General features: G+C 42.5%; 2 protein-coding genes across 2 annotated transcripts; both read right to left on the bottom strand.

Moving 5' to 3' along the window:
* Window positions 1-104,295: 104,295 nt before the first annotated feature.
* On the bottom strand, window positions 104,296-107,837 carry LOC147446439 (actin-like). The gene is made up of 5 exons (XM_086525657.1): window positions 107,698-107,837; window positions 106,715-106,798; window positions 106,026-106,419; window positions 105,123-105,736; window positions 104,296-104,606 (listed from the first exon to the last, which is right to left on the bottom strand). Exons 2-5 carry the CDS (start codon window positions 106,772-106,774, stop codon window positions 104,541-104,543), a joined length of 1,134 nt encoding a protein of 377 aa, XP_086381783.1. The 5' UTR covers window positions 106,775-106,798; window positions 107,698-107,837; the 3' UTR covers window positions 104,296-104,540.
* A 67,156-nt stretch (window positions 107,838-174,993) lies between these two features.
* On the bottom strand, window positions 174,994-259,198 carry LOC147446438 (protein LATERAL BRANCHING OXIDOREDUCTASE 1-like). Its single transcript, XM_086525656.1, has 4 exons — window positions 258,869-259,198; window positions 177,830-178,083; window positions 175,625-175,952; window positions 174,994-175,538 (listed from the first exon to the last, which is right to left on the bottom strand). The coding sequence occupies exons 1-4, from the start codon at window positions 259,175-259,177 to the stop codon at window positions 175,296-175,298; spliced, it is 1,134 nt and encodes a 377-aa protein (XP_086381782.1). The 5' UTR covers window positions 259,178-259,198; the 3' UTR covers window positions 174,994-175,295.
* Window positions 259,199-288,358: the final 29,160 nt, after the last annotated feature.

Here is a 288,358-nt window from a genome sequence, read left to right as displayed (position 1 = left end):
AGTCTTTTCCTAGGTGGGGAGAGGGCTAGATTTTTTAAGTCCAAAGGGTGAGTGTGAAGGGGATGGTGGAGGACTTGAGGAACTTGTCCCACATGCCCTCCCTTCACTTGAGGTCCTAGTCTTTATATATAAACTGGTGTGTATAGTATATCATAAGACTAAGGACTGAGGCCTGGGCTTGGGCTCGGGCTTCGTCTCAGGCAAGGGGAACGATCTCCATCCTTCCTTTTAAGATAAGGTTTTTTGTTTTGAGTTTTACTTTTCTTGAGGATAATATGGCCGATGGATGCCGAGCTCCCACGCGCACACAGCAACTCTTGCAAGCTCTGTCTAACCTCTTTTTACCTAACACAGCTAATAACAGTTAATTAACGTTAACTACCTCTGCTAACACACTGTCAAACACACTACACTGCACACTCAAAGACATTCAACTCTATTGCTCACTGTTTACACTCACTAACAGATCTACTAGCACCTGTACATTACAGATCTTGTAACACTAGCAAAAACAGTAAAATGAAGCACTAATAGAGCTTACAGTCACTTAACAAAAGCTAACAAAAACCTGCAAATCTACCCATTGCAATCACTTAACAGCTCTCACATAATACAACAAAAAACAGAAAGAAGATAGAATTAAGGCTTCCAGAGGTAGCACTGAGTGCTCCTCAAGCTTAATGCAAGGCATTCCCCACAGCAGCGAAAAAATATACATTTTGTCGTACGTGTCGAAGCTGGGAACTTGCATGTGCATTGTGTGCTAGCCTCAAAAGACTACAAACAAACAACTAGAAGATCCTAGCTTAAAGGGACAGGGGTGTGTCACTCACCGCTCAATACTTCTGTCGTGAAGAATCCTGTGCTGTGAAGAAGAAGGAGCCGCCGTCGATGTCGCATTCAACCATCTCGCCACCGTCGATGCCGCCACAATGCTTGATCTCTCTCTCTCTCTCTCTCTCTCTCTCTCTCTCACTCTCTCAAGCATACACACACACACACACATACACACGTGAGCACACAAAGGAGACAGAGATGAAGCAAGAGCACTTCTTAGCTTACACCTCCAAGAATGAGTATTTTTAGGTCAAATGGACCTTTTATAAGAGTTTACTCCATTCACACATGGGCACCCACAATGGCCAGTCATTGCAAAACTTCTGTCAAAATAAGATAAGTGGTGCACCTCTCATCGGCGATCACCTACACACCTATTAGACAAACAAGCTCGGTCCATGACTCAATCAAATAAATAATATGCGTCCGTTGAAGGTGATAAGATGTACATGAGGGTTAACATCAACCAAAGCAAGATAGGGGGTTGCTTGAGGGGTATACTCTCCCACACACACTCTCATTGTGTGAAGTGCACTTTCATCTCCTTCTCCAAGATAGTAGAGAAGTTGAGAGCCTACACCAACACTCTTGGCTATGGAATGCAAATCCAATCAAGAACCATGCTTCAATGCTTAAGCATGTCATCTTCTTCATCTTTATTACTGTGCTATTATGTATGCTAGCAAGAAGAGTGATCATAAGTGAGCAACTAATTCTTTCTCCTATGGAATGTTTCTTCTTCCTCTTCCCTACCCTCATTCCCCCCTAGCTCTCTCCACCTTCGAAGGTGTTTGAGGCATTGGGACTGAGGCTTGGGATAGTTAATGCTTTTTGCAAAGTTAATGTAATGCTCGTGATGCGTGAAGCTTTCCATCTGCATTGCATCACCTAGGTCACAAGGAACACAAAGATTGTATTGTACCAAGTCTTTCTTGATGGGAGAAACTATAATACAAATTCCTATTGGAGGGGGGACCGGCACCACATAAATCCGGTCCTCAACAGCTGTCATGTTCTCTAAACTCTCTCTTGCAAAAGTATTGCTAATGCCAAGTTAGCTAAGTACTATGTTTATGTTGCTACCATCAATAAAGTTCACCCTCTATGCTCTCAAAGTAAAATCACAAAAATGCTTTTCCTAAGTTTCCTAATTCCACTACTCTCAAAGTTTATAGGCCATTTCCACACATTGGAAGATCTTCGCTCTGCTGTCGGTGAGTACACCCGTGACCTACAAGAATATTTTCAAAAGATTAAGGAGGCTATATTCATCTCTCAACCAAGGTAAGAAGCTGCTTCTGCTAACAAGCACATAAGGGCCTTAACATTCAAAGAAAACGATTAGGTCTTACTTATGTTTCCCAAGGTTGGATTAAGGCAAACGACGAGCAAAAATCCTACAGGCTATCAAATGTATTATGATAAAGATACTATGGTCCTTTCAAATCATGAAGCCAATCAATGAGATGTATTATTAACTCAAGTAACCCAACCATTGGCTCATACACAATGCTTTTCATGTGAGCCTACTTAAGCCCTACAGAGGAGAGACACCAAGTGAACCAATCATTGAAGACCCTCCCAAAATCGAAGGCCAAGAAAATGCGCTACAACCCAAAGCTATCCTTCGGCATGAAGACAAGGTACTACGACATGGTAAGATTATCTGACAATATCTTATTAAGTTAAAAAATTATAATTTTGAAGATGCTATATGGATGCAAGGAATACAACTTAAGGATAGTATGAACCTTGTCAATGCTTACAATGCTACATTAGAGTAAGCAAATGTACAAATTTCTTTTAAATGACCATTGTTTTTTTTGTATAAGACTAGTTCTCTTTATATTGTGCACAAATTTAAATAGTATGAATGCTTAGAATCATCTTTGTGATGATGTTATCTCTCAAACACCAAGCTGAATTTGTCACTCTACTTGAGAGAATGAAATGGACAGACATGCTTGCGGCAGCCATGTCTCACATGCACCAAATGGATTAGTCATCCATCTTGGAAAGATGTCGTAGAGTAAAAAGGTATCCTCTACCCGCTAAGAAAGATTGACTAATGACTCAGGCTTTATCTCTTCTACCTCATAGTCGAGGATGGCTATATTTAAAAAGAGAGGTAATGTCATAATATCTAACCAACCCAAATGATTCTCTCATATTAAACTGATAATTTAATGTGGGAGAATAAAGAGAAAAAGTTTAGAATATAGACTTGTGCTTACAGATCTATCTATTAGGAAAATTTTGAAATCATTTTTGAGCCTTTTAAGAGTCCCACATTATCAAAGTTGTACAAAAGAAAGCAACCCAGTAGACCTCTCTAAATATTGCTTAGAACCCCATGATATGACCTATCATTGGAAAGTTCTTGAAAAATGGATTCTAAAGAGCCAAGGTCCGAAAAGTTTGGATGACTTCTATGAAAGTTATGCCATTTTTTTTCAATCAGCCAGGTTTTGTTACCGTTACGGTAATCTAAAATCACCTTTTTCTAGATCTACATGAAGGCAATGTCCGATACATGCATGCTATATATCAATAGGTAGCATTTGAAGAGTAGATTCTAAATATCCAACCTCCGACAAGTTTGGATCTTATTTGCAAAAAATTTACCAATCCCCACTTTTTGAAAGCTATGCCACATCAACAATTCTTACAAGGCCCATTTTTTAGTCCAAAATTTTCCTAATGCTCACTACGGGGCCAATGGTAAAGGAGTCCAAAGAAGAGATGGTCTATCAAAGAGCAAGACTATCCAATGGAGCTTGAAAGATCTTAGGGTTAGCTTCATTAAAGACCTCCAAAGATTAGTGTTAAAATTTCTTTGACCTTAGGTAAGCTAGGGTTGAGCTTAGGATGGGAACCCGGCCCAAGCTTGAGGTGCTTGTCATGCTTGATGACTAAGGTTCTTGAGGTGCTTGTCGTGCTTTCCGGATAGGGAGATTGAGGTGTTTGTGGGAACACTACCCAAGCTGAGGTGGTTTTCCATGCTTGCCGACTAAGGTGCTTGAGGATAAGGTGTTCCACAAAGTCAACAAATATCCCTACAAAAAGGGGATGAACCCTACAAGAGGGGGGTAGAGAGAGAACACACACACCCTCACACAAGGCAAGCTTGGTACAAAGAAAGCATTTAGGACACTTGTCAAGCTCCTCTTCATGTTGCCCTCATGGTGTGCCTAAAGCCTATTGGTTGGCCTCCCAAGGGGTTCAATGATAAATTAGTTAATTTAAATAATTGTTTTAGCATTTATCAAGTACTCTCTCTCAAAGGAGAAAGGGGGACACTTGTCTCAAGGTTACCCTTGTTGCTTGATATACTCCTTGCATGTGATTGACTAAGCCTAGAGATGTCCAACGATCTTCAAGCATGAGCTACAAGGGAGGGTTGACCAAAGCAAGCTAGGGGGTTGCTTGAGGGGTATACTCTCCCACACACACTCTCATTGTGTGAAGTGCAAAGTGAAAGAGTTACATCTCCTTCTCCAAGCTAGTAGAAAAGTTGAGAGCCTACACCAACACTCTTGGCTATGGAATGCAAATCCAACCAAGAAACCATGCTTCAATGCTTAAGCCTACCATCTTCTCCATCTTCATTTACTATGCTATTATGTATGCTAGCAAGAAGAGTGATGACAAGTGAGGAACTAATTCTTTCTCCTCTGGAATGTTTCTTTCCTCTTCCCTACCCTCATTCCCCGCTAGCTCTGTCCACCTTCGAAGGTGTTTGAGGCCTTAGGATATTTATTTTTGCAAAGTTTATGTTATACTCGTGATCCATGAAGCTTTCCATCTTCATTGCATCACCTAGGTCACAAGGAACACAAAGATTGTATTTTACCAAGTCTCTCTTGATGGGAGAAACTATAATACAAATGCCTATTGGAGGGTGGACCGGCTCCATATAAATTCGGTCCTTAATTGTTGTCATGTTCTCTAAACTCTCTCTCTTGCAAAAGTATTTCTAATGCCAAGTTAACTAAGTACTATATTTATGTTGCTACCATCAATAAAGTTCACCCTCTATGCTCACAAAGTAACCTCACAAAAATGCTTTTCCTAAGTTTCCTAATTCCGATACTCTCAAAGTTCATAGGCCATTTCCATACATGGGAAGATCTTCGTTGTCGATGAGTACAGCCGCCGTGACCTACAACAATCTTTTCAAAAAATTAAGGAGGCTATATTCATCTCTCAACAAGGGTAAAAAGCTACCTGCTGACAAACAGACAAGGGCCTTAACATTCAAAGAAAACGATTGGGTCTTACTTAAGTTTTCCAAGGTTCAATAGGCAAACAACATGCAAAGATCCTACGGGCCATCAAAAGTATTATGCTAAATTAGCAAAAAGATACTATGGTCCTTTGCAAATCATGAAGCCAATCAATGAGATTGCTTATCAACTCAAGTTTCCCAACCATTGGATCATACACAAGGATTTTCATGTGAGCCTACTTAAGCCCTACAAAGGAGAGCCACCAAGTGAACCAATCATTGAGCACATTAGTGGGAAGAGGCACCAACCCTTATTGAACACAATCAAGCAACATAAGGGACCCTAACCTAATTATTGGCACCTCCCCCTAGAGAACCAAGGGAGCATGATGTTGTAGAGATTGGGAGGTAAACCTAAGGCTAAACCCATATCCTCATCATCATCGAGAAAAACAAAGTCATCATCTGTGAGATCATACGTGCCATTCATGTCATCATGTAAATCTTCTTCATCATTAGAGGCACCAATGTTTATTAAGAAGGTCAATAGACGTCTATAGTCATCTTGGTCAAAAGGGTAGGCTTGTGCAATCGGAGAGACACTCTCTACTAAGTATGGATCACTCGTGGTCAAGAGATGTATCAACCATTCTAACTCCTCGAAAGTCCTCTCACATGCTAGCGTACCTACCAAATCGCATTCACAGGCAAGCACTGTAAATATTATGTGAAACACCTGTGAAAAGTAAAGAGTGTACCTCTCATCCAAGGTAGGAGTGGATGACTCTTTCGTACTAGCCATACCTATACACACAGATAGATGATGGTTAGAGTGCAAATATTATAAGGGTAGTGTCAAAAGGTCGTGTCCTTGTGCATAGTGTGTTTTTATGATTTTGTGTCATATATAGAACATGTAGGTTTCCAGATTTTTGTTTGGTGGCTCTTGCTCTCTTACTTTTTTATTTTGCTTTTTGTGAGTACAAGGCTTTATATATACATTCCCTAGGATTGGAGATTGAGAGGTCATGGAGGAAGGTTAAGAGGGGAGCAAGTGAATGATGGATGTCAACAAACACTCCCCCCTTCCTTGGGTAGATCATACCTTTTGGAATGATGTCGTCACCTTTTGAAACCAATTTTTCCAAGTTTTCATGGGTGAAGACTTTGACCAATAGTTTTGGACTGCCATAGGCATTTCATCTAGTTGCAAGGGTGGTAAGGTACTCTCCCATGATTTTATTTGAAACATTGTTGTAGGTGGTGAACTTACAACGGGAGGTGAAAACTCTTTCTTGTTTGTATGGATATGTACAATGGTAGGTGGAGGTTGTGTCAAAGCTTCTATTTTCCTATAGGTACTAAATGAATAGCAAGAAGCTTCATTTGTTTTTCCTATGGTTAAGCTAAGCAAAACAAGCCTTTCTTGCTTGGGAACCCATACTAGCTCCGGATCCAGTGTATAGTGTTTTGTGATTTTTCCTTCCCCACGATCTTCCATTGGCTTTGTTGTCACAACATTTGACTCACATAGATCAGGTGATAGGTAAGAACATAATTTACATTTTGGCACCCAAATTTGATCATTTCCTTGATAGTAACCTTGGGCTTCTAATAGTCGTTTAGGAATCCAACGCCATGTTTTCTTACATTTGTGGGAGAGAGTGAGGCATTTCTTAAAAGGCTCCTATTTTTTAGCATCAACCATGGTCACTAAAGAAGCTTTAGGGACCCACTTGTATGTTTTCTTCTCTATATTAGGATGCATCTTCTGTGTCTCAAGCTTTGTTTCAACTACAGAAGTTGAAGCTCTAGAGAGTTGGGCTATAGGGACATATGGTTCAACCTCCTGGACATGCATTTTTTTTTGTTTTATTTCCTCAGGAGGTGATATCTCAGGGACTATGGCTTGAGTGACAGGGCTAAGAGGTTGTTTTTGCGTTGTGACACTCCCTGTCCCCCAGTCAATAGTGCATTTGGTCACTATCCATAGTTCCAACAGGCATGACCAAAAAGTCTTGAGCTACAACCCCATTGTCATAACTGATAGAAGTGTGCCAGATACTAAAAACCGTAGTTTTTTTCTTGTTAACATCCTTGGCTTGGATAACACTCTCAGATAGGGATGGCTTTCCCAACTGACTCCACACCCCATATGACAACATATTATATTTAGCACCCGTATCTAACAAGGCGTTATATAGCCTTTTCCCATAGGTGTTATTTAGTTCAATAGAGTATTGTAGAGGCGTGTCAAAGTCCCAACCAACCATCCTTTGTTTCAATGTGGATTGCATGTGTAACTCCAAAGTTGGCGTTTTATGCGTTGTTGTCGCTCCTTAGCCTCAGCTTGAGCTTGTATCTTCTTCAATTCTATTTGTGCCTTGGATGCCTTTTTTTTATGGATGGCACGTAGCTCCTCTTGGCTTAAAGGACCATAGTATCTTTTAAATTTTCTCCCATTGAGGAAAATCCAATGATTTCAACTCCATCAAGAGTCTCCACACAAATGGTACTTTGTGGGGTGATTTCACATACTCTATATGGTCCTTTTTCCACATATTTCAACCATTTCTTCTTGTTTTGCACTCCATACATAAGGACTTTATCACCAACATTGATATCTTTGTTCTTTACATGACAGTCAAACCATTTCTTCCTCCTATCTTTCTCTGCAAGTGCGTTTTGCATAGCCAGTTACCTTTGTTTGTCTAACCTTTCAAGGATATATAAACACTCAACTAAAGGGTTACCATCCCAACCTTCTTGTGAAGCTATGCACAGACTAGGAATTACAAACTCCCATGGCATAACTGCTTCTTTTCCATATACCATTTTGAATGGTGTACAACTAATAGCCACTTTGTAAGAAGTACGATAAGCCCATAGAGCTGATGTCAGCTTCAAATCCCAATCTGTGTGATGACCTTCGACTGTTTTGGTCAAGATAGAAATTAAGGTCTTGTTAGTGCTCTCAGCTTGGATATCATGAAGTTTGTCGTGAGTTCCTTTATCACCCCATTTAGAAAATGAGTACCATTGTCACTCACAATCTCAAAGGGACAACCAAATCTTGTAATAATGTTCTCAAAGAGAAACTTGGCAGTTGACCTTGCATCAGCCTTACGTGTCGCCCTGGCTTCCTTCGATAGATTGTCATCTAGGGTACCACTGGACCTTGAATGGTTTGTCCCCACATTTTCATTAAGATTTAACTCAGATTCTTTGTCCTCAGAGTCAATGTCAACTGATAATTTTAACTATGAATCGTGTGGGCTATAGTCTTGTGAGACGCTATTGGTTCCAATGTCAGTCAAGCCTTCATCTTGTACGTCATCAAAAGCTATATGCATTGCTTCTATCATATTTAATGGTAAAGTTGTGGAATTTCATCCCCCTCAGGTGTTACCTAGGTCGTCCCCCTATTGCCCCAAGTGTCTATGGTTGCTACTAGGTGGACCCAATCCACATTGTTAGACTGAGTCATCCCAGGTAGAACATCCATATAAGGAGAATCCTCCCCAACATGAGTGTCCATTTTACATGTGTAACAATATTGCAATGGGACCGAGTAACTGTGGTGTCAGATCTATGATCAATTATAAATCTGTTTCCTAGAGGATGTGCTCGACCAGTTACAAGATCCACTCAAATGACATAATCTTGGAAGTGCCAGTAGACATGGTTTTTAGACCAACCATGCACCATTTTTGCATCCCTCATGAAAAGATGTCCTAAGATCATCTCATATGAAATGTGTGCTCGGAGAAATCCATAACAATGAAGGTATTCCTTATTTTGTGTCCAAAGACCTTGATCTTGAGATCTTCTAGCATCTCAATAGGCTTAACAATAGTTCCATTTGCCATCTTTACCACCATGTTTGTGGTCCCAAGGTGAGGTCTTTCCATAGTTTCCCAATAATTTTTAGTCACAATGCTAAGCCCAGTGCCATCATCAAGAATTCCCTTCACAGTTAATCCCTTGGTAGTGATTGGTATGGTCACATTGGATTTATAGCCCTCAAAGTATTGTCCCAACTTGTTAACAGGTATTTCTACAATAGAGTTCTCATCTAGGTTGGGTTGTGGATCTAAGTGTTCCTCCTCTATTGGCATCTCCCTAGCTCCATCCATCTGTGCAAATTGTGTAGCCCAACTTTCGGTTCTCCATTGAGGAAAGCTCAAAGAGCTAAGAATAGCTCGGGGTCTCCATATAGTTTGGACATGATGGTGGTTCTAACTTATGAAGCCATGAAATCCATCAAGTTCCCAATATTTAATGGCACCTTTTGGGCTTCAGTCCCTTGACATTGATCCGAGCCTATCACAAATTTTTGTTTACTATATTTTGTTGGTTTTCCTTGCTTCTAGAGGTTTACAATAAAAGAAAGAGTGAGAACAACCTCTTGGAAAAATTCAAAAAAATGATTTGATGGGAATTTTTTCTTGACTAGTTCACCGGAGGTGAAAGGTAGAGGGAGAACCTAGTGGTAAGGGAAAGGGAAAATATGTAAATGTGAAAAAAAAAGATATGATGTGGTTGTGGAGCCATGCACCCATGATTCAAGGGTCATGAGTGGCTCATATCATCATGGCTTTGGAGCCATATGATGATTCAAACAGATGGGACCCAAGTGGAAGACTTAGTAAAGGAAGGAAACAGACACATGATTTTGCTGGATTTTTTAAAAAATACTTCCACTCCGATCCAAGAAAAGTTGTCTTCATCAAAGTTGTAGCTGATGAGCTAGAGATTCTAACCATATTTTTTTTATAATTTTTGCATCTACGGTCTAGGAGATATGGCCAAAATGGCGGACGCCAGTTTTTTCAACTGTGGTGGAGACCACCCCCTCTACCTTTACACACACACCCCTCCTTTTCCACATTGAGACCTTCTCTAAAAATCAGCCATTAGTCTTCTCACCCTCCCCTCCTTCCTCCTCTCTCTCAAGCTCAAAAAACCATCACAAATTCCTCTTCTAATCACCTCTCAAATCATGCTTAATCTTGTTGTAATTCATAAGTTCTCATTCAACCCCTTTCTATTATTACTAGATATGCATTGATTTTATGTAGATTCTTAACATTTTAAAATAAGGAAGCTCTTGGACTCAAGCTATGGAGGAAGGAGTGAAGACAACACAAGTGATGATGGACCCAATTAGTTGCAAATTGGTCAACAAATCACTTGGAAGGAGCTTCTTCATTGGTTGAATATCCCTAATCAAGCTTCATTTGTACAAATTGCACTTGGATCTTAACCTCACTCTCTTTCCTATATAAAGAGGCCCCCCCTTTGTAATTTCAAGTATCCCTCAACCCCATTGAGTCTTTGTATCACTCATCATGAGCCCATAAAGCTCATTCATTCACTCTATTCTTGCACATTTTAGAGTGCAAATTGTTTTATGCTAGTAACCTCCCCTCCTCTTACTTATGTTAATTAAGAGAGATCTTTTATGTGTGTGTGAGAGTGCTTGATGTGATTTTGGCCTGAGTTGTTGTTTAGTAATCTACATGCTATTTGTGTTGGGAGTGCTTGAAGTTATCCATTCCTTGTACACACACTAAGGTTAATGCTTCATTCATAGTGATAGTTCTCTCTCTCTCTCTCTCTCTCTCTCTCTCTCTCTCTCTCTCTCTCTCTCTCTCTCTCTCTCTATCTATCTATCTCTCTCTGTAGCGGTCTTAGTCCACGCTTCCAAGACTAGGTGGTGCCCTCATCTCATTTCCCTTGTGGCGCAATGGAGTTTGTTTTGGTGTAGAGGCCGCCATTCCAAATTTCCTTCGTCATAAATTGGTGCCCCCACGGAGGAGTTCTCAAGCAACGCTCTGTCAATCCTATGAAGGAAGGTCCATCAAATTCTCTGAAACTTCCACTATGGGGTCCCCAAGAAGCTCGAGAAAAGAAGCGTCTTTATCGACAAACGGCACGTATGCGCGTAAAGAGAGTTAACTACATACACCCTTCTTTGCTTCAAGGAAAATTTTGTAGTCATCAAGTCCCTAGGTCAAAGCATTGCGTTGAGTGCTTCGTGGCTAGTGTGAGGACACTTCCTTTGAAGCCTCGACTTCAGGTGGTGAAAGCACTTTCAAACTCGGGTATTAACAAGTTTTTGGAGGGGGAGCTACACATCAATGGGGTGCGGTATTGTCAAGAGGCTACATATGGTGATGCACTACAACTACTACTAGCAAGAAGGTTCAAGGTAGTTGAGAGGGTAGCCATTGAACCCTATGAACTCTACAAAGCTAAAGATGGTCACACCAAAGCTAGGCTAATCACTGGTGAGCAAATTCTTATCATCTCTCAAATGGTGGGATCCAAGAGAGCTGAACTTCAATGAAGTGTTTCATGGAAGTTTTTATTTAATGCACCAATGAATAATCCCATTTTCTACAACTTTCAATCAGTTCAAAATATTAGGGTGAATGTGCGCATTGATAGAAAGATTTTTTTCCAACAAAGATTGGTCTTCTATTTTGGAGCTGAGAGGTTGAGAGATTTATTGTTGTCCCCTGACCCTATAATATTTCCTATTTTGGAGTATAATGTATCTTTTGATGTTCACATCTTCATCTTGCTTTAAGCATACTCCATGAATCATAGGGATTTATATGGACCTTTCCAACCTCTTGCTAGACAAACTGTGCATATAATAGCTAGCACAAAGCTTAGATTCCAAAACATCATAAGGAACTTACTAGGCCCTCGTCGTCTAGCTGAGATTAATGCATCTATCAATCCATTTATTCTACCCTTAATAAGATATGATTTGGGCCTAGACGTTTTCATCTTTGTGCTGTATTGAGAGGAAGGCAACCCATTTTATGATGGCTTTCCCTAATTTTTTTGGGCGTAGTGGGGAAAATGATAGGGATTTTGTGGATAACTTGGAGATGGCTTTCCTTGTCTCTGGGAGGGATGACGAAGCATTGAAATTGAGAGCTTTTCCTTTGGTGCTCAAAGAAGAAGCTAGGGTATGGTTCCAGGCTCTAGATCCAACCCAAATAGCTGATTGAGAGGAATTGAAGGCGGCTTTCCTACGAAGATTTCAACAAGACAATTCGGCAAAAGAACTATGGCAACGGCTTTTGGCCCTTCATCAAGTTGACCCTCATGGTTATGCAACCTATGAGGAAGGTTTCCTGAAACTTTGGGGCCAATGGTCAGAATCACTAAACCCTGGTGAGCAAGCTCCCAATTGCCTCCAAAAGGATCGATTTATCTTAGGTTTGTACCCTTTGCTAAGGGAGAAGGTAAAAAGCAAATTTCCAAATACTTTTGAAGATGCCTTAAGAATTGCTAGGGAAAAGAATCGAAAGATTCTCTATCAAGCCCAAGCTGGCCAGCTAGATTTGGGAGGCAATATCACAACTATGGAAGCTTCTCACATACCTCCAAATGTGCCTAATGCACCAGACCTCAATAGAGGTCAACAAGAAGATATGCTCCAACAAATAAACACTCTCACAAACCAGCTAGAGGGTTTGAGAGTAAATCTTGTGCAGGGTGCAAGAAGGCCTATTGAGGGGAATGGTGGGAATCGACCACCAATACGACGTCAAGAAAGGGAAATGTTGTGTTACAATTGTGGGGAAAATGGCCGCGGCATGTATAATTGCCCTCATCCCAGAAGATATGACTACCCTGTCAGAGGTCCTCGACAACAAGTAAGTCCTCCCCGTGCTAGAGCTCAAGCACAAGAGCAACCGCAACCTCAAATTTTGCAGCCACCTCATGCTCAAGCTCAAGCCCCTGCTACTCAACCAAATGTGAGCACCATAAGGATAGAGGAGGTCGTCAAGGGCAGAAGCAACCAGGAAGAAATAGCTAAAGGGAAGATGAAGATAGATGAAGTGGCTACAATGCCTATCAAGCGTGTGCGTGTCCAAGATGAAGTAAGTAAAGAAACAAGCAAGGATGCAAGCAATGAAGCAAGTACATCTCGGGAAACTAAAGATGAAGCCAAGAAGAGAAAGACCCGTACTAGGTCTCAACTTGACATCTCTGATTTCCCTATGGGATCTCGAACACAACCTTATGACTTGACAGCTGATGTGAGTTCTCAAGGACCAAAGATTACTTGGCCACAACTACTTCATATCTCCCCAAAGCTGCGACGACAATGGTAAAAAATGGTGAGCACGAGGGCAAAGCGAAGTAAGCTAGTAAGTGTAATCAAAGCATATGGTCTCAAGGATATAGTGCCTTTGGTGGAGGCTCAAATCAAGGGACAACGGATTCCAAAAACTTACATTGACAGCGGAGCAGAGGTTTGTGTCATGATAGAAAAGCTAATGCATCAATTGGGTTTAGAGGTAATGGAATCATCAAACTTTAGGGCAAAAATGGCCAATAATGTGTCTGTCACTTGTGTGGGTGTAGTGAAAGCTTTGAGAGTTTCTATTTTTGGAATCACTACAGAGGTTGATGCTTATGTGATGCCAGTAAAGGGAGAAGGATACCCCCTTATTTTAGGACGACCTTGGCTCATGGGTATAGGAGCTAGGCAAGATTGGGCAACAGGAGACTTGGAGTTGAGGCCTCGAGTGGGTGGTCATAGTCAGAAGGTGGTTTATAACTTGAAGAATGGGCGACAAGAGAACCTTGAACTAGAGACGTCAGCTGATGAGTGGAGCTCAAGTGGATGCTCCTCATCCATGGATGAGGAAGAGAGTTCAAGTGAAGAGAGTGATAGCACTCTCGAAGTCATGGGCGTCACCATAAAGGAAACTACCTCATCAGAAGACAACCCAAGGATCCAAATGGAGAATGTGTGGGATGCCAGCCTAGAGAAGATGTTATCCAAGGATATAAAGGAAGAAGAAAAGGAGGGTTATGTAAATGTTCTCAAGAAGCATGCATCATTGTTTATTTCTGATTACACTCACATTACAGGTGTCACTGCAGTGAAGCATCATATCCATCTAAAAGAAGGGAGCAAGCCAGTAGTACAAAAACTAACAAGATTAGGACTTGTGCAACAAAATGCATTGTTGTCCGAGGTGAAGAGACTCTTAGAAGCAGGATTCATATACCCAGTAGAAGATTTAGAATGGGTCTCCCCAGTAGTCGTGAGGCCAAAGAAGAATGGTAAATGGCGAGTGTGCGTGGATTACAAGCCACTAAATGCTGCAACAAAGAGGGACCACTTCCCTCTCCCATTTCAAGATGAGATTCTAAATGAAGTAGCAGGCCATGAGTGATACACAGTGTGTGATGGCTACTCCGCTTACTTTTAAATATGCATTGCAGAGGAGGACCCGAAAAAGACTACTTTCATCATACCATGGGGCTGTTTTGCATTTCGAGTCATGCCTTTTGGTCTCACCAACGCTCCAGCCACCTTTCAACGATTCATGAACATGGTATTCCAACCTTACTTTGGTAAGTCCATAAGGGTTTTCATAGATGACTTTTGTATTTACAGCTCCAAAAGTATGCATCTCGGTAAGATTGATGAAGGATTTACTCGTTTAGCTAAGATGGGTGGACAAATAAACAAGGACAAATGTCACATTGGGGAAAGCAAGGTTACACTATTGGGGCATGTAGTGTCCATTGATGGAATCAAGGTAGATCCTGAAAAGATAGAAACATTGCTAAATCTACCTCCCCCAACTTCCATCAAACAATTAATCTCTTTCTTGCAAAAGCTAAGATATTTGAGTAGATTCATACACTTACTCTCCCAAGTGATATTTCGTCTACAACAGCTGACTCCTCAAGAGACGCTTGTTTGGAGTGAAGAAAGTGATGGGCATTTTAGAGAGATAAAAAAATGTTAGGGTCACTCCCTGTAATCCTCCAACCTTGTTGGGAAGAAACATTCTTTGTAAACCCTAGTGTGGGAGAAGAGGCCATTGGTGCTGCCCTCCTACAAAAAGATCCAAAAACATCCTTTATGAGGCCTGTGTATTTTGCTAACCGCCTCATGGAAAACACAGAGAAGGCCTACACCCTGATGGAACAGCTAGTGTTAGCTCTCATGTTTGCGGTAACCAAATTTCGGCCATACTTTCTGCCGAAGAGGTTTGTAATTATCATTGTGGAGGATATGTTTCCCTATGCACTACAACATATGGAAATCTCTGACAAAATAGCAAAGTGGGTGGTGCAACTTCAAGAGTTTGATTATACAATATAGGTTGAAAGAACAACTCGAGCATGCTTAGCCGACATTTTAACAAACAAGTGCTATGAAAAAGTTTTCCATTTGAAGAGAAAGGAACTTCCACCACCTCCAGCTCTAGAGGCTCTGGTCAATGCTTATAGCCTCTACTTTGATGGAGCATACAAGAGAACCAAGGATAAGGCAGCTGCAGGCATCCTGGTCTTATCTCCATTGGGAGAGAGGATCCATGGTGAAGGGATCGCTCCAGAAGATGTCCACTCCAACAATGAAGCAGAATATCAAGCTCTAATTCATGGCCTTTGTTGGTGCCTGGATAATTCAATTGAGAGATTAAATGCTTTTGGTGACTCCATGATTTTGGTAAGGCAAATGCAAGGTACATGGGCTTGCAAAAATGCCAATCTCTCTACTAAAATGAGAGAAGCCAAAGATCTTATGAGGAGATTTAGGGAGGCACAAGTACATCATGTGCCAAGAGACCAGAACAAGGAGGCAGACCACCTAGCATCATCGAAGTTAAATGAGTCAATAGTGGGAGCAGTGTCCATCCAACTTCCACTTCAACAAGGAAAGGAGGACTGAGAAGATATTATGCACATTTTGGAGCAAGGAGAGGCTCCTAAACACATGAATGCAGGGGAAAGGAGATGGTTAGCTAGGAAAGCTACCAGGTATCACATAGTAAATGGTAATTTGTATTGTCTTGGTAAGGATGGTGTGCTTAGGAGAGTGACTTCGAAGAGTGAAATTGAAGAGATTTTAAAAGCTTGTCACGATGATGTGTGCGGAGGACACTTTGCACACGACATCACTAGTAGAAAGGTTCTACAAGCTGGGTTTACTTGACCAAGTCTTCATCGTGACGTCAAATACTGGTGTCAAACATGTGATGAATGTCAGAAAGCAGGACCACGACGGCTCATAGCTGAACCTCAGAACCCAATAAAGGTATATGGGCCCTTTGAGAAGTGTGGAATTGATGCCATAGGGCCTCTACCACGCACTCAGTCAGGTAAAGAGTACATCATTATGGGAGTAGACTACATGACTAGATGGGCTGAGGCTATTCCAACCAATAGAATTATTGCTAAGGATGTGAGTCGGTTCATCTTTAACCACATCTGTTGCCGGTTTGGCACCCCTCTTGAAATACTATCTGATAGAGGACCAGGGTTTAGAGCAGACTTGGTAGGAGAACTCATGCAGAAGTTAAATATTCAGCATCAAAACTCTACTCCTTACTACCCTCAATGCAATGGCTTGGTGGAAAAGGTAAATGGAATCATTTGCAAAATTCTCACCAAACAGGTACATGCCAGGCGCCAAGATTGGGACACACACCTGAATGGAGCTCTATGGGCCTATAGAACCTCCTTCAAAACCGCATTAGGGTACACACCCTTTCATTTGGTTTATGGAAAGGAGGCGCTTTTGCCCATTGAAGTGAAGTTAACAAGTCTTCGAATATTGGGTAGCCAGGTAGGCTCTCAAAAGGAGAAAGTACATCAAAGGATCATGGATCTAGAGAGGTTGCAATTGGATCATGAAGAAGCCATCAACCACTATTCTCAAGAAGTAGAGAAGCGCAGAGAAAAGTTCAACAAAAAGCTAGCATCCAAAGACATCAAAAAGGGATCTCTGGTGCTTCGATATGACAATCTCTTCGACACTCGTAAGGATGGAAAGTTTCTTTTTCGATGGGAAGACCCGTTCTTGGTCACCAAAAAGTTTAAAAATGGCTCTTACAGACTTCAAGACATTGATGGTAAAGTGCACAAGACCAGGACAAATGGATGGCGTCTAAAGCCTTATCACATCAGGATAAGGTCAGCCCAAGATCAAAGAAAGTAGGCTAGAGGCATAAATACCCCTAGCCAGGTTTGGGGGGGCTATGATCCGAGCCTATCACAAATTTTTATTTACTATATTTTGTTGGTTTTCCTTGCTTCTAGAGGTTTACAATAAAAGAAAGAGTGAGAAAAACCTCTTGGAAAAATTCAAAAAAATGATTTGATGGGAATTGTTTCTTGACTAGTTCACCGGAGGTGAAAGGTAGAGGGAGAACCTAGTGGTAAAGGGAAGGGAAAATATGTAAATGTGAAAAGAAAAGATATGATGTGGTTTTGGAGTCATGCACCCATGATTCAAGGGTCATGAGTGGCTCATATCATCATGGCTTTGGAGCCATATGATGATTCAAACAGATGGGACCCAAGTGGAAGACTTGGTAAAGGAAGGAAACAGACACATGATTTTGCTGGATTTTTTAAAAAATACTTCCACTCCGATCCAAGAAAATTTGTCTTCATCAAAGTTGTAGTTGATGAGCTAGAGATTCTGACCAATTTTTTTTTATAATTTTTGCATCTACGGTCTAGGAGATATGGCCAAAATGGCGGACGCCAATTTTTTCAACTGTGGTGGAGACCACCCCTCTACCTTTACACACACACCCCTTCTTTTCCACATTGAGACCTTCTCTAAAAATCAGCCATTAGTCTTCTCACCCTCCCCTCCTTCCTCCTCTCTCTCAAGCTCAAAAAACCATCACAAATTCCTCTTCTAATCACCTCTCAAATCATGCTTAATCTTGTTGTAATTCATAAGTTCTCATTTAACCCCTTTCTATTATTACTAGATATGCATTGATTTTATGTAGATTCTTTACATTTTAAAATAAGGAAGCTCTTGGACTCAAGCTATGGAGGAAGGAGTGAAGACAACACAAGTGATGATGGACCCAATTAGTTGCAAATTGGTCAACAAATCACTTGGAAGGAGCTTCTTCATTGGTTGAATGTCCCTAATCAAGCTTCATTTGTACAAATTGCACTTGGATCTTAACCTCACTCCTAATCACTCTCTTTCCTATATAAAGAGGCCCCCCCTTTGTAATTTCAAGTATCCCTCAACCCCATTGAGTCTTTGTATCACTCATCATGAGCCCATAAAGCTCATTCATTCACTCTATTCTTGCACATTCTAGAGTGCAAATTGTTTTATGCTAGTAACCTCCCCTCATCTTACTTATGTTAATTAAGAGAGATCTTTTATGTGTGTGTGAGAGTGCTTGATGTGATTTTGGCTAATTCTTGAGTTGTTGTTTAGTAATCTACATGCTATTTGTGTTGGGAGTGCTTGAAGTTATCCATTCCTTGTACACACACTAAGGTTAATGCTTCATTCATAATGATAGTTATCTCTCTCTCTCTCTCTCTCTCTCTCTCTCTCTCTCTCTCTCTCTCTCTCTCTCTCTCTTTGTGTAGCGGTCCTAGTCCACGCTTCCAAGACTAGGTGGTGCCCTCATCTCATTTCCCTTGTGGCGCAATGGAGTTTGTTTTGGTGTAGAGGCCGCCATTCCAAATTTCCTTCGTCAACGTGGGGAAAATTGGATCTCCATTTCTTCAATAGGGTCAGGTTGTCTCTCTGTAAACATTATTTCCAACAAGAAATGAGTACGCCCAGTTTCCCATGACTTTAAGCTACTTTCTTCTTGGATGACACTAGGTATGGCTAGGGGTATATGGAACACTGTGTCTGTAATCTGGATCTACCTAGGTGCTGGCTCTAGATCCCTTTGGGTCTCTTCTACCAAACTCCTTAATTGCTTGACTCGCTCAATGTCCTCTATAGGGTTTGGGTAAGTTCTTATCTTCTTCTTGGGTCCTGGCCATTGTGGCTGATGAAGATCTTCCTTGTTGGTTTCTTTCCTAGTGGTTGTTTTGGTCTCCATGGTTTCACCTGAATCAGAATCCTCTTCAGTGTTGTTCATATATACGGGGTCATCACCAGTCCCTATGTTGGTCCTTGAACTAGGATCTAACTTTGCTGCTTTTTGCGATCTCTTCCTTCGTGTTTTCTTCTTCTTCTGAGATTAGGCAATTGATGTCATGTCTCTTTCTTCAAGAATATAATTTTGGTTTTGAAGCATCGATCATGTGAGTACATTTACTGGTACCACAAGTGTACTTTGTGATGGCTCCTCGATAATCTCAATCAAGTTTAATGGCATGATCTTCGGCACATTTGGATTATTAGGACACTGGGAAATCAAACCATCTAAGCCGCATTGATTACACATGAGGATTGACATTGTAGACAATGTGGACCTCCACATTCATAGCATTGATGAGGTGGTCTCTTGGCAGTGTAATTGATATTTTGGCCTCTTGCTATAAGAGCAGCTACTTGAAATACAGGTTTGACTTGTCCCCAATAGTCCTCCATGTATTATTGTGGACTTTCTTCAAGTGCATCAATCCCATAGACAATATTGGGGTCTATATCTTCGTCACAGCCTTCAAAACCAACAATAATGTCTCACAACCCACTTGATTCACAAAAGTGATTCTGGGATGTGGTTGTTGCAGTCCTAGCATTGGAGGTGGTAAGGGTGTTTCTTGAACAACATTTTGGGCCCTAGGGACCATGTGTTGTGATGTTTGTTCAAGAGGTGTGCCTGGCAACAATGCAGGCACTCGAGGTGTACCTGTCCATGATAAGGTTGGTCTATTGGCCATTGCACGCTTAAATATTATGCAATCCTTAGGTTGATGACCATACCTCTCATAGGCATTGCAATTCCCATTAAATTTTACTCTAAAAGTAGGGAATTCACTGGTACTATGCGGACCATAGCAAACTGAGCACCATTGTTGCTCCCTTCTTGGATACATATGATTGTTTTGTGGAGCACAATTGTCTCTAAGACTCTCTTGAATGGCCTTGGTGAGATCTACCAAAGTCATCTCAGATATCTTTGGCTCCTTAGCAATAGGCTTTAGGGCCATTAGTTGATGCTCTGATGCTTGCGAACTAGTAGATTTAGGCTCAACAGACACTCTTTCTCCTTGAATCATTAAATTATCCTCCAATTGGATCGCATTGGCAGTGACTGATTCACAAGTGGTGATACCTCTAATGACTAGGCCATTGTAGATATCCTCATGTTGTAATCCCCTAATGAATATATCAAGCAATTGGTTATTATTGAAGTGCTCATTTGGATTACAACGAGAATTCAAATGCTTCAAGTGACTAAAAAAGTCTCTCATGGACTCTCCTTCCTCTTGTTGGGATTTCTGAGATGCTACACCCCAAAGCACTCCCTCTCGTATGTATTCTTTCAAGGACAGTATCCTAAGAGTAGGGTAAATGATTTTTTCCTCCACCCTTTGGGTTCTATACCAATTCCCAACCTTTCCACTTAAGGTTAGGCCTAAAGCATTACTCTTATGTAGGTCATTGTGTTCTCCTAGGGAATCACATATTTGTTCAAACACTTCAATATGCTTTCTCACATCCCCATCTCCACTAAATTTTTATGTGAGCTTGGCTATTTGTATTGCCTTACTTCTAAGCTCCCTATCAAGCATGTTACGCATATTCCCAGCAATAGATCGACCAATAGCTTGAGCAAATGCTTCCAAGTCACCTAAGTGAGCGGGAATCGTGGGTGAAGGCACTCCAGTGACTACATGTGGAGTAGGTATTGGCATTGGGCTTGGCGCATAGGAAGCCCTTGGGTTTCAAGTTTGGTACGGTGTTGTACCATGTGGCAACCCAAAGTTCATATGTGTGGCCCTAGGCATAGCAGACATCGGACGTGACACACTAATTCTAGCCGGTATGGTCCCATTGAAATAAGAGCTTGGGTGTTGTGGTTGTGGAGCATAAGTTGTTGCAACAATGGGAGGGGTAGGAGCTATATGAGTACAAGGACCTATAGGTGTATATGATTGTTACACACTTGTAGGTACTGTTGCAGGCATTGAGCTACCATGTAGCGGTGCTTTACTAACAAAAGAGGTCCATGGCATATTTCTTGGCATGCCCATCACTGGGGTAGGCATGGAAACCATGGTGTCATCAAGAGAAAGATGAGCTAGACTTGGGAAGGTAAAGCTATCACTTGTGGGATTAGATTGTACTGAGACCCTTGGTGGAACAACATATGAAGGATCCATCGGACTTAACGAGGGAGTCTCCATTTGCAATAAGGTTGGGTGCTTAGTCTTCCATGTATCCAAGAATTTAATGAGACCCGTTGAAGGAATGTGGATACCCTTGTTATATATGTCCAGCTCAATAACCCTATGAATGACCTCACAAACTCTTTGTTGTTCATCCTCTACACTAGTAGCACCCATTGTGGATTGTAGGACATCTAACCAACCCACATGATAAGTGTGACCTGTGTATAGGTCGGTTAGAGTTTCCGTTTTTAGTTTGTACTCCTAGTTCTCATTTAGGAACACTCCATCTAGGATTGAGGTGTTAGGGGTGTCCTTTGAACTAGATGCAATGTGGCTCTCCATGGATTGACCCTTAGTGATTGCTAATTCAGGAGCACTTGATTGCTCGCCTAGCAGGGATGTTGACATAGGGTCTTTCGCTTTTAACTCTCTTCATTGCTCTGCCCTACGTAAGATCTCAATTTCCTTTTCCCTAGCCGCAATGATATACTGCTCAACCTCTTGCACTTCGGCAAGGATTCTACCATTAGGTAATATAACCTCGAAAGGGAATAGCTCTGAAGAGTCAGGGGGTGCAGTGAATGGAAGATTCACATGCACACTCTCCAGCTGCATGGGGTCTATGTTGGTTATGAAGGGAGAATTTACTTCCCCACCCCCCTCATTTACATCGTTAGCTCCATGTTTGGAGCTGTGGCTCTACTAATGGTTTCCTTCAAGCGGCTAAGCATGCTCGGCCCGGACCGTGGGCCCATGGCATGCATGGCTTGGCTTGAACTATCAGGATTAGGCATTGGTTAACCTTCCATGATGTCGTAGTCAGAGGAAGAGTCACTAGATGCAATATGTGGGTTCTAAGTGGTACTACCTTGGGTTCCCATTGAGCCTAATGTGGAGGAATAATGAGTGCCTTCATAAACGGAGACACTCTCTATGTGATCATTCTCTAGCACGTGACCAGAGCGTACGTGCATGTGACCTCAACTCTCTAGAGATGTTGGTGAGTGCCCGTGAAGGCCGCTCACCTAGTTTTTTGGGTGGTTTCAACCCAAATTTTCCCTCTTTTTTTGTTTTTCGGTCTCAAATTTTCTACTATACAGCTACACTAGTACTGGTACACAACTGACTGGTACTGGTACAGGACACTCACAAACGGTTCAACTCACTAGGCACTAGTACTACTGGTATACTGATACCGGTACCACTGGTTCTGGAACACAATGGGCACTGATACTACACACTCACAGATTTCAGTGTAGTACTGGTACTACTATATTGGTGTACTGATACTTCGAATTTTTGAGCTGGTACACGGTACACTCATTGGTATTGATATTGGACGAGTACTCACAAGTTACTAACTCAACCAACTCACTGTTCCTGGTATACTGGATTATATTTTCATAGATAGTACTGGTACTGGACACACACTATACTATTGGTCTCAAATTTTAGCATTTTACTGGTACTGGTCATCACAGACGTTAAACTCAACAAGCTCAATCTAACACAGCCTTACTCGTACTAGTATACTGATACTGGGTTTGAATTTTCTTAGCTACGTAGTGGTACTTGTAGTATTGGTACTATACCAATAATGTACTATACTGGTACTGGTATCCCCCAGTACTGGTATATTGTATTGGATCTATACTGGTACTAGAGCTTTCTCTGTCTTCTCTTCTCGGATTTTTGAGCTAGTACTTGTATAGTACTAGTACAGTACTGGTATGGGTTCACTACCACTGATAAGGTTAAAGGGTTCCTTACAAGCTGGTTTATTGAAACTGGTAAACTGGTGTGTACTTGTGTTGACACTACTACCACTATTGGTACTAGCACTGGTACTATTGGCACTGGTACACACCTAGCTCACTGCCTGACATAGCCAACTGCACACACACAAACTTTTACTGATACTACTGGTGTTGGGCTCAGATTTTTAGTGTTATATTGATGTGGGTAGTATTGAGACTGGTACTGGTGTATGGGTATTGGTACACACAGCTGACTACACTCAGACTTACTCAACCAGCTCTCTGACTGGTACTAGTATTGGTATATACTAGTATTGGTACTACTAGTAATGCTACATACATTGTCTAACACACAACAGACTACACACTCAGAATTACTCAACCAGCTCACCTGGCTAGTACTGGTACTGGTACTGACTGACTGGTACTGACTAAATGATTGGCTGTTTTTCAATCCTTTAACTGCTATAATTGGTACTGGTACTGGCTGACTAACTGACTTTTACTGACCTTTTTTTTTGTGTGAATAATGTTCAATTTCATAGCGCCAAGCTCACGCACAGAGCCTGTCTCCAGTGCACATGTTGCTGCACCTCTGGCCACTTTGTCTAACTCGATAACAACACTAATTAACACCACACACTCGCTGTCTAACCCAGCCAACTACACACTGGCAAAACTAAAACTGCACATTACACACAGTCAAAAGTTTTCATAAAAAACAAAAAACAGATAAAAGAAAAGCTTCCAGAGGTAGCACTAAGTGCTCCTCAAGATTAGTGCAAGGCATTTCCCGACAGCAGTGCCAAAAATGTATGCTTTACCACACGTGTCGGAAGCTGGGAACTTACCATTGTGTGCAAGCCTCGAAAGGCTGCAAGCACACAACTAGAGAGTCCTAGCAAGCTCAAATAAACAATGGTGTGTCACTCACCGCTCAATGCTTCTATCATGAAGGATCTTGTGCTGCAAAGAAGAAGGAGCCGCCACCAATGCCGCGCTCAACCGCCTCGCCCCGCCGCCGATTCCATCGTAATGCTCGATTACACACACCATCTCTCACTCCCTTTCTCTCTCTCAAGCATACACACACATACACACATGAGCACACAAAGGAGAAGGAGACAGAGGTGGAGCAAGAGCACTTCTTAGCTTACACTTTCAAGAATGAGGATTTTTAGGTCAAATGGACCTTTTATAAGAGTTCGACCCATTCACACATGGACGCCCACAGTGGTCGGTCATTGCAAAACTACTGTAAAAATAAGATAAGTGGTGCGTCTCTCATCGGCAATCACCTACACACCTATTGGACCAACAAGCCCGGTCGATGACTCAATCAAATAAATAATATGCATCTGTCAAAGGTGATAGGGGGTCCGTGAGGGTTAACACGACTTAAGCCGTACAAAGGAGACCCACCAAGTGAACCAATCATTGAAGACCCTCCCAAAATCAAAGACCAAGAAGAGGTACTACAACTTGAAGCTATCCTTCGGTGCATGAAGACAAGGTACTACGACATGGTAAGATTATCCGAAAGTATCTTATTAAGTTCAAAAATTATCCTTTTGAAGGATTCTTGTTAACTCCCTCGTAGCATAGCTCCAAAGAATCACCAAAATTATCAATCCAAGGATGGTAGCGACCCGGCTAGGGCATGGAAACATCACACATGGGTGATTGTGTGAGATAAATGAGATAAAATTGAGTAGGGAAATCACATGAGATTTTCTACAATAAGAAGAAGAGAGAACCAATGAAGGGGATTAGTGCATGCACACATACTAACCTTTATGCTAATCAAGGTTTCTAATCATTGCATTCTCTACTAATCCTTGTGGTCACATCCTAATCACAAGCTCACCCAAGCTCATGGAGTTATGATTAGAGCAATGCATTCACAAATCCTTAATCTACACACTAATCTAATCATGCACACACTACTAGAATCAAACATACATTAGGCAGTCAAGAACTAGAGAGCAATTAGTTCTTAATCTACACTATCAAGACACTAATACATAACTTAATGAAAAGCAAGAGAAAGGCAAAAGGACTCATCTTCATTGCATGCATATAATCGGTCCGTGAAGAGAGTACATGCGGCTCCATGCTTCCACCTCCATAGCCTCCTTCTTCTCTTTCTCTACTCTAGGTTTCTCTCAAAATGATATCTCCCCTTTCACATGAGCTACATTCACTTATATACCTAGGGTTTTGAAATTATGGACGACCGCCCAAAGTACATGAAGTGAATAGACAGATACAACTTGGAACTCAATGTAATCCCATGAATATATACATAGCAAATGGAAAAATAATGTCCATGAGAAGGTGAAAATGGCTATGGACGTTGGATGCATCCAACATTCCCCCCTTCCTAGGCTTTGTCATCCCCGACAAAGATACGTCGTGGTGAACACTCCAGGAAAAATGTGCCTACAAAAGACAAAAGGCAATAAAATAGCAAGCATAATCATGTGGCAAATAAGTCATAAGAGGCAAAGTAAGCACATCATGGAATGACTAAGTACAAAGAATTATGAATTGTTAAACTACCAATAAAAGACAAATAAACTGCACTTGCTAAAAATAATTAAATAAGAGTTTTGGGCTTATGGATGAGTCTATCAATTAGTTAGCTATGACGAAGGGATAAAACAGTCACTCTAGTACTAGCTAATTTAGAAAAATTATCTAAAGGCAAGATTCCCTATTTGTGTTTATGAGCAGAGATAAGCGAACTAATTGTACAACTCCAAACAAAAGCTTGAATTTTTTACTTTAAGCTCAATCAAAGTCTTTTCTTTTTCTCTTTCATTTTTCTTGCTCTTTTCTTTTTCAATTTTTTTCACATTGTTTTTAAGTCCATTTTTTGTGAGTGTTTATTTTGTATGCCCAAGGTTTTTTGCTTCTCAAGAAAAGAGCCCCACTGGGAATCTCTAGGACTCTAATACCATAGGCTATATACGTGAGTGAAGTACCAAAATCCAGCTGGTATTTCTCCTCCAGCTTAAGCTTTTTACACTTGTGGCACTTGTGTGCTTCCACCTCCTTTGTATTCTTACTAATGCTCTTTGTTGTAAAGTGAGCAAGCCTCTCTATGCCTAAAACCCTCGTAAGGTCTCAAACATTTAAATAATTCTACCAATTAGGACTAGTAGGCCAAGTAAATGAGTTAACCTAAAGTTACAGCCTCCTAACTTCAAGGCTTATCGATAAGACTAAACTCTACGTGAATTAACTAAAGCATGTACAAACTTATTTATCTCTACTAGAAGATAACAAGACATAATAAAATGGACTTAACAAAACCATGAAAAGCCACTATAAGCAAATATAGGTTTACAAAAACATATAGCATAGGAAGTGATACACCTGGAGAAATATGATGTAGCTCTCAGTACCTGTGGAAATCGGCATATAACTCTGAAGCTCAATGGAACCATGCAATCTGGAAGCTGAAGTCCTTATGCTGCAAAATCATAAGGCAAGACACTACCACCTAGAAAGGTGTGTCAGCATAGTAGTGAAAGTTTTATTACAAAATGAAAGAAATCCTAAACTAGGGTCTCAAGCCTGGATACCTAGAGGGAAAAAACCCATAGGAAAAAAGTGCCTCTAGTATAAATGCATGCATCTAGTGCACCATAGTCAATATGCTCAAGTCAATGGTCTAGTGCAACTAGGAGGGATAAGATAACTCTCTCCAAACAATAAAGCCTATAATCTTCTAGCTCTTTGTCTAATGGTCAATGACTGGCTAGCACTTAGCTCCATATGGATGATATAATCTATAACACAAGTAATGGGTCTAGGGAGGACATCAGCATGTGACTATGTCGTCAAATAACTTTGTAGCTTAGAATCCCTTAGTGGATGACTATTGCCTAGCTCTAAATCAATAGCATGATCAATAGGAATCTCTGCTGGGCTATGGCTCATGGAACCCTGAGGTCTAATAAGTGGTAGGCTCTTTGGTAGCCAAATTTTCAATGTTTGTGGTATCTCAAGGAAGGTATGTCAAGCTCTCCTCATATGTGGTCGTGGATATCTAGCTCGTGTATGTCCTTGGCTTGGAGTAGGCCTTTCTAATGGTCGTAAAAATGGTCTAGATCTATGTGGCATAGGTGTGGTCAAAGAAACTGTAGTAGATCTAGGAGGATGTGTAGTGGTTTGTGGTCTAGGAACCCAAATTTTTCTATGTCCTCTATAGAATCCCTATGCCTCTAGTGATTGCCTAGATGTGAGCTAACCATGTGATAGTCCATCATGTGTGCTTTGGTTATCGATCCAAACTGGCATGTTGTCACCCTAGCTAAAGGTCTAACATGTGTCATTGTGCGAGGCACATAAACATGTCTACCTAGTAGTCCTATCATAAGCTCTTGATGATGAGCTATAGGCCTGATATGTCCTAGGTGGCTCATGGGTGGGACTACTCCTTGTAGGAACATCCTCTAATGTAGGCTCTACCTCTCGGGGTATCTCAAGTACAATGGTAGAAGTCACTCTCATCAAAGGAGTCCCTGGATCCTGATGTGTGACGTCTACACTCGGGGGTCACAGTCATGGTCTCTAAATAACTCATCTATCTGTGTCTCGCATGGGGGGTCTGTGTGCTCAATCATCAATGAATCTGGTGGTGAATGCTCATGAGTAGGTGTCTCTATGCAGGCATTGGTCTCTATAGGTATCTCGGTCTCTAAAGGCTCTGTAGTAATGTCAACACTCTCATGGTCATGTGCATCGACTATCTCCTCATGTATAGGCTATGGTGGGACATCTACCTCTATGACAGGTACAAGGGGATCATCAGTCATAGCTATGGAATCTGAAACTCTATCAATCTCTAGTGGCTCAGTGCTCGTCTCTAGTGTAGAAGCAATCTCACTAGGCTCCATGGTAGGGCCCTCTAGTGTACTCGTCCTATCGTCAATCTCAACATTCATCCTCTTCATCTCAATCACTCTAGATCGCAGCTGATCAACTGTGCTCTGTGGCAAAATCTGTCTAGGTGATGAAGCTCTGGGATGTAACTTGGTACGAGATATCTATCTAGGAGGTGTATGTGAACTCTCCGTGGTGGGTATATGTCTAGTATCCTAGCCATGCCATGGAGAATAGGGCAATCTAATGATAAAATAGTAAATCTCACCCAATGGGTCCCTATAAATCCTATCGCGAAGATCTCCAATAAGATATGCGATAACGCTCATGGCTGGCTCAATATACCATCTCGTCTGCTCATATCTATATCTACGCCCACAATTATCAACATAGGTCAATGTGTGCTCCAATTTACGTAACTGCACTATCCTAGGATGTACATGGGTATATAAACAATCATCGGGATGTGCTATGTCAATAGCACATATGGGCTGGTCGGTACGGACATGTATGTTGTTGGGGTATAGGCGCATGTGCCTTGCGCGACCGCCCAGAGTCTGGGCGCCCACTGACTTGTATACCTTATACATAGCATAAGTGTATAGGGGGCTGCTCACTCTTTGAGTCTCCCCACCCACATCGTGTGTGTCTCCTTCTCTCTCTCTCTCACTCTCCGTCTGTGGTGCTCCCCGATCCCCTTCAATTGGTATCAGAGCTATGGTGACCGCGGAGAGCACGACGGCTTTGAGAGCTTCAAGGCGATAGCTCGCTCTCTCTCGACGGTAGAGAGATTAAGAAAGCAGAAGACTTGCTGTTAGAATGCAATGGGAGCTTGTGAGCTCAATTGAGAGTGATGTATGCTCTTGTGGAAGCTCAGAAAGGAGTGTGGAAGATTGTGTGTAAGTGAAGGTGCTGTCCTAAAAATTGTGTGCGTAGCAGCACTATTTTCAGATTTGTTTTTCTCCTTGTAGAATGCAGATCTGAGAATTCTGTCGTTGATGCCCATCCGTTTCAACCTGGTCTACAACTTTGCAGAAGAAACTTTTTGCAAATTCCTCACCGTTTTGCTGATATTCAGCTCAGACTGACTGTATACAGAAATTCCAGATTTTCTGTTGTCGCATTGTGTGCGAGTTTGATGCACTTTTGGAAGCACGGGAGATGCTTGAAGTTGAGTGCATAAATTCTGAGCTGAAGATGCAATTGCAGCTTGTGTTAAGCTTGTGGTTTGAGGGTTTTTTGGTAGACTTGGGCAACAAAGTACGGAGGCGTTTACACACCACCGAAGCGGTCTCTTGAGAGACGCAGGTTTTTGGAGCACACAGGTGGAGCTTCTTTCATTGGTTTTCAAAAGATACTTTGGCAGTGATTTTGTGCTTGGATTCATGATCCTTGCGGATGGTTTGCATATGGTTATGGCGCATGGTTGATGCCCATTATACATGCATTTTGGCGAGCACTTTCAAGTGCCAGTGAGCTCTCTTAAGAGCCTTGTTTTTGCATTTATCAAGTTTTTGGATTGCGTTGATGTACGTTGAGTGCGGATTGCCATTGTATGTGAAAATGTGGAGCCATTTTGGCATTTCTACTCATTGGCATTGAGTAGTGTTATGGTTTATGGTAGAGATTGTACTTGAGTTTTTTGCTCAGTTTTGAGGGGAAATTCTGTCGGATTTTTCCCAGCTTCTCGCCATAGTTTGTGATCGAGTGTTTACTCTCACTTTGAGAGGTTTTGTCAGTTTGTACACAGTTTTGTGTTTTTGTATCCACTCTCGCAAGAGTGAGGAGTTGTGTATCTTTCTTTGCTTGAGACAGTGGTTTGCTCTCGGGTGGGAGAGTCTTGTGATCTCGAGCATTGTTTGCCATAGTTTTGCAGAGCTTATGTATGTATGTTGAGTGTAGTTTGATGCGCATTGATTGCTCATTGTATTGAGCTTGCAGGACAATGGTTATTTTGTGTTGATAGCCATTGTGCGTCGAAACTCTGGCGAAATTTTCCCAGGAGTTTTATGTGTATCATTTATGCGATCTAGGTAGAGATTGCGGGTTGCACTCAGCATTTGTGTGCGGTGTTCTCTGCAAGTGGGAGATTTGTGTGTATGTATGCATCGATACCGCACATTGTGGGCTTGGTGATTAGCTCACAGGTTTGACAGGCGTACAGTTATCTTGGCACACTCATAGGAGTGAGTATTGTGATGTATGCTTGTGTGGCTACGAGCTAGGTAGTCGAATTCGAGCACTAATGGCTTGAGGTTTTTCAGCAGGTTTTACAGGTTTACAAGTTTACAGGCAGGTTTGAGGGCTTATTTGGGCACTGAATTTTCAGCCATTGTTTCCTCTTTGCAGGTGTCCATGTATGGCTCAGTTGTAGGCTGATCTGGGACACATTTGTGACTTGTTTATGCAGCTGTTTAAGAGCTGAATTTTGGGGCTGTTTTGGGGCTGATTTGCAGCCATATTTGCAGACTTTTGTTGATGCGATTCGAGCCAGTTTAGGGCTGATTTGGTCGACATTTGCTACTCATTGTTGGTTGCTCTTTTGCGAGCATTATGGCTAATTTTTCATTTGACTTCCAACGTTATGGTCTGACATAGTTTGATGGTGTAGATTTTGTTGCTTGGAAGGAACATATGCTTGTTGCATTGACAGATTTGGGGCAGGATAAACCCTTGCGTGGTTTATCGGCAAAGCCCAAGTCTATGAGTGATGATGATTGGCAGGATCTTGATGAGTTAGCCATGTCTACGATTCATTTGCATCTGGTTGAGTCTGTTGACTGGCAGGTCTCGAGGGAGACTACAACTCATGCTTTATGGCAGAGTTTACATGCTATGTACGCGACATCCATGTCTACAGGGGAGTCTAGTCCCACTTCTATGTCCATGGGAGAGATTGTTCCCACACGCAAGTCTCGACGGCATAGAGACTTGACATGTTGGCATTGTGGACATAGAGGGCACATTAAGCGTCGATGTTTCAGGCGTTTGAGACAACGGAGGCGACAGATGCGTGATGAAGATTTGGGCATGACAGATGCTAGTGAGATCAGTACGGTGGTCACTGAGTATGCTTGTGACGGCGATGTCACATTTACATCTAGCTTGTCTTCAGACAATCTTATGTCTACGGATTGCATATCCGATTGCACATTGTCTTCACATTGGTTACTAGATTCAGATGCTACATTCCATGTCACGTCGCATCGTGAGTGGTTTAGCACGTTTTCTAGTGGGAGACTTGGTTGTGTGCACATGGTTGATGGTGTTGTGTATGACATTGAGGGTGCAGGAGACGTATGTTTGTCCTTGCCCACTGGTATGAGATTAACCCTGCGTCATGTGCGTTATGTGCCAGATATGAGACGGGATTTGATCTCAGTCAGACAGTTATGGGATAGTGGATGTCGGGTATCGCTGCTTGAGCGATCTTTTGCATTGCATTTGGGTTCGCTAGTGATTGCGAGAGGTGCCAGGAGTGGTACACGTTACCCATTGCATGTGGATCATGAGAGAGACGGTGTTGTCTCTCTGATCATGCAGCCAGGTAGAGAGCGAGAGAGCAGGCGAGTCTCTTTTGCTCATGGGTTGCAGGGTACTTTGCATGGAGTGCAGAGTAGTGAGCTCGTTGTGCACACAGTTGGGGCACGACCTGAGCAGTCACACAGAGAGGTGATAGAGTCGGACATGCATGCTTTGCTAGTGACTGAGCAAAGCAGAGAGTCAGTTGTGCGAGATACTTCTATGCAGGATAGACAGGTAGAGAGGTCTTGCTCTAGTGAGTCATGACAGGAGGACGTTGTGCAAGAGTCTATGCATACGGAGTTAGAGCATGAGAGCTCTAGTGAGTCACAGTAGATTGAGTGGTCATGTTTGCAGTGGATGATTGTAGAGGAGGCTGAGACGTCAGCGATTATGCAATCATTCCTTTCTATGCTCGAAAGTGAGCATGGGGATATAGTTGTGCAGGATATGTCTTCCAGCAGACACATAGAGCAGTTGGTTTGCTCTGAGGTTGCACGACAGGTTGATGCGTCTTTTGTGGACAGTCAGGAGATGCATGTGGCTGGCATGCCTTGTCAGTCAGAGATGCCTATTGCCAGGGATATATATGTTGATGCATGCTCCGTAGAGCTAGCAGGGCCCGCTAGCATTGCATCGGCATTCGGTGGTCTCATGTATGAGATGCTGATCTTGAGACCGGATATCGCAGCTGTAGTGGGAGCATTTGCAGTTGGGGTTGTCAGTCGTTTGTTGACTGATGATGGCATAGTGCACGAGGGAGATATGCAGGTATTGCGTACATACTTGCAGTACGTGTGCGGTACGTCTGGTGGTGTATGGACTTACACGGGAGTAGGACAGCCGGATGCACACGATCACAGCCAGCCAGTGGGCATCGGTTGAGAGCGGTTTTCTCTCGCCTTTTGTAGTCTTTAGACTGATTCTCTTGCTTAAAGGCAGAGTCGCCTTTAAGTGGGAGGTTGTTGGGATATAGGCGCATGTGCCTTGCCCGACCGCCCAGAGTCTGGGCGTCCACTGACTTGTATACCTTATACATAGCATAAGTGTGTAGGGGGCTGCTCACTCTTTGAGTCTCCCCACCCACATCGTGTGTGTCTCCTTCTCTCTCTCTCTCACTCTCCGTCTGTGGTGCTCCTCGATCCCCTTCATATGTGCCCTTGAGTTCATGGGTAAAGAACTCAATCATACCAAAATGTCTCCTTTGAACTCTGGCTATCTGCCATATAGAAGGGTCTATGTCGTCTAAGAAGTTACCTCTGGTATAGGAATGTCCTTCATGGTCAAGAAACCAAGGCATGGCTCCTCTATGGCCTACAAAATGTAGCACAATCTCATCTCGGTCCTCAATACTTGGAGTGACAACCCTAGTCTCGACTCGGGCCTGCATGGTGGCTCTAGGTGATGTAGCAATCATCGGTAAATCTGGTGCATGTGAGCTGAAAAGTTCAGTATTTGGTGTGCTCATGGCTGGCAATGTGGGAGGTGGTACCATGTCTACAACCTCTCTAGCATGTGTGCTAATAGTAGGAACAATCAAAATCAAAGGTGTAGTTGTCTCTATGGCTCTTAGCTCTGGTTGTGCACTAGTATGGCTCTGCATCGTACGCTCCATATCTGCCCTAGCCCCTGCTATGATCTCGGCTGAGGTCGGTCTCCTAGATGGTGGTGAGGATGGAAATCCTGGAGGTGATCGAAGTCGTGTAGGCTGCATAGTCATCATATCTACTGTATGCTCAGTATTACTAGGCCGTGAAGGAGAATATTGTAGTCCACATAGTAATACATACGTAGAATCATCATGGACACTCTTGTAGGTACCTCGGAAGGAACTTGGAGGGATCACAATCACTGTATCATGGAAGGGATACTCTCTAGAGCTAGCAAGCTCTCTCATGTAAAACCTCCTATCCTCATCCGTATATATGGGTCCAGTGTCACACACTCGCAATGATGTAGTCTGTGGCGGCTCAATTGTGTCTCTACAATCCTCAAGATGGGCTAAGTGATCTGCTCCGGACTATCCTCTGTCATGTGTCTATATAATGTACCAACACCATCAAGAAGATGACCTCGCAATGTGGCATGTGCCCGGGCTCTAACCATCTAAAATCTGGGGCCTAGTTATCTGTGGACTGAATTTGGATATACTTGTGATGGGTACCTACATGGATGTACACAGGTAATCCATCTAACTCACCATGGATCCATAATAACCAATCAAATATGGCCTCAAGATCCATGACTGCCAAAGTCTAGCAGTCTAGGTCAAATCTAGTGTTAGAGGGAAATAAACCGATGCACTAGGTGCAAGGCATAATCTGGCAATGAATGGTTATCCAAATGGTAATCGGGATTTGTGTGTGTAATATGGCTCTAAAATCGGTCACTCGGTCAAAGTCGTAGCCAAATGTAGGTCTAGTAACCAAATCGAGCTCTAATCGCGCATCGGTGTGCTAAGAATAGCCAAAAGCGGTCAAATCAAGATCTCGTGTGTGAACAGGCTCCATCTAGCTAAATTTGGCCAATATCAAGGCCAAAATAAATCTCTACCGTAAGTCAAGGTCAAATATGATCAATCGTGGGACTCTGCAATCAAATCGAGCCAAAATACAATATTACGCGTGAAACAGCTCTAAAGCGTGTAATCTGAAAGATCGTAGACCCAAAATCAAAATCCATGTCAAACAAGGTTTGTGTGTGTGATCTGGCTTGAATATACTAAAAACGGCTCAAACCGACAAAATTGGAAAAATTTCGGATAAAATCTGACTCTCGGGGCTCTAAATGTGTATTCGTGCTTAAATGCATGTGAATGGGGCATGTGCGGATGTTTGATGCATGTGCAATGCAACGAAGAGAAACAAAACTGAGAAAAACAAAAAAAATAAAAAACTTTATTTTTTGAGTTTTTTATTTTTATTTCGGGTTGTTGTCTCTTGTGTATGCGAGAGAGAAAAAGTGTGTGTGTTTGTGTATGTGTGTGTGTGTGTGTATGTTTATTTGTGTGTTTGTTTCTTTATGTGTTGACTTTCTTGTCTTTTCTTTTTTTTTAATCTTTTGTTTGTTTTGCTTTTGTTTTGTGCGTGTGTGTGTGTGTGTGTGTGTGTGTGTGTGTGTGTGTGTGTGTGTGGGTTTGGTCACACGAGGTCAAGGAGTGGAGACTGGTTAGAGAGTGTACGCACAGGGGCAATGAGTGCAGAACAAGGTAAGTGCAAACATGGATGCAAGCGAAGTTGAGCGGGGCCCGATGGTCACAGAAGCGGGGCGGGTGAAAATATACACAAATGTAACAATTAAAAAAATTGCCCGAGAAGGTAAAATGATCCAAAAAATACTAAACAACCAGAACCTTAGTGGGAGTTCATCATTTCAAAAATTTCATTTTGGATCGATTGTTCACATCAAATTTTTACAATTTCATCAATTTCTGATAAAAGTTGAACAATTTTAAGCACTAAATTAACACAAAAAATGCTAAAAACACCAAAAATTAACGAAATAATTACAAAAAATTAGCCGAATTCTTTTTGAAAAATATGCAGCTTGTTCTACTTGATTTCTAGTACTTAGAACATCAAGATTACAATCCCAACCAATTTCCAATGCATTTGACAATCAAATCGATGTAAAATTGACCGTTTTTAACCTCTTTTTTTACCTAATTTTGATCCAAAAATTAGCAAACTTAATGATGCGATTAAAAAAATTTCTGTTCATACGCTTAATTATTGTGCATTCAACTTTGCAATGCAACCAATTACACATCAATTTGCAACCAATTATTAGTTTAATTATGCGTGCAAAAACTAGCAAAATTAAGCATAAATCCGGTAATTAGTGCAGACACACAATTTCTACCGCAATTTCGACGGCATAATGACGCAACTTTAGCAATCAAAAAATATGAACCATCATTGTCATAACATCATCAAACAAGTCATTGCATTTCACAATTCTAATTGACACCAATTAAGCCATAATTAGCACTCGAAAGTGCGCACTTTGTTTACACATGGACATACTAATTGCACTTAAATTTGCACTAATCTTTTGTGTAATCAAACTTGCAAATCAAATCAACAATTGAGTGGGTTAGTGCACTCATAATTTCATGAGCAACGCGTCGATTTCCAACTCCAATTGACGCTTACACACGTGTTGTACTAGCAACCGCTTAACGGCATTTCACCTACAATCAATTGAGCACAAAATCTTATGTGTAGCACCATTTTCAATGAAATTAAACACATAAAAATAATAATCACAACTTTAACCAACGATTTACCTATGTGTAGCACAAAAGGCACATATGATTAGAGAGTAATTAGAGAGTCTAATTAGGAAAAATTCCATAATTACACACTCAAAAATCACTCATCTTTAGTCAAAAATTTTACAATTTCATATCAAAAGAGTGATGATAAACCTCTAATTAGGCACACACATGTAAAGCACTTGAATTGGTGGCGGATTAGTCAAAAATTAGTTATCAATTAGTGAGAAATTGGGGGTTTTTTTCTATCTAAATCTACTCCTAAATACTCAATTATACTAAAAAGTTCTCCTCTAGCTTAGGTTACCGTCCCCCCCAATGCCGCCAAATGTTAACTCCCTCATAGCATAGCTCCAAAGAATCAACAAAATTATCAATCCAAGGATGGTAGCGACCCGCGGCTCGGTCATGGAAACATCACACACGGGTGATTGTGTGAGAGAAATGAGATAGAATTGAGTGGAGAAATCACATGAGATTATCTACAATAGGAAGAAGAGAGAACTAATTAAGGGGATTAGTGTATGCACACATGCTAATCCTTATGCTAATCAAGGTTGCTAATCGTTGCATTCTCTTCTAATCCTCATAGTCACGTCCTAATCAGCTCACCCGAGCTCATGGAGTTATGATTAGAGCAATGCATGCACAAATCCTTAATCTATACACTAATATACTCATGTACGCACTACTAGAATCAAACATACAATAGGCAGTCAAGAATTAGAAAGCGCTTAGTTCTTAATCTACTGGACCTGGTATCCACTTCTAGTAGTCATGGGCCGGGCTTGTTGGTCCAATAGGAAAAGGGTAGAGTGATTGACGATGAGAGGCACACTCTAATTGGAACATTCAAGGGTTAGATGGCTAAGCATGGGCACCCAAGTGTGAATGGACGAGCTCATATAAAAGTCACCTAAACCTAAAAATCACTCATTCTCTCATTGGTGCAATTGAAGAGTGCTCTTACTCCATCCCCATCTCCATCTTCTTCTTCATCTCCTTTTGTGTGTGTGTGTGTATATGCGTGAGAGATAAAGAGAGAGAGTATGTGTGTGATTGAGCATTGCGACGGCACGGCGGCGGCGACGAGGTGGTTGAGCGCGACATGACGGTAGCTCCCTCTTCTTCACGGCAAGGAATCCTCCATGAAGGCGAGCATAGGGTGGTGAGTGACACACCCTTGCTCTCTTGAGCTTGCTAGATTAGTTTGGTTGTGTGCTTGTAGCCATTTGTGGCTCGCACACAGTGTACGGCAAGTCCCTTGCTTTGACACGTGAGACAGACGCACACATTTTTTGCGCCATTGTAGGAGAAATGCCCTACACTAAGCTCGAATAGCACTCTATGTTGCTTTGTGGTGCATTATGAAATGTAGGAAAGGTAGAGAAAGAAGGTGTATGGGTTGTTGAGAAGGATTTGTGACCTTTGTTTTTGTTGTAGTGTACTATTTTTGTTAATAAGGTATTGCAATGTACTATGTTTTCTGTTAATAAGGTGTTAGCTTTAAGGTATTAGATCTATAATGTTAGATCTATAAGGTAAAGTAAGTAGATCTAGTAGTTAATTAGTTGTTGTAGTACTATGTTAGTGTGTAATAGTAGCTTTGTTAGTTGCAAGTAGGTAGGTTAGGTGTGTGTGCGTTCGCGCGCGCGGTGCAGCCACGGCGACCTTATCCCAAAAAAAAATTAAAAATTATAAAGGTAGGACCAAAATCGAGAACATTCCCTAGGCCCAAGCCCAAGCCCACGCTCAGGCTCACGCCTCAGTCACCCTTTGGAATTACTTATTTTAGCTTCACGCTGCCTAAGTAAAAATCGACCCTTTTGAGGACCAAAGGAGCTTCGAGTAACCGAACGCTTTGCTGTAAAGCACACCACAACCCCCTAAGCGATATGCTTGTTTTGAGCTATCACACTCTCTTATCAAAAACCGATTGTAAAAAGACATTAAAAAACATCAAAAAACGAGTAAAAACGAGGTGAAAAACGCCCAAAAAATCAAGCGGTTAACCTTCGAGGGTATTCGCCGATGCTTGTAGGGTGCCAAAGGCACATGCATCTGCACTCTAGTCGTGTGCTAGAGGCTAAGCAACTAGCCAGCACTTTGACCTATGTTGGTTCTCAATACCCACCTACCTTAGGTTTCGGGCCCTTGGCGACGGCGGGGACCCAAGGTAGTACCACTCTGGACCCGCATATTGCGTCCAATGACTCTTCCTCTGACTACGTCGTCATGGAGGGTTACCAAATGCCTAATCCCGATAGCTCAAGCCAAGACATGCATGCCATGGGCCCACGGTCTGGGCCGAGCGTGCTAAGCCGCTTGAAGGAAACCTTTAGTAGAGCCACTCGCTCCGACCATAGAGCTAATGATGTAAATGAGGGGGATGGAAGAGGTAAATTTGCCATTTTTTACCAATGTAGATCCCACGCTCCTGGAGAGTGTGCAAGTGAATACTCCACCCACTACACCCTGTGACTCTTTAGAGCTATTTCCCTCCGAGGTTATATTACTTGATGGTAGAAGCCTTGCCAAAGTGCAAGAGGTTGAGCGATATATCATTGCATCTAGGAAAAAGGAAATTGAGAGCTTACACAAGGCAAAGCACCGAAAAGAGTTAAAAGCAAAAGCCCCTATGTCAGTATCCTTGCTAGGAGAGCAATCGAGTGCTCTTGAATTAGCGACCACTAAGGGTCAACCCATAGAGAGCCACATTGCATCTAGTGCAAAAGACACCCCTAGCACCTCAATCCTAGATAGAGTGTTCCTAAATGAGAACTGGGAGTACAAAATACAAATGAAAACTCTAACCGTCCTATACACAAGTCACACCTATCACGTGGGTTGGTTAGATGTCCTACAATCCACAACGAGTGCTACTAGTTTAGAGGATCAACAACAAAGAGTCTGTGAGGTCATCCATAGGGTTATTGAGCTAGAGAGATAGAACAAGGGGACCCACATGCCTTCAATGGGTCTCATGAGATTCTTGGATACAGGGAAGGCTAAACAACCAACCTTATCACAAATGGAGACTCCCTCGGTAAGTCCGATGGATCCTCCATATGTTGTTTCTCTAGGGGTCTCAGTACAATCTGAGCCCACAAATGATAACTTTACCTTTCCAAGTCTAGCTCATCTTTCCTTGATGACACCACGGCTACCATGCCTACCCCAATGATGGGCATGCCACAAAACATGCCATGGATCTCATTTGTTAGTAAAGCCCCGCTACATGGTAGCTCAATGCTTGCAATAGTACCTACAAGTGTGTACCAATCGTATACACCTATAGGTCCTCGTACTCTTGTAGTTCCTACCCCTCCCATTGTTTCAACAACCTATGCTCCAAACCACAACACCCAAGCTCTTATTTCCATGGAACCATACCGGCTAGCATTAGCATGTCACATCCACCATCTACTATGCCTAGGGCCACACATATGAACTTTGGGCCACCACATAGCACAACATCGTACCAAACTTGGAACCCAAGGGCTGCCTAAGCGCCATGCCCAATGCCAATACCTACTCCACATGTAGTCTCTGGAGCACCTTCACCCACAGTGCCTACTCACTTAGGTGACTTGGCAACATTTGCTCAAGCTACCGATCGATCTATTGCTGAGAATATGCATACGACACCTGATAGAGAGCCTAGAAGTAAGGCAGTAAAAATAGCCAAGCTCACACAAAAATTTAATGGAGACGGCGATGTGAGAAATAATATCGAAGTGTTTGAACAAATATGCAATTCTCTAGGAGAACACAATGACTTGCATAAGAATAATGTAAGCCTAACCTTAAGTGGGAAGACTGCGGATTGGTATAAAACCCTAAGGGTGGAAGAAAAAGCGATTTACCCTACTCTTAGGAGACTATTCTTAAAAGAATACATACGAGAGGGAGTGATTTGGGGTGTATCCTCTCAACTCCAAAAAGCCCAAAGAGAGGAAGGAGAGTCGGTGAGAGACTTTATTAGTCGTTTGAAGCATTTGAATTCTCGTTGTAACCCCACATGAGCGCTTCAATAATAATCAATTTCTTGATAGATTCATTAGAGCATTACGACATGAGGATATCTACAATGGCCTAGTCATTAGAGGTATCACCACTTGGGACACATTCACCACCAATGCGATCCAATTGGAGGACAATTTAATGATTCAAGGAGAAAGAGTGTCTGTTGAGCCTAAATCTACTAGCTCGCAAGCATCAGGGCATCAACCAATGACCCTAAAGCCTATTGCTAAGGAGCCAAAGATATCTGAGATGACTTTAGTAGATCTCACCAAGGCCATTCAAGAGAGCCTTTGAGACAATCGTGCTCCGTAAAACAATCATATGTATCCAAGAAGGGAGCAACAATAGTGCTCAGTTTGCTATGGTCGGTATATTATGAGTGAATGCCCTACTTTTAGAGTCAAATTCAATGGGAATTGCAATGCCTTTGGGAGGTATGGTTATCAAGCTAAGGATTGCATAGTATTTAAGCGTGCGATGGCCAATAGACCCACGTTAGCATGGACAGACACACCTCGAGTGCCTGCATTGATGCCCGTCCCATTGAACAAACATCACAACACATGGTCCCTAGGGACCAAAATGTTGTTCAAACAACACCCTTACCACCTCCAGTGCTAGGACCGCAACCACCACATCCAAGAATCACTTATGTGAATCAAGTTGGCATTAGGGAAAATATGAACCCTAAAAGGGCCCTTTAGCATCAAAGATGCTTTTGGAATATACTCTTTACACCAATGAGAATGGGCTTGTGGCCACGGTCTCACCACTTTTTACATTGTTTTGAATGACCATAACTTGAGCATTTTAACTTCAATTTTTTTGAACAATAGTGCATTTGGAGCGCATTGCCGAGCTTTTTCCATAGATATGTTACATGATATAGTTTTGAGGTACATAGATATGGGCTATCCATGCCCCCTGTTTTATGTCCTAATTTTGACTAAAATCTAATTGGTTGCTCTTACAAAGCCCCTTTGGGGTTCATAATTTCCCTAATGATTGTGAGTCATCTATTGCTTGTTTGGAAGATTGTGAGAAAGATATGAACCCTAATATTGCCTATGGGATTGATGCGCTTAAAGAAAGTCCACAATACTACATGGAGGAATATTGGGGACAAGTAAAACCTGTCTATAAGCGCACTCACACGATTGATGCTCCAAAAACAAAATTATATTCTCGAAGAAAGAGACACGGCATCAATCGCCCAATCTCAGAAGAAGAAGAAAACACGAAGGAAGAGATCGCAAAAAGCAGAGAAGTGAGACCCAAGTTAAAAGACCAACATAGGGACTAGTGATGACCCCGTATATATGAACGATGCTGAAGAGGATTCTAGTTTAGGTGAAACCGTGGAGACCAAAACGACCACTAAGAAAGAAACAAACAAGGAAGATCATCATGAGCCACAATGGCCAGGATCCAAGAAGAAGGTAGGAACTTATCCAAACCCTACAGAGGAGATCGAGCAAGTCAAGCAATTGATGAGTTTTATAGAAGATACCCAAAGGGATCTAGAACTAGCACCTAGGTAGATCCAGATTACATACACATTGTTCCCTACACAACAACAAACTCACAAAGTCCATAGACCTCTAGCCATACCTAGTGTCATCCAAGAAGAAAGTGATTTAAAGTCATGGGAAAGTGGGCGTACTCATTTCTTGTTGGAAAGAATGTTTACAGAAGGACTACCTAATCCTATCAAAGAAATGGAGATCCCATCTTCCCCACGTCAAGGACTGAAGCCCAAAGGTGCCGTTAAACATTGCCAAATTGATGGATTTCATGTCTCCAAAAGTTAGAACCACCATCATGTCCAAACTATATAAAGACCCTGAGCTAGTCTCAGCTCTTCAAGCCTTCCTCAATGGAGAACTGAAGTTTGGGCTACCACAATTTGCACAGATAGATGGAGCTGGGGAGATGCCAATAGAGGAGGAACACTTAGATCCACAACCCAACCTAGATGAGAACCTTGTTGTAGAAATACCTGTTAACAAGTTGGGATAATACTTTGAGGGCAATGAATCCAATGCAACCATACCAATCACTACCAAGGGATTAACTATGAAGGGAATCCTTGATGGTGGAACTGGGGTTAGCATTGTGACTAAAAATTTCTAGGAAACTATGGAAAGACCTCACCTTGGGACCACAACCATAGTAGTAAAGATGGCCAACGGGTCTATTGTTAAACCTATTGGGATGCTATAAGATCTCAAGATCAAGGTCTTTGGACATAAAATAAGAAATACCTTCATTGTTATGGATTTCTCCATGCACACTATGGCATTTGAGATGATCTTAGGACGTCCTTTTATGAGGGAAGCAAAAATGGTGCATGACTGGTCTAAAAACCATGTCTATTTGCAGTTCCAAAATTCTGTCATTCGAGTGGACCTTGTAACTAGTCGAGCACATCCTCTAGGAAACAGGTTTATAATTGATCATAGATTTGACACCACAGCTCACTCGGCCCCATTGCAATATTGTTACACATGTAAAGTGGACATTGATGTTGGGGAAGATTCTCCTTATATAGATGTACTACCTGGGATGACTGAGTCAGACAATGTGGATTGGGTCCACTTAGCAGCAACCATAGACACTTGGAGGAACAAGGAGACGACCTGGGTAACACCTAAGGGGGATGAAATGCCACCACTCGTACCCTTAAATATGCTAGAAGCAATGCATATAGCTTCTAATGACCTATAGGATGAAGGTTTGACTGGCATTGGAACCAGTAGTAGCGACTATAGCCCACATGATTTGGGGTCAAAATCATCAATTGAAATTGACTTTGAGGACAAAGAATCTAAGTTGAATCTTAGTGAAAATGTGGGGACAAACCATTCAGGGCCCAGTGGTACCCTAGATGACAATCTATCCAAGGGAGCAGAAGACACAAGTAGCAGTTCATCTAGTGACTCTTCACTAGTGACTTTTCACTGGAGATTGGCCGTAATAAAAAATTAGACAAGAAGAGTAAGAGATATAAGAGGCGACGATATTGAGCAAATGTGCGTGCTAGAATAAATGAAAAGAAATCTACCGTAGAATGGCTTAATTATATAGGGACATGTGATGCTCATCGAAAGTTGGTAGATAACTGGGGTGAATACCTTCAAAGCGTTATGTAATGTAGTCCACAACCCATTAACATCACACAACTAGAGGCTATAGAGAAGCCAAATTTGATCCATACCATAAGGAGACAACAAAATCGAGAGTTAGCTCAACAACAAAAGGAATTGGAAGTGAAATCACCTACCACAGAACAACAGGACCCCACAGACTTACACCCTACACCTGAACGTTTCAAATCCTACACCACAGAGGAACATAAGGTTGTGTATACAAAGGCTCAAAGAAAACCTATCGATGGGGAAGCAATGGACTTTATGACGGTCCAATGATAGTTAAGGAAATAGAGTTAGCAGACCCAGGAAAAGAATTCAAACCTGTTTTCATTGCCCAAGATCTGACAGAGACTGAAGAGTGTGTACTTAAAGAACTTCTCAAGGAATTTAGGGATATATTTGCTTGGAAATATCATGATATGAAAGGTGTTCCACCTTCCATAATCCCCATGAATAGCATGGCTAAACCAGTTCAGCAAAACGACCTTACCCAATGAATCCTAAATATGAAAAGATCGTTCAAGAAGAGATTGAGAAGCTTGTGAAATGCGGATTCATATACCCTATTGAGTATATGGGTGTCTCCAATAGTGATTGTGCCAAAAAAGAATGGGAAACTCAGAGTGTGCGTGGATCTCAAGAAGGTCAATGCTACCACTAGGAGGGACCATTACCCCTTGCCATATTAAGAACATGTGCTTGAAAGAGTTGCAAGGAACAAATCTTATAGCTTTTTAGATGGGTACTCTAGCTACAATCAAATCACAATTGTACTAGAGGACCAAGCTAAAACAACCTTTATAACCAAACTTGGAGTGTTCACATTTTGTGTTATGGATTTTGGCTTAACCAATGCCCCTGCTACCTTTCAGAGATTAATAAACACTGCTTTTAGAGAATATTTGAGGGAGTTTTGTGAAGCTTTCTTAGATGACCTTTGTGTTTATTCCTCTCGGAAAGAATATCTATCATTCTTACAAAAAGTCTTTGAGAAGTGTTAATTGTATCGCATCTCCTTAAACCCTTTCAAATGCCAATATTTGGGTTAAACATGGAGTCATTTTAGGGCACATAGTGTCCAAAAATGGGATTTCCACAGATGAGAGCAAAATCAAAGCCCTTGCTAAATTGCCACCACCTACAAACTATAAAGGAGTTCAAAGGTTCGTGGGCCATGTTGGTTATTATCGACATTTTATTTTAAAATTTGCCGAGAAAGATCATCCATTGTACAAACTTCTTATTGAGTTCCACTAGACCATGGAGTGTGACCATGCTTATGAGCCATTGAAAAAGACCTTGACAAGCGCTCCTATTCTATGAGTGCCCGATTGAAATGTAATTTTCCATGTGCATATTGATGCATCGAACTTTGCTATTGGATGTGTTCTAGCTCAACCGGGAGAACATAAATTGGACTACCCCATTAGATTTTCAAGTCGTCAATTGAATGATGTCGAGAGAAACTACACCACTATAGAGCGAGAAGGTTTAGCTATGATTTTTGGAGTAAAGAAATTTTGCTACTACCTTCTTGCCAACAAGTTTGTTTTCTATGTGGATCATCAAGCCTTGTTGTATCTAGTAAATAAACCTTGTTTCACGGGAAGAATTACACGATGTTTGTTAATTCTCCTTGAGTTTGATTTTACCATTGTGGTGAGACCTAGTAAAAGACATGTCATGGCGGATCATTTGTCTCGCATACCCAATGGTAAAGCCCCTACTGGAGTCGATGATGAATTGCATAATACTTCTCTATTCCTAGTCGAGACCATACCTGAATGGAGTGAGAAGATTGTGAACTTTTTAGTTAACGGTTTTCCACCCAAAGAGCTTCATAAGGACATAGCTCAAAAATTGTGAAAAGAGTGTGAACCTTATTCTCTCTGAAGGAACTCTCTACAGGCTAGGGAAGGATGATATTCTTAGATGTTGTGCCCATGAGGATGAGATTTATACATACTGCAAGAAGCCCACATGGATATGGCTGGAGGACATTTCTCAGGGGAACTAACAACTAGAAAGATGTTGCAATCAGGCTATTGGTGACCTACATTATTCAAGGATGCATCACTTTTTGCAAAAGGATGTGATGAATTCCAACGTTACAAGATTGCACAATGAAAGGATAAGATGCCCTTATATCCTATTAAAGTGACTCAACCATTTGAAAAATGGGGTTTAGACTTTGTAGGCCCAATTAGTCCGGCAGCTCGTAGCACTCAATCTCGATATATTATCATTTCCATTGACTATGTAACAAAGTGGACAGAAGCCAGGGCGACACGTAAGGCTGATGCAAGGTCAACTACCAAGTTTCTCTTTGAGAACATTATTACAAGATTTGGTTGTCTCTTTGAGATTGTGAGTGACAATGGTACTCATTTTATAAATGGAGTGATAAAAGAACTCACTACCAACTTCATGATAGCTCACCATAAGTCCACGCATTATTATCCACAAGCAAATGGCCAAGCTAAGAGTACCAACAAAACTCTCATCTCCATTTTGACCAAAATGGTGGAAGCTCATTGCACAGATTGGGATTTGAAGCTGACTTTAGTCCTTTGGGCTTATCGTACTTCTTACAAACTGGCTATTAATTGCACACCATTCAAAATGCTATATGGCCAATAAGCAGTTATGCCATGGGAGTTTGTAATTCCTAGTCTGCGTGTAGCTTCACAAGAAAATTGGGATGGTAATCCTTTAATTGAGCGTTTATATATCCTTGAGAGGTTAGATGAAGAAAGGCAATTTCCTGTGTAAAATGCAGTTGTGGAGAAAGATAGAAGGAAGAAATGGTTTCACCATCATCTAAAGAACAAAGATATCAATGTTGGTGATAAAGTCCTTATGTATGGAGTGTGTAACAAAAAGAAAAAATCAAAATATGCAGGAAAAGGACCATATAGAGTATGTGAAATCACCCACAAGGTACCATTTGTGTGGAGATTCTTGATGGAGTTGAAACCATTGGATTCTCCAATGGGAGCAAATTTAAAAGATACTATGATTCTTTAAGCCAAGAAGAGCTACGTGCCATCCATAAAAAAAAGGCAGCCAAGGCACAAACAGAATTGATGAGGATACAAGCTCAAGCTGAGACTAAAGAGTGAAAACAACGCATAAAACGCCAATGAGAGGCCAACCTTGGAGTTACACATGCATTCCACGTTGAAACAGAGGATGATTAGTTGGACTCTGACACACCTCTACAATACGCTATTGAGCTAAATAGCACCTACGTAGAAGTGCTATATAACGCCTTATTGGACACGGGTGCTAAGTATAATCTGTTATCCTATGGAGTGTGGTGTCAGTTAGGGAAGCCATCTCTATCTGAGAGTATTATCCAAGTCGAGGGTGTCAACAAGAAAAAAAACTATGGTTTTTGGAATTTGACACACTTCTGTCAGTTATGACAATGGGGTTGTAGCTCAAGACTTTTTGGTCATGCCTGCTAAAACTATGGAGGGTAATATAAACTAGAACGCACGTGGATGATAGCCACCAAATGCACTATTGATTGGAGAACTAGGGGTGTCACAACGCAAAAACCAACTCTTAGCCCTGCCACTCAAGCCATAGTCCCTGAGATATTGCCTCTTAAGGAAATAAAACCCAAAACATTGCATGTCCAAGAGGTTGAACCATATGTCCCCATAGCCCAACACTCTAGAGCTTCAACTGTTATAGTTGAAATAAAGCTTGACACACACAAGACTCATCCTAATATAACAAAGAAAACATACAAGTGGGTCCCTAAAGCTTCTTTAACAACCATAGCTAGTGCTAAAAGAAAGGATCCTGGTAAGAGGCGTCCCCACTCGCCCCAAGAAATCTAAAGAAACATTGCGTTGGATTCCTAAAAAACTATTGGAAGCCCAAGGCTACTATGAAGGAAATGATCAAATCTGAGTGCCAAAACGTAAATTGTGCTCTTACTTATAACCTGGCCTATGTGAGCCCAATCCTGTAGCTCCAAAACAAATTGAAGATCGCGGAAAGGAGAAAATCACGAAATGCTACACACCCACTCCAGAGTTAGTTTTGGAAGTCAAATAAAGCTTCTTGCTCTTCATGTAGTTCCTATACAAAAATAAAAGCTTCGAAACAACCTCTGCCTACCATTGTACATATCCATACAAACAAGGAAGAATTTTCACCTCCTGTTGTAAGTTCACCACCTACAACAACACTGCAAATAAAATCATGGGAGAGTATCTTACCACCCTTGCAACTAGATGAAACGCATAGGGTGGTCAAAAACTATTGGTTAAAGCCTTCACCCATAACAACTTGGAACGATTGGTTTCAAAAGGTGACGACATCATTCCAAAAAGTATGATCTACCCAAGGAAGGGGGGTGTTTGTTGACATTCATCATCCACTCACTTCCCTTTCAACCTTCCTCCCTGACCTCTCAATCTCCCAACCGGAGGGAATGCATATATAAAGCCTTATACTCACAAGACAAAAATAAAAAAGTAAAAGAGCAAGAGCCACCAAACAAAAATCTAGAAACCTACGAGTTCTATACATAGTACAAAATCATAAAAACGCATTATGCACAAGGACACGACCCTTATAATATTTGCACTCTAATCATCATCTATCTGTGTGTATAGATATGGCTAGTACGTTAGAGTCATCCACTCTTGCTTTGGGTGAGAGGTACCCTCTTTACTTTTCACAAGTGTTTCACATTGTCTTTTCGGTGCTTGCCTGTGAATGGGATTTGGTAGGTACGCTAGCATGTGAGAGGAATTTTGAGGAGTTAGAATGATCGATACGTCTCTTGACCACAACTAATCCATACTTAGTAGAGAGTGTCTCTCCCATTGCACAAGACTACCCTCTTGACCAAGATGACTATAGGCATCTAGTGACCTTCTTAGTGAACATTGGTGTCTCTAATGATAAAGACGATTTACATAATTACACGGATGGCACATATGGTCTCATGGATGATGACTTCGTTTTTCTCGACGACGAGGATAGGGGTTTAGCCTTAGGGTTTCCCCCCAATCTCTACATATCCTATTCCCTTGACTCTCTAAAGGAAGTGCAAATAATTAGGTTAGGGTTCCTTAAGTTGTTTAATTGTGTTCAATAAGGGTTGGTACCTCTTCCCACTGATCTGCCTCTGGAAGGTGGATGTTTGGTGGTGAGTGACTATTGTGCACTTTGTGACTACATAAAGATGCCTTTAAAGGACAACAGCAATGGATGTTTACATGTTACAATGGATGTTCTCCATTATATCAGGTGTACTACTTCCTTTTATCTATGCTTTCCACAGTTACATGTTTGCATCTTGTCATTTGAGTTTCTAACAATGGATGTTCTCCATTATATCAGGTGTACTACTTCCTTTTATCTATGATTTCCACAGTTACATGTTTGCATCTTGTCATTTGAGTTTCTAACAATGCATAAAATTTATAAAGTTGTGACATTGCCAATTTAGATGCTATAATTTTTCAAACTTCTAGTACCTTGTTTTTCTCTTTGAGTTTGGTCAATTAGTTGGCTTTATGTAGGTATCAGGACCTTAGGCTAAACTAAGCTACTTAATTGTTGACTTTAATTCCTAAACAGTCTATTAATTGTATTAACTTTAGTAATGTTTTAGGCTATGAGGATATAGTTCTCTCTAGCTTATTCCACCTAAGTGTGAATTGTGTTGTGGAAATCCATGTGTTAAGCCGGTATTTGAGACCTCTAGTCTTTATTAGTTTATGCTCAAGCTAGTATTTGAGACCTCGAGTCCCCCAGCTACTTGTAGCAACTATGATTAAAAAAAAATAAAAAATAAAGAGAGAAAGCAAATAGCACAAACTTCCTTGTATTTTATGTTGATCACACTTAAGTGGTATAAGTGATAAAATCACTAGTCTTTAGACCCCGACGAGCATTCCTAGGGTTAACTACTCTTTAGTTTTCCATTTTTTAATTAATGTTGGTCAATCTAGTACTTACTTTAGCCCTAGCTCTTGTGTACTTCTCTTAGAGTCAATCTAATAGACCTTAACTCAATTGCATTTTGTTTAGGTACTACGCTTGTTCTAGTTGGCAACGTTACAATTCATGATTTGTTTTTTCATTTCCTAGAATATCATGTATGCATCTCACTTATTGCACGCCTGCACATGCTGCCTTTGAGCTTTCACAATCTTTTTTTTCTTCTGCCTACAGGTACTCGTATCATGGATCCCGATGCTGCATTGTTACATTCCGAGAACAGAATCTACATCAGGAAGGGGGGAATGTTAACCACTAGTATCCACTTCTAGTCGTCATGGGCCGGGCTTGTCAGTCCAATAGGAAAAGGGTAGAGTGATCACCGATGAGAGGCGCACTCTAACTGGAACATTCAAGGGTTAGATGGCTAAGCAAGAGCACCCAAGTGTGAATGGGCTAGCTCATATAAAAGTCACCTAAACCTAAAAAACACTCATTCTCTCATTGGTGCAATTGAAGAGTGCTCTTGCTCCATCTCCATCTTCTTCTTCATCTCCTTGTGTGTGTGTGTGTTTGTGTGTGTGTGTGTGTGTATGCATGAGAGAGAGACAGAGAGAGAGAGAGAGTGTGTGATCAAGCATTGCGATGGCACGGCGGTGGCAAGTCGGTTGAGCCCGTCACGGCTGTAGCTCCCTCTTCTTCGCGGCGAGGAATCCTCCACGAAGGCGAGTGTAGGGCGGTGAGTGACACACCCATGCTCTCTTGAACTTGCTAGATTAGTTTGGTTGTGTGCTTGCAGCCATTTGTGACTCACACACAGTGTATGACAAGTCTCTTGCTTTGACACGTCGTCTCAAACACCAAGTAGAATTTGTCACTCTACTTGGATAATGAAATGGACTAAAGAGCAGACATACTTGCGGCAACCATGTCTCCGAAGCACCAAATGGATTAGTCATCCATCTTGGAAAGATGTCATAGGGTAAAAAGGGATCATCTACCCGCTAAGAAAGATTGAGTAATGACTCAGGCTTTCTCTCTTCTACCTCATGGTCGCGGATGGAAATGATTTCAAGAGAGAGGTAATGTCATAAAATCTAATATCTAACCAACCAAAATGATTTTCTCATATTAAACTGATCATTTAATGTGGGAGAATAAACAGAAAGAAGGGTTAGAATATAGACATGTGGTTACAGATCTGTCACACCATGAGGCCAATGGTAAAGGGGTCCAAATGAGAGATGATATGTCAAAGAGAAAGGCTATCCAATGAAGCTTAAAAGACCTTAGGGTTAACTTCATCAAAGACCTCCAAAGGTTAGTGTTAAAAGTCCTTAGAGCTTAGGTAATCTAGGAATGAGCTTGAGGTGGGAACCCCGCCCAAGCTTGAGGTGCTTGTCCTGCTTGATGACTAAGGTGTTTGTTGTGCTTGATGACTAAGGTGCTTGTTGTGATTGATGACTAAGGTGCTTGAGGTGCTTGTCATGCTGTTGCTGACTAAGATTCTTGAGGTGCTTGTCCTTCTTGAAGACTAGGGAGCTTGCGTTGCTTGTGGGAACACTACCCAAGCTTGAGGTTCTTTGTCATGCTTGCTCAATGCTGACTAAGGGCTTGAGGGTAAGGTGTTCCACAAAGTCAACAAATATCCCTACAAGGAGGGGGCGAGCCCTACAAGAGGGGGGTAGAGAGAGAGAGAACGCATACCCTCACACAAGGCAAGCTTGGTACAAAGAAATCATTCAGAACACTTGTCAAGCTCCTCTTCATGTTGCCCTCAGGGTATGCTTAAATCCTATTGGTTGGCCTACCAAGGGGTCCAATGATAAACTAGTTAATTTAAATAATTGTTTTAGCATTTATCAAGTCCTCTCTCTCAAAGGGAAAAGGGGGATACGTGTCCCAAGGCTACCCTTGTTTCTTGATATAGCCCTTGCATGTGATTCACTAAGCCTAGAGAGGTCCAATGATCTTCAAGCATGAGCTACAAGGGGGAGTCGACCAAAGCAATCTAGGGGGTTGCTTGAGGGGTATACTCTCCCACACACACTGTCCTTGTGTACAGTGCAAAGTGTAAGATCTCCATCTCCTTCTCCAAGCTAGTAGAGAAGTTGAGAGCCTACACCAACACTCTTGGCTATGGAATGCAAATCCAACCAATAATCATGCTTCAATGCTTAAGCTTTCCATCTTCTCCATCTTCATTACTATGCTATTATGTATGCTAGCATGAAGAGTGATGATAAGTGAGGAACTAATTCTTTCTCCTATGGAATGTTTCTTCTTCCTCTTCCTTACCCTCATAGCTCTCTCCACCTTCGAAGGTGTTTGAGGCCTTGGGATTTTTTCTTTTTTGCAAATTTTATGTTATGCTCATGATGCATGAAGCTTTCCATCTTCATTGCATCACTTAGGTCACAAGAAGCACAAAGATTGTAGTGTACCAAGTCTCTCTTGATGGGAGAAACTCTAATACAAATGCCTATTGGAGGGGGGATCGGCTCCACATAAATCCGGTCCTCAATTGTTATCATGTTCTCTAAGCTCTCTCTCTTGCAAAAGTATTTTTCATGCCAAGTCAACTAAGTACTATGTTTATGTTTCTACCATCAATTAAGTTCACCCTCTATGCTCACAAAATAACCTTACAAAAATACGTGTCCTAAGTCTCCTAATTCCGCTACTCTCAAAGTTCATAGGCCATTTCCATACATGGGAAGATCTTCGTTGCTGCTGATGAGTACAATCGTGACCTACAAGAATCTTTTCAAAAGATTAAGGAGGCTATATCCACCTCTCAACAAAGGCAAAAAGGTGTTGTTGACAAGCACAAAAGGACTTTAACATTCAAAGAAAATGATTGGATCTTACTTAAGCTTCCCAAGGCTAGATTAAGGAAAACGACGGGTAAAATTCCTACGGGCCATCAAAAGTATTATGCTAAATTAGGAAAAGGATACTATGGTCCTTATTAAATCATGAATCCAATCAATGAGATGGATTATCAACTCAACTTGCCCATCCATTGGCTCATACACAATGCTTTTCGAGCCTACTTAAGCCCTACAAAGGAGAGCCACCAAGTTCACCAATCATTGAAGATCCTCCTAAAATCGAAGACCAAGAAGAGGTACTATAACCTAAAGCTATCCTTCGGCATGAAGACAAGGTACTACGACATGGTAAGATTATCCGGAAATATCTTATTAAGTTAAAAAATTATCCTTTTGAAGATGTTAGATGGATGCAAGGAATACAACTTAAGGATAGTATGAACCTTGTCAATGCTTACAATGCTACATTAGAGTAAGCAAAATTAGAAATTTCTTTTAAATGACCAATGTTTTTGTCTTTTAAGACTAGTTCTCTTTTTATTGTGCACAAATTTAAATAGTATGCATGCTTAGAATTATGTTTGTAATGACAAAGTCTCTCAAACACCAAGTAGATTTTGTCACTCTACTTGGGAGAATAAAATGGACTAAAGAGCAGACGTGCTTGCGGAAGCCATGTCTCCTAAGCACCAAATGGATTAGTCATCCATCTTGGAAATATGTCGTAGGGTAAAAAAAGATCATCTACCCGCTAAGAAAGATTGACTAATGACTCAGGCTTTATCTCTTCTACCTCATAGATGAGGACGACTATGATTTCAGAGAGAGGTAATGTCATAAAATCTAATATCTAACCAACCCAAATGATTTTATCATATTAAACTGATCATTTAATATGGGATAATGAACGGGAACAAAGGTTAGAATATAGACATGTGCTTACAGATCTGTCTCACCACGGGGCCAATGGTAAAGAGGTCCAAATGAGAGATAGTATGTCAAAGAGAAAGGCTATCCAATGGATCTTGGAATACCTTAGGGTTAGCTTCATTAAAGAACTCCAAAGGTTAGTGTTAAAAGTCCTTTGACCGTAGGTAAGCTAGAGCTGAGCTTTAGGTGGAAACCCCGCCCAAGATTGAGGTGCTTGTTGTGCTTGATGACTAAGGTGCTTGAGGTGCTTGTCGTGCTTGCTGACTAGGATTCTTGAGGTCCTTGTCATGCTTGCCGACTAGGGAGCTTGAGGTGCTTGTGGGAATACTACCCAAGCTTGAGGTGCTTTGTCATGCTTTCTCACTAAGTTGCTTGAGGTGTTCCACAAAGTCAACAAATATCCCTACAAGGCGGGGGGATCCCTACAAGAGGGGGATAGAGAGAGAACACACGCAACCTCACACAAGGCAAGCTTGGGTAAGGTGTTCCACAAAGTCAACAAATATCCCTACAAGGCGGGGGGATCCCTACAAGAGGGTGATAGAGAGAGAACACACGCAACCTCACACAAGGCAAGCTTGGTACAAAGAAAGCATTTAGGACACTTGTCAAGATCCTCTTCATGTTGCCCTCATGGTGTGCCTAAAGCCTATTGGTTGGCCTCCCAAGGGTCCAATGATAAATGAGTTAATTTAAATAATTGTTTTATCATTTATCAAGTCCTCTTTCTCAAAGGGGAAAGGGGGACACTTTAAAGAAATCATTTAGGACACTTGTCAAGCTCCTCTTCATGTTGCCCTCATGGTGTGCCTAAAGCCTATTGGTTGGCCTCCCAAGGGTCCAATGATAAATGAGTTAATTTAAATAATTTTTTTGGGGACACTTGTCCCAAGGCTACCCTTGTTGCTTGATACACCCCTTGCATGTGAATCGCAAGGCCGGGAGAGGTCCAATGATCTTCAAGCATGAGCTACAAGGGGGAGTCAAACAAAGCAAGCTAGCGGGTTTCTTGAGGGTATACTCTCCCACATACACTCATATTTGTGTGAAGTGCAAAGTGCAAGAGCTCATCTCCTTCTCCAAACTAGTAGAGAAGTTGAGAGCCTACACCAACACTCTTGGCTATGGAATGCAAATCCAACCAAGAACCATGCTTCAATGCTTAAGCTTTCCATCTTCTCCATCTTCATTACTATGCTATTATGTATGCTATCAAGAAGAGTGATGATAAGTGAGAAACTAATTCTTTCTCCTATGTAATTTTTCTTCTTCCTCTTACCTACCCTCATTCCCCGCTAGCTCTCTCCACCTTCGAAGGTGTTTGAGACCTTGGACTGAAGCTTGGGATAATTAATGCTTTTTGAAAATTTTATGTTATTCTAGTGATGCATGAAGCTTTCTATCTTCATTGCATCACCTAGTCACAAGGAACACAAAGAGTGTATTGTACCAAGTCTCTCTTGATGAGAGAAACTATAATACAAATGCCTATTGAAGGGGGGACCGGCTCCACATAAATCCGGTCCTCAATTGTTGTCATGTACTCTAAACTCTCTCTCTTGCAAAAGTATTGTTCATGCCAAGTTAACTAAGTACTATGTTTATGTTGCTACCATCAATTAAGTTCACCCTCTATGCTCACAAAGTAACCTCACAAAAATGCTCTCTCTAATTTTCTCAATTCCGCTACTCTCAAAGTTCATAAGCCATTTACATTACAAAAGGTCCTAAAAGACTAATGTGGAAAGCATTGTCAAAGTTCCAATGTAAGGATAAGTCTAAACAAAATGAAACATCATTGATCACAACAAAAATTTTGAATGGACCGTAAAAACGAGAAGCAAGTTTAACAAAAGCATTAGTATCAACACTTTTGATCCTTCGTTTTTCAATGAGAAACATAACATAATCACCTTTCTTAAACTGGTGTGCCTTGTGGTGCTTGTTAGCATGCTTAGTGTAGATTTTCTGTGAGTGTTTAATGATAGAATGCACACTTGTATAAACATCATGAAAAGTAGCAGTAAATCCCCTATGTCCAGCATGATGACCATACACAATTTCAAATGGAGATTTACCTATGGCAGTGTGAGTGGTGTTGTTGTATGCAAACTATAGAATATGCAGGTAATCATTCAATTTCTTGGGTTGAGAAGAAACAAAATCTTTTAGCAAGTCAATGATAGTGCAATTAGTGACTTCAATTTGACCATTAGACTCAAGATGGAATGTAGAATTAAAATCAAGTGTTGTTCCAAGATTTGCAAAAACGGTAGTCCAAAAATCACTACAAAATTTCGAATCTCGATGAGATATTATAACTTTAGGAAAACCATGATGTGGAAAGATAGAAGTACAGCTTGATGTGATGTGAGTGTTTTTTTACAAGGAATGAAGTATGATAGAAAAACGGTCAATTACAGTCCAAATCATATCATGCTTGTGAACAGTGAGTGAAAATCCCGTAAACAAAATCCATGTAAATATGTTTCCAAGGTTTTTCAGGAATAGGAGAGAGTGTAAAAGTCCCAATTTCTTACATGTTGATAATTTGATCTTTTGACAAATCAAACAAGTTGAAACATATTGTTTAGTATCAGTTGAATAGTAGGCCAATAGAAATCAGTTGAAACATATTGTTTAGTATCAGTTGAATAGTAGGCCAATAGAAATCACGACATAAGTTTTGAAAAGTAGCAGCAAATTCTCTATGTGCAGCATAGGGTGGTTTGTGCAATGTATGAAAAGGTATAGTTACACACAATTTCTGTTTGAAATAAAGAATGTTTTTTGAATAGTGTATTCCAAAAATGTGTGCACAAAATTCTCAATCATATGCAATCATGTTGTTCTGAAATCATCATCTTGTGCATAAGTTTCAGGCATTGAATCAAATGAAGTACCCATAATGGTTGATAGATTATTAAGAGAGGGTCTTCCACTCAAAGCATCAGCTACAACATTTTCCTTACTAGGTTGGTATTGAATGTTGGTTGAAAACTTTGAATGAGGGCAGTCCACTTAATATGTCTATCATCTATTAAGGGTTGAAATAGTAAGTACTTGATACTTTGTTGATTAGTTTGGATGATTAATTCAACACCCATTAAATAGTGTTTCCAAATTTTGAAGGCATATACAACAACGGTCAACTGTTGTCATATGTACTAAATTTTTCTTCAAACGGTTAAACTTACGACTTTCAAATTCAAGTGGATGGTTAGCTTGCATAAGGGTTGCATCGATACCTTTCCCACTAGCATTAGCGACTACGACAAAGAATGGTCTATCAAAATTAGGAAACTCCAATACTTTCCTCGTGCGTTTATCAAGGCATTCTTGAGTGAATTAAAGGAACTTTCTTGCAAATCATACCATATATAAGGAGAATTTTCTTTAACAAGAGAGTGAGGTAATGGGATTCGTAAGCAAAGTTACGCACAAACTTCTTGTAATAACTGCATAGAGAAATAAAAGAACGAGGTTCATTCAAATTTTTGGGTCTAGGCCATGACTAAATGGCTTCAATTTTCTTAGGATCTACATGTACTCCCTTATCCGAAACAATGTGTCCCAAATATTCAATTTCAGATTGGAAAAATGAAATCTTTTTAGGATTCAAATACAAGTGGTTGTGTGCAAGAAGATTAAATACACGTGTTAATAAGTGCTCTTTAGTTCTTATTATGATTTATTGAATACAAGAATGTGCCCAAATAATACAATCACAAAATCTTGATGGTCAATGAAAATTCTGCTCATCATGCATGTGAATGTCGCTGGTGCATTTGTTAGACCAAATGGCATGACAAATAATGTCCCATTTGTGTTCTGAAAGCAGTTTTGTAGACATCTTGGTCAAACATTTTGACTTGATGATACCCTAATTTAAGGTAAAGATGTTTTTCCCTTTCAGTTTGTCTAAAAGATCATTCACTCTAGGAATAGGAAACCTATTCTTGATGGTGATCTTGTTTAAAGCCTTGTAGTCAATACGCATACGAAAAGTTCCATTTTTCTTCTTAACAAGAAGTACTAGAGCTCCATATGGTGAACTACTAGGTCTTATAAGTCCCCAATCAAGCAAGTTAGTGATTTGAGTTTGTGTCTCCCTGTGTGCAGTCGGATTTATATGGTAAGGTGCTTTACAAGGAGGTTCACTACCCGATATAATATCTTTTTTTTTGTCTTCTGGGCGTGAAGGTGAAATTCCACGTGGTAGGTCATGCATGAAAAATTCTTAAATTTTGAGAGAAATTCATCAAAGGTTTTAGTTTGAGCGGAGATTCGATTTACCAACACCAAATATGTTTTTCCTTGTTTTCAAATTGATCTTTTTGCTTGAGTGTCCAAGAGAAGTGGAATTTTTTTATATGCTAGTGTTGCTTGGATGGAGAAATTTTGATTATTTGAGTGAGAGACATAGTACGTGTTTTATAATTTTTCAACGGATCAAAATCATGACGGAATGGCATTCCCAAAATCATATCAAGACCATGCAATGGTGCTACCAATGCAAACTTCAACAGTGACTTGGGTTTTGCAATTAGAATGTTGATTATGAAAAACAGTTTTGACTTTGTGAGGTGAAGGAATTTTAGAGAGAGAGAGTTGTCGTGTCAATCGTGCATAAATAAAATCAAAGCTACTGCCATCATTTAAAAGAAATAGTGACACTTTCACCCTTGACTGTGCCTTGCACTTTAAATAAAGTGTGAGGAGATATAGGAGTACTTGAAGATGGGTTGTCATCGTTATCATACTCAAGAATCTCATATCCCTCACTGTAATTAGCTTCCACTTCATTATCGTTGGGATTAGCATCTTCGATGAGGTTAGCAGTAGCACCGTTGGGGCAGTTGTTGTTGGTATTTGGTTTGGATTTTGGGTGACTCCATTGGGTTGACCATTGCTCTTAGTAGGACCTTTTGGACACTTATCGGCATAGTGACCATATTGGAAACATTTGAAACACTTTACCTTTTTGTTACCATTAGAGTTTTGAGTAGGACATTGGTTGGAATAATTTTGGTTTCCTCGCTGTTGTGTGTTGTCATTGTTGTTGCCATAAGGTTGAGAAGTTGTAGCAGAGTTGTCAGATTTGTCTCTCTTGAAAAGATACAACTTTGATGTTTGTTCTTGTCAAAGTTATGAGAGAAAGAAGCTCTCTTTTTATGGTTAGTGTTAGCAACTTGTTCAGTGTGAGGAGGGTTGTCCGCCTTTCTTCTTCTCTGTATTAACGGCCAAATTGATAGCCTTTCACAGTGAATCCGGTTCAAACATATCTACCTCATCACCAATTTGTAGTGCTAAGCCAGATATATACTTACGCTTTAATTTCCTACGGCTAACATATTCAATAGCTTGCAATTTAATTAAACAGTTTCAAAACAATTAGTGTAGCCTTGTACATATTCATTTCAAATTTTTCTGATTAAATCCCATTGGCATCGTGCTTTAGCTTCATACTATGCGAGAAAAAATTGAGGTAAAAACAACTTTTTGAATGCATGCCAGATACATGGTATTTTACCATACTGTTTGGTGGCGTTCCATCACAATGCATCGCTATTGGTGGGATGATTTTATGTACACTTTACCATTTCACGTTTGGAAAAGTCTCCATCATGAAAATAGTCATCTAATTGAGTAACCCATGCTAGAACCGTGCTAGCATCTTTAGTGCCATCAAAATCCTTGGAAGTGAAGGCTTTTCTACTAATTTTGTTATGCTTGGGTGCCAGTGAAAATTCTGTGCGTGCAAAATGCAATAACTTATCTTCAAGATCTTGGCTTCACATGCGTTCATACGTGAGAGATTGTTGCAGATTAGCAAGCTAACCAGCAATTGTGGGCGAGTCTGGAAGATGTGTCATGATTGAGTGCTTTTTATTTTTTTATTTTCTATTTTCTTAATAATTTTTTAATAAAGGTCTGTGAGTGTATATGTATATGATGATATGCAGGACAATGCTAAGAAATAAGAATAAAAGGATAAGCAAAAATAAATGCGCAATTAGCTTGACGGTCTATGATGGCATCAGTTCGAAAATGTGGTGCACCATGTTCAGTTAAAAATAATGAACAATTGAGCAGTTAGTCTGCAGAGCCATTGAACTTTTGTCGGTGTCCAATCTGTCGTGTCCCAAAAAGATGGCAGTTCAATTGGCAAAATAAGTTACTCTTCATCGTAAAATTTAATCTGTAGGGTCGGCCTCCGTTGTGTCAATCAAATTTTATCTATTATCTTTGGTGGAATAATATCGCGTAACAAGGTTCACGGTGGTGAACAATGTTGTAGCTTGAGGGAGCTTGAGCAATGCGAGGTTGAATGAAGTCCAGTTGAAGGGATATATATATATATATATATATATTTGATTGAATTTTAAATGGTAATTGTGGCCGAAGGGGAATTGAAGAGTGGACAGTCGAAGGAGTTTGTAAAGGGCCTACAAGGGATGTGGATATTGAGAGACTACTACTTTTTTTTAAAAAATATCTATGTGTGTTCACCGCAATTAGCAAAACAAAGGTTGGGGGGGGGGGGGGGGGGGGGGGGGGGGGGGGGGGGTTCAATGGGGCCTTAGGCACATAAGGGTTGTTGAGTTGGGTGGCCAACCATAGAAAAACTTAATGACTTGCCTTTTAAACCAAAAGGTGTGAAAGTTGTAACATTTAATGGCCTAAAAACTTGTGTGTAGCGGAAATTAGCATGAACATAGTGGGCATTTCATTAGAATAGATTCCTAATGAGAATTACAAGAGTGCTTGGGTGGAGAGAGCAACAAAAATCATAACACCTAGTTAGATAGCATGAACAATACTTTCAAAAGAGAGAGAAATTAAGCTATTGACAACAGTTGAGGACCGGATTTTCATGCATCCGGTCCCCCCTCCAAAAGGCTTTGTATTATGGTTTCTCCCATCAAGAGAGACATTGTACAATATGAAAGCTTCATGCACTAAGCAAAACACTTATCAAACACAACATCAATTATCCCCGGTCTCAGACCCAAGACCTCACACACCTTCGAAGATGGTGAGAGCTAGCAGGGTATGAGAGTAGATTGAGAGGAAGAAGGATTATTCTTACGAGAAAGATGTACATCTCCTCACATAATCACTCATATTAGCATATCTTAGCTTAGTAATTAGCATGGTAGAGGAGATGAGCATGCATTGAAGCCTGGCTCTTGGTTGGATTTGCATCACAAAGCCAAGAGTTGTTGGTGTAGGCCTCCGTTCTCACAAGCTTGGAGTAGGTGGTAAGCTTTCCATTAAAGCTTGAGAAGGAGTGAGAGTCTTCTTTACTTCACACATGAGATTGTGTGAGTGTGTGTGTGATAATGCCTTGCAAAAATCAGCCCCCTCTCTCTCTTGGGCGAGCCCCCTTGCTATTTGCTCTTGCTGTCCTCTCATTGGACCTCCCTAGGGCTAGCCAATGACAATTAAGCAGCATAAGTGATAGCCTTCTGACATGTGTCCCCCTTTCCCCTTTTGTGAGAGCTTTAGGTAATTTAATAATTCAACTAAACTCTCATTGGACCCCTTTGCCTCCTGTCCAATAGGAATCAGGCAAGCCATTGGGTTGATGAATGCTTATTGGACCCCTTGGGAGACTGTCCAATAGTCTTCTAGAGGACTTAATTCTCATTCGTTCTTTTATTAAGTGTTTTTAAATTAATTAAACTAGATTTACTCTAGCCTAATTCTCATTGGTCCACCTCCAAGGCCATCCACTAGGAATTGGGTACACCTTGTGGGCATCTGGCCTAGGGAGCTGACATGTGTCCCTCGTTCCCTTTGTGTAAAGGAAGCTTGTGTGTGTGTGTGTCTTTCTCTCTCATCCCCTACAAGCAAGGCTCACCCCCTCCTTAGTAGGGATTTGTAAAGACTTTTTTGACACACACAAAGCATCCAATTCCCCCATGAGTGCGTTTTATTTTCGAGCTTTTTCAATCAAACCCAATTTTGCGAGCTTTTTGATTTTAGGTTTAGAGCCTTTTCTAACGACACAAAAAATTAATCTAAAACAAAGACATCAGAATATTATACATGACAAAAAAGATCTATAATCTCACAAAAAATTGGCTTAAGATTTTGAGTCTCTTTTAACGATACACACCAAAAACATGTACAAGATTCCAAAAGCCCTAATTTTGAGCTTGTACAATTGTCTAGATAGATACCAAAGGAATTAAAATAAAGTCTCATATGTCTAGAGAAGCTACTCCACATCTAATACAAAAGAGAAATCTACTTCAATGCATACCTCTACAGGACAATCTCTAAGATTTAGGCTCACTACACCACAGGCTTTATCTTGCGGGTTTGCCCTAATACAAATGCAAGGTCTGTGGGAGTTAGTGCAGGCTGATGAATGACCATGTGCTCTTTTGGTTGAAGCCCTAGAATATTCACATACACATAGTACATGTGCTTACATGCCAAAAACGCTTTATGTGTAGATTCTCTCTTCTAAAAATCGGGACAGGTGCAACTAGGTTCTACCTTAATGTGTACATCATAACAACTCTCTGTCAATATTCGAAAAACTATGTGTTTTTCACTTTCTAATTTCTCGTCCAAGAACCTTGCAACCATGCTTGCAGCTGACTCCAATCTCTTTTACGCTCTTTGGAAATACCATGTCTCCACTTACGCTTCCTGCTACTACTGGAGCCTCCTTGTGTAAGAGTAGCATTTTTATTGTTCATGCGTCATAGTGGTGTTGCAAAATCTGCAAATTGAAATCCACTTTGTACCAAGCTGTCACTCTCTTCCTTTGATAAATTGGTTCCAATATCCACTTGCTAGAAAGTAGGAACGACAGGTGAGAATTTAACTTGCCTCTGTACTTTTTGTGTGTGGCCTACTTCATAATTGCATAACCATATCCACTGTGCAATTGTCTTGTCTTTAAAAGTTCTCTCAGACCAAAAACAAGGAGCAACCATTCCCACATTACGGCTTTGTAATTTGTTACCACAACTTTTCTTCCCTACCATTCCACAACATTTCCTCATGCAATTGGCTGGCATCCTTCGTAAAGCCCACTCTTCGCAGGCAACTTGGACCTCTTGAATACACCTTGCTGAATTCTCCCCAGGCTACACTGGAATGCTATCTCCTACTTCACTGTCAATGACAACATATACTTCTTCATTATCCTCTCTATCAAAATGTATACTCTGTGGTCTCCCTTTGGTTTTTCGTTGTCTTACTTCCATTACATATCCAGGTTTATGTGAGCTTGTACCGACTGCACATGTTTTCTTCTTCCGTTGTACTGTCTCTTTGTCATCTTCCATCACAGACTCCTCATACAAAGGACTACCACCAACCAAGCCTTTTAATGTACTCGTAAAATGATTTGGATTTGGATATTCTCTGCGTTTGGAACTGGCCATCATTGCTTCTATGGAAGGGCCCGTTTCGATGTATCTGTCCATGGTGTATCCCAATCTTTTTGCACATTGAATATATGCATTCAAAACATCACTGACACATGCATCATAAAGTGAGATTTTACGTTTACCACTGATGGGGGCTTTTCACAAGCCAAGCTCCCATACCCCTCTTCTCTTGTCCCCACCCCATGAAAACCTCCTCTTAGAGAGGGAGTGATAAAAGACATTGGAAAAGTAAGAAAAAAATAAAGTATGATTATGTAAATATATGAGAAAAGTAAAATAGGCCACCTCATGCCTGCGGGGCAGCCCATCCCCACCTTGCCTCCTTTTTCTTCACTGTTGCCCCGCCGTGTGTCCCTTTTCCTCTCCTCGACTCAAAAGGTCAACCCCCTCTCTCTTTCCCTTGTCCTTTCTCCTTTCTCTCTCCCCTCAAGCTACCCCACCTCTCACCAATAATGCATTCTAACTCACCAATAATGCACCCTAACTCGCATGCAACTTATCCTATCTTCCAAAATAGTATACCCCACACCCCCTTTCTCTCTCCTATCATATCCCATGACTCAAATACCCCCCCCCCCTTCTCTCTAAAGGGCACCATGTCTCTTTTCTTGTAGCTAAATAACCTCCCCCACACTCACACACACTCAGTTTCACTGAAAAAAGTGCCCACAGACCCATCCCCACCCGGTGGTTACCTGATTTTTCTTGTGTTCACACACATCTACACACAGATTCACCTCTGAACACACTCCCCTCTTGTAATTACTTTATTCTCCATGTCACCTCTCACTTTTTTTCATCAACCCATCTCTCTCTCTTAGTCTCTCTCTCATGAGACTGTTGTTCTGGCACATATACACACAGCCAGACAAGTGGGGCCCACAGTCACATGGCCTATGTAGATAATGATTTCTTCATTTCTAAATTCTAGAATTTCTCCCCCCTCCTCCCCTATATAAAGAGGGGTCACCATCACACTTCACACACACACAGCATCACCAAAGAGTACACTATGCACTGTGTGTGCCTAGTGCACACACACACCCACACCATCACCATCACCGCAATCACCATGCTCGTCTTAAGCATGACCTCTACACCCTTGGGCTATGGAAGATGAAGGGCAGCTAAATGAAGGATGATGGCCATAACCCTCGTGCGAGTCTTCGCCATCAGCTCCCACCTATCAGCCATGTGCTCTACCACTCTCTCCCTTCTCTTTCCCCTACCCTATGCCCCCCATTTCATCGCCTTATTCTCTAAATAAAGCTTGAGGTTTTGTGAGTATGTTTTCTTGCAATGTTTTGCCCATGTGAGGTGTGCGGAATCGCCACCTAGTCTGGTGTTTGGAGTGAGCTTGTGTATATGTGAAGGGTGTGCGGATTCACCACCCTTCTGTGGTGCCTAAGTACTAAGCCTCTATACTCTCTCTCTCTCTCTCTCTCTCTCTCTCTCTCTCTCTCTCTCTCTCTCTCTCTATCTATCTCATTCCCCTTCCTCTTCATCATTACTCCCAACCATCCATCTCTCTTGGATGAAAACTTTGTTATGGTGGTGTGTTGTTTGCGTCCTAGCCGCTCAAGCTAGGTGGTGCCCCCTGTTTGCTTTACCATGAGAGGCTCAAGACGCTCCATTCGGTCCCCGGTGTTTTAGAGGCCGTCGGGGGTTCGGGGTTCGCTTTGCTCCCGTCATTTGGTGCCCCCACTGAGGATCTTTTCATGAAACCCTTCAGTTTACAAGATTGAAACCCCTAAACTATTGTGAATAGATGAATGGCTAGCAGGATTTGCTAATTGGACGACAGAAGAAGAAGAGCTCCAAGCACAACTAGACGAACTCCGCATCTCCATCGAAGCTCGAGTGCAGGGCATAACGGTAATCGATTTGCAGTGGGAGAGTCAACCAACACGCCAAACCCAGTGGATATACATAGGCCAAGTGCCAAGAAGAAGAAGGAGAAGGTCGAAACCATGTCCGCAACCTACAACCAACCAACAACAACAAAATGGAAGGAGCTCTGCACAATAGAGAATCAACACTATTCTACTTTGAGAATCAGGTACTCAAGTCCCCGAGGTAATTATCACAGTCAGTTTTCAAGTTGCACCTGATGCTGCAGCACAAATAACGGAAGCATTGGCTCACACTCTCACTAGAGAAACTAGGGATCTACTGAGTTTGTTTCAGGAAAGAACACCACCCTCTCCCACAAGCTTGGACAGTGACTAAGCACCTCTAAGCTTCACATGAATCAGTACAACCTACCTCAAGACAGATCACACATACCAACACGTGTACACTCAATCAAGGTAATACTGGACTTGAAGGCTCACTACCAGCAGGTCATTGACACCATGCTGGGTGGGGAGCGGTTTTTTGAGGTTCTGGCATCAGATCAACCATTTGTCTTACCTTTGGTACAAGGCAATGTACCGTTTGAAGTTTTAATCTATGTCCTAGTATAAGAGGGTATACACGCCTCCTTGTAAAGAAGAAAAAAGCTTTTGCAAGTTAAGAAGTGTGTCTTTCTAGCTCTCTCTCAGTAATCATGGCAAGTGTAGCATTTCCAACATTTAAAGGAAAGAAGGGGGAGGATTTGGTTACAGACTTCCTAGATGACTTTGAAGTAGCATGTGTAGTGAGCAACAAAGATACGGATGAATCCCGGGTTAGAATCTTTAAGCATCTCATGAAGCTAGAAGCTAGATCATGGTACAATGCACTTCAACAAGAAACCAAGGATGACTGGGAACCCTTAAAAACCGCTTTTAAGAGGCGCTTTGGGGGAAGTACCACTTCAGAAAAGTTGTGGGACAAGTTGAGAGACTTGAAGCAGGAGGGTCTTTTAGAATATGCCACCTATGAGTCCAAATTTGTGGATTTGTGGGAACGGTGGGTTGAGTCACTGGCAAGGGGGGAAGCTGCACCCAATTTCCTAAAAAAAGATCGGTTCACGCATGGCTTATGGCCGCTTCTCAAGGAGAAGGTGAAAGGTAGATTCCCGGCTACGTACGAGTTAGCCGTTGAGATTGCTCGCCTAAAGGACAAGAAGCTGCGAATGAAAGCCAAAGAAATCGAGTCAATAGAAGCAGGAACATCGCGTCGACTAGCAACTATGACAACCACCATTCCACCACCACCACCGGCTCTTGGGGTAAGAGGTGACCAACAAGATATGTTGGCCCATATTACTGACCAACTGCAGAGTTTGTCTGTCCACTTAATACAGCAAGGGAGGAGTCAAGAAAGAGATCAAGACCCCGGAAGAGCACGATGAAAAAATAGGGAGTATCACTGCTACAACTACGGAGAAGATGGTCACGGTATGTACTACTGTCCCAAACCACGACAAAACTATAATAGAGGAGGTAGGAGGAACCAATTGTCACCCCCTAGAGAAAGAACACCCCCACCCCGAGCACCAGCCCCACCAACACAAATTCTACGTCCGCCACAATCGCCACTTACAATCATCCTACGCCCACCACCAATTGGTACCCGCACACCAAGTATCATTGGTCTTGCAGAAGAGGTCAAGATGAAGGTAACAGAAGAAGGATCAAGTGAGAAGTTTATTCAAAGAACTGAAGCACTGGAACAAGAGGTTAAAGAATCAACATATGCTACCCAAGTGGGGTAGGTAAGTCAAGAAAATTGTGTTACAAATGTGAGTACATCTTTAACCTTGGATGAAATAGGCACCAAAGCAATCAATCAACAACATTGGGTAGTAAGGGTAAGAAGGTGTAAAGTGTTGATTAGGCCTCGTCAGAGTAAGAGGAATGCAAAGGTCATGAAAGATACAAGAGAAGAGGAAAACCAGCCTGCTAGCAAGGCTTTGCAGAAGATGGACAACATATCAATCAAAGGGGAGGACTTTGAAAACGAAAGTGTGTGCACCACCATGGACCCAGGACAGTGTAGCAAGCTAAAGGAATCTTGCATCAAGGCAGTTTCACTTAAGGACCATAGCAAAGAGGTAAGTATGACTGAAGGTTTGGAGTTGGCTATTGCTCCAGAGGCTTGGCAGCCGAGCAAGACTTTATTGTGTAGTGTTATAGACTTAGAGATGGGTAATGCCTCTAGTCTACTGAACGGTGTTATAAACTTGGAGATGGGTAATGCCTCCAGTTTATGTGAGGATGTTCATAGTAAGTTTGATGATCAATATGTTGCCAACCTTTTAAGGATGTTCCAGACTCCTCCACAACACAGCATTGTGTTTGCATGGGATGCATCAGACCTATGGCTATGGCTAGCCGCTATAACATATAGAGAGAAGATCAGCATGGAGATAAGAGCAAAGGAGTCATGGATAGACAAAATCCTGATAGAATGCAAGAATGAAGACCTCATTCGCAATTTCGTACAATTTTTTACAAATAGTGCATCCTCTCTTTGGAGAAAGTTAAGTGGATTACACTTGAATTTAAGCCGCAAGGTAGGTGGCTTGCTATTAGCATCAGTAAAGAAAGCTAACATGTTTGAGCACACCCAAAAGAAGCATGATATGCTTGCATTTTTTTCTATTCATGGCAGTAAGCAGGATTCTGAAGACAACTTGAGCTCACCACACCAACAAGGCGGCCATATATGGTGGATTCTTGGTACACTCTTGGGAATCATAATTTTCAGTTATGTCTTTGCAGGAGCCAAGATGCTCATTTCCCCTCTCGCTACTGGTGGTTACAAATTTGGTCCAATTTGGCATGCAAATTTTATTGTTCCGACACTGCAGACAATGATCCTATTTTTCACCTGGGATCCAGGAGGACACTGGCACAAAGTTCTGGAAGCCATGGGCTTCCCCTTTAATCAACCGAAACTATTCCAAGGAACAAGCTATCACCCGGACCTGTTACAGATTCATGAATATCCCAGAAATCTCACCAATGGCCAAATGGAATGGCTAATTCAGAAGGCAGCTCGATATCGGATCCTATAGCTAAGCGGAAGAAGAAACAAAGCTAGAGACATGAATGCCTCTAGCCAAAAGGGGAGGGCTAATGATGGGGGCTTTTCACAAGCCAAGCTCCCATACCCCTCTTCTCTTGTCCCCACCCCATGAAAACCTCCTCTTAGGGAGGGAGTGATAAAAGACATTGGAAAAGTAAGAAAAAAATAAAGTATGATTATGTAAATATATGAGAAAGGTGAAATAGGCCACCTCATGCCTGCGGGGCAGCCCATCCCCACCTTGCCTCCTTTTTCTTCACTGTTGCCCCGCTGTGTGTCCCTTTTCCTCTCCTCCACTCAAAAGGTCAACCCCCTCTCTCTTTCCCTTGTCCTTTCTCCTTTCTCTCTCCCCTCAAGCTACCCCACCTCTCACCAATAATGCATTCTAACTCACCAATAATGCACCCTAACTCGCATGCAACTTATCCTATCTTCCAAAATAGTATACCCCACACCCCCTTTCTCTCTCCTATCATATCCCATGACCCAAATACCCCCCCCCCCCTCTCTCTAAAGGGCACCATGTCTCTTGTCTTGTAGCTAAATAACCTCCCCCACACTCACACACACTCAGTTTCACTGAAAAAGGTGCCCACAGACCCATCCCCACCCGGTGGTTACCTGATTTTTCTTGTGTTCACACACATCTACACACAGATTCACCTCTGAACACACTCCCCTCTTGTAATTACTTTATTCTCCATGTCACCTCTCACTTTTTTTCATCAACCCATCTCTCTCTCTTAGTCTCTCTCTCATGAGACTGTTGTTCTGGCACATATACACACAGCCAGACAAGTGGGGCCCACAGTCACATGGCCTATGTAGATAATGATTTCTTCATTTCTAAATTCTAGAATTTCTCCCCCCTCCTCCCCTATATAAAGAGGGGTCACCATCACACTTCACACACACACAACATCACCAAAGAGTACACTATGCACTGTGTGTGCCTAGTGCACACACACACCCACACCATCACCATCACCGCAATCACCATGCTCGTCTTGAGCATGACCTCTACACCCTTGGGCTATGGAAGATGAAGGGCAGCTAAATGAAGGATGATGTCCATAACCCTCGTGCGAGTCTTCGCCATCAGCTCCCACCTATCAGCCATGTGCTCTACCACTCTCTCCCTTCTCTTTCCCCTACCCTATGCCCCCCATTTCATCGCCTTATTCTCTAAATAAAGCTTGAGGTTTTGTGAGTATGTTTTCTTGCAATGTTTTGCCCATGTGAGGTGTGCGGAATCGCCACCTAGTCTGGTGTTTGGAGTGAGCTTGTGTATGTGTGAAGGGTGTGCGGATTCGCCATCCTTCTGTGGTGCCTAAGTACTAAGCCTCTATACTCTCTCTCTCTCTCTCTCTCTATCTCATTCCCCTTCCTCTTCATCATTACTCCCAACCATCCATTTCTCTTGGATGAAAACTTTGTTATGGTGGTGTGTTGTTTGCGTCCTAGCCGCTGAAGCTAGGTGGTGCCCCCTGTTTGCTTTACCATGACAGGCTCGAGGCGCTCCATTCAGTCCCCGGTGTTTTTAGAGGCCGTCGGGGGTTCGGGGTTCGCTTTGCTCCCGTCACCACCTTCACCTGCCAGCCAACTAGCATGGATGCTCTCTGACACGTTTATACTTGGAATTTGAGCTCTCTCCCATGGACTCTTAGTGACCTATAAATACAAAACAATTAAAAGCATATAAATGTAAATCTCTGTTTTCAAGTATTTAATAAGAACCAAAAAAATGATTGATATACCATTGTCTCAGCGCTTCCCCAATGGGCAATCCGTTGCTCCCACCAATTAAACCATCTCTCTACAGCCTTTTTACTATCCCCTATCATATATTTCACCCACCATTCTCATATTGTGGAAGCTATACGAGAAGCCTCATTTGTAGTCTTTTCTAAGCTCCATGCTTCACACATTTCAATGTGATGCATTTGTCTATCTGTAGCGACATGTTTTTTTGTATGCTTGTGTAGACTCTACTCCCAATGGAAAATACACGAGCGCTCCCTTCCCTCCATTACATTATGCCGTCCACCATTGTATACAACTCGTATTGCCAACCAATTAGCCCCAACTTCATCAGACATAAATCCAACAAAGTCTGCTGGTTCATGCCCACACCTCTCCATAACTGTGTTTAAATTTCTCCAAAACAAGATTTGTGTTTCTTCGTCTTCTTCTTTACATTCACATATTGCAATCACTTGCAATGCTCGCATGTTGTACACATAGAACAAATAAGTAATAACAGGTGTCTTATATCTAACATATTTTTATAAATTCACTTACCCAGGATCATAAACTGAGCAGGACATAGTTGCCCATCCTTCAATTCGATGAGTATGATCAAAGTGCACCCAAGCACTACTCAAATCTCCTGTCCCTCCTTGCCTCATTCTCTTGACTAGTTCAACTCCAGAAGCAGGTCCTTTTGTGGACATTTTGAATACATAACATTTGTCGTTAGGTCCACCTTGGCCTGGAAAACCACTTCCATGAAAGAATGGAAAAACACACCGTTTCTGTAGCAATAGTATATTGTCATATCCATCACCAACAACCTGACCCTGTTTAGCTTTCTCATTTGACAAAATACTTTTGAATCCCCTATTTTGAACAAGGGGCATCATTTCCTCAAGAAAATGGTTAAGCTCTACATCAGTGGCTTTTAAATCATCTTCTTTAGTCAATGATTGAAATAGCATTTGACGAGCAACTAACATCTGTACTTTTCTAGGACCCCCCTTCTCAATCTTTAAAACTGTCTTAACAAGATTGCGCACTTTTTCAAGAGCTGCCCTTCTAGTACATGGCTGTACATTGTGGTCATGCACTCCCAGATGGATCACCAAACGTGTTATTGTTGTTTCCTTTGGCATCACATAATAGATCATACACTTGCAAACATTTGAACAAGTGACCGTTCTGTCACAATAGTGGCAGGTTATTTTAGATTTACCTTCGCTAGCAGGGTAGCCCATGCTGATTTGTCTGTCCAGATGTCCATGAAAGAAGGCATCATTGTATTTCCTTTCACCAAGGTAAAAAGGGCATGTTACTCTGCAACATTGAAGGCTTCCAAGACAATAACTCAAACGCACAGTGCAATCTATGGCCATGTTGGTCTATGCTGGGCGAGACCAAAGGTGACCGTCGTACTTCTGCTCCATACCGAGCATCCTTTTATTATTGTGAATTGGAGGAAGCTCGAAACAAACATTGCCATTGTAAAAATTTGGGAGCTTGTCAACCTTTTTGGGAGTTCCACAAATCTCTAAAAGTTTAGACAACCTGCACGATTTACCTTTGTCTTTCATCCATGAAATGATGGATATATCCTTTGAATACTCCTGCATTGTATGCTCCACCCCATCCTCTGTGTCTTGAAAGGGTCCTGGTGACCTGGTTAGTTCCACTGTTTCCAAAACAACTGTGTCTGTACCTTCATCAATATCAACATTTAAATGTGATGGAGTCGAGCTTTTGTTACATGGTGTAGCGAACATAGAAGAATCACCGACTTCTTCATTTGTTTCTAAACTGTCAGCCACATAAACATAGCCATCTGAATGAAGAATGTGGTAAGTTGAGGACAGAGAATGGTCAAGAAGGTAATGCTTTTGATCTTCATGATCCCATCTAGGCAACACATTGACCTTAGACTCAGAGCTCCCTGTCTGAACGACTGCTTGCAAGCCTTCAAACTGAATAGAAGGAGGCAATAGGCTTTGAAGAAAATATTCACTAAGTAGAAGCTCTCCATTTCGTAATGAGACTCTATAATCCATATGAGCACCATTAATCGTCCATGAAAGCGTTGTTGTAGTTGTAGCTGTCATGTTTGAGACAGATAGGGAGGAATAATACTTGAGGTAAAAAAAATGACGAAAAGAGAAGGAAGAGAATGTGCATAAGGTACAAAGAAAGTGTAAAAGCATGCAACTGCAAAAAGTTATTGCTGCGTTCATTGAAAACTGTTCTAAATTTAATTCAATTATTGAAAACTGTTCTAAATAGATTTGGAATATTCACTCTTTAAGATATGCATAGTCATAGCCATTAAGATACATTTGAATCAGCATGTTGTCAAATCCATCTGTTCACCTATCGAGCTTTCAAAATCTCCCCAAATACGCGCATATTAAAAAAATGAACATAGGAGTTATAAAATATACGATGTTTTAAAATTTATTTATAATATATGTATGTATATATATATATATATTATAGAGTATAGTTTTTTATATTCCCAATTAAGCGCTTTAAAATTAAAATGGACATAGTATAGTATATATAGTTACATTACATTATAAATACCAGTACTGGGCCAGTCCAGTCCAGTAGCAGTACAATACCAGTCCAGTCCAGTACCAATCAAGCCCAGTCTAGTAGCAATCCAGTCTAGTCCAGTACTAGTCCAGTCCAGTACAATACCAGTCCAGTCCGGTACCAGTCAAGTCCAATCCAGTACTAGTCCGCCCAGTACCAGTCAAGTCCAGTCCAGTCCAGTCCAATATCAGTCTAGTCCAGTACCAATGAAGTCCAATCTAGTAGTAGTCCGGTCCAATCTAGTCCAGTACTAGACCAATCGAGTACTAGTCCTCCCAGTACCAGTCCAGCCCCAGTCTAGTCAAGTACCAATCCAGCCCACTCCAGTAGTTGTACTGTACCAGTCAAGTTCAGTTCAGTACCAGTATCAATCCAATCCAGTACTAGTCCAGTCCAGTATCAGTCAAGTCTAGTCCAGTACAGTACTAATACCAGCTCCAGTTCCAGTCCAATACTAATACTAATACAATCCAGTACTAGTACCAGTACAGGATAAGTCCAGTACAGGATAAGTCCAGTCCAAGATAAGTACCAATCTAGGATAAGTCTAGTCCAGTACCAGTACCAGTCCAGTCCAGTACCAGTCCCAATCCAAGATAAGTTCACTCCAGTATTACTCCAATCTAGTCGAGGATAAGTTCAGTCCAATACCAGTCCAGTCCAGTAGCACTACAGTACGTTATATAGTATGTAATGTTATACTTACAGTAAAAAGTATATAGTAAATAGAGTATATTATATATATATATATATATATATTGTGATTATACATATATTGTACATAATACAGAGTATAGTAATGTTATATAATATTTATCCTTCATTTCACCATTTTCCACAGTCCAGACTTTATTCTAATCGTTTCCGTGAAGTTTCAAATTTTGACCCGGGACACCTGTTGGGAGCTAGTTTTGAGGATGCTAAGGTCAAAATTTTGAAAAGTTTTGTATGTAGGAATTGTAGTCCTCGATACGAGGAAAAATATTGCTTCTTTAAGTTTTTTCAGATTCCTTCATTTTGATGCTCGTTTCAGCCCGTAGATTAGGGAAAAAGTGAGAAAATGCTGTTTTGCGCTGTTTTTGTAGAAATTGTCAACTTGCAGGTGAATTTTCAGCCAAACTGAACTGGATATGAATTTTTTTGTATCACACAACTATCGAAGAGCTCGACAAGGCAAACAAATTCATGTGAGTCGGCCCGGGGCAAATTATGAACCGTTTGGGAGTCACGGCTCTCTGAAAATGGCCGAGAATCGTGGACTCAGTTGTGGCCGCTTTGCTTAAGACTAGAAAGAGGTCAAAAATAGTGAATGTCAAAGCTTAGGTTTGAAGCATTACTACTTCGGGAACCAATCGTCTACCTGCTCGAGCTAACACAGTCCAGTACCATCGCGCGCGCATCATGTTGGTGCCTCCTCTCTCTCTCTCTCTCTCTCTCTCTCTCTCTCTCTCTCTCTCTCTCTCTCTCTCTCTCTCTCTCTCTCTCTCTCTCTCTCTCTCTCACACACACACACACACACACACACATGCAGAGAACCGTTCAACGCGGAAAAAAAGGGGGGCGCAGAGCCTGCCCATCATCCGCGCGCGCGCGGATGATTGGGGAGCTCTGCCCTCCCCCCCTTTTTTTGGCAATTTCTGATTAAAGCATACAATTTATCAGATATATGTCATTAAATTTTGGGATTAACTCCACAAAATTAATGAAAATAGCACAAAGCTCACCAAATCGACAAAAAAAGGGGGAGGCAGAGCTCCCCCATCATCCGCACGCGCGCGGATGATGGGGGAGCTCTGCCTCCCCCTTTTTTTGTCGATTTGGTGAGCTTTGTCAACGGTATTGTAGGAAAAAATCTTTTGCTTGAGGTTATTGAAATAAAACCTAAATTATTTGATATATATTTGTTCAATAAACACATCAAAAACACACAAAAAAAAGGAGACAGAGCAACCCCATCATCCGCGTGCGCGGATGATTGGGGAGCTCTGCCTCCCCCTTTTTTTGTGGATTTGGTGAGCTTTGTCAATGGTGTTGCTGGAAATAGTCTTTTGATTCAGGTTTTTGAAATGTTTTTCCCCCATCATCTGTGTCGACAAAAAAAGGGGAGGCAGAGCTCCCGCATCATCCGCACGCACGCGGATGTTGGGGAAGCTCTGCCTCCCCCTTTTTTTGCATTTTTTATGTGGTCTTATATAAACTAAAAACTTTATTATATGTGTTGTGTAGATAATGGCACCAAAGAGGGATAGCAAGAAAAGAAAACCTCTAGTCTCTCCTTTTAGCAACCGTCAAGTGAGCATGAAGCTTAGGTCCGGTTGTATACCAAAGGGAGCTATCGATCAGGAGGCATCATCACGAGTCCGACATTTGGACACTCCATCAAATAAAAAGAACAGGATTCTCAAAAGGTGTGTTTTTATTGATGATGAGGCTCAAGTTGATGAAGACTCCAACAACATCGAAGATGACGTAGAGATCATAGGTAAATTATGAGTGTATGCTATAATTTTATGTCAATACGTAGTTTATATTATAAATTTTTCAATGGTAGATTGTTAAATTTGATGGACATTTTTTCGTTTGGAAAGTTTGGTAATTAATAACCATGTGGGAGAGTAAGAAAGGGTGAACCATTTTTTATATACATACCATTGATAGTTGCTAGAGAAAATATTAAGTATTGTTTTTATTTATGTTGGAGAAAAGGTCCTTATATATCATGTGAGAGCCCTATATAGGGTGTGCGGGTTTTTAAAAAAAAAAGTTGTCTCCGTACAAAGGAGACTCTGGCAAAATTTCTGTAAATTAAATACTTTACACTATCTAATCCTAATTGCATATGTTTTTGGACAATTGAATGTTTATCACTTGTTATCTCTATGCAGAGACCAATGTTCACATTGAAGATCATCATGACAATGAAGAAGATAGCGATCTTGAAGGGGATGAGAAGACTAAGCATTCCAAACACCTAGGCAAGCAAATTTCTCTTGGCTTGATGAAGGATGTTCTAAGTCAGTTTTATGTAAAGAAGAAGACATTGCCTCCTCCGGTTCCCCTTTGTCGACTCATGGTGCATGAGGCTGTTAGGTTTGCTAGAGATGATGTAGAATGGCTCATTTCCTCATTTGATTCTGCTGGGTATTTAGAAACTATGGGGCATTTCCTTGTGTCCGTTGGGGATTCTAGAGGAGATATCATTCCTGTGACCGCAGTGGATTTGGAGGAATGGGGACCACTTTGGCAGGAAAGAAATGCTGAGTTTGAGAGATCACTTGATAGAGAATGGCAGGAGCTCAAAGAAAAAAAGTTTATGGTATGGGATGGCAACCATAGGCTAAGAACATGGTGGAAGAGAATCAAAGATAGTAAGATCTTTCACCTTTTTCACTCTTTTGTTGTAAAGCTTTGTTTTTACAAATGATGATTTTTTTGTGTGTGATAGAGTACTCGGACAATGGTCAATACCATGTTAGTGTTCATTGCCTATTCCTTGAGTTGTCCAGAGCAAAAGAAGAAGAGTTGCTTCTTGCACTTGACACTTCCAATGCGTAAGTTTGTTAATTGCATATTGACTCTCATTTTTTTGCAAGCAATGCTTGTGTTCAACTCTTTGTTTTCAATTTTTCTGCAGCATTTCCAGGGCACATGTCATGCCAAACATCACTCATGAAGTTTATATGTTTCAAAGATTTGGCATGGCAAATAAAGATTCAATCCTTCAAAAATTGACACCTGATATGAGAGAATGGGCAAGGTATTACCATGGTGTTGCACCATGGTACAACACTCCATGTGGATTGATATCTCAACTTGTGTGGAAGGTGATGCCTACTCTACATATTGGGTAATTAATGTAAAATTTTATTATGGTTTCAATACAGTGTTTTGTATTAGGATGAGTTCACTGCATTTATGTCCAAAGAAAGAGAAAAGCTAGATGCACTTGGACTAAATGATGTTGAGAAGAAGAAGAGATTGGACAAGGCCACAAAGGTAGAAGAGGAACGGTTGAAAGATAGGGGCTACAAGTACTTTTCAATCGCCAATCCTCTTAATGGTGATGAGTTCTTCAAGTTGCTTTTTAGCATTACATGGGATGAACCTGGAATGCTAAAGATCACTAGAGATAAGCTCTATTGCTTGACAAGCTCTAAAATCACTCTTGAGAGGTATTGAAGCTATTAGTTTCTCATTTTTAATTGTATTCATTCCCTTTTGTTTTTCTATATGATTAAGTGATATGTTGTTCTTATTGCTTGTAGAAAGAAGATAATTGTGCATCTCATGAGCCTCACTAAGTCTAAGGATCCACAATATCTTCATTTTGGTGATTACAAGCTTTTTAGAAGTTACATGAAAAAGGAGACTTATTGGGCTCACTTGCATGGGGAGGCTACACTTATGATTGAAAGGATGCAAGTAGAAGGTCCACAACTTCCTAATTCTTTTGACCTATTCTACAAGATGAGCATGAAGAATCATATTTTACAGGTAGACGTTTGACCATTGTTTTTAAAAGAATATAGACATGTTTTAATTTACACAAGATCAAGTTGAGTGTGCTTTTTGATTGTTACTATGTATGTAGGCTTTTATTTATCTAATGGATGTGGTGAAGTCTTCCGACTCTAGTGAGAAGATGCTGGAGCTTGTGTTGTCGGCTAAGAGAGTGATTTACAGGTTTGCATCTTCCACTTGCACTCTTTGCAAAAAAAGAGCATTTCATTTTTTTATGGTTTGGTGATAGTGGGTCATTTTGAGAATGATGAAATATCATTTTGTGTTTACAAAAAATCCTTAAATTCCTTGTGGAAGCCCGATATGGGGTGGATGGTTCTTTTGACAATACGCGTGTGTATAATGTCTATGTTGAAAAGACTTAAATCTCTTGTGGGAGCCCAAGATAGGGTTTATGGTTTATTTTGAAAAAGTATTTTCCATACAAAGGAGACTCTGACATTTTTTTTTTTGGATACATGACATTTATTATACCATTGTGTTTATATGCTTTTCAAAGTGGATGATGCTCTAAAAATTGTGTAGATGGGTTATGCAATGCGTTGAGGCGCAGGAATTGAATGAAGCCCCATTATTCACTAGAGAGTGGATTGATGTACGTGATGAGAATACAATGTTCTCTCCCTCTTTAATTGAAAGGAATCTGACAACATGGGAAGCCAAGGTTTGTCCTTGGTGGTTGGATTATCCACTAGGAGTTATTCCAAAGCAAGAGTTTGAATTACGTAAGAGTTCTCAAGGAGTTACTCAAAACACCATTGAGAGTGGCTCTCAAGGTACTCCACTAGCAAGCAATATACTCAAGAAGGGTAAAGGGAAAATGGAGCCTCCAAGTACATCAAGGAAATCCACTCCTTCTTCAATGCCTCCCATTGTTCCATCTACAGAGCCCAACATGTCCTCTTTGGGAACCACTATACCCCATATGGCACCCTCTTCTAATGTGCCCACTATATCCTCCTTGGTGCACACTACTTCGTTTGTTGCAGAGTCTTCACTTGGACGAGAGGCTTGGGAGAGAAGGCCGATCACACAATCTGTTGGTAAGTTTAAGAAAATTGTTAGCATATCTGTCTTCCATATTTCCTAATTCAAAGAGAATTTGGATAATGCTTGTAGGGTTCCATTACCAAACTATTGTAGATGTTTTGGTTGTGGATGTATCACAAATTGATAAGTTTTCCCTTGATAGGTAGATTTTCATAGTGCTTACTTATTTGCATTTTCTTCTTGCATTGTTCTATGATTTTGAACATAATTCATGTTTGGTTTTCTTATAGCATCAACAAATTTTTTGCGACACAGAATATAAATCTATATAGCAAAGATGGTGTGCCATGTCGTGAGGTTGCTAGGCTTATCTTTGTAAATTTTCCTACAAGTTTGCTTGTGGATGGTCTAGGACCAATCCCATTGGTTAAGTAACTTCTCTTTGGACTAGTACCTACAACTAACTATGGTTGTATGCTTACATGTCATCATTCACTTTTGTAGAGGGCATGAGTGTTCCCAAGTGGAACACATTTTCCAGGGATCTAGTGAGACAGGGTGCATGGATGTTGCTCGTGAGTTTTTGGCCGATGCGGGGTCCATGTGCATGGCCGAGCATATTGGAGATTTTATTGTAGATGCAACTAGGGTAGGACTTGTGCTCTTACGTACATGGACTCTCATGTGTAATAAGAAGGTATATCGGCATCCACTCACTAGAGAGGCGGTGAGATAACAAACTTAGTTTCATAGTTTAATTTCCTAACAAAAAACATTGTAGCTATGCCATTCATTCCTTGAGTTTTTTATTCATGCAGGTACTTGATCTTACCATGTGTCTTTGATATCGTATTGGCCATCCTGTGCCACACTATGATAGAGAGGCAGGGGAGAAAATTGCCGAGAGATTGTTTCCAGCAGATTGTAGCTACATGATAGATGATGTAGTCTTCCCCATTGAGATTGATGGTGTTATTCTTAGAGGCGGGGCAGAGCGGTCTTCTTTGTCCTTTCGGTAAGACTAGTCCAAAGTATGATACTAGTGAATGTTATGGTATATATGTGTTTGCATTCGGTTTCTAATTTATTTTTTATATGGTCAGGTGGTTGCTGGCAACATTTACTGAGCCTCATTACTATGTTTTGGACTTGTTTGCGGGGTGTGGTGGTTTGGGCCGAGCTTCTGCGGAAGATATGAGGCATTGCATGTGTCTAGATCTAGATCATGTGCTCTATGAAAGATGTTTGACCGATATTGCATGTGGACCTGTGAAATGTTGATTGCGGATGCACATTTGGTTGAGGAAACTCTATTCTGACAGTACACGTCTTCATGTTTTGATTTATGTTTTTATGTACATGGAAGCCATATGACATTGACATGGCATTTTGGTATGCTCCATACATTTCATTTGGATATTTCATTTGTGTTTGTTTGGTACATGACGGCCACATGATGTGGAGATGACTTTGATTGGAGCTTTCTTTTGTAGTTAGATTATGTTGACACCATTGGCTTGTGTGTTGATTTTTGTGGGATAACAAAATCATTAAAGTGATGGAAATAAGAGTTTATGTGAAAGAAATCCCATGTGGGAGCCCACGTTTTCAGTACAGCCTCAAAAATACATACAAATGGTGCTTTTTATAAAGTTTCATTTTGCATAAGCATAGACATGCTTCCATATTTCTTAAAAGTGTTTGGTAGTTGAAGGATTGTACTGTAAGGTTTTGAGTTTTTCCACTATACAATGATATTTAAAGATATCATTGGTGTAAAATTTGGGTTTAAAAGCTCAAAAAAACAGTTCCAATTGTAAAAGCTCGACACTGAAAGCTCGCAACAATAAAACCCCCTTCCCCCATGGTTGACCTTTGGACACAACCTTTGAATTTTGGAACCTTAGCATTTTGGAAGTCTTAATGGGCTGAACCTTAGGGTCTTTTAGCCCATTGTTGCACATGGCTCTTTTGCAGATAGCACCCGCTTTTGATCCCTATTTTATCGACTTTGGATCCCTACTATGGCTGGTCTGCTAGCTTAACCAATATTCTAGCTTTTTCTCCCCTGGCACTTCCCCATATTAAATGATCAGTTTAACATGAGAAAATCATTTAGGAGAATTAGATATTGATTATTATGACAATACCTCTCTCTTGAAATCATAGTCGTCCTCGACTATGGTGTAGAGAAGATAAAGCATATTCATGAGTCCTTTTCTTAGCGGGTAGAGGATTCCTATGTTACCCTACGACATCATTCCACAATGGATGACTAGTCCATTTGGTGCTTGAGAGCCTGAGGCTACCGCAAGCATGTCTGCACATTAGTCCTTCAATCTTCCATAGTAGAGTGACAAGCTCTACTTGGTGTTTGGGAGACGTCGTCTCCGCAAACTTGATCTAAGCATGCATACTGCTTCATTTTTGTGCACAATAAAGAAAAAGAGAGTCTTATAAGACAAAAACTTTGTTCATTTTTAACATTTTGTACATTTGCTTACTCTTGTGAAGCATTGTAAGCATTGACCAGGTTTAGGCTATCCTTTAATTGTATGCCTTGCATCCATCTAGCATCTTCAAAAGGATAATTCTTAAACTTAATAAGATATCGTCGGATAGTCTTACCACCTCTTAGTACCTTGTCTTCATGTCGGAGAATGGACTCGGGCTGCAGCACCTCCTCTTGGTCCTCGATCTCCGGTGGGTCTTCAATAGTTGGTTCTTGAGGTGGCTCTCCTTTGTAAGGCTTTAATAGGCTCACATGGAAAGCATTGTGTATGAGCCAATGATTGGGCAACTTGAGTTGATAGGCCATCTCATTGATTGGCCTAAGAATCTGGAAGGGACCATAGTACCTTTTTGCTAGTTTAGCATAGTACTTTTGGTGTCCCATAGGATTCTTGCCCGTCGTGTGCCTTAATTGAGCCTTGGGAAACTTTAATAAGACCCAATCATTTTCTTTAAAGGCTTGGGCTCTTCTGTGCTTGTCAGCAGCAGCCTTTGGCCTTTGTTATGAGATAGATATAGCATTCTTAATCTTTTGAAAAGATTCTTGTAGGTCTCGGCTATACTCATCTGCAGCGAAGATCTTCCCATGTACCTTAAGTAGCAAGGGACTTTTTTATCTTCCCTCAATTACCTCGAAGGGTGCTTTTCCCGTGGAAGTATGTACAGTGTTATTGTAAGCATACTCCACTAAGGGTAAGTACTTCTCCCATTAGGATCTTTGATCTACTTCCGTTACATAGGCTTTAGTAGATCAAGAATTGTTAGGTTAGCTATTTCACTTTGTCCATCCGTTTGTGGATGATAGGTCGAAGAGAAGTTTAGCCTTGTCCCTAAATTCTCAAAGAGACCCTTCCAGAAATTACTGGTTATTCTAGGATCTCTATCCGACACTATGGACATTGGCAAGCCATGGTACTTGAAAATTTGTGAAATGAAGAGGGTTGCCATTTGATGGGATTTGATAGTCTTTTTGACAGGTATAAAATGAGCTTGTTTACTGAACCTGTCTACTATCGTCCATATTCCCGTATTCCCATGGATAGACTTAGGCAATCCAAAGATAAAATCCATGGATATGCTCTCCCATGGTAAATTAGGGATTGGCAAGGGTTGAAGCAATCCAAGTTGCTCCCTCTATCAAATTTTGTCTTTTGGCATACCGCACATTTAGAAACATACTCTTGTATGTTCACTTTCATGGTAGGCCAATAAAAATATGTTTCAAGTCCCTTTAAGGTAGACTGAATCCCTCTATGCCCCGCATAAGGTGGAGCATGAGATTCATACATTACTTTCTCATGTAGTGAGTTAGTAACACATAGTCTATTGCCGTAGAGAATATAACCATCTTGTAAAGTAAATGGTTCTTCTTTCTTCCCTAATGCAAGGGCTGAAATCACATCTCTAAAGTCGGGATCAATAGCATACTCATCTATCATTGAAGATAGATCATTGTGAGTTGCTATGGAAACCGCATTCACTCTCGGTCGTCTTGAGAGTGCATCAGCTACTTGATTATGCTTTCCAGCAATGTGAGCAATATGAAAATGAAATTGCGAAAGGAAATTTGCCCACCTCATTTGTTTATCGGAGAGCTTAGTCTGCGTCATGAAGTACTTAAGACTTTGGTGATCCGTTCGCAGAATGAAAGGAGTCCCCAGTAAATAGTGCTTCCATGAGTCTAAGGCATGTAGAATTGCAAGGAGTTCCTTTTCATATATGCCTAAATCTTGCTCAACAGGGTCAAGCCTTCGACTTTCATAGACTATGGCGTGCCCTTCTTGGAGCAAAACAGCTCCAAGGCAATCACCACAAGCATCACATTGGACATAAATGGTTTTGAGAGATCCGGTGTTGTAAGCACAGGTTGAGAGATAAGCTTTTCGAAAGCATTGTTCTCCTTAGCAGACCATTTGTACCTAACGCTTTTCTTTGTTAGGTCATGTAATGGTCCCGCAATTTGTGAGAACTTTTATATGAAGCGTCTATAGTATGCACACATACCTATAAATCTTCTTAGTTCATGAAGATTCTTTGGTTTAGGCCATCCTTTTATTACCTCTAACTTTGATGGATCCATTTGGATGCCATCTTGAGAGATAATGTGACCTAAATACTAAATCTCTTGCAAGAAAAATCACTTTTCTTTCGATTAACATAAAGTTTATTCTCTCTTAAAACTTGAAATATTACCTGGAGGTGTTGCTTGTGTTCGTCTAATGAATTAGAGTAGATGATAATATCATCAAAGAACACTCCAGTGAAGGTTCGATGAGGCCTGAACAGCTTCTCCATCAAGCGGTTGAATGTGGTTGGTGCATTGGTCAAGGAAAAAGGTATGACAATGTATTCGTAAAGACCAAATGTGGTGCGAAATGTGGTCTTTAGAATATCTTGATCAACTATCCTTATTTGGTGATAGCCACTTTTTAGGTCAATCCTCCTGAAGTAGGTTGATCCTTGTAGCTTATCAAATAGGTCTTCTACCCGTGGAATGGGAAACCTATTCTTGATAGTGATCATATTTAGTGCTCTATAGTCGACACACATACGATATGTGCCGTCTTTCTTTTGCACTAATAGCACAGGTGAGCAAAATGGAGATGAGCTAGGCCTAACCATGCCCTTCTCTACTAACTCATGCACTTGCCGCATAATCTCCTCTTGTTGAGCTTGAGAAACTCTATAAGGAGGTTTGCTAGGCGGTGAACTTCCTGGAAGAAGTTCAATTGCATGGTCATCATTACCTCGTTTAGAAGGTATCTCACAACGGATGTCGTCAATAAAAACATCTTGAAACCCCTTGAGAAAATTGGATAACTCTAATTCCTTTTGGTTGCTTTTATTTTCTTTTGCTAAAGCATTAGGTTCATTTTGAGAATCTTTAACAAAAATCATGTACATGGAAATAGAGCTCTTTATTGACTTGTTGAAAGCTGGTGTATGTACAATGGGGATAGTGTTACCCATTTCCTTAGCATCTATATACATGCCTTTTTCCCTGAACTTAAAGGAGATTCTCCTTTCAGGAAATTTAACATTGGAAGCCAGGTGGTCAAACCATGGTGTCCCTAGGATTACATCCTCATGCTTGAGAGGAGAGATAAAGAAGTCCTCTTTGTCCACATAGCTTTGGACATGAAGCCTCAATTTCTCGATTAAGGGAGTGACTGAAGCTTCTTGCCCCTTGAAAGCATTGCCTGCGGGTAGGACATCTCCCATCTCGTAGGCTTGTATGCCTAGCTTGGTGGCCAACTCTATAGATATAAAATTGTGAGTAGAACCAGGGTCATAGAGAATAAAAGCATCATGTTCTCTTACCTTTCCCCAAGCATGGCATAGAGGAGATCCTTTGTGGTGAATTTGGTGAGTCTCCTCCTCTTGATTTCAACCAAGGTAGCTCTAGGAGGATATTGGCGGTTGTTCTTTTGGGGACAAGCGCGGTACGCATGCCCTTGTTCGCCGCACTTGAAACACCGGTTATCCTTACGATAACGCTCAAGCTCTTCAGGAGAGAGTTTGTTTTTACCTTTGTAAACTCCCTTCTCTTTAGCTTTGTTGGAGTTGCCCTTAGGAGACTTTTGGACATTGTCCTTCCCCTTAGGCTCGTTGGAACCCTTGTTCTCCGTGGGCTTATTATTTCTTTTAGCCCCCGTTTGGAAATTGATTCGAGAGGCCACCATAGTATGGTGTATTATCGTCGATAGGTAAGTGGCCTTTGGGAGTTGACATACTCCACCATTTCTTTGGTTAAGCCCGCACAAAATTGTTGCTTTTTCTCTCCAAAATCCAACTTTTTGAAGACAGTGGCTTTGAGGTGTAGTTTCCAAAACGTGTCTACATATTTGTGGATGGATTCATAGGGAGAGAGATTTAATCTTCGCCATTTGGTGAGTACTTTGTCTTTGGCATCGGTGGCCAAAACCTGCTTCATAATGGAAGCTCTTAAAGCTTTCCATGTTCGCGGAGCTTCACCGTTGGCTCGTAGGCTAGACCACCATTGTCTGGCGGACTTTTGAAAGTGCATAGCTACATGGCGTAGCTTAGAGGACTCCGCGAAGCCCTCATCTCCAAACGCCGCATCAAACTGTTTGGATAAAGGCCAAGACTTTGCCCGTAGCACCAAAGGTGCCATCGTAGGTAAGGAAAGAGATGCTCTTCCCTCCCTCTTTGAACTTCTTGAGCTTGGACAACCTCTTCCATGTGGCATAGGATTTCCTATGGCCTCTTCTTTTTGATGGTTCAAAGGTTGCACCATCACTTTCTTCAGAAGGTGAAGAATTTGAGGAAGGTGGAGAAGAGGGTGACCTCTTTCTCGCCTTTTTCTTGTCTTGATCTTCGTCGTCTTCACCATCACTTTCATAAGAGGAAGAGGATGAAGAAGATGGAGAAGAGGGTGTCCTCTTTCTCGTCTTTTTCTTCTCTTGCTTTTTATCATCCCTCTTTGAATTACGGTGTGGAGAAGGGTGCGATGGTCTTCTCCGCTTTGGTGGTGATGGACAGCGTTTAGCCCGCCGTCTTCGTGGAGCCATCTCCGCCGAGGTGGCGGGAGACTCACTTCTTTCTCGTTCCTTCGGTGGAGGCTCTTGAGTTCTGCTTTAGGAAGGAGATGCATCATCAAGAAGTAAATTCTTGAGCCCTTCATATGGATTCTCTTCTTCTTCACGAATCGGAGAGAGACCTCTTTTGGAAGTCTCACAAGGAGGCTTCCTAGGTGTTCTCTTGTCATGGTGGTGAGCTTGGAGAATCCCGTGAGCACGGAGCTGTCGTTGCACTTCACTTTGGAGAGATGGATTGCCCATGGCTTGTTGAAGCTTAGAAACAAGATAGTTAACAAGCATCGGAGCATCATTAGTAGCTTGCTCATTAGCAAAATCAAAGTTATCAACATTAATTTCACTCTCTTTACTATTGTCAGCCATTCTAACAACTTTTAGGTGTAAACTTTTTAGGTGTACTTTGGCACTTCAAGCCCTAGTTGCTACTCCTCTTTACCCCTTTAGAAAAAGAACTCAAGCTACTGTACCCATGGCTCGAATACCATTAATTGCAAGGAATAGAAGAGAGGTTCGTTCAACACCAAAACAGCACCAGCTCCTGTCAAGCTTCTAATAGCTCAATAGTGGTTAAGTCGTAGGCAAGCCCCATACGACTCCACTATTAAGACCATAGCTCTCGACGGTGATGCCCCGTTAACTGCACGAAGGCAGGCACACTGCAAGGCTGAAAAATCCCTATTCTACTTACTCACAAGCAACTAATAATACCAACAATTTATAGCTAGCTTGAGGACCTCCCTTCTTGAGCAACAAAAGAGAAACCTTGTGCTCTGATACCAATGTAACATTTAATGGCCTAAAAACTTGTGTGTAGCGGAAATTAGCATGAACATAGTGGGCATTTCATTAGAATAGATTCCTAATGAGAATTACAAGAGTGCTTGGGTGGAGAGAGCAACAAAAAGCATAAAACCTAGTTAGATAGCATGAACAATACTTTCAAAAGAGAGCTACATTAAGCTATTAACAACAGTTGAGGACCGGATTTTCATGGATCCGGTCCCCCCTCCAAAAGGCTTTGTATTATGGTTTCTCCCATCAAGAGAGACATTGTACAATACAATTCTTTGTGTTCCTTCAAGACTAGCTAGTGCAATGAAGATGAAAGCTTCATGCACTAAGCAAAACACTTATCAAACACAACATCAATTATCCCCGGTCTCAAACCCAAGACCTCACACACCTTCGAAGATGGTGAGAGCTAGCAGGGTATGAGAGTAGATTGAGAGGAAGAATGAGTATTCTTACGAGAAATATGTACATCTCCTCACATAATCACTCATATTATCATAGCTTAGCTTAGTAATTAGCATGGTAGAGGATATGAGCATGCATCGAAGCTTGGCTCTTGGTTGGATTTGCATCACAAAGCCAAGAGTTGTTGGTGTAGGCCTCCCTTCTCACAAGCTTGGAGTAGGTGGTAAGCTTTCCATTAAAGCTTGAGAAGGAGAGAGAGTCTTCTTTACTTCACACATGAGATTGTGTGAGTGTGTGAGTGATAATGCCTTGCAAAAATCAGTCCCCCTCTCTCTCTTGGGTGAGCCCCCTTGCTATTTGCTCTTGCTGTCCTCTCATTCAACCTCCCTAGGGCTAGCCAATGACAATTAAGCAACATAAGTGATAGCCTTCTGACATGTGTCCCCCTTTCCCCTTTTGTGAGAGCTTTAGGTAATTTAATAATTCAACTAAACTCTCATTGGACCCCTTTGCCTCCTGGCCAATAGGAATCAGGCAAGCCATTGGGCTATTGAATGCTCATTGGACCCCTTGGGAGACTGTCCAATAGTCTTCTAGAGGACTTAATTTGCATTGGTTCTTTTATCAAGTGTTTTTAAATTAATTAAACTAGATTTACTCTAGCTTAATTCTCATTGGTCCACCTCCAAGGCCATCCACTAGGAATTGGGTACACCTTGTGGCCTAGGGAGCTGACATGTGTCCCTCAATAAAGGGAGCTTGTGTGTGTGTGTGTGTGGCTTTCTCTCTCATCCCCTACAAGCAAGGCTCGCCCCCTCCTTAGTAGGGATTTGTAGAGACTTTGTTGACACACACAAAGCATCCAATTCCCCCATGGTTGACCTTTGGACACAACCTTTGAATTTTGGAACCTTAGCATTTTGGAAGTCTTAATGAGCTGAACCTTAGGGTCTTTTAGCCCATTGTTGCACATGGCTCTTTTGCAGATGGACCCCCTTTTGATCCCTATTTTCCCTCCTTTGGATCCCTACTGTGGCCGGTCTGCTAGCTTAACCAATATTCTAGCTTTTTCTCCCCTGGCACTTCCCCATAGTAAATGATCAGTTTAACATGAGAAAATCATTTAGGAGAATTAGATATTGATTATTATGACAAAAGTAAAAGCATGCAACGAGCATTACAACGAGGGCGACAACACACGAGGAAGAAGAGGTGACATCGAGCTCTGCAATTAATTTCGAGCTTCGAGGCAGGAGAAGATCTTGATGGCAAGTTGGGGGCACTCCCTTTGAAACCTTCCTTGCATGGTTTGGTGATGGTCACTTCAAGTAGGGATGTGTGTAAGCCGTTGTTCCCACAAAAATCTATCGATTAGTGCTTCAAGTGGACCCTTTGGGTCTCTCCTTACTCCTTCTCTTCCTTTAATGCCTCCCAATGCCGTATTTCTTAGCCTCTACTTCCTCTCAAACTCCTTCTAAGCCTTCCCAATGTCAAGCTCAAATCACCAACTTGATTCAAACTATTCAAAATTCGAAGTCTTCTCAAATACTTCTTTGCAAACCCTCGCAAATTTGTCTTAGTTTGCGAAATTGATGTCTTTGATTCATAAATTGCTCTTTAAAATAGACTTTGATTGCCAATTCTCTTGAACCCAAAGCTCTTCAGAATCACTTTCTTCTCAATTGCTCGCCCACATGTCTTCACAAATCTCTCAGATTTAGCAATTATCTCAAATCAAATATTGCACATACTCAATTATATTGCTGATAAGCAAAAATTGTGGAATAAATTGCCGATTAATTTTCCAATTTGAGGATTCCTTCAAAAATTTAAAATCCCGGGTTGAGTAACTCGAAACAAAGCTCTGGTACCACTGTTCAGAGTTGGGGAGACCGGTTGCTTAGACAAAGCAACAATTCCTCATAGACTTCACCATCAACATGTCACCTTCTCTTCCAAATTCAAGCGTGCGCATGCACACACACACACACACACACACATCTAGACTATGACAACACACATACCAAAAAAATAGATTGACAAGGAAAGAGTGTAAGAGGGTGTAAGAGGGATTGTAAGAGATATAGACATGATCATGAAGTACACAAAATAACTCAGCATAGTAGATGAGAGGGGGAAGGAAAAATTTAGGGTATCTACACAAGAAAGGCCTAAAGATTGAAGCCTTAAACTCCACAGCACCTCTTGTGGAGTTTGGTATTTAATATTTGATATTACTTGTTGGTGCCAAAAATTGGAGGGCCCTCTTTTACACTTAGTTCCACTTTAGTTATGAGTGGAGCACATTACTTATTGCATTACCCTCTTAGGGTGAATTCTCACTATCCTACTTACAAAGCAGCCATAGTGGCTTATTGATAAAAGATCTAAAACACTGTGCAAAAATAAAATGACTGAGAGGATTATTATTTGTCGGCGCCTCCTTCTCAACTCCAAAAATTCCAATCTACAAATCATCATGCACTCACTATTAGTAAAATCAAATAGACAGCACATAATTAACCATTAAACCAGCTATCCTAATTGCAGTTAACCACATGCAATAGGAGGGTAACAAGGCACATCCACAGAGTCCATGAAACTCTCTCGCAAAGCTCTCTATCATAGAAATATTTCTATATACTCTCTCAAGACACAAGCTTGAATTTTTTTCTATTGAGATTTGAAGCCGTGATACCCTAGTTCTAATATGAATCAAAGGTGTTGAAGGCCACACACACACACAAAGAGAGAGAGAGAGAGAGAGAGAGAGAGAGAGAGAGAGAGAGAGAGAGAGAGAGCATATGGTGGTGCTCCTTACAACACACAATCTACAACCTCTACTTGCTTTTCTATAAATAAAACGAACTTATGTTAGTGGAGGTGGGTGGGCAGCCATTTGGCATGCAACCAAAAGGCATTAGTCCTTTATATCATACAAAGGAGCCTAGGGTTCCACAAAAAGGATTCATGTTATGGAGGTAGCGTAGAGATTGGCATCACATTGATACTAGACCTTTATGGACATGGAGGAGGATAATGTCTTAGCCTCTCAAAATAAGATGCAAATCATACATTCTCGATATAATAAAGTTTCATTGGTTCCAACAAGGCGGCTTGCCTTCAAAGTGGCTTTTTCTCTCTAGGGCACACATCACAAGAGAGCCAATAGCAGAGGCCAAAGCCTAGGGTCAATGTGGACAAAGGTTCCATGATGAGTTTGATTTGTTCTCTATTTAGATAGGACTTCAAATATGGGAGATATTTCAAGGACCATGATGAGCTTGAGAAGTTCTCAATTTAGACAAGGAGTCAATAACGTGAGAGACGTGTAAAGTTCAAGTCTAATGGTTGGACATGTCGATAATATTCTAATGGGAGTGGTCTTGTTCAAAATGATTCTCAATTTATAAGCCACCAATTGGTCATAATTTTAGTATTGCATGCACATGCACATTCTTAAGATTGTTTACAATAGCTTACTTGTTACGAGATTGGGCACCTTCCTGTTGTATGTGGTTAGCCTTACAATTGGGATAGATGGAATTTAATGGTTAATTATGGTGTTGTCTTTTATTTTCACTAATAGTGAATTGATGTTGTGTAGATTGCAACTCTACAAACTCTAGGAATTGGAGAGAAGGTGAAAGCAACAAAATAATATGTCTTGACCATTTACATTCGCATAGTGTTGTAGTTATTTTTTCAATAAGCCAATATGGCTCCATAGTACATATCTAGTGAGAACCCACCCTAAAAATGGTCATGCAGTAAATTTATAGCCACCACTCATGAACTAAAGAGTAAACAGGGGTCTCACATATTTGTCACGTAAAATAGGTCAATAGTAAAATTAAATACTCAACTTTACAAGAGGTGTCGTCATGGAGTTTGTGGCTTACAAGTTTAGATTCTCTTACAAGATTCTCCTCTCACAACTCTTATGCTAAGTTGTGTGTGCAAAAATTGTGTCTACATCTCCTTCTGTACAGGCTATCACTATCATGTCTATTCTATGCACACGTATGTGTGTGTGTGTGTGTGTGTAGAGTCCTTGTCTATTGTGTGTATTTGGGTTTTGGGAGATATGGTGAGAGGTTTGTTTGGGGGGGGGGGGGGTGCATGCGTGCGTGTGTGTGTGTGTGTATGAGAGGCTGGACAATTGGATAGAATAAGTATCCATTCTCTCGATCTCCCAACAGTGGTATCAGAGCCCTAGGTTTGAGATAATTGGCACTTGATTTTCAATTTTTAAGAAGGAAATCAAATCAGCAGCATCTAATTTGTAAGTTGAAGTTCAATCAGCAATTTGTTCAACAAATTATGCTTATTAATAGTCAAAATGGGGTATGTCCAGTACTTAATTCAAAGCAACTGCTTAAATTTTGTGGAATGTGAAGACAAAAGTGCAAGGACTTGAGAAGAAGAAGTTTATGAGGAAATTGGGCTAAGGGCAAATCTTGGATTGGAAATCGGGGTAATTTTGGAAGGCTAATCTCGGCTTAGGTAGAGAAAGGAAGGGGTTTTAGTAAAAAAGGACGAGGCTATTAATTAAAGAATCAATAAATCTCTTGTTTGGAGGGTGTTATTTGGCATAAGGTTACAAAGGAATCTTCAAGCAAGAATCGGTTGCGAGTTCATGACTTAGAAGAATTTAAGACCTTAACTAGTCAAGAGTGACTTGAAATTGAAGAAAGAAGTGCTTGCACCATTCTGTTTGGGAGCCGTGGGAATTGGTGCTTTACACAAACTCTCTCATTGTTGTCAACCTCAGCCAATTCATGCAAAATCTACAACAAAAGCTTCACCTCATGCTGCCCATCGATTCTCTCTTCATGCCTCCTACACGTCACCAACAAAAAAAATGCACTATCATTTTGTTGTCTGTCAACACTATCAAGACTCAACCGTCCCTTTCCATACACTTTAATCAAAAAGTGTGTCCAAAAGGACGGACACAACATTGCAAGAGAGAGAGAGAGAGAGAGAGAGAGAGAGAGAGAGAGCGCAAAGAAAATGCTAAAGAGAAGAGAAGAACACGCTAAAAGAAAAATGAAAGAGAAGAGAAACTTCTATTTATATGGGCGCAAAAGGTCTTTTGACTTTCCACCTTCATTTGTCTTTTCATTTCCTAAACTCACCCTTCACTTATGCACTTAATATGTTTTGAAAGAATTTTTACTTTTCTGAGATTGAGATTGAGGAGACCTAACCCTTGGTTGGCCAAATTAATTAACCAAGGCCACTTACCTTTAAGGATGAATCATCCCCCCCCCCCCCCCCCCAAAGCTCTTTTAAAAAAATATAGTCACTCTATCGTGGCTGCCAACAAATGCAAAGATCCATTATAATTTATATAACTTGTTGCCAAAACCCTTTCAGTGACTATAAACTCCCATATTCAATTACATTAAGCTCGTATTCAAGGCTTTTTGGTCCATGAACTCCTCAGAAAATCCTTCACATCCTCAAATCTTTGCCATCAAAAATCATTGCAAGCTCATCAAAACACACAAGAGACCTCTAAAGTTGACCCGTGGTGATTGCTTCCTGCCTAGATTGAACAATCATAATTCCAATTGAGACATGAAATTGAAAAAGGGAGCTCGGAAACCAAAAATCCAGTTTACTCACATACCGACCTTTACAACAGATGAACGATCTTCACCCTACTCTCATACTACACATGTGGATTGGGAATCAAGTCATCACCAATCTTATTAGCTAGCTGCAAGCCATTTAACATGTCAATCACAAGGAACTAAAATGTAAACACATCTCTGGGTTACCACAACAAATTGGTGGTGAGGTAGTTATGTTTGAGCTAGATTCATTGTCAAGAGCTATTAATTTGGCTCTTAATGTGTAGAAGAAGATAAGTGGCCATCAATCCCACCCTGATCAACCTACTAACACTAATCGTAACAAGAAATTTCTTCTCTCTCCTAATTTTGATGGGAACATGAACCAAAGTTGCACTTTCTTCAAGAGACACATATATGACAACTCTGCAATACCTACTCAAGCCTATGCCAACAACAACATCAACATGCAGCAGAGGGGCAACCAAAATCCTTCAACCAATCAACATCTTGCTCAACCTCTCAATGATAACAAAAAAGTGAAATACTTTAAAGGTTTTTAATCTGGCCACTATGCAGATAAGTGCCCAAACAACACTGTTAAGAGAAACGGTCATTCCAATGGCCAACCTAATGGAGTCACACTTAATTCCAACCAGTGACCATTCAACAACAACCAGCTAAATTGTGCAGCAGTTAACCTCATTAAAGATGCTTTTTTCAATGACAATGAAGTTTAAGCCAATTACGGTAAAGGCTATGATCCCAAGTATGATGCCAATGACAACCCTTCTCCATGTATTCCTATATCTCCACACACTTTACTTTAAGTGAAGGAAAGAATCAAGGGTGAAAAAATAACAATTCTCTTAGATGATGGTAGTAGTCATGATTTCATCTCTGCACAATTTGTGCAGCAGCTCTCTCTCTCTCTCTCTCTCTCTCTCTATAAATATATATATATACATATATATATATATATATATATATATATAATATATAATATTCTCATCATCTTACAGAGTACACACTGTTTTTAAAATCAACATTTCAACTATTTGCATTGGTGAAATTTCACATACACATACATTTTTAGTCACGCCACTGCATGGTATTGATATGAATTTGGAGATGCCTTTTGGGATATGTATTTAACCCACTAATCAACTATAAAACATGAAATTTGACTCTCACCCATGAAAGCAAAACCTTCTCTATCCAAGCAACACTCGAATATTAAAAAAATCAATTCTTTCTCACAAGCCAAACGTGCCAATAGAAAGCAAAGAAAAACATACTAGTGCTTGTAAACCAGCTCTCTGAAAAAAATGAGACTCCACACTCCTCTCACAATGACTTTCTTTCATAGTTTAAAGATTGTTTCATGCATGATTTGCCTCCTAAAATTCCAGCTTCACGACTTGAAGACCATAAAATTGAGATTATCTCGGGTAGTGAACCTCCCTGTAGAGCACTCTAAAGTGTAAACCCAACTGCACGCAAGGAGGCAAAAAAAAAAAATCACTGATTTACTTGACTGAGGACTTATATGGCTTCCTAGCACCATACGCCACTCCATTACTTTTTGTGAAGAAGAAAAATTGTAGGTGTATTGACTATTGGACTTTAAATAATATCGCCATTAACAATATGTTTCCTATTCCTAGAGTCGATGATCTGCTAGACAAACTAAAAGGGAAAAACATCTTCAATAAAATTAACCTTAAATCATGGTATCACCAAGTCAAAATGTTTGAAGAAAATGTTTACAAAATTATATTCAAAACACAAACGGGAGCACTATGAATTCCTTGTCATGCCATTTTGTCTGACAAATGCACCAGTCACTTTCACATGTATGATGAACAAGATTTTTATTGATAATCTGAATTTCTTCATTGTCTTTTTGGATGATATTCTAATGTTCAATATATACGAACCAGAACATAAACAAAATTTAAAACATTTGTTTGATCTTCTTTCACAAAACCATTTATATATGGATCCCAAAAAGAGTTCATTTTTTCAACCTGAAATTGAATATTTGGGTCACATTATATTCAGACAAGTAATTTATGTAAACCCAAGAAAATTGAAGCCATTCAGTCATGGCCTATACCCAAAAACATGCATGAGCTACCTTCTTTCACTGGTCTTTGCAGTTATTACAAGAAGTTTATTCATAATTGTGCTTATAAATCTTAGTAATGGACTATGTTGTTAAAGGATAAAACTCCTTATGTATGGATTCATTTACAAGAGAACTCATTTATTGCACTCAAGAATGATTTAGCTAATGCATATGTATTACAATTGTCTGATTTTTGTATATTATTCTTTGTTGTGGTCATTGATGCTAGTGGAAATGGTATTGGTGCGGTGCTTATGCAAGATAACCATCGGCTTGCATTTGAGAGTCGTAAATTTAAACCTTTTAAATCAAAGTGCAATACATATGACAAAGAATTGATTGTTGTAGTGCATGCTTCAAAGATCTGGAAATGTTATTTAATGGGTGCTTATTTAATAATCAAAATTGATCAACAAAGTATCAATCTTATTTACCATCTCAAAGATGATAGGCATATTAGGTGGGCTACCCTTATTCAAGGTTTTCAATCCAACATTCAATACCAACTTGGTAAAGAAAACGGTGTAGCTAATGCTTTGAATTGAAGACCATTTCTTGATAATATATCAAACATTATGGGTATTCATTGAATTCTATGCCAGATACTTATGCACAAGATGATGATTTCAAAACCACATGGTTGCATATGCTTGACAATTATATGCACACATTTTTTAAATACACTATACAATAAAATTTTCTTTATTTTTAAACAAAAATTGTGTGTCACAAAATCATTTTGTCTTTTACTCGTTAATTGCTTTATCACTAGCATCAGTCTCTACCACAAACGGCTTAAGTGGGTCGACGATTGCTAGGATGGGAGCAGTGCCTACAACTACCTTGAGCAGTTTGAAACTGCGTTTTTCGGCTTCTTCCCAAGAAAAGGTCTTACCTTTTGCTTTATGTTGATCCGTCATAGGAACAATGATTTTGGCATAGTCACAAATATACCGTCAATAAAATCCAGTCATGCCTAAAAATATTTGAAGCTCCTCAACCGTGTTGGGATGTGGCCATTGAAGAATGGCAGCGACCTTGTGAGTGTCCATCTTGATGCCAGAATAAGAGATCACATGAACGAGGTAATGTATCTCTGTTTTAAAGAAATCACACTTGATTTGCTTAGCATACAGCGTGTGAGCTCGTAGCTTTTTGAACACTAATCGTAAGTGTTTTATGTGTTCATCTTCAGTCTTACTATAAATGAGAATGTCATCAAGGAAAACCACAACAAATTTTCCAAGATAGGGACGTAAGACACTATCCATGAGTGTCATAAATGTAGCTGGAGCATTGGTTAGACCAAAAGGCATAACCAAAAATTCAAAATGCCCGAATCGTGTTCTAAAGGCAGTTTTGGAGATATCTTGTAGTAGAATACGCACCTGGTGGTATTCTGAACGAAAATCTATCTTTGTATAGTATCTTGCCTCGTGGAGTTGATCAAACAATTCATCCACTCGAGGCAAAGGATACTTGTTCTTGATGGTTATCGCATTTAATCCGCGATAATCTACGCACATGTGCATAGTACCATCTTTCTTTTTTACCACTAGAATTGGTGATGCCCAAGGCAAAGTGCTAGGTCTAATGAAACCACGAGCAAGGTAGTCAGTCAACTGACTCTCAACCTCCTTGGCTTCTTTAACACTCATACGATAAGGTGGTTTAATCATCAGTTTAGTGTCTGGCAAGACATCTATGCCATGCTGCACATCACGTGTAGGGGGTAAACCCGGTGGTAAATCACTTGAGAAAACATCACTATACTCCGTGAGCAAGTGATTTAGCTTTTGCCGTGCAAAAGGAGAAAGTACACTAGAGTGATGTTGGGATGGAGAATCTGTAATTCCTGTAATGTTTGTTTTACAACAGTTGCATATTGCTATATAGAATTAAAATTGAGAGCACTTTACTCGTTAGATTTGTTAGCACTTTGTTTATCAGTAGAATTCATTGCACTTTGCATACCATTAGAATTCATTGCACTTTGCATACCATTACTAGAATTCACCGCACTTTGCTCTTTAGAATTCACAAGACTTGGAGACAAGCAATAACACAAAAAGACTTCATCTATTAAATCTGCTTTCTACAAAATAGAAAGCTCGGTTGTACATATAAGAGGTGCAGATGGTATATTTTTCTCACCAAGCAAAAGCACATGTTTACCATTGGCCATAAAGGATAAGTAGTTGTACTCCTAACTAGTGTGAAATGTGTTTCCTAAACCATGCAGCCACTCCCGTCCTAAAACTACATCAGCACGGTCCATGTTCATAACTTGGAAGTCAAGGGTCATCGTATGATCTTGAACAATAAGCTCAACCCCTTGAACTATCGTGTCCCATACTTCTTTATCATTCCCAGACATCTGCTCGACCACATACTTGTGAGAGCAGGGAGTCTGTGTAAGCTTCAATTTCTTGACTAGCTTATAGTTCAAGAAGTTATGAGTTGCACCATCATCCACTAAAATACGAACACGTTGTCCGTTAATAGTGCCATGCATGCAAATCAAATCATGGGGGCCAAAGGTGGGTTGCCACATGGAAGCAGGCACACAACACTTGTGCTTTTCTTCCATATGAAGAACCTCTACAGCACAATATTTAGGAGATGAATCTAATGTGAGGCGTTGCACCGTGTGCATGGCCTTTTCTTTGCCTTGCAAAAGAGAATAATTTTTCTTGTTATGTTGGTCCGAAAGACATCTAAAACACAAATTGTGTTTCTTTGCACGCTCAAAAGCAACAGTGCTAAGAGATCCACGTGGAGTATCTCGTGATTGCTTAGGCTTCTTAGCCTCTTGTGGGCGTGGAGAGGTAGATTCTCTTATTCCTCTTGGAACGTATGGGAGATCTACCTCGCCATTGGCTCTTGGCGATATTGCTCTTAGCAAATTAGTCTTAGTGTAGGGAATATTTCCTTTCCTCTCTTGGTCATCATCATATCTTTGGGCATAACTGACGGATTCTTCCAAAGTTTTTGGATGTTGGGTCTTGACATGAAGATGATAGTCTTTGTCAAGACCCCTATTAAAACCTCGTATCTTTTGGAATTCATCTAGACCTTCTAGTTTTAATATGATTTCTCGATACTTTGAAAGGTACTGTGTGAGAGAGAGGCCAGACATGCGGCATGCATCCCATGCTAACCAATTCTTATCTTATTCATTGGAGTCCAAAAACTCTTTGGAGAAAGAAGCTTGAAACATAGCCCAAGACGGAGGACAAGCATCTATTGAAAATGTCATCCACCGCTTATAGGCCTTGCCTTTAAGAGATAGACTTGTTTCCACAGCCGTCTTTATATCTGGGGTGTGTCTCAATCGATGAATATCACTCCATTTGTGTAAGAACGTATTGACCGCATCCTTGTTGCGATCACGCTCTTCCCCGTGAAATTCAGGAATGTTGATATTCTTAAGTAATTCATTGCTACCTTCTGCATCTTCTGCAGCATTTGTCTCTTCGACTCCTTGAGTCGTGCGAGCTTGGTTCCCTTGAACCGTGCCACTTGTGGCTCCTTCAGTCGTCTGTGAATTCATAAATTTCACAAGTAACTCCGTAAGATTGGTAACATTTTCATTAAGTGCAGAGAGGTTGCGTTCAAGTACGCTTTGGCGATTTTCCAAAGTCTTGAAAGCAGCCATATCTACAAGGCATGATCTTCTAGATGATCGTCATCATGCATATTAGTGTCAACCGAACCCGTGGTGCCCTGATTTTGATCTACGTGCTCAAAATCAAATGTGTGTGTCGGTGGGATATCCTCACTGGCCATGGTAAACACACACTAATGCAAAGAGAGAAAAAAACAACGACAACTTATACCTTGTGAAATTGAAGTCTTTGTGTTTTGTATGCTCCGCAATTTGCGTTGCATGCGAACCTCGCCTTGTAGGAATTTGAGCGCTTCACTTGTCGTTCATTATAAGAACACCTTTGTTGATTCTTCAAAAACCCGTCGTTTTTGTGAAGGGTTTTGTTCACTTTGAAGCTACCTCCTTGAGGAAAAAAGAATTTTTGGAGGAAAAATTGCCTACTCCAAGAAGTAAAAAGGAAGGGTGAAGCTACTTCCTGGAAGTTTGAAGCTTTCCATTTACTTCTAGTTTTTCTTTCAACACAAGTAGGCTATCTTTCCTTGTTGTGTACAACAATGTACAACAAGGGTCAATAGCTTGATGGTAAGGTGTTGGCCTCTTATCCTCATAGGGTGGGTTCAACCCTCCTTCATGCAAGGGTTAAGTGGGCCTTTCTACGTGCGCAACCAACGGTGTCAATGGAAGCCTTCGGAGCCTCGGTGTCGTCGAGTTGCCGGTCCAGTTTGCCTTGGTCGCCCGCCTTAGTCGTGGATGGGGCGGCCACGGTCGGTTGTTGTTGTCTATCCATGCGCTGCGCACATGAAAACGTGCCTGTCTTCTTTTGCTGCACAGCGGAGACGTCGCTATTTGCGGAACATGGGAGAGGAGCAGAGCGTCGCACGCATATGCAACCCGCTTTTCGCCTCCTTCCAAAAATAGCTTGGATACTAGTGAAAGGGTGGTGGTAATGCGTGTGCTACTCTCCACCCAACCATGTTATCTTATAGCCTCCCCCTAGCGTACACAATGTCCGACCATGCCGGTGACCTTGCCCATAGGACCCATGTCCTTACATTGACCTATTTTGTTACCATATACATGTGGTAGTAATGTGTGTGAACACACTAGGACCGCCATGGCATTTTTTCCCTCTTTAGGAGGTTTTTTCCCTCGAGCATTGTATATACGCCCATCACTCTAGGGCTATCTATCTTTCCATTGCACACTAAGTAACACACTCTCTATTGTGTGCCTTGCGCTTCCTTCGTCTTCTCCAAGCTGTGTGTGTTTGTCTGCAACCCTAATTCCAACAATTGGTATCATAGCAGGTTTCGTCCTCTCGAGCTTAGTCGCCAGCTGCTCGAGCACACGCCTGCTCACTTTCTTCGATTACAGTGAGGTTTGGCGAGCGTTCGCGCAAGTCGACAAATATTTTGGGAAAGCTCGTAGAGTTGAGTCTGCTCAGATTCCACTACAAGCAAGTCTGCACAAGCAATTTTATCATTTTGTGCAAAATTTTTGTCAGTGCCGATTTCTGCATAGCAGGTACCTTACAGTCTTCTACGGTTTGTGCTATATAGCACGTGTTGTTCCCGCTCTGTTTCTCCTATTTTTGGGCAATTTTCACATCAGATGCAACATTTACCATGCAACACAAATGTCTTCAAAATGTTTGTTGCTAAGGACAGGTTGGATGGGGACAATTACGATATATGGGCTTATATGATGCAACACGTTGTTGTGTCAAAGGGCATCTAGAATATTGTGCAAGGCATTGATGTACGTCCTGATTCTGAGGATGTAGGCGATGTTGAGGATGTTGCAGGTCTTGCTGCAAGGATTGCTGCTATTAGAGTTGTTTTGCCTACAGCAGAACAATCTCGTTGGGATGTAAAGGATGCGCAGGCTCATGCATTGATTGCGTTTTCTGTGAAGCGCACCATTGTTCCTCACATCCATTCAGCAAAATCTGCAAAACAAGCTTGGGATATTTTGACTAGTCTTTATGCAAGTCGCAATGAGGCTAAAATTGCTTTGCTGCGTAAAGAGCTGGAGTCGAAGATTATGCATGAGGAAGATGATATGGACACTTTCCTTGCTAGTGTCAAGGATATCAATGAGCAACTTATTTCTGCAGAAGGTGAAGTCATTTCAGACAGTTCCCTTGTGAAGACTGTTCTTGATGCCTTACGAGATTCTTACCAAACTTTTGCTAGTACTTGGAGACTTATGACCCAAGGAAATCCTGAAGTTGTCAAGTTTGATGCATTATGTACATTGTTGTTGCAAGAGTCACTTTCTAGAAAAAACAGGACTAGGCAGTGTGCAGTTGAACAGACTTTTATTGCTTCTCAGAGAAAGGGTGGTAACAGCAATACAGCCACTTCTTATGGTTCTGCTTTGAGTGGGAAAAATTCTGTTCCTGATACTTCTGCTGGTAGCAATTCATCTGGAAATTCTGGTGATAAGGGCAAAAAGAAAATGCATTGCTATTATTGTAAAGCTAATGATCACTTGATCAAGTCGTGTCCTAAGTTGAAGGCCAAAGAGGCTAAGAAGAAAGAGGGTGGTTCCACTGCAAATGTTGGTTCCACTACAAATGCAGCCATTGTTGAGTCTTCAGTGAAAGGAGACTGTGTTGCTGATGTTGATGTAGAATGGGCATTTAGCGCAGAGTGCACTTACAATCCTGTTGTCCGTGATGCATGCTTGTCAGTTGTTGCAGATTCATATGTGTGGTATTTCGACAGTGGTGCTACAAAGCACATTACCTCACATCATGAATTGTTCATCTCTCGAGTCTGTCCCTCATGGGAATTCAGTCACTTGTGCCAACAATGCCTCTTATCCGGTTCAGGGAGTTGGAAAGATTGTGCTTACTGCTGCAAATGGCAGTTCTTTCACACTTGTTGGTGCACTTTATGTACCTGGGATCAAGAAGAATCTCTTTTCACAAAGGCATTGTCTTGTGAGAAGCTTGAAGCTTTCCACAAAGATTTGGGCTCACTCCCCTTTGTGGACCGATCATGCCTCAGGGCATGACACTTCCCTTTACTCATGTGCCAGCTCTCATTCACCGCATCAGTCCAGGGGGATTTGTTACCATATACATATGGTAGTGATGTGTGTGAACACACTAGGACCTCCGGGGCATTTTTTCCCTCTTTATGAGGTTTTGTCCCCGAGCATTGTATATACGCCCATCACTGTAGGGCTATCTATCTTTCTATTACACACTAAGTAGCACACTCTCTATTGTGTGCCTTGAGCTTCCTTCGTCTTCTCCAAGCTGTGTGTGTTTCTCTGCAACCCTAATTCCAACATATTTTAGGTACCAGATATTTGAGACCCCTCTTTACACTTTAGTCATTAGTGGTGGCTATCACTTATTGCATGACCCTTTAATAAAGATAAAATATAGCACCGCAATTAAATATTACACGCAAGCTATCCCAATTGTAATACTAACCACATACAATAGAAAGGTGTCCAACCTCATAGCGTCCCTCCAACCAAGGATGGAAACTGTCCTCAGTTGCTTAATAAAGAGACAAGTGGATCGTGAGTGATGGAAAGTGTGGAGAAGATCTGGAAAGTTTTGAAAAAAAATCAGGCATCCATTAAGCATCTTTTCTAGGGAGGTCTTTAAAAGTCCAAAGATAATGGTTCTAGAGCATGCAAGTTCGTGTGGTGGTGGTCTCATGATCAACTATTTGTTCAAGGATGAGTTGTCCTTCTTGATCAACAAGTAAAGATGGATCTTCATAAACGTGATGTGTAGATAGGGATCTTGGAAAGGGTCGTAAGAGACTAATGTGGAAATCATTGTGAATGTGCTAGTGTGATAGTAAATCTAAACGAAATGAAACATCACTTATTATTGCAGCAATCTTGAATGGGACTATAAAAACAAGAGGCAACTTTTACAAGAACATTGGTATAAACACTTTTTATTCGTCGCTTTTCAATTCAAAGCATAACATAATCACCTTGCTTAAACTCGTGTGCCTTGTGATGCTTATTAGCATGCTTATTGTGAATGCTTAATAGCAAAATGAAGACTTACATAAATGCCATGAATATTTGCAGTAAAAGTATCCGCAACAAGCACAATATTAGAAAAGTAGGTCAAGTTTCCTACAAATTTCATGAGCCAAAACATCTTCCAGATTATCAAGGAGAGCATATGAAACATCATGTAGGAACCCAAGTTCTTGTTCATTGGAAGAATTGACCTTAGGAAGATTAACGAGGAAAACATCCACTATTCTCAAGAAGAGTTTTGCCACTTTGGTTTTCAAGGTCGAAAAGTCTATCAAAATGGGGGAGTAGTGTTAGGACATAGGTCTTGTGGGAGACAACACCCTAGAGGGGAGTTGGCAAGGAAGGGACTATATATAGGCTAGGCCTATGAATAAGATGGTTGGATTGTAATTTACAAGTCTCTTAATGAGGTCCGTTAACCATTGGAGGTTGTTGGCCATGGAGATAGCCTAGCCATTAGCGTCACAATAAAAACATGCTATTGTGTAGTCGTACCTTAAGTTGCGTAAACATTTGTACTTTTCAATCCTTATCGAGTCACCATAATATAATAAAACCAAGACTGAAGCATTCAAGAAAAAATTTAAAAAAACAAGAGAATCTTACGTGATGCGAGCAAAGGCGTTAGGCAAAATTAGAAGGGTAATGTTGCGTTTGGTAGCACACACAGAGAACTTAGAAGGCAGATACTCATGGGGGAGGCGAGCAAGAGGCGTTGGCAAGCTGACAGCATGACAAGGGAAAGAGAGAGAGAGGGGGAGGGGGGGGGCATGCCTTGCTTTTTAAATCCTAGAGGAAATCTTCTAGCACTCTGTCAAGGGCAATGGAGTGGTCTACGACAATCGTACAAAAGTCAAACTTCTGTAGGGACTGTGTTCGACTCTCATGCCATACATTTTTAGAAGGTGAGGCCTTCACCTTCAACTAATTCAAATAAGGTTGGGAACGATATGGGAGCGAACATTCGTTGGGGGTGGAAGCATCTAGCTAATGAATGAGAGGTCTCCCCCATCTCAAAAAAAAAAAAAAAAAAACCTTTCTATTACTTTAGGATGAAACATGAAAGGTGGAATGGGAAAGAGATCGAAAGGCCTTAAAGAAACAAGGTGAGGAGTCGCCATGGCCTGCTCAAGGTAAGGGGGGAGGGAGAAGATTTATCAGAAGTAGGTCTTAATTAGTTGTGCAATTGTATTGTTTTAATATAGAATTCTATTCTCCAGATACACACATAATTAGGCCCATGTCACACTAGGCCGCGTGCCCATCATGAGTTGGACGACCATGACCAACATGCCCTTGCACACGAAGAGTCCGGATTACGACAGCTAGCACAAATGCTGTCCCATTGAGCACGTGCTAAAAATTGGAAAAGTTGCTACGTGTCCAATCAAACTACAAGATTGGTGTTGGAGTTGAAGTTGAGCGGATATGGGAGGTCGATACACTTTTGGAAAAAGTGTGCCGTTGAGCTAGACGGCCAACTAAGCTAGAGAAACATGGACACCGTCCCAATGTGACAAGCGACTCCGTCAGCACAACCATCGAGTGGTTGGGAAGAGAATAAACGTTGTTCGCATGTTCCAATGTCACATAGGTGTTAGAAGCTAGTGGTTCCAAGCCGACCTACCTATCGGTATGGCTTCCACCACTGCCTTTTACGACGGATTATAGATATGGAAAATGTACTTTCCCTTTGTCCCAAATCCCCCACACACAAATGCACACACATCTACATAGAGGTGAAATGGTCGACAAATAGTGAGGTTAAAGTTTGTGTAAATGTAAAAAGAAAATGGGATGACTTTCAAAATGAAAAAAAGTGAAATCACCTTTAAAATGACACTTATTTTTTCTGAAATATAAAGTAGTAGAGATGTCTTGTTTGTTACGATGCACCCACTTAAACAAAGTGAAAAGATCACATTGGCATTTTAAGATTAACTTAGATAAAAAAATAAAAAAATTTGAAATTAAAACAAAAAAATAAAGACACCCCATTACAAACCAAAAAGTAGATTTGATAAGCATAGATCATAATTAAATAATTTCTTAAAAAAAGATAGGTTCACTAAGAGTAAAAAAATTTAAAAAAAACATATTTGTAAAATGTCCTTTTAGGAGGTCTTGAATGAGAAGATTCTTTTACAAATCAAAATATTGCATTATTTGACATCATAGGATCAAAATTCTATGAATATACTTCTAATGCTTTGTTTTTCAAGGCTTTTTTAAAGAGTCCAAATAACAAAGACAAAAAATAAAAAGTTTGAAAGTACCAAATTACAATGATGGAAGGACCCATTTACAATTTAGAAAGAAGATATAGTGTTTATATTACTTTCCTTTTCAAATTAAGAAGACACATGACCACCAACGACAACCTCCACATCAATGGCTCAAAAATTGCACAATTTCTCCACCACCCTCCTATGGCCTTCTTCAAGCCAAAAATGCATAAGTAAAGGATAAGTATAGGAAACAAAAAATGAAAAGTCATAGGAAATGAAAAGGCCATTACAACGGAAAGTCGAGACTTCATGTCCATATAAAAGAATTAGTACCAATATTTAATCTTTATATTTTCATTTACTTTTCAATGCTCCAAGAAAAACAACTTTTGGAAGTAAGTAGTGAGATAGTTTTCAACAAACCACAATAGAATGCAGACGAGATATAAACTTTTGACCTGTGGAGGATGTATCTGCCTCTCTTATTGGCGTGTCGTTACTAGCTCCTCCACCTTAATAGCCCTACCACCCTCAACTTTAGTTGCCTCCATCTATATAGCCCTACCACCCTTGACTTAAGTTGCCACAAGGTCATGCACATGGGATCAATGGTCCCCATGCTAAAGACAGCAGCATCACTAGATATAATTTGTCAAGTCTTTTAGTGTAATTTTGATGGGATTGCATTAAACCTACATAGAAGAGTCCTAATATGATTTATAAATAAGAAAATAAACAAATTCATGATCTTACTACATAGCGCAACCAAACTCTACCTACATGCCCTATTGCAAAGAAAGTCTATAGAGAGGAAAATGCTCCAAGACATGCACTCGACCATATTTTTAATGTGGGCATGGGCATGAAAATTCTTTTCTCCATTTTTATGGGCTTTTCATTTCCCATGAATTTTCATTTTCATGGGGCTTTTCACTTACCCTTCACTTATGCATTTTTCCTGTAAGACCTTTCAATTTTTTTCCCATTCCACCTTTCAGGTTTTCATCCTAAAGTGATAGAAAGGTTTTCCCTTTTTTTGAGATGGGGGAGACCTACTTACTCGTCAATCTTAAATAAATCTCGGAATAAAATGTAACTTAAGACCCAAACTTAGTTTTCTAAGTAATCATAACATGTGGCCTACATGTCTAGGACAAGATGGCACAAGATGGCACGCAGGACTGTTGGTTAGCATGTCAGCCTCTCAATATGGTGATACAGGTTTGAATCCAAGCAACGGTGTTTTGTGTACATATGGCTAGTATTGAGCAGTATTTTCCCTTTGTAATAAGCTTCAAACCCAATCATTCAGTAGCCACATTCTCTACTCGTTAGAAGCACACCCACTTTGGTCTAAACCAATGTATACCTCAAGCACTTGAAAATGTTAAGACAATTGAGTTTAACCATGTCAAAAGACAACACTACTCAAAACAGCTTTGAAAGTTAAGATTGGGGACAACAAAGCTTTTCTAGAGGCAAAAGAGGATGCAAGCAATGAAGTCTGTGCCTACATAAAAGAGAAGAGAAGATAGGTTGTAACGTCGTGGAAACATTCCCAAGAATCCTCAAAGATCTATCCAATGAGTCTTGGAACTCAAACCTGTTATTCGAGAGAGAAACTGCATGGTTTCAACAGTCAAATCGGCCAGTAAGCACATACAACATGTGCACTAGCAAATGAAGTACAATAAACCTCTTCCGTGAGTATTGTAGGCTCATAATGAAGTATCAACAAGCATAACAAACATGATCTTACACTGAGACAGCTCAATAGCTGAAATAATTCACACACAAAAATAGGTCTCAAGTGAGGAAAACAAAACTTCCTATACAAAACTCACTTCCCGTAGCCAGTAACCAAAGTGAAAAGATACAAAGATGCCTCTCAAGAATAAATACTCACTGAGGAAATCCACGTACTAAATAATCTAAAAACATTTTCTGTGAACAATTGACGGGCCAGACTCATCATACTCAGACTTCGCAATCCACATCTGCACAAAAAACCAGAAAAAGTATGTCAAGAACGCTCTTCATCCATCCAAACAAGAAGACATGCTTCGCTATGATTTCAAATACTAAGACATCGTGCACAAGCAAACATAATCTACAAATGTAAGCATTTGCAGTTGTGGTGAGAACTACAAGAAAATACAACAATGGCAGTACTTCGAAGCAGGATATGTGCATGAGGGAGACTACACTTTTCCTAAAGGTCTCTGTCAGCCCATGAGCAGGATATGCTTTGAAGGAAGATCTGTGCATGAAATAGTATTTTCCTAAAGTTTTCTGTCAACCAATTAGCAAGTCAAGACTGCAATGCAAACAGTGCAGATGCACCTACGCAAGCACATGACAATACATCAAGCATTTTATACCAAGCAAGCGAAAAGATGTGCAGCTTTCTTATGCTTATAAACTGAACTGTAAAATACGAGGTTGTGAGGAGGCTTAAACCTAAAGTATTGATGTCCAAGCCTACACAGCCATCACTAAGCATTAGTAAGTACCTGTTGGAAGGTGCTGAGCGAAGCCAGAATAGAGCCACCAATCCAGACACTGTATTTCCTCTCAGGAGGTGCGACAACTTTAATCTTCATACTGCTGGGAGCAAGTGCAGTAATCTCCTTACTCATACGATCAGCAATTCCAGCAAACATGGTGGACCCTCCACTGAGCACGACATTTCCATAGAGGTCTTTACGGATATCCACATCACACTTCATAATGGAGTTGTAGGTCGTCTCATGAATTCCAGCAGCTTCCATTCCAATTAATGAAGGCTGGAATAAGACCTCTGGACATCTGAAGCGCTCCGCACCAATTGTAATAACTTGACCATCCGGAAGTTCATAGCTCTTCTCTAGAGAAGAACTGCTCTTTGCTGTTTCCAGCTCTTGCTCAAAATCCAGAGCCACATATGCTAGCTTCTCTTTCATATCCCTCACAATTTCTCGTTCTGCAGTGGTGGTGAAAGAATAACCTCGCTCAGTGAGAATCTTCATCAAAGCATCAGTCAAGTCACGGCCTGCAAGATCAAGACGCAGAATAGCATGCGGAAGGGCATAACCCTCATAGATCGGTACTGTATGAGTAACACCATCGCCAGAATCCAGCACAATACCTAAAGACCATCAAACTATGGTTTGTAAGGAAATAGATGGTGCCCACTTGAGAGAGCAGAAACTACTACATTTGGGGCTGTTACATCCTCAATAAAACAATTCAAAGAAATCAGCCGCATGTTCAGATCCATGAGCTCTCCTGAGCACATATGTATCATCAACAGTTCGAACACTTGCCATTTAAGTGGCTTTCATTCAACGGAAAAGAAATAGGCTTCATTACGAGTAAAGGTTCTCTGCCTATACAAACCTAACAAGAACAGATAATCATCAACCGGAAGTTCTCACCTGTAGTCCTTCCACTAGCGTACAAGGAAAGCACAGCCTGGATGGCAACATACATAGCTGGCGCATTGAAGGTATCGAACATAATTTGTGTCATCTTCTCTCGGTTAGCCTTGGGATTGAGAGGTGCTTCGGTGAGTAAGACAGGATGCTCTTCAGGGGCAACTCGAAGCTCGTTGTAGAAGGTATGGTGCCATATCTTTTCCATGTCATCCCAGTTGGTCACAATGCCATGCTCAATTGGATATTTCAAGGTCAAGATCCCCCGCTTGGACTGGGCCTCATCACCAACATATGCATCTTTCTGTCCCATCCCTACCATAACACCAGTGTGTCGAGGGCGACCTACGATGCTAGGAAAGACTGCCCGTGGGGCATCATCTCCAGCAAAACCAGCCTGCACAAAGCTAATGCATCACAGACATGCCTAGGAACTAAGAGCAGTCAAATAAGTAATCTTCTTTCAAGAGATCATATAATTCATAGCAGGTGGAGAATAAGAGAGCCAAGGTCCTGAGAGGCTTATTTTACTGAGACCCAAAATGCATAGATCTCATTACACACATAATGATATCAAAAAGTTGATAAAGGGAAGACCAACTGTTCTTGACCTACTAATATCCCAACACGCAATGTCCCTAATCACAAGGGCATCCGATTGGCAAGGCTTTGTAAAAGATACACAAATTTACCTTGACCATGCCAGACCCATTGTCACAAACAAGTGGCTGAACTTCATCACCATCTGCCATCTTTGCAATAAAAAGCTTGCCCAACTGCCACAGCAACGAATAACCAGACAATCACATTAAGTGGGCCTAAAGAAGGGATAGTAAAGAAAGTACAAGCTACAACGCACAAAAAAAACCAGACCTGTGAAATCGAATGAATATGCTTACAGATAAGGGGAAGCATACAATGTATGCATAATGAAACACCCAACTTTTTTAAATTGCTGATAAGTATGCAGCACAGCAAGCATAACCACACTCACATGAGTGAAATGAAGGGCTCTTCAAATCCTCAGATCTGCTACATTAATGTCAAGAGTATACAGAAATGCTACAGGCATTTTGGGCCACACAGGCACATGGTGCGGGCACACACACAACAATATCATGGTAAGCCCATATCAATTCCTGAATGCCAAGAGAAAATCATAAAAGCCACATGCAAAAATAGTTGTCCGCTGTGCATTTTGAGAATCCGGCCCAACAGCAAAGGGAAGCTGGGTGGGTCACTCCTCCCAAGACCGGCCCCAGGCCTCTCAACAGGACCACACGCCATCAGGTGGAGCTCAAGGATACTAAATCTTCTTGGTTACTATGTCATGCACAACAGATATCATCAAGCTCTGAGATATTACGCTGAAGTATCAAGGACCCTCAGGGGGGGCCTCAGGTCTTGAGAGAGTAAATGCATCGCAAACCTCTCCACAATATGCATCGGAAGCAAGGGCATGCAAATGTACGTCACGAATAACTACAAGCAGATGCACAAGCGTTATGTGCGTAGAAGAGGGTAAATGTGTATCCCACAATCAGTAGCAGATCAGGCTCAAAGGGAGATGGCATGTATATGCGCAGGTTGGTGCGGTGAAAGTGTGTGTGTGTGTGTGTGTGTGTGTGTGTGTGTGTGAGAGAGAGAGAGAGAGAGAGAGAGAGAGAGAGAGCACCTGGATCTGATGAAGCAGCCCGCTGCGTTTAATCTGTGAGGGGATGGAGAAACCCTCGCTGAATGGCACCACCCACAATACTGAAAACACACATAAAAGGAGGGAAGGCCACCCTGGACTGTTGGAGGTTCTGCCGAAAGGCTTCCTTTTTCGCGCAAAAGGAAAATACCCTTTGAATCAAGCTGGCACCCATCAACTGTCCTATCCTAGCCGTCCGTCCTTCTTCCCATTTGATCTGGGCCATCCAATTCTGGCCGGAGCTCCCTTCATGCTGAAACCTTGGAATTTTAATGCATTATAGGTCCCAATCCAGCCTGTCTTTGTGGACCTCCTAAAATAAAACATTGTTGTTTTCACAACATTATCATGAAATTCCACCTTTGCTCAAACAACATTGTCATGTAATATCACCTACTGTATCCAGTGCCCACCACTTTCCAATTGGGCCTTGTTGGGGACTCGATCATGCGCTACCTCAGCTTGATCAACTATATGTGGCACAAGGATGGAAACGTAGGACCGTTGCAATGAAGGGCTCTAGCACATGTTGATCGTCTCTCAAGATGGTGAGGTCGACTTAATGAACTTGGACAATATTTAATGTTTTTAACTTATCCAAATGCTAGATTCCCCCACATCTCACTCTTAAATATATAATTTTGCAGGAATGAAGAACGAATGCTTTGCTATGGATATTATTATGTGCTCACCACTATTCATGTTTGACACTACAAGAAAAATCGCCATCGAAGGATCACCTAGCAAATTGGACAACGTAATGCATAATTGGATAAAATTTTCCTATTTTAGAGGAAGTGTCTCTAACTTTAATAAGTTCATCTCTATAATCATATTGGTGTTAAAACTCAGAATCACTAGGGGTGCATTGATGAAATGGTGTGAAAAAAAAGAAAGAGAGAGGTGGGAGTTTGGCTGAGTTTCATGTCATGTTCTCCCCCTCTTCTCCTCTACTCTACCAACTCTCACGAGCATGTGTAATGTGTGGAATTTGCCACATAGATGCAAGCTATAATGCCAGATTGAAGCAAAGTGCAAGTAGTGGTTGTCAAAATTCCCTTGTAACAATAACTAACCTTTACATTTCCGCAATGCGATGATGTTTAATGCTAATTGGGCTCTTAAAGAGTTCCAAAGGTGTACAAGATTTCTAGTTAGTGAACCCTATGTGATTAAAATTGTGATTAAGGTACTCACTAACTCTTGGGCACCCAAACAAAAACCCTAGGTATATAAAGCACTTTGTAAAATTTCAACTCACCTGCTAGGAGAAGAATCAAGCTTGCAGTTTGGCTATGGTGTCCCTCTTGATATTCTTCCCCACTTACCTTCTTTCCTACTCTCTAACCATGTTTTGTGTAAGTGTTTGTGCATTGTGTGTGAGAAGACTTGCCTTTCATCACTATGCATTATATGGCACTCTTTCAAAGCATGTGTGTGTGTGTGTATGCATGTGCACGCATGTGTCCATGTGTGTTTTGAGCAAGTAGAAGTGTGTGCATTGTGTGTTGTGAGGCAACAACCTATCAGGTTTCTAGTACATTTTGTGTGTGTGTGTGTGTGTGTGTGTGTGTGTGTGTGTGTGTGTGTGTGTGTGTGTGTGCATGGATGTGCTTGTTGAGAGAGGTGTGAAATAGGAATCAATAAGAGATTCCCTCTGCATGAGTCTGTGTATGTGTGTGATTTAGAGAACAAGAAGTGGGACATTGGCCTTTCCATGGCTTCTCTCTTTTCAACTTCCATGTTTTCCTATAGGACCTCTTCTTCTGTCTCCATAGCTTCTGCTTGTAAGACCTAGCCGGTTGCACAGATTCCACATATTGCCAATTTAGGTTTTCGATCTCGTGTTTGTGGCTTTGCCATGCTACAATGGCCACAAACACCACCAAAACCGTAGATGGCTACATAATGCACAATGGACCATACATGACATAGTGAGGATAACAATTTAAGGCCTGGCTATATAGTGGTGGCTTCCTTTTTTAGTGCACAATTGAGCTTTACCACTGCCATGAGTGGCACCACCTACGCCTTTATGAGCTACACGACAAAAAGATCTCCCTCATGTAGCTCATGAGTACCCATACTATATTTTTCTACGAATTTATTGAACTTGGTCATCAAACCAATAACACTAGATCTCCTTCATGCTTCTAGGACCTTCAAATGTTCTTTGCATTTGAATCTCCATGCAAGATAAATCGGTATTTCATATCATGATGGCTATTGCATCTCAATATTTTATATTGTCTCCCAAACTCTACCATAAAAGAAGATGGAATCTCTTCATAGCCTCCATGCAACATTGATTGGTATGGGCTATCATGATGTCTACTACATCCCAAAATTTTATTTTACCTCCTCCTTAGGTTCATTCTCACACAGATAGCAAAATCTACCATAAAAGGAGAGGGAATCTATTCATAGCTCCACCAATAATTAAAACTTATAGACAAAAAATGATCGTTATTTTTCTAAGATAGTTACAACATTGGCATACCTAGGAATCAAAACTAATTATAGCTCTTGCTTTTGAAGATCCCCATAATTGTACATCTTGGGATAAATTGTTCTCTCATACTGTATAGCCGGAGGTGGTGAGCCTCCAAATGACATGAGAACAAGAGAAGGAGGAGAGATATGGGTGCATGCATGTGCATGAGAAAGAGTACAGGCATGCACACGTCCTAATGGTTGCAAGGTCAAAAGGATTGTTATGTAGTGGCAGGTGAACACCAATAAATGGATTTTTTTGCATTATTGTTTGTGGTCATTGTCATTATCTTTTCTTGCTTCCATGACATTTGGAGTTGATATTTAGAGGGATTGGCATTGTACAATGACAGAATACTTGTCATTGAAGAGCATTGATGAAGTACCCTTTGTTTGGATGGATCTTGAATATCACATTGCTTGTAGGAGAGGCTCAACTTAGGGTGGTCACTCATCATAAGTTTCCAATGTCACATGCATTCAAGAGATTATTAATAATACCCCTGTATACATGTTATATTTACATTATGGGTCTCTTTAAATACCCTCATCTCCCCTCTATTATAAACAAAGTGTAGATTTTAAAGTATATATATCCTCTTATGTTAACCCACACGATATGTTACACATTTTTGAATGTGATCACCCCAAGAGGCTCAAGTGAACTCAAATGGGAATGTTTTATTGTAAAACCTCAACTAGGGTCTTAGTTACTCTCTCTCTCTCTCTCTCTCTCTCTCTCTCTCTCTCTCTCTCTCTCTCTCTGTGTGTGTGTGTGTGTGTGTGTGTGTGTGTGTCTTTCCCCCCTCCCTCGCCCCCTTAAGGAAGGAGGAAGGAGGAAGGAGAAGGGGGAGTGGGACTTGTCATAAAATCTAATATCTAACCAACCCAAACGATTTTCTCATATAAACTGATCATTTAATGTGGGAGAATAAACGGGAACAAGGGTTAGAATATAGACATGTGCTTATGCATCTGTCTCAACACGGGGGCAAGGTTAAAGGGGTCCAAATGAGAGATTGGATGTTAAAGAGAAATGCTACCTAATGGAGCTTAAAGACCTTAGGGTTAGCTTCATCAAAGACATCCAAAAGTTAATGTTAAAAATTCCTTTGACCTTTGGCAAGCTAGGGCAGACCTTGAGGTGGGAATCCTACCCAAGCATGAGGTGTTAGGTTTAATGGCCATGTGGCCGACCGCCCATCACTAACTGCCACTAACCCTAAGTGTACAGCTATACACTTGTGTGAGCCACTAACACTAAGTACAATGTGTATTGTGCCTTAGTGCATAAGATAAGAGAAGAAAGAAAGGGGACACACAGTATGTTGGTTCTCCCCCTTCAACCTGTGTGTGTGGCTATGGTGGTGTGTGTGTGAGTGTGCGTGCGTATTCTTCTTCCGTTGTGCTCCTAGCTCCTCCCCTTCATCTGGTATATGAGCGGTTTCATTCCCCAAAATCGTTTCCGCGTGCGCACACTTTTAAGAATGCAAACGGGATTCCGATTTCGCCATTGGCAAGTTCAGCTTCCCGAGAGCATTTCTAGTAGGTGTCCTGGAGTTTTACCCCCCTTTCACAGCCATTCGAGCCATCAGAAACCCCATTCAAACTATGGTTCAGGAGCTGAAATTTTCAGCCCTCTTTTGGTAGTTTGTGCTGCAGAGTTTCCATAGCCAGTTTACAGGTACAGGTACAGGTACATAGAGCGCCTTGGTTAGCTTTCTCTGTGTTTCTCGGCCTCGCTTTTGGATTCGGGCTTACGACATTGGCATCGACTCACACGCTACAGGTTGTAGTGCTTGCGATATTATGGTTCCAGTGGGAGCAGTTGTTTATGTGTGCATGCATATGTTGACACTTTTGACATTGTTTGAGCTCTTTTGAGAGCGGATTGACTCCCCGCAGGGTTGTTTAGTTGCATACACGTGCTTTGACGCATGTTTGAGCGTCTTGACAGACTCGTACGTCTTTGTGGATACTGCCATTGTACGCTTTTGTGGAGCCATCTTTTGGCTAGTACGGTAGTCCCGGCCATTTCTGAGACTTGGTTCGGAAGATAGCCATTTCTGAGACTTGGCTATACGTTTTTGCTGCATAACCTACGTTGTTGAGGGTCGATAGCATGAGGTTTTCATTGAGCTGGGGTATTCTCAAATGTGGAGATACCTTTGGTGATACAGTTAGCTGGAGCATCCCTTACGAGGCCTCTCCATAGAACATGTATAGAGTGGTATAGGTGCTTTTGACGCCGACTTGGCGGTCTATGGTCAGTTTGACAGTTTATGTGCCTCAGTTTGTATATATACAGTGTGCTTATGAAGTGTGCTTATGAAGTGTGCTTATGAGAGGCATTGCTCTCTTCTATGATTTGTGAGTGATATACTTGGTCATTTTGTCTCGTATTTTGGTTGACATAGTCCCAAATACAAAGGAGACTCTGTCGAAATTTTCCCAGAATCTTTTGGTAGTTTTGTCACCATGTCTACTAGCAAAGACCGTGACATTTATGACATAAAGAAGTTTGATGGCACTAATTTTCAGCTTTGGAAGAACCAAATGCATGATGTGCTTGTCCAAAAGAAGCAAAAGTTGCCTATTACCTATGCAACTAGAACTGAAGATATGCACATGACTCAGTTTCAGTGGGAGGAGCTTGATGAGCTATGCAGGTCTACAATTAGATTGCACCTTGGAGACTCAGTGTACTTTTCAGCGTTAGAATGCGAGACTGCTCATGCTTTATGGCAGAAATTATGCGACACTTACGAAAGGGATATGGCTAGCAATAAAGTTTTCTTGATGAGAAAACTTTTCAACCTTCGTATGAAGGAGTCCGCTAGCGTTGCAAGCCATATCAATGATTTTGATTCTCTTTTTGCCCAGATTCGTGCACAACGCATGACCATTGATGATGAGATGAAAGCAATTTTTTTGCTTTGTTCATTGCCACCCTCTTAGGATATCTTTTGCACAGCTGTTAGTAACTCTGCTCCTAATGGTACGCTAAAGTACGATGATGTTACTAGTGCACTTTTGTCAGAGGAGATGCGTCGAAAGACCATGACTAGCTCACATCATGGCGAAGCTCATTATGTGCAAGGATGATAAGCACTGTAAGGGCCGTTCTTCGCAACGTGAGTCCAAGAAAGAGGGCAATAAGGATGCATCAAAGGATAGATCAAAGTCTCGTGGTCGCCGCAATGTTCAATGCCATTATTGTGATTAGTTTGGTGACATAAAGAAGGATTGTTATGCTTGGAAGCGTGACAAAGGTAAAGGCAAAGGCAAAGACAATGATGATAAAGAGGAGAAACTAAAGAGTTCGGTTAAGATTGAAGAACTGAACATAGTGCAAGATGATTGTGATGCACAAGACATCAATATGTTGACTGAAAATAATGATGTATTTTATGATGCACAAGAAACTCTATCTTTGCAGAGTTCTATGCTAGCAGAGCTACTTGTTAGTGGTGAGGTGTCCCATACATGGACTCTTGATTCGGGCGCTTCGTTCCATGTCACACCTCATAGGCATTGGTTTACTACATATGAGGAAACCATTGGCACTGTTACGCTAGGTGACAGCTACTCTTGTGACATTGTGGGCATAGGTGATATTGCTATGGTTATGGAAAATGGGGTGAGGTTTACAATACATAATGTGCGTCATGTTCCAGGTTTGACACAAAATTTGATTTCGGTTGGACGTCTTGATGGCTTGGGTTACAAAGTCACTTTTCATCAGCATTCTTTGCGTATTGCGAAAGGTGTTCCAGCTTAGCCCATGGTTCTAAAGTTGGTACACTTTATCCTCTTTATGTATCTGACAAGAACAATGTTCTTTCTGTAACCGAGCTGCCAAGTGTTGCTTTGTGGCATAGCCGGTTAGGTCATATGTCAAAGAAGGGAATGGAAACTCTTTCTCGTTTGGGCTACTTACCGTCTTTATCATTTTTTTATTTTCCCTTTTGTGAACACTGTCAATATGGTAAGCAAACACGAGCACATCGTACACAGTCTTTTGACAAAGAAAGAAAGCCCTTAGAGCTTGTGCATAGTGATTTATGTGGGCCTATGCCTTCTAAATCCCATGGCGGTGCGTCTTATTATGTTACATTCATTGACGATGCAACACGACATGTTTGGGTTTATGCCATGAAGTCTAAAGATGAGACTTTTTCTTGTTTCAAAAAGTTCTTATTTAGTGTAGAACTCAGTCTGAACATAAGTTGAAAGCTTTGCGCTGAGACAATGGTGGAGAATATGTCTCCAAAGAGTTTGCAGACTTCTGTTCAAGTAGGGGAATTAAGCGCGAGTTTACAGCTCCTTATACCCCTACACAAAATGGTGTTGCCGAACGAATGAATAGGACCATCCAAGAGAGGATTATGTCTATGCTATCACAGGCTAATTTACCGCAAGTGTTTTGGGCTGAAGCATTATACACTGTTGTGTATTTGATCAATAGATCACCACATGCTACATTACAGTTTTGTGTACCTTTGAAGCTATGGTCGGGACATAAGTTGTCTTATGAAAAACTTCGTACATTTGGCTGTGAAGCTTATGCACATGTACTCAAGGAGTTGCGTTCTAAGTTTGACCCCCGCTTGACCCTAAGTCCAGGAAATGTATCTTTATTGGCTATGGTGTAGATGGTCAATTTGGCTATCGTTTATGGGATCTAGAAAGTCAATCAGTAATCTGTGGCAGTGATGTTGTCTTCAATGAGACCAAGATGCATAGGCGGCCAACGAAAGAGGTTGAATTCCGGAAAGTGACGTTTTCCGATGGATCACCTCCTGCACAGATAGCTCCAGAGCCAATTACTACACAGTCTAGTACAAGCTCTGATCAGTCGAGGAGATCTCAAAGAGTCTCACATCCGCCAAAACAGTTTGTTCCAAGCGTGGACTTTGTGTTGCCGATGATAGATAGTGGTGAGCCTTCTTGTTACAAAGAGGCTATGTTAGCCAATGATAAGGTTCAGTGGGAACATGCTATGAAGAGGGAGCTATCCAGTATTGCAAAGAACAAAACATGGGAACTTGTTCCATTGCCAAAAGGTAGGAAAGCTTTGCCTTGTAAATGGGTTTACAAGAAGAAGATTGCATCCAATCTTGAGAATTACAAAGCTCGTTTAGTGGCCAAAGGTTTCAAGCAAGAATATGGTGTAGATTTCCAAGAAATCTTTTCTCCAGTGGTCAAGATGACGACACTAAGAATGTTGCTTGCTTTGGTTGCCACTGAAGACATGGAGCTTGATCAAATGGATGTCATTACAGCTTTCTTACATGGTGATCTCAAAGAAGAGATTTATATGCAGTAACCTGAAGGGTTTGTGCTAAAGGGCAAGGAACATTTGGTCTGTAAGCTTCTGAAAAGTCTATATGGCTTGAAGCAATCGTCCAGACAATGGTATCAAAATTTTGATGCATTTATGCGTTCCCTAGGCTATAAGCACAATAATGAGGATCCATGTCTTTATGTGAAAAGACAACCAAATGGACAGCTTATTGTGCTTATCCTTTATGTAGATGACATGCTTATTGTTGGTCATTCTAAAAGGACATTGCTGACTTGAAAACCAAGCTGAAAAGTCAATTCGACATGAAAGATTTGGGTGAAGCCAATCACATTTTGGGTATGCGCATTACTCATGATCGTAAGAAGAGGTTGTTGTACCTTTCTCAAAAAGAGTATGTGCACAAGGTTCTTGATCATTTCAACATGCAGAAGGGGAAGGCCTTGGGTACTCCATTGCCTGCATATTTGAAACTTAGCAAGAACGATTGTCCCAAATCTGCTGAGGAAAAAGCTGCGATGGCTAAAATTCCTTATGCTTCAGCTTGTGGTAGTCTCATGTATGCCATGGTGGCTACAAGATCTGACATTGCACATGCAGTGGGAGTTGTCAGCAGATTTATGTCTAACTCTGATAAAAAGCATTGGGATGCTGTCAAGTTGATTCTCAGATACTTGAGTGGCACTACAGATAGACAATCATGCTATGGTTGTGGAGAGTCATCCTTTCAGGGATTTGTAGATAGTGACTATGCAGGCTGTGTTGACAATCGTAAATCAACAACAGGTTGGATTTACACATTTGCCGGTTCTGCTATTTCTTGGAGATCTGCTCTTCAAGATTGTACATCCATTTCTACCACAGAGGTAGAGTATGTTGCATTGAGTGAAGCATGCAAAGAAGCGATTTGGCTTACTCGCCTAGTGAAAGATCTTGGATTGGAGCAGTGTACACGAGGTCTTCATTGTGACAGTCAGAGTGCTATTGCCTTGGCTAACAATCCAGTGTTTCATTCTAGAACGAAACACATTGATATGCATTATCACTTCAGTCGTGAATGCCTGGCAAACAAGAGCCTTGATTTAGTGAAGATTTCTACGTCAGAAAACACAGTGGATGCACTCACTAAGAGTCTCTCCAGCCATCAGTTTCAGCACTGTCGTGAGTTGATGGGCATTGGGTGAAGAGTGGTTCTCTTCCATTCTTATCGTCTCCCACATTGGCCATCAAGTGGAAGAATGTTAGGTTTAATGGCCATGTGGCTGACCGCCCATCACTAACTGCCACTAACCCTAAGTGTATAGGTATACACTTGTGTGAGCCACTAACACTAAGTACAATGTGTATTGTGCCTTAGTGCATAAGATAAGAGAAGAAAGAAAGGGGGCACACAGTACGTTGGCTCTCCCCTTTCAACCTGTGTGTGTGGCTATGGTGGTGTGTGTGTGAGTGTGTGCATGCGTATTCTTCTTCCGCTGTGCTCCCAACTCCTCCCTTTCATGAGGTGCTTGTCGTGCTTGCTAACTAAGGTGTTGAAGGTGTTTGTGGGAACCTTGCCAAGCTTGAGGTGCTTCTCATGCTTGAATGAGGTTCTTGAAGTGTTCAATCCAAACATGATCTCTCAAGAGGCATAAAGGATTTTCATGCTTAAATGACTAAGGTGCTTGAAGTGCAATTCAAACATGATATCTTAAGAAGCATAAAAGACACATGTCAAGATCCTCTCCATTTGGGCCCTCATGATGTGTTTGAATCCTATTGGATAGGCTTTAAAGGGTCCAATGAGAATTTAGATGCATAAAAGTAAATAATTAAGCTCTTTCTCTCAAAGAGGAAAAATGGACACATGTCAAAATGATATAATTAAATAATACGAGAGAGAGAGAGAGAGAGGGGGGGGGGGGGGGGGGGGGGGGGAGGGGTGGACCAAGCATGAGAGGGTGTATACTCTCCCACATTCACACACGCACTCTCTCATTCTGTGAAGTGCAAAGTGCAAGAGCCCCATCTCCTTCTTTAAGCTTGTTGAGAAGTTGAGAGCCTACACCAACACTCTTGGCTATGGAATGCAAATCCAACCAAGAGCCATGCTTCAATGCTTAAGCTTGCCATCTTCTTCTTCTTCATTACTATGCTATTATGCGATGCTAAGCAAGAAGAGTGATGATAAGTGAGGAACTATTTCTTTCTCCTATTAACGATTGTTCTTCCTCTTCCCTGCTAAATCTCTCCACCTTCGAAGGTGTTTGAGGCCTTGGGATTGAGGCTTGGGATAGTTAATGCTTTTTGCAAATTTTATGTTATGCTCGTGATGCATGAAGCTTTCCATCTTCATTGCATCACCTAGGTCACAAGGAACACAAAGATTGTATTGTACTAAGTCTCTCTTGATGGGAGAATCTATAATACAAACGCTTTTGGAGGGGGGACCGGCTCCAAGTAAATCCGGTCCTCAACTATTGTCATGTTCTCTGATACTCTCTCTTGCAAAAATATTGTTCATGCCAAGTTAACTAAGTACTATGTTTATGTTGCTACCATCATTAAGTTCACCCTCTATGTTCTCAAAGTAATCTCACAAAAATGCTCACTCTAATCCTCTTAATTCCGTTATTCTCAAAGTTCATAGGCCATTTCCATTACAGGCTTGTAGCTTAGGCATGGATGGTGCATGTACCGTATGAAGGCATAAAGGAATAGGGTGCCATGGAGAAGGTCGTGGAGACCATGAGGGCGCCATGAAGAAAGCCATACAAGAGCATGCACACCATGTAAAGCATCAGAGCACACACTACAAACCTACCTTTTTCTCTATGTGCTGTTACTGCCCCCCATGCCATAACTTGGAGCTTTGCTTCACACTAAGCACCCCTTTGGGATAAACTTGGTGGCCATCCTTTGGCCAAACCCTCCAAGCTGTTTATTCCCACACCAAGCAAGGCTCGGAATTCCCTCTAAGCACAAGTTTATTGAGCATTATCTCAAGATTATTTCAAGAGGCTCATGAAGAGCAGTAAGCATATACATTCAGAGTTTATATTTCTGAAATTGTACAACTTCTACAAAAAGTTTTGCATAATCATAAGTCAAGATGTCAGGGGATTTCTCATTATCTCTTTACGCAAAGTTTCAAGCTTTCATGAAAAGCTTTGCTTTTGTGTACTACATGGGCAACATCGCCTTGCACACAACCAAGCTAGGAAGTCTACGTGCATGAAATGATGCATGATTGCGCTTGAGGGGCTTTGAGGGCTTAAACATGATCAATTCAAAGGTGTATATTAAAGGTTACACAACAGATTGAAGCTGCTAATGGCAGTTCTTTCACACTTGTTGTTGCACTTTATGTACCTGGGATCAAGAAGAATCTTTTGTCTGTATCTGCATTTGCTAGACTTGGACTTGTAGGCAAATTTGTGGATGGCAGATGTACAGTTCATGATCTCAATTTTGGTGATGAAATTGTTGCATCTGGCCTTTTGTGCCGTGGGCTGTATAAGATCACTTTGTATGACAAGTGTGGATAAAATTTTGCAAATGCAGTTGCAGATTCAAGGGGCTATTTCAGATGGAAAACTTTCGGCATGCACGTTTTGGTCATCTGAATTTTGCCAGTTTGCTGCATTTGCAAAAATTTGATATGGTTTATTCTTTGCCGCCTCTTGAAGCACCTGTCAAACATGTTTGTGAAGGCTGTATTCTGGGTAAATGCAGCGTTCTAAGTTTCCAAAGGATGGTTCAGTTAGGGCCACATGCAGGTTGCAGCTTATGCATAGTGATGTTTGTGGACCCATGCAAACTCCGTCCTTGGGCAATTACCTATACTTCGTGACTTTCATTGATGATTACTCCAGGCATGCATGGGTATTTCCGCTTAAAGCAAAGTTTGAAGTTTTTATGTGCTTTAAACAATTTCTGGCTATGGCTGAAAATGTCTCGAAATGTACTATGGGCACCCTTCGTTCTGATCGAGGGGGGGAGTATATGTCTCATGAATTCAATGCATTTCTGGCTAGTCGTGGGATAAAACACCAATGTATAGTGCCTTATACACCTCAGCAAAATGGGGTTGCTGAGAGGAAAAACAGGTCACTTACGAAAATGGCACGATGTTTGGTCAAAAGTAGGTTTTAGGGATCACAAGGTGTGTATTTGTTCACACCATCGTGGACAAACCCCAAACAAACTTCAACGGTCAATAACTTACAAGAAAATAAAAATTGCTATAAAGCTATAAAGTTTAAACCATCACTTGACAATAATCTCAATTGGAATCAAAGTAAGACACATTGGAATACACAGCTATGAAGCACAATTTAAAATCAAATATATTAGAAGCCATGGCTATGAGCTGTATGCAAAGCTTGGAAATCTAGATAATAAGGGCTTCAATTGAGAATTTAAGCAAGAAATCACGCTTGAGAAAGCTGACAAATCTCATGTGAGGCATCAAGCAAAGAGCAAGGCCCTGTAGATGGGTTGTCAAGAAGTCAAATATCTCCAAGGCATTTTTGGAACCATGGTTTCCGTAGCAAGGCATGGTGACCAAAGTGAAGGAAAAAGGCTTGAGATTGAAGAAATCAATAAATTGCAAGTGCATGTTGCCATATTTGCAGAAGCTACATGCAAGGCATGCCAGTTCGTGGACTGTGGGCTTCTCCATACGTATCGAATTAAGGGACTTGCATAACGCTGTGTGTGAGCCACAGATGGCTCCAAGCACGCAACTAGCCTAAACTAGTAAGCTCAAAGATGACATAACATAACACACTACTAGCTTACTCGCCGCGGAGAAGAGGGAGCTGCCGCTGCACCGCGCTCAATCGCCTCGCTGCCGTCGTGCTGCCGCAATGCTCTCTCTCTCTCTCTCTCTCTCTCTCTCTCTCTCTCTCTCTCTCTCTCTCTCTCTCTCTCTCTCTCTTAAGCACACACACACTCTAGTACACAAAGGAGACGGAGAAGGAGATGAACCAAGAGCACTCTTCTTGCATTGCACAAATGAGAGAATGATGTATTTTAGGTCTAGATTGACTTTTATGTGGATTTTCCCGTTCACATTTGGGCGCCCACACTTAGCCAATCTTATCCAAACATTATAGGTTCCAGTTTTAGAGTGCGTCTCTCATCGGCGATCACTCTTAACCATTCCTACCTGACAGACAAGCTTGGCCAATAACATAATACACTACTAGCGGGTCCGACAAGCTCCGCCCATGGCTACATAAAAGGTGGTCGCTTGGTGGTAACATGCCCCCCTTCCTGATGTAGATTCTGCCCTCAGAAGCTAGTGAGAGAAAGCCCGTTTTGTCCATGTTGTAGAGCATCTAGATTTGAATCTGCAAGGCAAAGTCACTGTTTTATGCAAGCGGAATTATATGGCAATAAATCATGAGAGGAATGTAAAGTACATGTGGAAATGAGTAAATGCAAGATTTATGAAATGCTAAACTGCCATTAAGGAAAAATAAATTGGACTTTGATGAAATTAATTAATCAAGCGTTTTGGGCTTATGGGTGAGTTTATCAATTAGTTAGCTATGACTAAGGTTAAAACAACTACTCTAGTACTAGCTAAACTAAGAAGATTATCTAAATGCAAGATTCCCCAATTGTGCTTTTCAGCTTGATTAGCCAACTAGCTCTCACAACTCCAAACAAAAGCTTGAAATTTTAATTGTAAGCTCGATGGAAGTCTTTTGAATGTCATTTTTTTTCCTTTTTTCTTTTACTTTGGTTCACGATCATTTGACATGTGTGCTTATTTTGTATGTCCGGGGCTTTTTGCTTCTCAAGGAAAAGCCCCACATTGGGAACCTTTAGGGCTCTAGTACCATAGATAATACATGTGAGTGAAGTACCAAATCAAGCCAGGATTTCTCTTCCAGTGTAAGATCTTTCATTTGTGGCACTTATGTCTTTTGCTTCTATTTCCTTGGTATTCTCACTAGTGTCTTTTGTTGTTTAAGTGAGCAAGCTTCTCTATGCCTAAAACATTCCTAAGGTCTCAAACACGCAGATAATTTTATCAACTAGAACTAGTGGTCAAGTAAATGAGTTAACCTAAAGTCACGGTCTCTTAATCTCAAGGCTCATCTATAAGATTAAACTCTAGTTCAATCAACTTAAGCAAAGACAAATTTATACATCTATAATGGAAGATAACAAACATAACTATTGCACTCAAATAAACCATGAAAAACCACAATTAGCAATTATACATATTCACCAGCATGAATCATGGAAAGTAGTACACCTGGAGGTATGGAGTTGCTCATTTCGTTGAAGCAGATGTCCTCAGCCAAGTGGATGGAAATTCATATAAGTCCTACATAACAATATCAAACAACAAGGCACTATACCTCTAGGAGGAATGTCAGTGTGAAAAAATTAAAACTCCTAGAAAACAAACTCAAAACACAATCCAGACCCCTAACCTACCTATCTATCATCCCTTTTAGAATCAAGGAGCGAGGATATTATATAAACCGGGTGGCATCCCTAAGGCTAGGCCTCTATGCTCATCATCTAGATAAACGAAATCATTTTTCGTGAGGCCATAGTCTTCCTCGGTCTCTATTATTTGTTCTTCATCATTCTCTTCCGCAAAGCGTGTTAATCAAGAACCTCGCTATGCGTGGATACTCATCTTGTGCAAAAGAATAAGCATGTGCCACTGGAGAAACATTCACTACTGGGTAGGGACCACTAGTTAACCATAGATGTATCAGCCATTCTAACTCCTGAAAATTTCTCTCACACGCAAGTCTCTCTACCAAATCCCATTTGCAAGAAAGTATAGGGTAGCAGATGTGAAACACTTGAGAAAAATAAAAAGGGTACCTTTCATAAAAAATAGAAGCGCATGCCTCTGGTGAACTAGCCATCTCTGAGAATATAGATAAATTTGGTTAGGTATTTAAAACATAAGAGTGGTTTTCGTGTGCTGCTTGATGTGACATGGTGAATTTAGACTTATGTGTAGGATCTGATAGGGTGTGCTCTCGTTACTAGTCGCTCTTGCTCTTTTAATATTTGTTTTTCTTTTATTTTTTTGCTTGATAGAACTAGTATAAGGCTATGCATATACATTCCCTAAGATTGGTGATTGAGAGGTCAGGGAGGAAGGTTGAGAGGGAAGCAAGTGAATGATGGATGTAAGCAAACACCCTTCCTTGGGTAGATCATACCTTATGGAATGATGTCATCACCTTTTGAAACCAATTTCTCCAAGTTGTTATGGGTGAAGGCTTTAACCAATAGTTTTTTACCTCCCTATGCGTTTCATCTAGTTGCAAGGGTGGTAAGGTAATCTCCCATGATTTTATTTTCAATGTTGTTGTAGGTGGTGAACTTACAACGGGAGGTGCAAACTCTTTCTAGTTTGTATGCATACGTACAATGGTAGGTGGAGGTTGTGTTGAAGCTTCTATTTTCGTATAGGAACTACATGAATTCCCTATTCATGAGATAGGTGGAACAAATCGTTCTTTCTTCGGTACCCAAACTAGCTCTAGAGAGGGTATGTAGCATTCCGTGATTTTTTCTTTCCATGATCTTCAATCTGTTTTGGAGCTACAAGATTGGGCTCACATGGGCTAGGTGACAAATAAGAGCACAATTTACGTTTTGGCACCCAGATTTGATCATTTCATTCATAGTAGCTTTGGGCTTCCAATAGTTTTTTAGGAATCCAACGCAACGTTTCTTTACATTTCTTAGGGTGAGTGGGACGTCTCTTATCAGGCTCATGTCTTTGAGCACTAGCTATAGTCGCTAAAGAAGCTTTAGGGACCCACTTGTATGTTTTCTTTGTTATATTAGGATGGATCTTGTGTGTCTAAAGCTTTATTTCAACTACATCAGTTGAAGCTCTAGAGAGTTGGGCTATGGGGACATATGGTTCAACCTCCTGGACATTCCTTAAGAGGCAATATCTCAGGGACTATGGCTTGAGTGGCAGGGCTAAGAGTTGGTTTCTGCATTGTGACACCTCCAGTTCCCCAATCAATAGTGCATTTGGTGGCTACCATCCACGTGCGTCCTAGGTTTATATTGCTCTCCATAGTTCCAACAGGCATGACCAAAAAGTCTTGAGCTACAAACCCATTGTCATAACTGACCGGAGTGTGCCAAATTCCAAAAACCGTAGTCTTTTTCTTGTTGACACCCTTGACTTGGATAATACTCTCAGATAGAGGTGGCTTTCCCAATTGACACCATACTCCATATGACAATAGATTATACTTCGCACCCGTGTCCAATAAGGTGTTATATAGCACTTTTCCACAGGCGCTATTAGCTCAATAGGGTATCGTAGAGGTGTGTCAGAGTCTGACCAATCATCCTCTGTTTCAACGTGGAATGCATGTGTAACTCGAAGGTTGGCCTCTCGTTGGCGTCTTCTGCGTTGTTGTCGCTCTTTAGCCTCACCTTAAGCTTGTATCTTCTTCAATTCTGTTTGTGCCTTGGCTACCTTTCTTGATGGATGGCACGTAGCTCTTCTTGGCTTAAAGGATCATAATTTCTTTTAATTTGCTACCATTGAGGAATCCGATGGTTTCAACTCCATCAAGAGTCTCCACACGAATGGTTCCTTGTGGGGTGATTTCACATACTCTATATGGTCCTTTTCCCACATATTTCAACTTTTTCTTTTCGTTACGCACTCCATACATGAGGACTTTATCACCAACATTGATATCCTTGTTCTTTAGATGACGGTCAAACCATTTCTTCCTCCTATCTTTCTTCACAAGTGCGTTTTGCACAACCAATTTCCTTTCTTCATTTAACCTTTCAAGGATATATAAGCGCTCAACTAAAGGGTTACCATCCCAACCTTCTTGTGAAGCTACACGCAGACTAGGAATTACAAACTCCCATGGCATAACTACTTCTTGGCCATATACCATTTTGAATGGTGTACTGTCAGGCCAAGGGCAGGGCCAAGGGCCAGGATGGACATGCGGTCAAGGGGCGCTATATTTAGGGGCTAGGAGTCTATATATGGCACGGTTGGGTGGAGAGTTGCATGGTCCAGTCCCCCACGGTCTCACATTGGTATCAGAGCTATGGCGGAGGTATGCACGGCGATCCTTCCTCTCTCTCTTTCTCTCTCCCGATCTCTCTATCTCTCGCTTTAAGGAGGGAAGAAGGCACGGAGGGCTGCATGAAGTCTCTTCCGTGAAGGCAAGCAAAGAAGAACAAGGTCGAGGATGTGCAGGATTTAGTCGGGGAAGAAGGCCGAAGTCGGCGTGTGTAGGGACCCCAAGTCAAGGAAGCTCAGGATTTCGAACTGCATCAAATCGAGGGATGTGTGGCTCGTTGGGAGCGCCCTGCCATGCCAGTGCTTTTACGTCACTACGCCGGCCTCCAAATTGTGCGCCATGGTGAGTTGCAAGCATCACCTTGCTCGCGCAGGTCGGCCGACAGTACTGCGACACACAGAATTCGTTAATTTTTTTTAGAAAAACCTAAGGTGGCCACCCACACCTATCCGGCCCTTACAAGAGATTGTTTCCCCCTTGTTTTGGTCGGGGAACACCGTTTTGCTACTGCTCTCATCTTCAATCCGAGCAGCAATTGCCATTGTTGGTAATATTTTCAGAATTTGGTATTTTCTGAAAACCCGACTTTGGTGGTTCCAAAGCTCTTGGCTCGGATTTTGCCTGCGTCCTCGACATTCGACGCATAGCCGCACTCATCAAGGGAGCATGGTGGTCTTGCCTCAAGGGGGCACCACGGGAGGAACAAAGAGGTTTTCGACCATGAAAGGGCTCGAAATCCTATGCTGCTTAGACAAATCTCCTGGCCATGGACACAGACTGCTCAAGGAGCCATGAAAATTCTGATATTCCGCTCATGGAGATACCCCAATTTTCGGGTTTCTTCGGTTACCAAAGAGGTTTTCGACAAGAGAAGCGTATGCGGCATTCAAGGTGTTTCTCGCAAGGGAATCAAAATAGGAAGATATGCTTTCCGCGTACACAGACGAACGCCATGCTCATCAGGTTGGTTTTTTTTGTCATTCCAAGGATTTTCTTAATCCCTATATGAGGTTCTTTTGCAGACTTATATAGATCGAATTTCCAAGCTTCATCTTTGATGTAACGGCAAGGCCGGTGCCTACTTAGACTCATGCGTACACAGTTGTTTTGCATGGTTGCATCGTTGATCGGCATGGCCGATTTCAAGGCGACTACAATATGCTTGTTGGCTCCAGAGACTGATCTTGCTGCACCGTTGTTTTGCATCATGGATGCACCGCTGTTTTGCATGGCCGGATTGATAAGCGGCATGGCTGATTTTAGGAATGTCTGGCAAGAGCCTTTCTTTCTTTACCTCTGAGTTTAGGGGTGCGGCGAAGCAAGGCTTCCATACGTATACATCGTTCAACCGCACCATGTGGTGATTATCACGAACCATGGCAATCAAACCTAGGAGGTAAGAGCATGGAAATTCTCGCACGATTCCACATTGGGTGCAAATTGGGCAAGGCCCTTGACAGCATGAAGTAGAGTAGTTATTGATCAAGTGCTTGATAAGTCTCGTATGAAATGGAATGAATGATCAGGACTATCATTCCTAGAACCCAACATGAGTAGGGCAGCCGACAGCGGCACACATGGTCGGCACGGCCGACTAATTGCCCCCGTTTCTTGAAATCGGCGGTAAGTAAGATTCGTCGACGGGAGTACTTAATGAGATTTACAAGTAGACAAGGTCTATGGTTTGTGAATGCTCGACAAGGTCGACTTTCTTTTGATATGACATACATCTGTCAGCATGAATATCCAGTAGCTATGAGCTCTCAAGAATTTCATAAGTAAATATGTGAAGCACGGCTTCAATTTATGCATCTTGCATTGAGACTCCCCACATTTGGCATATGCTAAGAGCATACAAACTAGGGAAGGATTTACCAATTTCCTTGCATTGTTATTTCATTCTATGCACAAAAGGTGTATATGATACACACGCCATCTCTCTCTCGCATAGCAGAATCGGCTACGAGCCTGATGGGAATGTGTTTCTCCATCACGCGTTCATGAAAACCGGTTACAGCAGGATAACCAGGTTAGCCAAATTTTAACTTTGTTTGTTTTGCATGTTTTCATGTTTACTTTGGAACATGTTGTTGGTCGCATAAAGCACAATGCTTTGATAATTCGACATGAAGCAAGGCTTCTCATGCGTGCCATGCTACTGCCCATTGCTTTGGCATCAAGGGTATTGGCACGCAAGTTTGGGGAACTGGTATGACCAGTAGTTTGCTCCCATTTTAGGTGTGGTGATATCGCGGTATGATGTCCCACTACCAATGCAGGTTGTGCAAGGCACTTCTGGTTTGGGCTCTTACGTTTGAGGCAATCATTTTTGCCAAGGGCCTAAGATTATGTATGCACGGCATGCTAGCTTGGTAGAATCAATTCTACCACCTCAGGAAACATGCTTCCGCTATAACACCAGATCCTTTGTCAAGGACAAGATACGTTCTGGATGGTTTTTGGGTTGCTCTCAAACCCAACAACCCTTAAAAGAACCTAAAACTTGAACTTATTTCACAGGCAAAGTGCCAATGCTAAGTCATTTTCATACAATCACAACCCTGCAAGGCAGGTAGGTCAAAATGTGGTTGTGTTTTTCTGTTACCTCTCTCAATGAGAGAGTCATACCTGAAAACTGTGGAATGCTTATAGGATAAGCTACAAGTCAGGCATAAGATGTGTAAAAGCACACAGATTGGGAACACACAGAACCACATGTTCACCCCTAACAAAGGTTACATGCCAACATACTCTGTCAGCACACCTACTAAGTCCTTACTAAGTCTGTACTTAGTACCCGACAATTTTTGGCCACTAAAATTGTTCCTGATACAGTGTGCGTCAATTGGTCTAATGAACGGATGCGACCAACACCTAGGAACTTCGTCACGACACATCATTTCGAATTGGGCGCCAGTGTCAGTCCCAGAGACTTATATTCTCCACATGTGGAATATGTCTCAAGTAAGGATGCCAGGAAAAGTGACATCCATCAAGTACGAGTTGTACTTGTGTGTGGAGGTAACTAAACACTCTGCGACGCGAGTGAGAGGGACCCTCATTATCATGCTCCACACTGGCTAAACCAAACTCCTTGAGTTCCTAGACCATGTTGTATCCCATGTGACAACATGTGCCAAATCGAACCCTACAAGTAGGTTCGTAACAGCATAAGGCAGAAAGGTAGATTGGATGCTTGGCCCAAAATACTTTGTGCCGACATGCCCTTGGCATGGCTCTGTAACATTCAAGCGTACTTATACGTCTTGAAAAAAAAAAACAAGCAAATCATACAAAAAATGGAATAACACCAAATTAATAGATGCGTACCTGGAGGTTTGAACGTAATGTTCACTTACCAGTATTCAAACGGAGAGGAGCACATCTCATACCTGAAAAACAAACAACATTGCAGTGGGAACCGTGGGTGTTGCCTTCGCAATCCAACCCCTTTGGTTAAAATCTACGTAGTCAAACCCCTTGGTAAGACCCTTTGTAAAAACTGCTCAACTAGCAGGTAACATCAACCAACATGGTTAACCGTGTACATAATGATTGGAATCAACTTGAAAAGTTGAGTTTGTCCGCTACCGCGTGGTAGATTGCGGAATTCTTTCCTTGAAAGTCTAACTGAGAGAGATCAAACTGTGATCCTCAATGCAGATCAACTGTGATCCTCAATGCAGATCAACTATGATCCTCAATGCCTATGGGGTGATGTAGCAGTCACCCGTCGGGTCGTACCCCAAAACAATATGTCCATAGACACTCCGTAGGGCTATAGAGAGAGCAGGAAATCCACACAAGTGAACTGCCTAGCTCGTGTGGACAACCATGCTGTCACCACTGATTGTTGCATCTATACTTCCTTATAGAGATCAACTGCTGTGAGTTGAAGATTATCAAAAACTCAGCTTGAGTGTCGCACTGAAAACATGTAGTGCAAAAATGACACCCTAAATATCCGTAATGACAAGACTCTTGCTTGTGCATTAACGTCGATGTATACTTCCCTGGGTTGGATACCGATAGTTTCATAAGTCAAGGACTTAGTAGGTGTGCTGACAGAGTATGTTGGCATGTAACCTTTGTTAGGGGTGAACATGTGGTTCTGTGTGTTCCAAAATGTTCAGAAGTCTGACATGAGGACACTCCCTATTCTATCTTTCAGTAGCTATGAGCTTTTCAAGATACGCACATGAGTTATCATGAGTTACCATTTAGATACGGGTGGTTGCAAAAGGACAACAATGCTGAAAATCAAGATGTTGCTCTTGGTTTCATTGAACCTCCTCACTGCACCATGTATCGGTCATATGGACAATTGGCCCGTGTAGAGGATGCCATTAAGGAAAACATCAGTGTTCTTACGAAGATACTACCACTTGTGTTTTCGAGGACGAAAACGCTTCTCCAAGGGGGGAGTAATGTCAGGCCAAGGGCAGGGCCAAGGGCCAGGATGGACATGCGGTCAAGGGGCGCTATATTTAGGGGCTAGGAGTCTATATATGGAACGGTTGGGTGGAGAGTTGCATGGTCCAGTCCCCCACAGTCTCACATGTACAATTAATAGCCACTTTGTAAGAAGTACGATAAGCCCATAGGACTGAAGTCAGCTTCACATCGCAATATTTTCAATGAGCTTCCACCATTTTGATCAAGATAGAGATTAAGGTTTTGTTGGTGCTCTTAGCTTGGCCATTTGCTTGTCGATAATAAGGTGTGGACTTATGGTGAGCTATCATCAAGTTGGTAGTGAGTTCTTTTATCATTCCATTGATAAAATGAGTGCCATTGTCACTCACAATATCAAAGGGACAACCAAATCTTGTAATAATGTTCTCAAAGAGAAACTTGGCAGTTGACCTTGCATCAGCCTTACGTGTCATCCTGACTTCCCACTTTGTCACATAGTCAGTGGCAACGATAATATATCGAGATTGAGTGCTACTAGCTGCCGGACTAATTGGGCCTACAAACTCCAACTCCCATTTTTCAAATGGTTGAGTCACTTTAACAAGATGTAAGGGCATCTTATCCTTTGGTTGTGTGATCTTGTAACGATGGAATTCATCACATCCTTTTGAAAAAATTGATGTATCTTTGAATAAGGCAGGCCACCAATAGCTTGATTGCAACACCTTTCTAGCTGTTTTTCCCCCTGAGAAATGTCCTCCGACTATACCCATGTGGGCTTCTTGCAGTATGTATAAATACTCATCCTCACGGGCACAACGTCTAAGAATATCATCCTTCCCTAACCTGTAGAGAGTTCCTGCAATGAGAGAATAAGGTTGACATTCTTTTAATAGTTTTCGAGCTATGTCCTTATGAAGCTCTTTGGGTGGAAAACCATTAACTAGAAAGTTCACAATCTTCTCACTCCATTCAGGTATGGTTTCGACTAGGAATAGACAAGTATCGGGTAATTCATCATCGACTCCAATAGAGGCTTCACCATTGGGTATGCGAGACAAATGATCCCCCATGACATGTCTTTTACCAGGTCTCACCACAACGATAAAATCAAACTCAAGGAGAATTAACAACCATCGTGTAACTCTTCCTGTGGAACAAGGTTTATTTACAAGATACAACAAGGCTTGATGATCAACATAGAAAACAAACTTGTTGACTAGAAGGTAGTAGCGAAATTTCTTCACTGCATAAATCATACCTAAACCTTCTCGCCCTGTAGTGGTGTAGTTTCTCTCGCATCATTCAATTGACAACTTGCAAAACTAATGGGGTAGTCCAATTTATGTTCTCCTAGTTGAGCTAGAACACACTCAATAGCAACGTCTGATGCATCAGTATGCACATAAAAAATTACATTCCAATCGGGCACTCGTAGAATAGGAGCGCTAGTCAAGGTCTTTTTCAATGACTCATAAGCATGGTCACACTCCGCGGTCCAGTGGAACTCATAAGAAGCTTGTACAAAGGACGAGCTATCTCGGCAAAGCTTAAAATAAACCGTCGGTAATAACCAACATGGCCCATGAACCTTTGAACTCCTTTATAGTTTGTAGGTGGTGGCAATTCAGCAATGGCTTTAATTTTGGTCTCATATGTGGAAATCCCATTTTTGGACACTATATGCCCTAAAATGACTCCATGTTTAACCCAAACTTGGCATTTGAAAGGGTTGAAGGAAATGCGATACAATCCGCACTTCTCAAACACTTTTTGTAAGCATGATAGATGTTCTTTCCAAGAGGAATAAACACAAAGGTCATCTAAGAAAGCTTCACAAAACTCCCTCAAATATTCTCTAAAATCAGTGTTTATCAATCTTTGAAAGGTACCAGGGGCATTGGTTAAGCCAAAAGCCATAAGATGAAATGCGAACACTCCAAATTCGGCTATAAAGGTTGTTTTAGTTTGGTCCTCTAGCGCAATTGTGATTTGATTGTAGCCAGACTACCCATCTAAATAGCTATAAGCTTGCTTCCCTGCGACTCTTTCAAGCACATGTTCTGAATATGACAAGGGGTAATGGTCCCTCCTAGCGGCGACATTGACCTTCTTGAGATCCACACACACTCTGAGTTTCCCATTCTTTTTTGGTACTATCACTATTGGAGACACCCATTTTGAGTGCTCAATAGGGTATGTGAATCCGCATTTCACAAGCTTTTCAATCTCTTCTTGAATGATCTTTGCATATTTAGGATTCATTGGGTAGGGTCGTTGTTGAAGTGGTTTAGCCATGCTATTCATGGGGATTGTGTGTTGCACCACGGAAGGTGGAACACCTTTCATATCATGATATGTCCAAGCAAATATATCCCTGAATTCCTTGAGAAGTTCTTTAAGTACACACTCTTTAATCTTTGTCAGATCTTGGGCAATGAAAACAGGTTTGGACTCTTCTCCTGGGTCTGCTACCCGTCTGCTAGCTCTATTTCCTTAACTATCACTGGACCATCATAGACTCCATTGCTTCCATCATAGGTTTTCTTTGAGCCTTTGTATACACAACCTTATGTTCCTATGTGGTGTAGGATTTGAAATGTTCAGGTACAGTGTGTAAGTCTATGGGGGGCGTGTTGTTTTGTAGATTGTGATTTCACTTCTGATTCCTTTTGTTGTTGAGCTAACTCTCGATTTTGTTGTCTCCTTACGGTATGGCTCAACTTTGGCTTCTCTGTAGCCTCTAGTTGTGTGATGTCAATGGGTTGTGGACTACACCACATAATGCTTTGAAGGTATTCACCCCAGTTCTCTACCAATATCCAATGAGCATCACATGCCCCTATATAATCAAGCCATTCTATGGTAGATTTCTTTTCATTTATTCTAGCACGCACATTTTCTCGATATCATCGCCTCTTATATCTCTTGCTCTTCTTGTCTAATTTTTTATTACGGCTGATCTCTAGTGAAGAGTCACAAGATGAATCGCTACTTGTGTCTTCTGCTCCCTTGGATAGATTGTCATCTAGGGTACCATTGGGCTCTGAATGGTTTGTCCCCACATTTTCACTAAGATTTAACTCAGATTCTTCATCCTCAAAGTCAATTTCAATTGATGATTCTGACCCCAAATCGTGTGGGCTATAGTCTTGTGAGACGATACTGGTTCCAATGCCAGTTAGACCTTCATCTTGTAGGCCATCAGAAGCTATATGCATTGCTTCTAGCATATTTAAGGGTACAAGTGGTGTCATTTTATCCCCCTCAGGTGTTACCCAGATCGTCCCCCTATTTCCCCAAGTGTCTATGGTTGCTGCTAGGTGGACCCAATCCACATTGTCCGACTTAGTCATCCGAGGTAGTACATCCATGTTGGAATTAGGGTTGCAGAGAAACACACACAGCTTGGAGAAGACGAAGGAAGCTCAAGGCACACAATAGAGAGTGTGTTACTTAGTGTGCAATGGAAAGATAGATAGCCCTAGAGTGATGGGCATATATACAATGCACGGGGGAAAAAACCTCCTAAAGAGGGAAAAAATGCCCCGACGATCCTAGTGTGTTCACACACATCACTACCACATGTATATGGTAACAAATCCCCCCTGGAGTGATGCGGTGAACGAGAGCTGGCACATGAGTAAAGGCAAGTGCCATGCCCTGAGGACAGGATCAGTCCACAAAGGGGAGTAAGCCCAAAGCTTTGCGGAAAGCTTCAAGCTTCTCACGAGACAATGCCTTTGTGAAAAGATCTGCAAGGTTGTCCTGTGTTGGCACATAAGCCAAGCTGATCTCTCCTGCTGAGAGCCTCTCCTTGACATAGTGGTAATGCACCTCAATGTGCTTTGTGCGAGCATGACAAACTGGGTTCCTCGCAACTGCCAATGCGCTCTGACTGTCAGTGTAGATAGTGTTGGCAGTGTCCTGTCCAACACCCAAGTCAGCCATAAGGCGTCTGAGCCATACACACTCAACCGTAGCTGTGAAGACTGCCCTGTACTCAGCCTCACAACTCGAAGTGGCCACAGTAGGTTGCTTCTTGCTCAACCATGATATACATGAACTGCCAAGCATGAAACAAAAACCACTTGTGGACACTCGCGTGTCAAAACAACCAACCCAATCTGAGTCCGAAAAAGCATGTAAGTCTGGCGGCAATGATCCCCCCTTGGGATAAAACAAGCCAAGATGTAAAGTGCCACTAAGGTAGCGGAAAATCCTCTTGACAGCCTGCCAATGCTTAGACCCTGGGCTATGCATAAATCTGCTGACCTGCGAGACTGCAAACTGAATATCTGGCCTCGTGTTACATACATAAATGACGCAACCAACAGCAGTTTGGTAAAGAGTGACATCAGTAGGATCGCCAGCATCATGTAGACTCAACTTCAAACCTGTTTCCATGGGAGTGGCAATAGGTTTGCAATCCTCAACTCCAAACTTACATAGAAATGTCTCTATGTAACTTTTCTGACACAAGGCAATACCACCATCACACTGCTTAAACTGTATACCCAAGTAATGATGCAACAGCCCCAAATCTTTCATCTTGAAAGTAGCATTCAAATCAGCCTTAAATTCAGCAATATGTCTCTCATTTGGTCCAGTGATCAGCAAATCATCAACATAAAGAACCACAATGAGAAATACATCATCCTCACGCTTTACATACAATGTGCTTTCTGTTGGACTGTTACGAAAGCCTCGTTTAACCAAATGAGTGTCAGCTTTCTCATACCAAGCACGAGGAGATTGCTTCAACCCATACAAAGCCTTCTTACATTTGCACACTTTGTCCTCTTGTCCTTTTATGACAAAACCGCGAGGCTGCGTTACATAAACTTCCTCAAATATGTCACCATTCAAGAAAGCAATAACAATGTCTGATTGATGTACATCCCAACCAAAATGAGCTGCCAATGCACATAGAAAACGCACAGTAGTCATACGACAAGTGGGAGCAAAAGTCTCTTCATAGTCTATGCCTTTTTGTTGTGCATAACCCTTTGCAACAAGTCGAGCCTTATGGCGATCGATCTCACCATCCGGCTTGCGTTTCAACTTGTAAACCCACTTCGTACCAATGGCCTTTTTGCCAGGAGGAAAATCACATAAAGTCCATGTGTCATTCTCTATAAGTGCATCATATTCTGATTTCATGGCAAAAATCCAATTTTCTGAATTCTGTGCTTCATCAAAAGACAGAGGCTCCTCAACATCATGTAAACTAGACACAGCCAAAGCATAACAATCTGATGCATAAGATGCATGGCAAGAGCCTGAACAAGTACGACTAGACAAAGGTGCATCCAATTTACTGTCACGCAAAGTGTGCACCAGCCATTTTGGCATACCTCTAGCCTGCTCATTTTCAGCCCTTTCCTCATCAAGTACATCATGTACATCTACATCAGTAATAGGCTGTTCTAAAACATTTTCAGAAACCCCCATAGGCTGTACATTTGCCTCATTCATATTTCCACCACTGAAAAGAGGCAACAAAGTGTCATAAATGTCCTGTGAGCTTACATTACTGTCTCTAGTACATGACAGCAAGGGATGAACAGAATCTTCCACAAACACTACATCCCGTGAAACCAGAATACGTTTTGTTTGCGGATGATACAACCTGTAACCTTTGCTTTCAGCACTATAACCAACAAAAATACATTTGACAGCCTTATCATCCAATTTTCTGCGCTGCACTTGTGGCACCAAAGCATATGCCAAACAGCCAAAAACACGCATGTGCTCAATAGAAGGCTTTCTATCATGCCATGCTTCATATGGAGTAATAGACTGCAAAGCTTTCGTAGGACACCTGTTAAGTACATAAGTGGCACACATGATGGCCTCAAGCCAAAAAGAATGCGGCAAAGCTTGACTTTTGACCATACATCGTGCCATTTTCGTTAGTGACCTGTTTTTCCTCTCAACAACACCATTTTGCTGGGGTGTATAAGGCACTGTACATTGGTGTTTTATCCCACGACTAGCCAGAAATGCATTAAATTCATGAGACATATACTCCCCCCCTCGATCGGAACGGAGGGTGCCCATAGTACATTTTGAGACATTTTCAGCCATAGCCAAAAATTGTTTGAAGCACATAAAAACTTCGGACTTCGCTTTAAGCGGAAATACCCATGCATGCCTGGAGTAATCATCAATGAAAGTCACGAAGTACAGGTAATTGCCCAAGGACGGAGTTTGCATGGGCCCACAAACATCACTATGCACAAGCTGCAACCTGCATGTGGCCCTAATTGAACCATGCTTTGGAAACTTAGAACGCTGCATTTTACCTAGAATACAGCCTTCACAAACATGTTTGACAGGTGCTTCAAGAGGTGGCAAAGAAGCAACCATATCAGATTTCTGCAAACGCAGCAAACTGGCAAAATTCAGATGACCAAAACGTGCATGCCAAAGTTTTGCATCTGAAATAGCCCTTGAATCTGCAAGAGCATTTGCAAAATTTTGTCCACACTTGTCATACAAAGTGAGCTTATACAGCCCACGGCACAAAAGCCCAGATGCAACAATTTCATCACCAAAACTGAGATCATGAACTGTACATTTGTCATCCACAAATTTGACTACAAGTCCAAGTCTAGCAAGTGCGGATACAGACAAGAGATTCTTCTTGATCCCAGGTACATAAAGTGCATCAACAAGTGTGAAGGAACTGCCATTAGCAGCAGTGAGCACAATCTTTCCAACTCCCTGAACTGGATAAGAGGCGTTGTTGGCACAAGTGACTGAATCCCATGAGGGACAGACTTGAGAGAGGTAAACAATTCACGATGTGAGGTAATGTGCTTTGTAGCACCACTGTCGAAATACCACACATGTGAATCTGCAGCAACTGACAAGCATGCATCATGGACAGCAGGATTGTAAGTGCACTCTGCGCTAAAAGCCCATTCTGCATCAACATCAGCATCACAATCTCCTTTCACAGAAGACTCAACAATGGCTGCATTTGTAGTGGAACCAGCATTTGCAGTGGAACCACCCTCTTTCTTCTTAGCCTCTTTGGCCTTCAACTTAGGACACGACTTGATCAAGTGATCATTGGCTTTACAATAATGGCAACGCATCTTCTTTTTGCCCTTATCACCAGAATTGCCAGACGAAGTGTTGCCAGCAGAAGCATTAGGAACAGAATTTTTGCCACTCGCAGCAGAACCATAAGAAGTGGCTGCATTACTGTTACCACCCTTTCTTTGAGAAGCAATAAAAGCCTGTTCAACTGCACGCTGCCTAGTCCTGTTTTTTCTAGAAAGTGACTCTTGCAACAGCAATGTGCATAATGCATCAAACTTGACAACTTCAGGATTTCCTTGGGTCATCAGTCTCCAAGTACTAGCAACAGTCTGGTAGGAATCTGGTAAGGCATCAAGAACAGTCTGCACAAGGGAACTGTCAGAAATGACTTCACCTGCAGAAATGAGTTGCTCATTGATATCCTTGACACTAGCAAGGAAAGTGTCCATATCATCTTCCTCATGCATAATCTTCGACTCTAGCTCTTTACGCAGCAAAGCAATTTTAGCCTCATTGCGGCTTGCATAAAGACCTGCTAGAATATCCCAAGCCTGTTTTGCAGATTTTGCTGAACGGATGTGAGGAATAATGGTGCGCTTCACAGACAACGCAATCAATGCATGAGCCTGCGCATCCTTAACATCCCAACGAGCTTGTTCTGCCGTAGGAAAAACAACTCTAACAGCTGAAATCCTTGCAGCAAGACCTGCAACATCCTCAACATCGCCTACATCTTCAGAACCAGGACGTACATCAATGCCCTGCACAATGTTCCAGACACCTTTTGACACAAGAACATGTTGCATCATATAAGCCCACATAGGGTAGTTGTCCCCATCCAACCTGTCCTCAGCAGCAAACATCTTGAACACATCTGTGTTGTTGTTGTCAGCCATGGTAAGTGCTGCACCTGATGTGAAAACTGCCCGAAAATAGAAGAAATGGAGCGGGAACAACTTGTGCTATATAGCACAAACCGTAGAAGACTATAAGGCACCTGTTATGCAGAAAACGACACTGACAGAAAATCTGCACAAAATGACGAAATAGCCTGTGCAGTACTGCCCGTAGTGGAAACGGAGGCCGAAATGAGCCCAAATCAAAATTCTGAGCAGACTAAGCTCTTAGAGCTCTCCCAAAATATTTGTCGACCTGCGAACGCTCGCCAAAGCTCACTGGAATCGGAGAAAGTGAGCAGGCGTGTGCTGGAGCAGCTGGCGACTAAGCCCGGGAGGACGTGACCTGCTCTGATACCAATTGTTGGAATTAGGGTTGCAGAGAAACACACACAACTTGGAGAAGACGAAGGAAGCTCAAGGCACACAATAGAGAGTGTGTTACTTAGTGTGCAATGGAAAGATAGATAGCCCTAGAGTGATGGGCGTATATACAATGCACGGGGGAAAAAACCTCCTAAAGAGGGAAAAAATGCCCCGGCAATCCTAGTGTGTTCACACACATCACTACCACATGTATATGGTAACAATCCATATAAGGAGAATCTTCCCCAACATCAATGTCCACTTTACACGTGTAACAATACTGCAATGAGACCGAGTGAACTGTGGTGTTAGATCTATGATCAATTATAAACCCGTTTCCTAGAGGATGTGCTCAACCAGTTACAAGATCCACTCGAATGACAGAATCTTGGAACTGCAAGTAGACACGATTTTTAGACCAGTCATGCACGATTTTTGCTTCCCTTATGAAAAGACGTCCTAAGATCGTCTCAGATGCCATAGTGTGCTTGGAGAAATCCATAACAATGAAGGTAATTCTTATTTTATGTCCAAAGACCTTGATCTTGAGATCTTCTAGCATCCCAATAGGTTTAACAATAGACCCATTGGCCATCTTTACTACTATGGTTGCGGTTCCAAGGTGAGGTCTTCCCATAGTTTCCCATCAATTTTTAGTCACAATGTTAATCCCAATGCCACCATCAAGGATTTCCTTCACAGTTAATCCCTTGGTAGTGATTGGTATGGTTGCATTGGATTCATCTCCCTCAAAGTATTGTCCCAACTTGTTTTAACAAGTATTTCTACAATAGGGTTCTCATCTAAGCTGGGTTGTGGATCTAAGTGTTCCTCCTCTATTGGCATCTCCCTAACTCCATCCATCTGGGAAAATTGTGGTAGCCCGACCTTTAGTTCTCCATTGAGGAAAGCTCTTGAAGAGCTAAGAATAGCTCAGGGTCTCCATATAGTTTGGACATGATGGTGGTTCTAACCTTTGAAGCCATGAAATCCATTAATTTGGAAATATTTAACGGCTCCTTTTGGGCTTCAGTCCCTTGATGTGGGGAAGATGGTATCTCCATTTCTTCAATAGGGTCAGGTAGTCCCTCTGTAAACATACTTTCCAACAAGAAGTGAGTATGCCCACTTTTCCATGACTTTAAGTCACTTTCTTCTTGGATGACACTAGGTATGGCTAGGGGTCTATGGACTTTCTGAGGTTGTTGTTGCGTAGGAAACACTGTGTCTGTAATCTGGATTTGCCTAGGTGCTGGCTCTAGATTCCTTTGGGTATCTTCTACCAAACTCCTTAATTGCTTGACCCGCTCAATCTCCTCTGTAGGGTTTGGATAAGTTTCTATCTTCTTCTTGGATCTTGGCCATTGTGACTCATGACGATCTTCCTTGTTGGTTTCTTTCTTAGTGGTCATTTTGGTCTCCATGGTTTCACCTGAATCAAAATCCTCTTTAGCGTCGTTCATATATACGGAGTCGTCACCAGTCCCTATGTTGGTCTTTGAACTGGGTCTGACTTTGCTGCTTTTTGCGATCTTTTTCGGAGTGTTTTCTTCTTTTTTTGAGATTGGGCAATTGATGTCGTGTCTCTTTCTTCAAGAATATAATTTTGTTCTTGGAGCATCGATTGTGTGAGTATATTTACTGGTACCACAGGTGTACTGTAAGGTGGCATTGTAGCACAACCTAATTGCAACCCACAAAATTGTCAAATCGTGGATCGATAACCTGGCTAGGGCATGGCAGCACGAGCTTAGGATGTGTAGACATAGAGGATTCAAGAGATCCTTCTACTCATCATAGAGAGAAGCCATGGTAAGGGCTTCCTCTAATCAATCACACATTCCTACTTACTAATCACTTGCACACAATCACGTGGTTGAAATTAACCTCTCACATCAATCACTCTATTCACAACTCTTAATCACACAACTACACAAGCATGCAATTAACATACCTACTCCGCATTAGTGTGTCCATTCCGGCACAACCCCTCAATGCGACTACGTATGCACACACACTAACCGCACACCTTGTAGAGAGAGATGAAGAGAATGAAGACATAGCCCTCACACACCATGGCCAATGGTGTATATAGAATAGATTAACTCAAAAAAGGGATTAGAGATCTACCATCACAATAATACAATCTCACTCCACATAATCAAACAAAGAAGACTAATAAGAAAGAAAGTATAATTGATTATTAGAAATCAAGAGCTACATGGGCATGGAAAGCCCATGAGCCTTATGACCATCCACTCTACAAAGAGGAGAACTCACCCAAGAATGACTTCTCATTAAGCATAGGGCTCTTTTATGGCTTTGGACCTCAAACCTTTCAACTATGGGATAAAGTTGAGCTCTTTAGCCTAGACTTATATAACTATGGAACTCCTAAATGAGCCCAAGGCCCTATACAATGAAAAGGAAATATTGTGCACTATAGCACATTCATAGCTTGGTGCACAATTGGTGTAGCCTGTGTTAGCCGCTGCTAACATTCCCCCCTTCCTAATTTGGTGCATGTCCTCGTGTGCCGGTGAAGCAAGACACAGTGACATGGTAGAAAGCAAGTCCATCGAGGAAATGTTGAGCTGCAAAACACAAGAACAAATAATGAGCATCAAAGGCCAACAAGGATACAAAACATGAAGTACAATGAACAATCATGCAAAGTGAATTTTTTTGTTTCCAAAATATGGGTCAATCATAGTCAAAAACTAAACAACATAAAGCAAAAAAACACTCAAACTATCATGAAGATTAAACCACTTGAAATTTCAGTTTTATGTGTGAAACACAAGCAATCAATCATGACCCTAGGCTAATGCAAGTTCATAAACCTACTAGCTTAAAAATTATGTGAACAATCTTAATAAATCATTCAAGTCTATCATGTCTACGGGCTATAAAAAAACTCCTAATCTATTAGTACATTGTCAAAGCTTTTTGAAGCTCATGGAAGTTTTGTTTTTGTCATTCATTGAAAAAAGTAAAGCACAATCACAAGACTACCACCCCAAGGCAAGTCTAGGTGCAACTCTCGGCTTTTTGAACCCTCAAGAAGGTGTTCCAAAAGCCTACTAACCTACCAAGGCGACGGCTAACCCTTATCAGCTTAGGGCATTGGTTTAGGGCCTTGAACAAGCGAGCCAAGGTGATTCCCCTCGCCTGCTAAGTGCTAATAAGGCGTTAGGCCTTACATGGACACAAACTAACATAGAGATTTTCTTTTCATGTGTCTAGTAGCATTTTTGCTACTTTTTGTCGACACTTTTTTTCTTAGCCTCGCCATTTGTTTCCCTCCACGCCCAGGCTTCAACGGACATCCTCGGTTTCTTGACCTCAACATAGCAAGAGATGATACAGCGAGAGCAGCATCGGTTCTCGTCTAGTCCCCCATCCACAGTGGCCCAACGCTGACGTACTCTCCACAATGTTTCAGTTTCGACGATTCTCCAACTTTTGGCTTCAACAACACACATTAACACATACGACATCGACGGCCTATTTCGGAGCGGGTTTTCCCTCAAGCATGCTCAACTCTTGGAAGATGTTTCCAGTCGATGATTTTACCTATCGATGAGTTAGTGTGTGCTAGTTCTCTAGCAGATTTGCTCACATGTTGCACAGTCTTTGTAGCACAGCTTATGCGGCACATGTAGTGCTCATGTACGATTGTGTGGAGCGTTCCATAGAGATTTTGGCACGGTCTTGTGTAGTTTCATGCTATGTATGAATTATGCAGATACGGTTTGAGATAGCTATAGCTCGCAACTACCAGCTTCACATGTTTGCACCTTTTTAGACAAGTACATGTCCATAGAGACACTCATTCAGGAGTGAGCTAGTTTGCCAGGGTTTTGGCAGTGCTATGTATGCCATTTTTGGATCTATTCACTAAGACACCGAGTGTTTGTTTTAGTGCATTTTTTGGTGAGATTTTGCTCAAAATACATGGGAAATTTTGTTCGTTTGTCCCCAGATTCTCACCATGTTTTTCACATATTCGCAATTTGCTCTCTGAAGGTTTAGTGGTTGAGTTTACTCCCACTCTGGCATTGCAATTTTTTGGCTTGCGATTTGCGTTGAGTTTTGGCTCATTTTGCAAAGGAAACTCTGTTCGTTTCCCTCCGTCTTCTTGCCATAAAAGTTTGCAGTGCTATGCCATCTTGTACAGTGGTCGATATATTTCCACTTTGACAGTGATTGAGTGTTCACTCTCACTTTGACAGGTTTTATCAGGTTGGACATAGTTTGGTGTTCTTGTACCCACTTTCGCCGGAGTGAGGATTGCGTATGCTTGGGTGGCTATAGATAGATAGTTACATGTTTCACAGGTTTTTGTAAATTTTTGCTGGCAATTTCTCTTGTGGGATGCGTTTTGAGGTAGTTTCCTCTCTACTTGTGTACATGGTTATGCGCTTTACCTCAGTTGAGAAATTTGTCCCAGGTTGTGTGCTTGCAGAGTTTGCAGATTATGGAGTTGGTTTTATGCATATGTGAGCGTCAATTTTGATGCAATTTGATCATGGTTTCATGATTGTGTAGTGGTCGTTGTACTTGAGGTTTTACTTAGTTTACAAGGGAGACTCTGTCGAATTTCTCCCACTTTTTCTCGCCATAGTTTCTTAACATTGACTTATGGTTGCAGATATGTGTGACAGTTTAGAGTTTACAACGATGAGACTCTTGAGAGACGATGGTCTCGTTCTTGCCGATACTTGCGTTGTTGGTATTGTGGTCACACATGGCACATTAGGCATCGTTGTTTCAGATGTATGAGACAACCATGGAGATGTATGCGTGATCTAAATACGACTTTGGCACATGTTAGAGAGGTAGTTACAGTGGGAGTCTATGCCAGTGACAGTGATGTCATCCTTGCCTCGAGTGTACCTCTTGAAGATATATCTATGGATAACACACTTTCTCCACAGTGGCTACTAGATAGCGATATTGTTTTCCAAGTCACACCATGTCATGAGTGGTTCAACACATTTTCTAGTGGGAGACTTGGTTGCGTGCGACTTGCTGATGGTTCAACATGTCACACAAGGGGTGCAAGAGACGTTTGTTTGTCATTGCCCAGTGCTGCATCACACACGCTACAACATGTGTGCTATGTTTCTCAGCTGAGACAGAGCTTGATTTCAATGAGATAGTTAGCAGATTTTGGTTTTCAGACACTTCTAAGAGAGGAGTCTTTCCAGATGCATTGCGGTTCATTAGTGATTGCCAGAGGAGCCCATAGTGGCTTGGTATATCCTATGCACGTGTTTGAGATTCGAGACGACATAGTGTCGGTTTTGTTGCTCTCATGCTTTGAGCGAGAGGTGAGACGTGTCTCCTTCGTGGGTGAGATCCACAATGCTCACGAGACAGAGCATTTAGCTGTGCGGGACGTGCTAGTGGACTTTGTAGAGATAGAGATAGAGCGGTAGTTCTCTAGTGAGACACATCAGGTGTTGTCAGAGTTTGTGCAGGCAAACGTAGAGCAGGTATGCTCCCTAGAGACACAAAAAGAGATGATAGACATGGAGTTCTTTGATATGCTCATGCTAGAGGCTGATGAGTTGATACCAGGGCACATGGTTCCGTCTATGGGTGAGAGGGACATAGCCATCCTAGTGTCGGTGTTGACACATCCATAGATGATGAGTAGTTCTGATGATGCAGTACATGCAGATAGTGCAAGGGAGGTGAGTACAACCCTGTTTGTGCAAATTTCATTAGCACTCGGGCATCTCATGTACGACCTACTAATGTCGAGGCCCGACCTAGTAGTTGCAGTGGGAGCATTTGTAGAAGGGATTGTCAGTAGTACGATGATTGACACTAACATGACGTTTTGTGGAGCTTTGTAGACCATACAAAGTTGTCTACGAGATTTACATGCAGGATCTAGCATGGATATGCACGCTCGCATAGCACTAGAGCCGATACGGTTGCATGTAGATCAATTGAGCGAGCCAGTGGGGATAGGTTGAGAGAGTCTCTCACCTAGTTTCTTGTACATACTATTAGTTTAGGTAGTAGGTCTCACTTATCTGCACATCGCCTTTAAGTGGGAGTTTGTTGGATAAAGGCGTTGCACCTTTGTCCGAGGCTGGACGTCCGGTGTTCGACCGCCCGCCCGCCCATCGTGTGTATGTACCCTTATTCATTATATACATATGAATTCGTAAGGAGCTACTCACTTATACTACTTCTTGATGTTGCTCCACCCACACTCTCGTGCTTCTCCCCTTCCTCGCAAGCACTGCACCGCACCGCATTGTGCATGCATGCATCCGCGCACATGCGCCCTCACATTGTGTGTGTGATGTTTTGGTGTAACGTCAACCTTGATTGCATGGATACAATGCTCATTTGCCTTGTTAAAAACCTTAATCTAACATGCTTATTTGATGAGATAAAACCCTAATTGGTGGCCTCCTAGAGTCCAACACAAGGTAGAAACAACACAAGACTACAAGAGGTCACTGCATTTGATCACCTGTATATGATGCATTCAATGGCCAAAAGTGCATGTTTTTGGCTCTATAAGAATCCCCTAGCTTGAGAAACAACTAAATTGTCATTGATGTGGCAATTTGAGCCATTTTTTGGACATTGTGTTAGGAAATAGAACGTAGCTAAGTAGATGAATGAGTAGTTTACTGAATGGAGAGAGATAATTTTCACACACGAGAGATTATAGAGTAGAGAGAGAGAGAGATCACACACGATATACGTGGTTCACCCAATATGGGCTATGTCCACGGGAAAGCAGTCACTCAATGGCTTTAGTACTTCAAACAAGAAGTAAGTTACAAAGGGATTATATCCTTTTGGAGCTCCCGCCTTGCTTCACTTTCACCACCTAACATCAACTTCACAATGCAACACAATGCTTCAAAATCCATTTTTGTGTGTAGAAGAGGTCTCTTTTTATAGGACAAAAGGGCTGCCCACTCTCATGAGAGGCAGCTGTGTGTAGCAGCCCTTGTGTTGACAAGTCCAAATTGGACCCTACAATTCGCCCATGTGTGGCCGTCCTTGAGAAGACAAGTCTGCCTTTGAAATCGGCCACCGACCACTAACCATTGAATTTCGACCAGTGGCCACCGGCCAACCGGCCAAATGATCGGCCGTTTTTTGACCAATTTTCAGCCGCCGTCTGGCCGTAATATTCCGGCGAGTGATTTTACTTCATGCACGATGGATTCTCCTCATGACGGGGACCTTACAAATGTGCATTCTTTATACAAAAAAATACAGGGGATAAATCAGGCTCCATACTTAACAATCTCCCACTTGGAGACTGATCTCCACACCGAACGTGTGACTGCTTTCGATCCTGGCTTCTTATCCTTTAATGCCGATTGAAGCTGAGCAAAAGCTTAGCTTATCCTTGTTGACCACCTTTGTAAACATGTCTGCAGGAATTTCACTTGTATGCACCTTTCCTAGCTTTAGCTGTCCCTCTTCAAAAAGAGTGCATATGAAGTGATATCTCACATCAATGTGCTTTGTCCTTGAAAGAAAGGCCGAGTTCTTTCCAAGATGGATAGCGCTTCGGCTATCACTGTACAAGACACAATTGTATTGTTTGAATCCAAACTCTTCTAAGAATATGTAAAACCACATAATTTCTTTGCTTGCCTCCGTCATTGCTACATACTCTGCTTCCGTGCTAGAAAGTGAGACCACTTTCTGTAGCTTTGAATCCTAGATTACTGCTGTGCCTCCAACCGTGAAGACATAGCCAATAATGCTCCATTGAGTATCTTTGTCACCTACCATATTTGCATCAGCATACCCTTGAAGAAAAACATCAGTTCCTCCAAAATACAAAGTATTTGTTTTTTTCCCTTTCAGATACCTAAGTATCTACTTCACAGCTTGCCAATGCTCTTTACCTGGGTTGTCCATGAACCTACTTACAACTCCCACTGCATGTGCAATTTCTGGCCTTGTCCAGACCATAGCATACATAAGAGAACCTACCACTGTAGCATATGGAACTTTAGACATATAGGCTATCTCCTCTTGTGTCTTTGGACACATGTCCTTGGTTAGTCTAAAGTGACCACCTATAGGTGTTGAAACCGTTTTTGCATTTTGCATTGCAAACCTTTCTAGTAACTTCTCGATGTAATCCTCTTGAAATAGCTTCATTGTCTTCTTCGTCCTAGCCCTTGATATCTTCATACCAAGTATCCTCTTTGCAACACCTAAATCTTTCATTGAAAAAGATCTAGACAGCTCCTCTTTTAGGTCTTTGATGTCTTGCATGTTAGCACTTACAATCAGCATGTCATCATATACAACATTAGGATGATGGAATTCCCATCTCCCAAATTCTTCGTGTAGATGCAATGATCTGAGTTGCACCTTTTGAATCCATGATCCAACGAACTTCAAGTACCATTGTCTTGATGCTTGCTTTAAACCATACAAGCTCTTCTTTAATTTGCAAACCATTTTCTTCTTACCCTTTACTTCATACCCCTTTGGTTGAAGCATGTAAATTTACTCCTCTAAGTCACCGTGTGAGGGAATGCCATATTTACATCCATTTGCTCAAGATTTAAATCATGAGCAGCCACAAGGCTTAAGACAAGATTAATTGAGTTCATTTTTACAACATGAGAAAATATTTCATTGAAGTCAATACCTTTCGTTTAAGAAAACCCTTTTACCACAAGCCTAGACTTGTACCTTTTCTTCCCACCTTCTTCTTCCTTCAACTTATAACACCCATTTGTTCTGAAGTGCCCGCTTACCTTTAGGAAACTCAATCAACTCCCATGTTTGATTGTGATGTAATGAGTCCATCTCCACTTGCATGCTCTTTATCCATTCTTCTTTGGATTTGTGTTGCGTAGATTTATTGTATGATTCCGGCTCTCCAGAATTTGAGATCAACAGATGGTTGAAGGAATTGTTCCGAGACAAATCGAATGGGCGTCCACATGGTTGGACACCGCATTTGTACTCTATTAGTTTTTCGAGCTAGTGTAGTAATACGTTGTGTAATCCTAATTCTAGAGAGTGGAGCAATTCCCTGAGTTGTAATTATGTGATATTTGTAAAGGTCTATGTGAGTCAACCACTGGCCATTTAGAATGCCCTAGGTATAAAGGGCAATAACTTTAATGTGAAAGGAGGCTTATCTTTTTAGAGAAGAAAAGAGCTCTATTGTACATACGCTCAAGCTACGAAGTTGCGCCAACTTGTAATCATCGCAGCTAATGATTAGGTAATCCATTTTCAAATCAAAAACTTGCATTGTGTTTCTCTTTCCTTGCTCTTTCAATTGAATGTAAGCATTGTCAGTTTTGTTGAGGTTCGCGACTATCCATTAGTGAGCTTTAATTGCAAATTTGAGTGCTTAAATCACTGTTTTTAGTCATTTTGACCATAGAAGAGTGCTCTTAGACCATAGGGTGACATTTTTGGCATGTTTTGTTGCAGTTTTCAGGACCTTTCTCATGATGGATCATGATTTTGGTACCTTGTCGAATTGCGACCAGACTTGGTAGGATAGTGCCCCTAGGTGTCCTAGACCTCCTCTTAAAGTTTTCTTGCATTTCGAGTCCGTTCAAGTGCCGAAATGGCGTGATGACCTAGAGCTGTGATAAAGGATATAGGCAGATTTTCCTAATCATCATTGAGTATTGGTTTGCTTGTTGAGTTGGTGTGTTTGCTTGTTAAGGTTCACTTCTTGAGATTGACGATCTCAAAGAGTCTCCGTGTCCCATCCGAGTCACTTCCCTTAGTATTGACATTATGTTAGTGTCCAATAGCTATGCTACAGACATCCGTTGCGGCGACCCCTAACATTGTGTGACGGACGTCTGCATCATAGCTTTTTGGTACTAACATAATGTCAATACTTAGGGAAGTGACTTGGATGGGCCCAGCAAGTGAACCTTAACAAGCAAACACACCAACTCAACAAGCAAATCAAACCTCAATGATCAGGGAAATCTACCTATGTCCTTTCTCACAGCTCTAGGTCATCACGCCATTTTGGCACTCGAATGGACTCCAAATGCAAGGAAAATTTAGTAGGAGGTCTAAGATACTTAGGGACACTATCCTACCAGTCTGGTCACAATCCGACAAGGTGCCAAAATCACGATCCATCATGAAAAAGGTCTTGAAAACTGCAATAGAACATACCCAAAATATCGCCCTATGGTCTAAGAACACTCTTCTATGGTCAAAATGACTAAAAATAGTGATTTAAGCACTCAAATATGAAGATCAAACTCACAGACGCGTAGTCGCGAACCACAACACAACTGACAATGCTTACACTTGAAAGAAAGAGCAAAGAGAGAGGAACACAATGCAAGTTTTAGATTTAAAACTGATTATCCAATCATTAGTTGCGATGATTACAAGTTGGATGAGTTCGTAGCTTGATCATACGTACAGTAGAGCTCTTTCTTCTTCTAAGATAAGCCTCCTTTCACATTAAAGTTATTGCCCTTTATACTTAGGGCATTCTAAATGGCCAGTGGCCGACTCACATGGACCTTTACAAATATCATCACAGCATTACAACTCAGGGAATTGATCCACTACTCTGGAATCAGGATTACACAAAGCATTACTACACTAACTCGAAAAAGTAATAGAGTATAAATGTGGTGTTTGGCTACGTGTCCGGCCAGTGGATGCTTGTTTGGTTTGTCTCATAACATTCCCCCCCTTTCTAAATCGTGTCATCCCTTAACACTCCCTTGTGCAGTCTTGTCATAGGATTGTCTTTAAGGCTGGACATCAGCTTGGGAAGAGCTTTGGCATTGATGACACTCTCCCCTTCCTTGAGTGATTCATATCTTCCTTGAGTGATTCCTCGGCAATGGCGCCAATGTTAGTTGGTCGCCGCGACGGACGTTTGTAGCATAGCGATTTGGCACTAACATAATGTCAATACTCATGGAAGTGACTCGGATGGGACACGGAGACTCTTTGAGATCGTCAACCTCAAGAAGTGAACCTTAACAAACAAACACAGCAACTCTACAAGAAAACCAACACTCAATGATCAAGAGAATTTGCCTATGTTCTTTCTCACAACTCTAGGTCATCACGTCATTTTTGCACTCAAACGGATTCGAAATGGAACAAAACTTTAGGAGGAGGTCTAGGACACCTAGGGGCACTATCCTACCAAGTCTGGTCACAATCCAACAAGGTACCAAAATCACGATCCATCATGAAAAGGGTCATGAAAACTACAACAAAACATACCAAAAATGTTTCCTTATGGTCTAAGAACACTCTCCTATGGTCAAAATGACTATAAACAGTGAAGATTAGGCTCACTAACACGTAGATGCAAACCTCAACAAAACTGACAATGCTTACACTTGAAAGAAAGAACAAAGAGAGAGGAACACATGGACATTTCGAAATTGAAAATGGATTACCCAATCGTTAGTTGCAATGATTACAAGTTGGACTTTCGTAGTTGCTTGAGCATACGCACAGTAGAGCTCTTTTTTCTGTAAAGATAAGCCTCCTTTCACATTAAAGTTATTGTCCTTTATACCTAGGGCATTCTAAATGGCCAGTGGCCGACTCACATGGACCTTTACAAATATCATTACAACATTACAACTTAGGGAATTGATCCACTACTCTGGAACCAGGATTACACAAAGTATTACTATAGTAGCTTGGAAAACTAATAGAGTACAAATGTGGCATCCGGCTAGGTGTCCGGCCAAGTGGGTGCCCGTTCAGTTTGTCTTATAAGAGGAAGGAATAAACCTTTCTGGAGGTCTACTTGCTCTTGTAGATCTTTGGGGAATAGGTTGAGACTCCTCATTTGGTTGACGTTGTTGTATGTTGTCCCCGTTTGCACTCCTTGAGTCTTCACAGTCCTTAAGCTCCATGTACTCATCACATGTTTCTTTTGTTTGTTTTCTTTCCAGGTAATCTTTGTATATATTTTGTTCATTGAAAATTACATCCCTACTTCTATAGATTTTACCATATTCAGGATTCCATAGGTGATACCCAAAGTCACCTTCTCCATAGCCAATGAAGAAATACTATTTGGACTTTGTATCTAGCTTTGATCTTAGGCTTCTATCTATGTGCGTGAAATGTTAGAAAATAAGACGTAGATAAATAGATTTTTGAGTAGATTACTTAATGGAGAGAGATAGATTTCACACACAAGAGATTATAGAGTAGAGAGAGAGAGAGAGAGAGAGAGAGAGAGAGAGAGAGAGAGCGAGAGTACACATGATATACGTGGTTCACCCAATGTGGGCTACGTCCACGGGAAAGCAGCCACTCAATGGCTTTAGCACTTCAAAAGAAGAAGTAGTTTACAAAGGGATTAAACCCTTGATAGAGCTCCCGCCTTGCTTCAATCTCACCACCTCACACTCACCTTGTTGCATCAACTTCACACTATGAAATGTGTGTAGAAATGGCCTCCTTTTATAGGCCAAAAGGGTTGCCCTCTCTTATGAGAGACAGCCATGTGTAGTCGCCCTTGTGTGAATAAGTCCAAATCGGACCCTCCAATCCGCCCATGTGTGGCCGCCCTTGAGAAGACAAGTCCGCTTTTGAATTTAGCCATCGGCCATTGAATTCGGCCACCGGCCATCGGCCATTGACTTCCGACCACTGGCTATCGACAATTGACTACCGGCCACCGACCAACCGACCGGTTGTTTTCCGACCACTTTCCGGCCGCCGTCGGGCCATAATATTCCGGCGAAAAAAAGTTGCCCCTGATTCTTGTCCGTGAAAATTTTGGTTTCTGGTGAGTGATTTTCCTTCACGCACGATGGCTTCTCCTCATAATGGGGGCCTTACAAATGTACGCTTTTACCACAGAAAATTACAAGGGTAAATCAGGCTCCATACTTAACAATCTCCCACTTGGAGACTGATCTCCAAACCAAACCTGTGACTGCTTTCCATTCTGGCTTCTTATCCTTGAATGCCGATTGAAGATGAGCAAAAGCTCAACTTCTCCTTGTTGACCACCTTTGTAAACATGTCTGCAGGATTTTCACTTGTATGCACCTTTCCTAGCTTTAGCTGTCCCTCTTCCAAAAGAGTGCGTATGAAGTGATATCTCACCTCAATGTGCTTTGTCCTTGAATGAAAGGCTGAGTTCTTCGCAAGATGGATAGCGCTTTGGCTATCACTGTACAAGACACAATTGTCTTGTTTGAATCCAAGCTCTTCTAAGAATCTGTGAAGCCACAGAATTTCTTTGCTTGCCTTCGTCATTGCTACATACTCTGCTTCCGTGGTAGAAAGTGAAACCACTTTCTGCAGCTTTGAAGCCCAGCTTACTGCTGTGCCTCCAACCGTGAACACATAGCCAGTAGTGCTCCTTCGAGTATCTTTGTCACCTGCCATATCTGCATCAACATACCCTTCTAGAAAAATATCAGTTCCTCCAAAATACAAAGCATTTGTTGTTGTCCCTTTTAGATACCTAAGTATCCACTTCATAGCTTGCCAATGCTCTTTACCTGGGTTGTCCATGAACCTACTCAAAACTCCCACTGCATGTGCAATGTCTGGCCTTGTCCAGACCATAGCATACATTAGAGAACCTACCGCTGCAGCATATGGAACTTTAGACATATAGGATATCTCCTCTTGTGTCTTTGGACACATATCCTTCCTTAGTTTAAAATGACCAGCCAAAGGTGTAGAAACTGGTTTTGCATTTTGCATTGCAAACCTTTCTAGTACCTTCTTGATGTAATCTTCTTGAGATAGATTTATTGTCTTCTTCGTCCTGTCCCTTGATATTTTCATACCAAGTATCCTCTTTGCCGCACCTAAATCTTTCATTGAAAAAGATTTGGACAGCTCCTCTTTTAGGTCTTTGATGTCCTGCATGTTAGCACTTGCAATCAACATGTCATCAACATACAACATTAGGATGATGAATTTCCCATCTCCCAAATTCTTCGTGTAGACGTAGTGATCCGAGTTGCATCTTGTGAATCCATGATCCAACATCCATCGATCAAACTTCAAGTACCATTGTCTTGATGCTTGCTTTAAACCATACAAGCTCTTCTTTAATTTGCAAACCATTTTCTCCTTACCTTTTACTTCATACCCCTTTGGTTGAAGCATGTAGATTTCCTCCTGTAAGTCACCGTGAGGGAATGCCGTATTTACATCCATTCGCTCGAGATTTAGATCACGAGTAGCCACAAGGCTTAAGACAAGCCTAATTGAGTTCATTTTTACAGCATGAGAAAATATTTCATTGAAGTCAATACCTTTTTTTTGAGAAAAACCTTTTACCACAAGCCTAGACTTGTACCTTTTCTTCCCACCTTCTTCGTCCTTCAGCTTGTACACCCATTTGTTTTGAAGTGCCCGCTTACCTTTAGGCAACTCAACCAACTCCCATGTTTGGTTGCGATGTAGTGAGTCCATCTCCACTTGCATGCTCTTCGTCCATTCTTCTTTGGATTCATGTTGCATAGCTTCTTCGTATGATTCCGGCTCTCCAGAATCTGAGATCAAGAGATGGTTGAAGGAAGGAACAAACCTTTCTGGAGGTCTACTTGCTCTTGTAGATCTTCGGGGAATAGGTTGAGGCTCCTCATTTGGTTGACGTTGTTGCACATTGTCACCGTTTGCAGTCCTTGAGTCTTCACCTTCCTCAAGCTCCATGAACTCATCACCTATTTCTTTTGTTTGTTTTCTTTCCAAGTAATCTTTGTACATATTTTGTTCGTTAAAAATTACATCCCTACTCCTTAAGATTTTACCATCATCAGGATTCCATAGGCGATACCCAAAGTCTCCTTCTCCATAGCCAATGAAGAAACAATTTTTGGACTTTGCATCTAGCTTTGATCTTAGGCTTCTATCTATGTGCATGAAAGCCTCACACCCAAACACTTTGAGAAATGCATAATTCACCGGTTTACCTGTCCATGCCTCTTCTGGAACTCCCCCATCCAATGCCATTGAGGGTGACCGATTGATTAAGTACACAGACGTACTTACAACTTCTGCCCAAAGCTCAAGCGATAGGCCTGCATGTAGCCGCATGCTTCGTGCTCGTTCCATGATTGTCCTGTTCATCCTTTTCAAAATCCCATTTTGTTGAGGTGTCCTTGGGTTGTCCTTTGCCTCCGAATGCCATTGCTAGCACAAAAGCTTTCAAAAGCTTGGCTACAATATTCGCCTCCATTGTCGGATCTGAGGCATTTAACCTTGGTACCTGTTTCATTCTCCACAAAGGATTTCCACCTTTGAAATATGAAAAATACATCGGATTTATTCTTCATGACATAAACCCATGTTTTTCTAGTTGCATCGTCTATGAATGTTACATAGTACAATGAGCCACCAAGTGATGGTGTACTTGCAGGACCCCAAACATCAGAATGAACCAACTCAAGTTTTTTTATTTTTTCTTTCATTTCCTGATTTTTGAAATTTTACCCTCTTTTGTTTACCATAAACACAATCTTCACAGAACTCTAAGTCCACTTCTTTCAAACCTGGTAGAAGCTTCTTTGTTTGAAGGATTTGCATTCCTTTGGCACTTATATGCCCAAGTCAGTAGTGCCACACCGCACTGTCAACTTCTGTAGTTGCTGCACAAGCTGAAGGTTGCATGCTAACAATACACAAGTAAAGTGTACCGACTTTTTCTCCCTTGGCAACCACCAAAGATCCCTTTGAGATCTTCCACCGTTTGTTTCTGAATGCAATGTTGTGACCTTCATCATCCAATTGTCCTGTAGAGATCAAATTTTTGCGAAGAGAAGGAACATGCCTAACATCTTTAAGCTTCCATTCATTTTCGTTAGCAGTTTTGACAAAAACTGTATCTTTGCCGACAATCTCACAAGCTTCATCATCTCCCAAGTATACATACCCAAAATTACCTTTGGTGTAGTCTTGGAAATGTTGCTTGTGTGGTGTCACATGGAATGAAGCCCCAGAATCTACTATCCAGGAATTAGACACATTGTCTAATGAGAGAATTAGAGCATCTTGCTCTACTTTACCTGCCACATTGGCCTCCGATGTTGGCTTGTTGTCTTGAGACTCTGTCTCCTTCTTCTTCTTGGACCAACAATCCTTATTGACGTGGCCCTTCTTGCCGCAGTTCCAACATTCAAGAACTGACTTTGTGCGTGACTTGCTCCGCCTTGAGCGATCACGACCCTTTTGGTTTTTGAACCTCTCCTTAGGCCTTCCTCTTGTTTCCACTGATAGTGCAGCACTTGTTGATTCTCCTGTGCTTCTCATTCGCATTTCCTCGCTTAGGAGAACACCCACAACATCATCAAACTTAAGAGTATTTGTGCCAGAGATAGAATTACTTACAGCCATCACAAGGCTGTCCCAACTATCCGGTAGAGATGATAGTATAAGGAGAGCTCGCACTTCGTCATCGAAATTGATTTTCACTGATAGAAGTTGACTTATGTTTGTGTTAAAGTCATTTGGGTATTCTGCAACTGAACCATTCTCTGCCATCTTTAGATTGAACAAGCGCTTCATAAGAAATACCTTATTGGATGCCGATGGTTTCTCGTAGAAGTCGTCAAGTGACTTCATCAAGTCCTCCGTGGTCTTCATCTCCGAAACATTGAAGGCCACCGTTGACGCCAAGCTTAACCGGATTGTTCCGAGTGCCTTTCGATCAAGGACAATCCATGCTTCATCTGCCATTGTTGCGGGCTTCTTCGCAAGACCGCCTAGTGGCAAATAGAGGTCCTTCTGGTAGAGATAGTCTTCAATCTGCATCTTCCAATGTTGGTAGTTTTTGCCGTTGAACTTCTCAATCTTGAGCTTCCCTTCCTCCGCCATAACTCCCACTCAATTCAAGGAATCCTTTCCTTGAGATAATTTAGCTACGAGCAAACCTTGCTCTGATACCAATTGTTAGGAAATAAGACGTAGCTAAATAGATTTTTGAGTAGATTACTTAATGGAGAGAGATAGATTTCACACACAAGAGATTATAGAGTAGAGAGAGAGAGAGAGAGTACACACGATATATGTGGTTCACCCAATGTGGGCTACGTCCACGGGAAAGCAGCCACTCAATGGCTTTAGCACTTCAAAAGAAGAAGTAGTTTACAAAGGGATTAAACCCTTGATAGAGCTCCTGCCTTGCTTCACTCTCACCACCTCACACTCACCTTGTTGCATCAACTTCACACTATGAAATGTGTGTAGAAATGGCCTCCTTTTATAGGCCAAAAGGGTTGACCTCTCTTATGAGAGACAGCCATGTGTAGCCGCCCTTGTGCAAATAAGTCCAAATCGGACCCTCCAATCCGTCCATGTGTGGCCGCCCTTGAGAAGACAAGTCCGCTTTTGAATTCGGCCACCGGCCATTGAATTCGGCCACCGGCCACCGGTCATTGACTTCCGACCACCGGCCATCGGCAATTGACTACCGGCCACCGACCAACCGACCGGTTGTTTTCCGACCACTTTCTGGCCGCCGTCGGGTCATAATATTTCGGCGAAAAAAAGTTGCCTCTGATTCTTGTCCGTGAAAATTTTGGTTTCCGGTGAGTGATTTTCCTTCACGCACGATGGCTTCTCCTCATAATGGGGGCCTTACAAATGTGCGCTTTTACCACAGAAAATTACAAGGGTAAATCAGGCTCCATACTTAACATGAAAGCCTCACACCCAAACACTTTGAGAAATGAATAATTCACCGGTTTTACTTGTCCATGCCTCCTCTGGAACTCCCCCATCCAATGCCGTCGAGGGTGACTGGTTGATTAAGTACACAGACGTACTTACTGCTTCCACCCAAAGCTCAAGCGATAGGCCTGCATATAGTCGCATGCTTTGTGCTCACTCCATGATTGTCCTGTCCATCCTTTCCAAAATCCCATTTTGTTAAGGTGTAGTTGGGGTTGTCTTTTTCCTCCGAATGCCATTGCTAGCACAAAAGCTTGGCTGCAATATTCGCCTCCATTGTCGGATCTGCGGCATTTAACCTTGGTATATGTTTCATTCTCCACAAAGGCTTTTCACCTTTGAAATATGGAAAACACATTGAAGTTATTCTTCATTACATAAACCCATGTTTTCCTAGTTGCATCGTCTATGAATGTTACATAGTACAATGAGCCACCAAGTGATGTACTTGCAGGACCCCAAACATCAGAATGAACCAACTCAAGTTTTTTTTTTTCATTTCCTAATTTTTGAAATTTTACCCTCTTTTGTTTACCATAAAGAAAATATTCACAGAACTCTAAGTCCACTTCTTTCAAACCTGGTAGAAGCTTCTTTGTTTGTAGTATTTGCATTCCTTTGATACTCATATGCCCAAGCCGATAGTGCCACACCGCACTATCGACTTTTGTAATTGCTGCACAAGCTGAAGATTGCAAAAACTGACAGTACACGAGTAAAGTGTACCAACCTTTTCTCCTTTGGAAACCACCAAAGATCCCTTTGAGATCTTCCACTGTTTGTTACCGAATGCAATGTTGTGACCTTCATCGTCCAATTGTCCTGTAGAGATCAAATTTTTGCGAAGAGAAGGAACATGCTTAACATCTTCAAAGCTTCCATTCATTTTTGTTAGTAGTTTTGACACAAATTGTATCTTTGCCGACAATTTCACAAGCTTCATCATCTCCCAAGTATACATACCCAAAATTACCTTTGGTGTAATCTTGAAAATGTTGCTTGTGTGGTGTCGCATGGAATGAAGCCCCGTAATCTACTATCCAAGAATAATACACATTGTCTAATGAGAGAATTAGAGCATCTTGCTCTATTTTACTTGCCACATTGGCCTTTGATGTTGTCTTGTTGTCTTGAGACTCCGATTCCTTCTTCTTCTTGGACCAGCAATCCTTCTTGACGTGGCCCTTCTTGCCGCAATTCCAACATTCAAGAACCGACTTTGTGCGTGACTTGCTCCATCTTGAGCGATCATGACCCTTTTGGTTTTTGAACCTCTCCTTAGGCCTTCCTCTTGTTTCCACTGACAATGCAACACTTGATGATTCTCCTGTGCTTCTCCTTCGCATTTCCTCACTTAGGAGAACACCCACAACATCATCAAACTTAATAGTATTTGTGCTAGAGATAGAATTACTTACAACCATCACACGGCTGTCCCAACTATCAGGTAGAGATGATAGTATAAGGAGAGCTCGCACTTCGTCATCAAAATTTATTTTCACCAATCGAAGTTGACTTATGTTGGTGTTAAAGTCATTTAGGTATTCTGCAACTGAACCATTCTCTGCCATCTTTAGATTGAACAAGTGCTTCATGAGAAATACCTTATTGGATGCCGACAGTTTCTCGTAGAGACCGTCAAGTGACTTCATCAAGTCCTCCATGGTCTTCATATCCAAAAAATTGAAGGCCATTGTTGATGCCAAGCTTAAACAGACTGTTCCTAGTGCCTTTCGGTCAAGGACAATCCATGCTTCATCTGCCATCATTGCGGGTTTCTTTGCAAGAATGCCTAGTGGCAAATAAAGGTTCTTCTGGTAGAGATAGTCTTCAGTCTACATCTTCCACTGTTGGTAGTTCTTGCCGTTGAAATTCTCGATCTTGAGCTTCCCTTACTCCACCATTACTCCCACTCAAGTCAAGGAATCCTTTCCTTAAGATACTTCAGCTACGAGAAAACCTTGCTCTGATACCAGTTGTTAAGAAATATGACGTAGCTAACTAGATGAATGAGTAGTTTACTTAATGGAGAGAGAATTTTCACACATAAGAGATTATAGAGTAGAGTAGAGAGAGAGAGAGATCACACATGATATACGTGGTTCACCCAATGTGGGCTACGTCCATGGGAAAGCAGCCAGTCAATGACTGTAGTACTTTAAACAAGAAGTAAGTTACAAAGGGAGTATACCCTTTTGGAGCTCCCGCCTTGCTTCACTCTCACCATCTCACATCAACTTCACAATGCAACACAATGCTTCACAATCCATTTTTGTGTGTAGAAGAGGCCTCCTTTTATAGGCCAAAAGTGCTGCCCTATCTCATGAGAGGCAGCCGCGTGTAGCCGCCCTTGTGTTGACAAGTCCAAATTGGACCCTCCAATCCGACCATGTGTGGCCGCCGTGAAGAAGACAAGTTCGCCTTTGAAATCGGCCACCAGCCATTGAATTCAACCTCCGACCATTGACTTTCGACCACCAGCCACCAGCCATTGACTATCGGCCAAACGTCCAGCCGCTTTTCGACCACTTTTCGGCTGCCGTCCGGCCATAATATTCCGGCAAGTGATTTTTCTTCACGCACGATGGCTTCTCCTCATAACGAAGGCCTTACAAATGTGCGTTACTAATACAAAAAATTACAGGGGGTAAATCATGCTCCATATTTAACACATTGTTTGGCCATTTTTAGCTCAAAAATGACCTTTCTTAACCAAAAAGAGTCCAAATGAATTGGAAACTTTTCCTAAAGTCGTGAGAAATTTCCTATCGGACTTAAAATTCCATACTAAACCTCAATTTTCTACTTACATAGAGCTTTGGATGTATCTTTTATAACTACCCATGAAACTTGCTATTTTTGGATGGGATCGCCCACATTGGACTTTCTAGAAAAGACAAGAATGCCACTTCAAAACACGACATTTGTAAACTTCAAAACACGACATTTGTAAATTCCTGAACCAAGTTAAGCATTTTTTAAGAAGAGAAAATATACAACAATACCACGTCTGGGGTTATGATGCCATGGTAAGGTATTTACATGTCAGCATCCGCTGCATCTCTAATTTATCACACTATGTAGATTTTAGCACTTGATCCCACATATCAAAAAGCATATAAAGTGAGGTGAGTAATTTTATTTAAAATTTTGAATATGCCACAACATGACATTCACCCCCTCTTAACCTACACATCCTTCGGCATGTACCACACATATGTCTTTGTAGGTCAATCTTCATTTAAATCAACATACATGTCAATTTCATTTTCATTTTTAACAAGGTCTAACGTATCAACCTCTCTTTCTTCATCGTCATCCATAACATTTTCATCATAGCCTTGATCTTGACTTTCTTGTGAATCAAAAGGATCTTTGTCACCTCTTGTCTTGAACAACTTAACCCTTTTTCATGCAATGGTAATCTTGATTTCTGTCCCATCCACTTCACGTACAGTGTAAGGTGCATTCCCATGCACATGCTTAACAACATAAGGACCAAACTATCTCTTTGAAAGATTTCTTATTGTTGAATGTTGGTTGCCAAGACTACTATTAAACACCAAAACCCAATCACCTTCCTCAATAGATTTAGTTCTGAGCCTATTCCTCTTATCAAACCTGAACCTATGCCTCTTATACACCAACACCCATCACCTTCCTCAATAGCTTAGGCATGAGCCTATGCCTCTTATCAAATGTGGCTTTGTTCTTTAACCTTGCATCTTTTAATCATGCTACCACAATCTCAATATCTTGAGGCCTTCTTTCTAATTGTTGCATGCACAAAGCTATTTCCCATTCATTTCATCCTCCCAAGGCAATACATTCAATGTGGGAATTGAAGGAGTACGAGCGGAAGTGCAACGCGAGAGAGAGTGCGAGAAGAAGAGCACGACGATATGGTGAACTCGCTCTACTGTAATGTGTAGAGCATAGTGAGTTCTTATTAGGTTTTTACAAAAGAATATGTGTACATACCTGGCAGCCCGCCCACTTACCTGGGCGACCACATTGGGATTTATACCCCAACAACCTCCCACTTAAAGTCCAATGTGGTACTTTAAGTGTGAGAGAAGCTACTCTACAAGCTAATATACAAGAGATGTAGAGAAGTGATGTACTACCCTACACCTAACTGCTTGCGAAAATGCACAAAGCTCTGTGAGGGAAGTCCTTTTGTAAGTAGATCAGCAGGATTTTCTGTGGTGTGAACTTTGACAAGCTGAAGTTGCTTATCCTCGAGCATTTCCCTGATGAAATGATACTTCACATCCACATGCTTTGTCTTTGAGTGATAAACTGGATTGCGAGCCAATTGTATAGCACTTTGACTATCACAATATAACACAGGCATCTCTTCTTTGATTCCCAAATCTGTTACTAGTCGATTAAGCCAAATTGATTCTTTGCATGCCTCTGATGCTGCAACATTTTCAGCCTCTGTAGTAGACTGAGTAACACAATCTTGTAATCTAGAACGCCATGATACTGCTCCACCAGCCAATGTAAAGACATACCCTGACGTAGACCTTCGGTTGTCTAAGTCACCTGCATAATCTGAGTCTGTAAAACCCTTTACACTTAGCTCCTGACTCCCATAGCATATACGCCTACTCTTTGTAGCTTTCAGGTATCTCAATATTCCTTTCACTGCCTCCCAATGTTTCTTGCCTGGGTTTGACATGTATCGACTTACTACTCCCACTGCAAATGCAATGTCTGGGCGAGTAGCAATCATTGCATACATCAAACTACCCACTGCAGATGCATATGGAATCTTATCCATTTCAGCCTGTTCTTCCTCAGACACAGGACAATCTTGTTTGCTAAGTTTCACATATGGTGGCAATGGAACACTCAGTGCCTTTCCCTTCTCCATATTGAAACGTTGCAAAACCTTGTCAATATACTCTGTTTGAGATAACCAAATCAACTTCTTTGATCTGTCTCTCTCAATGCGCATACCAAGTATATGACTTGCCTCACCCATGTCTTTCATGTCAAACGATTTTTCCATCTTTGACTTCAAAGCTGAAATTTCTTCCAAGTGCTTGCCAACAATCAACATGTCATCCACATACAAAATAAGGATCAGCCAACTGCCATCCTTAGCCTTCTTTGTATATAGACAGTGATCGAACTCACTACGTTTGTAGCCTTGAGAAAGCATAAACTTGTGGAATTTATGGTACCATGCCCTCGGTGATTGTTTTAAGCCATAAAGACTCTTTAACAATTGGCATACCCAATCTTCCTTGCCTTTCTCAACAAACCCTTCTGGCTGCTGCATGTAAATTTCCACATCTAAATCACCATGCAAGAACGCTGTCTTGACATCCATTTGGTGCAACACCAAATCTAATATGGCAACCAATGCAAGAAAGAATCTCAATGTAGTCATCTTGACCACCGGAGAGAAGACTTCATCAAAGTCAATGCCTTGTTCTTGCTTAAAGCCCTTGGCAACAAGCCTTGCTTTGTACTTTGGCTGACTATCATGAGCGGTGATCTTATACCTGTAAACCCATTTAAAAGGTAGAGCCTTTTTGTCCCGTGGTAATTTAACTAGCTTCCATGTCTGGTTTTTATGCAGAGCTGTCATCTCTGACTGCATGGCCAATTGCCAATTCCCAGAGTCCTTCATTTGCAATGCTTCCTTGTAACATGAAGGCTCATTGCAATCAGTCAACATGACATAGTTCATAGATGGAACAAACCTCTCAGGAGGTCGCGTGACACGTCCAGATCTACGCACAATAGGTGGCTCAGGCTCAGCCACAACCTGTGGTTCCACTCTATCCTGTCCTTGCTCCTCTTGAGCCCTGACATTTTGTCTTGCACGTGTAGGTCCATCTTCTTGGAAGACAACTCTTCTAATCTCCTCAACCCTCTCTGGTTTAGAATGATATTTGGATTCATTAAAGTGAACATCATTGCTGCAGACAACCTTTCTGGATTCGGGATCCCAAAGTCTGTACCCCATCTCACCAGAATTACCATAGCCTAGAAAGATGCACTTTCTACTCTTTGGCTCAAGTTTGTTCCTAAATTCCTTTGGAACGTGAGTATATGCCTCACAGCCAAAGACTCTGAGATGCTTGTACGAGGGCATTTTGCCTGACCATACCATCTCTGGTACTGAATCCTTCTGCAAAACCTTGCTAGGAGATCTATTTACAAGATGAACAGCTGTTGATACAGCTTCAGCCCAAAACCCATTTGGCAGCTGTGCATTAGACAACATACTTCTGACCTTCTCTTGTATGGTCCTATTCATCCTCTCAGCAACACCATTTTGAGGAGGATTGTAAGGAGCAGTAAGTTCACGTTTTATACCTTTTGACTCACAAAAGTCCTGAAAGGCCTTTGAAACATACTCTCCACCATTGTCAGTGCGTAAGCATTTAAGCTTCTTGCCACTCTGATTCTCCACAAGTGTCACAAACGTTTTGAAAACACTAAACGCTTCATCCTTGTGCTTGAGAAAGTAAACCCATACTTTCCTCGAGTAATCATCTATAAATGTCATAAAGTAAGAAGCTCCCCCTAGAGATAGGTTAGGCATAGGTCCACACAAATCACTATGAACAAGTGCCAACTGTGTATCTCTTCTACTGCTTCTATGCTTATGTGGCTGCTGTGTTTGCTTACCATACAGACAATGTTCACAGAATTCAAAATCATTAAATGAAAAGCTAGGCAAATAACCAGAACGAGACAAGATTTCCATTCCCTTCTTGGACATATGTCCTAACCGGCTATGTTACAAAGAAACGTTCGGCTACTCGGTTACATTGATTACATTTTTAGAGACATTTGATACATAAATCATGTAAAGTCCTCCAGACTTTACTCCATGTACTACTGTCATAGAACCCTTGGATATCTTCCACATGTTCTGTCCAAAAGTGGTGACGTAGCCAGCATCATCAAGTAAACCTGTGCTGATCAAGCTCTTTGTAATTGCGGGAACATGTCTCACATTCTTCAGCGTGAAAGAAGAGCCATTCTGAAACTTCAATTGAACATCTCCAACACCTAAGATCTCACATGTCTGCCCATTGCCTAGCCGAACATGATCTTTAGTGGTCACATAAGAGGTAAACCACTCCTTGTTTGGAGACACATGAAGTGATGCCCCTGAGTCTATAATCCAGTCACTCAGTGCATTTCCATCAGATGCTATAAGAAGAGCTGAGTCCATTGTATTCTTCAAGAAGTAGATGTCTCCTGACACTAGACTGCCATCCTCTGCAACAGTGTTTGTCACATTTATTTCTTGAATCTTCACTGAGGACTTGTTCTTCTCACCATGGTCTTCAGCTTTCTCTTTGCCTTTTTCTGCTTTCCATTCTCTGCAGTCTCTTTTCATGTGACCCTTCTTGCCACAATGGTAGCATTCTATGTCACTCTTGCCTTTAGCACTGCGGGACTTGCTACGAGACTGATTCCTCTTTCCACCTTTGTACTTTTCTTTGGTCCTTCCCCTGACAACTAAGGCTGTTCCTTTGCATTTGTCCATTGTCTTTCTATTGGTTTCTTCAGTAAGCAGACTTCCTTCTACACCTGCTATGTTCAAACCATCTGGAGGTGCAGAATTACTCAAAGCTGTGCGAAAAGTGTCCCAACTTTCCGGCAATGTGATCAACAGGAACATAGCTCTAACAGGTTCATCAAACTTGACACCTTGAGCTGACAACTGACTATAGATTGTGTTGAATTCATTCAAATGATTGGACATAGGTGTCCCTTCTTTCATCTTCAAGTCAACAAGCTTCTTAAGCCTGTATACCTGTGAAGCTGCACTCTGCTTCTCATAAAGATCACTGAGCTTTAACCATGCTTGATAAGCCGACATCTCGTCTGCTACATTGAAGTAAACGCTTTTTTCCAAAGTCAGCATAATGGTAGAAAGTGCCAATTCATCCATTTCGTTCCATTCATCTTCGTCCATATCTTCTGGTTTTATCCCCTTGAGCTTTATAGGTTTTATCTGCTTCTTTTGTACCAACACGTGCCAAATCTGCTTCTTCCACAATGGGAAATTGGTTCCATCCAGCTTCTTGATATTGTAAAGAGCAGTGTCCTGTGATCCAGCCATAGCTACGCTTCACAGTGGTTTACTTTCCTGGGAAAAATTCAGCAGAGTTTCCCCTGTAAATTGACCTCTGAACCAATATCAACCTGTCAAATGAACCAAGAAAGCTTCAGATTCTGCATAAATTTCGGTAGAGTCTCCTTTGTAAAATGGCTTTGGTGTACTCAAAAAACAGACCAAAAAACAGCTCAAAAAACACTGTCTCTCTGACACTGTAAGCTGCGGGTAAACCTGTCCTGCACTTGTATTGTCTCTCATTGTCCTGTCACTGTCCTGTAAGCATAGACTGTGACAATGCCTCAACGGCAGTAAAGCAAAGATGCAATCCCAACTGTCTATTTCACAGTCAATACATCCTAGCTGCCTATCTAAGGGTGCTCGAGGGATCGCTCCAAGACCTGTATCACCGAAAGGATCTCAACATTCGAGAATCCCCCAGCTCAATAAAACCTCACTCGACCCTCAACAAAGGCTGCAGTAAATCTGACAGTACATAGACTTCCCACAAAGTCATACATCCACAAATTTCCCACTATATGCTGTAACCGCTACGGCGGTTGTTTGCTGCGTGACTCACAGCCAGCAAACCCTCAACAAACATACATCATCTCTGACAATACATCCCATGTGGAAGTACCTGCAATGTCAGGATGAAATCTGGAATATCAAGTAGCAAACACAAGCTACCTGATGAACTAGTGGATGTCGCCTACAGTCTGTGTGTAGATGCGCCCGTGTCGTATGTGACACGCCTCCAAGAACTGTGAGCCGTCCTTCGATGTGTAGACAGCCACAAATCAACACTCTGGGAGTGTCGATATCCTCAGCACCTGCAGTCGTAGGCCGAAAAACCCCAAATTTGCAGTCAGATCTGCACCCGCCGAGACCACGTAGTTGAAAATGGCCTACGTAGACCTTTGTCGAAGCCGAACGGTGACCGAGATGACCTCAGAATGAAATTCTGAGCACACCTAGCCCTTCGGACTATCCCATGAGATTTGGGGCCGTGTCTTCGCCTGTCGAATTTCACTCCAATCTGAGCTGGTGACTCTAGCCTCCTGCAGTGCTGCCCCGAGCCTCGATTTGAGCTCTTATACCAGTTGAAGGAGTACGAGCGGAAGTGCGACGCGAGAGAGAGTGCGAGAAGAACAGCATGACGATATGGTGAACTCGCTCTACTGTAATGTGTAGAGCATAGTGAGTTCTTATTAGGTTTTTACAAAAGAATATGTGTACATACCTGGCAGCCCGCCCACTTACCTGGGCGACCACATTGGGCTTTATACCCCAACAGGAATCACTTCCTCAATTGGCATTACAGGGTTATGCCCATACATCAACTTAAAAGGCATATAATAAGTAAGTGAGCTATGAGTTTTACGATCAGCCATAAAGCAATCACCGAAGCCACTCTCCCAAATTACCTTTTCAAGCCTTAGCCAAAGCTTAAATGATAGGAGGATGCCCATGCTCAGATTTAACATTGCCTTCAAGATTGAAACCCATAGTGAGAGCAATTTTAATGCCCACCAACCGATAGAAAAACTCCCTAGCTTTGTCGGCATCGAACTCCATGCCTTTTGTTCTTAGAGCATGACCTTCAACCCGGTTAGTTAATTCTTCTGGTGCAAGCACTATGTATCTCATTTTCCATAAGCCCAATGACATACATTGACATAGCCTAAAGAGCCAAATTTCATGACGCCAACCCGTCCTCAAAAGGGCTTTCCATTTCGAATAGAAAATGATAATTGTATGCACATAAATATGAATCTATTGAGCTCTTTTGGTAATCATTGCACTTTGTGAAGACTTAGAACTTCACAAAATGGGAAATTAGAAGATCTATTTTCCTCAATCTTCCTTTGTAATATTGGCCTCCCTCTAAAAGGCATCCATTACGCAACTTGAGTAGCCCTATAGAGGGGGAGAGAGATAGGAGTTGGAAGATAAGTAATCAATCATCCTTACACAACTTAAACAAGAATCTTTTGGGATTAAGAGAATCCCTCTTCTTCAGTGTGTCATAATAGATCACTTTGGTAGTTACTGATAAGAATAGAGTAGAGAAGAAGAAGTAGCTCGAGAAGAGCTTTTCATAGAGTGTGTGCACTCTCCATGGCTCCTAGCAGACTTTGCGCATGCGCGCGTGCACACACACACACACACACACACACACACACACATTCCTAGATGTAGAGAGGCCACCCTGTAAAGGTGAGGCTTAGGCTATTTTCAGCCGAAGCCTTGCCCTTCTTTTGTCCCTATTTTTGGCCTCCTCCCCTACTTTCTATTTCGTCCCCTCCTTTCCTTGCTTATGTAGAGTAATTTGCTTATCAAAAGCAACAGGTACACTTAACACAAGCCCATTTTCACATGCTAACATTCTTGGGTAGTTCCCATAATGCTCCTAGAATACTGGAATCCAGGTCATTTTGAACCCGATTGGATTCCAAAAAAATATGCTAGTTTTTTGCACATCGTAATGATGTGGTTATGGCTAAGAATATGGCTTTCTTCTTTCTTTTTTTTGACCCATATTCTTAGCATGCACATTATGCAAGATAGGTCAAAGAGTATATTTACGATATATTGAAGCATTTCAATACGAAAAATTGAGCGGAGAGGATTGTCCCAAATCTGATGAGGAGATGGATAAGATGGCTAAGATCCCTTATGCATCTGCTATTAGTTTTTGGATACATTCCATGATTGGGACAATAGAAGGTCTTCCTTAGGCTATGTCTGTACATTCAATGGTGGTGCAATTTCATGGCAAAGTGATAGTCAAAGTGCCATCTAGCAACTCTTTGATTAGACACCTTTGCAACCATTGACCTCACAGTTGTAGGAGGAGAAACTAGATATACCACTTAACTAACCACAACCAAAGATATTAGACAAGTTTCTTAAAGTTCAATCTATTTTTGTTATTTTTTTAAATCAATATAGATACTAGGAGCTCTACTTTTGCTTCTATCTTCATTAGACGTGGGAAAACCCGTTAGTGAGAGGTGTGCAATCTCCAAGTTATCCAAAAATTAAAAAGCATCTTCACCATCCTTGCCAAAGAAAGTTGAAAATTTCATATTGCCCAGCACAAACACTGAACTTTCTCTTTTTTTCATTCAAAATGTCTTTTCTCAATACATAATACATAGAGAGATAACAAGGAAACTCCATATTATATAAGGATATAGACAACGTATCAAAGGACATATTATTATGCACTAAAGGGAGGTGGTGAATGGCTCTGCAGTTTTTTTTATCAAACCTTGTCGTGTAACTTCGAGTTTACACGAAGAAAAATGTTACCATATACATGTAGTAGTGATGTGTGTGAACACACTTAGAACCGCAGGGGTATTTTTCTTCCCTCACTGGGTGAAGTTGTCAAGTTTGATGCATTATGCACATTGCTGTTGCAAGGGTCACTTTTCAGAAAAAAAGGACTAGACAACGTGCAGTTGATTAGGCTTTTATTGTTGCTCAAAGAAAGGGTGGTAACAACAGTGCAACCACTTCTTATGGTTCTTCTGCGAGTGGAAAATCACATGTTCCTAATGCTTCTGTTGGCAGCAATTCGTCCGAAAATTGTGGTGATAAGGGAAAAAAGAATCTGCGTTGCCATTATTGTAAATCTAATAATCACTTAATCAAGCAGTGTCCTAAGTTGAAGGCCAAAGAGGCTAAGAAGAAAGAGGGTGATTCCACTGCAAATGCTAGTTCCACGACAAATGCACCCATTGTTGAGTCTTCTGTGAACGAGGACTATGATGCTGAATGGGCTTTTAGTGCAGAGTGTACCTATAATCATGCTGTCCATGATGCATGCATGTAAGTTGCTGCAGATTCACATGTTTGGTATTTTGATAGTGGTGCTACAAAGCACATTACCTCACATCGTGATTTGTTCACCTCTCTCAAGTCTCTCCCTCATGGGAATTTAGTCACTTGTGCCAACAATTCTTCTCATCTGGTTCAAGGAGTTGGAAAGATTGTGCTTACTGCTGCAAATGGTAGTTCTTTCACACTTGTTGATGCACTTTATGTACCTGGGATCAAGAAGAATCTTTTGTCTATATCTGCACTTGCTAGACTTGGTCTTGCAGTCAAATTTGTGGATGACAGATGTACAATACATGATCTCAGTTTCGATGATGAAATTGTTTCATCTAGAATTTTATGCCGTGGGCTGTATACGCTCACTTTGTATGACAAGTGTGGAAAAATTTTGCAAATGCAGTTTTGGATTCAAAGACTATTTCAGATGCAAAACTTTGGCATGCACGTTTTGATCATCTGAATTTTGCCTGTTTAACTGTGTTTGCAGAAATCTCATATGGTTGCTTCTTTTGGAATTACGGTTGCAGGAAAACACACATAGCTTGGAGGAGACAAAGGAAGCTGAAGGCACACAATAGAGACTGTATTACTTTAGTGTGCAATAGAAAGATAGATAGCCCTAGAGTGATGGGTGTATATATAATGCACGGGGAAAAAAACCTCCTAAAGAGGGGAAAAATGCCCCGGCAGTCCTAAGTGTGTTCACACACATCACTACCACATGTAAATGGTAACAAATCTCCCTTGGAGTGATTTGGTGATCTAGAGCTGGCACATGAGTAAAGGGAAGTGCCATACCCTGAGGACATGATCGGTTCACAAAGGGGAGTAAGCCCAAAGCTTTGCGGAAAGCTTCAAACTTCTCACGAGACAATGCCTTTGTGAAAAGATCTGCAAGGTTGTCCTGTGTTGGCACATAAGCCAAGATGATCTGCTGCTGCTGCGAGCCTATCCCTGACATAGTGGTAATGCACCTCAATGTGCTTTGTGCGAGCATGAAAAACTGGGTTCCTCGCAATTGCCAATGCGCTTTGACTGTCAGTGTAGATAGTGTTGGCAGTGTCCTGTCCAACACCCAAATCATCCATAAGGCGTCTGAGCCATACACACTCAACCGTAGTTGTGAAGACTGCCCTGTACTTAGCCTCACAACTCCAAGTGGCCATAGTAGGTTGCTTCTTGCTCAACCATGACATACATGAACTGCCAAGCATGAAACAAAAACCACTTGTGGACACTCGTGTGTCAAAACAACCAGCCCAATCCGAGTCTGAAAAAGCATGTAAGTCTGACGGCAATGATCCCCCCTTGGGATAAAACAAGCCAAGATGTAACGTGTCACTCAAGGAGCATAAAATCTCGTTGACAGCCTGCCAATGCTTAGACCCTATGCTATGCATAAATCTACTGACATGTGAGACTGCAAACTGAATATCCGGCCTCATGTTGCATACTTAAATGAGGCAGCCAACAATAGTTTGGTAACGAGTGAGATCAGCAAGATCACCAGCATCATGTAAACTTCAAACCTGTTTCCATGGGAGTGGCAATAGGTTTTCAATCCCCAAACTTACATAGCGATGTCGCTATGTAACTTTTCTGACACACGGCAATACCACCATCACATTGCTTAAATTGTATGTCCAAGTAATGATGCAACAACCCCAAATCTTTCATCTTGAAAGTAGCATTCAAATCAGCCTTAAATTCAGCAATATGTGCATCATTGGGACCATCGATGAGCAAATCATCCACATAAAGAACAACAATGAGAAGTGCATCGCCCTCACGCTTGACATACATTGTGCTTTCTTTTGGACTGTTACGAAATGAGTGTCAAATTTCTCATACCAAGCACGAGGAGATTGCTTCAATCCATAGAAAGCCTTCTTACATCTGCACACTTTGTCCTCTTGTCCTTTCTTGACAAAACTGCAAGGCTGCGTTACATAAAATTCCTCAAATATGTCACCATTCTAAAAAGTAGTAACAATGTCTGATTGATGTACATCCCAACCAAAATGAGCTGCCAATGCACATAGAAAACGAACAGTAGTCATACGACAAGTGGGAGCAAAAGTTTCTTCATAATCTATGTCTTTTTGCCGTGCATAGCCTTTTGCAACAAGCCGAGCCTTATGGCGATCAACCTCACCATCCAACTTGCGTTTCAACTTGTAACCCCACTTTGTATCAATGGCCTTTAGGACAGGAGGCAAATCACATAAAGTCCATGTGTCATTTTCTATAAGTGCATCATATTATGATTGCATGGCAGCCATCCAATTTTTTGAATTTTGTGCTTCATCAAAAGAGAGAGGTTCCTTAACATCATGTAGGCTAGACACAGCCAAAGCATAACAATCTAATGCATAAGATGCATGGCAAGAGCCTGGACGAGTACGACGTGACAAAGGTGCATCCAATTTACTGTCACGCAATGTATGCACCAACCATTTTGGCATACCTCTAGCCTCTTCATTTTCAGCCCTTTCCTCATCAAGTACATCATGTACATCTGCATCAGTAATAGGCTGATTTGTAACATTTTCAGAAACCCCCATAGGCTGTATATTTGCCTCATTGGAATTTACATTTGTACTTCCACCATTGAAAAGAGGCAGCAAAGTGTCATAAATGTCCCGTGAGCTTACATTACTGTCTCTAGTACATGACATCAAAGGCTGAACAGAATCTTCTACAAACACAACATAACGTGAGACCAAAATACGCTATGTTTGCGGATGATACAACCTGTAACCTTTGCTTTCAACACTATAACCAACAAAAATACATTTGACAGCCTTATCATCCAATTTTTTACGCTGCACTTGTGGCAGTAAACCATAAGCCAAATAGCAAAAAACACGCATGTGCTCAATAGATGGCTTTCTATCATGCCATGCTTCATATGGAGTCATAGATTGCAATGCTTTTGTAGGACACCTGTTGAGTACATAAGTGGCGCACATGACAGCCTTGAGCCAAAACAAATGTGGTAAAGCTTGACTCTTGACAATACATCTTGCCATTTCCGTAAGGGACATGTTTTTTCTCTCAGCAAGACCATTTTGCTGAGACGTATACGGCACTGTACATTGGTGCTTTATCCCACGACTAGCCAAAAATGCATTAAATTCATAAGACGTATACTCCCCCCCTTGATCGGAACGGAGGGTGTCCATAGTACATGTCGAGACATTTTCAGCCATAGCAAGAAATTGCTTGAAGCACATGAACACTTCGGACTTAGCTTTCGACGGATATACCCATGCATGCCTTAAGTAGTCATCAATGAAAGTCACAAAGTACAAGTAATTTCCCAAGGACAGAGTTTGCATAGGCCCACAAACATCACTATGCACAAGTTGCAATCTACATGTAGCACGATCTGACCCATCCTTTGGAAACTTAGCACGTTGCATTTTACCCAAAATATAGTCTTCACAAACATGTTTGATAGGTGCTTCAAGAGGCGGCAAAGAAGCAACCGTATCAAATTTCTGCAAACGCAGCAAACTGACAAAATTCAAATTCCCGTTTTGCATATGAAACAGCCCTTGAATCTACAACTGCATTTGCAAAATTTTGTCCACACTTGTCATACAAAGTGAGCTTATACAGCCCACGGCACAAAAGGCCATATGCAACAATTTCATCACCAAATTTGAGATCATGAATTGTACATCTATCATCCACAAATTTAACTACAAGTCCAAGTCTAGCAAGTGCAGATACAAACAAAAGACTCTTCTTGATCCTAGGTACATAAAGTGCATAACAAGTGTGAAAGAACTGCCATTTGCAGTAGTAAGCACAATCTTTCCAACTCCCCGAACCGGATAAGAGGCATTGTTGGCACAAGTGACTAAATTCCCATGAGGGACAGACTCGAGAGAGGTGAACAAATCACGATGTGAGGTAATGTGCTTTCTAGCACCAATGTCAAAATACCACACATGTGAATCTGCAACAACTGACATGCATGCATTATGGACAACATGATTATAGGTACACTCTACACTAAAAGCCCATTCTGCATCAACATCAGCATCACGGCCTCCTTTCATAGAAGACTCAAAAATAGCTGCATTTGTAGTGGAACCAGCATTTGCAATGGAACCATCCTCTTTCTTCTTTGCCTCTTTGGCCTTCAACTTAGGACACCGTTTGATCAAGTGATCATTAGCTTTACAATAATGGCAACGCATATTCTTTTTGCCCTTATCACCAGAATTTCCAGACAAATTGCTGCCAACAGAAGAACTAGGAACATGTGATTTTCCACTCGTAGAAGAACCATAAGAAGTGGTTGCATTGTTGTTACCACCCTTTCTTTGAGAAGCAATAAAAGCCTGTTCAACTGCACGCTGTCTAGTCCTGTTTTTTCTGGAAAGTGACTCTTGCAATAACACAATGCATCAAACTTGACAACTTCAAGATTTCCTTGGGTCATAAGTCTCCAAGTACTAGCAAAAGGCATCAAGAATAGTCTGCACAAGGGAACTTTCTGAAATGACTTCACCTGCAGAAATAAGTTGCTCATCATTGATATCCTTGACACCAGCAAGGAAAGTGTCCATATCATCGTCCTCATGCATAATATTCGACTCCAGCTCTTTACGCAGCAATGCATTTTTTGCCTCATTGCGGCTTGCATAAAGACCAGCGAGAATATCCCAAGCCTGTTTTGCAGATTTCGTTGAACCAATGTGAGGAGTAATGGTGCGCTTCACAGACAACGCATGAGCCTACGTATCCTTTACATCCCAAGGAGCTTGTTTTGTCATAGGCAAAACAACTCTAACAACAACAATCCTTGCAGCAAGGCCTACAACATCCTCAAAATCGCTTACATCCTCAGAACAAGGACGTACATCAATGCCTTGCACAATATTCCAGATGTCCTTTGACACAAGAACATGTTGCAACATGTAAGTCCACAAGGGGTGATTGTCCCCATCCAATCTGTCCTCAACAGCAAACATCTTGAACACGTCTGTGCTGTTGTTAGTCATGGTAAAAGTTGCACCTGATGTGAAAACTACCCAAAAAGCGGAGAAACAAAGCGGGAACAACACGGGCTATATAGCACAAACCGTAGAAGACTGTAAGGGACATGTTATGCAAAAAACGGCACTGACAAAAATTCTGCAGAAAATGACGAAATAGTCTATGCAGTACTGCCAGTAGTTGAATGGAGGCCGAAATGAGCCCGAATCAAAAATCTGCGCAGACTAAGATCTACGAGCTTGCCCAAAGATTTTTTGTCGACCTGCAAACGCTCGCCAAAGCTCACTAAAATCGAAGAAGTGAGCAGGTGTGTGTTGGAGCTGCTGACGTCTAAGCCCGGGAGGACGCAACCTGCTCTAATACCAATTGTTGAAATTAAGGTTGCAGGAAAACACACAAAGCTTGGAGAAGACAAAGGAAGCTCAAGGCACACAATAGAGAGTGTATTACTTAGTGTGCAATAGAAAGATAGATAGCCCTAGAGTGATGGGCGTATATGTAATGCACGGGGAAAAAAACCTCCTAAAGAGGAAAAAAATGCCTCGGTGGTCCTAAGTGTGTTCACATACATCACTACCACATGTATATGGTAACAACTTCTTTATTGCCTCTTGAAGCACATAACCAACACGTTTGTGAAGGCTGTATTTTGGGTAAGATGCAGCGTTTTTAAGTTTCCAAAGGATGGTTCAGTTAGGGCCACATGTAGGTTGCGGCTTGTGCATAGTGATGTTTGTAGGTCTATGCAAACTCCGTCCTTGGGCAATTACCTTTACTTCGTGACTTTCATTGATGGATTACTCCAGGCATGCATGGGTATTTCCGCTTAAAGCAAAGTCCGAACTATTTATGTGCTTCAAAGAAATTTTGGCTATGGTTGAAAATGTCTCAAAATGTACTATGGGCACCCTCCGTTCCGATCGAGGGGGGGAGTATATGTCTCATGAATTTAATGCATTTTTGGCTAGTCGTGTGATAAAGCACCAATGTACAATGCCTTATACACCTCAGCAAAATGGTGTTGTTGAGAGGAAAAACAAGTCACTTACGGAAATGGCACTATGTGTGGTCAAAAGTCAAGTTTTGCCGCATTCTATTTGGCTTGAGGCCATCATGTGTGCCACTTATGTACTTAACAGGTGTCCTACGGTAGCTTTGCAGTCTATTACTCCATATGAAGCATGGCATGATAGAAAGCCTTCTATTGAGCACATGCGTGTTTTTGGCTGTTTGGTATATGCTTTGGTGCCATAAACACATCGCAAAAAATTGGATGATAAGGCTGTCAAATGTATTTTTGTTGGTTATAGTGCTGAAAGCAAAGGATACAAGTTGTATCATCCACAAACAAAGCGTATTCTGGTTTCACGGGAGGATGTGTTTGTGGAAGAGTATGTTCAGCCCTTGCTGTCATTTACTAGAGACAATAATGTAAGCTCACAAGACATTTATGACACTTTGTTGCCTCTTTCAGTGGTGGAAGTACGAATGTAAATTCCAATGAGGCAAATGTACAACCTATGGGAGTTTTTGAAAATGTTACAAATTAGCCTGTTATACTGATGTAGATGTACATGACGTACTTGATGAGGAAAGGGCTGAAAATGAGCAGGCTAAAGGTATGCCAAAATGACTGGTGGACACTTTGCGTGACAACAAATTGGATGCACCTTTGTCTAGTCGCACTCGTTCAGGCTCTCGAGGCATGCATTTTATGCATGAGATTGTTATGCTTTGGCTGTGTCTAGCTTACATGATGTTGAGGAGCACAGAGTTCAAAAAATTGGATGGCTGCCATGCAATCAAAATATGATGCACTTATAAAAAATGACACATGGACTTTATGTGATTTGCCTCTTGGCAAAAAGGCCATTGGTATGAAGTGGGTTTACAAGTTGAAACGCAAGCTGAATGGTGAGATTGATCGCTATAAGGCTCGACTTGTTGCAAAGGGTTATGCACAGCAAAAAGGCATAGATTATGAAGAGACTTTTTCTCCCACTTGTCGTATGACTACCGTGCGTTTTCTATGTGCATTGGCAACTCATTTTGGTTGGGATGTACATCAATCAGACATTGTTACTGCTTTCTTGAATGGTGACATATTTAAGGAAGTTTATGTAATGCAGCCTCACGATTTTGTCAAGAAAAGACAAGAGGATAGGGTGTGCAAATGTAACAAAGCTTTGTAGGGGTTGAAGCAATCTGCTCGTGCTTGGTATAAGAAGGCTGACACTCATTTGGTCAATTCGTCAAACAAGGTTTTCGTAACAGTCACAATAGCACCAATTACAACAATGATGAGACCACAATATACATCATGTATTTAAGTCCACATCAAGCTCTCTATGGACTATACCTTACAGCGAGAATTTTTTGCATTGTAAATGTGAGCAAGACATGTGGACAATGGTCCAAAAGCAGATAATATGAATCATTTCTTTGCACTATAGCGTGAGCTCTAGGGCAATGATAGTGCCTTGGCCTTGGGGGCAAGGAGGTTGTGGGTTTGAACCCATTAATTAAGTTATTTTCCTGCTATAGAATTGAGGGCTTATATTCCTTGATGATCTCGGGTCGTCAATCTTGAGTAGCCTGAGGGTATTGTGTAGTCTCACAAATGGTCTGATCTTGGATCGTTAATCTTGAGTAGCCCAAGGGTATTGCAAATGGTCCGAAACCCATCATCCTCAATTTGTTTCAATCCTACTCATCTTTATTGATTCATCCCCAACAATGGCCATACTACAAATCATGAACAATAACTGACTTTTATCCGACTAAACAAACAAGGCACTAATTTTCACTCTTTCAAAACTTGCCTTAGAGAAATGATTATTATTTAGTATGAAAATGTTTTAAAATTAATCTATAGGCATGCGTCAAAATTTTTTGGGGCTTATATCAAGGATATAAACTATGAATATTGTCATGCTGAATAGATGTACACAAAGGTTTTGAACTTGTGCCCTACATAATTAACACCTTTCTAGTTTCATTGGTGTATACAACATTAATAACATAAGAAAATCTCCTACTTACAACTGCATAAGCATCAACCCTTTTTGTTTCTCACCAATGGAAATGCCCAAGTGCCACTAAGGCTTGCCCTTTGGGGAGGCTAGAAAACCATGACCACCTTGAACAATCCTTTAACTAGCATTGAGAAAATTCTCTTTGTGCTCAACTATCCACTTTACCCTTAACTATAGCTAGAATTTCCAGCACTGTAGCAATACAAGTCAGCTATTATTACAACAAACAAGCAGGCTCTCATTCCCTCCCGAAAAAAATTGGATAATAACAACCTTGTTATTGTACATTGGAAATCACGTGCGTGCCTCGATCATCCACTAGATAAGAAGTGAATTTATTCTGTCTTTACCCTGTAATTCCTTGTTCATGTAGGTTGCTAAATAGTCTCCATATTTGATTGGCTTGTAAATTGCAGTATTTTGCTGAGTTCCCTTGGGAGCTATTGGACCCAAAAATGCACTTACTGTGGGTGCATAAAAGACCACAATAGATATCCTTTCAGTATCGCTCCTTACGACAGCCCGGTGCTCCATGCTTGTAAACCTTCCATTGCTCACTAGCTGTAACATGAAGATAGTTCATCATCACTGCCAGGTTCAAAGACTCTAGCTCTCAGATCCTAATTCAAGATTCTCACAGAATTTACCTGCATCATATCACCCATATTCACAATAAGAGCACCTGGAATAGGCTTCACAGTCCACCACAATCCATCCTTCTTCACTTGCAAGCCCTCCACCTCATCATGCAAGAGCACTGTTATGGCTGACCCGTCAGAGTGGGGACTTAGGCCCATGACCAGATCCGGCTGCTGACAACGAGGATAGTGATTCACCCTCAGCACAACTTGAGCTTCATCACCCCCAAAGGCCTCTTCTAAGTGGGAAAAGTCCAACCCGAGGCTCTTCGACAAAATGCCTAACATGGTTTTTTCAAGCTTTATCACTTCTGCCCCATATGCTTCTATGGTTTCTCTGCACAAACGAAAAAATGTTTGCAATGGCATTCTGTTCATTTCCTTCTATACCAACAAGGAACAAATTATGTATGATAGGTCCTCCGTGTGTGTGTGTGTGTGTGTGTGTGAGAGAGAGAGAGAGAGAGAGAGAGAGAGAGAGAGAGAGAAAATGAAATGAAATGTTATATTAACGTCTTCAAAAGGCCAAAATGACCTATGAGACCAATCAGTTACAAAATAGTGAATCTAATACCATGTCTGGGTACAAAAGAACTAGAAAAGAACTAGAAGTGGAACAAAATACTACTACTACTACTACTACAATCTAAAACTACGTGGGTGTAGCAGCTGATACAATAGGTACCCGGTAAACTGGATGTAACAGTGTGTGAAACAAAGATGGAAGAAATGGTGAGGATCCATCCTCATCTGCACTCTGAATGTCGAGAGAGTATGGCTCGAATCTTCTGTTGTAGTCTCTGTCGATGCTGTGTAGCTCCTCTCCTCAGTCGCGGTCGTCTGTATCTCTGTAGCTCCAATGCTCGGTCGATGAGAGTGCCAGTAGTGGTCGAATGAGTGTGGGACGAGCTCTGCAGTGGTGGCTGCTCCTCTGGCTGTCCCATATCTAGTGAAAAGAAATCTGTAATGTGTCTCTGGGACTGCCTCTCTCTAGCTCTCCCCAGTAAAGTGTCTCTATACCTGTGTAACTCAAGTAGATATAGTCCAAGACATCTCTGATCCTCATAACTCATGACCCTAGATAGAGGACCAAAACCCTCTCTGAATAAGCAGTGGAAACGCCCCCGTATCTCATAGAACACTGTGCAATGACATATGTAGTGCAACTCTGTCTCTGGCTCTCTCTGGCATAATCGGCATATCCTGTTGTCTGCTGGTATCCCTCTGAATCTACCAGTCTCAATCTCGAGCTGATGTGAGGATGTGCGTATCTGACCAATGGCACAACGCAAACCATGAGACATATGTGTGTCCATGTAGCTGGGTCGAATCACAAACCCATCTCCTGTGAGGTGGAGAAGATGCTCTCTATAGAAAGCCATCTTCGTGCTCAACTCCTGAGGCGGCTCTATCCATGTCCTCCTGGTGTCGAGCTGGATCAGGTCCTGACGAATGAGTCTAGTGATCTCCACCCGTGTCAGAGACAGCGAGGGTGCCTGAAGAGAATACTGGAAAGGGGGCAACCTGTCCATGGTGAAGCCATGCGTCTGAAACCATGAAGTCATCTGTGCATACCAGCATGGAGTGTCCCCCTGTAGAGCTAACTGTCTGGAAGACTCAAGGGCCAGTCTAGCATATCTGTCTCTAGTAGTATCCCATAGGCTGTGCACAAAGGACACTGATCTGGTAAGCGCCTCAATCTCCATGGGGGGGGCAGCTAGCTCTGCTCGAATGATCTGTGCATACCAGCATGAAGTGTCCCCCTGTAGAGCTAACTGTCTGGAAGACTGAAGGGCCAGTCTAGCATATCTGTCTCTAGTAGTATCCCATAGGCTGTGCACAAAGGACACTGATCTGGTAAGCGCCTCAATCTCCATGGGGGGGGCAGCTAGCTCTGCTCGAATGATCGCGAGAGAGAGAGAGAGAGAGAGAGAGAGAGAGAGAGAGAGAGAGAGAGAGAGAGAGAGAGAGGTTTTGACGTTGTAGGAACAACCCCAAGAGACCTCAAAGATCTATCCGATGAGTCTTGATCACAAGACGTGTTATTCAATAGGGAACTTAACCAATCTACCACACTGAGAGAGAGAGAGAGAGAGAGAGAGAGAGAGAGAGAGAGAGAGAGAGAGAGAGAGAGAGAGAGAGAACTTCATGTAGTGATTTGAAAATGTAGGGCATACATAGCTATGCTTAAAAAGAATGTATAAAGATGACTACCTGTAAGCTGCAGGCTTATCAGGCCAATACTCTGGGTCCTTGAGAGCTGGAGGTGATATGTAATTTATTAGTGCATCCACCCAATCAAGGATGGTGTCCTCTGAGATATCAAAGGTGCGGCCATATCCTGTTGGATGATATGGCTCAAATTTCATTGGCCGTTTCATCTTTTCTTCCATAGGGAGATTTAGGAACTCTTTCACTACCCTTCTCACATCCTCCATCAGAGAAGTAGAGATCCCATGATTAATAACCTGTAACAGAAGGCCTCTCTCTCTCTCTCTCTCTCTCTCTCTCTCTCTCTCTCTCAATGCACACAAGCTTTCAAGGGCCAAGGCTCAAGCTCTACCCTCTCGAGTCTCGACTGTCAAGTTCTAGTTAGCGTGCAAGCTCTCTCTCTCTCTCTCTCTCTCTCTCTCTCTAGCGTGCAGGCTGACGAGATGCTCTCCCCCTCGCCATGGCTGGACTGCGCAGCTTCCCCTCTCTCTATCTGAACTGAGCAAGTAAGGCTGACGCACTGGCCGAACTGAGGAGCTGCCATAGTTGGCTGAGCAGCAGGTGACGCGACGGAAGCAATCACAAAGCAGCCCCTTTTTCCCTTGGAGTGCAGCAACAGCCACGAAGCAACATCCCCTCTCTCACGAGCTGGATCGAGCAGCGATGGAGGAACCCCTTAATCCTCCGGACGACAGCACTTAACATACTCCGCAAAAGGCCAAACATACCTTCCGAAGGAGGGTACGAGAAAGCATATTTTCCCCAGGATCAGAAAGAGTAGGAAAACTGTCCAAGATCAAAGATGAACTCATGTACGAGAAAGTGCAGGTGATGATTAAGGTTGAGCTCAGTCTTATGAGGAAGGAGATCGAAAGCGAGATGTATGTAGCTATGGGAGTTCACAAAGCTGAGATGTATGAAAAAATGAAGACGGATGGAAGAGGATCTCACTCATGCCCAAATCGCATAGAGAAAGGAATGCATGCCACATGTGATGGAGGCTCGAAAGGATGAACATGCCCGCTATATGTGGATTAAAGTGCAGGCAGAAGACCACCATCCGTTGTACATTGCAATATGCTACTTTGCACCCTCAAACACTGGCTATGCTGGTCTGAATGGGCAGTCCCCATATGTTAGATTTACACCAGTCTGCCGCTTCACAGACAGGTCTAGGGCATACATGTACGGCTAGTGTGCCTCCGGGCTGGCCACCCATGCTTGCATATGCATATAGGCTGCATTGTCCGCCCGCCCATCTTTTGGGCCGACAGCCTGTTTTTGTCCAGGCGCCCATCACACAGGCACATATCCACTTATAGGTCGTGGGTATTTTACTGGTGGTTGGTCGTGGGTTTTTTGCCCGACCTCACCCTGGGGTCCAATATAAGGACTGTGAGGGGTGAGTCTTGTATCACTTCACAGTGTGCTGATAGTCATGGGGGGGCTGATCGCCCCATCTTCCCTACATTAGCGTTTTGGTGTTGTGTTCTCTCTCTCTCTCTCTATATATATATATATGTATATGTATATATATATATATATATATATATATATATATAAAACTTTTGATTCCCTTGTTTCCATGCCATATGTAGAGGTCATTACTTTTACATGTACATTTTCCTACCCCACCAGATATAGATACACCTTTATGCCATGAGCTTTCGCAATATTATTGATCGATTCCATGATAAGAACCGTCTTCTTAACTCCAAATAAACCAATTTTCTACCTTGACAATACGGCGAGTTAATGACTGATTGACACTCCTAAGGAGCCAACTGGTTACTTCACGAACGTAGGGCTGACAAAATTAATTCAACTAATTCATTTCTTTATTCGCACTAATGCCACTTTTGCTTTCACTGTTACTAGATCCACTATTGTTGTTATCTACGTCTTTTACTTTACTTATTAGTTAATATTGTTAATGGAAGCAAGCTACATGCTCTACTTGGAGGGCAAAGGTAGTCGGGCTTCCTTTCCATCGATATCATCAACTCTGACTATTGAAACAAACCTATCTAATATAATGCTAACAGGAAAAACTTTGAACCCTAATAGAAGAAAAGAGCCAATACTCGAATGTTCATAGCATGTCACGCCACCCCTATTTATGATCGACATAGCCACACGTTCATGCTAATTCTAGTATCGGCTTAAAGTGTGTTTTTCCATGCCACTTGGTTTTTTTCTTTATCCTAGTATCGTTTGCATTAGTAGTCCCAAAGCAAGCAAGTAAAAGCAGTCTTTGTTACTACATTCTAGTGACCCTATCACATATAGTTAACTGATAGGTGTAGATTATCAATAGAGACAATAATTAAACGCTTAAGCACTACCTTTATTTACAAAAGTATAGTGATAAGTAAAGAAAACTATACGTCGTCGTCATCTGTCTCTAGCAGTTTTCAATATCATATAAGTGTATGAAACGAAAGTGCTAGCAAGTATACCGCTGTTTCAATTCAAATTACGCTATTTGTTCCTTGAATTCGAAAGTCATCAAGTAAGCTAGCTTTCAAGCAAGGTTGGCAATAAAAAGAATTATTGAAAGAGAGAGAGAGAGAGAGAGAGAGAGAGAGAGAGAGAGAGAGAGAACATGTGTAATGCAGAAAACATCAAGTGTTGGTTTCTCAAGAAGTATCTTTTTGATGCATTGGTGACACCGACTATTCTTTATGGAGTTGAAGTGTGGGACGGGAACATCTCAAAGTCTACTTGGACAGAGTTTGAGAATGTGCAAAAGCGTTTTCTTACAAACTTTTTCCAAGTTAAGACAGAAACACCATATACGCTCCTACTTCTTGAGTCAGGATCTCTTTCAATTGAGGTTATGGGCATGGAAAGGGTTGTGGAGTACATGATAAAGATGCGTCAAAACCCCTCACATCGACTTCCTACAATTGCATGGGAAGCAAGCAAAAAAGTTCAAAAGACACATAAAAGCAAGATCTTGAGCAAGGGATGGATGCAAGACATAAAGAAGTGGTTTGGGAGATGGGATGCATTACACTTGCTACATGATGCTTCAATTGACTCCCAAGTGAATGAAGCTTTTCTACAACTCCCATGTATTACGGCTTGGGAGAAATCCGGTGGGTCACACTTCATACATTACACCACCCATATTGCCCCCAACTACAAAACCATGTTCTTCGCTGGAAGAGGAAACCGTACTCACACTTACATGCTTGAGCCTATCCCCTTGTCAGCGATAATCACTATCGTAGCCATTCGGCTTAGCTCCCATTTCCTTCGATGTGAGACAGGGTGTTGGGGCAATGGAGAAGAGTCAAATCGACTGTGCACATTATGCTCACTACAAGTTCGAGAGTCCGAGTACCACACACTACTACAGTGCTCAGCTTTTGGTTACATCCGAACTTGCTTCTCTCACATTTTCAGCCATGACTTAGACCTACACACTTTCCTCTCCCAGCCACAGTATGGTCTCTCCATTGCGACTTTCATCACCACAATTTTGGAGCATCGAGAGTCACTCATCAGCCATACACATACATCACATGTAACTTTGGTCCCATAGGTCATATTTGACCTCTGAGGACAATCTCTCTCTCTCTCTCTCTCACATGGTATCAGCAGCTTCAGGATCTTCATGGTTTGGGCGCTTCACCATCCACATCAGGTACTTCTCCCAAGGGATCAAATCAGAAGCCAGGCAAGCGATGGAACTCGCAGAGTTTTCATCGCAAAAGACCTTCTCCACCTGCGTTTTTTGCTCCTACATTTGGCGATCATCTCCTGGCTGTCAGCGCTACACTTTTTCGGCACTTTTTGGGCCCACTTTGGGTTGCTACATTTATTCCCCACCCTCCCCAGACCCCCTACACCGCTCCGGACCATGCCGGGAGCGTACGAACATGCTGAAAATCGCTGGACAGCAGCGTTTTCATCACCTCGCAGTTGTGTTTTTGTAACAGACTTGGACACTCCAAGTCGAGAATCTACCGCGACACCTCAAAAAATCACCTCAAAACAATTGTACAAGAGTGTAGGCAGGCACTCACTCACAGGCTTTGCGTCCACATGTCATAAATGGGAGCGCATAACAATATAAAATATACTTGGATAAATAGAATTTATCACTTAATACTGAAGCCAAAGGATATAGAGAGAAATAGATAAAGAGAGAGATAGAGAGTGAGAAGATCGACACAGTACTGGGGACCAGAAGATGGGCTGGTCCCCCCCCCCCCGCGTAATAGTATCTTTATTACTGAGGAGAAGTCTATACAAGCACTTGAACCGAACGTATTACCACATTCGTTCTAGAATAAAACTTGATGGTTCCTGGAAGCCTCAGCTTCCTATTCCTAGGGCAAAACCCTATTCCAAGGAACTTCCGTTCCTTATTCCAAATCCTCAAGAACCAAGGTTCTCGCCTCTAGATCTCACCTTCCAGACTCGGGGGCATGATATCCCTGCAACTCTCTTTTCCAACTCTGTTTCCAGAATCCTCTTCCCGCGGGACAACTCTGCTTTCCCGGACAAGAAGTCCTTACTTGGGAATCCCAACTTCCGGATCACAACTTGAGAGACTACCTCTCTCCGATCCGTGGATCTACTTCCCAAACTTGGGTACGAAACCCTTGGGCTGATCTGGCTCTAGTTCCTCAAAGCGCTTTTCTCTTGTAGAAGCTCATGCCTTCCTTTGCTCCAACTCCCTCACTAAGAGGAAGTACACCTGTAAACAAATACTCGAAGTTCATAACATGAAAGTCGTTACCTTCAAAGTCTCGACCCTCGAAACGCAACTCGGTTCTCGAAAAGCAATTCCCCGCAAGAGATCTCTACATAGAAATCCTCTCTTTCAATCCTACACACAAAAGAGGTGTGTTCTCGGGTTCCTTCTCGTAAATCAGCCCCGTCTACGACGTCTATGGGCTGAAAACAGAGAAAAACAGCAGCTTGTCGCGATGGAAACACGCTCTGTAGGCACTTCTTCGTGAGGGAACTCGCGCACTGGGTCTTGGCGACATCTGGTACACTTGGGGCAACCATGGGCATCACTGGCAACGTCTTCTTTACGGCTGAAATCTGCAGCAGCATCTTCTCCTTGTCTCCTTTGAGTGAGGACATGCGATGCTTTTATATCTCTTGACCACGGCAAGAATAGCGTTGTTCCACCAGAAAAAGAGAGAAAAAAACGTTGGCTGATCTGTTGCCTTATTTATCAGATGGCTGCCCACTTATTAAGTGGGCGGCTGGTCACCTTTAAAAATGGTCCGAATCTGTCGAAAAACTCAATAAAACCTTTAAGTTAAAAACAATGCTTTCACAGCACTTCCCAGGCGTCCCTGGATGCAATACATGCACAGTTGCAATGCAAACATAGATTTCCTCGACTTCCTCGTGGGAAAGCATCTGCTTTCCTAAAAAGCAATCCCGCTTTCTCAAAAAGCATCTGTTTTTCCTCAAAGTTTCCTCTGAACCCATCTTCATCCAAGTGCTTGCTTGCTTTTCCTTGTGCACAATACCAACACAATTCGGAATTTCCTCCTGACTATGGATATTCCCTTTCCGATGCACTCATCACCCACCTTGTGACGCATCAAGAATACCCATCACCTAGTCCTTTCCTACCGAACTTACAGTACAATCTCCTTCGCGATGCTCTATGTCACGCATCCTATGACGCATCAGAGATGTCCGTTCCCGGATGGTCGGATACTTCTTTCCGATGCTCCCTGTCACCCATCCGATAGCACCCGTTCCTGGTGGCCTTACAGCATTTCCCTTTCACAGTGCTCCCGTCATTACTTTGAATGACGCACTAGGAATACTCTGTACTCGGATGTCTCCAGTGAGAAAAACCCTCTCACTTAAAATTCCAATAATCCATTTAGAATTATTTTTCCTTGGTGTTCTAAGCGAAAAAACCCTCACTTATAAATCCAATAATTCATTTAGAATTATTTTTCTGTCGGATAAAGCCAATTTAGCAACATCCCTCTCACTTATAAACAGTTGTCCTGGACTGTAGAGGTCCAACTAAACTGCCGGGGAGAAACCGGAAAGATTTAAAATCTTGCTCAATAGTGAGTTGAGCTAGTCCTTTCTCAAAGAGAACTTAAAAATTGAATTAAACAAAAATTCAATACTTACCTTACCGGTTTATGTCGTTCATTTAGTACCTCAAGGATATCCTTCACCATTCATCAAACTAACGAGCCACGTAAGAACTCATCATTCACGTCTTTCTGAGAATCTGTTAGCTCAATTCCACCTTCTCAATCTCAAGAAGAATAATCCTCAATTTAGGTCTATGTCCTTGCGCATAACCTTGCGCTATTAGTCCTGAGGCTATTAAAACTCTTCTGTCCTCCCGCATAGGGCATGTCGAGAGCATTAAGCTCATGTGAATCTTCCTGTGGCAGACAAAGTGTGTCATCTTACCGAAGTAAGTTCTTATTCCGGACCTTTGCTTTGGGTAGGCCAATTGTTCTGATCCAAAGTTTCCTTATCCGAGACTCTGTTAACTTGATTCCGTCTTTTCAAATTCGAGAAGAATAATCTTCCTAGAAATCAATCTAGGTATCTGTCCTTGCGCATAATCCTGCACTGTTAGCCCAGAGGGTATTAAACCTCGTGTCCTCCCACATAGGGAATGCCCAAGTCATAGAGCATTAAGCTCGATATCTTTCTTTCACAATTTGCCATCACCTTAAAGAAGGTTCTTGTTCCGGGCCGTCGCTCAACGAGGCGGACGGTTCCAATCCAAAGATTCCTTGTGCACGGCGGCACTTCCTTCCAATCTTTTCCTCTTGCGAGTTATTACTACCAGCATTGTTTTCCACACGCCCATTAGAGTCTCTTCCTTACAGAATCATAAAAAATGATTCACCTTGCGAGCATCAATGACGCCTTGCAAAATCTTAGGCAAATAGGATTTTAGCCATAGCATTTTCTGGACGTACGTTCAAACCCGGTTCACAATAGAGCGAACCCTCTTTGATTCTTACCATTTTGAAACGGTTGGCGAACTATCTTCTTACAAACATAATAGTTCGAATTTATTCCAGTAGCATGTAAATGCTACTTGACTTGCTCATGGAGAAACATATACCGCAACCAAAAGTTGCTTCTATAATGGTAAAAGCACCTAGCGTACTCAATGATCAACGATCATCAGAAAACCTCTTCTCCGTAGAGACTCAAAGTCCTTCTACCGAACACATCTCAAATAGAGATTCTTGTGTCGGAATATCCTTGCGCGCAAAAAGGCGCTCAAGAGAGTATAACAAACTCCCGTCCAGTTCCTAAAAAGGAAGTTGGTTCATCTCATTCCGTTCAACAAAAAAAAATTTCGATTGGTAGATGACCTACCTTAGCATAGGTCTGCATCTTCGTGTGTTATCCATGTACCCAAAGGTGTACCTAAGTTTCAGTGAGCCTGGGAAATTACCTTCCCTTCATAAGATCCTTAGAGCGAAGATGCTCAACCTGACGATCCCTTGGCTCAATCTCAGAGCAAAACCCGCTCATCAAATAAACTAGGATTTTAATCCTTGGATTCCTTGATCATAAGCCGTAGTCGTCGCTTGTTCCTTCCCTCGTAAAGAGAGTATTCCTTCACGTGTGCGAAAAGCACTACTATATCTTCCCTTACCGGGTAAGGGGTGTAGGCTTAAAGAGAACTCAAGCTTAATGAAAGCTTTTCTTTGCTTGTAAGCTCAGAATGGTTCCTTCATAATTTCCTACCCGTAGTAGCACGTAATCTGTTCGAGAGTTACCGGATACCAGATCAATTATGGACCTTCTAGATGGTTAAGCAAAGTAGTTCATCGTATAAAACAATGTTCTGACTCATTCCTACTCTCATAAGCACTCAAGAGTGATCAGTCCTGGCTAAACTTATGCATTCCTCGTGCAAAAAAGAAAACGCGCTTTGTAACTTCCTCAAAGATGTAACTTTGATCAGACTTGCCCTCTCACTTGAAGTTTGAGGGTCTTCTATTCAAAAACTTAGGAGTCGATTGAATTCCCTTACTCCAAACTTTCTCCGGATAGCAACGTATCCTTCGAAGAGAGGTAACAAAAATTCATTGTTTCTGTGTTCAATGGTTCCCATCCCACTGTGGGGATTAGATTCTATGTACACTGAGGTGTACACTTTCAACTTGTACTGCTAACTCCAGCATCCGCTACAAAGTATCTTGCGGATGCGTTTAAAAAAATTCAGGCAAAAGTCCTTCGTTGAATCTCTTCATCCTTCCTCCCTCAGAGAGGGTCAAGAGTGGAGCTACCTTGGCAAGAGTGAACCAGTACTTGCTTTGACTCACTTGTGTTCCTATTGGGCAAACCGATCCCAATCTTCTTGGATGCGTTCCTCAAAGTGTAGAGGGAAAAAAAAAAAATGTTGGAAAATTCAGCCTTGAATTGAATCCAAGTCTTGTTGTAAGTTCCTTGCAGAGACTTGGTATACCACCAAGTACTTGCAATCCCCTTGAGGTGTTTGGTCACATGCCTCACCTTTAACGCTCCTCAGAAATTGCCGTTTGCAAACGCAACTTCATACTGTCGAATGATAGCGGTAGCTTTCGGGACATCCTCCCTTCCATCAAAAGTATCAAACTTGACCGAAGGGTTCTGAGGTCTAAAGACCTTCATATCCTTCCCGAAATGACGGGATTTCTTGGCTATGGTTCTGGATTGATGTTCATGGATATCTTCTGGGTTCTAAAGTATCTCGAGCATTCCGCTCCTCAGATTCTCTAGGTTCTTGAGCATCATGCTCTTGTGGACAACCTTCACAGAGAATCCCAAGTCTTGTGTCGATTTCTTGCAAAGAGAAAAATTTTCCCCACTCTGCGAGCTTTTTCCTGCAGGGCTTAGGGTTCCGCCTGCTTACTTCTCTCTTGGCTTGTTGTAGACGGTTGGATAGTTTCACTATGTGGGAACGTTCTCTTATGAGACGGGCAGCGAATTGGTTAGTAATTACTACGGTAATTACTATGGTAAACCCAAGGTGTATAAATAGGGCCCATTACATTGTAATCGGGTTGGCAATTGTTGGCATTCGGGTTAGCATTTTGGCAACATTTGTACTTGAGTTGTCAATCATTGGCACTTGTTGTCGGCTGTACTCTCTTTGTAAATCATATCATACTCACTGTAATCTTTTATCTATAATTCCAATCATGGCAGATATTCCAGTTACACTTACTTTGTGTCCAGTACTCTGAAGCTGAATCTGAATATTATTCTCAGTTCATAAGTCTGATTCTTATTCCAGTATCCAAATTCCAATTCAGTTTCTGATTTCTGTCGAGTCTACTTTCTGAAGTCTTCTAACACTAGTAGCTAAAATCTTCTAACATTGGAATTAGCTGTCTCAAGAGATCAGCTCCAATTCCATTTTGGCGATCACGGTGGCTCGAGCTGAAGCTCGTTGACTGAAAGACTCTTCTTCCAGTTGGAAGTTTTCAGCATGGCACCCAAATCCAGTCATGGCCGGAAGTCCACCATCCGTGTTGATCCTATTCCTGAGGAGTCACGAAGGGAGTCTGACCCCAAGCAAGAGAAGATGACTGACACTGAGGCTCAGGAGGAGCATAGTCACGCTGATGAGGCGCAGGACTCATAGCACTCCAGTCATTCTCAACGTCGATGGGCTGAAAGGGAAGCACGGAAAGCCAAGAGTTCTCGGTCCTGGCAGGGAGATGAGGGTACCAAGGGAAGTAAAGGCAGTCACTGCACTTCTAGCAGACAGACCAAAGAAGACACTGACACCGAGACAGAGACAGAGATTGATTGGGATGCTGACACTGACAATTGCAAGAAGCCTTCCAAGCGTCATTCTAAATCCAAAAAGAGAAGCGGCAGGATCAATGGTAATCGGAATGATTACACAGCTTCCCTGAAAATTTCTTTTCCAATATTCAAGGGAGGTAAGAAGAAAGGATGATCCAGACGTTCACATACAGGCTTTTGAGCAGTATGCTGAACTGAAAAATATTGATGAAGATGATTGGGGGGAATATTTCCTGCAAACCTTGAAGGAGGCAGCGAGGAAATGGTATTACCATTACCCCGCCTGCCAGCTCATATCATACAACAAATTGCTTAAAGCCTTCAGATTGGAATATTCAGAAAACAGAGGGGATGAAGATATCCTCTGTGAACTAAATAAAATCAAGCAGCGGAATCTCTCAGTCCGAAGTTATGTGGAAAAGATCAAGGAGCTAACCAGGCAGTTACAGGAACCGCCATCTGAGAAGAGGTTGAGGGCATGGTTTCTGAATGGTTTCCGAAGCAAAAGCCTGAGAGAGGAGGAGGTACCAGCTCCTACCAAGAAATTCAATGATATGGTCCAAAGGGCACTGAAGCTGGAACAGCAGGCCAAGAAGGAAAAGTCACAAAAAGCGAAGGTCCAGTAGCAGTAGTTCTGTTACTGAAAGTTTTGATTCCAGTGAGGTGTCCAGCAGCTCTGAAAGCAGTTCTAATGAACGAGCCAAGGAGAAGTCAAAGAAGGGATCTTGGACCAAGAAAATTGAAGAAATGGCTAGACAGATTGCCGAAATTAGCCACACCAGACAGCAAGTTCGGAAGATGGAGACTTGGTGTTCGAAATGCAAATCCAAGGACCATATCTCCAACGAGTGCCCGCAATGTACTTACTGTAAGGCTTTTGGTCACTTATGGAACAATTGTGGTATCGGGATTCACCACTTTAAGAAGGGCAAAGACCTGTCAGTGGTCGCCTATACTGAACCTAGAATCCGCCAAAGTATCTCAAGAGGAGAGACCAGGTACCAGTGGTACTGGTCAGGGACGTGGCCGATTCCAAACAGGTATGGGCCGAGGCAGAGGGCGTGGCAACTTCCAGAATAGGAGTATGAATTGCTACACTTGTGGGAAGTATGGCCATTTTACAGCCCAATGCCCAGACACACCTGCACCTATTGCTCCTGAGGCTAAGGCACCAGAGCCAGTCCCAGTACGGGTAGTCACAGGAAGCAAGGGTGTAGTGATTGAAGAAATTCCAGCTACTTCAGAAATACCAATCAATACTACGAGCAACAAGTGGGCTCAACAAAGAGAAGTTTGGAAGGCCAAAGGTAAAGAAAAGGTGGTAGATGAATGGCAAGAGCTAGCGGCTAAAATCATGGAGGATTTGGCCAAGAAGCTGCCAGAGCAGCCAGAAAGTTCTGAAACTCGAGTCATTCAGAGGATACCGGCCCAATCAACTGATAAAGATCAGTCAATACCGGCCATACCTGAGACCATACTGGCTGCGGTACAAGGAATGGTTGATGAACTGAGAGTTGATGGAAGGATTGGAAGTACTGTAAAAGAGGAGTGGCAGTGTGAAGATACCATTTCTTCGAGCTCTGACAATCAATCTGACCAAGAAAGAGAGGAAATCCATGTCAAAATTTGTGATAGAATTCAGAAGTTGACTGTAGAGCTGGAGGATATCAGAAAAACCTTGCCTGAAGTGGCCAACTTTATCAGACAGCGCAGGAAAGCTAAGGCGGAGGCCAGAACAGTGGACCCGACCTGACGGCCGTTCGAGATGATGAAGTTCCACTCATTCAGGTGGACTACAAGGTTAGGACGCAATGGGAACCTCTCTCAAGTGTTATCTTGGATGGAGGAGCAGGAGTCAACATAATGGGAGTTCATCTCCAACAGAGAATGGGTATCACGAATCTCAAGCCAGCACCATTTAAAGTGCGAATGGCAGATCACAGAGTGGTACAAGCGACGGGTATGATTGAAAATATGCAGATAAGAGTGGACAAGGAAAAATTCAAAACCAGTTTCTTAGTTCTGGATGTGCAAGGGACATATGGGATGCTGCTAGGGTGCCCATGGTTGAGAACAGCACATGCTGTTCATGATTATGCAAATCAAACCTTAACCATAGCGGGGACCAACGGTAGAATTCAAATCCAGATAAACAATTCTAGGAGCTGGAAAAAAAGAACTGAGGCCGAAAGAGTTATGCCAAAAATACAGGGCCAAGAAGATAGAAGGAATGTTAGCGGCCATGAACATATTCCCTTTAGCAGAGATTGACTCGAATGCAGTCTTATTGAATAAAGAGCAGGCCGACAAGCAGAAAAGGCAATTTTCCGATCAGTTTATTGAAATCAACACAGGGAAAAGAACAGTTCAGTTGACTGGGAGGTTGGTGGAATCAGCTGATACTGGTATGGTAGAGGAACCAGTACGCTCTGAAGAACACGCAGTGGACCAAAATGCTGATTCAGAACTGAATGGACCATCCTAGGATTATGCTGAAGAGTCGACCAAACGAAAAGGAGGCGAGCCTAATTGGTTGCTTCCAGACGACCAAGAAGTGGAAGAATGGAACCTAGGATCGGAGGGAAGTCCTAGGATGATCAAGGTCAACAAGCATCTCAACCCGACAATGAAGGAAAAGGCACGTAGGATGTTCCAAAACTACATAGAGGTGTTTGCCTGGGAACACACAGACCTGAAGGGAGTGGATCCTGAGGTATGTCAACACCGAATACCGTTGAAGCCAGATGCTAGGCCAGTACGACTGCAAAGATACCGAATGAACCCCAACTATGCTAAGAAGGTCAAAGAGGAGATTGATAATCTTCTCAAGGCTAGGTTCATCATAGAGGTGGCCAGTAGCGATTGGCTATTTCCCATAGTCGTCGTTCCCAAGAAAAACGGGTAACTGAGAGTTTGTGTCGACTATAGGAAACTCAACGCCCAAACTATCAAAGATCCATTTCCATTGCCTTTTACTGACATGTTGCTTGATGAGATCGTAGGATATGAAATGTATAGCTTTATGGATGGTTACAGTGGCTATAACCAGTTACAAATCGCTCTTGAAGATAGAGCGAAGACCACTTTCATCACCGAGTGGGGAGCTTTCATGTATCTGGTGATGCCTTTCGGCCTGTGCAATGCACCAGCTACCTTTCAACGGTGTATGATGGAGATGTTTAATGAATTTCTTCATCGGTTCCTCGCCATTTTTATGGATGACTTTACTGTATATTCAGATGAGGAACATCACCTACTATTTCTAGAAATGGTTTTCACACGCTGTCAGGAGAAGCGGATTGTTTGAATCCATTCAAATCTGTTTTCCTAGTCTGGAAGGGATAGCTACTAGGACATGTGGTTTCCCGAAACGGAATAGAGATGGCCAATGACAAAATTCAGTGTGTTCAGCAAGCTAAAGCACTCAGAAATGCTTCAGCGTTGAGCTCTTTCCTGGGTTATGTTAATTTCTATAGAAGGTTTGTACATAAGTTTGCTTCTCAAGCAGTACCATTATATGAGCTTACAAAGAAGACCAGTAAGTTCAATTGGACTGCTGAATGTGAGGAGAGCTTCCAGAATTTGAAAAAGGCCATTATCAGTAAACCAGTCCTTAAGCAGCCAAACTGTGATGTTATTTTCCACGCACATGTAGATGCTTCGGGATTGGCAATGGGGGCGATATTGGCTCAGCTAGACGGAAGGACTGACTATCCGATTTATTTTGCCAGTCGCAGATTCAGTCAAGCTGAACAAGGATATACAACTACTGAGAGAGAAGCCCTTGGAATGGTTTTCAGTGCTACAAAGTTCAGACATTACCTGTTGGGGAAGTTGTTCCATTTCTATGTGGACCATCAGGCTCTTCTGTTTTTGATTAATAAAGTCATTATTCAAGGCAGGCTGATAAGATGGATGATGTTCTTAATGGAGTTTGAATTCAGAATTTTTTATAAGCCTGGCAAGAATCATTGTGGAGCTGATTTTCTCTCAAGAAGTATGGAAGGTTATTCAAAATCACCCTTGAGGGATGAACCAGTGGACGCTGACTTATTTCAGCTAGAGGCAGGAGAATCAGTTGATCCTGAATGGTATGATGTTTATCAATTTCTTGCTCAAGGTGCTTTTCCAGAGGACTGGAAGCAGAACCAGAAGAAAGCTCTAATCATAAAAAGCTTGAAGTTTCCTATCATCGGAGGATCACTCTATAGACTGGGTGGATGGTATACTTCGACGTTGTGATCCTATGGAAGGAAGAATGCAAGTGATTTCAGAAGCACATAATGGAATCTGGTGGACATTTTTCCAACGAAGTAACCTACAAGAAGATTCTACAAGCTGGCCTGTGGTGGCAAACACTGATTGCTGATGTCAGAAGTTTTTGTAAAACTTGTGACATATGCCAAAGAATGGGTCGACCAACAGCTGCAGATATGACTCCTTTGACGCCAGTACAACCATTGGGCGTGTTCATGAAATGGGGATTAGATTTTATGGGACCTTTTAAGAAGGTTACCCCCAGGAAGAACAAGTACATAGTAGTGGCTACTTGTTATGTCACTAAGTGGGATGAAGCTAAAGCTCTTCCTGACAACACAGCCAAGTCAATTGCAAGGTTTCTATTTGAGAATATTGTCTGTCGATATGGATGTCCAGTAGAGATTGTGTCAGACCAAGGAACACATTTTATCAATGACACTATGGAAATTCTATTGGATATGCTTTTAGTCAAGCATCGGAAATCTACTCCTTATTATCTTAGATGCAATGGACAGGCTGAAAGTAGCAACAAGACAATCAAGACTATTCTCATTAAGGTGGTGCAAAAGAAACCAGACTAGTGGGTTTTGAAACTCCAGACTGCTCTATGGGCGTATAGGACAACTTATAAGGTCACTACTGGGTTGACACCATTTAGAATGGTGTACGGCATTGAAGCTGTGGTTCCTATGGAGTTTGTTATCCCAAGTCAGAGAATGGCTGTGAAGTATGGTTTAGACTTCAACCACAACCTGAAAAAGCGCCTAGATGAACTGATGCAGTTAGATGAACTCAGGCAACGGGCTATGCTGGAACAAGAAATTGTTCAACAACGAAGGAAGCACTGGCATGATCGCCGAATTAAGGTTCGGGAATTTTAGAGGGGAGATTTGGTGTTTCTATATCAGTCTAGATTGGGTCCGAAGAAGCCAAACCTGAAGATTGCCTGGGCAGGACCATTTGAGGTAGATTGGGTCTTCTCCAATGGTACAGTTAGATTATTGTTGCCAGGAGTATTAAATGGTGCAAAGATCAAGCTTTACTATTCAGAAGCTAGGGAGACTCAGCAAAAACAAGGTACTAGGGAATTGGGAACTGCAGATCAAGAGATATCAGAATCGGATATTTTTGGGCTTTTTCATGTGCAACCAGTTCCAATTTCACAACCAGTACCAGTAGAACCAGAACAGACTGATCTTAGAATCAGTACCAGTATGATCAAACCAGACTGGAAACCAGTCCAATATCAGTGGGAACACACTTTTCAATTTTTAAGCGCCCAACGGTCAGATGGCACGCCAGTAGTAATCATTTCAAGGATGGGTAGCAGTCTTGTCCAATGCATGTCTGCCACAATAGCAGCGACGCACACAAGTCTAGAAGCGGCGAGTGGTGGAGCTTTCATGGTGCGAACACGTATAACAGTCAGGAGAGTCGGCATTTTTCCTCACAAATCCCCTGCGCGACGCTTTCCTCCTGTTATTCATTCGCCATCGCCAAGCTCCGAGGTTTCTTCGCTACAGCCGCAGACTTCATCCTCTGAAGAGACAGTTGACTGTCAGCTAGCTTTGCCAGCGACACCAGGGTATGGCTTCGATGCATCAAGTAAGTCTTCTTCTCCTTCGCCTGTTTCATCGTCTTCACAGTGTATGGGTAGAAGGAAACGCTCAGACAAGATACAGGAGTCTCTTGAGGAAACCCAAGCCATAGTTACTGCTGCAAAGGCAAGCCTTCCCATTGTACCGTACAGTAAAATTCAGCGCTATGTATTCACCGACCAAGCAATGGCTTTGCTGCAACTATGGGATCTCCGAGTTGTTCTGCAAGTCATAAGAATTGCTTTTGACGCAGACATCATAAAGCAGGTTCTTGATTCTTTCGACGCTGAAGATGGCAGTGCCATGGTGAATGGTAAAAAGGTGTCGGTTACATCAGAGGCCATAGCTTTTGCATTCCAGATGTCCAATGAGCCCAAACCATCTGTGGCAACTCCACAGCAGATAAGTATAGCCTTGAAGGAGGATGAAGCGGCTAAGCGTAAGCGCAAGGCAAGTGGTCAAGGTGTTCCAGTAGCAAGACTGGAAGCTTCTACTGCTTACAGGTGTGTGGCTGAAGCAGTAAGCCTTAAGAACAATCCAACGTATGTATCTGAGAAACTCTTTGCTATGCTGTTGGCCAAGACATTGGATCCAAAGGTTTCTATTAACCTTTGTCAAATCCTGTCACACAATGTGCTCCAGCAAACTGCCAAGTTAAAATCCCATAATGTTTTTAAAGCTTGGTATGTTTGGCAATTTTTGTATTGGGCCACTGCTGCAGATGCTCATGAGCAGGTAAAAAAGGCTTGGAGTGAGAAGCCGGTTTCAGAGCCCAAGAACATTGATCTGTCCTCAAACGACGAAGCAACGGACAGTCAAACCACATCAACTGACCTCAAAAGGAAAGCCACTGAAGAACAGGCTGGCAATTCGAAGAAGCCAAAGACTACACTGATGAAGAGCAGTGCGTTTCTGAGGCAAATAGAAAGCCAGTCAGTAGGACATAGTGCAGTCGCTATTGGTTCTGGCAAAGATCAGACAAAGGTAGCAATTTCTGAGAAGGTAGCAGAGCAGTTGGCGGAGGAAAAGACAAAGGCCAAGTGGATAAAGGCAAAGGCCCAGTCGACAAAGGCAAAGGTCCAGCGTCTTCAACTTTACCAGATGGTGTTTCTATTCCAAATAATGAGCAAACTTTGCACCTAGTAAAGAAGGACAGGTTGCAGTGGATGCAGACCCATCCACTGAAAGGGCGTCTTCTCCTACTCATGCTGATTATGTAGCCCTACCTTATATGGCTCCAGTGATAGTATATGAGCCTACGGATTCTGACCCAGCTACAGTAAAGGACGGATGTTCAGTCCTCATCCAGTCTTCTTGGAATACTATTGTCAACTGCATGGGACAAATGATGGATGCTGCGGGGTCAGAAGACGAACTGAAAAAGGCTAAAGCTGATTTGAAGGAAGCTGAAGCCCAGATTCAGAAGCTCAAGGTAGCACGAGATGAGCAGAATATGCAACATAGGGTACTTGAAGCTCATTCAGAGAGGGGTATTGAGCTATTAAACAAGAAGCTACCTAAGGCGGAATCTGAGATAATGATCATCAAGAATCAAAGGAATGAAGCACTGAGAGTTGTAGAACGGGCTGAAACAATGCTGAAAATGAAGAGAGTTGAATTCAACTCCTTGTTTATTCGCTATACAGCTCTGAAGGCTTCTCTCACTGAAAAATACATTTATAACAGCTTGGCTGAAATTTTAAATCCAGCAAGCAATGCCGTTTTTTATTTAGAAAATTTGAAGTCTTTGATGGAAAGTATGCAGAGTGATTTGTAGGACAAAGTCACTTAGTATTATAATGCTCTGATGAATCAAGCAATACTGGATTATATTGAGCAACAGAATCCCCCGGATGAAGCAGAAGATGACAAGGAAGAAGAAGATAAGGACGACGGAGCTGATAAGGAGGAGGATGACCAAGTGGCACGGCATACAAATGATGATGATGATGCCCCACCGCCATCTCCACCTCCAGGACCTGGTACTGGTGGTATAGGGCCAACTCAAGGAGGTCAGTCACAGCCAGACAAGCCAGGCCAGAATGAGGGCTAGCAGGAAGGCCAGAATGAAGGGCACCAATCGGATAATCAGCAATCTGAAGAACAGCAGACCAGTCACACTGGGAATCAGCTAGCTGATCAGTCCCAACTCTGTAGGGAGGCTAAAGGGAAAAGCAAAGTGTAGGATGAGGGATCAACTACTGATCATCAACATTCTTTACAGCTTATTACCCTGAACAGGCAACTGAGACATCAACAGGCTTCCATAACCAGACAATATCTGGAGGATGATGATCTCTTGTCTGATCTGGAACGTTTTCAAAGACTGTATGTTGGGGCCAGGAAAATGGTGGAGCATTGGAAATCAACGGCTTTTCATGATCAAGAAACTTGTCGTTTACCTGCGCATCTTAGCACAGTTCAACTGCTGGAAAGGGTTCCAGAATGGGGCGAGATCAGCTTGAGCAAGAGACCATTTACCGACTGATTCAAAAGGAGAATGCTGGTACTGGGACTTCTCAGACGCCATCGAGGTCAAAGGGCAAACGGAAGATGGTTCAATGGAAGGATATTGGGTAGTTCCATCTCAGAATTCAGTGGCGACTTTTCTTCCTCACCTGGAAGGTTGATGTCAGTTTGTGTAGACGATGAGAGCTCTACCTTGGCCTTTTCAGCTGCCTCTCGCAATACCTTGGCCTTTTTAGCTGCCTCTCGTAATCTTTGTATGGCCACTCTATCATTGGTCAAGTCCGATCCCCAACATCATAACAAGACGGTGGATTTTTTAGTCTCAAATCAAAATCAAACACGGGAATTTTTTTTCAGAAATTTTGGAATCTTGCCAAAATTCAAGAAAGAAGGGAAGGATGTATACCGCTGGATAGTTTCACTATGTGGGAACGTTCTCTTATGAGACGGACAGCGAATTGGTTAGTAATTACTACGGTAATTACTATGGTAAACCCAAGGTGTATAAATAGGGCCCATTACATTGTAATCGGGTTGGCAATTGTTGGCATTCGGGTTAGCATTTTGGCAACATTTGTACTTGAGTTGTCAATCATTGGTAGTTGTTGTCGGCTGTACTCTCTTTGTAAATCATATCATACTCACTGTAATCTTTTATCTATAATTCTAATCATGACAGATATTCCAGTCACACTTACTTTGTGTCCAGTACTCTGAATCTGAATCTGAATATTATTCTCAGTACATAAGTCTGATTCTTATTCCAGTATCCAAATTTCACTCCAGTTTCTGATTTCTGTCCAGTCTACTGTCTGAAATCTTCTAACACTAGTAGCTGAAATCTTCTAACACTGGAATTAGTTGTCTCAAGAGATCAACTCCAATTCCAATGGTCATGGCTTCTTCCCGTATCTTCCCAGACTCGTCCTCCTTTACAGAGAAAGAGAGGAGACCATGCTCTCATACCACTGTCACAAACGGGAGCGCATAACAATATAAAATATACTCGGATAAATAGAATTTATCACTTAATACTGAAGCCAAAGGATATAGAGAGAAATAGGTAAAGAGAGAGATAGAGAGTGAGAAGATCGACACAGTACTGGGGACCAGAAGATGGGTTGGTCCCCCCCCCCGTAATAGTATCTTTATTACTGAGGAGAAGTCTATACAAGCACTTGAACCGAACGTATTACCACGTTCGTTCTAGAATAAGACTTGATGGTTCCTGGAAGCCTCGGCTTCCTATTCCTAGGGCAAAACCCTATTCCAAGGAACTTCCGTTCCTTATTCCAAATCCTCAAGAACCAAGGTTCTCGCCTCTAGATCTCACCTTCCAGACTAGGGGCATGATATCCCTGCAACTCTCTTTTCCAACTCTATTTCCAGAGTCCTCTTCCCGCAGAACAACTCTGCTTTCCCGGACAAGAAGTCCTTACTTGGGAATCCCAACTTCCGGATCACAAGTTGAGAGACTACCTCTCTCCGATCTGTGGATCTACTTCCCAAACTTGGGTACGAAACCCTTGGGCTGATCTGGCTCTAGTTCCTCAGAGCGCTTTTCTCTTGCAGAAGCTCATGCCTTCCTCTGCTCCTACTCCCTCACTAAGAGGAAGTACACCTGCAAACAAATACTCGAAGTTCATAACATGAAAGTCGTTACCTTCAAAGTCTCGACCCTCGAAATGCAACTCGGTTCTCGAAAAGCAATTCCCCGGAAGAGATCTCTACATAGAAAATCCTCTCTTTCAATCCTACACACAAAAGAGGTGTGTTCTCGGGTTCCTTCTCGTAAATCAGCCCCATCTACGACGTCTATGGGCTGAAAAAAGAGAAAAACAACAGCTTGTTGCAATGGAAACACGCTCCGTAGGCACTTCTTCGCGAGGGACTCGCGCACTGGGTCTTGGCGACATCTGGTACACTTGGGGCAGCCATGGGCATCACCGGCAACGTCTTCTTTACGGCTGAAATCTGCAGCAACATCTCCTCCTTGTGAAAACTGATCCTCTCCTTTGAGTGAGGGCATGTGATGCTTTTATATCTCTTGACCACGGCACGAATAGCAGAGCATTCGTTGCTCGCGTAGAGATCGCGGTCGTTTTTTGGTTTTTTGGTTTTTTTTTGGTTTTTTTTTTTTGCGCCAGAAAAAGAGAGAGAAAAAAAATGTCAGCTGATCCGTTGCCTTATTTATCAGATGGCTGCCCACTTATAAAATGGGCGGCCGGTCACCTTTAAAACTGGTATGAATCTGTCCAAAAACTCAATAAAACCTTTAAGTTAAAAACAATGCTTTCACAGCACTTCCCAGGCGTCCCTGGATGCAATCACATGCACAGTTGCAATGCAGACATAGATTTCCTCGACTTCCTCGAGTTCCCAAAAAGCAATCCCGCTTTCTCAAAAAGCATCCGTTTTTCCTCAAAGTTTCCTCTGAACCCATCTTCATTCAAGTGCTTGCTTGCTTTTCCTTGTGCACAATACCAACACCGTTCGGAATTTCCTCTTGACTATGGATATTCCCTTTCCGATGCACTCATCACCCACCTTGTGACGCATCAGGAATACCCATCACCTAGTCCTTTCCTACCGAACTTACGGTACAATCTCCTTCGCGATGCTCTATGTCACCCATCCTAGATGCATCAGAGATGTCCGTTCCCGGATGGTCGGATACTTCTTTCCGATGCTCCCTGTCACCCATCCGATGTGACGCATCAGAAGCACCCGTTCCTGATGGCCTTACAGATATTCCCTTTCACAGTGCTCTCGTCACTACTTTGAATGACGCACTAGGAATACTCTGTACTCGGATGTCTCCAGTGAGAAAAACCCTCTCACTTAAAATTCCAATAATTCATTTAGAATTATTTTTCCTTGGTGTTCCAAGCGAGAAAACCCTCTCACTTATAAATCCAATAATTCAATAGAATTATTTTTCTGTCAGATAAAGCCAATTTACCAACACTAGATGCTTTGAGTTGTGAGGCCCTGCCCACATATTTATATGTTTACAAGGGATGCTAAAAGCAGATCCCCAAAAGCTGAAAATCAAAAGCTCTTCATAAAATAAAGCAGAAGAGGTTTCTCTCTCTCAAGCTCTCAGTCTCTCTTGAGCCCCAAAATAAAGCAAGAGCTTCTCTCTCTCATCTCTTGCGTAGAAAAAGCAATGCCCAAAAGCTGCGCCAAAAGCTGCTGCAAATTGCGTTGGAAATCACAGGCGTCCGTACTGCTGCCACGTGGCAAATCCTCCGCAATTTCCGAGGTTTCCGTACAGTCAGCCACGTCAGCAGGCTCCCCATCTTCGGGCACATCACCTTTAAAAGGTTTCAAGAGACTCACATGAAATGCATTGTGAATCCTCCAAGTGTCGGGCAGTTTCAGTCGGAAGGAGACGTCATTTATCTTTCCGGAGATCTGGAAAGGTCCGTAGTATCGCATACTAAGCTTTGGAAAAAGCCTCTCCTTTCCCTTCTTTCTCAGGCGTGCCTTCTCACAACGTAAGAGCACCCAATGATCCTCCTTCAATTTCAAATCGCGACGATGGCGATCTGCTGCCTTTTTCTGTCTTTCCTGAGATTTCTGCAAAGCCTCGCGAACCTTGGCAAAAGCCGTGTCTAAGTTGCACGTATACTCATCAGCTTCAAAAATCTTATCTTTCGTGCTTAGGAAGGGTGGAACCTTCGCAACACCTTTAATAATCTCAAATGGCGCCTTCCCCGTCGAAATGTGTATCGTGTTATTGTAGGCAAATTCCACCAAAGGTAGATGCTTTTCCCATTGAGTCTTCTGATCCGAGATATAAGACTTCAATAAATTAAAACCACTGAATTGGCAATCTCAGATTGTTCGTCAGTCTGCAGGTGGAAAGATGACGAGAACTGCAACCGCGTGCCAATCAAATTGCCTTCCAAAACAAACTCGTAAATCCGGGGTCCGTGTCGGTGATAATCGTCTTGGGCATGCCATCTAATCTGAAAATCTGGGCCACAAACAGCCTCGCTAAGTGATCCGGCTTGACTGTTTTCTTCATTGGAATGAAATGAGCCTGCTTGCTAAATTTGTCAATAACAATCCAGATTCCATCGTGACCACTCTGTGTTCTCGGGAGATCAAAAATGAAATCCATTGCAATATTTTCCCATGGGTGGGTGGGTATGGGCAAAGGCTGTACCAATCCCTGTGCTTTATGCCTGTCAAACTTGACCTTCTGGCATACCAAGCAACTGCGCACAAACTCGTCCACATCCTTCTTGAGTCTCAGCCAAAAGAAGTATTTCTCTACCCCTTTCAAGGTGGTAGCAATGCCGCGGTGACCCGTAAACGGTGGATAGTGGCATTCGGTCATAACCTTTTCCCTCAACGGCTGTGTAACACACAACATGGTTTTCCTCATCAAGTAGCCATCCCGAATGAAATATCCCGCTACTGTCTCCCCATCCCATATCCGTGTGAAAATGTCTGCAAAATCTGTATCTGTAGTATACTGATCGACCATATCCTCGAAGCTCCTATGGTGTATCATGGAAATAGCCAAAACCAACGGCTTCCGAGACAAAGCATCTGCCACCAAATTCCTTTGTCCTTGCACATGGACAATCTGGAAGTGAAACTGTGACAAGATGTTCGCCCACCGCATCTGCTTTTCCGATAGCTGCTTCTGTGACAAGAAGTAGCGTAAACTCTGATAGTCTGTGAAGACAGTAAAATCCGCTCCGAGTAGGTAGTGCCGCCATTGAGTAAGAGCATGGATAACCGCTAGAAGCTCTTTCTCATAAATCTGTGCTGTCAGTTCCGGCCTTGAGAACAATCGGCTCTCGTAAGCAATAACATGGCCTTCTTGCAGTAAGACCACACCCAGACTACGACCACAAGCATCACAATATACTTCATATGACTTCTGCAAATCCGGAAAATTCAAAACTGGTTCCGTAGTCAATTTCTCTTTCAAAGTCTGAAAGGCAGTCACCTGTGGGTCCCCACGAGAATTCTGTGTCAAACCATGCAAAGGGGAAGCAACCTCTGCAAACTTTCTAATGAACCGCCTGTAGTATAAGCACAATCCCAAGAAGCTTCTAACTTCATGGACATTCTTCAAATCGGGCCAATCACAAATAGTCTCTATCCTGGCCGGATCCATCTGCACTCCTGCTGCTGACACAATGTGTCCCAAAAAGTGTATCTTTGGTAGGAAAAATTCACTTTTCTTCGCATTAATCTCTAACTTGTGATCTCGTAGTGCGTGAAAGACTTGAAGCAGATGTACTCTATATAACCGGCCCGTACAACGTAGAGAGCGGTACTATTTCAATTACCTGTTAACTTTACACAGAGCACTGAGAAGGGAAGAGAACACAGTTGCGTCCAACGACTAGAATGTCACTGCGCACACGAGACCGACACCCTGTAGGCCCCAAAGACTGGCGCCCCTTTCGGTATTTCTTTATTCAAATTAAGGTAGACGATCCGACCACTTAGCACAAGCTTTCACAAAGCTGTCCAAACCTGGCGAGGGCTGAAAACGCAGGTTTTTGACCGGATTTCGACAGCATAATGGCGCAAAAACCCCTGTAGGTCAAAAACACCTGTCTATGACGGATTCCCTCGATATCTGGAAGCTTTCTGGTGAGCTGTCACAGAAATTCAGCGGGCTGTAATTCTCTGTTTTTCACTGCCGGGAGCCCAAAAGCCTGTACACGCATCCCAAGGCTCTCACGAGGCTCCCCTGATGTTCCCTTGCAGTTTAGGTGTGAAACCCTAAACCTGCAGAAAAACACAGCAGGCTGTAATTCCCAGTTTCGGATCGTTTTTAGCGGAGCGAACACGCCTACGCGTGTCCCAAGGGCTCCCGCACGCAATGGGACAGTTCCCCTGTGAATTGGACGAGTTTTCACGCGAGAAAACTCTCAAACTCGCAATCTTTCGTGATGGAACTGTGCGTACCTGTGGGGGATTAGCAATTAGCTAATCCGGTTCCTGTTCAGAAGGCTCTTGCCTTGGCAAACGCGCATAAACCCCCAGAACTGTACATAGGTCAAATGAGAAGCCCACTAGTGGAGCATAACATACTGTACGTAGGGGAGAAAGAGAGCAGTATGTAGCATGCGGGGCATCACTCCCGTCACCATACTGTGCATAGAGGGCAAGGTAAGCATTCCATAGCTTCTGTACCTGCTACAATCCACCTGAGGCTGAAAATGGCGCCCCCTTTGTTGATATGCAGCTCGTTTTTGCCTCCCAGAGTGGCAGAATCGCTCACAGGCTGACACGTTGCCCAGTTTCCGAGTTTGGGCTTTCCCTGCTAAAAATATCTCAATTGGTGCGTCAGTTGACTTGGCAGCAAAGCAATAAAATGTTCCCCTTGTCATTCCAGAGCTAATGACGCGAACACATTTTCCGGTCAAAAGTAGCAGTTCCCTAAATTTTAGGAGATGCTTCCATGGCGTCCCTATCGGTCTCCTGACCATCATTGAAGACTACCATTTGACCAACATCTACAATGTGGGTTAATTTACTGGCCCCTTTCAACTTATAAAGTTGCAGTGACTTGACGAGTGGCCCAAATTCCAGTTTGGCGCACACGAGCTTCCATACTCATCAGAATTCAGTGCTAACTGGCCCGAGCAGTCCCTGTCTGACCGACCTAGATCCCCGATGTGAGAAACCCATTTGGCTGCAGCCGTTTCACACTGGCCATGCAATGTCCACTTGCACCTTTTCAAGGGTTTTGGGACAAACAAGTAAAAATAAAATAACTATATCTAATACTTATTTACGAAAGGCAACAGGAAAAATACACCTCTTGGTGACACACCCCACCCTTGAAATACTCCAAGCGACCTCGCTTGCATGCCAATAATACATGCAGATATCTCCTGATATCACATATATTCTATGATGGGAATCCAAGATATACATGCTTCCGGAAATGTAGCGTTGGACGATTAAACAATCCCACCAACCTGGCTACGACACATATATCAAGCATAGAAGTCTTCTAGTGTACTCTTGAGCACAAACTTCTCTAGCTAAATTCTGTATGGAAAGAGTAGATACAATTGCTTAACTACTCTCTTGAGCATCATGAACCATGCTCTTGCCTTGCTCCAAAAAGGCTGCATCAAGTCACTGTGGGTTCCATTTGAAAGGCTTCAAGATACAATTGCAATAGCTGAGGTGAATCAAGCAATTTAGACTCTTCCATCCATTTGGCATCTAATGATGGATAGTTCTTGAACTTCGCCAAATAGCGTCTTGCAACATTTCCTCTAACCTTTCTTTCTTTATGTGCCAATATCTGTTCAGGAACAAGGATTTCATCCAATTCTTCCACTTCGGGTTGTTCCTCATCAAGCATATTCTCTGGCACATCACCAACAAAGGGTCTTAGAAGGCTGACATAAAAAGCATTATGTATTTTCCAGCCTTCTGGTAGCTTTAACCTGTAAGCTACATCGCTGATCTTTTCTGAAATCTGAAAAGGACCATAATATCGCATACTGAGCTTAGGAAACAAGCGTTCCTTGCCTTTCCTTTTCCTTAACCTGGCCTTTTCAAAGCGCAAAAGTACCCAATCACCAAGTGAAAATACAAGTTTACGACGGTGACGATCAGCAGCTTTCTTTTGCTTAGCCTGAGTTTTCTCAAGAGCAATCTTTATCTTCCTGTATGTTTCATCCATATCTTGCACATACTTGTCTGCCTCAAATATCTTGTCCTTAGTCTGCAAAATGGGTGGGACTTTCTTTCCTCCTTCCACTATCTCAAATGGTGCCTTACCTGTTGATGTATGCACAGTGTTATTGTAAGCATATTCAACGAATAGGAGATAGTGTTCCCGGCAATGGAACCATATAACCGGCCCGTACAACGTAGAGGGCGGTACTATTTCAATTACCTGTTAACTTTACACAGAGCACTGAGAAGGGAAGAGAACACAGTTGCGTCCAGCGACTAGAATGTCACTGCGCACACGAGACCGACACCCTGTAGGCCCCAAAGACTGGCGCCCCTTTCGGTATTTCTTTATTCAAATTAAGGTAGACGATCCTACCACTTAGCACAAGCTTTCACAAAGCTGTCCAAACCTGGCGAGGGCTGAAAACGCAGGTTTTCGACCGGATTTCGATAGCATAACGGCGCAAAAACCCCTGTAGGTCAAAAACACCTGTCTAGGACGGATTCCCTCGATATCTGGAAGCTTTCTGGTGAGCTGTCACAGAAATTCAGCAGGCTGTAATTCTCTGTTTTTCACTGCCGGGAGCCCAAAAGCCTGTACACGCATCCCAAGGCTCTCACGAGGCTCCCCCGATGTTCCCTTGCAGTTTAGGTGCGAAACCCTAAACCTGCAGAAAAACACAGCAGGCTGTAATTCCCTGTTTCGGATCGTTTTTAGCGGAGCGAACACGCCTACGCGTGTCCCAAGGGCTCCCGCACGCAATGGGACAGTTCCCCTGTGAATTGGACGAGTTTTCATGCAAGAAAACTCTCAAACTCGCAATCTTTCGTGATGGAACTGTGCGTACCTGTGGGGGATTAGCAATTAGCTAATCCGGTTCCTGTTCAGAAGGCTCTTGCCTTGGCAAGCGCGCATAAACCCCCAGAACTGTACATAGGTCAAATGAGAAGCCCACTAGTGGGGCATAACATACTGTACGTAGGGGAGAAAGAGAGCAGTATGTAGCGTGCGGGGCATCACTCCCGTCACCATACTGTGCATGGAGGGCAAGGTAAGCATTCCATAGCTTCTGTACCTGCTACAATCCACCTGAGGCTGAAAATGGCGCCCCCTTTGTTGATATGCAGCTCGTTTTTGCCTCCCAGAGTGGCAGAATCGCTCACAGGCTGACACGTCGCCCAGTTTCCGAGTTTGGGCTTTCCCTGCTAAAAATATCTCAACTGGTGCGTCAGTTGACTTGGCAGCAGAGCAATAAAATGTTCCCCTTGTCATTCCAGAGCTAATGACGCGAACACATTTTCCGGTCAAAAGTAGCAGTTCCCTAAATTTTAGGAGATGCTTCCATGGCGTCCCTATCGGTCTCCTGACCATCATTGAAGACTACCATTTGACCAACATCTACAATGTGGGTTAATTTACTGGCCCCTTTCAACTTATAAAGTTGCAGTGACTTGACGAGTGGCCCAAATTCCAGTTTGGCGCACACGAGCTTCCATACTCATCAGAATTCAGTGCTAACTGGCCCGGGCAGTCCCTGTCTGACCGACCTAGATCCCCGATGTGAGAAACCCATTTGGCTGCAGCCGTTTCACACTGGCCATGCAATGTCCACTTGCACCTTTTCAAGGGTTTTGGGACAAACAAGTAAAAATAAAATAAATATATCTAATACTTATTTACGGAAGGCAACAGGAAAAATACACCTCCTGGTGACACTCTATGTTCTGCCTCATCCTTGGAGAAAACAATGATGTCGTCAAAGAAAGTGCCAACGAATAGTCTGTACTCTCGAAAAATCCTGTCCATCATCCGGTTAAATGTCGCAGGAGCATTGGTTAGGCCAAAAGGCATCACCAAAAACTCAAAATCCAAAAGGCTGTCTTGTAGACATCTCTTGGCGCGATTCGGATATGATGATATCCACTTTTTAAGTCGATCTTGCTAAAGCACGAGGATCCCTAAAGTCGATCAAGTATACCATCGATTCTAGGAATCGGAAATCTGTTCTTGATTGGTGATTTTGTTGAGAGCTCTATAATCGATGCACATTCTTCAAGATTTGTCTTTCTTCAAAACCAACAACACTGGAGAGCAGTACGGTGAAGTACTAGACTGGACAAGACCTTTTTCCAAGAGGTATTTCACTTGGTTCATAATCTCTTCGTTCTGGGCTCGGCTCACACGGTAAGGTGGCCGGTTCGGTGGTGTGCTTCCAAGTATCAGATCAATGGTATGATCTTCAGGACGAGCGGGTGGTAACTCGCCTGGGAGGCCCTCTGAGAAGCAATCAGCATGAGCGTGGAGAAAATCTTGGCGTTCTTTATCAAGTTCAGACATATTTGTCCTATCCTCATCACTCAACTGTTTCAAAAGATCGAGTAAACAAACAGACTAGATTTTATTAATTTGAAATGGCCGAAGCCGATACAATAGGGACAGACTCACCCTTAAATTTTACATCGAGTACAATCGTTCTGCCCTTCTCTGTGGTCAAAGTCGCTTTCCTCGCCCCATAGTCGACACGGCGTTGTTCTTGTAGTACCAGGGAATTCCCAAGAGAACATCACAACCTTCCAAAGGCATTATATAGAAGTCCTCATGCCCTAAATACCCCTGACAATGCAACCGAAGTTTGCCAATGACATGTGTAATGGCTACGTCCCTGCCGGGTGCCGCTAGAACTGCCTCTGCAAGTGGTCCCATCCGATCGGGAGTGATCTTGAGCCGCGTCGCCAATTCCGGTGAAATGAAGTTGGCCTTGGCTCCTCCATCAAAGAAGATCAAGGCTTCTCGGTCTTTCACTTTACTCTCGTCCATCGTGCTGGGATCGGTACTCACGCAATCTGGAACCAGTCCTGTTTTCATCTTGCTTTTTCTTCCACGATCCTTAGCTGCTCTCGAACTCTCAGGACTCTCGTCGTCCTTGTCATTTTGTTCTTTCTGTGCCTTTTTAGGGTACTTTGCGGAGATATGCCTAGTTCCCTGCATCCAAAGCACTTCCCCTCCGTTATGTAGTGAGCCCTCTCTTGAGGAGTAAGTTTGGGTCGTGCATCCTTTTCTTTCTGTTATGGCTTGCTCTTTCTCTTTCTACTTCCATTTTTCAAAGTCTGTTTGGTTCTTTGCGTCATGATCTCATCTGTGGGGTAAGTCAGACTGCCAGAGTGAATTGCAAAACCCCGTTTCGCATGACTCATCAACTCCTGAATGGAAGCTCACTTTTGTTCTAAGCAGTGATCTCGGATCTCTGTAGGAAGACCCAAGGTAAACCGCTCAATCTGTTCCTTGAACGAGATCTTCTTAAATGAAGAGGCGGGTAGAAAAGAGCTCCGGAATCTCTCGCAATAAGCGTCCATTGTATCCTTCTTGGTCATCCGAAGATGGTTCCGAGCAGTTCGTATGTCGCGTTCATACTCTCGAGTCAGCCATGAAGAAATAAAAAGCCTTTTGAATTTCGGCCATTTAATTGGCACTGTCTTGTTTAATAGAAGCGTGGACCACCAAGTTCGAGCATTCCCCTTAAAGTAAGAGGCAGCTCTCCGAATCTTAAGAGTGCTCTGAGAAACGCCATCCTGAGAAAGCTATGTCAAACTGCTATATAAAAGACAAAGCCTTCGAAGCATCTCTATAACCAGAAAACGTGTCAAATTTAATTGACTGTCCACCTTCCTTAAACTCTTGGACTTTCTTGCTTTTATCTTCCAGAAAGTCATATTGGTTGGCTTTATAAAAATTCTTCTTCTTTGCGTAAAAGCTGCTGTCATTAGAGTCCGAACTGTCTCAAGACGAGTCCTCTATAGAACTGTCAACCACGAGGCGAGATTTAGTCTTCTTTGCCTTTTTCTTGCCCTTTCCGAAGCATTGCTTTTTGCCTTTTCGGTCTTTTTCGCTCGAGTCAGATGAGCTAGAAGAACTGTCAGAAGAAGAAGAAGAAGAAGAACTGGGTACTCCTTCAAATCGAACACGCTTCTTCTGCTTTCTTGCCGATTCAAAAGTAGACTGACGACCCAAATAACCCGGGAAGTCAGCGCCTTTCTTCTGCTTTTTGTCGTGCTTTTTAGCTTTGTTCTGCGCGTCAAAAAGCTGAGCAATTCGTGCATCAACCACCTCTTCTAATTCTTGCTCTGTGTACATCTTGGGAGTAGGAGGTTTCTTGAGAGCCGGTTTGAGGGGTGGCTGTATGGTCTGCCGCCACTGTGAGTGCACCTTACGAAAGAAGTCTGGCTCATATATTTTGCAAATTTTGGGTCCTTTGCAAAATTGAGCATCATCTTTGTTGCATCACCGATCAATCGTCAACGCTCCATCTCTTCGAGCTCTGCCCGTGTAGGCCGAGGCGGGCCATACTCCTCGCGTGAATCTTCGTTGTGATCTCTTGCCCCATCTCCGGATGCAAGAGGAAGTCAACTGATCGGCACCTGAAGCCATAAGTGCCGCGGAAAAAGGATCGGATTTCCCGTAGAAGGGAAATAGGCCGTGCTTTGATACCACTGTAACAGACTTGGACACTCCAAGTTGAGAATCTACCGTGACACCTCAAATAATCACTTCAAAACAGTTCACAGTTTACAATTGATTCGACACTGGCCCGACGGAGTTCCGTGCCTAGAGATATTGGCCCCAAAGACTGGCGCCCCTTTCGGTATTTCTTTTTGTATTAATTTGTGTTCAAAGTACAAGAGTGTAGGCAGGCACTCACTCTCAGACTCTGCGTCCAGATGCTCTGAGTTGTGAGGCCCTGCCCACATATTTAAATGTTTACAAGGGATGCTAAAAACAGAGCCCCAAAAGCTGAAAATCAAAAGCTCTTCATAAAATAAAGCAGAAGAGGTTTCTCTCTCTCAAGCTCTCTCTCTCTCTCTCTCTCTCTCTCTCCCCAAAATAAAGCAAGAGCTTCTCTCTCTCTCATCTCTTGCGTAGAAAAAGCAATGCCCAAAAGCTGTGCCAAAAGCTGCTGCAAATTGCGCCGGAAATCACGGGCGTCCGTACTGCTGCTACGTGGCAAATCCTCTACAATTTCCGGGGCTGCCCTACAGTCAGCCACGTCAGCATTTCTGATGATCTCCGGGGGTTCCCACAGGGCAGCCACATCATCAGGGCAGAGAGTATCTCCGGGGGTTCCCACAGGGCAGAGAGTGTGTGTGTGTGTGTACTGGGCAGCCACGTCACCGTTTGTGACAGTTTTTGGGTGGCCAGCAGCCTCTTGGCTCGTGTTTTTGACAGAGGATGAAGTTACCCCCTGCCAAGACACCATCCGAAGGTGGTCCGTGCAGTCTCTCAGTGACTGCTGCAGTACATGGTATTTTCGACATCAGCTTGATCATCTACGGGCGTACTATCCTTGAGAGATCCATTCATTCCAGCCATCATTCGCAGCGGTTGCGCACTCCGAAGGTGGTCCATGCGGTCTCTTAGTGATTGCTGTAGTACACGGTATCTTCGACATCAGCTTGATCATCTACGGGCGTACAATCCTTGGGAGATCCATTCATTCCAGCCATCATTTGGCGGTTGCGCACTCCAGAGGGGGTGGTGACTTGTGGTTTGCTATGGACACACCTATGCACTCATCAGAGGAGTTCGCACGAGATATGTGGAATTCCGACATTCCCAGAGAAGACATCACCATCTTTGGTGGACAGACACTTACCACTTGACCTCGACATGTCAGATCCCTTGCTTACACAGGAGCATCTACATGGACATAGGGAGAGGATTTCAATCTCTTCTTGAACAGGTTCATCCGAAGGTGGTCCGTGTGGTCTCTCACTGACTGCTACTACAGTACACGGTATCTTTGACGTCGGCTTGATCATCTACGGGCGTACGATCCTTGGGAGATCCATTCATTCCAGCCATCATTCGGCAGTTGCGCACTCCAAAGCGTAAAGGTGGATAGTGGTCCTTCTTGGACTAGGAACCAGCTACAGTTAGCCGGTGTTATTTAAAGTAGGGAAATGTTCTTGATGATTCTCATAATTTTGGTTCCAGGTTCCACAATGGACTCACCTACCCTTTGATGATCTAGTTACACATGTAGATACTGTTGGAGAGTAATGGCAATTATCCATGGTCCGCGAGTTCTCCCTTTAGAGGGGGATATGAAGTCAGCTTAAGAGTCAGTTTGCACAAGCTACCTCCTTTCAATTCTAGTGGTTCTATGTGCAGCAAACAAGATTGACAGTCTATTTAGTGTCTTTCTATAGCACCTTGTTATTCTCTTGCAGAGCTCGGGTGCAAGGTCTCTAGATCTTGCCGTATTAGTTGCAGTCTCAGTATTGATGTGTGTTCCTTTTTGTAGGATGTTTCTTCCCGATTAACTTTGAGAGTGGAGTGATATCCTCTCGGGATGTGTTCCAGACAGATGAAGATCAGTAGCACTTTCACTCTCAGTTTTGATGAAGTTCCTTCAGATACAATTTGCAGTTAATCATTGTATATGGTGGTTGGTGCAGTTTCCTGGTTCTTCGTCATCGGACATTTGATTTCTCGGTAGCCTCAATTGTCCCATTTTTTGGACTTCTTGTAGCAGCTTGGAGATTATGGCATGTGGTATGTTGCAGGTTTCCGACTCTTTAATCGAGGGTGGAGCACTTGAGAGTTGAGAAATGATCCGGATACCACTAGTGTATGCCTTTACCTGCACTTCTGATGCATTCTCTTGGAGCAGTCAGAACCAATACCTTTTGTAGATGCTGGTTGTGCGAATTCTGAAGTCGATTGAGTTGAGGAGATTCTTGATGGAGTTGGATTTCCTTTCAATGGAGAGCTTTGTACTTCCCGGGCAGCTTTCAAGGGTAGCGGTTGGATGGTATGTAGGTCTCATGCTATTTGACCTCAGAGTTCTGTAGTAGATATCCTCGTCCATGAAACCCTCTCTTTACAGTTGCAGATTTCTCATTCCAGCTTCTTGGTCCTTCTTTCTTTCCAAGAGTTGAGAGGGGGTTGGTGTTAAAATTCAGGTATCTCTTTGGATTCGTCCAGTCGGTCCCAGTTTCTCCCAGGGAGGTGTTAGGGAGTGTGGGGTGTTTTGTGGCTATGCCTGGCCAATGTGAGGTTGTTTTCTCATGTCAGGATGTGTTTAGCCATGTTTAGCGCGGGTTTTGGCTTGGTTCCATGGCCTTGTAGACTCCTCCTTCCTTTCAATATTTCCCCCCTTGTAGTCCAATGCCTTCCTAGAGCCCTAGGGGCAAGTTGCACCTCTTTTGATCTTTTATCCCATTTTTGTGGATTATCCCATTCGTGGAGCTCGAGGGCTGGGTTGGGCAGGTTGGGTTTGGCCCTATATAGGGAGCCCTCCCGGGGGGGGGGAGGTCTCACCTCTTGGCATGCAGTACGGAGCCAAGCAGGGCGCCCTCCTTAGGCTGCCCTTTGCTACGCTTGCCGGCCATGTAGGGGGGGCAGATCTGTGTTTGTGCAACCCCTCCCCTAGCGTTTTTGGTGGGTTGTTGTAGGGTGCAGCAGAATGAATGTTGTATTTTCTCAAGATTAGTGATCTTTATTGCTCAAGGTTCCTTTTAGTCCTTAGGGAAAGAGAGCTTTCCGTCTTGTAGAGTGCTGTGGTCACGAACAAAGTGAGTGGATATTGTGCGTGCAAGTGAATGAGACTGAGAGAAGGTCCTTAGGGAAAGAGAGAGCTTTCCGTCTTGTAGAGTGTTGTGGTCACGAACAAAGTGAGTGGATATTGTGCGTGCAAGTGAATGAGACTGAGAGAAGGAGAGAGAAGAGATACGACACTGAGAGGTTGTAAAACCCTCCTCCGAAGGCCCCACTCTCGTCGGCGAGAGTGGTCTACTTTGATTGCACAAAGGTGTACAATGCGAATGCAATGATCTGATGCAATGGGACTATGCCGATGACGACGACGGTGATGATGACGACGACCTGATGGCTGAAATCTGTGATCTTCTAATCGCTGAATTCGGGGACTGTTTGGTGGCTGAAAATGACTGTTTTGGCTGCGTTTTCTTGGGCTAAACTTGGGGGGGCTTCTGCAACTGAATGGGGGCTGATCTGCTATTGTTCCTCTGCTGAGAATTTGCGCTTGTCAATGGCTGAAATCTGCGTTTTTGCCAATGCTGAAAAAACGCTGGAGTCTGCAAGCGGTGCTGGCGTTTTTGTATGAAAACGCTTGCTGGTGCTGTATCTGCTGAGGTTGGAAACGCTGGGATTGCTGATGTTGCCTGGCGCTAGTGAATGCTGAAAAAGCTAATGGCTCAGGGTGGTTGGTCGCGGGAAAAACGCCAAGGATGGCCTAGAGTGCTGAGAGGGGATATTGCTGAGAAGTTGTCTGTTGAGCGGGAAGCTCCTGCTGCCTCTTCTGCCAGAAAGTGCTAACTTGGGTTTACTTATATATTAACTTGGCAAAATTGCCCTACCTACCTTTGTTGGAAAGTAACTTAAAAATAATAAGTGAAAATAACCAAAAATAGGAAAATAGGCTAAATGCACTGGAAAATTCCCCTAACTGATGCTAATGGATTCTGATGGGAATTCCGATGATCATGCTGAGTGTAACCGGAGGATATGCATCTACGTTAAGTGACTGGGCATGCACGGTCTACGAATAGACTCATAAAAGTGCTAGATCACTGCGAATCTAAACTTGATTGAATTGACTGAACCCTTCTGTGGTGTAGCTTGTCCACGGACACATAGGGTTGGGATGTGTCACGTGACATCCCCTCCTTTTCAAAGTGAGGTACTGGTGCCGAACTGTATGGCGTCGAGGGAGATCGCCAACAGCATCCGGAATCCTGAAAGGGACTCTTCGCCGGCCCACCCTGATGTATGGGTCGTGCGGTACTTGAACTTCATAAAGGTCTGCAACGCTTGCTTCTTTGGGCCGCACCGAAAGCGACACAAAGTCTTGTGTGGCTCCTTCCTTGCTTCAACTTCGTCTAGAGACCTGCTTCTTTCGTCTTCAAGAATCTCCATGGCTGAAAATTCCTGAAACCATCTCCAACACAAAACCATGAACATACCCATTCCATGTAAAGTGAAGGAAAAAAATCTTGTCTTCTCTAAAGACTGTGTATGCAATGTAGATGAACATAGAGACGGAGTGACAAACCGTTCATCAAACACATGCAAACAATGAGGTCGAATCTTTTCTGTTTGATCGAAATCAATCAACTGTGGCAAATCACAATGGAAATGCCCATGCTTGGTGCTCATACAATCATGTGCTCTTTCGGAAACTGTGTCATGCCACGGAAGAGACATGGAATGTTACTTCCTGACATACAAACTTTTCAACTTTTCATGAACAATCCGCATACATTCGTGCTCATCCATGAGAGAAACGTGCTCAACATACAGTATGTCATGCCTAGGAAAAGGGATCACATAACGATGCTGACTAAAATACAGAAAACCTTCACGAATGAAACACTCGAACCATGCGTGCGTATCAATCATGCGAACACACAATACTTCCTGTGATGGCTTTTGGACCAAGGCTCCAGAGCCAAGATCGCTTCTTCGGGATCTATCAAATCGTCTTGTGGGGGATCTGTGGACCTCGACTCGAAAGCCAAGATAGATTCTTGGTAATTGATCGAATCTACAACGAGGTTAGCTTCGCTAGGAACAGCATCAACTAACACATCATGAATCACATCATCTTCGTGCAAGTCATCATGCTTGTCTTTGTCATCCAAATCATCGTGCAAATCATTATCATTCAAATCATCATGCTTCTCATAATCATGCAAATCCTGTGTGTCATGCTGTGGAGAAAAAGAGACTGAGAGAGTCTCCTTCTCTTGAATCTTGTCAATCTTGTCCTGCATATTAGCAATGAGAGATGGAGAATGAGCAATGTCCTCTCCATGAATGACAATAGGAGAATCACTTTTGGCATTGAGAGTTAGTGTTAGTCAGAAAATCCATGAGAGCGTCATTATCACGAAGCCATCGAATGCCCAAAATCATATCACATCCTGAGAGAGGAGAAACAACAAATCTTCTAGTGAAGGCAGTCTGTTTAATTGCAAATAACACATCAAGGCATTCTTCGGTGATGAGAGCGTCCATACCGGGACGAAAGCCAGAGACCTCAATAGGAGATCTCGGACTAGCTTCGAGGCGGGCTCTCTCAACAAGAGAGGAACTGATCACATCATGCATACTACCTGGTACCTGGGTCAAACAATATGACAAAACGGTACCCCGACGTACGACCATAACATTTAATGAGAGAATCATCAATGGGAGGGTCCTGAGAAACTGTGGGCACAATTGTGTTATCATTCATTGCATTGACATATGTAGTGGGTGCTGTGGGTTCTCTAGATTCATTAGATTCAAGATTAGGACATGTTCTTTTTATGTGACCCTTAATGTGACAATGAAAACAACGACCTTACTTACAATAAGTGCTTTGTTCTTCCGACGTGATGTAGCCTCCTACAATTCCTTGTGCTACCTTTTCATCTGGAGTAAGCTTAGGTTTAGCAGTTGTGTTAGCCTTAAGCCCTTAGATTCATTGGAAGAATTCTTTGATGAGATACTGTTGGTAGATTGGTTAGAAGAGTTATCATTCTTACCGTTCTTACCGTTCTTACCGTTCTTACCGTTCTGAGGGTTCTGAGAAGTCTGCGAGGTACTTGTGGAAGTCTTGTTCTCCTTAGGCTTTCCCTTGTTGTGCTTCAGCTCCCAAGCGCAATAGGCAAGTCTCTCCAAAACTGTCTTGCTGGTAGACACGTCTCAGAGGTAACGGAGGTGATGCCATATGATTTCAGTTTCAGATACCTTAGAATGGTACATGAGGGACTTCGCCAAGGATGCGGAATCGTTGATTGATCGGGTTTCTGAGCAGCCCCCATTCAGTTGCAGAAGTCCCCCCAAGTTTAGCCCAAGAAAACGCAGCCAAAACAGTCATTTTCAGCCACCAAACAGTCCCCGAATTCAGCGATTAGAAGATCACAGATTTCAGCCATCAGGTCGTCGTCGTCATCACCGTTGTCGTCATCGGCATAGTCCCATTGCATCAGACCATTGCATTCGCATTGTAGACCACTCTTGCCGACGAGAGTGGGGCCTTCGGAGGAGGGTTTTACAACCTCTCGGTGTCATATCTCTTCTCTCTCCTTCTCTCAGTCTCATTCACTTGCACACACAATATCCACTCACGCCTTGTTGAGATCGATTGGATCGAATACCTCGACATCGTACTTGATATACTCGTCCAATCCAGCCTCTTTGCGCTCTTCATCTGACATGCGTAGTTGGGTACCTAGCTACAAAACACGATTAGAAAAAGACATGACCGGCATACCATTTTGCTTGAGAGCGCGCCAATCGTCCTTCAATCGTGCAAGGTACTGAGGTGGCATAAACCGCGCCTTGAGCTTGTCTTGGAAATCAGCCCAACTAAAAGAGAGGGGCGTGAAATCGTCGGCTGCCTCTAGGTGCATAGCTAGCTGTGCCTCTTGCCATATGTGGTACCAATTAATGGCATCACCGGCAAGGTACATAGCTGCTGTCAAAACTTTGCTATTGCTTGTCTTCTTAGTTGTCGCAAAATAAGCATTAACTTGATGCAACCAAGAATGAATAACTGTAGCATCCATCTTACCGTCATACTTACTAAAAATCAACTTTTCTGTAACTGGATGGTTGGAATCCGCGTCGTGGCTTGCGCCACTTGACGAACTCCCACGATCTTTGGGTGGTTCGGTCTTCGAGGCTAGGACTTGGGCAATCAATTCTTGAGTTCGTAGCTCTGGTCGAGCTTCACGCTCGGCCTCCAAAGCCAATCTACGAGCTTCACACTCGGTCTCCAAAGCCAATCTATGAGCGGCACGATCGGCCTCCAATGCTGCGTTTCGTGCTGCCGCTTCTTCCTTCCTTAGTTCTTTTCTTTCTTTTCTTGCGTCGCACTCGCGTTCTAAAGCAAGGCGCTTGTCTTCCTGTCTATCCATCATGGCCATCATCTGCTTCATCATTGCCTCCATAGGGTCTGGCGTAGATGGCGAAGGGGGAGGGTTGGAAAAATCTCCTGGTGGGGAGAATCCTTCGTCGCCTCTCTCATGCTCATCACCTGTATGCGAAGTATCCATTCCGCTACGGGTGACGACCATGCACTATGATCTTGGGTTCTTAAGCTCGCGAGGAACTTGGGTTCTTGAGGTTCTTGAGGTCCTTGATTCGTGAGAATCTTGGGTTCTTGAGGTTCTTGATTCTTGAGGGTATTGGGTTCTTGGGGTTCTTGAGGTTTCCTTTCGCTTGCTTGTTGCAGAAGGATCTTCTCTTCACCCAAGTTCTACCCTTTTCTGCGGGCGCACCCCTTGGCGGCCTTGCGCTCGCACCAAGGTTGCTTTTTCCCACCTCACGTCGATTGGCCGGCCGCTAAGTGCACGGTCCGCTCTCAATGAGTGAGAAGAGACAAGGGGAGGCTGGACAAGCCCTTCTTTCTTGGGATTCCTGTCACTCTTCAACAAAACACGATTAGGAATCGCCACGCCCAAGCGAACTTGGGTTCGTGCTGTCACAAAGTGATGACGTGGCGGACAACAAAAACCCTAATTTCTACCAGAAACCCTAAAATTCCTACAAACCCTAATTTTTGCCAAAAACCCTAAATTCCGGAAATCGCGGAGGTGGATTATTATTAAAAAAATAAAAAATAAAAAAAATTTGGAAAATGATGAGCGACGCGAATTTTGCTTTTGCTTTTTTTTTATTAAAAAAAAAAGAGAAAAGACTCTCTAAGAGAGAGAGAGAACTGATGCTTTTGATTTTAAAAGCTTTTGGGGCTCTGCTTTTGGGCATCCCTTGTAACCTTTAAATTAGTGGTGAGGGCCTCACTTCTCAGGGCATCTGGACGCAGAGTCTGAGAGTGAAACCCTAACCGCTCTCTTGTACTTTGATGATTGATTAATACAAAAAGAAATACCGAAAGAGGCGCCAGTCTTTGGGGCCAATATCTCTAGGCACGGAACTCCGCCGGGCCAGTGCAAATCTATTGTGATCTGTGAATTGTTTTGAAGTGGTTATTTGGTGCTGTCGCGGTTGATTCTTGACTTGGAGTGTCCAAGTTTGTTACAGTGGTATCAGAGCACGGCCGATTTCTCTTCTACGGGAAATCCGATCCCCGAATTTTTTTTTCCGCGGCACCTATGGCTTCAGGCAATGATCAGTCGACTCCCTCTGCATCTGGAGATGCGGGCTGGGATCACAACGAAGATTCAGGCAGAGAGTATGGCCCGCCTTGGCCTACTTAGGCGGAGCGGCGAGAGATAGAGCGTTGCCAGTTGATCAGCGATGCAACAATGATGATGCTCAATTTTGCCAAGGAAGCGAAGATGGCAAAATATATGAACCAGACCTCTTTGGAAGAGGTACAGATGGAGTGACAGAGAACCACAACACCACTCCCGAAACCCGCTCTCAAGAAACCTTCTGCCTCCAAGAAATATACGGAGAAGGAACTGGAGAACGTGGTTGATGCACGGATTGCTCAGCTTTTTGACACGCAAAAGAAAGCCAAAAAGCACGGCAAAAAGCAGAAGAAAGGCACTGACTTCCCGAGATATTTGGATCGTCGGTCGACATTTGACAAGGCAAAGAAATTGAAGAAGCGCGTCAAGTTTAAAGACCTACCCAGTTCTTCTTCTTCTTCTTTTGACAGTTCTTCTAGCTCCTCGGATTCGAGCGAAGAAGACAGAAAAGGTAAAAAGCAAAGCAAGAAGCAACGCTTTGGAAAGGCCCAGAGACTGACAGTTCTACTGAGGACTCGTCTACAGACAGCTCAGATTCCGATGACGGAAAGTTTTATGCGAACAAGAAGAATTTTTACAAAGCCAACCAGTATGACTTTCTCGAAGATAAAAGCAAGAAAGTCCGAGAGTTTAAGGAAGGTGGCCACTCGATCAAGTTTGATACTTTTCAGGATACTCAGATGCTTCGAAGGCTTTGTCTTTTATACACCAGTTTGACATCGCTTTCGCGGGAGGACGCTATTCAGAGCACTCCAAGATTCGGAGAGCTGCCTCTTACTTTAAGGGGAATGCTCGTACTTGGTGGTCCACGCTTCTATTAAGCAAGACTGTGCCAGTTACATGGCTGAAATTCAAGAGGCTTTTTATTTCTTCTTGGTTGACTCAAGAGTTTGAGCGAGATATACGAGCTGCTTGGAACCATCTTCGGATGACCAAGAGCGATACAGTGAATTCTTATTGTCAAAGATTCTGGAGCTCTTCATTCAAGAAGATCTCGTTCAGAGAACAGATTGAGCGGTTTACCTTGGGTCTACCTACAGAGATCTGAGATCGCTGCTTGGAACAGAAGTCAGCTTCTATCCAGGAGTTGATGAGTCATGCGAAGCGGGGCTTTGCCATTCACTCTGGCAGTCTGACCTACCCCACAGATGAGGCCATGACACAACGAGCCGAACAGACTTCTGGGAATGAAAGTAGAATGAAAAAGAGCAATCCAGAGGAAAAAAAAAAAGGATGCACGACCCAAGCTTACTCCTGAGGAGAGAGCTCGCTTCATCAGAGAGGGGAAGTGCTTTGGATGCGGGGAACATGGACATATTTCCGCAAAGTGCCCTGATAAGGCACAGAAAGAACAAAATGATAAAGATGACGACAGGTCTGAGAGTTCGAGAGCAGCTGAGGAATGTGGCAGAAAAGGCAGATAGAACAGCAGAACTGGTACCACATGGCGTGGGACCTGCACCGAATCTAATGAATGAAAGTACAAACTTTGCCGCTTTCAGGGCAAAGTGAAGGATCAGGAAGCTCTTTTGAAGGAGCCAAGGCCAACTTCTTTTCACTTGGAATTGGCGGCTCGATTTGGAACTACGCCCGACAGACTGACGCCACAGGCGGAGGTAGTTCGACTGGCACCCGGATGGGATGTTGCCATTACACCGAGCATTGGCAAACTTCGTTTGCAATGACAGGGGTGTTCAGGGCACGTGAGTGACGTTCTACTCGGGATCCCTTGGTACCACAAGAACTATGCCGTGGTTGACTACCGGGCCGAGAAAGCGACTTTGATAAATAAATGAAGGGCTTAGAGATTGTACTTGATGAACTTCAGTTTTCTTACTCATTCTTTTGGGAGAACTGAACGATAGATAAAAGTTGAATATGTTTTGACCTGAAGAAAAGAACGCCAAATTTTTTTTTCTCCACGCTCATGCCGATTGCTTTTGAGAGGACTTGAAGATCATACCATTGATCTGATATCTGGAAGCACGCCACCGAATCGGCCACCTTATCGTGTGAGCCGAGTACAGAATGAAAAGATTATGAACTCAGTGAAAGACCTCTTGGAAAAGGGTCTTGTCCAGCCTAGTACTTCACCGTATTGCTCTCCAGTGTTGTTGGTTTTGAAGAAAGACGGATCTTGGAGAATGTGTATCGATTATAGAGCTCTCAACAAAATCACCATCAAGAACAGATTTCCAATTCCTAGGATCGATGATATACTCGACAGGTTACAGGGATCCTCATGCTTTAGCAGGATTGACTTGAAGAGTGGATATCATCAGATCAGGATAGCACCAGGAGATGTCTACAAGACAGCTTTTCAGACGACTTTTGGGTTATTTGAGTTTTTGGTGATGCCTTTTGGCTTAACCAATGCTCCTGCGACATTTAACCGGATGATGGACAGGATTTTTCGAGAGTACAGACTATTTGTTGGCACTTTCTTTGACGACATCATTGTTTTCTCCAAGAATGAGGCAGAACATAGAGATATCTGCTTCAAGTCTTTCAGGCAATTACGAGATCACACGTTAGTGATTAATGCTAAGAAAAGTGAATTTTTCCTCCTAGAGATACACTTTTTGGGGCACATTGTGTCAGCAGCAGGAGTGCGAATGGACCCGGCCAAGATAGAGACTATCCGTGATTGGCCCGATTTGAGGAATGTCCATGAAGTTAGAAGCTTCTTGGGACTGTGTTCGTACTACAGGCGGTTCATACGAAAGTTTGCAGAGGTTGCTTCCCCTTTGCATACCTTGACACAGAAAGGAGTACCTTTTTCGTGGGGACCCACAGAGGTGACTGCCTTTCAGACATTGAAAGAGAAATTGACTACAGGACCATATTTTGACTTTGCCGGACTTGCAGAAGACATTTGAAGTATATTGTGATGCTTGTGGTCGTAGTCTGGGTACGGTCTTGATGCAAGAAGGCCATGTCATAGCTTACGAGAGCCGTTTGTTCTCTAGGCCGGAGATGACAGCACAGATCTATGAGAAAGAGCTTTTGGCGGTTATCCATGCTCTTACTCAGTGGCGGCATTACCTACTCGGAGCGGATTTTACTGTCTTTACAGACCATCAGAGTTTGCGCTACTTCTTGTCACAGAAGCAGCTTTCGGAAAAGCAGATGCGGTGGGTGAACATCTTGTCACAATTCCACTTCCAGATTGTCCATGTGCAGGGACAGAAGAATGTGGTGGCAGATGCTTTGTCTCGGAAACCGTTGGTTCTGGCTATTTCCGCGATACATCATAGGAGCTTCGAGGATATGGTCGATCAGTATGCCACAGATACAGGTTTTGCAGATATGTTCACACGGATACGGGATGGGGAGACAGTAGCTGGATACTCCCTTCGGGAAGGCTACTTGATGAAAAAGACTATGTTGTGCGTTACACAGCCGTTGAGGGAAAAGGTTATGACTGATTGCCACTGTCCACCTTTTACGGGTCACCGCGGCATTGCTACCACCATGAAAGGGGTAGAGAGATATTTCTTTTGGCGGAGACTGAAGAAGGATGTGGAAGAGTTTGTGCGCAGTTGCTTGGTATGCCAGAAGGTCAAGTTTGACAGGCATAAGGCACAGGGATTGTTACAACCTTTACCCATACCCACCCGCCCCTTGGAAAATTTTGAAATGGATTTCATTTTTTTTAATCTCCCGAGAATACAGAATGATCACGATGATTTTCCGATTACATGGCACGCCTGAGACGATTGTCTCCGACAGAGACCCCAGATTTATGAGTTTGTTTTGGAAAGCAATTTGGGAGAACATTGGCACGCAGTTGCAGTTCTCGTCATCGTTCCACCCGCAGACTGATGGGCAATCCGAGATTGCCAATTCAGTGGTTCTAGATTTATTGAAGTCTTATATCTCAGATCAGAAGACTCAATGGGAAAGATATTTACCTCTGGTGGAATTTGCCTACAATAACACGATACACTCGTCGACGGGTAAGGCGCCATTTGAGATTGTTGAAGGTGTTGCGAAGGTTCCACCCTTCCTGAGCACGAAAGATAAGATCTTTGAAGCGGATAAATATACGCGAGATCTGGATACGGCTTTTGCCAAGGTTCGCGAGACTTTGCAGAAGTCTCAAGAACGACAGAAAAAGGCAGCGGATCGCCGTCGTCGCGACATGAAATTGAAGGAGGATGATTGGGTGCTCTTACGTTTTGAGAAGGCATGCCTACGAAAGAACAAGGGAAAGGAGAGGCTTTTTCCAAAGCTTAGTATGCGATACTACGGCCCTTTCCAGATTACTGAAAAGATAAATGAAGTCTCCTTCCGATTGAAACTGCCAGATACTTGGAGGATTCACAATGCATTGCATGTGAGTCTCTTGAAACCTTTTAAAGGTGATGTGCCTGATGATGGGGAGCCTGATGAGCAACCCGAAGTGGAAGAAAACGAGGAGATCCTTGTTCCTGAACAGATTTTGGCACATAAGGATACGAAGAAGGGTAAAGTTCGAAGGCGGTTCTTGGTTAAGTTCAAGAATTATCCTGCACTTGATGCGAAGTGGATGGAGGAGGAGGACCTAGCAGATACTCCTCAGATTGTGAAACTTTACCTCGATGCTTTTGGTTTAGCATAGTCTACTCCAAATGGAACCCAGAATTCAGCTTGGCCGAAGATCTGGTGCAGTGGGATGCACAAGAGGGGAGTTACTCCACTCCTTTGTCAACAGATGCCTCGATTTTGATACTAAAGTCACTGATGTCTCTTTGAGCTTCAGGGATACTGAGAGCTGACAGTATTCTGCTGGATGACTTTATGAAATGGAATTCCTGATTATGATACTGATTTGTTCTTGACTTCTTGTGAGTACAGGAACTGATAGACGAAATGACTGCAGCATTTTGGTCTGATTGATCTCGAATAGACATGGTTGCAATAGGGGTTAGTCAATCGGACATTGATGAGGTCCCGATTGGACCTAGATGTGATTGCTAGCTACATTGCCGATAAATCATGGTCTAAGATCCGAATGAATGTTGAATGTCATGTGATGTCCTGTGATGTCTGGTGATGTCCTGTGATGTCATGTGATGTGACTGTCGATTTTGTACATGTGCTAGATGTGTGTTCCTAGTACGTAGGTACTAACAGTCAGTGTCTGCTAAGACGGTTTATGGCTTTTGTCGGTTTTGCAGGCGTAATCGCGGTCGATTACAATGCTTTCAAGAGGGGGGTATGTCACAAAGTGATGACGTGGCGGACAGCAAAAACCCTAATTTCTGCCAGAAACCCTAAAATTCCTGCAAACCCTAATTTTTGCCAAAAACCCTAAATTCCGGAAATCGCGGAGGCGGATTATTATTATAAAAAATAAAAATTAAAAAAATAAAAAAAAATTGGAAAATGATGAGCGACGCGAATTTTGCTTTTGCTTTTTTTTTATTAAAAAAAAAAGAGAAAAGACTCTCTAAGAGAGAGAGAGAACTGATGCTTTTGATTTTAAAAGCTTTTGGGGCTCTGCTTTTGGGCATCCCTTGTAACCTTTAAATTAGTGGTGAGGGCCTCACTTCTCAGGGCATCTGGACGCAGAGTCTGAGAGTGAAACCCTAACCGCTCTCTTGTACTTTGATGATTGATTAATACAAAAAGAAATACCGAAAGGGGCGCCAGTCTTTGGGGCCAATATCTCTAGGCACGGAACTCCGCCGGGCCCGTGCAAATCTATTGTGATCTGTGAATTGTTTTGAAGTGGTTATTTGGTGCTGTCGCGGTTGATTCTTGACTTGAAGTGTCCAAGTTTGTTACACGTGCCACCACAACAAGCAAAAAAAATTCTTGTGGTTCTTGTGGTTCTTCCCTTGAGTAATGGAGAACACTTCCAAAGCTCTGATACCAATGTAAGGTGCAGCCGAATGAATGTTGTATTTTCTCAAGATTAGTGATCTTTATTGCTCAAGGTTCCTTTTAGTCCTTAGGGAAAGAGAGAGCTTTCCGTCTTGTAGAGTGCTGTGGTCACGAACAAAGTGAGTGGATATTGTGCGTGCAAGTGAATGAGACTGAGAGAAGGAGAGAGAAGAGATACAACACCGAGAGGTTGTAAAACCCTCCTCCGAAGGCCCCACTCTCGTCGGCGAGAGTGGTCTACTTTGATTGCACAAAGATGTACAATGCGAATGCAATGGGACTATGCCGATGACGACGACGACCCGATGGCTGAAATCTGTGATCTTCTAATCGCTGAATTCGGGGACTGTTTGGTGGCTGAAAATGACTGTTTTAGTTGCGTTTTCTTGGGCTAAACTTGGGGGGACTTCTGCAACTAAATGGGGGCTAATCTGCTACTGTTCCTCTGCTGAGAATCTGCGTTTGTCAATGGCTGAAATCTGCGTTTTTGCCAATGCTGAAAAAACGCTGGAGTCTGCAAGTGGTGCTGGCGTTTTTGCATGAAAACGCTGGCTGGTGCTGTATCTGCTGAGGTTGGAAACGCTGGGATTGCTGATGTTGCCTGGCGCTAGTGAATGCTGAAAACGCTAATGGCTGAGGGTGGTTGGTCGCGGGAAAAACGCCAAGGATGGCCTAGGGTGCTGAGAGGGGGTACTGCTGAGAAGTTGCTTGTTGAGCGGGAAGCTCCTGCTGCCTCTTCTGCCAGGAAGTGCTAACTTGGGTTTGCTTATATATTAACTTAGCAAAATTGCCCAACCTACTTTTGTTGGAAAGGCACTTAAATAATAATAAGTGAAAATAACCAAAAATAGGAAAATAGGCTAAATGCACTGGAAAATTCCACTAACGATGCTAATGGATTCTGATGGGAATTCCGATGATCATGCTGTGTGCAACCGGAGGATATGCATCTATGCTAAGTGACTGGGCATGCACGGTCTACGAATAGACTCACAAAAGTGCCAGATCACTGCTAATCTAAACTTGACTGAATTGACTAAACCCTGCTGTGGTGTAGCTTGTCCACGGACACATAGGGTTGGGATGTGTCACGTCACAGCTATAGATCAATGTTTTGGCATAAGTTGGGCAGGGGTACTAGGTTCAGCCTTGAGTTTTCTCTTCAAGACATAACCATGCATGCGATCTCACGCAGGGGCAGAGCATCTCTTCAACGGTGCAAACCTAGGAGGAGAGATATTCAGCTCTCTAGAGGGCAGCCACATATGGCTAGCCTTGAGGCGTGCATATATCTCTCCATATCTGGGTTGGTGTCAAGAGGAGGAGCATCCTAGGGTTGGATGCCTTTGTCGAGGCCATGTTAGTGGTCTCGTGAACACGAGCAATTGGCAGTGTCAATAGCAGTCGCAGTTGTGTGTACCTTGGGTCTATCCATTGGGGCAAGTAATGGGAGGGCACCACGTGCCAACAGAAAAGAACAGACTGAACACACTTTGACGCTTCAAAACAACTGAACCGAGAGAGAGACACTTCACACGAGGCAAGAGTGGCGGAGTTCCACCCCCAGAGTGCACAAGCCGTAATCTGTGGTGCCCCTTTCGGTATTTCTTTCTATTGCTTCATAAGGTACAACACCTGTGGCTTTGCTCTACATCTGCACGCGTAGAATGCAAGAGAGGGATCCTACAATTCATATTTAAAGGCCCCATGCCACCAAAAAGCAGTTTACATGAAAAGAATCCAACCCAAAAGCATCTGGGTCAAAAGGTGGCGCCCACCAACAAACGCAATTCGCGGAAGTTTGTACAGTTTGCCACATCATCGGCCAGCACAAAACGCGGGCATTTGTACAGTTGCCACGTCATTAGCTATCTACAAGAGAATTTGTGTGTGTGAGTGTCTTGCTTTCTTTTATTATTTTAAGCCCCTCAGCAAAAGTTCTTCAAGTCGTTGGGGGTAAGGATTTTTAGTCCTAACCCATTTAATAATTGGGCCACTCGACGTAGGCCCCTCGGCCAGAATCTGCAAGTTGGCTAGGGTTAGGCTCAGGGAGCCCTAACCCGTTAGGTCTTTAGTGGCTTGACATGTCAATCGTTTATGACATCCCCCCTTCTTGAAAGAAGAGTAATCGTCCACGATTACATCTACAAAACAACTCAAGTTAGCCTACGGCCGCTTGGAGGTGCTGACAGTTACCAACTGCTCAGACTATTTCTTTCTCAATACTTCCCCCGTAAATAACAATCCAGGTCCGGTCCATGAGTAAAAACAGCACTTTACAAACATTCAATACTCCCCCCCACAAATAACCACAAGGGTTTGGGCCATGAGTATGTGTAGGCATTATCAAGCATCAATTCTCTTCAATACCCCTCTCGGGAGTAAATCATGAATCTTTGAAACCAATATCAAAACCAAAGTCGAGCAATTCTCAAATCGGCACCAAGACAGGTTCAAAACAAATAACATCCATTTCAAACAAATTTCAAACGATATTCCAAACAAAGTTCAAAAAGTATCTAAATACAAAGCAATTAGAAAATTCATTCGGGATTTTGTTCGGACAATTGAACTTTAAGGACGACTGGCTTATCCTTCTGGATCAAAATGATCGTACAATTCCATATCTAGAGTGTCACATCATTCTTGTCGTGCCAAGGCATGCCCAAGAGAGTGTCACAATTGCCCAACTTCATGAAGCGAAAATCTGCTTTTCCATGGTATTCTTGGATGGTTATTGGAAGAGCACTAATGGGAGGTATCACTTCTGAGTTTGCCCAATGGCTAGCTCGGCTTCAATTTTTTGTCCTTGAGAATTGTAGTCAAAGTCTATCTACTCGAGGAAGTCGAGATGAAGGGAATTCTCTGTAGCTCTCGAGTCAAAGAGGCTTTCAAGCCGTTGATTTTCCCATAAGCTTTGCACAATCCATTAAAACTTTCAAGATCGATGCCATAAATATTAGATACAAGCCCAATCGCATGTCTAGCTTTCTTAGCCAGAGGTGGTCCTGGGGCTCTATTGGCTGCCGGAGCAGAAGTTGACTCAGTGGGTCTATAGGTTTGTAAGGGATGATAAAATAATTATGCCATGATTGAAAATATCCAAAACATTTGTCTTCTTGTAATAAAGTGTCTCGCAGTTGAAAAACGAGGCCTTTGTGGTTCACAAGAATCCCGAGGAGTTGTTCGTTGTGGTCGAGGATTCTGGTTTGTTGTCAGGGTGTCTTTTGTAGTAAACTCTAGCTTGCCTTTCATAAGCTTATACTCAACATAAGCTTATACTCAACTGCAACATGGTCCATCAGTTCTTGGATGGTTGATAATTGTTTGCGAAGATGATACTCCTGTAATGGTGATGGCAGTCCAATTGTATATCGCTCGCATTGGTCCTCCAAGGGAACCAACTTGAAGAAAGACACTGAAAGGTAGACATCGAGAAACCTTTGGTTGTAGGCTTCCATAGTCTCCGTGGCAAGGATTTTCAAGTTTCCGCATTCTCAAAAAAAAATGAAGTTCAAACACGGAGGTCATGTAACTGCGGGCAAAAGTAGTCTTGAAAGTCTGCCAAGCCCTTGAAGTGAGCGGCTGGGTAGCTATAGACATCCACCACTACATGGCACTAACTCTGAGAAAAGCAATGGCTCCAAAGATCTTTGATCCTTCTGAGTAGTTCCCCATGGCATAGATGTTGTCAAATTGCTGCAAAAACTGTAAAGCTTTCCTTAGATCTCTCTCCTGAAAAGCGAAAAAAAATCTTGTGAAATCTTGAAGCGCCATCTTACTCTGTCTACCCTTGGAAAGACCGGCATGCTTTCAGAAAAGCACACGACTGAAGCTCTAATACCACTGTAACGGGAGGGGACCACGTGCCAATGGAAAAGAACATACTAAGCAGACTTTAGATGCTTCAAAACAACTGAACTGAGAGAGAGACACTTCACAAGAGACACGGAGTGGAGGAGTTCCACCCCCATAGTGTACTGGCCCCAAACTATGGCGTGCCCCTTTCGGTATTTCTTTATAATGCTTCAATGAGATACAACATTTGTGGCTCTACTCTGCAGAGCTACAGGCGGTAGAAATTAGAATGCCAGAGAGAGTCCGCAGTTCATATTTAAAGGCCCCAGGTCATCTAAGAGCAGTTTACATGAAAAGCATCTGGTCCAAAAGCTAGCGCTCGTAAGCTATCAGCGCAATTCGCAGAAGTCCGTTCAGCCTACCACATCATCAACCAACGCAAAACGCACAACTGCGACATCATTAGCTATCTACGCAAGAATTCGTGTGTGTGTTGCTTTATTTTATTGATTTAAGCCCCTCGGCAAAATTTCTTCAAGTTGTTGGCGGTTAGGATTTTTTCCTAACCCATTTAATAATTAGGCCACTCATTGAGGATCTGTTGGTTGGCTAGAGTTAGGCTCAGGGAGCTTGTCACAAGACAGTCACCACGTGCCAATAGTCAAGAACAAACCGAACAGACTTTTAGCACTTCAATAACAACTGAACTGAGAGAGAGAGAGAGAGAGAGAGAGAGAGAGAGAGAGAGAGAGCATGCGACATGGAGTGGCGGAATTCCACCCCAGAGAGTGCTAGCCCCAAACCTTGGTGCCCCTTTCAGTATTTCTTTATATTACTTGAACTCAATACAATGCCGGTACTCGCGCTCTGCACTTTCTCACCGAAGCATGCCAAAGAATGAGCCCTCTGCACATATTTAAAGGCCCTTGGCCTCAAAAGTAGTCAAATGAAAAGCAATAAACTCAAAAGCATCTGATCCAAAAGTAGATGCTCAAAAAAGCTGCCAGCGTAAATCACGGAAATCCGTACAGGCTTCCTCGTCAGCAAGCCAGCCCAAAGAGCAGAAATCTGTACAGGTTGCCACGCCATCAGTCAACGCGAAATCCAGAGATCCGTACTGGCTGCCACGTCATCAATTTTTATGCTATTCTTTTTTTTTTTCTTTTGTGTGTGTGGGTCCAACTTTATTTTAATGCCTTTATGTCCCTTGGGCCCCATTGGATGGGGTCCCAAAAGTTGGTGGAACTTTTACTTCTTCTGTTGCTTCCTTTAGGGTTTAGGCCCCTCGGCCCAAACATGAAGGTTGGCTCCGTTCTTCAATGGCTTGACACGTCAGCAATTTGTGACAGAGCTGTAACCCGTTTGGTCTTCAATGGCTTGACACGCCAACAGTTTGACAGGGTATGTCAGATCACCCTTGGTCACTTGTATGAGCAGCTTGTTATCAACATGGAGAGCCTTTCCCAGATCTCTCTCCCCATCTCTCATTCTCAAATGTCTCGTATCTCTCTACCTCAATGATCTCTCTTCTTCACAGGTTCCTTGTTCAAGTATGTGCATTGCAGGTGTTCTAGAACGAAGTCGAGGTGTCCACCGGATCACGCGCCAGTTCTTGTCTTCATTGCATCTTTGGCTACCATGTTTGATAGTCCCCGCTTACTCTCGCTTGAATCTCAAACTTCTTGCCTTTGTAAATAAACTTCACTTTCTTTTTTTGAAAATGGAAGGTTGAGTCGAGCATGTGGTTCTAAGGCATGCCGAGTATTACATCTGCATCATCAAGATCTGCAATGCAAAAGGTATCTTTGTAACAAAGTTGGACACCCCAAGTCAAGATTCTACCGCGACACAACAGAGATTCACTTCAAAACACTTCACAGAATCAAAAGAGAGGCGACACGGCCAGGCGTAGTTCCGTGCCCAGAGGTATTGCCCCCAAAGACTGACGCCCGTTTCGGTATTTCTTTTTATATTAATCTTTGAGCAAAGTACAACTTCCCGCAGGTGCTCGCTCTCAGACTTTGCGTCCAGATGCTCTGCAGAGTGAGCCTCCTTGGGCCAATTTTTAAGTTACAAAGGGATGCCAAAAGCAGAGCCCCCAAAAACCATAAATCAAAAGCCAGCGCTGCCAAAAGCAACAACGTAAATTGCGGAATTCCGTACAATTTTACCACGTTAGCAACCAAGCGTTTTACGACAGTCCGTACAGCCAGCGTGCTTTACGGGATTCTGTACACACTGCCACGTAAGCTAGTCAGCGTGAAATGCGGGCGTCCGTACTGGCTGCCACGTCATCACTTTTGGAGTGTGTGTGTGTCCTGGCACTGCCACATCATCAATTTGTGACATACCCCCCTCTTGAAAGAATTGTAATGGCCCTCGATTACGCCTGCAAAACAGACAGAGACCATAGACTGTCTTAGTAGACACTGACTCTTAGTACCCACGCACTAGACACGACACATCTAACACATCTAGCACTTGTACAAATCGACAATCACATCACAGGACATCACATGACAAATCACAAAAAAATTCATTCCAAATCTCAGACTATGACCATCAACAATGTATGTAGTAATTGTCACCAGTGTGTGACTACTATCTATCCTTTTTGTTGATTTCTTTCTTATTATCTATTTACTTTCACTTTTTGGAAACACCCCTCGGGAAATCTAACTGCCCTGCATTGCATAGCTAGTGTGGAACTGTCCAGAGGGAGTCCAGGCCTGAGGGCAAGAGAGCACTAAGGTTGGACAAGGACTATGGTTAGCCAAGTGGGGTCATTGACTAGCCAAAGTGGAATCCTTTGCTACAGAGGCTACATTTCAGTTCTGGATGTGGCCGCAGTGTACAAAGAGGGTCGGATGACCTAGAAAGATACAATGGCAGCATCTCCTAAAATTTAGGGAACTGCTATTTTGGGACCTGAAAATGTCTTCGCGTCATTACGTGCAGTTTGACATGGGGATCATTTTGTTACTCTGTGGCCAAGTCAACAGAGGCTGCAGGTGAGATATTTTTAGACCCGAGGGTCTAAAGCGGGAAAATGCACAAATGAGTGACACTTGGCACTTTGAGGCCAGTTTACTACTTATAGAGAAGGCAAAAACGTGATTTATAGCTGGGAGGCTCATTTTGCAAGTCTCTGTCACAGGTTAAGAGCTATGGAGTGCTTGCTTTCCCTCTTATGCACAGTGCGGTGCCAGGAGTGATGCCCTGCACGCTACGCACTGCCCTCTCTCTCCCCTTTGGCAGTATGTTATGCCCCTCTAGTGGGCTCTTCATTTGACCAATGTACAGTTGTGTGGGTTCATGCGCGATTGCCGAGGCAAGAGCCTCTTGCACAGGTACTGGATTAGCTAGCGGCTAATCCCCCCGCAGGTACAGGTGAATTCGGAGAGGTTTCACGCCAGAAATCTCGTCCGATTCAAAGGGCAAGTAGCCCTACAGGTGCGGGAGCTCGAGGACTTGCTAGGGATGCGACCGGCACGCGAAACGGAGCCCGAAACAGCGAATTACAGCCTGCTGTGTATTTTTGCAGGTTTAGGGTTTTGGCCCTAAACGGACCCTAATACCCCCAGGAGGTTCGGGGACGCAAGGGGACCGCTGTACAGGCGATCTGGCGCATTTTCAGGGCTGAAAACAGAGAATTCAGCGTGCTGCAGATTCTCGCCAGGTTTTGCAAAGTGCCCGTATGCGTCGGGAAAGTCAGTCAATGCGTGGGAATACTGACCGTGAAGGGTTCTAGTACAGTTATGCTGCCGAAATCAGGCTGGAACAGTGGAAATTCAGCCGAGTTTGTGCGGGGCAGCTTGTAGGGAACCACAGCGTTTATTCCCTCTTTTGAACAATAAAGAAATACCGAAAGGGGCGCCTAAGTTAGGGGCCAATCTGGTGTCCGTCTACTCATACAGGTGCAATCTAGCAGCCTGTATCCCTCTCCCCTTTGTTGTGTCTTGAAAGTACAGGTAAAATAGACGACTAATAATGGGTGAAAGCTAAATCAAGGTTTAAAGTAAAGTCTACCGCCCTTTTTGGATTGAACAGGCCGGTTTCAGTAATTGCATCTAGTTCCATCCCGGACCTCACTGATTCGCGATTAACTAATCCTTATTGCGATCATGTCTATAGAGATTCATGAGACTAAAATGCTGCCATCATTTCATCTGTCATTGATCCGCGGTTCACTAATCCTTATTGCAATCATGTCTATAGAGATTTATGAGACTAAAATGTTGCAATCATTTCGTATATCAGTTCCTGCACTCAAACAAGTCAAGTACAAATCAATCATATTCTTTTTCGGGAATTCCGTGTCATAAAGTCATACAGCAAAATACTGGTCAGCACATTAGTATCCCTGAAACCCAAAGGGGACATTAGTGACTTTATTCAAAATCGGGGTAACCGTTGACAAAGGAGCGGAGTGACTCCCCTCTTGTGCAAACCCGCTGCACTAGATTCACCCTTGCTAAATTCGGGGTTCTATCGGAGTAGACTATGCTAAACCAAATGCTTCAAGGTAAAGTCGAAAATCTGAGTATCTGCTAGGTCCTCCTCCTCCATCCACATTGCATCCAATGCGGGATAGTTCTTGAACTTAACCAAGAACCGCCTAATCAGTTTACCTTTCATCTTTCTTTCCTTGTGTGCCAAAATCTGTTTTGAAACGAGTATCTCCTCGCTTTCCTCCACTTCGGGTTGCTCATCAGGCTCCCCATCAACTGGCACATCACCTTCAAAAGGTTCAAGAGACTCACATGGAATGCATTGTGAATCTTCCAAGTATCGGGCAGCTTGAGTCTAAAGGAGACATCATTTATCTTTTCTTTAATCTAGAAAGGGCCATAATACCTCTTGCTAAGCTTTGGAAAAAGCCGCTCCTTTCCCTTTCGTTTTCTTAGGCGTGCCTTCTCAAAACGTAAGAGCACCCAATCGTCTTCCTTTAATTTCAAATCATGACAATGTCGATCTGCTGCCTTCTTATGTCGTTCTTGAGATATCTCTAAAGCCTCCTGGACCTTGGCAAAAGCAGTGTCCAAGTCCCTCGTGTACTGGTCGCCTTCAAAATTCTTATCCTGGGTCTGGGGAATGTTCTGAACTACCATCTGATTCCCTTTTTCCTTTCTTTCCTTGTGCCCTGGGACCTGCAGGTAGCGTCTTTTGCTTCTCCTGTCTATTGGCACGTCGTCAGAATCAATCATCGAAACCCTAAGCCGCACTATCATCTGATTCCTCTTTCTCTGGAATCCTTTGATGAACTTGCATCTGGTTTCCTTGGTTCGTCGGAACCCTCTGATTCTCCAGAATCCTTTGATGAGCTATCATCTGGTTCCCTTGATTCATTCTCTTCATTGGCAGACTCTTGCCTTTTTGAGGTGGATACTATCCTGCCGGTCGCATAAGTCAATGAGCTGGCATGCATTCCAAATCATTGCTTAGTCATGTCCCATTAGTCTCTGAATGGAGTCAGACTTCTGGTTTAAAGCATAGTCTTGAATCTCTTTAGCAAATCATAGCAAAACCGCTCTTTCAAAAGAATCTGCGATAAGTATCCCAAAACCTCTGGCAGTAGTCATCCAATGTATCTTTCTAATTCATTTTCAAGTGATGCCAAGTCGTGATGACATATTCATCTGCACTGTTCCTTTCAAGTAAGATTCCGCCTGTCGCTCCCTAGAATGTTTTGAGAACCTCTCACCAGAGAAGGCGACGTCAAACTGTTGTACAAACTCAAGAGCTCGATGGACGTCCTGGTAGCCTGGAAAAAATGTCTGAAACCTGACGGCCTTCCTTGAACTCCTTGGTTTTTGTGTTGATCTGGTCATTGTCAAAAGAGGACGAGCTCTCCTCCTCTGAATTGCTAGGTGGCCTTCCATGCCCTCTAGAATTTTTCAAAAATCTACTTCAAACAAATCTTGTCTTAAGTGCTTAGAAATTGAAGAAGCTTCTTAGCACCCTCGAACACTTCAAATGGCGTCTTTTCCGTGTGTCATTGTAGGCAAACTCCACCAAGGGCAAATACTTTTCCCACTTAGTCTTCTGACCTCAAGAAGAAGACTTCAACAAATTCAAAACCATGGAATTGACTATTACAAATTGCCCATCTGTCTGTGGGTGGAATGAGGACGAGAACTGCAACCACGTGCCAATGTTCTCCTAGATTGCCGTCCAAACAACTAGTAGACCGGGGATCTTTGTCCGAAACAAGGGACTCAGACATGCCATATATTCGAACAGTTTTGCCAAAGGATCGGGCTTAGCTGGCTTCTTTACTGTAGAGGAGTGAGCCTGCTTAATGAATTTGTTGATGACCGTCCAAAGGCCATCATGCCCACTCTGTCTTCGGGAGATCAAAGATGAAATACATTGCAATACTTTCCCAGGGGCGAGTGGGAATGGATAAAGGCTGTAGTAATCCCTGTGCCTTATGCCTGTCAAACTTGACCTTCTGGCATACTAAATAACTGCAAACAAAGTCGTCCACATCCTTCTTGAGTCTCGGCCAAAAGAAATAACGCTCCACACCTTTCAAGGTGGTGTCGATGCCGTGGTGACCCGTAAAAGGTGGACAATGGCACTCAGTCAAAACCTTTTCCCTCAACGGCTATGTGACGCACAACATCGTTTTCCTCATCAAGTAGCCATCCCGTATGGAATATCCCGCTACCACCTCCCCATTCTGTGTTTGAGTAAATACATCGGAAAAATCCGGATCGGTGGCGTACTGATCAACCATATCCTCGAAGCTTCTATAATGAATCGCGGAAATAGCCAAGACTAGGGGCTTCCGAGACAATACATCTTCCGCCAAGTTTTTCTGTCCCTGCACATAGACAATCTGGAAGTAAAACTGTGACATGATGTTAGCCCACCGCATCTGCTTTTCCGAAAACTGCTTCTGTGACAAGAAGTAGAGTTAACTCCGATGATCAGTAAAGACCGTAAAATCGGCTCCAAGGAGGTAAAGTCGCCACTGAGTAAGAGCATGGATCACTGCCAATAGCTCTTTCTCATAAATCTGTGTTGTCAATTCTAGCCTTGAAAACAATCGGCTTTCATAGGCAATCACATGGCCTTCTTGCATTAAGACCGCTCCCAAACTACGACCACAAGCATCACAATATACTTCAAATGGCTTTTGCAAGTCTGGCAAAGCCAACACTGGTCCGGTAGTCATTTTTCCCTTAAGTGTCTGAAAGGCAGTCACCTCTGTCGGTCCCGACGAGAAAGGGACTTCTTTTTGAGTCAAAATGTGCAAAGGGGAAGCTAACTTCACGAACATTCTTCAAGTCAGGCCAATCGCGGATAGTGTCACTTTTGGCGGGATCCATCTGTACCCTTTCTATTGAGACGATGTGTCCCAAGAAATGTATCTCAGGCAAGAAAAACTCGCTCTTTTTTCACATTTATAAGCAATTTATGCTTCCTCGGTGTCTGGAAAACTCACAAATGATCGGTATTCTCTGAAACATCCAAAAAGCCGCCCTGAAAGCTGTCTTGTAGACGTCTCCAGGATCAATACAAATCTGATGAAAATCATTCTTCATATCAATTCGGCAAGTAGAATTTTGAAATCTGCCGAGTATATCATCGATCCTCGTAATGTGAAAATATGTTCTGGTTCATTGTTTCTTTATCTTGGCCTCGGCTAACTCTGTAAGGTGGCCGGTCGGTGGTGTACTACCAGGAATCAATCATGTGATCTTCAGGACATAAAGGAGGCAACCCGCTTTGTACGCCTTCAGAGAAACAGTCAGCCCCTATTGCAGAAAATCTTGCTGTTCTTTTTCGAGGTCAAACATACTTGACCTCAATCATCATTCAATTCTCTCAAGAAAATCGAGTAAAGAAACTGAATTTCATCACGTACACTCTGTTTGCCCTTCATTTGTCAAAGTCGCTTTCTTAGCCCGATAGTCAACCACGGCGTTGTTCTTGTGATACCAAGGGATTCCTCAGAGGACATCACACCCTTCCAAAGGCATAATATAACAGTCCTTGTGCCCCAAACACCTCTGACATTGCAAACGAAGTTTGTCAATGATCGGTGTAATGGCAACCGTCACAAACTGGTGATTGCTGGCTGCCCACACACACACATTCTCTCTTGGTAGAAACCCCCCCCCACCTGCTGTACCAAATGGTTGACGTGGCCTGTTGTACGGACAGCTCCACATAATCCTATGCTTAAAGCTGGCAGCTTTTTGCTACGCAAAGGCTGGAAATCTCACGCAATTTTGAAGTTGCTTTATTGACTAAGGCATAAGAGAAAGAGAGAAAAAGAGCTCTTTTGCTTTTGTTTTATTTTCTAGGCTTAAGAGAGCTTGAGAGAGAAAAGAACAGGCTTTTTATTTTCAGCTTTTGGGCTCTGCTTTTGGCATCCCTTGTAAATCTTTAAAAAATTCTTTGGGCTCTCACTTCTCAGAGCATCTGGACGCACAGTCTGAGAGTGAGTCCCGGCGACTTGCTTGTACTTTGAGTTGCAGATTAATACAAAAAGAAATACCGAAAGGGGCACTAGTCTTTGGGGCAAATATCTCTAGGCACGGAACTCCGCCAGGCCAATGTCGAATCAATTGCGAACTGTGAATAGTTTTGAAGTGATTATTTGAGGTGTCGCGGTAGATTCTCGACTTGGAGTGTCCAAGTCTGTTACAGTGGTATCAGAGCACCGCCGATTTCTCTTCTACGGGAAATCCGGTCCTTTTTACGCGGCACTTATGGCTTCAGACAAAGATCAATCGACTTCCTCTGCATCCGGAGATGCGGGAAGAGATCACAACGAAGATTCACGCGAGGAGTATGGCCCGCCTCGGCCTACACGGGCGGAGCTCGAAGAGATGGAGCGTTGACGATTGATTGGTGATGCAACAAAGATGATGCTCAATTTTGCAAAGGACCCAAAATTTGCAAAATATATGAGCCAGACTTCTTTCGTAAGGTGCACTCACAGTGGCGGCAGACCATACAGCCACCCCTCAAACCGGCTATCAAGAAACCTCCTACTCCCAAGATGTACACAGAGCAAGAATTAGAAGAGGTGTTTGATGCACGAATTGATCAGCTTTTTGACGCACAGAACAAAGCTAAAAAGCACGACAAAAAGCAGAAGAAAGGCGCTGACTTCCCGGGTTATTTGGGTCGTCAGTCTACATTTGAATCGGCAAGGAAGCAGAAGAAGCGGGTTCGATTTGAAGGAGTACCCAGTTCTTCTTCTTCTAACAGTTCTTCTTCTTCTAACATTTCTTCTAGCTCTTCTGATTCGAGCGAAGAAGACAGAAAAGGCAAAAAGCAAAGCTTCGGAAAGGGCAAGAAAAAGGCCAAGAAGCCTAAATCTCGCCCCGTGATTGACAGTTCTATAGAGGACTCGTCTTCAGATAGTTCGGACTCTGACGACAACAGCTTTTACGCAAAGAAGAAGAATTTTTTTTAAGCCAACCAATATGACTTTCTGGAAGATAAAAGCAAGAAAGTCCGAGAGTTTAAAGAGGGTGGACAGTCAATAAAATTTGACACATTTTCTGGTTATAGAGATGCTTCCAAGGCTTTGTCTTTTACATAGCAGTTTGACATAGCTTTGTCTGGAGTGCGTTACTCAGAGCACTCCAAGATTCGGAGAGCTGCCTCTTACTTCAAGGGGAATGCTCGAACTTGGTGGTCCACGCTTCGATTGAACAAGACAACGCCATTTAAATGGCTGAAATTCTAAAGGCTTTTTATTTCTTCTTGGCTGACTCGAGAGTATGAACGCGACATACGAACTGCTTGGAACCATGTACGAATGACCAAGAAGGATACAATGGACGCTTATTGCGAGAGATTCTGGAGCTCTTTTCTACCCGCCTCTTCATTTAAGATCTCGTTCAAGGAACAGATTGAGCGGTTCACCTTGGGTCTTCCTAAGAGATCCGAGATCACTGCTTAGAACAAAAGTCAGCTTCCATTCAGGAGTTGATGAGTCATGCGAAACGGGGTTTTGCCATTCACTCAGGCAGTTTGACCTACCCCACAGATGAGATCATGATGCAAAGAGCCGAACAGACTTCGACAAATGAAAGTAGAAAGAGAAAGAGCAATCCGGAAAAGAAAAAAAGGATGCACGACCCAAGCTCACTCCTCAAGAGAGGGCTCACTACATCAAGGAGGGGAAGTGCTTTGGATGCGGGGAAACTGGGCATATCTCCGAAAAGTGCCCTAACAAGGCATCGAATGAACAGGATGAAGAAAGGACAGAAAGTTCCAAAGCAGCTGAGGGACGTGGCAAAAAAGGCAGATAAAAAGCAGAACTGGTACCACATTGTGTGGAGCCCGAACAGAATCAAATGAATGAAAGTACAAACTTTGTTGTTGTTAGGGCAAAGTGAAGGATCAGGAAGCCCTCTTTTTCTTTGATGAAGGAGCCAAGGCCAACTTCTTTTCACTTGGATTGGCGGCTCGATTTGGAATTACGCCTGACAGGCTGAGGCCACAGGCGGAGGTAGTTCGAGTGGCACCCGGACGGGATGTTGCCTTTACACTGATCATTGGCAAACTTCGTTTGCAATGACAGGGGAGTTTAGGGCACAAAGATTTCTACGTAATTTCCTTGAGATTTGTGACGTCCTACTTGAAATCCATTGGTACCACAAGAACAACGCCATGGTTGACTACTGGGCCGAGACAGCGACTTTGACAAAAGAAGGGCTCAGAGATTGTACTTAATGAACTTCAGTTTCTTTATTCACTTCTTTTTGGGGGAGAACTGAACGATGAATGAAGGTCGAATATGTTTTAACTTGATCAAAGCTTTTCAGAGGGCCTGCCAGGCGAGTTGCCACCAGCTCGTCCTGAGGACCATACCATTGATCTGACACTTACCGAGCCGGCCACCTTACCGTGTGAACTGAGCCCAGAGGTACACTTGTTTGGGACACATGGTCTCAACAGCAAGAGTGCAGATGAAGCTCGTCCTGAGGACCATACCATTGATCTGACACTTACCGAACTGTCCACCTTACCGTGTGAGCCGAGCCCAGAGATACACTTGTTTGGGACACATGGTCTCAACAGCAGGAGTGCAGATGAACCCGGCCAAGATAGAGTCTATCCGTGATTGGCCCGATTTGAAGAATGTTCATGAAATTGAAAGATTTTTGGGCTTATGTTCTTCCTACCAGCGGTGCATCAGAAAATTTGCAGAGGTTGTTTACTCCTTTGCATTTCTCGACATTGAAAGGAGTCCTTTTCTCGTGGGGATCCACAAAAGTGACTGCCTTTCAAGAATTGAAACAGAATTTGACTACAGGACCAGTCTTTGACTTTGTCGGATTTGCAGAAGTCGTTTGAAGTATATTGTGATACTTGTGGTCGTAGTCTAGATGCGGTCTTAATGCAAGAAGGCCACTGTCATTGCCTATGAGAGCCGATTGTTTTCAAGGCCGGAATTGACAATACAAATATGTGAGAGAGCTTTTGGCGGCTATCCATGCTCTTTATTTAGTGGCGACATTGTAGCAGGCTACAGTGTCACTTTCACAGGACACTCAGTTAGTACAGTTGGTCTAGTCTGGTTCACACTGGACGGACTCTCTGGGCTAGGCAGTGACATGTGGCAGGATACAGACGGTGGTCTAGTGGACATCGTGGCCAGGTCACCACCACCACTTACTTTGGAGATTGGCTTAGGTGGCTTGACATTTATGGGCCGTTGGTGGATCATCTTCTAGATATATGGTCTAGTGTAGTCGTCTAGGGTGAGTCTATACATACAGCATGTCTTCACCATCCCTGCACATCTGAGCCTCGACACCCCATTGCACCTGAGAGTCCTGGGCTGGAGCAGAGTGTGCTGCCACGCCAAAGTCTGTATCAGTTCTTTGAGATAGTCGAGTCATTTATTGTGGTCTACTGCTGTTGTTGTGTCTCTGTGAGCTCAGTTGTTGTCTATTCTTTCCTGTTTTCAGTGCCAGGAATAAGGTCCTTATGGAACGACGTGAACAGACGGGAGTTTGCCTCCTTAAACTGTACCGAAATCTGAGCCCATTCCTGCATTGTGGCTTCGCTGACTATGGTCTGTTTTGAGTGAGATTGTCACGCACATTGCACTGAGAAGCACCCATTGTAGAGAGCACGACACACTATCTGCGCTACAAGTGCTCTCATTTTGGCGACCACGATGGGATCTCAACTGAAGTCTCACTCTCTGTAAGGTACAAATCTTGAAGCGAGTTGGGTCTATCTAGCTTCGCCTACCTTGCCTTGCACTATTCTCCTCTCGCCCTGGTCCAACTGGTCTAGTCCTCTCTCGCCCTAGTCATCTCTCGCCCTGGTCCAACCAGCCCTCGTCCCTGGTCTAGTCCTCGTCGTCCCTGGTCCAACCTGGATCTAGTCACTTGCCTTGTCCAGTAGAGTCTAGACCAGTCTTCCGCCAGTTCAAGGTTTTCTTGCCAAAGCTTGGTTGGATTGGTGGTCGCTGCATGACACATACAAGGCGATCAGTCGAGCGTCAAAGCACAGTACTGAGTCCTCTGAAGTACTACAACAGAAGACGACCCTTGGTACCTAATAGAAGTCCATCAACCTCATCACTGTAACAAACTGCTGACGTGGAAAAACCCTAAAGAATGGAGCCAACTTACATATGCCGGCCGAGGGGCCTAAACCCTAAGAAGAAGAAGTAGCAAAGAAGAAGTCCTTATAACTTATGGGGACCCCGTCCGATGGGGCCCCAAGTGAAATAAAGGATTAAAACAAAGCAGGATCCGAACACACGTCAAAACTGATGACGTGGCAGTTTTTCGAAAATTGCGCTGGCATGATGACGTGGCAGGCTGTACGGATTTCCACGTTTTGCGCTGGCTGATGACATGGCAGGCTATACGGTTTTCTGTAAATTGCGTTGGCAGCTTTTGGCATTGCTTTTTGGCTAGAAGCTTTTGAGTTTTGAAGGCTTTTCACTGTAACTGCTTTTCAGGCCAAGGGCCTTTAAATATGAGGCTTAGGGCTCATTCTCTGGCATGCTTCTTGGCGAAGGTGCAGAATCGAGTACTGGCTTGTACTGTGTTGATGCAATATAAAGAAATATCGAAAGGGACGCCAAGGTTTGGGGCCAATACTCTTTGGGGTGGAATTCCGCCACTCCGTGTTGCGTGTCGTCTCTCTCTTTCAGTTCAGTTGTTATTGAAGTGTTAAAAGTCTGTTCAGTCTGTTCTTTTCTATTGGCACGTGGTGCCCGTCTTGTGACAATCACCCATACCTCCACATACGACATCACCCATTCCTCCATCCGGTTCCACATCTTCCAGATCACCTTCTCCAGTAAAGCTCTCTCCTATTCTGCTACAGCAGGCTATTGAGCAACGGGTCTGGAGCAAGTGGCCATGGAGGTTTTGGCAAGTGTTTTGGCCAAGGTGAACATCAAGTTCCCTACCTTCAAAGGACTCTCTTCAAAAGATGCTGACGACCATGCAAGGAGGTTTGTATCTCTCTGTAGGGGTCGTGGTCTTAATAGAGAGGATGCTTATTTGGTACTCTTTCCATCTACCTTGGATGGCTTAGCAGACAAATGGTACAGCCAGTTTGCAGAAACCATTTTGCAACTTGGGCCGCCTTAAGACAACAGTTCTGTGCAGCATTCAGACCAAGTGACTACCAGGAGAAGGTTTTGGATGAGTTGTCCAACATGGTGCTCCAACCAGAGGAGACTTTTGCAAAACTTATGACTAAAACCAAGTCTCTGGTTGCCAAGCTTCCCCAGCAACCCGGTGAATTTATGGTTAAGAAGTGGGTAGAGAAGGCGCTTCCCAAAACTTCTCAGCAAAAACTCTGAGAGAGTCTCCGACCCGACGCCACTCTGGAGGAGTTCATCGCAGCTGCTACTAGGATAGAGGGGGCTAGGAAGCTGTTCACCAACTCCCCTCACATAGAGACTCCCTCTATGTTTTCGGAAAGTCCTGTTGATCCATTGACTTCTTTGCGCAGAGAACTTGAAGCCCTAAAACTACAACACACTCTCCAAGAAGAGAAATCAATCTTTCTTAGACAAGAGAAACCACCACATCTTGAGGCTTTGGATCAAATCAAGCGCGAGCTAGAAGAGCTCAAGTATCAACAAGAGACTAAGGCTACGGTCTGGTGTAGCTCATGCCGATCTCCAGGGCACCCTCCACAGGAATGCCCCCTTCGGGTTTACTGCCACTTTTGTGAAAAATCTGGACATGAGGACAAGGACTATTACTACCTCAAGGGATTGCGACAAATACAGCAAAGTCTTGGTCCTACTCTTCAACAAGGGCCAGCACCTGCATCCAACATGGTTTCTCCCTGTGGCCATCCACACCATATGCCACCTTTGCTGACAGCCCCTCCTATGCAAGGTATGCCAAGTACTTTTCCGTCTCAGAGCTTTTATCATACCCATGCTCCCTCATCACCTCAAAACTTCTATGCCTCCACCTCCAACTCCATGCACCAGGAGCAAGGACCACCTCGCCCTTCGACTCGCCCATTGAATCGGCCCATTTTGTGTTACAGATGCGGGGAATATGGTCATTACCCGGGCCCAAAGAGCCACTCTCGGTCTTAGCATTCCAGCAAGTTCAACTCCCCCACGCATTCTCACACCAGTGGATACCCTACCTTCAGCTATTACCAAGCCATCCCCCAGTGCCATGAAAGAATCCAAATCTTTTCTCTCCGATATTGATGAAGCTTTCTTGGAAGCAGTTTCTGATCTACAAAAGATCAGGGTACCCGAGAAACCACTGGTAGAACAGGAAAAGCTTACAGCAGAGACAGTCTTGAAGAACACCTTCCAACGAGTGTCCCTCTATGACATGTTGCGACTAGATGCGAATTTTAGAAGTGACACCCTTGCTGTTATTCAGTCACTTTACCCCGGAGTAAGTCCTAGTGGCGAGCACCTCCTAGTGCGACCATCAGAGTCCTATATGATATCCAATCCCACTGCTCCACTCACTGATTATAGAAGCCCTCGCCTGACAGTGTCCGTGTTGGGTTGGCAATTCTCAGGAGTGATAGTGGATGGTGGATCTGGCATCAACCTGATGCCCGAGTTCACTATGTTAGCTCTAGGTCTACAGCCTACTCGCCCTGCTCCCTTCACAGTTACATTGGCCGACCAGCGGACAATCTACCGAGTGGGCATAGTGGACAATGTGCCTCTACAGGTACAAGACTTTACTTTTAACTTGGATTTTGTTGTGGTTCGTCTTCCCCAGGTTGAGGGCGAATTTCCTTTGCTCATTGGAAGACCATGGCTGCGACACACTAAAGCACTTCATGATTGGGGAAACGATGCAATGTGGATACATACTTCTGGCTCCCCATGCAACCCATTTTCTTAGAAGGAGGTATGCATCCCGTGGTGCAGTCAATGGAAACCAACCCTAAACAAGAACAGCCTACTACACCTGAAGGGTCAGACGAAGATCTGCTGGAGTGGTTGGAAGCTACCAAATCTATGCCCTGTTATGGAGTCTCTATTCACTCTTTGCCTGAAGGTACACCCTCTTCAAATGTTTCCACAGTAACTAAACCTAATGAGCCACCTGAGCCTATGAAGAAGCATAGAAGCAGGAAGAAATCTCCTCTACAGGAGTTCACCCCCCCTCAAACATCAATCCCTTTGGTGTCTGCTTCTCTGACCAGAACAAAGCTCTCCTCTATGTCTAGCAAACTCCCTTCACAGAGCCAGTCCTGCAAGATGAATTCCCATATCATGATAGCTGTCTTGCTCATGATAGCTGTCTGCTCCTTACTTGCCCCTATCTACCCCGACCCTACACACAATCAGAATGCCCACATCCTTAGGGTTCACACCAGTTGTGGCAAAGAGATATCAAGAGCGCCGAACATAACACGCTCTGCTTCAAGACGTGCCTCTGCCATACATGGATTAGGGGGTTCCCTAATCACAGCAGGCGGCAAGTATGTCTCTTCACCAAGCCCAGATCGCTCACAAATCCTACGCTGAAATTGCAAGCTCTTATCATTGAAGGCACCCATGGCAGCAGAGGATCTTATGAAATCCTCATTACTGCACATGTCCGTTTTGGACGCCTTATAGCGGGAGAAGTACACCATATCCACATGTATGGCCGTGTCATGAAGTTGATAGTAATGAAAAAGACAAGTGTGGTGGAGAAGAGCATGACATTGACCAGAGTGTATTAAAGCATATCCCAAATGGCTCTCATACCGACATGCCGAAGGCACCCATCCCTGCTGCAACGGACACACACAAGGGAAGCAGAGGGTTGAGCTGGTTCTGCAGGGCGTGAGTTGGTATGTAGCAGAGTCCCCTTGATGGGCGAGCTGCACCCCCTGCGCTGCATTGAGAAGTTGCGACTTGCTCCCTCGCCCCCTATCCTGCCCTCGCCCCTTCCCCTCCACTGCTCTCGCCCCCCTACTCACCCTCGCCCCTATCCAGCCCAACTCTCGCCCTACCCACCCCCTACCTAGCCCTTGCCCCTACCCTTTTCCCCCTCGCCCCTACCCACCCCCTACCTACCTAGGCCTCGCCCCTACCCCCTACCTAGCCCTTGCCCTACCCACCCCTACCTACCTAGACGTCACCTCTACCCACTTCCCCCTCGCCCCTCACACCCCCTACCCACCCTCGCCCCTAGCCACCCCCTCCCTTGCCCTCGCCCCTACCCTTTCCCCCCTCGCCCCCTCACCAGCCCTCGCCCTACCCCTACCCTTTTCCCCCTCGCCCCTAGTCCACCTACCCACCCCTCGCCCCTACCCAACCCCTTCCACCCCTCGCCCCTATCTAGCCCCCCTCGCCCCTACCCACCCCCTCTCTTGCCCTCGCCCCTACCCACCCCTACCAGCCTCAGCCTAGGCCTCATCTTCCCCCATCCCGCTAATCCGCATTGATGCCTTCAGTAGCCTCAAGCTCCCTTTGCAACCCAAAAATTCTCGACAAGGAGGTAGACCACTCAAGCTCGAGTGCATCTTTTGATTCCTTGCATATGACCAAGTCTTGCTCTAACTGTTTTTTTTTCGACATAAGCTACCTTCATTGCTTGCTGTTCAATCTCTTGAACTTTCAAAGTCTGCATTTCAATCTGCTTCTTGAACCCTTCATTCTCTTCCTCAAAAACTACGACTCGCCTCTGCAACTCCTTCAGGAGCCTCTCATATGCCTCCTTTAGAGCAACTACACTTCTTTGGTTTTCAACTCGAGAAGTACCAAGAGTTTGCTACAACTCTTCACACTCTACTTGGAACTTCCTAGAACTGTCATCATCTTTGCGTAAGAATCCGCCATCCTGTGTTCGAGCAGAGAATCTTTCTCCTCCAAGTGTTGAATTCTCTTGCCAGCTGCAATCATTTCTTGCATGGTTGGGCCTAGCACCTGCTTCAAGAAAGATGTACTACGCGGTACCTAGTGCTTCTCTTTCACAATTTCCGTATTCCTCTCATCAAGACGGTGAGCGGTCTTGTGGCGGGCAACCTGTAGTAGGCTACAGTGTCACTTTCACAGGACACTCAGTTAGTACAATTGGTCTAGTCTGGTTCACACTGGATGGACTCTCTAGGCTGGGCAGTGACACGTGGCAGGATACGGACGGTGGTCTAGTGGACATCGTGGCTAGGTCACCACCACCACTCACTTTGGAGATTGGCTTAGGTGGCTGACATTTATGGGTCGTTGGTGGATCATCTTCTAGATATATGGTCCAATGTAGTCGTCTAGGGTGAGTATACACACAGCACGTCTTCACCATCATCTTTGAGATAGTCGGGTCATTTGTTGTGGTCTACTGCTGCTGTTGTGTCTCTGTGAGCTCAGTCGTTGTCTATTGTTTCCTGTTTTCAATCTGTTTTGAGTGAGATTGTCACGCACATTGCACTGAGGAGCACCCACTGTAGACAGCACGACACACTATCTGCGCTACAGACATTACCTACTTGGAGCCGATTTTACGATTCTCAGAGATGATGGGAGTTTACGCTACTTCTTGTCACAGAAGCAGCGATCGGAAAAAGTAGATGCGGTGGGCAAACATCTTGTCACAATTTAAATTCCGGATTGTCCATATGCAGGGACATAAGAAATTGATGGCAGATACTTTGTCCCGGAAGCCGTTGGTTCTGGCTATTTCCGCGATACATCATAGAAGCTTCGAGGATATGGTCGGTCAGAACGCCACATATACAGATTTTGCAAATATATTCAATTGAATACAGAATGGGGAGGTAGTAGCGGACTATTCCATTCTGGATGGCTACTTGATGAAGAAAACCATGTTGTGCGTTACACAGAGGTTGAGGGAAAAGGTTATGACCGAATGCCACTGTCCACCTTTTACGTGTCACCGCGGCATTGCTACCACCTTGAAAGGGGTAGAGAGATACTTCTTTTGGCCGAGACTCAACAAGGATGTCGACGAGTTTGTGCGCAGTTGCTTGGTATGCCAGAACGTCAAGTTTGACAGGCATAAAGCATAGGGATTGTTACAGCCTTTGCCCATACCCACCCGCCCCTGGGAAAGTATTGCAATGGATTTCATTTTTTATCTCCCGAGAACACAGAGTGGTCACGATGGTATTTGGACTGTTATTGACGTGGCAGCGTGCCTGATGACGTGGCAGTAGTTGTACGGCAGAATCCTATGCTAAGGCTGGCAGCTTTTTGCTACGCAAAGGCTGGAAATCTCACGCAATTTTGAAGTTGCTTTATTTACTAAGGCATAAGAGAAAGAGAGAGAAAGAGATCTTTTGCTTTTGTTTTATTTTCTAGGCTCAAGAGAGCTTGAGAGAGAAGAACAGGCTTTTTATTTTCAGCTTTTGGGCTCTGCTTTTGGCATCCCTTCCTTGTAAATCTTTAAAAGAGTCTTTGGGCTCTCACTTCTTAGAGCATCTGGACGTAGAGTCTAAGAGTAAGTCCTGGTGACTTGCTTGTACTTTGAGTTGCAGATTAATACAAAAAGAAATACCAAAAGGGGCGCCAGTCTTTGGGGCCAATATCTCTAGGCACGGAACTCCGCCGGGCATGTGTCGAATCAATTGTGAACTGCGAATTGTTTTGAAGTGATTATTTGAGGTGTCGCGGTAGATTCTTGACTTGGAGTGCCCAAGTCTGTTACAGCAACATCCCATCCGGGTGCCGCTAGAACTGCCTCAGCCTGTAGGGCGTAGTTCCAAGTCGAGCCGCCAATTCAGGTGAAAAGAAGTTGGCCTTGGCTCCTCCATCAAAGAAAATGAGGGCTTCCTGATCTTTCACTTTGCCCCAAGTGCAGCAAATTTTCGTACTTTCGTTCATCCAGGCCCCACGCAATGTGGTACTAGTTCTGCTTTCATCTTCCTTTTCTTCCGCACTCGGCTGTTGCTCTGTAACTCTCAAGTTTATCTTCTGGCGGTCCTTTAATTCATCTTCTTTTCAAGAGTCCTTGTCCATCTCTTTCTTCGAGTACATGTTCCGCTTTTTTGCACTCGTCTGTCTTTTTGACTTTCTCCCTACCTGAGAGGAGAAGCAATGGCCACGCGTCATCTTGAGTAAATCTTATCAACTGGGTAATTCTTCAGGTGTTTCGCCAAACTCGGGTCCTTGGAGTACTTAATCAATCTGTTCACACATATATCAATCTGTAGTTGACGTTTGTACTCCGTTATGACAAACTTGTCCATCGAAAAAAAATTGCCCAAATCTTCATTCTTTTTCTTCGATTCCCGTGCCGGATTTTCAAAATTTCTTTGCCTTCCCATTGAGAGGTGTCATCTCTGTCAAATTCTCCATAGAACCCATGTGTAATCTGGGATTCTTTATGGCTTTATGCCCTGTAAGACAGAGCGATGAAGACGGGAGCGCGCCCGATGCGCGATGTATCAAGGGCGGGAGTGGCTAATAAGTCCGGGGTCGGGACACGAAGATTCTTTCACAAAAACCTGCGTGTGCTGCAAAAAGGATCGAATCCTCCGTAGAAGAAGAATCTTTCTGTGCTCTGATACCACTGTAACAAACTTGGACACCCCAAGTCAAGATTCTACCGCGACAAAGCAGAGATTCACTTCAAAACACTTCACGGAATCAAAAGAGAGGCGACACGGTCCAACGTAGTTCCGTGCCCAGAGGTATTGGCCCCAAAGACTAGCGCCCCTTTCGGTATTTCTATTTATATTAATCTTTGAGCAAAGTACAACTTCCCGTGAGTGCTCGCTCTCAGAATTTGCATCTAGATGCTCTGCAGAGTGAGCCCCCTTGGGTCAATTTATAAGTTACAAAGGGATGCCAAAAGCAGACCCCCAAAAGCAGTAAATCAAAAGCAATTAACTCCAAAAGCCAGTGCTGCCAAAAGCAGTAGCGAAAATTGCGGAATTCCGTACAGTTTTGCCACGTCAGCAACTAGAGCGTTTTACGGCAATTTGTACAGCCAACTCTTTTTCCGAGATTCCGTACACTGCCACGTAGCCAGTCAACGTGAAATGTAGGCGTCCGTACTAGCTGCCACGTCATCACTTTTTGGAGAGAGTGTTTGCGGGCACTGCCACGTCATCAGTTTGTGACAATCTTCATCTCTAAAGCCTTGAAGTTGAAATTTGAGTTTGCCGATGTACGGCACAACAATCTTCATTGTATCATTATCATGAGCATTGATAGCTTGTCAAATTGCCAAAAGAGTCTCAATGTCTCCATGCTTGAAGCCAAGCTCCTTGGCCAAATTCCAAGAAATCAAATTTTCGTTGGCTGCAGGATCTATCAAGAACAAGGTTTATGTTCCCAGAAATTATCCCCAAGGCTTCAATAATTGACGGATTTCCTGAGTATGTTTTGTGTTGCCCACCACAGCGCGTTTGGCATTCGCTATGATTGGCTGCTTGGATTTTTCATCAGGAGAGCCTTTGTTGGGTCCCTTGTTAGGACATTGCTTTGATGGTCACGTTGTCACAAGACGAGCACCACGTGCCAATAGAAAAGCAGATTGAACAGACTTTTAGCACTTCAATAACAACTAAACTGAAAGAGAGAGACGATACGCGACGTGGCGGAATTCCACCCAGAGAGTATTGGCCCCAAACCTTGGCGCCCCTTTCGGTGTTTCTTTATATTGCATCAACACAGTACAAGCCGGTACTCCAGACTCTGCACCTTCTCCAGGAAGCATGCCAAAGAATGAGCCCTAGCCTCATATTTAAAGGCCCTAGGCCCCAAAAGCAGTTTACAGTGAAAAACCTTCAAACTCAAAAGCATCTGGTGCAAAAGCAATGCCAAAAAGCTGCCAGCGTAAATCACGGAATTTCCGTACCACAGTCAGCGCAAAATGCGGAAATCCGTACAGCCTGCCACGTCATCATGCCAGCGCAATTTTTGAAAATCTGCCACGTCATCAATTGCTCCACCCAGCTTTTTTCTGTGTGTGTGTGGGTCCTACTTTATTTCCTGCTGCTTTGCCGCTTCACTTAGGGTTTAGGCCCCTCGGCCAGCATCTGCAAGTTGGCTCCATTCTTTAGGGCTTTGACACGTCAACAGTTTGTTACATCTCCCCTTCTTGAAAAAGAGTAATCGTCCGCGATTACAGCATATCTGCAAAACAACTCAAGTTAGCTCAAAAAAAATTCCGAGGGTCATTTCGAGGGACAATCGGTTTGCTCTTTTTGTTAAGGAGTTAGCTTCTCCTTTCGGCTCTTTTGATCAAGGAGTTAGCTTCTCCTTTCGTCCAGATCGGCACTCTTGATATTCCGACGTAGTAAAATTAGCCATCACACCCATACCGTACTGATCTTCCACGGGTGTCTTGATGCACTAAAATTACATACCAGGCAATCTCATCCAATCAGGAATATTCAGTAGTTGGCACATCACAATGCAACACAAATGCTCACATATGCATGTTACAAGACATGAAACATAAAGTTGCCGATGAACACTCCTCCCGCATAACCTAATAAAGTCCGGACTGGGAGATATTCAACGACTCCCTCATCACTCCTCCCGCATAACCTAAAAAGGTCCAAGCCGGGAGATATAGAGGCCTTTTACAACCAAACGCCCCCCAGACCGCAGCCTGCGTCGTTTGGAGGTGCTGAGAGTAACCACTGCTCAGACTTCTTGATACTCCTCCCGCATAACCATCCAAGTCCGAGCCACGAGTCACAACAACAATACTCCCCCCGTAAATAACCACAAGGATCAGGGCCATGAGAAAAAAAAAAACAACACTTTTCAATCATTCAATACTCCCCCCGTAAATAACCACAAGGGTCCGAGCCATGAGTATGAACATGCATTCTCAAATAATTTCTCACTACTCCACCCGGGAGTAAAATCACCAATCATTGAAACCAGTATTAAAACCAAAGTCAAACAATTCAAATCGGCACCAAGACAAGTTCAAAACAAATACCATCCATTTCAAACAAATTCCAAACAGGATCACCAAACAAGTTCTCAAACAGATTTCAAACTTAAAAAACAATCCCGACATTAGTCGAGCTTGCAAAGTCGATTGACTTTTCATTCTGAAACCTGCACCAAAAAATTAGGGTTAGGTTCATTCCATAGGATCGTAGCCGAGCACAACATGGTCCATCAACTCTTGGACAAACAATGTTTCTTTGGCGGCGATGGTAGTCCCAAGATAGCAATCGCACTGGACCTCCAAGGTCATCTGATCGTGAAGAGACATCTACTCGGAGATGTCGAGAAACTTCAAGTTATAATCTGCTAGGGTTTCCATGGCAAGCATTTCAAAATACCCCACTCTGCCAGAAGTTGCACTCCGAAAGAAGATGTCAAAAACCATATAACTTCGGGCAAAAATTTTCTTGAAAGCTTGCCAAGTCCTTGGAGTGTGCGGCTTGGTAGCTATAGACATTTGCATGGTACTGTCTCTGAGAAAAACAGCAGCTCGAAACAAATATTGGATCCTTCTCTTGCAAGTGATCTTAATGGCTTATGCCCTGTAAGACACGAGCGGTGAAGAAGGGAGCGCGCCCGATGCGCGATGAAGTAAGGTTGGGAGTGGCTAATAAGTCCGGGTTGGAGGGCGAAGATACCTCGAATAAATTCCAGCCAGAAGTCTCTGGAATGCTCTGTCTTCTCTTTTGTGGGACCGGTATACTTTTAGAAAAGCATACGCCTGATGCTCTGATACCTATGTCACAAGATGGGCACCACGTGCCAATAGAAAAGAACAAACTGAGCAGACTTTTAGCACTTCAATAACAACTGAACTGAAAGAGAGAGACGACACGCGACACGGAGTGGCGGAATTCCACCCCAGAGAGTATTGGCCCCAAACCTTGGCGCCCCTTTCAGTATTTCTTTATATTGCATCAACACAGTACAAGCCGGTACTCCAGACTCTGCACCTTCTCCAGGAAGCATGCCAGAGAATGAGCCCTAGCCTCATATTTAAAGGCCCTAGGCCCCAAAAGCAGTTTACAGTGAAAAACCTTCAAACTTAAAAGCATCCGGTGCAAAAGCAATGCCAAAAAGCTGCCAACGTAAATCATGGAATTTCCGTACCACAGTCAGCGCAAAACGCGGAAATCCGTATAGCCTGCCACGCCATCATGCCAGTGCAATTTTCAGAAATCTACCACGTCATCAACTGCTCTGCCCAGCTTTTTCATGTGTGTGTGTGGGTCCTGCTGCTCTGCCACTTCACTTAGGGTTTAGGCCCCTCGGCCAGCATCTGTAAGTTGGCTCCATTCTTTAGGGCTTTTGACACGTCAACAGTTTGTTACACACGCGCATATGGCTCTGTGTGCCACGTGGACATGCTTCATCGACTTCCAATGCCAGTTTTCCCCTTCTTCCTAGATAGGAGTGTCTAGAATCTTAGGAGGATTAGTACCGGCCATTTTGTGAGCCAGTTCGCAGGACCCGCATGCCCGGACGAGTCCATTGGATTAGGTTTTCCAGTTTTGGAACCCTCTTGCATAAATGGTTTGTATACGCATTTTGACAGATGTTGTTACACTACGGTGGGCATCTGGCATGACGTGCATGTACTTCTAGGTTAGAGGAATCCAACGAGCCATTCCCTACGTCGATCACATTCTCGGGTGGCAGATGTGCAAGAGTTTCACCCAAGCTGGAACCCCTAACCTAATTTTATTAATAGATCAATTTATTGATTTATTTGTTGGGTTTGGTGGATAGTTTTCCCTACCTAGGCCTTAATATATTTTTAAGGCCTATTCCTCACCTATAAAGAGAACAAGACACCATCACTTGGAGCAAGTTGTTGCAGATTGCAAAGCGCTAGAGGAGCAAGCAGCCCAGCGTTTTCCAGCCAGAGCAGCTAGTGTTTTCAGATTTCAGCCTTAGCGTGCTCCCTCCCTTGCAGATTGGCCAACGTTCTCAGTTTTCAGCCCTTCCATCGTCGGAGAGCGCGAGATCTGCAAGTGCTAGCCTTCACAAATGCGATCTGGTACTTCGGCAACCCAATGCGTGTCACAAGGCTATAGCAACCACTAACCTTAGTTGTTGGTTTCTTTCCCTTGATTTTTCTTTAATTTTTGGAACCCTCTTTTTGAAGTCACAAATGTGCGGACATTGTGTGGCTAGTATGAAACGGTCGACGGCCAAGAGTTTCAGCCACAGTCGGGAAGGGCAGGTCGCCACAAGATGGTTGAGCTAGTCGGCACTAGAATCCAAGCAATAAACGAGTGTCTAGGCTCAGTTCAAAGTCATTTCGGCCCCTCGCTACATTGTATAAGTCGGTGCGTACTAGGAATTAACTCAAAAGAGGCAAACTCGACACATGGCAGCTCCGGGTGCACTTGCCAGGCTCATCCCAAGAGGGGGCACCCAATTTGAGAAGGGAGGCTGATTTTCCTTCGTTGTGAGCCGACAGTGTGTGTGTGAGTAGTGGGTGCAGAGGATCACAGCTTTAAAAGAAAGCTTTCCTTCTCCCTTGTCTCTTGTAGCGCGATGATTTTCTCTCGTGCATCTCTCTCTCCCCTTTGCACATATGGTAATGCCCCACTAGTTGGGCTTCTCAGATGACCATGTACAGTTCTGGGGGTTTTATGCGTGTTTGCCAAGGCAAGAGCCTTCTGTACAGGAACCAAATTAGCTAATTGCTAATCCCCAGAAGGATTGCAAAATTGGAGAGTTTTCTCGCGTGAAAACTCGTCCGATTCAAAGGGGAACTATCCCATTGCGTGTGGGAGCACCTGAGACACGTACAGACGTGCTCGCTCCGCCCAAAACGATCCAAAACAGAAAATTACAGCCTGCTGTGTTTTTTTGCAGGTTTAGGGTTTCGCTCCTAAACTGCAGGACATCGCCGGGGGAGCCTCTGGAAAGCCTTGGGATGCTTAAACAGGGCTTTGAGCACCTGACAATGACGAAACAGGGAATTATAGCATGCTGAAATTGACCTGCAGCTCACCGAAAAGCTTCCAAAATGCGAGGGAAAGCGTCCTTGACGTGTACTTTCGACCTACAAGGGTTCTAGCACCATTAAGCTGGTGAAATTGGGTCAAAAACTTGCAGCTACAGCCATGGACAGGTTTGGACAGCTTGGTGTGAGTTAGATGAAAGCGTTCGGATCGTTTATTTGCAATAAGAATAAAGAAATATAGAAAGGGGCGCCAGTCTTTGGGGCCTACATGGTGTCGTTGTCTGCTTGGAAGCACTCTAGCTCCCAAGCCGTATTTCGTTTTAAGTGTTAAATTCCATTCACCGGTTTATTCATGAAGCTTCTCTGTGTCATAAAGTTCAAGTAAAGATTTGGGTGAAAGTTGAAGTCTACCTCCCTACGGGCCGGTTTCATGGTTTTGTCGCCGAGACAGAATCACTTTTTCCTTAAAGAGTGAGCCTTGGTTGGTTTGCGGCAAAGACATAGAACAGAGGAACTTGGAAATATAGTGATACACTATAGCTGACAGGACAAACAACGCCAGGGAAGAGGGTTCCTCTTCACAGGACAAACAGGCTTTTCCTCCTCAAGTGTTCGAGCGTGGCGAGAGTTCACGGCCACCCTTGTTTGTACCTTTCGTTGATTTGAATGCTCCACAAGGTCGTGTATATGACTGGGCAACTAGACGAGGCTGCATTCAGGACACAATTGGTTTCCGTTGTGAATGTGTTTTTTCGGTTGGTGTATAATCCTAGGTTTATGGAATTTCTGCAAGTGCCACCACTGTGACAACAGACAAGGCAACTGTCTTATGCAGTAGAGCTTGTTGAGGCTCAAGCCCAGGTCCCTTGTGCATCTCAACAAAGTAGGAAGCACTCTCATGTTGCAAAGTCAGTTGGGGCTCCAAGGCAATTTCCTTTTGTCCACGGTGGTTAGGACGCCTATTTAGGCTTTGTTAGTTCAGCCAACCACCTTTCAAAGTCCAAATGTTGCATTAAATGGACAGGGAACCAGTTCCTCCAGGCTATGCAACATGTTTTTCCACCACCCACAATGCATCCTGGGTATTTCGGGGGTGGATGTGTTTCATAGCATAGTTAGTTATGCGCCTAGAAACTAGTAATATATGCCAGGAACAGTGTTTGGGGGTATGCAAGGCATGATGCCAAACCCCATGTATGGTAATATTGGCATGCAGCAAGGGCTTCAGTGCAACCAAGGATAGTTTGGGGTGCTACAGGGCAATTTTGGCATGGCTGTTTTTTCGACCGGCAGGCACATATGGCACCAATGACGCAAAATGTATTGAATGGCCAAGGGGTGCACGATGTCACAAATTGGTGATGTGTCAAGCCACTAAAAAACGGAGCCGACTTGCAGATCCTGTTCGAGGGCCTAAACCCTAGAAGAAAGCAGAAGCAGCAGAAGAAGTTTCACCAGCACGCATTTTGTGCTGGCCTGCTAATGTGGCAAATTGTACGGAACTTCGCATTTTGCGCTGGCTGCTGACGTGATAGAGCTGTACGGATTCCTGCTTTTGCGCTGGCAGCTTTTGAGCACCTACTTTTGAAGACTAGTTGCCTTTGAGTTTGAAAGATTTTAATGTGACTGCTTTTTATGGCCAAGGGCCTTTAAATATAAGCCAAGGGCTCATTCTCTAGCATGCTTCAGTACGAAGGTGTAGAGGGTGGAGTACCGGCATTGTACTGAGTTCAAGTAATATAAAGAAATACCAAAAGGGATGCCAAGGTTTGGGGCCAATGCTTTCTAGGGTGGAACTTCGCCACTCCCCGTGTCGTCTAACTCTTTCCGTTCAGTTGTTAGTTGAAGTGCTAAAAGTCTGTTCAGTCTATTCTTTTCCGTTGGCACGTGGGCCCGTCTTGTGACATTGGTATTAGAGCTTCAGGCGTGTGCCTTTCTGAAAGCATACTGATCCCACCAAAGAGCATACAGAGAAAAACCGCGCTTCCAAAGTCTATTGGAATTGAATTTGAAGAATCTTTGTGCCCAGACCCTAGACTTAATAGGCCCTCCCACCCTTAGTTCATTGCGCATCAGGCACACTCCCGTCTTCATCTCTCATGTCTTATAGGGCATAAGCCATAAAGATTACTTGCAAGAGAAGGATCAAGGATTTTTTTCAAGCCGCTGTTTTTCTCAGAGGCAGTGCCAAGCAGTGGTGGATGTTTATAGCTACCAAGCCGTACACTCCAAGGACATGGCAAGCTTTCAAGAAAAATTTTGCCGGAAGCTACATGTCTTCAGACATTTTCCTTCGGATTGCAGCTTCTGGCAAAGTGGGGTATCCTGATGAAATGCTTGCTGCTGAAACCCTAGAAGATTACAATTTGCAGTCTTTAGACGTCTCTCAGTAGGTGTCTCCTCTCGAGCTAATAACCTTGGAGGTCTAGTGTGATTGCTATGTCTTGGGACTACCATCGTCGCCAGAGGAACATTGTTTGTCCAAGAGCTGATGGACCATGCTGTGGTCGGCTACGACCTTATGGAAGGAATCTAACCCTAAATTTTGGTGACAAGTTTTAGGATGGAAAGTCAGTCGACTTTTCGAGTTGGGCTGATGTCGAGATTGCTTTTTAAGTTTGAATTTTGTTTGAGAACTTGTTTGGCGATCTTGTTTGGAATTTGTTTGAAATGGATGGTATCTGTTTTGAACCTGTCTTGGTGTCAATTTGAGCTGTTTGACTCTGATTTGAATATTGGTTTCAATGCTTGGTGATTTACTCTCAGGTGGAGTAGTGAAAAATGGTGTTTGAAAATGCTTACATATACTCAAGGCCCGGACCCTTGTGGTTATTTGCAGAAGGAGTTTTGAATGCTTGAAAAAAATATTGTTGTCGTTACTCTCGGTCCGGACCTGGATGGTTATGCAGGAGGAGTATTAAGAAGTCTAAGCAGTGGTTACTCTCAGCACCTCCATACGACGCACGCTGCGGTCTAGGGGGCGTTTGGTTGTAAAAGGCCTCTATATCTCCCGGCTTGGACCTTTTTAGGTTATGCGGGAGGAGTGATGAGGGAGTCGTTGAATATCTCCCGGCCCTGACCTTGTTAGGTTATGCGGGAGGAGTGTTCATCGGCGGCTTTATGTTTCTATGTCTTGTAACATGCATATGTGAGCATTTGTGTTGCATTGTGATGTGCCAACCACTGAATATTCCTTATTGGATGAGATACTTTTGGGAAGTCAACGACCCACGATATCAAGAGTTCTGATCTGGAATGAGACTCCTTATTGGATGAGATTCTTCTGGGAAGCCAACGACCCGGGATATTAAGAGCTCCGATTTGGAATGAGAAAACTGATTGTCTCTCGGAACGACCCTTGGAAATTTTTGAGCTAACTTGAGTTGTTTTGCAGATATGCTGTAATCACGGACGATTAATTTCTTTCAAGAAGGGGGGATGTCACAAATTGCTCACGTGTCGAGCCACTGAAGAACGGAGCCGACTTGCAGATCCACGCCGAGGGGCCTAAACCCTAGAAGAAAGCAAAAGTAGTAGAAGAAGTTTCACCAACACGCATTTTGCGCTGCTTGCTAGCGTGGTAAATTGTATGGAATTTCTCATTTTGCGTTGGCCTGCTGATGTGGCAGAGCTGTACGGATTCCTGCTTTTGCGCTAGCAGCTTTTAAGCACTTGCTTTTGAGTTTGAAAGATTTTCATGTAACTGGTTTTTATGGCCAAGGGCCTTTAAATATGAACCAAGGGCTCATTCTCTGGCATGCTTCCGTACAAAGGTGCAGAGGGAGGAGTACCGGCATTACACTGACTTCAAGTAATATAAAGAAATACCGAAAGGGGTGCCAAAGTTTGGGGCCAATGCTTTCTGGGGTGGAACTTCGCCACTCCCCATGTCGTCTAACTCTTTCTGTTCAATTGTTATTTGAAGTGCTAGAAGTCTGTTCAGTCTATTCTTTTCCGTTGGCACGTGGTGCCGGTCTTATGACAGCCGATGATCCCTACTACAGTGCCCATGTTGCAAATAATTCCCTATGACAATTTGGGAGCACTGGAAAAGCCAAAAGCCTACAAAGAAGGTGGTGCAGCTATCAAGTTTGAAACTTTCAGCAGCTTTGAGGATAAGGCAAAGGCTCTTACTTTCCTCCAACAGTTTGATACAGCTTACGCAGGGGGGAATGTTACAGAGGCCTCCAAGGTTAGGAAAGCTGCCACTTTCTTGAAAGGCAATACGCTTACATGGTTAACGACACTGTTGATGCAAGGATAGGCACCCACCACATGGATATACTTCAAGCAAATGTTTGCATCTACATGGCTGTCAAACGAATTTGAAGCCGATGTCATGACGGATTGGCACCAACTCACTGCGGCTACTTACAAGAGACTACAAGAGTACAATCGGAGGTTCTGTAAAGCGTAGCTCTCAGTAACCTCCTACAGGTTTGTGTCACTGACGGAGCAGATTGAGAAGTATTGTTGTGGGCTGCCTAAAGGGCTTCGAGATTATTGTACAAAGAACAGAGTGGCTATCCTCTCTTAGCTTATGGAAGTTGCCAACACTCGTCTTGCCTTGCTGAAGGGACAAAGCGATGAAGATGGGAGTGCGCCCAATGCGCGATGGACCAACGGTAGGAGTGGCTAGTAGGGACACGAAGATTCTTTGAGAAAATAAATCTGAGAGGGATTCTTTCCTTGAGTGACAACATTGCCAAAGAGCTCAGATACCATAACGGCTATAATACGCGTACTTCATTTAGAATATGGAACCGTATTGAAATGTATAGTACGTCTTATAATGCTCTCTATTCTAGCATTTTTTTGCTCAAAACATATTTTATTCTAATGTCTTTTGTTGGTTGATTAAGTGTGTTTTAGAGCTTCATGGTGCTTGTTTATGTATGCTATGATTAAACATTGAAGAGTCATTGAGGAGGTGCATGACCCGCTTGATTTGTCCTTATTAAAGTATCATATCTAAAAAAGTTGACTTATTTTATTTTCGATTCTCAAAAATACGTCTAGTACGTGTATTGTACAACGCGTATTAAATGTCCTGTCCCGTATCATAGCTGCTATGTCAGATACTAATGTAATGTGCAACGGAAGTGATTGATGATGAATGCTCAAGATTAGTGCTCAACGCATACTCAAGGTTCCTTTTACTGCATGAGAGAGTTCCTCTTACTTCATGAGAGAGATCCTCTTACTTCATGAGAGAGATATGCAATGGACTAGAGAGAAGAGAAATGATACTGTGAGTGAAGGTTCTGTGACTAATAGAGAGAGAAGAAGACTTAACATTGGATGAGGTCCCAAACCCCTCCCCCTCTCTATCGCTAGAAAGATATTTGCTTAAGATTGCACAAATGCTCATACAATGGTCCTAGATGCTAAGATGCTGATGGGATCTTGTTGTAGGTATTTGCTTTAGATTGCACAAATGCTCATACAATGGTCTTATGAGAAGTGACCCCTAGGTCACTTATATAAGGAATTGAAGCTCGATCGATCAATGCCAATAAAAAACTCACGATTTTAATTAGCTGGCTAAAATGTGACTTATTATTAAGTTAATGAACTCACTTATAAGAGGTGCTTTGTATGCGGTACTACCTAGACCGGGTACTAATGATCTGTACAGAACACTCCCCAATGCCTACACGTAGCAAAGACACTGATTGTGCTCTTGTGAAACCAGAGGATATGCAACTCCTCTAAAGTTCCTGGGCATGCACGTCCTGCGTATAGGCTCACAAGGGTGCACAAACGCTTCCTAGGTTGTCCTCAACCCTAGAAATAAAAGTGACAGCTTGTCCACATGCACATAGAGTTAGATGTGAATGTGACAAACCTCTTTCTTTAGGAGAGAGGCAACAGCTTCGAAACTCACATGAGGCTATACAACGCTTGTACAATTGAAGTGGAGATGCTCCCTGGTACAGTTTCAAGAACCCCGCACTAAGCTATGGGTGTTTGATGCCTTGGTGACATCCATATTATTGTAAAGGGTACAAATTTGGGGAGCATCGTAGTCCGTTTGATTGGATGTATGATGAATGGAGAGATATGGAAAGACCACTAGTCACTATGATCTCTAAGATGATCCAATGTAAGACTGCAATGCAAGATGAGATAATCGGGGTGGAATAGAGAGCTACACTAATTGTGGTTGAGACCTGTACTAGATCAAAATCTTATATTATTACATAGCTTGTGGAGCTTCCATATCACTGTAATGCTAGATTTGCCCGTCGAGTCATCTTGAAAGCTCGCCATGGGAGGAGGTTGTGGATGTTGGTGTGCACAAATATTAGCATGGTTTCAATTGCATGGCTTTACTATGGACACATTGCCAACCTTTCAGTACTTCTTGGATGCACCGTCACTCGCACTCACATATTCAGAGATCAACAAGATTATCGGTCAGGATCCACAAGTCACGCAAATTGATACAGACAAGACATGGATGACTCCTGTTCCGGAGCTTGGAAAGAAAAAGGTTTCTACAAAAAAAATGACATTACTAAGGTTAAATTTCTTGTACTATCCAAGATACATGGATTCACACCTCACACGGACGCTATGTGACATAGGACAACTTCAACCTTGAATGTGCAAGCTATGCGACTTAGAGCCCAAGATAGAGAGGCAATACATGTGTCAATGCCTAGAATCTTGTGAGATGCGGGGACGATTTCATTGTCTTTTCAGAGAGAAATTTGGGCCTTTGTCCACGTTGATCGATTACGCTGATCAGAGATGCTTTGGGCCATTCCAAAGCAGCAGGACTCTAGGAGATGTCAGTTTTTAACTATGGGACTGTCTTAGACAAAGCGATAGAGATTAGTAGATCTTGACACCCTTTGTACCTCTCATAGATCACATCACCGACATATTTACCTTCATGGCATCCAAGCCTGTACTGAGACTCGTAGGTGCTTTATGAAGACGTAAATTAAGATTTTATTTCATCTCTCTCTCTCTCTCTCTCTCTCTCTCTCTCTCTCTCTCTCACACACACACGCACACACAGAGGAGAGTAGCAAGCAGAAATGTACCTGGAAGAAGCCCCATTCTTCGCATGCTTTGGTGACAGCCTGAGCGGCGATATGAGCAGAATGGCCACCTTGGTGGAGAAGGTCGTGTAGGTCAATGACTGGGATGGAGCTGTGGCCATGGCACGGCTCCCTTCGATGCAAAGGCTGAACAAATCGTGAAGGAACTTCGGGCAGCTGTTGCTTGGAGATGGCTTGCGCCAAATCTACAGCCATGAGTAGCTTCTGAGTGTATGTGCCAAGTGTAGAAGCGTAGGGAAAAGCGCATAGGAAATTGAACACCCAACGCACACTTTCAACTCTCCACGGCATTTGAAAATTTCAACGCTCCAATATAAGCTGCAGAACCAAAATGATCATCTATATGTATTTTATAACAGCAGTCCTATGTATATTTATTCTATAATAGCAATCCGAGTACCCCTTACACGTGTCAACGTCTACAAACTGAAGGTTAAATGCCAAAAATAAGAGAAGCTCACGTGCACGGGATAAAGAGGGGAAGAGAGAGAGAGAGAGAGAGAGAGAGAGAGAGATGCCGTCGAACGACCGACTATACTAGTGAAATCTTAAATCGATTTTTGGCCTACTAAAAGCCTTAGTATCCATATAGGTGAAGGTCGTTCTCAATTTTAATTGTTACACATAGAGATTTTAAAAATCTTGAAGCGAAATAAATTTTGTCCCTTTCCAAAGCTATTTCCCAAAGCTTCATTCATTTTTTTGGCATGCTGAAAAAGCCTTGTCTTCATAGGAGTATGATCCCATGATATGAAGTATAGTATTTTTTTCGTGTTTAAACACATTCACTCACATAATGTGAGTTATGCAAAAGGAAAAAAAGGAGTATGATCCCATGATATGAAGTATTGATTGATTTTTTTTTTTTTAGTTTTACTTGTAAAGAGTCTTTTTATTTAAGGACTTCACAAAGATTCATTTCATTAAATTGTTTAATTATTTTCCATGTTTATTAAATCTATCTTTTTTTATGAAGATATCAAAATATACTTTTGATTTGATTTTTCAATGTATCTTTTTATTTATTGTTTTCATTTTATTTTGTTTTATAATGATAATGTGCAATGTGCACCTTTCATCTTATTTTTTAAGTAGGTCTTTTTTTTCAGTACTCACAAATGTGAGTAATATAAATATTTTTGTATTATTTAATTATATCATTTGGACACTTGTCATTTTTTTTCTCTTTGAGAAAAAGAACTTAATTATTTATTTTTATGCATCTAAATTCTCATTGGACCCCTTTAAAACCTATCCAATAGGATTCGAGCACATCATGATGGCCACATGGGGAGGATCTTAACATGTGTATTTTATGCTTATTAAAATATCATGTTTGAATTGAACACTTCAAGCACCTAGTCTTTAAGTATGAAAATTGTTTATTCCTCTTGAGAGATCATGTTTGAATTGAATACTTCAAGAACCTTAGTCATTTAAGCATGAGAAGCACATCAAGCTTGGGCAAGGTTCCCACAAACACCTTAAACACTTTAGTTAGCAAGCCGAAAAGTACCTCCTACTTGGGTAGGATTCCCACCTCAAGGTCAGTTTTAGCTTGCCTAAGGTCAAAGGACTTTTTAACACTAACTTTTGGAGGTCTTTAATGAAGCTAACCTTAAGGTCTTTAAGCTCCATTAGGTAGCATTGCTCTTTAATAGACCATCTCTCATTTGGACCCCTTTAACCTTGGCCCCGTATTGAGACAGATCCATAAGCACATGTCTATACTTGTTCTCGTTTATTCTCCCATATTAAATGATCAGTTTAATATGAGAAAATCATTTGGGTTGGTTAGATATAAGATTTTATGACAATACCTCTCTCTTGAAATCATAGTCGTCCTCGACTATGAGGTAGAAGAGATAAAGTCTTAGTCATTATTCCACATTTCTTAGCGGGTAGAGGATCCCTTTTCACCCTACGACATCATTCCAGAATGGATGACTAGTCCATTTGGTGCTTGGGAGACGTAGTTGCCGCAAGCATGTCTGCTCTTTAGTCCATATTATACTCCAAAAGTAGAGTGACAAATTCTACTTGGTGTTTGAGTGACGTCGTTATCACAAACATGATTCTAAGCATGCATACTATTTACATTTTTACACAAAAGAGGATTAGTTTTATAAGACAAAAATATTGCCCATTTAGAAAGCATTTATATTTGCTTACTCTAGTGTAGCATTGTAAGCATTGACAAGGTTCATATTATCCATAAGCTAAGTTCCTTGCATCCATCTAGCATCTTGAAAATGATAATTCTTAAACTTAACAAGACATCATTGGATAATCTTATTGTTTCTTAGTACCTTGTCTTCATGTCGAAGAATCGATTCGGGTTACAACACCTCTTTTTTATCTTTGATTTGTGGCGGGTCCTTAATTATTGGTTCTTTTGGTGGCTCTCCTTTGTAAAGCTTGAGTAGGCTCACATGGTTAGCATTGTGAATGAGCCAATGGTTGGGAAACTTTAATTAATAAGCCATCTCATTGATTGGCTTAAGATGTTTTTTTTATAAAAGGACCATAGTATCTTTTTGCTAGTTTAGCATAATACTCTTGGTGGCCCATAGGATTCTTGCCCGTAGTATGCCTTAGATGAGCCTTAAGAAACTTTAGCAAGACCCAATCATTTTCCTTAAAGGCTAAGACTATTCTGTGCTTATTAGCAACATCCCTTTTTGCCTTTGCTGTTGTGAGATGGATATAACCTTTTTAATCTTTGGAAAAGATTCTTGTAAGTCTCGGCTATATTCATCAACGGCGAAGATCTTCCCATGTAATTTAAGTAGTAAGGGACTTTTGGATCTTTCCTCTTTCTCCTCAAAAGGTACTTTCCCCATAGAAGTGTGTACATTGTCATTGTACGTATACTCTATAAGAGGTAGGTTCTTCTCTCATTGAGAACGTTGATCTATTTTTATGACTAGGCTTTTAGTAGATTAAGAATCGTTCGATTAATTTCACTTTGGCCATCCGTTTGTGGATAGGCCAAAAGAGAAATTTAATATAATTCCTAGATTCTCAAAGAGACGCTTCCAGAAATTACTGGTCATTCTAGGATCTTTGTCCGACACTATGGATGTTGGCACGCCATGATACTTGAAAATTTGAGATCTGAAGAGGGTTGTCGTTTGATGTGCCTTAATAGTCTTTTTGACGGGCATAGAGTGTGTTTTCTTACTAAGCCTGTCAATTGAAACGATCCAAGTTGCTTTCCTCGATCAAATTTTGACTTTTGGCATACCATCCATTTTCAAACATACTCTTCATGGTATGTTTACTTTTCATGGTAGGCCAACAGAAATACATTGTTACTCCTCGAAGAGTAGATTATGAAGTCCTTCTTTGCCCCGCATAATGAGAAGCATAGGATTCATACATGACTTTCTTATTGTATGGGTGAGTAACACATTGCCTATTGCCGTTTGGAAGATAACCATCCTCCAAGGTAAATAGTTCTTTTTTCTTCCCTAATGCAAAGGTTCTAATTACGTACTTAAAGTCTCAGATAGTAGCATACCCATCTATCATAAAAGATAGATCATTGTGAGTTACTATAGACACCACATTTACCCTTGGCTGTCATGAAAGTGCATTGACCACTTGATTGTGCTTGCCAACAATGTGAGCAATATGAAATTTAAATTGTGAAATAAAATTTTCCCAGCTCATTTGTTTGTCAGAGAGCTTGGTTTATGTCATGAAGTTCTTGAGGCTTTGTGATCCATTTTTAGGATGAATGGAGCCCCCAAGAGATAGTGCTTCCATGTGTCTAGGGCATGTAGAATAGGTAAAAGCTCTTTTTCGTATGCCCAAGACCCGTTCATTGGCATTGAGCCTTCGGCTCTCATATGCTATGGCATGCCCTTCTTAAAGCAAAACTGCTCCAAGGAAATCACTACAAGCATCACATTGGACCTCAAATGGCTTTGAGAGATCCGGAAGCATGAGGACTGGTTGAGAGGTAAGCTTCTCTTTGAGCTTGTCAAAAGCATTTTGCTCCTTAGCAGTCCATGAATACTTAACATTCTTCTTTGTTAAGTCATGTAAATGTCGTGCTATTTGAATTTTTTTTGTTGTGAAGCATCTATAGTATGCACACATACCAATAAAACTTCTTAGCTCATGTAGATTCCTTGGATTAGGCCATGCTTTTATAACTTTGATGGATCCATATGGATACCATCTTGAGAGATAATATGACCTAAGTATTGAATCTCTTGAAGGAAAGATTTGCTTTTCTTTTCGTTGAGAAAAAGCTTGTTCTCCCTCAATTCATGAAAAATCACTTGGAGATGTTGCTTGTGTTCCTTCAAGGACTTGGAGTAGATGATGACATCATCAAAGAACACTCCAGTGAACTTGCGATAGGGTCTTCTCCATCAAACGATTGAATGTGGCTAGTGCATTGGTCAAGCGAAAAGGCATGACTAGATATTCATAAAGACCAAACATTGTATCTTCATCCACTATCTTTATTTGATGATAGCCACTTTTAAGTTCAATCTTACTAAGGTAGGTAGAGACTTGTAGCTTATCAAATAGATCTTCTACCCGAGGCACAGAAAATTTGTTTTTGATAGTGATATGGATTTAGTGCTCGATAGTCCACACACATACGGTATGTACCATCTTTCTTTTTCACTAAAAGGACTAGAGAACAAAAGGAAGAGGAGCTAGGCCTCACCATGCCTTTGTCTAGCAATTCCTGTACTTGCCTCATGATCTCCTCTTGTTGAGCTTGGGGAACTCGATAAGGAGGTTTGTTAGGCGGTGAGCTTCCTGGTAGGAGCTCAATTCAATGGTCATCATCCCCTCATTTTGGAGGTAAGTCCATAGGTATATCATCGATAAAAAAATCTTGGAATCTATTTAGAAAAGTAGACAAGTCTAACTCTTTTTTATTCCTATCATTTTCATTTGATAAGTCATTAGCGTCATTAGTGGATTCTTTGACAAAATCATGTATGCAAAAATCGAGATTTTCATGGACTTATCAAAATCCGGTGAATTTACAAGTGGTATAGTACAACCAGACTCATTAGCATCTACATACATGCTCTTTCCTCTATAGGTGAAGTAGATTCTCCTTTCAGGGAACTTCATGTTGGTAGCCATGCGGTTGAACCATGGTGCCCCTAGGATAGCATCCTCATGTTGGAGAGGAGAGATGAAAAAGGCTTCTTTCTCAACATAGCTTTGGACATGAAGCCTCAACTTCCCAATCAAGGGAGTAACGGAGGCTTGTTGTCCCTGAAAAGCTGTGTCAATAGTTACAGTATCTCCTATCTCAAAAGCTTGAATGCCCAACTTGGTGGCCAACTTCATTGATATGAAGTTGTGATTAGAGCTAGGGTCAAACAAGATGAAGGCATCATGTTCCCTTACCTTTCCCTAAGCATAGGAGAGAGGTGATCCTTTGCAATGAGCATCCTATTTTGGAGCTTCGATGGTGGAAGCTCTAGGAGTCTCACTGCGGGCATGTCCTGGGACAAGAATGATAGCCCTGTCCTTGCTCCCCACACATAAAACACTTATGCTCCTTGCAAAAAGGTTCAAGCTCTTTAGGAGAGAGTTTCTTTTAACCTTTGTAAACTTCCTTCTCCTTGGACCGATTGTTGTTGTTGTTGTTCCTGGATTGTCTGGAAAGAATTTTGGGCATTGGGTTTCCCCTTTGCATCACTTTTGTCTTTGTTTTCCATGGGCTTGACATTCATTCTAGCCCCTTGTTGGAAATTGATGTGGGAAGCAACCATGGTGTGGTGGAATATTCCGATGATAGAACCAGGCCATTGGGAGTTGACATACTTGATCATTTCTTCAAGTAATCCCGCACAAAATTATTGCTTTTGCTTGGCGAAGTCTATCTTTTGGAAGACAGTAGCCTTGAGATGTAAATCCCAAAACTTGTCCACATATTTTTGAGTGGACTCATGGGAGAGAAGCTTCAAACTGCACCATTCGGTAAGTACTTTGTCCTTTGCATCGCTTGCAAGGAGTTGCTTCATGATGGAAACTTGTAGAGTTTTCCATGTCTTTGGGGCTTTGCCATTTTCACGAAGGCTAGCCCACCATTGGCGAGCCGATTTCCAAAAGTACATAGCTACATGGCGTAGCTTGGAGGACCCCGTGAAGCCCTTGCCTCCAAAGACCGCATCAAATTGCTGGATGAAGGCCAATACTTTGTTGGTGGCACCAAAGGTGCCATTGTAGGTGAGAAAAGAGATACTCTTTCCTCCCTCTTTGAACTTCTTGAGCTTTTGTAAACTTCGCCATGCAGGGAAAGATTTACGATGTCCTCCCCTCTTGTATTCTCTAGGTGAATACCCATAGCATTCGTCGGAAGAGGAGGAAGGTGAAGAAGAAGGAGAAGAGCTTTCTTGACCTTTTCTTCCTTTGTTTCCTCTCTTCCCTTTTGGAGTGACAAGGAGAAGGACTGTGTGTTGACCACTTCCTCTTGGGAGGAGTTGGCGATCATCTAGACCGCCGTCTTCGTGGAGCCACATCGTCAAAGGAACTTAGGGATTCATTACTTTCTTGTTCTTTGGATTCCTCCTCTTGTATGGGAGAGAGTCTTCTTTTAGGGGTCTCATCAAGAGGCCTCCTAAGCTCTCTCTCCTCTTAGAGAGGAAGGGAAATCCCATAAGCACGAAGTTGTTGAGTCACTTCGGCTTGCAAAACAAGGTTTCCCATAGCTTGTTGCAGCCTAGTAACAAGATAATTGATAAACATATGGGCATCATCATTAGCACCTTCATGTGCAAAATCAAATTTATCAATGTTCATTGTACTCTCTTGTTATTGTTAGCCATGCTAATTATACTTATGTGTTTACTTAGTGTATTCTTTGGCAATTCAAGACATTAGTTGCTACTCCTCTTAGCCTTTGAAAACCAGCACTTAAGTATCTACACCCACATCTCAAAATGGTTAATTACAGAGAGTAGTGGAGTAGGTCTAACTTTGCAGAATTGCCAAGGAATAGCTCCTCGGACTTCTTATCAAAGCTCCCGAGGTGTGCACCATACCCCACATAGTGGGTTCAACAAAACCGATAATAGATCCCAGTCCCACTTACCCTAATATAATTGACAAAATCAACCATTAATAGGCTACTTAAGAACATCTCTTCTTAAGCAAGAAAAGAGAAAACCAAATTCTCTGATACCAATGTAATGGAAATGACCTATGAACTTTGAGAATAGTGGAATTAAGAGAATTAGAGTGAGATTTTTTTGTGAGATTACTTTGAGAACCTAGAGGGTGAACTTAATTGATGGTAGCAACATAAACATAGTACTTAATTAACTTTGCATGAACATTACTGTTGCAAGAGAGAGTATTAGAGAACATGACAATAGTTGAGGACCAGATTTACTCGGAGCCAGTCCCCCCTCCAAAAGGCGTTTGTATTATAGATTCTCCCATTAAGAGAGACTTGGTACAATACAATCTTTGTGTTCCTTGTGACCTAGGTGGTGCAATGAAGATGGAAATCTTCATGCATCACAAGCATAACATAAATTTTTCATAAAGCATTAACTATCCCAAGCGTCAGTCCCGAGGCCTCAAACACCTTCGAAGGTGGAGAGAGCTAGTGGGGAATGAGGGTAGGGAAGAGGAAGAATAATCATTCATAGGAGAATGAAATAGTTCCTCGCTTATCATCACTCTTATTGCTTAGCATAGCATAATAGCATAATAATGAAGATGAAGAAGATGGCAAGCTTAAGCATTGAAGCATGGACCTTGGTTGGATTCATTCCATAGCCAAGAGTTTTGGTGTAGGCTCACAACTTCTCAACAAGCTTGGAGAAGGAGATGGAGCTCTTGCACTTCGCACTTCACAAAGCTCGGTCCACCCCCCCTCCCCCCCCCCCCCTCTCTCTCTCTCTCTTATTATTTAATTATATCATTTGGACATGTGTCCTCTTTTTCCTCTTTGAGAGAAAGAACTTAATTATTTATTTTTATGCATCTAAATTATCATTGGACCCCTTTGAAACCTATTCAATAGGATTCAAGCACATCATGAGGGCCACATGGAGAGGATCTTAACATGTGTCTTTTATGCTTATTAAGATATCATGTTTGAATTGAACACTTCAAGCACCTAGTCATTTAAGCATGAAAATCATTTATTCCTCTTGAGAGATCATGTTTGAATTGAATAATTCAAGAACCTTAGTCATTCAAGCATAAGAAGCACCTCAAGCTTGGGCAAGGTTCCCACAAACAGCTTAAGCACCTTAGTTAGCAAGCACAAGTACCTCATGCTTGGGTAGGATTCCCGCCTGAAGGTCAGCCCTAGCTTGCCTAAGGTCAAAGGAATTTTTAATAGTAACTTTTGGAGGTCTTTAATGAAGCTAACCTTAAGGTTTTTAAGCTTAGGTAGCATTGCTCTTTAACATACCATCTCTCATTTGGACCCCTTTAACCTTGGCCCCGTATTGAGACAGATCCATAAGCACATGTCTATATTCTAACCCTTGTTCTCATTTATTCTCCCACATTAAAATGATCAATTTAATATGAGAAAATCATTTGGGTTGGTTAGATATGACACTTCCATATAACCAAAATACACATAGAGCGTCCAAGGACTCATAGGCTTTGTAAGGAGCCACCCTCAAGCAAAAAATAATACTATGATCATCCTGCATGAGTGCCACAAGAAACCAAACCTCTGCCACTAGAAGTGTTACCTCCCATATGGGATCAAAATGTCAAAAAACAGGAAAGTAAATTGGAAGAAACGCTTATCACAGAAGGGGGGAGCCCAATCGCTCCATCATCGACTGTCCAGAATCCATGCACCAAAAAAACGAGGGAAATAGAGCACTTACAGGAGCCGTCCAACCCACCAAGACCAACTTGAACATCATTTGAACCACTTAGTCTAGCAGCTCACCCCTATCCCTTGCCTAACCAATAATCTCTTGTATTGTACTAAAGCCCGCAAGATTGCAGGCACACAAAGATGGCATCAAGAAGATGCACGACCACCATTTCCCTCTGCAAAGAGAGGAGGGAGGGGTGGTCTCCACCTATGCTCAAAAATTCAAGATTATGTATGTATAATGTATGTACAATGAATAATATGATGTATGTTTTTATTTTATTTCTTTTTCATTTATTTTTGTTTTCAAATGGTAATGTTCAATGTATACCTTTCACTTTATTAGTTAAGTGAGGCCTTTCCTAGCATATAAGCCATTTGTGATTATGTATGTATAATGGATAATATAATTTTACATTAAAACACAACAAAAATTCCATATGATTGTGGGCAGTACTCATTTAAACTTACTTGCCATAAATCTCATCCCCCCCTTAACTTAGCAGGCCTTCGTGCCTCCTCACCTTGTTATCATACAAAAGTTTTTCAAAGCAGTTGTCCTTTCAGAGTTTCCTTTCAATTTTCAACATCATTCTCTCTCAATTTATTTGGAATAATAAATTGAAATATCCTAGCGATGTTTACTTTCACAATTTCATTGATGTACACTCACTTTTTGAACTCTATTGTTGGATTGCATAAGCCTTATTAAAGGGTTGCATTTTGGGTGCAATTGTGGATCATTGGTGGATAAAGTTTACTAGGCCTTAGTAAAGGGTTGCATTTTGGGTGCAATTGTGGACCATTGGATAAAGCTAGCTAATTAGTACCACATGGCAACAAACTTTTTTTTAACTATTCTTGTAGACCCTTGCGAGAGAGTATTGATGTTACCATATATGTGATAGTGATGTGTGTGAACACACTTAGGACCATTTTTTCCCTCGCTAGGAGGTTTTTTCCCCCGTACATTGTATATGCGTCCATCATTCTAGGGTTAACTTATCTTTCTATTATGAACTAAGAAATACACTCTCTATTGTGTGCCTTGAGCTTCTTCATCTTCTCCAAGCTGTGTGTGCATCTTTGCAACCCTAATTTCAACAATTGGTATCAGAGTAGCATTGCTAGCACTCACCTGCTCACTTTCTCTGATTTGGGTGAGCTTTGGTGAGCATGAGTAGGTCGATTAATACTTTGGGACAGCTCATAAAAAGTTCATAGAGCCGGCTTTGCTCAAAATTTTGATTCGGGCTCATTTCAACCTCCATTTCCACTACAAGTTGTACTACGCAAGCAATTTGGTTCTTTTGTGCAATTTTTTTGTCATTGCAATTTTTCTCATAACACATCCGTTATTGCCCTCTTTGGGTTGTGATATATAGCACGTATTAGTCTTGCAACTTGCTTTGTTTTTCTCTTTTTGGGTAGCCTTCACATCAGGTGCAGTACTGGCCATGGCTGACAACGACCCAGATGTTTTCAAGATGTTGGTTGTTGAGGATAAACTAGATCGGGATAACTACCCAATGTGGGCTTACATGATGACACATGTTCTTGTGTCAAAGGGCGTTTGGATGTTGTGCAAAGCATGGATGCACATCCGCCTTCCATGGATATAGGCTCTATTGAGGATGATGTTGTAATGGAATTGGCATATTAACTTGAGAGTAGCGGAAATTAATGAGAGTACTTTTGAGAACTTACTTTGTGAGTATAGCGGGTGAACATAATTGATAGTGGCAACATTAACATAACATTTAGTTAACTTGGCATGAACAATACTTTTGCAAGAGAGAGAATTTAGAGAACATGAAAACATTTGAGGACCGGATTTATGTGGAGCTGATCCCCCTCCAATAGGCATTTGTATTATGATTTCTCCCATTAAGAGAGACTTGTTACAATACAATCTTTGTCTTCCTTGTCACCTAGGTGATATGCAATGAAGATGGAAAGCTTCATGCATCACAAGCATAACATAAACTTTGAAGAAAGCTTTAACTATCCCAAGCCTCTGTCCCAAGACCTCAAACACCTTTGAAGGTGGAGAGAGCTAGCAGGGAATGAGGATAGGGAAGAGGAAGAAGAAACATTCCATAGGAAAAATAATTAGCTCCTCACTTATCATAACTCTTCTTTTGCTAGCATACATAATAGCATAGTAATGAAGATGGAGAAGATGACAAGATTAAGTACTGAAGCAAGGCTCTTGGTTGGATTTTCACTCCATAGCCAAGAGTGTTGGTGTAGGCTCTCAGCCTCTACTTGCTTGGAGAAGGAGAGGGAGCTCTTGCACTTTGCACAATGCATAATGAGTGTGTGTGTGGGAGAGTATATCCCCTAAGAAACTCCCTAGCTTGCTTTGGTTGACCCCCCCTTGTAGCTCATGCTTGAAGCTCATTGGAGCTCTCCGGTCCTAGCCAATCACAAGCAGGAGGCATTACAAGCAACAAGGGTAGCCTTGGGACAAGTGTCCCCCTTTCCCCTTTGAGAGAGAGAACTTGATAAATGCAAAGACAATTAATTCGATCTCCTAAATTATCTTTAGACCCCTTGGGTGGCCAACCAATAGGCTTCAACACACCATGATGGCAACATGAGGAGGAACTTGACAAGTGTCCCCTTTGCTTTCTTTGTACTAGGCATGCCTTGTGTGAGTGTGTGTGTGTGTACTCTCTCATCCCCCCTCATGTAGGGCTCAACCCCTCCTTGTTTGCCCTAGATTACGTAAGGACAAAGTACTTTTACACTAACTATTGGAGGTCTTCAATGAAGCTAACACTAAGGTCTTATGTTCCATTGGTTAGCCTTGCTCTTTGATAGGCCATCTCTCATTTGGGCCCCTTTACCTTTGGTCCCGTGTTGAGATAGATCTATAAGCACATGTCTATATTTTAACCCTTGTTCTCGTTTATTCTCCCACATTAACTGATCAGTTTAATATGAGAAAATCATTTGGGTTGGTTAGATATTACCCCTCTCTTTAAATCATAGTCGTCCTCGACTATGAGGTAGAAGATAGTCTTAGTCATTAGTCAATCTTACTTAGCGGTAGAGGATCCCTTTTTACCCTACGACATCTTTCCAAGATGGATGAATAATCCATTTGGTGCTTGGGACATAGTTGCCCGCAATCATGTCTGCTCTTTAGTCCATTTCATTCTCCCAAAGTAGAGTGACAAATTCTACTTGGTGTTTGAGAGAAGTCGTCACCACAAACATGATTCTAAGCATGCATACTATTTAAATTTGTGCACAATTAAAAAGAGAACTATTCTTATAAGACAAAAACATGGGTCATTTAAAAGAAATTTGTACATTTGCTTATTCTAATGTAGCGTTGTAAGCATTGACAAGATTCATACTATCCTTAAGTTGTATTCCTTGCATCCATCTACCATCTTCAAAAGGATAATTTTTGAACTTAATAAGATACCGTTGGATAATCTTACCATGTCGTAGTACCTTATCTTCATGCCGAAGGATAGCTTCGGGTTGTAGCACCTCTTCTTGGTCTTCCATTTTGGGAGGGTCTTCAATAATTGGTTCACTTGGTGGCTCTCCTTTGTAGAGCTTAAGTAGGCTCACATGAAAAGCATTGTGTATGAGCCAATGGTTGGGCAACTTGAGTTGGTAGGCCATCTCATTGACAGGTTTCAAAATTTGGAAAGGACTATAGTATCTTTTTGCTAGCGTAGCATAATACTTTTGATGGCCCGTAGGATTTTTGCCCGTCATTTGACTTAATCGAGCCTTAGGAAACTTGAGTAAGACCCAATCATTTTCTTTAAAGTTAAAGACCTTCTGTTCTTCTCAACAGTAAGTTTTTTCCTTTGTTGAGAGATAGATATAGCCTCCTTAATCTTTTGAAATACTCATCGGCAACGAAGATCTTCCCATGTACTTTGAGTAGCAAGGGACTTTTAGGTCTTCCCTCAAGGATCTCAAAAGGTGCTTTTCCCATAGAAGTATGGACAATATTATTGTAGGCATACTCTACAAGTGGTAAGTACTCTTCTCATTGTGAGCGTTGATCTACTTCGGTAACATAAGTCCTGAGTAGATCGAGTATCGTAAGATTGGCTATCTCACTTTGGCCATCCGTTTGTGGATGAAGAGAAATTCAATCTTGTTCCTAGATTTTCAAAGAGACCTTTCCAGAAATTACTAGTCATTCTAAGATCTCTATCTGACATGATGGATGTTGGTAATCCATGGTGTTTGAAAATATGAAGAGAGTTGCCATTTGGTGTGCCTTAATAGTCTTTTTTACAAGAATAAAGTATGCTTGCTTGTAAACCTGTCGACTATTGTCCATATTTTTGTATTCCCATGGATAGACTTGGATAATCCAAAGATGAAATCCATGGATATACTCTCCCATGGTGAATTTGGGATAGGCAATGGTTGGAGTAATCGAGGTTGCTTCCCTCTATCATACTTGGTCTTTTGGCATACTACGCATTTTGAAACATACTCTTGTATGTCCACTTTCATGGTAGGCCAATAGAAATACATTTCTACTCCTCGAAGAGTAGGTTGAATACCTCTATGCCCCACATAGGGAGAAGCATGGGATTCATACATAACTTTCTCACAAAGGGAATAGGTAACACATAGCCTATTTCCATGGAAAAGATAACCATCCTGCAAGTTGAGTGGTTCCTCTTTCTTCCCCAAAGCAAGGGCTGACATTATGTCTCTAAATTCAGGGTCAGTAGCATACTCATCTATCATAGAAGATAGATCATTGTGAGTAGCTATAGACACCGCATTAACTTTTGGTCATCGTGAAAGTTCATCGGCCACTTGATTGTGCTTTCCCACCTGATTTGTTTGTGGGAAAGCTTGGTTTGCGTCATGAAATACTTGAGACTTTGGTGGTCGGTTCGTAGAATAAATGGAGTTCCCAATAGGTAGTGCTTCCATGTGTCTAGGGCATGTAGAACAGCTAAAACCTCTTTCTCATAAATGCCCAAGACTCATTCATCCGTATTGAGCCTTCTGCTCTCATAAGCTATGGCATGCCCTTCTTGAAGCAAAACTGCTCCAAGGCAATCACCACAAGCATCACATTGGACCTCAAATGGCTTTGAGAGATCTGGAAGCATGAGGACTAGCTGGGAAGTAAGCTTCTCTTTGAGCTTATCAAAAGCATTTTGTAGCAGTCCATACATACTTAACTTTCTTCTTAGTTAAGTCGTGTAGTGGTCCTGCTACTTGAGAAAATTTTGCTATGAAACTTCTATAGTATGCACACATACCATTGGAGCTTCTTAGCTTATGTAGATTCCTTAGATTATGCCATGCTTCTATTACCTCTAACTTTGATGGATCCATACGGATACCATCTTGAGAGATAATATGACCTAGATATTAAATCTCTTGAAGGAAAAATTCACTTTTCTTTTGGTTGAGAAAAAGCTTGTCTCCCTTAATGCTTGAAAAATCACTTGGAGATGTTGCTTATGTTCCTCCAAAGACTTGGAGTAGATGATGATATCATCAAAGAACACTCCAGTGAATTTGCGGTAAGGTCTAAAAAATTTCTCCATTAGACGATTGAATGTACTGGTGCATTAGTCAAACCAAAAGGCATGACTAGATATTCATAAAGACCAAATGTTGTGTGAAACGCGGTCTTTAGGATATTTTCATCCACTATCCTTATTTGATGATAGCCACTTTTAAGGTCGATCCTACTGAAGTAGGTAGAGTCTTGTAGCTTATCAAATTGATCTTCTACCCGAGGTACGGGAAATCTATTTTTGTTAGTGATATGGTTTAATGCTCGATAGTCCACACACATACGGTATGTACCATCTTTCTTTTGCACTAAAAGGACTGGAGAACAAAAGGGAGAGAAACTAGGCCTCACTATCCCTTTGTCTACCAATTCCTGTACTTGCCTCATGATCTCCTGTTGTTGATCTTGTGAGACCTAATAAGGAGGCTTGTGAGGCGGTGAGCTTCCTGGAAGGAGCTCAATGGGATGGTCATCATCCCCTCGTTTTGGAGGTAAGTCCATAGGGATATCATCGATGAGCACATCTTGGAATCTTTTTAGAAAATTAGACAAGACTAACTCTTCTTGATTCCTACCATTTACATTTGATGAAACATTAGGATCTTTTAGACTCTTTAACAAAAATCATGTACGCAGGAACTGCGCTCTTCATTGACTTATCAAAAGCAGGAAGATTTACAAGTGGAATAGTGCGACCAGGCTCACTAGCATCTATATACATGTTCTTTCCCCTGTAGATGAAGTAAATTCTCCTTTCAGGGAACTTCATATTCAACCATGCGATCAAACCATGGCGCCCCTAGGATAGCATCCTCATGTTGGAGAGGAGATGAAAAAGTCTTCTTTGTCGACATATATTTGGACATGAAGCCTCAACTTCCCAATCAAGGGAGTAACAAAGGCTTGTTTTCCCTTGAAAGCTGTGTCAGCCATTACCATAGCTCCCATCTTAAAAGCTTGAATGCCCAACTTGGTGGCCAACTCCGTTGATATGAAGTTGTGAGTAGAGCCAGGGTCAAACAAGATGAAGGCATCATGCTCTTTTACCTTTCCCCAAGTATAGGAAAGTGATGATCCTTTGCGATGAACATCCTCTTTTGGAGCTTCAATGGTGGAAGCCCTAGGAGTCTCATTGCAAGCATTCTTCTTGGGGCAAGATCGATAGCCATGTCCTTGCTCCCCACACTTGAAACACTTATGGTCCTTGCAAAAAGCTTCAAGCTCTTCAGGAGAGAGTTTGTTTTTGCCTTTATAAACTCCCTTCTCCTTGGACCAATTGTTGTTGTTGTTGTTGGAAGTGCCTTGGGAAGAATTTTGAGCATTGGTTTTCCCCTTTGCAACATTTTTGTCTTTGTTTTCCATGGGCTTGACATTCCGTCTAGCCCCTTGATGGAAATTGATGCGTGAAGCAACCATGGTGTGATGGATTACTTCGCTAATAGAACCATGCCGTTGAGAGTTGATGTATTTGGCCATCTCTTTAGGTAATCCTGCATAGAATTGCTGCTTTTGCTCGGCAAAGTCTATCTTTTAAAAGAAGGTAGCCTTGAGATGTAAATACCAAAACTTGTCTACATACTTGTGGATAGACTCATAAGAGAGAAGCTTCAAGCTGCGCCATTCGGTAAGCACTTTGTCCTTTACATTGCTTGGAAGGAATTGCTTCATGATGGAAACTCATAGAGTTTCCAATGTCTTTGGGGCTTCACTGTTGCCACAAAGGCTAGCTTACCATTGACGAGATGATTTTTGGAAGTACATAGGTACATGACGTAGGTTGGAGGACTTTGTGAAGCCCTCATCTCCAAAGGCCGCATCAAATTGCTGGATGAAGGCCAATACTTTGACGGTAGCACCAAAGGTGCCATCATAGGTGAGAAAAGAGATACTCTTTCCTCCCTCTTTGAACTTCTTTAGCTTTTGTGACCTTCACCATGCAGGGTATGATTTGTGATTTCCTCCCCTCTTGTATTCTCTAGGAGAATAGCCATAGCTTTCATCCGAAGAGGAGGAAGGTGAAGAAGAAGGAGAAGAGGGTTACCTCTTTTGAGCCCTTTTCTTCCTTTCTTTCCTCTCTTCCCTTTTGGAATGACGAGGAGAAGGACTGTGTGTTGATCTTTTCCTCTTGGAAGGAGTAGGCAATCGTCTAGACTGCGGTCTTCGTGGAGCCACATCTTCAAAGGAACTTAAAGTTTCATTGATTTCTTGCTCTTTGAATTCCTCCTCTCGAATGGGAGAGAGTCTTCTTTTGGGAGTCTCTTCAAGAGGCCTCCTAAGCTCTCTCCCCTCTTGGAGAGGAAGGGAAATTCTATAAGCACGAAGTTGTTGAGTAACTTCGGCTTGCAAAGTAGGGTTGCCCATAGCTTGCTGCAACCTAGTAACGAGATAATTCATGAACATGGGGGGCATCATCATTAGCACATTCATGTGAAAAATCAAAGCTATCAATGTTCATTCTACCCTCTTGATTATTGTCAGCCATGTTAACAAAATTTATGTATGTACTTAGTGTATGCTTTGGCAATTCAAAACCTTAGTTGCCACTCCTCTTAGCCTTTGAAAATTGGCTCCTAAGTATCTACACCCACGACTCGAAGTGGTTAATTATAGTGAGTAGTGGAGTAGGTCTAATATAGCAGAGTTGCCGAGGGCTATCTCCTTTCGGACTTATTATGGCTCAATATCGGTAAAGCAGTAGGCAAGTCTAAAAAGACTCCATTATTAAGTACAAAGCTCCCGAGGTGCACCATATCCCACATAGTGGGCTCAACAAAATCGATAATCGATCCCAGTTCCACTTACCCTAATATAATTAACAACATCAACCATTTATATGCTACTTAAGGACCTCTCTTCTTAAGTAAGAAAAGAGAAACCAAATGCTCTGATACCAATGTAATGCAATTGGCCTATTAACTTGAGACGAGCAGAAATTAATGAGAGTACTTTTGAGAAATTACTTTGTGAGCATAGTGGGTGAACATAATTGATAGTAGCAACATTAACATAACACTTAGTTAACTTGGCATGAGCAATACTTTTGCAAGAGAGATAATTTAGAGAACATGACAACAATTGAGGACCGGATTTATGTGGAGCTGATCCCCCTCCAATAGGCATTTGTATTATGATTTCTCCCATTAAGAGAGACTTGTTACAATACAATCTTTGTCTTCCTTGTCACCTAGGTGATATGCAATGAAGATGGAAAGCTTCATGCATCACAAGCATAACATAAACTTTGAAGAAAGCTTTAACTATCCCAAGCCTCTGTCCCAAGACCTCAAACACCTTTGAAGGTGGAGAGAGCTAGCAGGGAATGAGGATAGGGAAGAGGAAGAAGAAACATTCCATAGGAAAAATAATTAGCTCCTCACTTATCATAACTCTTCTTTTGCTAGCATACATAATAGCATAGTAATGAAGATGGAGAAGATGACAAGATTAAGTACTGAAGCAAGGCTCTTGGTTGGATTTTCACTCCATAGCCAAGAGTGTTGGTGTAGGCTCTCAGCCTCTACTTGCTTGGAGAAGGAGAGGGAGCTCTTGCACTTTGCACAATGCATAATGAGAGTGTGTGTGGGAGAGTATATCCCCTAAGCAACTCCCTAGCTTGCTTTGGTTGACCCCCCCTTGTAGCTCATGCTTGAAGCTCATTGGAGCTCTCCAGTCCTAGCCAATCACAAGCAGGAGGCATTTCAAGCAACAAGGGTAGCCTTGGGACAAGTGTCCCCCTTTCCCCTTTGAGGGAGATGACTTGATAAATGCAAAGGCAATTAATTAAATCTCCTAAATTATCATTGGACCCCTTGGGTGACCAACCAATAGGCTTCAGGCACACCATGAGGGCAACATGAGGAGGAACTTGACAAGTGTCCCCTTTGCTTTCTTTGTACTAGGAATGCCTTGTGTGAGTGTGTGTGTTCTCTCTCATCCCCCCTCATGTAGGGCTCACCCCCTCCTTGTAGGGATTGATATTTGACTTTTGACACCTAAAGCCCCTCAAGCTTAGGCCCGGTTCCCACCACAAGCTTGTCCCTTAAGCACTTTAAGCTTGGGCTGGGTTCTCACCTCAAGTACAACCCTAGCATCTTAAGCATGACAATCATCTCAAGCATCTCAATCATCAAGGACTTCAAGCATCAGGCACCTCAAGCACCTTAAGCTTAGGCCGGGTTCCCACCTCAAGCACCCCAAGCTTGGGCCGGGTTCCCACCTCAAGCTCACCCCTATCTTACCTAAGGTCAAAGGACTTTTACACTAACTATTGGAGGTCTTCAACCTAAGGCCTTATGGTCCATTGGTTAGCCTTACTCTTTGATAGACCATCTCTCATTTGGGCCCATCTACCATTGGTCCTGTGTTGAAATAGATCTATAAGCACATGTCTATATCTTAACCCTTGTTCCCGTTTATTCTCCCATATTAAATGATCAGTTTAATATGAGAAAATCATTTAGGTTGGTTAGATATTAGATTTTATGATAGATGCAGTGTCTAGCAAGTCTATTGCTACTAGAGTTGTTTTGCCTATGACTGAGCAGGCTCCTTGGGATGTTAGAGATGTGTATGCTCATGCATTGATTGCATGGTCTGTGAAGTGCACTATTACTCCTCACATTCACTCAACAAAATCAAGAAAACAGGCTTGGAATACGCTAGCTGATCTTCGCACAAGATGCAATGAAGCTAAAATTACATTGTTGAAGAGCGACAATCCAACATTATGCAAGGGAAAGATGACATGGACATGTTTCTTGTTGATATGAAGGATATTAATGAGCAACTCCTTTCTGTAGAGGTGAAGTCATTTTTTATGACAGTTCACTTGTTTAGACTGTTCTCGATGCATTGCCAAATTCTTACCATGCTAGTACTTGGAGACTTATGAACCAAGGAGCCCCTCAAGCTGTCAAGTTTAATGCATTATGCACATTTCAGTTTCCAGAGTCACTTTCAAGAATGAACAGGGCATGCAATTGAACAGGCTTTTGTTGGTGCTCAAAGAAAAGGTGGTAACAACAATATAGCCACTTCTCATGGCTCTTCAGTGAGTGGCAAATCACATGTTCCTAATGTTTCTACTGGCAGCACCTCATCTAGGAATTATGATGAAAAGGGCAAGAGGAAGATGCATTGTTATTATTGCAAGGCTAATGATCACTTGATTGTCAAGAGATAGAGAAGGTGAGAGCTTGAGATCTTGCAAGCGCACGCGCATGCGCACGCGCATGCGCGCGCGCACACACACACACACACAAAGATGGAGGCAAAAGATTGTACATCTTCTTCTTTATTAACTCAAGATAAGAAGTCTACAAAACATAATGGAAAAATACAACATAAAAGGGGAACTAGTACAATGGTCTAGTGTAAACCGTTAGTGAGTGAGGTGAGTAGATAAGTGTACCGCACTTGTATAGGTAGACCAGCTTGGTGTAGTCCAACTATACTATCACTGGCAAAGATTTGGGTATCCACCAAGGCGCGCCAATGATGATGACTATCGATGGTAGTCATCCAGGAGTCGAATATGCTAAGCTTGACATCTCAACACTCCCTCTCAAGCTCAATGCCATCTCTCGTATGCCAAGAATTTCTCAAAATTGTCGTAGCTTCTCCACTCCAAGGGCCTTTGTAAAGATATCTACAACTTGGTCATCCATCACCACGTACTCAAGGTCGATGACACCTGCTAAGACCTCTCTCTGATGAAGTGGTAGTTACCATAGAAGATCTTGTCTGGAAACCATACAGCAGTATGATTGGTGTAAATCTAGTTGTTGTATGTTTGAAGTTTTTATAAGAAAATTCCAAAATGGATAAGTACTCTTCCCCAATTGGATTGCTTCTTACTTACATAAGAATGCAACATGTCCTCTAGGATTTGGTTACCCTTTTGTTATAAGCAAATTCCAAAATAAATAAGCACTCTTCCTAGTTAAATTGCTTCTTATTTACATAATAATGCAAGATGTCCTCTAGGATTTGGTTACCCTATTGGTTTAACCATCAGACTACAGATGATTTGTTGTACTCATGCTATGAGTAGTATCCAACTCTTGGAAGACTTCCCTCAAAAAATGACTATTAAACTTTCTATCTCTATCTTACACTAAATTTGTGGTCAGGCCCCATGGGTGAAAGCATGAATAGGTGGAAAGCTATATATGTGATATAATTAAATAGCATAGCATGACATTGGGGGTGTGGTCATTGGTGCCATATTTCAGACGTCCAAATTTATATTCTAAAAAATGTTATACTGAAAAATTCAGCCTTCACACACCCACTTTGTTTCATGAGTAGTTGGCAGTTTCAAACACCGTGCCCCCTCCCCCCCCCCCCCCCCCCCCCCCTCGACCCCCCGCCTCTCTCTCTCTCTCTCTCTCTCTCTCTCTCTCTCTCTCTCTCTCTCTCTCTCTCTCTCTCTCTCTCTCTCTCTCTCTCTCGCGTGTGCTCAAGGTCTACTGTGCTTAGAGCTTCTACTTTGCAAGCTTGGCTGCTTCAAGGACGATTGCAGTAACCGCCCTCTTCTCTTTGAGGTATGTCTCTCCCATTGAACATGTACACTCTCTACTGCTTGAGCACGCGCCCCCCACTTGGGATCATTTAGCTACATTAAGCTGCATTTGGAGCTGCATGAGTGCCACACCTTGCTCATTTGCAACAAGAGGCGAGCAAAACCTAATGCTGCTGCTGGCTGCATGAGAGGACATAGACTCCCGAGGTAATTTGCTAGTCCACAAGCTGCATGCAATCTTGGGGCAAATCCCATAGTACATCACCTTGCATGCCCTGCTTACAAGAGCAGGCCCATGAAGTTCTTGTTTCTTTTTAACAGGGATGATAAACGAGGGCACACCACATCTCATGAGTTCATTGGATGATGTGAAGGTATATCACTTGAGACTGCATCATGGCACCTTCCTCAAAGCATCCGATTCAAGCAAGCAGCAATCTAGTTAGGAATATCGAACCACCTCTGCATACGAAGTTTTGTCGTCTTGCCGAGGAATTTCATATGGAGCGTGGATTGCCATTGGAGGGAGTTGATCCGCGTAGCATGACAGGAAACAATGACATCTCTGAGGAGGACTAGGAAGCTGTCTTTATATGTCCAAAGCCTGTTCCGAGTAGCCAGAAGAAAGTGAAGGCATACCATGCTCGGTCGAAGTTCTTACAAAAGCTTGTGTGGAGACACTGGGATGTCTACCAGGAGGGTCCCTTCATGTGTGAAGTAGGGACTCAATTTGCAAAGGCCTTTGCATTGGAAAACTGCAGTGAATCTGGCAAACATCAAATTTCTTGGGCTATCTTTGCAGAGAGGGCAATGAGAGCCTCAGAAGAAAGACACAACTTGCAAAACAAGATCAAGAGGTGGGAAGAGCAGATGAGTGGTAGAGGGAGAGGTTCCAAAACCACTGCTGCCTCTACCAGATCATCATTGAAAACAGAAGGTACATCTGTACAATTGTCAAGCGTGCCTACAGGAGGATGCCTGGTACACTTGACAGAGGAGGATAGCAGGGCACTTGCAAAAATGAAGAATATTACAGAGGGCAGATTGCAAGACTATAAGTCAAGACTTGAGGGTGCAAAGAAGCAGGTAGAGGATCAAGTTAGAGAATTGCATAGGGCTGAGGATGCTCAAAGCTCAAACACTTTGGCCATAAAGTTGCAAACGGAGATTGATTGCGTGCAAGACCCTGTAGCTCGACAACACCTGATTGATTTGATTGGATAGTTCTCGAGTACTACTAGAGAGAACGTTGCTGAATTAGAAGCCAATGTGGCTAAAGCAAAGGTGCATACCCTCCTACATGTGCTTCACTTTGTTTTGGAGTATGTGGTTCACTTCCATGTGGTTATGTGGTTAGAGTGTTTTGGATTGTATGGTTATGTACTGTATGAGCATATTCTATTTTTGCTATGTGCTATATGGTCACAACATATCCATCATCTTCATGGAGTGGGTGGTTATATGCTATGTGCTATGTGCTATATGGTCACAACATAGCCATCATCTTCATGGAGTGGGTGGTTATATGCTATGTGTGGTTATGTGCTATGTGATTTATAGTTCAATCTAGGTGCAGCATGTTCACAATAGTACCCTCATCTATTTAGAATGTGTGTGATTCTATGCTATGTGCTCTATGTGGTTATGTGCTATGTGATACATAGCACAATGGACATGTGTAATATGTGCTATATAGCATAACCTGTATGCTATATGCTCACAGTATAGCCCTGAAGTGTGTGTTAAATATTGATATGTGCTACATAGCACACTCTTTTTATGTGCTATGTGCTAAATAGCACATTTTGTGTGTTATATGTTCACAATATAGCCCTGGAGTGTGTGGAATAGTGAAATGTGCTATATAGCACAATCTCTATTTTTGCTATGTGCTACATATCACATCTCTAATTGTGATATGTGCTACATAGCACAATATTTGTGCTATATGCTATGTGCTATGTCTCATATAGCCCACTGCATATCATATACCCAACAAGCTTGTGCTATATAGCATATAGAGAAAATGTTTGGGCTATATCTGGTATTTTAAAAAGTTTCTCTGCTATGATCTACAGTGCATACTCTATGTAGCACTTATAGCACATTATACTTGGACTGTGCTATGTGCTATATAGCACAATGCATATCATACCACATCAAGCTTGTGTTTATAGCATATAGAGTAAGTGCTTGTCTTATATGTGGTATTGCAAATAAGGGATAAGATTCACGCTGCATATTCTTTTTAGCAATCTGCCTTTGTTGGGTTATTGAGACTTAAAATAGATGTGTTGTCTTCTTTGTTTCACAGGCACTACTTGTAGAAGTAGAGACCAACATAGCACAGGAATTAGAGCACTTTAAATTTTGTTTTACCATGGAGAGGACTTCACATAACGTGGAAGCCAGTTTGATGAAGCCTTTTCCTCCTGTGGATTTTAACCAGAGCATTAGCGAGGTGGCACTTAATGGGTTCTACCATTGTGTAGGATGTGGATTCCCGTTCGATGCCAGAAGCTTGGATGTATTCTCCCTGCCTTGCACCCATGTGTACCATATTCTATGCTTCGCGCATGTATGTAGGGACTATGGCTATTGTGTTGCACTAGATTGCAACATGTCTGTTCCCCCTAGAGCTAAGCATATGATTGGTTTGAAGGTGAAGAGTGAGATGAAAGAATCAAGTGCAGGTAGTCACTGTGTCAATTATTTACTACTACTATTGCAGGCCCACTTTCCATTGGTAGTTTAAACTCTTGCATTTAATGAAATCATTTGCAGGTACAGACATCGCAGCAGAGACCTGTATACAAGAATCATTGAGGACAAAAACAGAGAGAGTCTCTACGCAGGCCATTGGTAGGTACCAAAATCAGTATTTATGTGTGTATTTTGGGATACTTCAAGTGAGACTTTGTAAATAGCTTGCTTTGTAGAACAATCATCGCATGCTTGATCCAACAAGACGATGCATTCCACAAGGAAGAATGGCCTGATTACCCCAGGGATGTAGCCAGGCCTTGAAGCGAAGTCTACCCGAGGTATGCAGCCAGCCCTTGAAGCGGAGTCTGTCGTAGGGGATGCAGTACGTGGAGTAGTTGAAGACATCTTGATGGCAAAGTCTTCTGCAGTCAAATCACCTAGGCAACAACTAACTCCAAGAAGGCTGTTGCGTTCTCTGTTGAGTGCCAAAGCATCACCAAGTGTGGACACTAGAGATGAAGCATCAGATGAGGCAGTTGCAGATGCGATGAAAGCAACACCCCCTCCAGCGGGGAAGAAGCCAACACCAAAGCGCAAGAAATCGACTCCCAAGAACTTAGGTGGAAGTCCCACAATGGATATACCTCTTGATTCATTTAGGAAGAGAAAGACACCAAATGCAAAGCAATGAGTGTTTTTGTTGTAGCTTCATGCAATTAGAAGATGTCTTTAGAAGGCACGTGCAATCCATTGCACCCCTATTGTATCCATGCTCATTGATAAATCAAGTGTTGGAATTTGTTAGTGACATGTCTCTTAATTCTTTGCATCGAGTAGTTGCAAACTATTTGATTTATTTTATATACATGTTTAGTAATATGTTTCTACTTTCTCTTGTCGTAGATAATCAAGAAGCTGAAGAAAGAGGAGCTTGCATGAGACGCACTCGCTCTTCAGGGTTTCTAGATGAGGGGTCTGTAGGTTCACTGGCTCAGTCTTATCCTTTGAAGAATCCAAGAAGGGGTGCTACAGCTTCCAAGGGGGTTACATGCAAAAAAAAAGTGTCGTTTGATACAGGTGAGGTGTCTGTAGGTTCACTGGCTCAGTCTTATCCTGTGAAGAATCCAAGAGGGGGTGCTACAGCTTCCAGGGGGGTTACAAGCAAAAAAAAAAGAGTCTTTTGATACAGTTGATCCCTGCACACCTATTAGTACTGCTGAATTTGTTCCAAATGTGCTTAATGCGGTTGATGTGCAGATTGTGCATGATGATGTGCATACAGATGTTGACCATGCTAAACTTGAAAAGGGTACATTACCCACCCACACCACAGTTGAATCTCGCACATATGCCATTGATGATGCTATGGTAGTTGATACCTGCACCGATGCCATTGCTGATGCTACGCTAGTTGATTCCTGCAAAAATGACATTGTGGATGCTATGGAAGTTTATGCTCGCACATATTCTGCTGCTGATGGCAATGTTAATGATGGTGGAACAAAAAGTATTGTTCAGGCTGTCATAGATACCCTTCTTGATGCAGTTGTGGCTATGGGTACAAATTCCATTGTTGAATCTGGCACAGATGCCATTGATGAAGCTACCACAGTTGATGCCTGCACATATGCCATTGTTGATGCTACGATAGTTGATGCCTACACAAATGACATTGTGGATGCTATGGAAGTTGATGTTTGATGCTAGCACAGATGCTGCTACTGATGGCAATGTTAGTGATGGTGGAACAGAAAGTATTGTTCATGCTGTCATAGATGCCCTTCTTGATGTAGTTGTGGCTATGGGCACAGATGCCATTGTTGAATCTGGCACAGATGCCATTGATGATGCTACCACAGTTGATGCCTGCACAGATGCCATTGATGATGCTACGGTAGTTGATGCCTGCACAAATGACATTGTGGATGCTATGGAAGTTGATGCTAGCACAGATGCTGCTGCTGATGGCAATGTTAATGATGGTGGAACAGAAAGTATTGTTCATGCTGTCATAGATGCCCTTCTTGATGCATTTGTGCCTATGGGTACAGATGCCACTGTTAAGGATACCAGAGGCATGGGTGAGGAGGTCCTCATTGAGAGAGAAACTGGAACACGTGAGGCAGTGGGTGCAAGTGATGTCACAGCCCACAAGCTGAGGTAGTCTGTCCAAGTGATGCACCTGATGACATTGTTGATGCAGAGGAGGCAAAGGGTACATATTCCACTGTTGAAGATATGGGAGGCTTGGGTGAGGAGGACCTCACTAAGAGAGTACTTGGAATAGGCTCAGCAGTGGGTAACGGTGATGTCACGGCTTCTACCGACACAACTGAGGCAGGTGACAGAGCAGTTCAATCGGGAGAGGCAATGGGAGAAGTTCTCGTGGCTGCTACGGACATGAAAGAGGGAAATACACATAATACAACTGAGGCATGTATAGAGCAAAACAATGAGGCAGGGAAAGGCACAGAGGTGCCCACTGACAGAGCAGCTCAATCGGGAGAGGCAATGGGAGAACATTTCATGGCTGCTGTGGACACGAAAGAGGCCGTTGCACATGATACAATTGAGTCTTGTACAGATTCCATTGTTGGGAATACCAAAGGTAAAAGTCTAGAGGTCCCTACGGGTCGAGCGGTTGCTACAAATACAAATGAGTCAGGTACAAAGAATGCTGATAAAGAGGCCAAAAATGGACATGAATATGAGAGGCAAGAGAGGCTAGAGTGTCTTGTGGTAATGCCAGTACAGATTGTTGCACTTCCTCCTGCGTCTTTTGAGGACAAGAAGAGAAGGGACAATTTATGCATCATACTGGATGTGAATGGGCTTCTCATAAGGAGGTATAAGGTCTCCTTCTACAAAGGAATAGCGAGAAGCAGTACTCCTGATTGGGCAAGATCAAGGTATCAGGTAGTCACTGGGCCAAATGCTACAGGAAAGATGCAATTTGAATATGTGGTCATGCCCAATGCATCAATCTTTTTGGATGCACTACTGCAACGAGCACAAGTTGTACTATGGAGCTGCATGACCGAAGACAATCTAGTACTTGCTTTGAGTGCATGCTTTCCTAGGCTGAACAAACAATTTTTCCTCGATATTATCGGTCAAGAGGGGTGTAGAGAGGCGAGCTTCAATCTAAATGAAGTTCCTGGGATCCCTCCATGTAGAGATAACGCAAAGCCCATATTTTTCAAGTGTTTGAAAGACTTTTGGAAGCACCATCCTAAGTTCAACTCTGATAATACACTGGTGGTGGATGACACACTCTACAAGTGTCTGCTCAACCCTCCCGGGACTTGGGTCTGTCCTGCTTCATTTGAACCAACAGATATTTGTCAATCCCCAATTTACCTGGTTAGCACATTGTTTCCTTGGTTAGTCAAGTGGACAGTCTCACCTAGACCTAATGCTTATGCAAAGATGAACTAGTTTGAAAATCCTTCGGACATAGTGTCTACTCGTGTCATCAGCCATTATAGAAGTCAACGAGAAGTATATAGGGAAGGTTGATTGTGGTTATGGAATCATGTATACATCATTTTTGCGCACTGAATGTACTTGCAATTACTATACAAAAAACTGACCCGTTCAAAGTTCTCTAAACTTAATGATTGAATGATGTAATTTTATTTTGGTGATGATGTTTTCATACTCTGATAGAGTCCTGCTAATTATTATACATAGTTATGCTATATAGCACTCATACTGCAAGAAATACTATGACATAATAGCATAGATAGGGAGATTGGCCTCTTATTACACACACTTACGCTATATGGCACACATAGTGCTCTGAATATGTAATATAGCTCTTTCACATACCACACATAATATCATAGACAAAAACATTGTGCTATGTGATACACACACTTTTACTGTATAGCACACATGTTGCTATCTTACTACAATAGAGTCCTTTTATAGCATAGACAGGGACATTGGGCTATTATTACACACACTTGTGCAATATATCACACATAATAGCCTAGGTAGAGACAATGGACTATCTTGACACGTTACTTGGCTACATATAACATATAGTAGCATGTACACAACTCCATAACACCCAATGGGTAGCTATTCATAAGAGTGAGATGATTGTAAGAATGAGACATGTTTACCTGAGATTCATCAAGAAAGTGAATGGGATGCTCTTGATAATGTTTTCTTCCCAATCATTTCCGACAAATATCTTGGCTAACTTTTTTCAAGGTGCAACATGTTCACAATAGTAACCTCATTATCTGAAATGTGTGTGATTCTATGCTATGTGCTCTGTGTGGTTGTGTGCTATGTGATACATAGCACAATGGACATGTGTAAGGAGGTACTGAATGGTGAAGGCTATATAGAACATAATATAAGCGTGTTCAATAGGTATCATGCTGCTTCATAGGGCATGGCATTGTAAATGGTTTCATGTAGTTCTGGAGATAAATGATATGTCTTTGAGGTAGCATCTACCAAAGGCATGTCAAACTTGATTGCCCGAACAAGGTGAGAGTACAGGTTAGTAACTCCCCTATCATCAAGTAGAGTGTAGTGATTTGGGCCCCCCTCTTGTGCTGTTGATAATAACACCTTATGACAGCATAAGTGTTTTTATCACATTTGTTTTTTCACTTATCTCTTAAGATGCAATCTGTCATCCATTTTCTCTTTGTACATCTCAAAAGAAAGAACTCTACACCTTCTGCATTGACTGCAAAGTTATCACCTTCAATGAGATACTCACTCAACATATTCTGGGATCCCTCAAACATTGTAGCTTCATCTTCTGGTACCTCAGTCTCTTTTGCTACCTCAGAGAGTGGTTTCAATGCCTTATGTGTCCACTTTCCTGCATATGATTTGCTGGAACAAGTCCTCCAATGGTCCTTTATGCAAGCATCACAAAAACAAGAAAGCTGCCTGGTCCTTAATTGAGTAGGATCATGACGACAAAAGCCTGAAATGAAATGGAGTGATCGAAATCCTGGTACTCTCTCACAACCCCATAGATTAGACATGTCCACTTCTGTCTATTTTACTAGCCAAAATTTCCTGTTTATAGTAGGACCTGCTTTAGTGGATTGTGCATAAGAGCTACATGCAGCATTGGACATTGTTCTCGTAAAAAATGCAACCACATCTGCAGCTTGCCTAAGAACAACTCCATTACTCTTGAGTTGTTCATGTGTAAGGGCTCTCTTTATCACAGTGCCAACGCCATCATGCTCCCCCTTGCCATGGCCAGAGCCAAAAAAATTCCATGTCATCTCTGTACCTGTTAGTTGAAAATATCTAGCAACAAAGTAAAATGGCCTTGCAGCCTTGAATTGCGAGGCTGCACCATTTGACCACACCCAGTGCTTCTTGAAATTCAGCCCCTGGTCTTTAAGCCACTGATCACAAAGAAGAAAACAATGCTGGACAAATAGCGTATCATGTTGCCTATCATCGGAAATGTAGAAATGCATATGCTTGATAATACTGTCATCTTGTACGTTATGTGAACAAGGATGGTGCATTGATCTGTATGCCAATGCATGGATTGTAATTCATTTTGCTCTTTGAACGAGTAATTTTCAACAAAGTCTACTAGAAATATAATGGTATCTGAAGGAAACACCTTCAAACATTCTCTGTATTGATGTGCCTGCCATCTGTAAGTGAAATTGTGCTCGATGAAGATTCTGATGTCGTCTTTTATCCTCCCTGTCAGCTCACTTAAAGCCACCTGTTTGAGTGACAACATCTTTCTCTTACTTAGACCATGCTTAGTTTGAACTTTAATGTCCTCGAAGACTTACAGTGGAACTGTCTTTGTCATCTCTGCAAGTTCTTGTGGACAAAGGCTGAGCTTTTCCACACCATAGTTTT

This window comes from Adiantum capillus-veneris, chromosome 12, assembly GCF_014529385.1.
Source record: "Adiantum capillus-veneris isolate H3 chromosome 12, ASM1452938v2, whole genome shotgun sequence".
In the NCBI taxonomy this organism is placed as follows: domain Eukaryota; kingdom Viridiplantae; phylum Streptophyta; class Polypodiopsida; order Polypodiales; family Pteridaceae; genus Adiantum; species Adiantum capillus-veneris.
This window is presented reverse-complemented; position numbering and strand designations above follow the sequence as displayed.

Coding starts and splice junctions, on each gene's coding strand:
- LOC147446439 (XM_086525657.1), bottom strand. CDS start 106,774: ATGGCAGATGGTGATGAAGTTCAGCCACTTGTTTGTGACAATGGGTCT. Junction 105,737..106,025: donor CGCTAGTGGAAGGACTACAG/GTGAGAACTTCC, acceptor GATGGTCTTTAG/GTATTGTGCTGGATTCTGGC. Junction 104,607..105,122: donor CGCTCAGCACCTTCCAACAG/GTACTTACTAAT, acceptor TTTTTTGTGCAG/ATGTGGATTGCGAAGTCTGA.
- LOC147446438 (XM_086525656.1), bottom strand. CDS start 259,177: ATGCCGTGGAGAGTTGAAAGTGTGCGTTGGGTGTTCAATTTCCTATGC. Junction 175,953..177,829: donor GATAAGCCTGCAGCTTACAG/GTAGTCATCTTT, acceptor TCGTTTGTGCAG/AGAAACCATAGAAGCATATG. Junction 175,539..175,624: donor ATATGGGTGATATGATGCAG/GTAAATTCTGTG, acceptor TTCATGTTACAG/CTAGTGAGCAATGGAAGGTT.